Here is a 224,220-nt window from a genome sequence, read left to right as displayed (position 1 = left end):
GTGAAGCTTTTTAAATATTGATAAATGATAATATTAGGCTGGTTGATTAGAAATTGCTGTACATGAGCACTGATTTTACGAAAAAAAAAGCTTATAAAAAATTTAGTATCAAAATTCATTAACATTGGCTATCAAATTACAGAGGCGTACCTACTTCATTTTCTTGTGTGTTATACTTTCTTTATTATATTTTAGTGAATAGATTTTGATGGCTTTTCCCGATAAGGCCGTGTAAAGTTATAAAGGATACGCTAACCCCCACTAATAAATTCCCACACAAAAGCATGTGAGAACTGACCCTTAACGGTATGACGCGATCAAAAATACATCACACATTTCCAACCGGCACCTAAATTTTACATTACGTGAAACAACTTTAGTCACGTATATCCTCTGGCTCAGTACAGACTCCGTGGACAATAAACTTAAAATTCGAAATTTTAAACTCTCAGTGGAAACAATCAACTATAGCTGGCAACATTTCGCGAGTTCTGTTTCCCGCCATTTAAAATTTCGGCGGTTTTTCAACTTATCGGAAGTAAGTGCAATCTTTTTAAAAAGCCAGCATTCGTGCTAAAATTTGTGTTGAGTGAGTGTTCAAATGTGACTTGGGTAATGTATAATTTATTTTAAATGCGCACGGAGATTAATCGGGTTAAGTTTGTTGATTTTCACCAAATGCTTTATTATATTTCTTGGAATCTAGGCGTCAGCCTGACAAATAGTTCGAGTGTGTTTGAGTCGATTATAACGTAGAAATACATTAAATTGGGCTTGGCAGGACAGCTAGATTTTGTAAATATAGTTTTAGGCCCAACCTCAGGCGGGAATGTCAACATAATATGATGTAATCGGGAGCGAAATCTGCTATTTTCGGGATTGGAATCCGTTTTATAAAAGTATGTAAGACTCGTGATTCCTGAACGTAGGTTGACATCTATTTATAATCTGTGACCCTTGTGAAATCGTTGAGTCATGATAAAACATTTCAAAATCACAGATACTGCATTTTTGCCAGTAGAAATATAAGTGTTCGTAATTCGATGCCTCTGGAAAAACATGCATATGCCTGGATAAATTTTCTGTGTCATTTAGCCAATACAATAAGCCTATTGCGTCAAACATGATTACCGACAAATCAACAAATGCTATTTATGACACTAAGAATGTGGTGATTTCGCCCTTAGATTACAAAATAAAAGACAGATGGAGCGTTGCCGAACTAAACCGAATAATTTATCGTCATTTTCAATAAAGCTATGTGTGCTGTCATTTTGCCACTGCACTGTACGTACACGGTGCTTCTGTGTGCGTGTAATGTTGCCAGATATTGAAAAATTTCCCAAATTTTTCCCCGACTACGGAAAAAAGAGGGTTATGTTTTTCGAGTTTATGTATGTATGTATAATATTTCTTTGACACGCCCTGCAGTATAAACCGTTGGACCGATTTTGAGTTGTGAGGTTTCATTGCAATGATCTGAATTATTATGTTAGTGGCGGTAGTGACGTAGGCTATATATATATATATAAATGAGAAGTCAAGTTTTAATTTTTATTTAAATTCTTTTATTACATAAAGTACCTGCCTACTAAAGTTATATATGGACAAAATAATTGTATTCAATTTTTTATTAAATAAATTACATAAAAAAAGTTTCAATATTAACTATAATAATTATATTATTTTTTTATTTTTCATAATATATGAATGCGAATAGCGGTAGTTTTTAGTCTAGAATACGGGACATTTTATTTTCATCATATCCATCATGGAGTTCACATAAATTAAATCGCTAGCGAAAACGACTATGACGTTTTTAAGCTTTATAAAAGTAACAAAATAATGTATTATGCTTATTAAAATAATCTAATAATTATCATGAACCTTTAATGCACTATACAAATAATCACATTCACGATCGAAAAATCCAACAGCATTACCCTGAAGATCTTTTAACCATTTTACCGTTTTACCAATAAAAATGGCAAATTCATTTTCAAAATACTGGCAACATACGTTGAAGTTTTGTATTCCTTCATATCTGTAAAATTATTATTCGTATTAAAGAAATAAATCAGCCAAATAATCTACAGAAAACCTGTGAAACGATGTTTTATCTTTTTTTTTTGTTTTCGGGAACAAATTTTACAGCGTTTTATTATCACAAGACGGCATTTTTTTACTAAAATTGCAAACCCTTTTTGACGTATTGCATGACACTATATGCGCTATAGCCAATATAGCACTGGTGCAGCGACGTATTTGTTTTTGATTTCGTATTTTCTTTGACAAGGGCGACGGGCGGTTGTCATGCTCCATCTGTACTTTATTTTGTAATCTAAGATTTCGCCAATATATTTAGTGTAAACAATTTAACCATGATTCCGAATGTTCTAATTGTGTGAATATTTTGAAACGAGATATCATTCTTACATTTTCTCGTATTTTCTGTAGCTGTAATATATAATATGGATTAGTGGTCTTCTACGAAGCGTTTGAATTACCGCCAGATTTTATTTTGAAATTCCCGTTAGCATTACTTTAATCGTCAGGAATATAACTGTGGAATTTTATACATTTCAGTTTCATGATGTGTTTCGTAAAAGTTGATTTTAAATATTTTTAAACACATTTATGTCTACAACATAAAATTAAGTGTAAATCAATGTAGAAATTATAAATCTGTTGATTTTTTAAAGTGAAACTTTTATTACATCGTCTCAAACTTTTTGGCCTGTGTAGCGCATGTCGCGTGACGCACGATACGTACGATAATTTATCGTACAAATACGATAATTTTTAGTTAAATGTCTATAGTGTGAAAAAAAGTTTCACTTTTACCGTGGTTTCATAAAACCACACAACATTTTTTTTGATACAAATATAATAATCGTTAATTGCTATTTGTACTTTTTTTTATAGTGGGGAAAACTTCCAAAGATACCCCGGGGAAGGAGCCGTGGGTTATGTCAGATTTTATATGTCGAATTTTTAGTTACCGACAAAAACCCCACTGTGTTTCGTCGAGCCGCTTTACTTATATAATATTTGCTGTAAACTTGTAAAGCAAAACAAAAATTGTAGAAAATTCTTACCAATAAGAATTACTTTTTCAGCCTAAAAACTATAGAGTAACTATTTAACAAAAAACGTAAACTAAAAAATTGAAACAAATTTGTACGTAAAACAGTATATTATTTTATCTGTGTTAAATTATTGTAATAGGTTAACCTATGCAATCTATTCAAAGGGAAAAGGATCAAATTACAAATTACTCTGTAACAAACTGCACTAATGTCCAGCTGTAGTGTTGTGCAAAAATAAATCGCTTTATAGTGTTGATTCAAGCCATCTGTATAAGCAAGTACGAAAATATTTTAAATTGTTTTAAACGATTTATCGATTTTCATTCTTGCCAATATTGTCAGACAAAATATTTCAAAGATTGTTTGAAATGCTTGCTATGTGTCTAATTTATCGTATTATATTTTAAAGCTAACGTTTAAAATTATTTTGCTTTCAATTTATTTTGTGACTGCTAATAAAAAGCTCCTAATTTCATTTTAAAAAGATGCTGCTGAGACATGAAACGAAAGGTAAATATAATTGTAAATAATATCTAAACACAATAAACTTGATAACTAACTTACATAACTTTTTTCAAAAATGAAATATCCACGAACTTAGATTACAAAATAAAGTACAGATGGAGCATGAAAACCGCCCGTCGCCCTTGTCAAAGAAAATACGAAATCAAAAGCAAATACGTCGCTGCACCAGTGCTATAGCGCATATAGTGTCATGCAAAACGTCAAAACGGGTTCGAAATTTTAGTAAAAAAGCTGTCTTGTGATAATAAAACGCTGTAAAATTTGTTCCCGAAAACAAAAAAATAAGATAAAACATCGTTTCACGGGTTTTCTGTAGATTATTTGGCTGATTTATTCCTATAATAAGAATCATAATTCTACAGATATGAAGGAATACAAAACTTCAACGTATGTTGCCAGTATTTTGAAAATGAATTTGCCATTTTTATTGGTAAAACGGTGAAATGGTTAAAAGATCTCCAGGGTAATGCTGTTGGATTTTTCGATCGTGAATGTGATTATTTGTATAGTGCACTAAAGGTTCATGATCATTATTACATTATTTTAATAAGCATAATACATTATTTTGTTACTTTTATAAAGCTTAAAAACGTCATAGTCGTTTTCGCTAGTGATTTAATTTTTGTGAACTCCATGATGGATATGATGAAAATAAAATGTCCCGTATTCTCGACTAAAAACAACCGCTATTCGCATTCATATATTTTGAAAAGTAAAAAATAATATAATTATTATATTTAATATTAAAACTTTTTTTATGTAATTTATTTAATTAAAAATTGAATACAATTATTTTGTCCATAACTTTAGTAGGCAGGTACTTTATGTAATAAAATATTTTTTACAATATTATAAAAAAAATATCATTAACCCGAAATTATATTATATGTTTATTAAAATAAAAATTAAAACTAGTACTTGTAAATTTATGTATATAGCCTACGTCACCACTAACACCGCCACTAACATAATAATTCAGATGATTGCAATGAAACCTCACAACTCAAAATCGGTCCAACGGTTTATACTGCAGGGCGTGTCAAAGAAATATTATACATACATACATAAACTCGAAAAACATAACCCTCTTTTTTCCGTAGTCGGGCAAAAATTTGGGAAATTTTTCAATATCTGGTAACATTACACGCACACAAGAAGCACCGTGTACGTACAGTGCAGCCGGCAGCGGCGAAATGACAGCACACATAGCTTTATTGAAAATGACGATAAATCATTCGGTTTAGTTCGGCAACGCTCCATCTGTCTTTTATTTTGTAATCTAAGTCCACGAAACATCCAATTTACTTGAAGGATTTGAAGTCAATGCGCCAGAAAAAAAAAAGAATATTCAAAATCGTTCCAATTTCGAACTACTTTTTCTTCAGTCTTCTTTTAAGTGACGTGAGCGTTTATTCGTTGTCAGTATCAATAAGTGCGTAAAAAGTATTTATATATAAAAAAAAAAACTATCCAGCATAGAAGTAAAACAATAAAATAACAAACACGAGGACAGAGGCACATGACCAACCGCTCTGTCTGCTGCAAATGGACCGCGAAAATGCGCCATGTGCAATTGGTAGGAGCGTTCCAACGACGTGCATATTATTTATGACTATATCTATTATTCTGAAAAGGTCAGGAACTTATAATAAATCAGCTGGTAGCTGAAATAATGATGTGATAGAAGTTGCTAGAAGAAATCGGCAGGCAAAAAAGTTTATTCAAAGTTCAATGGATTGCATTCATGCATTTTTTACATACCTATCGGTCAACATGGAAAAAGGATGTGAAAATCGTAACTTCTTGAACCAACGATATTGATACCATGAGATAACGGCCAGATGAGAGAAGGTAAGTAAGACGAATTCGTAACAAGTTGATCGCCTCGGCATCACCCATTATAAAATGTGAAAACATGGTGAAAACGAATAAAAAATTGCATATAGGTAGGTACTAGGTACCTCTATCACTGAAGAATAATTTCTACTGGTGGAAGAATTTCAGTTTATACTGCGATAGATTTATGTTTTTGTTTGTTTGTTGTGATTTAAGACTAATTAGTAATTTAAAGACGTCTGCCATAATTTTCTAAGTAAGATAATAATCGTTATCCACGTGGATGTGTTGAGCCAACTCTGAATAATTTGAGTGAAATGACAACACGTTTTATAATTACACACATAATATTTTAGTTGTAGGTACAAAATTGACAAATTACACTGTTTTTATCCTTACAAAAAATGTATATATCCATTTTTTTCATCTCCATAGCTCAACATGGTAAAAATGCTGTGAAAATCGTAACTTTCATAAGCAACGAAAATTGTTATTTACATTTACAAAATATACGACAATCACCTATTTACAACATTGATAGAGACAAACTAATGTAGCTAGGTACCTACTTTACAAGTTCTGACGAAAGTAATTTTACATCAAGGTTAGTTGTTTTTTTTAATAAAAGGAAAAACTAATCAATCTATTCAGGTAATAAATTTCCACTATTCAGCATAGGTAGTCCTTTCCCAAAGAATGCCAAAGTATGCGGTCATAATATGTATTTGTAGTATGCTAAATGTATATGTATTAGCGTACGTACTCTCAGTCTCAGATTGAAACAAATGAAACGCTATGTACATACCAAGGTACATACATAGTATAATTACCACTAATTACGTACCTATACGTTGAAAAGTTTATTTGAAAGTGACTTCTGTGTCATTTGTTTTGTAAACAACATAAAATAAAGCCGGCTATTCACGTACCTGCCGCAGGGGCGATATTGGTACAATCTCGGCACCTCGGTGGGTCGCCGCGGCGGTCGGAGCAATTTCCGTTGTTCTCTAAATTGCCCCTGCTTGCCTACACACACATTACTATTAAGGAGCCAATTAAGAGTCCAATTCCAATATTGCCGCTGCTGCAGGTACGTGAGTAGCCGGTCTAAACCTTGGCTGAAATCACAGCTGAAATATTTTCTAAAACGTTTATAGTTTTAGCCGGTTATATTAAACATCCGCAATGACACATATAAAGTGCAGATAAATAAAACAATAGCTACAATATAGTATTATAGTCTCTGTAGCTACAAATAACCAAAGAAAAGTGCTATTTAAATAAAAATTGCATTCATTTAAAGATACTCAGTAGGTACTTAAAAGCACCAATAAAATGTAGGCATACGTAAGATCTTGCACATATTGTTCAATGTCCTTACAGTGAAAAAAATTAAGAAAGAAAGAATTTACGACAATTACACAATTCCGACATTTTGGCACGTTCAGTCATTTTAACAAGTCCACATGATGATTATTGTATTTCTTATCCGATGAGAATTTAATACACATTCGTTGTGAATGCTGAACAAATGTTTTTGTTTTTTACGCTAAGATAAATGACAGTTTTAAACGAGCGACAATGAATCGAGCAATGAAGCTTTTTAACATTTTCAAATGTACTTTTAACTGGTTTCGTTATGTCAAAACAATTTAATTTTTGTGTGAATTGTTTGTTTCTTATAACTAAATGAACAGACAATGTAGGTGGCTCATAGAGGAAGGATGTATAGGTGGCTCATACTCATACAGTAGGTACACATGTCATGAAAAATATTTGAGAGTTTTTGATCTTGAATTATTTCGGTAGTGGCATGCCATGCCGGGATTAAAGACCCTTTCAAGATCGAAGAAACCGATGTAGTGTTTTCGATTCAGACCATAAAAACTGGTTGCAAGTCTGACATCATTTTAAATGTGCTTGTCTTATTCAAGCCGAAAATAAAACTTCATCAAGTCGAATACCATTGAAGTCTTGATACAAATATGTATCTCTGGATGTCGAACTTCTGGATAATATTATATTTTGTTTACCTTATCAATCGGTTAAAATTTTGTAATTTAAAAATTTTATCAGAATGCCGTGAAACTGGCCCTTAAGCTTTTTATTTTCATCTAATCTTCGTAATAGAGTTATAACGTAACTACTTAAGTTTTTTTTATCTAATAGCGGGAGTTTACAATCCCGGGACTTGACCCATATTCCATTTCTCAGAAGCACGGTGCACGACAGAATATCTACTGAAATCCTTGTCCTACATAGATGCTAATTAATTGAGAAAGCGGACTGAACTCTACATAAATAACTGTTTATAAATAGCACAATTAACTGATAATTTATATTTCAGTTTCACGTTTAGTTCGTAGTATACAGAAATTTTTATAGGAATTGATAATTAGTGATCTTAAAGGAAATAATCTCGAACTATTGCGTCGAACTGAAGAATTTTATTTCCGTATTTTATCGAGGAAAGCTATTTTATTATACATCTGGCAACTATGAAAAGGATCAGACCATCAAGGCAGTATTGTCTAGAGATCTTTGAATCGAAATTTATCTTTTGAAGATAGGATACCGGCTGTTTTGAAGATTTCTAATATTAATTTCTTGGTTCTACCGTTATGTGGTAGAAAACATTGTAGAAAATATGAAATAATTTCGTTTGGAAAACGTTTTCGTAGGAAAATTCAGAATAATACAAACATTTGCAAGATCTCGTAAAATCAACGAAACTACGAGCAAAAGTTATCTTCATATCTCGTACCTACTACATAAGGGTGTATTTATAGAACACGCATGCGCGGTAATCTGACACTAGTAAAACATGAATCATTGATATGAACTGTCAATTTTTGTCTCTAAGAAGTCTAGACTGTACTTTTTGTTTGAATGAAATTATTTTACTGAAATAATTTATTTTACTTCAAGCTCTATTTCCTAGACGTCGCATGAGTAATGAAGAAAAAATAGTTTTCCTAACAAAAATTTAAAATTAAAGAGTGCTTCTCCTTGCGTCAGTAATATAATTTTTACTATACTATATGAAAGAAAAATCCTTATAAACTCGAACCAACAACTTTTTTATTTAAGTAGATGTTTACAAGGATTCATATTGAAGGTTATATTTTATAGAACTATGAGCTTTTAATAAGCTACTAATAAAAGACTAATCGTTCTCGTTGACTACTGATCTAGCTTTATACGTAACATACATTTTAGTGTTTACATTACATATCGGAGTCTATCTAATTGCTAATTAAAATTCCTGAAAAATGTTCAAATACACTGATTTGTACATCTGCCCCTGTAGTCTGTACAAATTAGTCGGTAATTACCGATAACTTATTTATAGACCCGTCTTCAGCAATGAAAATGATGTCGCTTAATACCTCTCCCCAATTTGATGGAAGCATACAATGGATACATATTTGTTTATAATTTTTATTCTTCACAAAACTTTCCTTTATGCGTCAAAATATTTATATAATAATAGCCTTGTAGCAATGCATTTTTATCTAAATTAATAACATCATTATTTCAATTCCGTAGATATATGAAAAATAAATAAAATATAGATTTCATGGATTTGGAAAATCATTTCTTTGCAACACATTCGAATATTGTCAAAACAAATTATTCTTTGACATTGTCAATCGTTATGATACCGACGTTTGATCTCGACAAGATCTCGAAGGCCCTTCTCCCATTACGCTACCGGTATCCTAAACGTCCGCGACTAGTAGGTGGTCGTTTTTACGTCGCGTTTCGCGCGTATCTCTTCGGAAGAAAGATAAAAAATTCTAATCATCATGTTGTAGTTCTCGTGCGGCTATAAAAACTCTACAATTTACTTATGTTTCTTTCAATATATGGATGAATCCAGTACATCCTACTTTTACATCGTCACTGGAATCGCTCGACATAGCGTCCGTCTACAAAAACGAGGCACAATAATGATGAATTTAGTCATTTTTCAGTCGCTTAATATGCGAGCATCGGGCAGCGAGCAAATATCTAACTAGTTCTGGTGCTCCAAGCGTAGCAAGTCGAGGGGACTACTGAAAACCGGCGCCTGTCCTCTAATACGGAGAGGCAAATGCTGAGTAGTCCACCTAATCACGAATACGATATTAAGATATTTGAATGTATTTAATGTATTTTAAGATTTAATTTTTTTTCCATGTAAAGTGTTTAGTTATAAGTCAAAAATTTGTAAAAGTATTTGTGATTAAACGTATTTTCTTTCTTTCTTTCTTTCTTTCTAGTATTCTACTCGAGCATCGTATTCTAGAAGTATCGAAATGGGAGAAGGGCCTTACGGTTTGTGTGGATTTGTAGCTGTGATTTGTAGATACGGTTGATAATATCGGAAACATCATTTCTATAAGTACATATAATAAAATCGTAGGAAAGTCAAAACTGTACATTGAATATTTTTTTAAAAGAATACTTGATCCATGATCTATAATCGATATAGAAACCAAAAACATAGTTTTTAGAATTTTTGTCTGTTTGTCTGTTTGTCTGTATGTATTTCCGAGCTAATCTCAGAAAGTACTGCATAGATTTACTTACTTCAAATTTTGCATGAATATTCCTTAGAGGTCGGGTGAGGATAGTTTATACATATTATCATGATATCACCTTCGGGGGAGGAGCTGTGAACCTTTATTTTTCTTACCTATTCTGTGTACTACGACAGCGTACAATTTAAAGACTCATGTTTAAATGTTGGTTTCGAGTAAGCCATGCTATTATCTAGCTTTACAAAATAAAAACTATGTCATTTACGTAATTTGGGCAGAGAAACAGAGTATTATTATAATTTTATAATAAATAGAAGATATTTCGCACTTCCGATGCTATATTATGATTTAACGCAATATTTTTTTCTCTTATTTAATGTTATTGCAATTAAAATAAAATAAACAAATAATGTTTTATTTGTAAGATGGTTTCAAAATCTTATTGAAAATGTTAAGAAGCCTCTTATATTATATTAAATAAATATTAAAATAGTGTACTGCTGTCTGCATTTATTCAGCCTAAATTATTGCATTCATATTCGATTAATTTCTTTTTGAACTTCTAGGATAATAAAATTATACAGATGAATACAAATAAAATAAAACGATTCAATTACGAAATAAATTTATTAGAAAATTTTAATTTAACAGTTTATAATAGCGTAGTTGAAAATTTGGCTCAAAACCATCATCCCTCACCAACATAATAATTCTAGTAACTTGTTCATCTGTAAAATATAAAATTTATAGATAAATATTTATATTTAACACATAAATAATATTAACCGTGAACCGCTAAATCAATTGCATTGCATCCTTTGATTATTAACTGTAATAAAATATACAATGATGCACATAATATAATATAATAATACAAGCTAAAAATACAAGTGATACAAATTATCCGTTCCGTCCTTAGTTTTAGTTCCGTCAGTTTCTATTATGTCTTAAAGATTTCTCAAAAGGCTTCGAATTGAGCAGAATTATCTTGTAGAGCTTTTGGAGTCTTTTGATTAGAATTTTATTGCACTTCACAAATAACAAAATATTACTAAACTAAAACTAATAGCTTTAACTATATAAAAACATAACGCAGATCGACGTTTTCTTAGGATATTTGTTATCCAATAGATTTATAGGACTTTTAAGAACATAATGAAAAATTATCCTCTTGAAAACACACAATTTATATTTATTTTGATAGAAATATTATTTTCATGATTGATGATTGATGTCAAATGTCAAAAAAGTAAATAAAGAGGTTGCCATACATGGAATTTTGGATTCCATGAATATGTAATTAATAGAACATTAATTAAACGATTGATATAAAAAATATCGAATTTGATTAAAATTAAATTAACTGCCATGTTTTTTTGTGCATAAAATTTGCTTTTTTTAAATGCAATTGCAATTGTAATAATGCGAAAATTAATATAACTAATTTTAATTTACTATCTATTCCCTAAAACTAAGCTAAATTTCTTGGAAAAAGAACACTAAATTTTTTAGGTCTATACTATAGTTACTGATTGGTTACTGATAATCGTTAGTTACCGACCGATTTCGGTCGATATCGATGTCGATTAGTGTCGAGACTACGCCGAATAGTTCAACTCTGTAACTGTCGAGTTGTTGTCTGAACGCCTGCCTTGACATTACAGCATATAAAATGACAAGGCGTGACCCAATACGTAACGCCAAATCGCAGTGTAATACGCCTTCTAGTTTGTAGTAAACTTTGTAAAGATCCTGGGTTTATAATTAGTTACATTCCTTCGACCTTCAATCCAGATCCAGTGTAGATTTGTGAACTTATGTCTCATAGAATAGCTTTTTACAGCAAGAGCTACAGCAAGGCTACTTAGTACTTCGCATTACGTGTAGAACAAGTTGCATGACATCACTATTAGACGCACTAGGATTACCTAGTCTTATTTTATTCAAATTAGAGTGATACCTATTTGAAGTGAAACTTCTTTATCGGGGTTGGAAAAAAATTTAGTGTACTTAACATTTTTTTAGTTACGCGTGACATTTTTCCGTTACGCGCCATCTTTTTCTTATCCCTGCCACGCGTGATTCGACGTATTTCTGTAAATTTGCATATAGAAAATTATGTTTTGAAAAATAAGGTCATAAAGAAGTTTCACTTCTTGCATGTACTAGTACACGCACACATTTTTTTTGTCTTAAAACACTTTTTCCATCATACGTTGTTAATTCTACTAGCCTCCGTGAATATAAGCCCTAACTCAAATTCGGTTAGTAGGACACGCACCATTAATACTACCACTTAGTAGAACGAATAAAGCAGGGTGTCATAAATGATTTGTGCATATGATTTAACGTCACTGTAATACACTTTGTAACAAGCTAAATTATAATAGTAAATAATAAATATCAACATTGAGATTTAGTGCCAAGTTTGATGTACTATTAATATGTCATGTTCAGGAATCTGTTGATTTAACAGTGAGGATCTTAACTTGGCTGTGGATCGAAATTGGTTCTTGACTGCAAATCTTTTATATAGATATTTTTTGAACCATGGCACGAAGAATTAAGCTTGATTTCATTAGATATTGCCAGGGAGGGTTAGGGGTATTGTTTGTTGTTGGACATCTTTCTTTTATTTTTTTTAATGGTCACAAATCGAGAGTCGAGTGTAGTGATTACGCATAATTATCAGCATGAGCCTACTTAAAAGACTTCTTCTGTATGGAAATTCCCGTTCCCATTGAGGATCCTGCCTATGTTAAAGTCACTTACAGTCATTATCTCATATCTGTCTGTTGTCTCCAAGGTTGTCTCTTATTATGATTTGTTATGCGACACCTGTCAACGTGTGTCAACCTACACCTTAATTGATTTATATAACGCTCTACTTTGTAATTGATTGGTTTCTATTAAAATTCCCGCGTACATTGTATTAACACGTACCAGTCATACAACGCAAAAATCTCTGGCACTAATTGCTCCGTGTAATTTTGTATGGTGTTACTTTTGTGTTATTATTAATTAATATTATAACAAACCAGAATATGATGCGTATATGATGCGTATGTGTATGAAGGTTTTATAAGTTTAGATTAGTTTAGTCTGCAAATCAGAGCTGGTTAATTCTCTCGAGTTTTGGACAGCAATAGCTAAGTTCTAGCCTTTTGCTCTCGTTATTACACATTTAAAAAATGTATACGTATATAAATATATACATATATATATACTTAAAAATTAATCGTCCCAATATTACCATATTAGTTATTACAATATCATTGTGTATGCGTCCTACCTATCTGATTTGTTCCGATTTCACATATTATATTATTACTCACTATCTTTTATGCGATCTACACGTGTCCGCTATTATTTAACATCTGCACAGATGTTAAAAATCAACATGTGCTCTAAATCGTCTTCAAAACCTCGCATTGATACTCATTAACATATTTATCATTGAAATTATTAAAAATATTCACTTATTTTCGTAACATATTCGTCCTCTGTCGTCGTGGGGCTGAAAATAACATTTTTACAACAGAATTGGGACTAACACCATTAATTAGATTTAGTGTGATAGGTATGTGAACGTTTGGATTACGTGTAAGCGATCGCTCGTAAAATACGGATATAGATTGTGACGTCATCAATTATGCCGCAAAAAACTGAATTCATGCTCTTCAATGGGTATTGAGATTATGCACTCAATTTTATAAATTTTATATATATACCTAGTTATTAGAAGTGCTGGCGATAGAATTTCGTTTGAAAGACATTATTGTCGACGAAATACGGATATAGATTGTGACGTCATCAATTATGCCGCAAAAAACTGAATTCATGCTCTTCAATGGGTATTGAGATTACCTATGCACTCAATTTTATAAATTTTATATATATACCTAGTTATTAGAAGTGCTGGCGATGGAATTTCGTTTGAAAGACATTATTGTCGACGAAATCTATAGTTACTTTTTTCGGGAATATACTTGCAATTATATTTTGTTGTACGAGGACCTACTGCTATCTATATAGGTAGCATTATTAAAAAGGTACATATGTTTATTTACAGAAATTATTTTAAATTTTCATTTTTTCTATAAACATGGGATTTTTTATGATTTTTTAATGTAATCAAATAATGTACCTACCTACATGTACCTATTGATCGGTTGATGACATACCAGGAAGGCATAAACAGTAAGGTGACCTTGTCAAAAATAACTATGCAACGATACATTTTACCGAATTTCGTTATTTTCGAATATTTCAAACTAGAGTGATGGTTGTTTACATTTCATTGCTTTACATCAAGCGCATTACGTATTACAAATATTTACTTGCTTACTGCTGTAATTAAATTTGTATTACTTCAAAAAAGGTTTTAAACAATTTTTTTTAGCTTTGGATTGTTATAAGTGGTAATGGGTAACACCTATTAAAATTTTGTTCATGATGTCCTATATTATTTAACATATTTATGCACTTTTGATTTATTGCACGAATGTAATTAGTGGCTGTTAATCATTATAATATTTCCTGCTAAAATACTTTACTGCGAAATACTATTAAAATCCAACGAGTATTTATAGAGTCTCCTAGCTTCTACCACACTTCTACGTGGTATATCATACGGAAAATATTTTATTGCATTGTAGCAGCACTGACCGTTTACCGCGCAATTGAACGGAAAAAGGAAAAAAAAAACATTACGTAAAATTGTCTGTTGCATAGAATCCATACTAATATTATAAATGCGAAAGTAACTCTGTCTATCTGTCTGTTACTCAATCACGCCTAAACTACTGAACCAATTTTCATGTGATATGGAGATATTTTGATACCAGAGAAAGGTAATAGGCTTCTTTTTATCCCGGGAAAATGATGCAATCCCGGAATTCCCACGGTAACGGGAACTATGCGGGTTTTTCTTTGACAGCGCAGGCGAAGCCGCGGGCGGAAACCTAGTATTTTATATAAATGAAAATGCAAATAAAATTACTATTTTTACCGCTTTATTATTATAGATAAATATAAACAATGTAGGTACATAAAGTAAAATAGGTACAATTTCTAGGTTTAACAATGCTTCTGTAAAATAAATATACCTAAATATGTAGAACTGTTTAATGTTTATATTTGAAAACGAACAACTGTTGTAGTTAGCACTTTAAACACTTTTATGTTAAGACCTAGTTGTAATATTGTTTTATTCTATACCTTCGTTTATTTTAAGTTGTTATGAAATTTAATTCCTCAAAAATTTAACGATTGTTTACCATGGTCGTATAGCTACAGTGTAATATCAACCGGGTTAAAGAATAAACAATTAAATTTATACAATTTTCACTTTTCACATAAAAATACATTGCATTTTCAACTGGTAGTCAATCTTCTGAAAATGCCTATAGAGACTATAAATTAATCAACACATTTTTTCCATTAAAAACTAATCAAAGAACCTGAATGCTCGTTTAAATTCTAAATTTAAATTATTAGAATAGCTGTCGTTCAGAAAACAAATTAGGCGGGAAAACAAAAGAATCACAATGGCTGTCATTTCAGCACCTGTCAAATTCTGTCCGCGCGTTATTAGCGGATGTTGATAAATTGGTCTGAAAACTCACTTAGTAAGTATTAATTAAAATGTAAATCTTCGTACTGATATCATCTGACATTGTTTCTATCAAGAATTTTTTATATATCAGGATCTATATTTTAAATAGTAAGTATTCAATGCTCTATCGAAGTAAATTACACGAGATAAATTATAAAAATATGAAAAGCATAAAAAAGTACGAGCGCACGCAGAAAATTATGGTATCCGTCGTCAAAATATCCAATTTTAAATTTAAGAATATATTCCAGGCCTCTAGGTCAAATATTATGATATCACGCGGACGGAAAAGTAATTATCATTTGACGTCTACGAAGTGGGAACCAACTGACAGATGACAAGTCGAATAATTTGTCATACCGGCTGCAAAAGTGGTGTCAAATAAAAAAAAAGTAACGCGTCCCTCTGGAGAAATGTAAAAATTACATTTTAATTTTATTTTATTGGTAACATTAAGAATTTTTTGAAGATGTACAACAAAAAATGTAAGATATTAATGATAGTACAACGTTCTTATGCTTATTATCATTATCATGATTACCTCCCTGTGTGCTTTTCACAGCTCATTTTTGTTAGAACTCAGGTCTGACATCACACATTTTTCTTTGACTAAATTTACTGTTAATGAATTTACATAATTTTAAATGTTATATTCTCGCTAAGATACTATTTTATTTGTGTTATTATAAGTAAAGACGCTAATAAAATAACAGTGCTCTACAATTATTTTTCTAATTTCCAATCCTTTTAAAAACCGGTATCGAAACAGCTGTGCCACAGATAAACTACAGTACACCAACACACAGCATCAATATTTCCCAGTTCAGGTACAAGGACGCTCGCTTGTCCTCGACACGGCCCCGGGACTCGGGCAATGAAGGACGTCCCGGCTTGACCTCTAGCGAGGCCTCCGGGGACCTCGTCCTTGAGGTCGAGGCCAGGCCTTGGATCTAGGGCCGTAACCTTGGGTCAAGGTTCGCTTGTGACGTAGGAAATGCTTTCAGGGATATTGGTTTTGTTAAGTTTATGTTGTGTGGATATAATATTATTTATGTTATTGATTTTATGTATTTTACTGAAGAACTCTTTTCTGTTAGGTCTGTAGTTAGATTTACTTTCAGGTAATTTGGTAGATTTTGTACCTCTAATATGTTTTTATGTTGTATTTTTTCGTTGACTTCCCCTTTATTAGGTATAAGCTCTGGATGAGAGGTACTTACAACAAAGGTGCTTATTCATAGACCTAATTAATATAACTAATCAAAAGAATTTAATCAAAGAACAATACTAATTATTGCAAGCTGGCCAGTAATTGCCTACGATTGTCAATCATAGCGGGCGGCGTGCCAGGCCACCTGTCTCCACCAATCAGAGTAGGTATAAACTCACTATTTAACATTCCCTCTTATTTTAATTAAATTATTTCTTGCGCAATGTGACGTCCGATTGATCGGAATTTTTATGCTGGCAACACATGATTTATGAAGCTTGATAGACGAGGTGTGATTCGAATTGGTTCAAAGCTGTTCAAAGTAATTTAAGAATTTGTCTTATTGGTGAATTAATAAAATACCAAAGAACTCGATACATTATAAATTGGTGAGCTTTTTTAGTTCTAGTGTCAGTGCTAAGCTGGTTAGCATAGCTGATTATTTTATGGGCAGTATAAATACTTGTTCAAAAAGACATACGTATATGTATAGAGTTTGAATGAAAAGTAATTTATCAATATTTACATGAATCTACAATATAAACTAAGTTCGTCATTAGATCTGTCTTTAGTTGCGCCAAAATATTTTATTTAGATACCTAGTGCCACGGAATACCATTAATTATTACAATTATCTACTTCGTCAATCTAGACATAGAGATCAATTATTTTAATGACCCCACTAATTAGAATAAATATGTTGATTACAATAAATGTATATTTTGTACCTGAGGAAGAATAAATAAATAAATGATGAGAAGTAAAAAACGGGATCTATGCGGGTTTTTCTTTCACTACGCGCGCTACGAAACCGTAGAGTGCCGTAGGCAGGAATAGAGCCTTAGCGAATTTATGAATTTATTTATTCATATTTTATTTTCTCTTTGCATAATATTATTCGAAACTTTTAACTTTTACGTATGTATTATTATTTTATTGTGTAAAAAAAGGTGAATTTTTCAAAATACGGTAGGGATTGTGAACAATACCTAGTTTTTGGGAACATCTAACTATAAAAATTTACCTGGCTAGACAATACCTACTGTAACTTTTAAGGTTTACTTTTAAATAAACATTTTAACAAAAAATAACAATGAAATTGGTAAGCCACTAAATCTTTAAATCTGTGATAGTTTTACCACAGAACAGTTAAAAGAGGTTAAAAGGAAGTAAGTTTCTTATTTGTATTAGAACAAGTGTTGCCTCTTTTTTTCCCTATTTTGCATATTGGTTGCTATATTTGTCAGGAAAAAAGGGTTACCTTCAAAAAATAATCAATCATACACTAGTTCAATAGTTCGTTATAGTTTTATTGAGTACTATTCTTAGTGCATTAGTATCTTTATATTGTCGGACATGTTGTATTGTATTTATTCTGTTTGTTATGCTTCGTCGTTATTAATTACGATGTAAAATAGAGCGAGAGTGATTTAGTGAGCATATATTGTAATAGCGTATGCATTATTACTTTCTATTTATGTGGTAGATACCAGTCATAGGTACCTAGTTAATTAAACAATGCTTGCAAATATTAAAATTCGGAATAGAAAAGTTATTATAAGAATATAATTTTTTGTGTTGTGAATGTTTCAATAAAAAATTATGAATGATAAAAGTAAGTTAGTTAAGTAACTTATTTAATTGAACCTTAGCTTCGTTTTAAACAATTAATTTTAAAATCACACTTGTCCTTTCACGGTTGCCTATAAGTATAGAGATCGCTCTCAAGTTCCTATACATAGGCTTTTTTGTTTAAATAGTGTGTCATATAATTAAAATATTCAAAAATTTATAAATTTATAAAAATGTAATCCCATGTGATTGTAATAGGAATTATCAAAATTTCTACGTGTAGAAACAAGCGGGAATTCGTTTCCAAAAAAAAACATTCCCGCCAAAACCGTAGGTACCATCTGGCAGCACACATCGGAAATTACGTTGTTTTTAATTAAACTAGATACCGACTGCGAACCACAAAAACCGAGTCGTAAAGTCTAGGAAGCATTAAATCAATTATTTTACTGTTAAATAATTACAAGTTGTTTATTGAAACCTACGCGTTTATCTAGTCATCCTGTGAATAGTTGCAAATATTTGCGTGGGTCAGGGTAATCTTTTGATGTATGGTTTAACCGTTTATTTATCGTTTTGTACAGTATAAGTGTTGTTTTACAGACGAATATAATCTATTGCCAAATTGTTGTATTTGTTAGAGTATAACGTGTAAAATAATAAGTAGACATTGGAAATAGGTTTTTAGACCACACATGATAATATGTAGGTAAACCGTAAAATATACGTTATCTTCTTTCGATTTATAGAATTTTGTTTTGATATGTAGTCTGTGAAATTGCCCAAATCACTTCATATCTTTATGAATTTTATCCACGTATTTTATCTGAATCTTAACCGAACTAAGAGATTTTTCATTGCTCGTTTAAAAATAGCTTGATTACGTTTTAGTTTTTCATATACATAGTACGATTTTCGATTCTTTAGATAGAAATGAAAATGGGATGACGAGCGCGACCGAGGAACGTGGTAAAACCGCATGTAAAACTAAGTATATTTCTGCATGTCACGCAAATGCAATCTAAAAATTCAGAAATGTGTGGGAGAGCATTTCCGATATCTTTCTGTTATTTTTATAGTACTTAGAAGTCTATTTCTTTTTAGCATCCTTACATTCTGTTCCCTGCCAACTGTGACACTATTTTAATACTACATTACAAAGGTCTTATGTCAGCAATCTTCATTCATACAATTTCATAATTAATTGATGTGTTAATTGCAAACAAATGAATGTAGTAATATAATCAATTACTGGGCAAATTGCCACCATGCTGACAATGTGAGCTGATGGCAGATTATATATTATTAGTGGTATTAACAATGAAGTATTGGAAGTGATTTTATTATAGCTGGTAACACTAATTAATGAATGAAACTACTGTTCTTTGAATGAAATAGAAAGGGGAAGATTTGGTGGAAACAAAATCACTTTTCTTGAACTCAGCTTGATAAAAAGAGATATTAAATCAGAAAATAAATTAAATGAAATTAAGCTTTCTATGTCATTTAAAATTGTGTCGTATATGTATGGATTTAAAAGGAGATACATAATTATGAATATTACTATGTATATGTACCTACGTGTAGATAAAATTCTATTACAATACAGAACTAATATGATATTGCGATTATTTCATGCAGGTTTTACCTCTGTACATTCTTACTTATTTCAACTCTTAGTAACAGTATTACAATAAGGGATTGTAATACTGTGTCTTACTAGAGTAATTAAAGAAAAATAGAGTTAAACATTTTTACTAGGGGATGGGTGAATCGTAAAAAGTCAAAACTGATTCATGAATGAGGAAACATCTGTACAAACACTAACGTGGATGCAGTTATTTGTGGGTAATTTACAACCTTTCATTAACTCTTATTATCTAGCCAAGTGACTAATCTAGAAACATAAAACACGTAAATTATTACTAGATTTTACTACGAACGTGTGGTACTTGATTACCTACAACTAGGTACTACTATTAACCTTTCAAATCATTAATCAACATAGGTGTTTATGAAATGAAGCGCATAACATGTTATTATTGCAATTACGTTTTATAAACGTGAAAGTTTATTAGGATGGATGGATGTATGAAGGTTTGTTCCTCTTACATGGGAAAACCATTGAGCGGATTTTGACAATTCTTTTGGTTGTATGGAGAATTTTTTCTTTTATAGAGTCAGTAGTTTTTATGTACTTGACGTTGACCGTAAATATACAATTAGTGTAACAGAAAAAAGTTATCCTTTTCGTTTTTAGTTTTCTTAATTTTTTTATAGTCTTCAAAAGATGCAGTACTAGTACCATCTAGCGGAAATTCGCAGAAACTCTTGAGCATAAACAGCGCCATCTATTATCGTGACACGATTACATCTGAACTTAAACTCCAACCGTCTGAAAAGAGCCACTACGCCTGAAACGATATTCAGAGATATTTATGCTCAGCAACATGAACTTGGTAGTCCGAAAATAGTTCAGTTTGACATATGAACGGTCGCAACATGTAGTTTTTTATTTTTCATAGCTTTCTTTGGCGAATTATCGCTATAAAACTCTTTTTACGTGTTACTATAGATGAAATTCAATATGGATTCAGGGTAAATATGAGGTTTTGAGCTTGCACGACCGTTATGTCTAATTTTTGAGCCCGTACTGTTTTGTTTTGACATTCATAACCTGTATGCTGGTGTTTTGTTGCTAATACGATGAAAGTTAAAACATGTTTAAAGTTATATGTATCTACCTATTTGTTAAATGGTCATTGGAAATGAATGAAAGATTGCTTATAAAATATAACTCTATTATTACAAACAATAAAAAAACTACATAGGTAAGTTCTAACTAACTACAAAGTTTGTAGAAATTATATTTAGACTCAAAAATAACAAAGAGGAATAAATAGCAAAGATAGACAAAATAACGGTAGATGCGTAATTCCGAAAATAAATTTATCTTATTGAATTCGAGCGGATATTATACAAAACCCGACACGTAATATAATGAAGCTAATGAAAATAAAAATAGTGTAGTAACAAGTGTATTTATGATATCTGAATCGCTGCCACGATAATACTTCGAATGAAAGTGCCATTAATTTTTTTGGATGACGTAAAAGCCTTTCCAGACAGACAGGAATTCTTATAGCATGAATGTTCACTACTTGCTGATATAAATCATGAATTATTTGGAACAAAGAACGTTGTATTTTTATTTAGTGATTTGAACAATGAGACAATTTGTTGAATAATGAATTACAGGCGTATAAAGTTTGCTTTTAATTTTGTTACCGTCAATTTATAAAGCTGTTTCACACATGTTTGAAAGCTCTAAAGGCAGCTGTAGGTTAAGCTTTAATTTCATGAATGTAAGGGTAATCAATCGAGAGATTGCTCTTAAAAATAAAGATTGTTTTATATCTACTTATAATTATTATGTCTACCAAAAAATATTTAAGGATATGAAATCGTACGTAACTAACTATGTGACAGTTTAATGTGTTTATGTGGTTTTGTTGATTGTTGAATAGAATTAAATAGCTAATAGAATTAAAGACGATGGGACAGAAACCTAATTTCTTTTAAATTATTTCAGAGGAAGCGGTAAGAGACTGGGCGATTCCAGCGACCCCTGTTGGTACATCGACTCGGCCTACGCTTCGTCGTTAAAAGTTTCCCTACGACTACCCACAAGACAGTTTTTAGAAGGTAAGTCCATCTACTAATTAAAATGACAACTTTCTTAAACTAATACCTATTGATTCAATATATTGATATAGGAATAAATAACAGCGGTATCAATTAAATATTTTCAGAGCTATATCAGCCACGGTTTCAACAGAGCGATCTTAAAAGATTCGTTATGGGTATGTGTCTAATGAACCCATGGTCAAAGGAATGCTTTGATAAAACCCTGTTGATGATCCTTGTGGTTAACCGTTTATTTCAAATATCATATAATTACGTTCCCTTTATATGTTTTACTATTTTACATTATTAATTCAATTTTTCACGCATGATCCCCCTGTGAAGTTATTTTTATAATCAGCGCCATCTATGAACAGTTTGATGAATCACGATCATGCACAACGTTTCTTTCAGTGTTTTGTGATTAGCAACATAGATGGCGCAGAATATGATTCATGGCTTCATGAAAAATGAAAGCTTCCAAAGCGTTGGATTTTCATATTATCATCTCCTTTTTGTATTATTGTAGCTTTTTAGGATATTTTTTATTAATCGACAAAGACGATCGAGGGTCGCCTCACGCCTGACAGTTAACTCTACCAGAGAATAATTACTCGTAGTTAGACTCTACTGTCTACAGCTACCGTCCATCAATAATAAATAAATATTTTATTCGTAACCTTTTTTACGTAAATTTTAGATTTAGTGGGTATTTAGTTTTATATTTTCAAATAGTTTGGATCCGTATATTGAAATCAAAAACTACTCTTGCTCTAACTACATAAGTACATATTTGATCATAAATTTTTTATACTTCATAAATTATATCGAACAATTAGGTATCCTTGAACAAAATGAATTACCCTATAAACAAAATTTAAAATTAAACCAATTTAAAAACTTATATTTTGACGCTCAATAATATAAAGTGTATTTTTAGCTAGCTGACGTCATCATCCTAATGTTTTATGAGGACAGGTGTAGGAATTTTGTTATTTATAAATGTCATAATATTCCTATTTTATTTTATTTTCTTGGTATTATAAATGGTTAATATTTGAAACTGATGCAAGGATTAAGTTCAAGGCAGCGATTTCATTTTATGTATTTTTTTATAACAGTAGATGCTGTTTTTAGTGGAAAAGTACATGAATATTATTGAATCTTCAAACTTTATTATAGTTATACTAGTTAAAAGTTTTATTACTGAGATTTGTAACAGGCAAATAAAACAAAATTATGTAGATAATAATATTAATAGGAGATTCGTCTAGCCTGGTAACAGAACATAAAGTACAAAGTACAATGAAGATAATCATTACCTACTTCACACACCTTAAGAATATATTATTTTTATTTGAATACCTTCCTATAAATCCTACAACTATATTTATCAGTCCGTATTTTTATAAATTGCTGCTCGAAACACAAAATAACATTTATCTATACTAATATTATAAAGCTGAAGAGTTTGTTTGTTTGTCTGTTTGAACGCGCTAATCTTGGGTACTACTGGTCCGATTTGAAAAATTCTTTCAGTGTTAGATAGCCCACTTATCGAGGAAGGTTATAGGCTACATATCATCACGCTGCGACCAACAGGGGTGGAGCCACGGAGGTGAAACCGCGCGGAGCAGCTAGTATAATATAAACTTGCAGTCCCGGCAAACGTTGTTGTATCACTTTTTTCACATAGAGGTATGTAAAATAGATGATGGTTGGATTCTCAGATCTACCCAAAAGGCACACAAAGTTTCAATAGAATCGATCCAGCCGTTTCGGTCGAGTGGGGTAACTAACATTTTGAATCATTATACATTTTATACATAAATTCCCCTTTGCTAATTTAAGTACATACGTTGTCGAAAAACAAATAAAAACAACAACATAACAACTTGTCACATATTTGTCATTTGCATGACGTTTTGACGAACAGCTGGTGCTTATTAAAATGAAATGTACCTACTCTCATTGGTTTAGAGTTACTAAATACCTACCAGTAGGAACTAAAGGTATTTGGCGTTTGTTTTTATCGTGGGTTCACAAGCAGACTTTTAGGCCTATAAGTTATGGGATATATATTATTTGGGCAGATAGATATTTGTTTCACTGATAAATGTATATGTGTGTATAGAAAGTAAGTATGTAGATAAGTAATTTTCCTATTTATCATTATGTTTCCTACGCTAGCTACGAAAATTGTGTTTTTCGTTGCATTAATAGTCAATTTAGAATGTATCTGTCGAATACATTCCTATTTTGTTACACACAGATTCTTTTCATCCAGCCGAAGGCACAGGCTGAAGTTAGCAAACAGATAAAATTTAAAATATCGATTTCAACCTTGTCAAATATAAAACAATGTAGCAGTTAGCAACGATTGAACTTAATATTATAACACACGTTATATTAATAGCATTATAAATACAAAAGTAACACATGTCCGCGATTCATCCAATTCCACAATTAGCAATGAAAAAAAAATGTGATGGGAGCATTCAAATAAAATTCTTAACATAATGTATTTTATTTAGAGAGGGTTGAGCTGAGCGTGTATAATGTAAAATAATGTATATTAGTGTTGCGTGGGCGACGTTATATTCCTATACGTGAGTCACTGGACGTTTGCAATAAATATATATTTGTTGATGGATCTTTGGGCGGTATTTATTATCAAATGACTTTTATACACTACTAGCTTTCCACCCGCTTCGCCCGCTCTGTCTAAAACCTAATCTACATTAATATTATAAAGCTGAAGAGTTTGTTTGTTTGTTTGAACGCGCTAATCTCAGGAACTAGGTACTGGTCCGATTTTTCGAGGAAGGCTATATTTATATATATCATCACACTAAGATCCACAGGTGCTGAGCCACGCGGGTGAAACCGCGGGGCGCAGCTAGTAAATTATATGTATACTAAAACCTTCCTCTTACATCACTCTATCTGAAACCGTATCAAAATCTGTTGCTTAGTTTTAAAGATTTAAGCATACATACGGATAGAGAAAGCGACTTTGTTTTATACTATACTAGCCGTCCGCCCCGGCTTCGCCCGTGGTACATATTAACGTTTTCTCTACATAAGAACCATCCTCGTACTTCAAGGAATATAATAAAAAAAGAATTATCGAAATCGGTTCAGCCGTTCTCGAGTTATGGAATTACAACGAAAAGTGGCATTGATTTTTATATATTAGATTTAGTGATTCAAAACACATTAAGATACTTTTTCTTTATTGACTTTGTCGTGACCACATTGTTCCGTAGCATCGTATTAACTATTATATAAAAATACAGATTACGACTTGAAACAACCTGCACTACATAGTATAAAAAAAGTCGCTTTCTCTGTCCCTATGTCCCTTTGTATGTTTAAATCTTTTAAACTACGCAACGGATTTTAATGCGGTTTTATTTAATAGATAGAGTGCTTCAAGAGGATGGTTTTAGTATTTATTAGGTTTTGGACATAGCGGGCGAAGCCGCGGGCGGTTAGCTATAAGTAACAAATAAACTAAATATAGAAGTTAAATTTTAATAAAAAGGCCCTTGGGCCTTAGACAAAGTAACAATTACAAAACGATAACGAAGTTAGAAATCGCATAGATTGACATAGATAGACCGTGATCTAACGCGGCGTATGTCGATCCCATACATTTTTGCGATTTCTAACTTCGTCATCGTTTTGTAATTGTTACTTTGTCTAAGGCCCCTTATTACTTAACTGACCGTGGAAAATTGATCTTTGAAACGGATGTGAAAAGCATCCGCCCTATGATCCTATCATAGGCGGATATTTATATTTATATATATATATGTATCTCGTTATATTTGAAATGGGTTTATTACTTTTTAAAAATAGATCAAGGTTATCAAGGGCTCGTCTATAAACATAAATTAATGTTTTCTACTATATATCTCTTATGAAATATTTGAATACACAATATTCTTACACGCGTGATGTATCGGGGACCAAATTAAATGTTTTTCTTATTTCTTTATTTATACTTAGAACTAACTTACGTGACTTATTTTAATAAAGTCGTCCTAAGCTAATATACCTACGTAGCGAATATACGTAGCAGTTGATAAATTTTTTGCAAGGAAATACGATCTGTAGTGGATATTTAGGATATATATATACATATAAAATACTAGATTTCCGCCCGCGGCTTCGCCCGCGTTTGCAAAGGAAAACCCGCATAGTTCCCGTTCCCGTGGGATTTCCGGGATAAAAACTATCCTATGTGTTAATCCAAGTTACCTTCTATATGTGTGCTAAATTTCATTGTAATCGGTTCATTAGTTTTTACGTGAAAGAGTAACAAACATCCATACATCCATACAAAATTTCGCCTTTATAATATCTTGAATTTTGTTTGTACAAATTCGTAAAGGTCTGAAAAGGCTCAAATCAATACCGGTAGGTGATTCGGGCGTGCTGGCAAAACAACGTTTTCCAAGCTAGGAAAAACAGGCAATTTTAAAAATAATTTGAACACACCTTCGGCATTCAAATATATTGTGCCCACGACCAATCATCAAGCCGCAATTTAAATTTTACGCGCCATCAACGTGACACCTGTCAAACGCCTCATAACCAGTAAAAAGTCGATTTTCCGTTTTTATTGCATCAATAAATTCCCATTGAAGCATATTGTACAAGGTCAAGTACCCCATTTCAACAGATCGTTGTATTTATATGAAATACAGAGAAAATAGCATGGAAGTAAGTAATTTACGAGTGTAAAGGTTTGAAGGTTTGGGTGTCATCCAGGAATAGTTTAGCACGTTTTAATAGATTATGATGTTAGTTTTAATGAAGATGTATTAATTTCTGTCATTTTATAGAATATATTTTGTAACGTTATAAATATGGATTTAGCGCAGATTTGAATGTGAAACCTGTATTAGAGATTTTAAGGTAGTTAATTCTGAAATTACAGATATAATTTATAATACATTAAAACGCAAATAAGATACAATATCATAAATTTTAATAGAGGCTTGATAGAGAGCTTTTCTTATTCTTATTGCAGAGGGTTAATCACCGGTTTCTTTTTCAACTTAAAACAATTAACATAAAAATATTGGAGAGATACTTCAGTGGGATCGATTAAAGTAAAAGAAGTATAATTTTCTATATTATTCACAAACATTTTAAAATTTTCTTTATATTTGAAACTGAAATTTGAAAATTGAAGTTATAATTATTATAATAGAAAAAATTGTAGTTATAATTTCGATAAATTCATCCCTAGTAATATTATAAATGCGAAAGTAACTCTGTCTGTCTGTTACGCTTTCCCGCTTAAACCTCTCAACGGATTTAGATGAAATTTGGCACAGACAATCTTTAGACCAACAGAAAGGCTACCTTTTATTGCGAAATATGTACCACGGGCGAAGCCGGGGCGAACCGCTAGTATTTTCTATAAATCACGATCATTTTGCTCTACCCATTAATTTCTAGACTTTTGATTTTTATTTATCTTCCTACATACTGGAAACTACTTATTAACATACGCATATAAGGTATAATGTCGTAGCTATCATTTCGAATCACACAAAAAATTCATTTTCTTGTAATAACGATCTAGTTAACATACCCGCAAGATACCCAACAGCTGTTTGCGTATATAGCGCCATGTCATTTGGCATCGCTTCAATATGAAAAAATATTAAAAAATGGTCAAGTACGAGTCGGACTCGCGACAATAAGAGTTCCGTACAAATAAGCTAAAGAGCAGCTGCAAAAAATGGTCACTCATTCAATTTATGACAGCGCCAACTATTACTCTACCTCGAGTTTTTATTATTTGTTGTAATGGCGGCTACATAAATACATTATATCTGAAAAATTTAACTGTCTATCAAGCACGTTTCATGAAATATAGCCTGTTGACGGACGGACGTCGGACACACAGGAAGACAGAGAGCGTAGTCTGTGTTATTTATAGGGTCCTGTTTTTACCCTTTCGATACTGAACTCTAAAAATTACGTCGCAAGTGACTCACAGGCGCCATTTCTATCAATTTCCCGGATCCAAATTGCAAATTGCATATGCAAATAGAATCTTGTATTGCGTCACATTTTATGAAGATTGTTTTAAATAAAATGTAGAAAGTTGAATGTAGTGCGATATTTTTAAATTTATATTTACGACTAGCGGTCCGCCTCGGCTTCGCCCGTGGTACATATTTCGCAATAAAAGGTAGCTCAGGGTCTAAAGATTGTCTGTGCCCGATTTCATCAAAATCGGTTGAGAGGTTTAAGCGGGAAAGCGTAATAGACAGACAGGCAGACAAAGTTATTAGACATTTATAATATTAGTAGGGAAGTAGGGACATAGTTTATCATGCCTCAAGTTCAAGTAAAGTTGATTGCACTAATAAATAAGTGAAATTGTGTATTTCAACTTAATTGGAGAACTTAAGGTATATATATTTTACAATAGAGAGTGATATTATGCAGTACCTACCTGAATACTTTTACGTTTCTTCTCAGATAAATTAAAATTAAATTTTCAATAGTTGTTTTCATCGCCTTCAAGAAATGTTGTGGTTAAGATTTTAGTTCAACATATGTTTTTTCTCTAAAGAAAATGGAAACTCTCAACTATAATTTTCACATGCTAACTATACCTAGATAGACAGTTGGAGGAGGCCTATACCCGAAAGGGGCCAGGACATTTAACCTAACTGCATTTTTAATATTTTCATGTATTATGTATCTTTTGTTGTAAACTGTATCTAAATGTCATGGATTATAAAGGCTAAATAAATAAATAAATAAAACTATACCTAGAACAAAAGAAGCATTCTTTTAGAAACACATGGATATCCACATTTTTACAGGAAAGCGAAATGAAGTAGGATGATGGCCACGTTTTGTATGGTTTAAAAGAGGTTTTTATATGCATGAAAATATGCTCTTATGCATATTTTCATGATATGTTCCATTTGAAGCTCGGTAAAATGCCTATGTTAAAAAACAATTGTTGATACTATTAACATTATTTAATAATGTACAGTATAGGTACGTAATTAACTAATTTACTTTATTTAATCACGTTTTCGCTACACGTCTAGGTTCTAGGTTTGATTCCCGTAATAATTATTTGTGTGAAAAATAGTATCTCTTTTAAAACTACAACAAGATCGTCTTTTAAGTTCACATCCTGGGTTCATTCCTATGTAAGGAAAACCTAAAAGAAATATAAAAGTATTATCCAACTATTCAATTAACACAGTAGGTATCCAACAAATTTAGAATGACACTTCTATTATTTTAACACAAATGTTACATCTAATGAAATACGTTAATTTAATGATAAAACATCAGGAAGCACTGACCACTAACTATTTATACAAAAACCTTAAGAAAGGGCAAGCGCGACATAATTCAACGAGCACAACACTTGTCGAAATCCGGCAAATATATGGGTATATAATTATAATAAAATATATAAATAAATACTAAGGTGCATGTTACTACGCAGGACGGATTCAACCGTCTAGTTGGTTTTCGCGCGTACCGGAGAGCGGTCCTCTGGAATTCGAATTTAAAAAAAAGAAGAAAAAAAATTGTTTGTGGCCAGTGTAGTGCTAGTGCTCGGTAATTAAATTTGGTGTTTGAAATTCAAAATGGCGGGAGTACGACATTCCATATTCTATCCATAGATAACACTATACATGTAGATAATTAATTGTCATTATATTGCTATTGTATTGGTGAGTAAAATGATGCTACGAAGTGCTACGCGTTAGCTACGGATCGTTCAATATTGGAGCGCTACAGACAATGCCATTGTTTCGTAGGCGAACTTATTTAGCTGTCTAAACTTTTATAACTTGTATGAGAATAAACTTTTAAATACTTAAATGACATTTAAAATAATAGATAAGAATAAAACTATTAATTTATTAGAAGAAATAAAACTCACAAGGTTTTAAACTTGGAAAGCGGATGTGTTATAAAACCTTCATGGTTATGAAAGCTTCTATGATTTATGACACTGTTCGCAAATAATATTTTTTTCTAGAATATTCGCGTTCAAAAATTTAAATTCAACCTTAAACACAATTAATTAGGAGAGTTTGTTTCCACTACACCAACTTTTTTATAGATTGTATTTGCGCAATTACTCGTTAATATTTCAAAGTTACAAAATCAATCTGCACTTTACATAATTTTTTAATACTCTGACGGATATAACGCCTGAAAGGAAAAATATAAACTAATAAATTCCTTGGTTAATTTTCTTTCAATATTTAGGCAAACGTCTACAGTTTATTTTGCTTTATATAGTCAGATATGGCAGATATTTAAATTACATATTATTATTTACAATTATTACGCTTGTCTTACACGGTTTCAATTACATAACGTGTCACGACAATTTTGTCGTGTCGTGTCGTCCCGTGCGACAGTGGACACAGCTAAGCCAGCTAGCTCTATTTATTACGGCACCGCATAAGTAGCAAGCAGTTGTGATCATTATGAAATTTATTGATGTTTTTCATTTTAGATGTCCGAGCCAAATTTCTGTGAATATATTTAATATTATGAACACTTCTCGAGTTTGTTCGCACGTATTCTGGACATTGGCTTCTATTACAGATATTCGGGTTACAGAATATGCAGTTTTTATGCAGTATCTACTACGTATGTAAATGTGCTAAAATTTAATTCGTCTGTTAAAAATGCTCGATAGAAAAAAGCGTACAAATAAAAAATGTACAATGTGAAAAATTGCAAATTTGAAGTCTGTAGATTTTTTGTATTTATATTATGAATGGTCGTATTAGATTGCTTCTTAGAGATTGCTTATTAGATAAAAATCCTTATTGTTAAGTTAAACTGGTAATAGAATCGAGAAAAATAATATGATTTATGTACAAAGTTTAATTTTAGTATGAAACTGATTAAAAATAATTTCAAACTATTCATTTGACGTTAATAATATTCTCAATATATTAAATTGCATCTATTTTATATTCAAGGACTATATTCGTACAAGTAAATCATGTTAAAAGCCACGTGGCATGATATCAAATGCGTATTTAATATCATTCAACGCATAGATCTAAAATAAGATCTAATTCAGAGAGATATTGGTTCTTCCAATAACTTTTACTTGAAAATACTGATTTCAAGGCTAATAATTATATAGATGTAACGCTTATGTTGATGGAACTATTAATTTCAATAATAATAGTCATTGAAATTTCAACCAAATGCCATGAATTTTAGAAGAATGTGATACAAAAGAGAGAAACGCCAAAAACTGAAAAACTTAAAATATGGATTGATATGTACTTAATTGACTTGACAAATGATTGACTAAAGATTGCTACATGATATTTCTGTACAATATACGGAAGGCTTATTTATAATACTGCGTTTAATGCAAAATTAAATATAAAATCTCCAAATCTAAATTCATCTAGATTCAGTTAAAAATATCCCCTAAACACGCAACAAATAATCAAGTCTAGACAATTTCACAATTTCTTCACTTTCGAACAATTTAATATCGTATTAATCAAATATAAACTTCTGTATATCAGTCAGTCCCACGGCAGCTGTAGAACGGATGTATAATTTTGATGTGACATTCTTGGCCGCTTTACTATGACATGTCCCAGATTATTTCTGTGCCTCCATATTTTGGAACTGGAAATATACTATTTATCTGACTAGATAGACGCGAGTCTAACGTTTCTTATGAAGGTCTATTGTATTAACTATGTGTTTTACAATTAGCTGCTCGTCCCGGTTTCACTTCGGAAAAACAATAAAATATAGCCTACTAGATTTCCGCCCGCGGCTTCGCCCGCGCAGTCAAAGAAAAACCCGCGTAGTTCCCGTTCCCGTGGGATTTCCGGGATTGCGTCATTTTCCCGGGATAAAAATTGGTTCAGTAGTTTAGGCGTGATTGAGTAACAGACAGACAGACAAAGTTACTTTCGCATTTAAAATATTAGTATGGATGTGACTGAAGAAAAATGTAGCTTTCAGCTGGCGAAAGAATTTTTAGGATCGACCCAATAACTATAAAAATTTACCTACATAGAAATATTTGATTTACCCGTTACATATAAGAATACTAAAGTACACGTCATATTAATAATTAATCCTTTATATAATTATTGTGTAGATATTGGAGAAAAAAACAGTAGTAAAGTGAATTGTATTATTATATTATATTTGAAGTTGAAAATAAGGACAGAACAATATTTCATTTCTAGATAAAATTATTTGATGCTAAATCGTTATAATATATAAATTAGATACTCGTTTTCATACCTTACCTAACAGAAATTGTTTGTATCTGGTTTAGCAATCACACCGAACATAAAAAATACTTAACAGTACCTACTATATGGATTTTTTTACAATCATAAAGGATGTACTCAATGAACGTTTTTATCCTAAGATCTTGGAAACTAAACGACAGCTTTGAAAGTCGTATGCCAAGTGGGTCGGGCAAGGAATGCGGATTTTCAGTTTATCTCTATGAAAATTATTTTAACTTGTGAATTTACTATGGTTATGACGACATGACGATTATAGGGTTCTGTATATGATATTTGGCTAAGAAAATTTACTGGCTGCGTCGTCTGAATAAGGTTTTTATACAAAAAAGCCTTCTGAATAAATTAACTCAGCTTCATCATTATCTAGCTTGAAACATTTTAGAAAGTATTAACGTACTATCATACCATTTATTAACTACCTACATAGAAAGCAGGATAAGAAAGGACTCATTGAATGATTCTACGGATAAGAGAGCCTAATGAAATGATTAACAAAATATGATTCAAAATATGATCCTCAAATTTTATTCAATAAAATAACAAAATTACATACTTAAAGATCTTTATTTACATAATCCACGTCCTATGAGACAATAGTACAACTTCTATAATCTATTATGTAGTTCCTCAGTACTTCAAATATAATCTATTAAATAGCCAATATTGTAAACCAAAATACAAATAATAAAAAGCATCAATAATTTAAATAGAGACGTTAATGTGACTATTTAATGGTGGAACTTAATAAACGCATCTCCATCACCTTGTCACGTATAATTTGGCTCCAGATGTTACTGGAATCATATTGTTGGCTGCCACGAAGGTTGGAGTACCTTGGTTAATTAGTTTGACGTTTCAATACCTGTAGAATGATAAATTTAATTTTTGTAGTACATTTGTAGCGAAGAAGTGAGAAATTCAAAAGAATTGAATGGTTAGAATCATCGAAATTTAAATTATTTGGAAGAATAACACGAAATATCGGTTTGATTGTTAATTAATATTTAACGGGTATGATAATCTACGCATTGTCTGGGTTAGTAATATCTAAATCGAAAATAAATTAATTTAATAAAAAAGCTTTCACGAGGCAGGTTTTTTTCTATTCTAAATTTATATTTATAAAGCATTTCAATGCCATAAAATCAGACATCAATTTCAAATTAATTTAAACTAATTCCTTCGGTGGTTAATGGAAAACTATGTTAAGACGATTCAAAAGTGCTTCTAGAAGAAATCTAAATAAATAAATGTTTGAATTTCTGTTCCAATATTATTATAATTATTCACCAACTTGGTAAAGTTTTGCTTGTTTAATCTATGAAAATTTGTTTGTTTAATCTATATAAATAAGATGAAGTATAAATAAAAACGTTGACCTTAATTATGTTTACAAAACATGAAATATTATTGTAGGACAGTTAAAATAACATGTCAACCAAAGAACTCGTTTACTTAAAAATTCATTTATTAAAGAAGATTTCTGTTTTCTGGAAAGATTCGAAATACTTTTTGAAAACAAATAATGTTGAATTGAATAACATCTTTTGTAAATAACTCTAATGTGTTTACTACCCACTTAAAGAAACATTTATATAACCTTTTAACGAAAAAATATCCAAGCTAAATCAATTGAGAAACGAATCAATCAAATTACGACAAAATTATAAACACGTATGATCGTATTTTTGCGTTGTTTGTTTAATAAATCGTTAATCGACAGATGTGATATTCTGAATCATAAGGAATGGCCCAGTTTCATAGATTTGATGATTAGACTGATTGAAATTATATTTGATGTCATAGATATTAATGTTAGTTTCATCTACTTGAATTTATTGGGGTTTCCCTATGAAGCAAGATAGATTTTCACGTTCTGGCTAGCGTATTTCTGTGTAGCGATTTTCTTATACCTCAAGTTTCATTCTATACTGATAGTTTATTGACTAATTCAAAAACTTACTGTAAAATAGTTTAGAGACACGTACAAAATATTGTTTAGAGTCGGCATTTTTCATACGTCAATTTTGCTACATCGTATAATACATTATTATCAACTATATTTTCTTGACCAAATACTAAATTCCAAACTGATATCTAAATGTTAAACAAGTCGCGTACAAATTCAACATTTTCTTATTTCTGACACAAGGAGACAGGCCGCTAATTTGTCGAAACAAAATGAAAATATTCGAATTGCTAACAGAATGACTAATTCGTATTGAAGTTTGGCCAACGTACCAAGGAAACCGTGTAAGCATTAATATCCTGCGGATATGTGATCGTTAGTAAGTACTAATTGATTATTTGTTAGATATTATTATTTGTGACAGATGTTTAGTCCTAGACGTCTAGTTATGGTTGTTGTAATAACGCACAAGGCTTCATTGAATAACACGAATGTTATAATAAAACATTGCGTCTCAAGTAACTTCTTTTATTAGGGATTTATTGATAGCCTAGGTTATCGTTTGCTGTTTTTCTAAGTGTATAATTTTTCTTTGTGTTCTAAAGTTCAGTTACAAGTAAATTATCGTGTCAATCTATGAAACATTTTGTATTTATTTTTCACTTACGTAATTCTATTGCTTAATTAAACTAAACACTAGAGTATTAGACGATAATTACCTACTTATTATGTATACTCGATACAAAGGGTAATTTTGTATCTTTTATTCGTTGCTTTTTATCGGAGTGGTCGGTGTTTAATCATTTCGATATTTCTGCTCAAATATTACTGATTGGAAATATTTTAATGTTTTAACGAATTAAAATAGATTTATTCATTGTAGAGTTAAAGATAGAGTTTTGTATAATAATTTCTAAGTCACATAATATCTATATTTTGTGTTCTTTGTTATGTATCTACAGGATTTTAAACTAATTAGACAGTTCTACAAGAGCCTATTTGCGACGCTCTAAAACCATCTGTAATAAGAGCTAGGCATTTTGATGTTAGAAAGTTACAAATAAAAATAGACAAAACTCTTATATTTATAATATTACAGGGATTCATACGTTCATGAATAGATTCCGACCTATATGTTGACGTCAGAATATAATCTCTTAAAATGTCGGTCATGTAAATATCCTAGAAATTAATTTGTTTGTAGGCGTTTGGATATTTTCTGGTTGTAGGTCGGTAACCACGTTTTTCATGTTTCCCTGTGTTGTATTTTATAAAAATATAATAGATTTATGAATACTTAAATGCAATATTTTATGTTACTAATGATGATGTTTCTAAAATATTTTTTTGGGTACCGTCGGAATTCGGTACACTACAACTTTTGTATTATAAGTGTATTAGAGTGAATTAAGAGTTAATCACTTAAGCTTTACTTAATAGTTTTTGTGAATATACGTTGTAGGCATTCCTATAGAATAATTAGGCAGAAAATTTCGTAGTGGATACCTACGCAAAATTAGTAAATTCCAGAAAATATTACGATTTAAATTTCACGTTTGACCTTGCGTTTGACAGATCCGTGAAGGCATGTCACATGTGCTGAAACGATTTTCTCTCACTTACTTTATCACTTTCAAGGTTTTTGCGACAAATATTCCTTTCCAAAAATATATCACAAGACACACAGACAGAACTACTTCAATAACATTCTAACCGCGGAATTATGCAAGATTACCCGTACTCACATTAAAGACATCACAATTCCTTGAACATTCCAACTGCTATTTGTTCAATCAAAGAGAATGATTTAAAGCCATATTTTTTAATATTTATGTGTCTATTAACATGGATAAGCATTATCTAGAGCAAATTCATTCATCACTTTGAGGAATTTTTCAGTTTAAAAAGATGTCTACGTTTGATGTATGGCTGGAACATAAAATTTTGTTTTACAAAGCAGTTGGTATTTAGAGTGAAGTACTGATGGATGTTAGGGATTAAGATGTGTATTTTAGATTTTATTTGTAGGTATATTTTGAAGTTATCTGAATAGTTTTGACTAGGTGTTAAATATCTTCGTGCTTGTTGACTACTGAAATTTTGACCAGAAAATAATTTGAATAACTCGAATTACGAATGTAAAATGCTAATAAATTATGGGTATTCCGATGCATTTACTACGCAACGAAACTTATACCAAGGTAAAAATATAATTTAGTTCATATAAAAAACGTCAACACCTAGCTTCCGTAATAAATAGATAATTACATAACATTTAAACTGACCACGAAACAAAAATATGTTCACGAACACATTAAATCGAAACAAAATGAACAAATGAAAACTCTTGTCCCTAATATTTTGTTACAAATAAATGAATACTAAAATAAAACACTTAACAGATTACAGAATATTCCCGCACATTCTAAGGGCCATTAGCAAGGCTACAATAACAAAAGCGCGAATTCAAAACAAAACCGCAATAACATGTATAAATAAACCCATCACAATTAAAAAATCTTTCACATCTCATATAATATCGTCTTTATAGCCTACTTCAGCTACAGCTACTGGCTACAGCTTTGCCCTCCGACTTCGCCTGTATATTTCGAAGATAGTCGTGCTAACGCAGAAAGCTTCGTGGGCTTATACGCAAAACTTTACTGAAGATTATTATGATCAAATGCATTGTTTACGATTCTTTATAGGACATACAGACAAATATGCACTTTTATAAAATATTGTTACTGTTCGCCACAGCTCCGCCCGGGTCGTATTTTTTTTGTTATTCAAAGTTTTATCAGGTATTTAAAAACCTTTCTCGAACCTTAAGAAAATACAAAAAGTAAATAATTCGAATTTGTCCAGCCATTCTTGAGTTATGCCTTTACCAACATTCATTTTTACGTGTATAGATAGAATATATTATTACGGTGCATTTAGACTAAACGATCATAGAGCTAGAGCTAGAGCAAGAGCATTATCTCGTGATCTTTTAGTGTAAACGAAAACTCTCATTAGTGTTGTTCCGTATTAGAACATTGCGAACGCACTAAGAACAACGAAAGAATGCTATAAGCCTGTTTACACTCAAAGAATTTGACAAAGTCGGGTTAGAATAAGCGTTCGCTCGTTTGATGTAAATGCTCCAGGAGCGACTCCAGTAGGAATCTTTATTAATGTCAATCATATTTGCCAAATGTATTTCTTAGCAGTCTAATTCAGTGATGGCTATTTTAAAATTGTTTACATACTTGCAAGGTTGGATGTGTACATAGTTTTTGTGTTGAGATTAATTATATTTAGTGGGCTTTAGAATAATTAGGTGTTTCGAATATACGTTTTAATGTAATGATGAGTCATTTGTGTATCAAATACGTTGGGAAATATACAAAATACTTTAATAGTTATAAGTTCGGGAACACCTGCTTATACGTGATAATATATGAAATGGTTTATTATGTTTTATTATTCTCAGTAATAGATACCTACGTAGTAGTGCTTAAGATACTAAATGAACCTAGAGCTTCTCAGTTTTGATTCCTTTTTGAATTTGTATACATGTTTTACGTTTTATAGATACTTTAATACAGTTTGCTGTACACCATAGAGAAGGTTGGGTACAAAATATGTTACTTAAAAAATATTTGCAAGATTTATATAATAAGGAATACTGAAACACAATTCAAATTTAAGTGATCCATAGTTGTAGAGTATGTAAAATTGTTTTCGGTCTTACCACGTCTTACACCGATTATAAGAAAGCCTGTGTCCTTGAAGTAGTCACTGATACGAGCTGATAATAGTAAATTAACTGTCATCGTATTAACAGCATATAGCTTTCACAATAAACCTGTCAAACGCAGTTTTCGCAATAATGAACCAGTCACATAAAAAACTATAAAATTCCAAAGACAATCCGATGGTCGTTAATTAGATAAATGAATAGATTATATGATAGCGATCGTAAAATAGCAGTATCTCGTTCGAAACGTCACCGTCGTCATATAGCATGGATCTAATTCGAGAGACGGCTGATGCCAAGTATTTTTATGTTTTTTCTAAATATTCAAAGTATAATAAACAAGTGGATTTATATTATACGCGACAATCGGTTGCTGAAATGTTATGTCAAGCGTCGATTCGCGTTACTCATCGTATAGCTGCTATATTTAATTTTTAGATTATTAAGCTTTTTGTAAGCTACGAATATATTTTGTACATAATTTTAAATGATAATTTCATCATCATCATCATCAGCCCATATACGTTCCCACTGCTGGGACACGGGCCTCCTATGAGGGTATGATAAGAGGGGAATGATAATTTAAATGCATGTAATTTAAGTAGATACAAAATTCGAGTAATCTGTATGTTTATTTGTGCTCCTCTTTGTGAATTTCTGAAAACTGAAAAGAGTTCAAAAAGTGATTTTATCATTTGTACACAATATCATCAGGATAAACAACTCTTTCAGCGCATTTTTCCTATATTTCCAAACCTTTTTTCATATGCAAGAAAAAAAAATATGGGTTATGTTTTGAAAAGATAAGAGTCTCATAATATCCACTGCATTTTCTTACGTATTTTAGATACAAGAATGAAAAGAAACTGAAACACACTTTCCAAAATAAAAAAAATGTCCACAGAATGAAAAAGGTAACATATTTCATTTTCTGTTTAGATTTAGAAGTAACTTGACTTCTAAATCTAAACAGAAAATGAAATACGTTAAATCTATAATCCGCAGATGAAAAAGATCGTGTGTGCCGAGCACACGTGTCAGAAGTGAAACTTCTTTGGCAAGATTCAAAGATACCATGACGCGACGGTATTGCCATGAAGCGACCTTGAAATTTTATCCTCAACGCGCCTTAAACAAGTTTCACTTAGAACTTCAAAAATATATAATATATTATATATGTTTCAACTCAATTATAAAGCTCGGAACAATAGTCTATTATTATCCTAAATACAATAACTATAAACAAGATTGTTTAAAGCCGTTATATTTTATTTTTCTCAAATCCCACGGTGGGGTTAATATTTAAACTGGTATAACTATTAAATAAATCTGCCAACGCACAAGCTATGTATATTTTAGACAACAATTTAGATAATTTGGTGACGCAAATTGTCTAATGTCTTAAATGACGGGAAATATAAAAGATAGGTCGAATATGAATGCTTTCAGCTGGTTGACTTGTTTCGTAAACGGTTATTGAATTTGGTTTATGAGGCTTTTAATAGATAATATCTTGTATATGTTTTGTTCATGATATCTGGAAAACTGATTTCTGGATTACTGGTATTTAATTGTTTTATTGAGTATTCTGATGATGTAAACGATAACAGAGTGAATATGTTAGTGATTTGATATTTTTAAACGTATTAAATTGATTGCGCATTTGGTAAACGTAGCAGTCACCGTCTAGATCCCGGTTTAGTGTTAAAACTCTAGTATATTTGCCTTGCTAAATTATCGAGAGTGCATTTTTTCATTATTGTGCAGGAAGAAATAGGATTTTACATTTTCTTTCATTGCGATAGTCGAGGTATTTCAGCATATTTTAACTATTGGAAATAATTCGGCATTAATATTTGACAATTAAAATATTGAAATATATCCAAAAAATTCATTAAACTAGAAACGTACAGCAAAGCACATAAACGCTCTAAGATCCGTAACGTAGCACAACTCATTCAACACACACACAATGACACACACTAATCTTATACATTTTAAGTGGTGATTTAATTGAAATCAATGGCTTTAATGGGACTGTGGAATTCTCTCGTTGGTACCAACGAAAAGGAATATAACTGGAACGAAGTAGCCACATTGTATTTAGACACACACAAGAAATATTTCTCCGTGTCTGAGATCGATCAAGAAGCAGTGCCTATCGTGTTCTCTGAGTCGCATAAAATTGGGTTCAACAAAACCGGCCTGGGATATACTCCGATTAATTTCCTCACCATTTACCATATTGACAGTAGAAGAGGTTTGTTATAGTGTATTTGGTTTTATTGGTTTAAATTTGAAAAGAATACACAATTTACCACTATTTATTTTCACTTAAAATCAAGGTTACCTAGTTGTTCGATTTATTCTATCTATGTGGAGATGTGATACTTGTTTATAGGTATAAAACTGATCAAATCAATGTTCCTGTTATCAAAATACCTATTATTTATAGATAGAAGGAATATTAGTTAGTTCTTTTAAAACTCAGAAAAAGGTGTAAATGTATCCGTTTTTACTAACGTAATCCTATCCTAAGTCCTATAAATTTTTAACTCGGGAATACCTTTGAAATTTAATTAAAATGTCAATTCTAGCGGAAGTCAAGATGCCTAGCGGTAACATCGACCAGCCCACGATAGAGGACAACAGGGATGGCACCGTCAGCATCAAGTACGAGCCGCGGGAGGAGGGTGTCCATGAGCTCTATGTGAAGTACAATGGGGAGCATGTGCAAGGTAATGTACATTTAAAATAATTTACCAATCAACTTATCTTATGTAATTTATTGGCTATTTAAAGAAGGTATCTATGTATTACGAAGACCAAAGTGTAAAATATACATAATATTATGTAGGTTTTAAAATAATATCAGCTGTTTAATCTAGTGAAGAGGTGGATAGTAATCGATTTTAGGATGATTATTTATGTTTAATTTTAAATTATATAAATTACTATGGAAATAAATAGTACAAACCATGATAAACGCAATGGTGGCACATGGTTTAAAGACTGTGCTCCGGACATTATTACGATTTTAATGCTTTCCTACTCTTTTCCTACTTTTACCTACATTGTAGAGACCAATTTAATTTTCTTTTTTGGTTGAATGCATTAGCAATTTTTACGCTCCCAATATTATACTATGTACAACGTCTCTATGTATAAATACGAAGTTCTTCAATTTCTCACTATTTGCTCTGTTTAATGTAACGAAAGAGATCTTAATTTATTATTTATCCATCTTCCTCAGGTTCCCCCTACAAGTTCCACGTGGACTCGATCTCCTCAGGGTACGTGACTGCATACGGACCAGGTCTGATCAGCGGTGTGAGCGGGGAGCCGAGCCAGTTCACCATCAGCACCAAGGGAGCGGGGGCTGGGGGTCTGTCCCTGGCTGTGGAAGGGCCCAGTAAAGCTGAGGTAAAGAATTGTGGAAATATAAGATGAAATGATGAATTGCCTTTTGTTGATGATGATTTAATTGACTTGCTATTCTAGGAAAAAGACAAAATTTAAATTCGGCCAATTGGATATATTATGATGACTATTTAATTCGCGGTTGTTTTATTAATTATTATATTTTTCCAATTCCATAGTGAGGTATTTTTATCAAGGTCTTATGATTTTTTTTTCATTTCGGTGATCGGCTTTTTAAATATATTCAATTATATTTATTAATTACGTTACTACTCATATAAATCACAACTTTCAGACAAATCAGTTGATTGGACCAGTATGAAATTTGTTCCAAATAGTATAATTAATATTTTGACTAATTTGATGATAACTTTTTTGAAATACATTATTTAAATTAATTTTATTTCGTTCCAGATCACTTGCCACGACAACAAAGATGGTACAGTGTCTGTGTCGTTCCTCCCGACTGCGCCCGGCGAGTACAAGGTGTCTGTTCGATTCGGGGACAAGCATATCAAGGGATCGCCGTTTATGGCTAAGGTAGGGTTTTGTGTATGTAGAAAGAATGAAATATGCTGCTCTGTGAAGAACTTCTACACAGAGCAGCATAAAAAATAGTTTAGACGCTAACTTGGTAGTAAAAATTCGTTAAAGTACTTTATAAGAATTCCTTTTCATTTATTTTTACATTCCTGAATTTAAGCAATAAGAACTGGCTAACACTATTTCTAGTGACTAACTTGAATATTATAACATCTGTTTTATTTTCTTTCTTTTTTAATATTCCAGGTGACAGGCGAAGGTCGTAAGAGGAACCAGATCTCCGTGGGCAGCTGCAGCGAAGTCACTTTGCCTGGAAAGATCACTGACAATGATATTAGGAGCCTTAACGCTTCTATCCAGGTGAGAATAGCCCTTTGAATGTATAAATAAATAAATAAATAAATAATAAATAAATATTTCGGGACAATTTTCACACATGGCACGTCCTGATCCCATTCTAAGCTTTCGCTTGAGTTATGGAAACCAGATGGCTGATAAACATACATATATAATTTTAAATAAATACTTATATAGATAATTAACACCCAGACACAGAGCAAACATCTATGTTCATCACACAAATAATTGCCTCGGGTGGGAATCGAACCCACGACCTCTGGCTTGGAAGGCAGGGCCACTACCAACCAAGCCAACCGGTCAGTCCGGGGCAAATGCATTTGAACACGATCTGTAATAAGACAAACAATAAATATTATTAAATAACCTCCTTGCTACTGTAGTAAATGAATGATCGTGGTTACACAGGTTCGAATCCTGGTGAGAATTAACGAAAAAGACAATATGGTCTCGTTGTCGTGGGATAAATTGTAATATTTTATTCGAAAATGTAGAAAAAAATGTCTTGTAGAAAATCTCTCACGTACTAAGTGGTATGAAATAACTTATGAAAATGGAAAGAAGATCTGCGTTGTCTCGGGTCCGATTTACAGTTTTGATCAACAAAAACATATTATTATTATAACATGCTTGCATATAAATGCTCAAAAAATATTGTTTTGTGGAATAATGAAAAATGAAATAAGTTACAAACACTATTCATAATAACACTAACATTTACTACTTAGAAAAATTAAAAAAAAAATAGAAAAAAATCGTTTACGATGCGGTATTCGAATTTCTTCCGCCAAAATTTCACAATTTGAATGTCGCGTCGTGATCGAATTTTTTATATTCTTAAAAAAATATATCGTGGTTGCCTGGCAGAAATCAGTGCATAGTGATAAGGCGTTGTGCTTTTGTTTATTGTAAATTGTTATTTTATGTGTCTGGTTTATTGCACAATAGTGTTAAATAAATCAATATATTTATAAAGCATTTGAATGCTATAAAAATCTAATTATTTATACCATTCCCAGGCACCATCAGGCCTCGAAGAGCCCTGTTTCCTGAAACAACTGCCATCAGGCAACATTGGCATCAGCTTCACCCCCCGGGAGGCAGGTCAGCACATCGTCTCCGTCAAGAAGATGGGGGTCCACATCCAGAACTCGCCTTTCACCATCACTGTGATGGAACAGGAAGTTGGGGATGCTAAGAAAGTCAAGGTAAGATAATATGTGATAGGAACTGAATGATTGTTTAACATTATGTTTTGCATTATACTAAAGTATTGTTAAGTAAATTTTAGTAAAACACACTGTTTTATATTATTTAAGCTTATTTTAATGAAGTTTAGTATTGTAGAGTGTAGTTGGTATACAAGTTGTCCCACTATTGGATAGGGCGCGAAGGGGGTTGTAGTTTTGCATACACTGATCACGTAAATAATACTTAAACAACAAAATTATTCATCAAAAAATTTTTGCTTAATTTTCCTGAAAATCTATGTTTTCATCTCTAGCTTCGTGCAACCTACCGCATATACCTACCGCTTCTCTAGTGTGAGCATTTTGTCTATGAAAACATAATCTTATACCACCTTATACGATAGCTCACGTGCTGGTGGCAAAGTTGGGCGGGTTGCTTGGGTATACACATAGAGTTTTAAGAATTCATATATCTGAAAAAAAACTGTGTCTGGAATATTATAAGTATTTTTTACGCACTCAGCGTATTTTCATCATATATTAATCAGTTGAAATTTTTAATAGTCGTATTCTCGACCTTCCACATTGCCATTGTCACTCGCAAAAAAAGTAAATTAAATATATATTTTAATATTAATATTTATATATAATAATATTTATCAGGTATCTGGCAGTGCCCTGAAGGAGGGTAAGACCCAGGGGGAGAACACGTTCACGGTGGACACCAGGAACGCGGGGTATGGAGGTCTTTCCTTGTCTATTGAAGGTAAATATCCTACTAATATTATAAATGCCAACGAAAGTTTGTGAGGATGTGTGTGTGTGTTTGTTACTCTTTCACGCAAATACTACTGAACCGATTACAATGAAATTTGGCACATATATAGAGGCTAACTTGGATTAACACATAGGATAGGTTTTATCCCGGAAATCACACGGGAACTATGCAGGTTTTTCTTCGAAAACGCGTGCGAAGCCGCGGGCGGAAAGCTAATATTCAATAGAAATCCAGTTGCACGTTTATCAGACCAATTATTTCTAGCTTTTACACAACTATAGTAAAATTAAAACTTATCATCATCAGCCCATATACGTTCCCACTGCTGGGACACGGGCCTCCTATGAGGGTACAGGCCATAATCCACCACGCTGGCCAAGTGCGGGTTGGCGGATGACACATGTCGTCGAACTTTTTTTTTTTTTTTTAATTCTTCGACATGTCGGTTTCCTCACGATGTTTTCCTTCACCGTTCGAGCAGTGGTGATGTTACAACATGCGCAGATAAATTGAAAAATCAATTTATTTCCTGCGCGCTCGCCTGGTCTCGAACCACGGACTTATCGATTCGAAGTCCGAGGTCTCACCACTGAGCCACCACTGCTCTTTTAATGATTAAAACTTATATTTCTATGTATTATAACGATTATAATTGAAAAAATGTTTGTGTTCAAAATGCATACTTATAAAATGTTTGATTCATACACAATTACCCAGGTCCCAGCAAAGCTGAGATTCAGTGCGCGGACAGCAAAGATGGCGTGCTGGCTATCAGCTACAAGCCGACTGAACCTGGCTACTACATCGTGAATCTCAAGTTCGCTGACCATCATGTTGAAGGGTCACCTTTTACTGTTAAGGTAATTTTAAGTTTTAAAATTTTGTTAGTAAATGATGTAGTTTTCTTTAAGGTTAAGAGGGGATATCAAGCAAAATAACCAATCATCTATTAGATGATACGTATAATATTCAAGACCAAATTTAAAAAATAAAATCCTAATCCAAATATAAAAGATGATATTTTCGAGGATTCTGTTTATTGACTCTATAAAAAAAAAATCACGCCAGTAATCTCTAATTTTTACACTTATGTTTACTACTTGACATGGTCTATTATACTATTTTTTGCATAAACAATTATATAACAACAACAAAATATATTTGTGTAATTACTTTTAGTTTTGTTTCTATCACGATAAAACACGTTCATGATGATAAAACTAAACGTTTTATCACAAGAAAAAAAGAAAGTTAACAAATGAAATTCCACATACTACAACATTATTCAATATATTAAAATCATTATAATATTATTAAACAGGTGACAGGCGAAGGCAGTAACCGCCAACGCGAAAAGATCCAACGACAACGCGACCCCGCGCCGCTCACTGAAGTCGGCACTAACTGCAAACTTACATTTAAAATGCCTGGTAAGATATATTTTGTTAATTTTTATAATGTGTTCTATAGGTATAACCTTGTGGCATACAATGTTATGAGCAATATCACTGCATAGTATAAAACAAAGTCGCTTTTTCTGTCCCTAGGTCCCTTTGTGTGTTTAAATCTTTAAAACTACGCAACGGTCTTTGATGCGTTTTTTTTAAATAAATAGAGTGATTCAAGAAGGTTTTAGTATATAATTTATTAGGTTTTAGACGAAGCGGGCGAGGCCGAGGGCGGTAAGCTAATATAAATATATTTTGAATTGGTCACAGAATATTATTTTTTCTTATAATATGTACCAACGTTCTACATATGAATTAGATTTAAAACTTGATTTACAAATTAACTTCGACCTTTACACTATACGACGACTGCCTCCTCGGTACAGTGTTTGACGCGTGAGCTTAACACCAAGGGGTCCTGGGTTCGATTCCCGGTGGAGACGAAGAAAAAAAAAATGTCTTGTTCTGGTAGGACACAGAATGCTGATCACCTACTTGTCCTTAAAGAAAATCTATCAGTGAAACAGATGTATAATGCATCTGTGATCTGCCCCTTACCCCACCCACTATGGGACTTCACTTACACTTATACACTATACAGATAAACAAACTTCTGTCTTATATGTGTAATTTTAAAAGTGTTTTAAGCGTGTTAAAAAATTACATTGCCAAATAAAACAGGACATTCAAATTCAAATATGTATTTTATTTCATGAACATGGGTACAATTCTGGTGTTATACAATAATGAGGTCCAGCCATATCCTACCCGTCAAGGCATATGGAGTTACAATTATGAAATACCAATTACAGACATCTTTAGGACATAAAGAAATTAAAAAATGCACTTCTAGAATAAAATAAAAAAACAACTTTTATTTTAAGTACCTATCAGTGTAATCACATAAAATATAATTATAATACACTGGCTTTCCGCCTGCGGCTTCGCCCGCGTTTTCAAAGGAAAACCCGCATAGTTTCCGTTCCCGTGGGATTTCCTGCATAAAACCTATATTACTCGTGGATAATGTAGCTTTCGAATGGTGAAAGAATTTTTAAAATCGGTCCAGTAGTTTATGAGCCTATTCATTACAATCAAACAAACAAACAAAGTTTTCCTCTTTATAATATTAGTGTAGATTAATAACAATTCCTCCTCCAGGAATCACCTCGTTCGACCTGGCAGCCACGGTCACCAGCCCGGGGGGTGTCTCCGAAGATGCGGAGATCCAGGAGGTGGAAGATGGTCTGTACTCCGTGCACTTCGTCCCCAAGGAACTGGGGGTCCATACGGTCTCTGTGAAATACAGGGAAATTCATATTCCTGGTGAGTAAATACATTTACAAAAGAACAACTATGGAGTTTCTTGCCGGTTATTCTCCATAGATACTGCTTTCCAAGGTGGTAAATGTTAAAAATATGTAATGACGATTCAAAAGTGCTTCTCGAAGAAGTCTAATTGAATAAATAAATGTTCGAGTTTGAGTTTGGTTATGAATGAATGAATAAACACTTTAATTGCAAAAAAAGTTTGGTTAACAAGTGGTTAACCGATTTTAAAACAACGAAAAACAAATAATATAATACCTAGGTATGTATCTTGCTTTATAGAACCTTTTGGCCATTTGAATAAATTAGTAATTTTATCTCTGATTGCAAAAACAACGATAACTAAAGTCAAAGAAATATGATATACTCAATTAAAATTAAAGGAAATATTAACAAATACTTATGTACGTATTTTTTGCAATACTATGCACACGAGTATGCAGAATTTAAAGTAACGGAATAATTGCTATTTATAAAAAATAATTAAATAGTATTCGTTCAAAAATGTATACTTATTTTGAAAAAAAAATTGATCATAATATTATAATACATTTTAGGTACTATTGCATTACAAAGTAATTACCTACGCCTACCTATAATACCTGTAATACCTGTGGTATTCCTAAAGCGAAAATAGGGAAGAATTAAAAAAAGGGAGCACGAGTCTTGCCAAGTCTGGCCAATGTCATGAGCGAAGCTGCGGACAAAAAGCTAGTTGTCAAAACGTAAAATATGTTATAAATAATTATTGTTCCTCACTTGATATTATAGGTGCAGATGTGAACTGTCAACTTTTTTAATATAAGTAATTTCTTATAATCGAGGTCGTTGTTATTTAAAATTGCAATTATGAGAGAAATAAAACTGTACACATGTTACTGCTGTATTATGGCTAAATTAAAGAATATCATGAGATATTGTTTGTTTTGTACAATTATTCAAACTCTTAAGATATCGTTAGCGCCCGAATACCTAACTTACAAGTTAGTGATGTTGGTAACACTGCTTTTGTGCAGCATTTTGCTGAGGCTGTATCCGTTTGGCTAATTTTAAGATAAATTTTATAATGTGTTTGGCTGTTTATTTTTTTGGCAATAAATTTCTTTTCTTTCATTCTTTCATAATTAGGCACCACACTGCAGCAATTTTAAAAAATGGTATCTATAAATATTTTTTTAGTTTTTACATAAAAATGGTGCCTATAAATACTTTTTACAGTTGGTATAAAGTCAACTTGTTTGATATAAATATTTTTTCTTTAAAAATAATGTAATGAAATAGGTAATAAATATTTTTAGAATGTTCTTGTAATAATTAAAGGTTCATTACTAGCACGAACATAGTAGGAAAACTCCCATGTAGCTCCCATGATATTTTGTTTTCTTGACAAAATGTAGAGGCAAGTAAGCTCTTAGCAGACTTTCGCGTTAATAGTATTCCTATATAATATGTACCTACTTATATTTTTATTACAATATTCAGTAGTAATAGGTGCTGATAAACGAACTTCTATGATCTACCAGATAAGCGAAATCAACGAAAGCACATTTTGAAATAGGGTATAAAGACAGAAAACCAAACTATTTAGTGAGACAGTGTGAGTGTGACACAGAAAATTGGCGAAAAATAAGAAAACATACAAAAACAAGACATGAAAAAAATATACAACCAAAAATAAAATAATGTTAGTTATAATGAATGATGATGAATTGACTGAATCTATCTTTTTCTGGTTTTTAACAAGACAGATTTTATAACCAATTACTATATTATAGGATCCCCCTTCCAATTCACCGTTGGGCCTCTCCGGGACTCCGGGGCCCATTTAGTGAAGGCTGGAGGCACCGGCCTCGAGCGGGGCGAAGCCGGGCGCTTCAACGAGTTCAACGTGTGGACCAGAGAGGCTGGGGCCGGACAACTGGCCATCTCGCTTGAGGGGCCGAGCAAAGCAGAGATTGACTTTAAGGACAGGAAGGATGGATCTTGCGACGTTTCGTACAAGGTTGATGAGCCTGGTAAGTAACTCTATGTCTTTTTTTATAAAATACTAGCGGTCCGCCCCGGCTTCGCCCGTGGTACATATTAACGTTTTCTCTACATAAGAACCATCCTCGTACTTCAAGGAATATAATAAAAAAAGAATTATCGAAATCGGTTCAGCCGTTCTCGAGTTATGGAATTACAACGAAAAGTGGCATTGATTTTTATATATTAGATTGTGAGAAATTTGTTTAACTGTTTCAAAGGACAATTATTTGGAACGAATTTATGTTCGTGTACGATGATTGATACTGGAAACAAAATTTAAATTTGTCGGACTGAGCTATCAATGAATTTTGAAGTGAAACTTCTTTATCGGGGTTGGAAAAAATTTAGTGTAACATTTTTTTGTTACGCGTGACATTTTTCCGTTACGCGCCATCTTTTTCTCATCCCTACCGCGCGTGATTCGACGTCATTCTGTACAGTTGCATATAGCAAATTATTTTTTGAAAAAATAAGGTCATAAAGGTTTATTTTTTTTAGTTTACGTGTGTAAGTACACTAGTACCGACTACATTTTTATATTATTCATCGGATTGATATTATAACTATAGGAATTAGGTATGTTATAACGAAACTCTAGTTGTCTCGATACTTAGTCACATAGGTTCTCTCTGTAAAATGATTCGTCAATAAGCGAGTATGACGCAATCCAGTGCACATCACTTGCACGAAATGTGAACAAAAAATCCAACGTATTTAGGACAATTCACACGTGGCCTATAAATATATTTTACCCTTTAAGTCTCTATAAGAACGCGTCAAAAAACTGACGAATTATCACAAACATTAGTAAAAACTATATCGTAAATTCAAGTAATCACTGGCTGAAATCGCGACAGCATCGCTAAAAAAGTTAGCGGAAAAAAGAAAAAAAAATTTAAAAATCGATCTGTCAAAATGGCCCGCGGTATTTTGCCGCGTTCGTGGTCAAGGCAATGCGATTGGCCGGTCGGTGGAGGGGCGTGGTTAGCATGGAACAAGTCAGTTTATTTATGAAGTGCATATGAGTGTTTATATGTTTTTTACCGTATAGTTCTGTATGGAACCGCGGGGTGGATGCCATTTGACTTGCTAAGTCCGATGTGGACACGATAAGGCTGCGTGAATTATACGGTTATTTTGCATTTATGTTGACATGATTAATTATTAAAATATACCATTAAATTTTCCGTTTAACTGTCACGGTGGATGGATAGTGCACACGACTATCGCTTTTCAGTCAACAATTATTTATCGTAGAGCACATTTTATTCCTACCTATAGGTACTACCTTCTTTTGGGTTGTTTAACCCAAGTCTAAGTAATATCATTTTTATGTAAATCCAAATAGGCTAATTTAAATATGATTGAGCGACAAATGGGTACCTACCATCTTACGTAAAACAAATTTAAGATAGACGCTGTAAAGAAAAAGATTGATGATGCAACATTTTTGGTATTATCTACTATTTTCGAGTTGAAAATCCCTTTTAATTTAAGATATAACATATATACAAGTTTATTAATTTACGGATACGGACCACTGCTTACAGTGGTCCTAAAACCAATGCGGACAAAAACTAGAGCAAAAATAGAGATCAATAAAATTCCACACTATAAATTAAAAATAAACGCTAATCAAAAAGGAATAATGTCCCATGTAAACAAAATGTAAACGACTTTTTAAATTCCTACTTTAAATAACTCGCAAAAGCTAACAATATAACTTGTAGATTATGCAAATTCGATTCAATTATGGCGTCATTTGTTAACGTTTGGTTAACGTCATCTGTACGCGATAGCAATTTAATGTTGGCAGATAAACAATTCTTTGGTTAGATCTATTAACATATTTTGTTTCATAATTACCTACTCCAGTAGGGGATATAGTTATGAACTAGATGTGCCCCTTGACTTGGTTTGTTGATTTCAAATTCATTAAAAAAAACTATTTTTGATCGATTCAAACAACTAAGTAGGTAGGACTACCAAAAAGAGCATATGGTTTAAACAAATTATTACCAATATATGATTTAATCAGTAGGTAACTAATTCACGAATAAACAATAGTCATACGGACTATCTAAAAAAATTATTTGAAAGATCAGTCGAATAGCTAATCTTTTGCAATATAAAAAGAACAGAAAATTTATCAATGAAGAGAACAAAACAAATATACGACTAGAAAAATAATTTACATTCACTGCGTTGTTGTAGCAACTTTATAATTAACATTGCCTTACGTAAATTCTATAGAAATAATAATATTGACCAAGAGATTGTCAAAAAACTTATTTTTTTACAAGTTTATGCAACAATATCCCATAGTCTGATAGAATTAAAATAATTATATTAGACTGCCAGATAAATCGTGTTTATTTTTATGTAGAGTAATTCGGAACACAAAAATCTATACTAATATTAAAATGTAGAATTTGTTTGTTTGAACACGCTAATCTCAGGAACTACTGGTCCGATTTGAAAAATTCTTTCGGTGTTGGATAGCCCATTTATCGAGGAAGGCTATATATCATCACGCTAAGACCAACAGTAGAGTGTAGTAAGAGTGGAGCAATGCGGGTGAAACCGCGGGAAACAGCTAGTATTAAATATTCACATAAATATGACATTATTACTCGAACTATACGACTCGTTTAGAGAGGTTAGCAGGAAAACAGTTTAGAAGGATAGAGAAAAAGATGTAAACAAACGAGAAAATGCATTAGATTAGGTACAAATCATTTACAACTTACAGCAACTTCTCCGGTTAGGTAATAAATAAATAAATAGAACAACATAATCAAACGTCAATATAGTTAAATCTGAATCAATAAAACCAAGCCACGATTGACCAACGCACCACTCAACTACATAACTTTCATTACTTTACGTCCATTACCGACAAAAACGTTGCCAAAACGTAGAGTTACAAATAGTGCAACAATATCAGCCGTCGAATCGATAAAAAACGGCGCAGACGAAACAAGTTTAACGACCCTTTGTCCCACAAACAAACAACGCAACTTAAGTCATTATTCACTTAGATAACTCGGAAATTTTTCTAATACACTTATGAAGATCCGACATCAGCAAAAAGGCGCGCTTTCTTTGTCGGATGCTCGGCGAATTTTTTTCAGAGTCCCCCAACAATGGGCCCGGACAAATTCTGTTTAGAGCCGGAATTCCTTTCCTTTGGTGTTTAAAAGTCATTTTAATTGACTGGCACGGTGTATATGGAAAAAAATAACTGTTTAGGAAGCAGACGACGCGCTATGAGGGAATGCTGCATCGGATATTTGGGTAGTAAATATTTACGGGTATAGTAAGATGGAGGTATAAAAAGGATTGAAGTATGTTTAGGGTATTGATGGCGGTTATGCGTGGCTATTGGAATGCGAAAGTTGATTACGTTTGTTGTTGTGATACTCTTACAATGATAAACGAATGGTAATGCGATTTAGTATAAATAGATAGGTAGAGATTTGAAATGTAGCTGGGTTCAATATTCATGTTTAACTTGTTGTCTTAATACTTATAAATAATGTAAATTAAACGCTGCAAGATATGATTAATATACTTACTAGCGAATTTGAAATTTATATAAAAAAAAATTATTGGTTTATGTACATCGTTTGAATACATATTGTTTTAAAATATGCTCCGAGCGAAATAAACAATATTTTTATTAAGTGACACTCGGAATTATATGTGGTGTCAATCCAAATGTATTCACTTATTTAGAAGTTATGTTGGAATAAATAAACATACATGCATAATGCATGAATAATAACTCTGAAAATACTGCTTTTTGTCATTCATGTACGTTTATATAATTTTGAAAATAAAATGGATAATAATAGAAGATAATTTATGACTTCATATAGTGTTAAGAAAAACAACAAAAATTAACATAGTTAAACATATTATGTTGGTGAGATATAAACACCTGCGAAATGCTAAAAATATCTCTATTACGTTTTTCCTTGCACGGGTCATCGAACCCGCAACCTGTCAGTACTGTTGCATACTGTCTACATCATTATTTGTATTTAAAGATTTATTGATACAAATATACTAATCTTGGTTTAAACGTCTGTTAAACCCTTAATAACTGTCGTGATTTCGAAATTGTACTTGTAGAGCTATTTAATTAAACTAACTCTACATACATTTTTCTATTCTTTATAAGTTTAAATTTATAACTCTACATAACCAAAGAGTATAAAAAACAATTATCTACAGCTCTATTTTCTATTTATTTTCGATAACTGCCAATTAAACCTCAAAACTCGTCTTCTATTCGAATATTAGTTTTTGCTGAGCTCTCACTCTGCAACTTGTATCAGTCTCAGTTTATAAATTTGGTTAGTTGGACTACACGTTGGTAAGGTTGATATTTTAAACTTATTCTACAAGTGAGGAAAATATCACATATTTGTAACATTTCTGCGATACATACTGTACGGAATACCAATAATGCAGTCACATATCGATATCTTTTGTGAAGAATGTGCTACATCTTATTTGCGTGAATTTTTAACATAATATGTTATTATAATCTTTATTGTTCTTATGCGATAGTTTTTACCTAAATTCTACATAAACTTTGTGCATAATATACTGACTTATAGAGGCTTCTCTTTCTTTATATTCCGATAAAATAAGTAGGTAAAGGAAACGAAACGTGCTTTTATCAATTCTTACAAAATTTTGATTAAAGAAGCTAGAGCCTCTGCAATGTAAAATTAGTTCAGTATAGTTATAACTACATAGTATAAAACAAAGTCACTTTCTCTGTCCCTATGTCCCTTTGTATGCTTAAATCTTTCAAACTACGCAACGGATTTTGATGCGGTTTTTTTAATAGATAGAGTGTTTCAAGAGGAAGGTTTTAGTATATAATTTATTAGGTTTAAGTCAAAGCGTAGTAGTGTATAATAAAAAAGGTATAGATTAAGCAAACTAATCCCTATTTAAACAACCGTTTAACCACTAGTTATTGTTACAAAGTTAACTGTGCTACTCTCCCCACTATTAAAGAAAAAAGCCAAAACGCATTTTTTGCACAATCAGTAAAAACATGTTGAAAAAAGGACACTCGAAATGTAAATCCACAACAACAATATGCCTACCGCGTTGTTTGTTGCAAATGGTGAAGCGTGAATCGGCTATAATTTTATGGGGTTCCGTATCTATGTATTTGAAATAAATATTTGATATCACAAAAAAGTATATTTATGATTTATCTCGTTTTTATGCTTTACTCTGTGTGTAGGCGATTACATATATATATATATTTTTTAATTTTTCTGTATGACAATCATTGAAAGAAATTCGTTGTAAACTGTTGTTTACAACAGCTGCTCTATGATAAATCTGTATGAGCAATGAGCAATAAAATATAATATTTAGGTACATTTTTTAATTCTATCTTTTTAACCCCTCTAAAGTAGAAATCAAATCTAGTTATCTTGAATACATCAGAAAGCAGACGTGGATATCTTAGAATACCTGTAGCATTAAAACCGAAGGATCTCTAAAAATAACGCAAAATTTAAATTTCTCTGCGAGTCGAAGAAGAATTATTATCCATCGTTAGTGGCTCATTTCGATTGACAGCTTCTCCCCAAAAAACAGTTTTTATATTCTAATGAAGTTTTTGTTGAGCTTTTTTCGCATTTTCAACGGGTTTTTAGATCAATGCAAATAATGTCGGTACTTTAGAGGATTAGTAAATTATGTCGTTTCATTTGTTATTGATGTGCCAACTACCAGGTGTGCGAGGTTTGGGAAATTTATGAAAGACACTGTTTCCGTGTCTTTTGTCCTTGGATAAATTAAATCAATCCAACTTAATTTATAAAGAAAACTAAATAAATACTGGATCTTCATGAAATTCAATATATAATACGGTTCAATAACAGATAGAATAGGCTTCTTTTTTATTGATAAAGCTTATGATAAGTTATATTAAGCTACATGTTTTATAGTATCCTTTGTTTTTACTTTCATACCTACGTCTACTTAAGATTTGAAAGCCCAGCAAATTGATAAACTTATGTGTGCGCTTTTATTTTGACTAGCTATTTCTATTTTAATTTAGTTTTAATTATAAGATAGATACTTTATGACTCAGAAAATTATACAATTTGAACCAATAAATCCATAAATGAGGCTAATTTCAATCTGGAACAAATATTAATCTATATATATAAAACTCAAAGGTGACTGATATAGTGATCTATCAACGCACAGCCCAAACCACTGGACGTATCGGGCTGAAATTTGGCATGCAGGTAGATGTCATAACGTAGGCGTCCCCTAAGAAAGGATTTCCCGAAATTCTTGCGGGAACGGGGAAAAACGGGGATGCACGTACAAAGTCGTGGGCGGAAGCTAGTTTTATATATACTCAAATCTATTATTCGTAACACTTTGCATCTAATTAAAATCTTCCTCTGGACATCAAAACAAATCATTCTCCATACGACTTTATAAAATTAAAACCTTCCTCCAGGTGAATACCGTATCGGCTTGAAGTTCAACGAGCAGCACATACCAGACTCTCCCTTCAAGGTGTACATCAGCCCAGCGGTGGGAGACGCTCATCTGCTTGAGGTCGCGCAGTTCCCGGACTCTGCGCAAGTGGACAAACCAACACAATTCTATATCAGGCTCAATGGTGCTAAGGGACAGCTTAGTGGAACTGTAAGTAGATTTATTAACCGACTTCAAAAAAGGAGGAGGTTTTTTTATGTATGTACACCGATTACTCTGAGGTTTCTGAACCGATTTACGACATTCTTTTTTTGTTCGATGCGGGATGGTGTCGAATTGGTCCCATAAAAATTTTATTCGCATAGGCCCAGTAGTTTTTATTTCATGAGCATTTTTGTTTGAGACTATAATAACCATTTAAATTAGTTTTAGTTTGACTACACTATAATAATTCAAATTAGTTTTTATATGATCTTGAACACACATACATTCCCACTACTATATAGCAATTAGAGGTACAAGGACGATATCTTTGCTGGGTTACCTATCCATACTAATATTATAAATGCGAAAGTAACTCTGTCTGTCTGTCTGTTACTCAATCACGCCTTAACTACTGAAGCAATTTGCATGAAATTTGGTATATATTTTGATACCCGAGAAAGGATATAGGCTACTTTTTACCCCGGGAAATAGGATAGGTTTTATCCCGGCAATCCCATGGGAACGGGAACTATGCGGGTTTTTCCTTGACTGCGCGGGCGAAGCTGCGGGTGGAAAGCTAATGTTACTAGATATAAATCGAATTTAAAACAAAAAATTTAGTTAACAAATTTAGCACTTTGTTAAGAAAATTTATGAAGTATCATGTCGTCATATAACTTGAATACAGATCATACATAAGAAGTTTCTAACACATTTTACGAGAAGCAAAGCAAACAGAGCTTTTAAAAAAATCTATTCTTATTTTTTTGATAAAGATGTAGCTGTCTTAAGGTAAAAAAAGCTTTTTAAAATGAATCATGTAGTTTTTAAATTGAATGAGGTAATTATAACTAAATTATATCTAAAATCATTCTTAATTAGTTACCAGTACTCAAATATCATTTTTTTATTTAGTTTCATAAGGAGTTTTATTTGTAAAAAATACGTATAAGTAAGCTTCTAATTTCTCGTGTTATTTTACTCTAATTTCCTTTACATACTCTATAAAAAGACGTGTGGTAAATTAATCGTGTACTAAATATACCACATACGTCAATAACATTCACGGTGCAAACATTGATGAACTATCTAAATGACAAAGTATTTTTAACATTGGCTGAAATCTAAGGCTGAAATTGACTTGAAAATGTTTTCAATTCCAAAAGAACATGACTTTTTAAATAGTTTTATGTAAATTCTAATTGATAACTTTTATTAATTAATCTATTTTCAACTCTAAATATATTATAATATTATAATGGTTGCTTGAACACTTGGTGACACGTTCTTTTGGAAAATGGATAGGAATATATGGAAGACGGAAGCTCCGGGAAGTAGTCCTCGGTCTTTTTAGTTAAAAGTATGCATTAATAACTTAGCCCCCGGAACCACAGACACAATAGAAAATCTATGGGTTAAAATAAAATAAACTAACTAACATAAATATTACTTCATTATAGTTATTTAAATGCAAAATCATGTACCTACCATAATAACTATAAAAGATAATTTTTGTCCTAAAAAAATCTCAAAAGATAAAATTACCTACATGCAAATACAAGGAAGGAAGGTAGATTTAAACTTCACACAAATAAATTATTTCATATACCATCACGCCATCAATCAATCTATCGAATTGCCTTAAATTCACAAAGGTTTACCCCAAATATTAAATATGAATCGAACCCTAGACCAATGCCCGATGGACAACTGCCATTGTACCATGGGGTCAGTGATTTATTGTGTGAACATGATATTTTTCCTTATCTTTGCGCAGAGATAAAAATCCCTACTAATATTATAAATGCGAAAGTCTGTCTGTCTGTCTGCTACGCTTTCCGCTTAAACTTCTCAACCGATTTTGATAAAATTTGGCACAGACAATCTTAAGACCCTGAGAAAGAACATAGGCTACCTTTTATTGCGAACATAACATAATATAAATATGGGTTTATGGTTATTTTTTGATAGAAATATTCTGTTTAGCTTTGCGTTCTTGAAATTATTTAGTTGTAAGAGCATTTTTTACGCAATACTCTATTTTTTTTTTTTAAAATTGAATTTTCACGACAAAACGGCTGAATGGGTTTTCATGAGTAGAGACTAGAGATAGTTTAGCAATTGGGGCTAATATAAGGTAATTATTTCACTCTTGCAGGTAGAAATGGTTCTTAATAAAATGTAGAGACATTTTTTAATTTATTTGATTTCTATATTTTTTTTTATTGAACACAGATATTTCATAGAAATTAAACATAAACAACACAAATACAATCTGATTGACATATTCTTCCGCATTTATTTATGTTTAAGTGTTAAATAATAGATTTTTTTTGTGTGGTGATTCTCAATGTTAGCCAGAAGGGCTACTACATTTTAACGCAGACACGAAATAATAGATGCTACTAAATAGTGGTATTGTATAAAATTGAATTCTGCACATCGACCAACGTCCCCTCTGAGATTGTGCCATTCAAAGAACATAGATCTAATCTTTGTGAAAAGAAATTGTTGGATGATATAACACTAGCTACATACAGTGACTTCTTTCGCCCTTTACTTACTTACTTGTAGAAGTTTATCTAAACTAGTACATCTGTACTTGTTACTAATTTATAAGGATCAGATGTCATCAAAATATGTTTATTCGTTCTAACGTGATGGAGTGACAAACGTGCATCCAACTAGCATCTATTTCATTAGTAGAGTAGGATGATGCTAAGATTAGTTTAAAATATTTACGTAAAAGTTTGTGTATTGAATTAATATGAATTCATGCAATCTGTTAATAATAATAGCTTTGGCAACATTTCAAATATTACAATATTAATACCAGTGTGCCAAAAATTATTTAATTTTAGTAGAGTTACATTTTCACTATTTCGTTTAATATTTAGAGGTTTTATTCAAATTGAAAATTATTTATCAAATTATACTGTTTTAAAACCGAAAATATTATTGACGTAAATAAAAGAAGACCGACCTACATATTTTGTATGTATGGTTACCTCTACATTTTAAAGTTATTTTGGGTATATTGAATAACTAAATTATTTATTGGATTAAAAATCAATACAATGACACCAATTGATGACCTTTAATTTCTTAAGAAAAAGACAAAACAAATAACATACATTTACATATATAACTCATGCGAATCAATAAAATTAGGAACAAAAAAATCTCGCCTACTTACGCGAAAACTCAATACTTTAATATTCCAAAGGCGATATTCCCTAGTTATTTCCCCATCAGTCCACTTCTGGCCAGTTGCCGATGCGGGTATTTGTAAAAAGAAATCGGTTAAGCGCGAGTCAGATTCACGACACTAAGGGTTCCGTACGAATAAGTTAAAGTGCTACTGCAAAAAATTTGCTATCCATCTAAAAGGTTTAGGCCTAGCTATAAGTCTGCCAGGCGGTGGGGGTCGGTCAGTTACCGGCTTGTGCAGGTTCTGTCAGGGCACGGTTGCTTTGGCAGTTACCTGCACAGAATCGGTCGTGAACCGGCTCCCGCCTGCCATCATTGTAGCAGCCCTCAAGACACGGCTTTGCACACGCTTGCGGAATGCCCAGCATGGACAGACGAGCGTAGGTCTCTCGAGAGCCTGCTAGGGACAGACACACAGCTGACCCTGCGGGCTCTTGTAGAGACTATGGTCACTGGTGACACCGACCGTGCATGGAAGACCGTCGTCACTTTCTGTGCGACGGTTATGAAAAGAAAGGAGGACGCCGAAAGGGCCCGAGAGAACGACCCAGCGGCGGATCCTCTGCGTCGGCGCAGACCCGGCAGGCGTAGGCGTCTTTATGACCAGCGCCAGCCGTAAACTACCTTAGTGAAAAAGCGCGGGGGGAGGTTTCCGTAGATACGCGCATACTATAGTTATGCTCGCGGCAAGGAAACCAGAGCCCCCCGCGGCGTAAGGTGGCTAGGTCCGAAAATGAAACGACGATATTATTTAATATCGTCGCTCATTGCCACTTCCGGACCTCGAAGGGCCGCCAAGAAGCGGCAGTCGCCACAGACGGCGGGGGTACAAGGCCTGGCTGTTAACCCCCGCCGTTCAAGACGATAGACGGCAACCGTTGGGTTTTAGTGGGTATGGCTTCGTGCGAGTCCCACATACCCCCTTGGACAGTAAAACTGGCGAGGGGGATGCGTAAAGGCATTTCCCAACGTTAAAAAAAAAAAAAAAAAAAGCTATAAGTCTGCCATTTGTCTCTGTTTGTCTTTTTCTGTTTTATGTAAATCTTGTGTGTGTGCAATAAAGAATTATCTATCTATCTATATGACCGTGTCAGTCGTTGCTCAACCTCGATTATTTATTGTTGTTAAAGCGGCAACAGAAATATCATTATCAAATCATCTCTAAAATTTTCAAATGTCTATCTATCATGAGATACAGCCTGGTGACAGACGGACAGGCAGACTAACAGCGAAGTCTCAGTGATAGGCTTCCGTTTTATCCCTTGCGTACGGAACCCAAAAAAAGGCAATAAAACATGAACCACGTGACGGCCGTTACTCACATTTTCATGAGATGCGGTATTAAAATTAATATGGCAACACTTGGTCAGTGTTGTTTATGTGAAATACGGATTTTGGACGGATAGGGCAAGGCTGTAGGATTTATTGCCTTTTATCTAGTGTGATAATGTTTTCTTAACATTTTTTAACTGTGTTAATTTCATACGAATGCGTTTTTATCGATATCAATTAATTGAGTCTTCATGGATATACTGGATTAAAATACTTATCATAGGTAATTATTATAAACAAGCAATATAAAGAGGTTGTGATTGAATTAGACATTTTAGAATCATAACAGATGTTGTTTCTTCACTTCAAGTCTATTTTAAATAAATAAAAAACGATTTATTTATTTACTTGATAGTATTGAAAAGATTAAGTGTTATCTTAAGACTATAGACTTATTTTTTAATACTTAATACTTAAATTAAAAATAATTTCCTGTATACCAAAATCCACGTATATTTTTAAATCCAACCCAAAAGCATATATACATATAAAATAGTTTTTAACATTAAATTTGACCTTTATTTATGCGTATCATTGTGATTAATTATAATAATAATTAGTAGAAGCCATCTTAACTATATTATACTCAAATTTAAGGTCGTTCTCAAGGCGGTTGTAACGCATTTAATAATTGAGTGTAGTTAATTTACCTGTCTCTAATTGCTATGTTATTTAAATTTGTTTATTAAACCTTTAACTTGAGTACATGGATGACGAAGTTATCCCAAAGGGCTATGAAAAATTTGGGGAATCGAGAATTTTAACACAATCGTTTGTTATTTCGATTCCCTGTTATTAATACCTAATATTATCAATAGAATTATGTGATCAATTCATATAATATTTTATGGATAAGAAATAGATACATTACAATATAGTTCTGTGAACTATGTAACTAAATTGATCACTAAGTTTTTTCTACTTTCTCTCACTCCAAAATCAAACTCAAGCATTTATTTATCTAATTAGACTCCTAGATACACCTTTATCACAGAATAACATAGGTAATATTGTTATAACTACCTTCCTACTGTTCCTTTATTGTACACTAGTTGTGCCCGTCGGTTTTACTCGCATTGCTCTGCTCCTGTTGGTCTTAGCGTGATGATATGTATATCCTCGATAAACTGGCTATCTAACACCGAAAGAATTTTTCAAATAGCATCAGTAAGTAGTTCCTGAGATTAGCGCGTTCAAACAAACAAACTCTTCAGTTTTATAATATTAGTATAGATATTACGTATTACCTATACATATATAGATACTTTAACATAGTTTTACCATTTCCCAGGTTGTATCCCCAACAGGCAAGACAGACGACTGCTTCATCCAGAACATAGATGGAGACCAGTATTCCATCAGGTTCATGCCACGAGAGAATGGCGTCCACAACATCAATGTTAAGTTCAACGGAGTGCATATACCCGCGTCGCCGCTGAGGATCAAGGTATGTATCGACCAGTGACGTATAAACAACTACAACACAACTTACAACAAACAAAAAAACAACCTACAAAACACAAACATAAAAAATGTCGAAGTAATACTCTATGTTTTGATACAATAATTGACATTATCTGAGCTAGCGCGCAAGAGCAACTTTTGACTCCGCAACTATTTAGTCTCTCCCATCAACTCTATGGGGAGTTGCGTCGCTACGTGCGCGCACTTCCTTACTAGCTTAGAGTTGATGAGAGAGACTAAATAGTTGCGGAGACAAAAGTTGCTAATGCGCGCTAGCTCTTATGTTTTATACAAAAAATAGGATTTTGTTGTTATGGACAGTATGTTCACTTGATAATTGATAATGGTTAAAATGTGCGGTTTACAATATGTGCACAAGTTGTGAATCCGAGAAATGCGAACATCGATTTTTTTAAATTATAATTTCGGCTTAATTCAAGTGTGGAATTTTGTATGAAATTCGCTAATTGGTATGCTAAAAGGGATTAGATTTTTTTCTAATCAGAATTTACTCGAAATATGTATATAAATTTTAATAAAAACCATCAGCTTTACATTGTGCTTCAAAACAATGGCCGCTAGATGGCGTTACATCTATTAAACTACGCGAAAATTCATACATTTTATTATATACCAAGTTACAGTTACGTTAATATTCAAGTATATTATCAAACATTTTAATTTAATTCCAATTAAGCCATCTGCTATTCCTACAGACATTAATTATATAGAAACCTAATTAGACTTGCTAGACATTCATTAGCCTAATTAGGCACACTGAATAAGGATTTCAAAAGGTCAATTATATTTTAAATACGCCTTAAACGTCAGTTGCATATAAATTATTATTAGTGACGTCTTTATGCAAAAAGAAAATTAGGTCAAAGTACGTAAATATTTTCGACCATTTTATTGAATGCAAACGCGTTGGCATTATGCAAACATTATTATTATCCAATATGCAAAATTTAAAACTATTTTTAAATAGTTATAAAACTCTTTTTCCTTTTAGTATAGCTGTAGGAAAGTATAATAATTAATTGATAATTGAGGTATTCTATTCATAAATAACTTGCCCACCCAGCAATAACTATAACGCCTTATTAAGATTGCAATATTATTTCCAAATTGGCAGATCAATGCAGAAATTTTTGAGCTTTTAAGCACTCGCTATCCAACTTTACATCACTATGACTACATAGTATAAAACAAAGATGCTTTCTCTGTCCCTAAGTATGCTTAAATCTTTAAAAGTACGTAACGGATGATGCGGATTTTTTAAATAGATAGAGTGATTCAAGATAAAGGTTTTAATATATTATAATACATTATATACAGATATATAATTTAGTAGGTTTTAGACAAAGCGGGCGAAGCCATGGGCGAAAAGCTAGTTTACATAATACAATATAGGTATGGAAATTTCCACGTAAAGAAAATGATGTTCAAATTCAAATTCAAATTCAAATTCAAATTATATTTTATTTGCAAGAATGTAATACAAATTATAGATCTTTAAATTACAATATTATGTGGCTATAATACATTCTATAACTCATTGATTGGGTGTGCAAATATTAAACAGAAAGTTTGATTGTTTCCCAGGTCGGTAAGGATGATGCTGATCCAGCTGCTGTGCACGCGCATGGAGCTGGTCTGGGAACTGTTAAGACAGGTGAGATAAAAGCTTATTATAAGATAATAATTATATGTTAATTATGTCCCTTTTTTATTGAAAACTGTTGTTCCTTCAACATTGAAATAATTTTGAAATTGTAATTTACCGTTTACCTATAAAGAATTATAAAGTTCAGTATAGATAGATGGTACTTATATTTCTATTTTCTATTCGTTAAAAAACTTCATTACCATTACCGTATTTTTACGGTTATATATTATAATATTATATTACGGTTATATGTTATATATTTTACGGTTACATATATTATATGAATGAGTTTTTACCTATACTTACTGTTTATCTCTATACCAAATACCATGCCAACCCAGTTCTTAGTAGTGTTTTTAGGTTCTTTATACATTTCATTTACAATAAGTACGAATGTTATGAAATAAAATAAAAATATCTTGTATTTAGGCGCCAAAACGGACCTAATAATCGACACATGTAACGCCGGAGCGGGAATCCTCGCGGTGACAATGGACGGCCCCTCACGAGTGGCCATGGACTGTACTGAGGTTGAGGAGGGATATAAGGTGAGGGTTTAAACCAGGTTTATTTGGGTTTTAATTGAGATTTAATAATAATATTTGTTAGGGGAAGTTCGCTAGATGTTTTTTAAAACATCCTTATTGAATTTTTCGTGATAAAGTGATAATTTTAATGATCATCATTTTGTTTTTCTCTCTGCTGATTTTCATAAGGAATTAAGATAACCTGGTAAGAAAGTTCTTCGTCGCATTTTATCATTATTCTTAGTCATTCTTAATCATAAAAATAAAAGATGTTACATAGAAAAAAATTAGAACTATAAGGCGAGAGTAGAGCCACTACCTCGTTTCGCTTATGAGACTTGTAATATTCACATTGTTATTGGGAATTGAAACTAATTAGAATTCATGTAGAATTGTAGTTCTAGTTCGCTACTATCAACTTATAGATTTTATGCAAAAATTTCTTTCAAACTATTGCTGTATGGGCTGATTTTTCAATCCTCGGTTAAAACTTATTCATCGAATAACGTATTAAACTACCATTTCAAAAATGTATTGTTATTGTCCGTATTTGACAGTTTACAGGTGATATTTTAAAATGTTCGTGTAATACTTTATTGGACGGATAAATTTTAACCAAGGATTGAAAAATCGGCTCTAATTGAAATTAGGTACTACACAGTTTTGTCTAAAATCCTACTAATATTATAAATGCAAAAGTTTGTATGGATGTATGGATGTTTGTTTCTCTTTCACGTAAAAACTACTGAACCGATTACAATGAAATTTAGCACACATATAGAGGGTAACTTGGATTAACACATAGGATAGTTTTTATCCCGGAAATCCCACGGGAACGGGAACTATGCGGGTTTTCCTTTGAAAACGCGGGCGAAGCCGCGGGCGGAAATCTAGTACTTTATAAAATGAGTCAGATTTAAATTAGTATATTTCAATTAATTGTAATTATATTTTCAGGTGCGATACACGCCTCTGGCCCCCGGCTTCTATTACATGAGCATCAAGTACAACGGTCACCACATTGTCGGCTCACCATTCAAGATTGAGGCCGCAGGTTCGTGAATTTTTATAATTTTTTTTATTCAAAAGAAAAGAAAATATAAATAAATGCTTAATTAGTACACAGTATTTTAATGCAATGAAAAAATGTAATTCATTGAATAGTTGAAAATTATAAGTGATAGCTGTGCCCCGCGGTTTCACCCGCGTTGCTCCGCTTCTGTTGGTCTTAGCGTGGTGTTATAATATAGCCTATAGCCTTCCTCAATAAATGAGCTATAGCTGAAAGAATTTTTCAAATCGGACCAGTAGTAGTTCCTGAGATAAGCGCGTTCAAACAAACTCTTCAGATTTATAATATTAGATTTATCTAACTGTAATATGTTCATAGGAGAGAACCTGGCAGAAATCGGAGCGCAAGAAACCAGCTCAGTGACAGTGGAAACAGTACAAAAGGTACTTATTTAATTCATCATAATATTTACAATTAATACAATTTATTTTAACATTTATAAGAGTAAATATTCTCACAATCTATATCTACATACACATAAAATTCTTGTGTCACAATGTTTACTAACATACTCCTTCGAAACGGCTGGACCGATTTTCATGAAATTTTGCGCGTTGTAATTCGGCCAATGTCTATTTTTCGTACCAATAAGTGATAAAAGTGGTGCTGAACAGCTAGTATTAATGTCAAAATATGTATAAGGTATCGAAAGCTGCGCAGAAGCAAGGGCCGGTACTTCCCCACTTCAAGTCGGACGCCTCGAAGGTCACGAGCAAGGGCATGGGCCTGAAGAAGGCGTATCTGAACAAGCACAACCAGTTCACTGTACATGCTGGGGATGCGGGTAAATATTGAAAACTTGTTTTTTCTTAATTTTTCCCATTTTTTTTGACGACTTGATTCCTAGGAGGTGATAACTTTGTATGCTCTCAAAAGAGTTCCCCATTTTTGCAAAATTTTTCATGGAAATCGTAATAATTATATATAATAAATAATCGTAATAATTATAAATAATAAGAGGAATATTTTCTTATTTTTTTGTAACAATTTTCATTCATAGTTTGTTCATATAAGTCATATGTATTGCCTATTCTTCCTCGATAAATGTAGCCAACACAAAGATAGTCAGCTTTTTTCTGTTGTTCAATTCGAACCAGAGGTTCGCGATTATTTTAGCGATTAAACAATGAAAAAGTAAGACTTTGCTTCTTAAATGTTTTTAGTTTGATTCAAATTCGTTTATGAGTAGTTTTTTTTTAATTTATGCTTCAATTCATACCTGATGACCGATATCACTTGTTTTATTCTCAAAATTTTATTAATTGTTCGTATTTCCCAGGTAACAACATCCTCTACGTCGGTATCTACGGACCCAAAGGTCCCTGTGACGAGGTCCAACTGAAACACAAAGGTAAAAACAACTACGAGTGTTGGTACGTAGTGCGCGACCGGGGGGAGTACATTGTGATCGTCAAGTGGGGGGAGGAACACATCCCCGGATCGCCTTATAAGGTCGAGGTCTAGATCATCTAGATCAAAATGTAGATTTACTTCGATTTTGTCAGATTTTACTTTTTGTTTTTTGTTAGTGTCTGATGTTTTGGAGCTTGTTGGTATTATCGATTCTATGACGTTAAAATCGTTGTGTTGATCAATTTTGGCAATGAATTGAGATATTGTTAAAGGGAAATCTAAATTTTAGTTTGTGTGGTTTCTATTATCCTAAGTGGCATTTTTTCTGTATCCTTAAAATACTTTAATTCTCATTGAATTTTGATTATATTATAAAAGAAGAATTAGCGTGTAGTGTTTCGGAATTGTAACTTGCATTTCTGATAAATATTGGTTTTTAAGGATAATAATATTATGTAATTGTGGTAAATTTTTGATAAATATAGTGTGTGATAAACGAAAGTCTTTTAGTGTCTGAAGACTGTGTTTTGTTTAGCTTACATAATCTCTTAATATATATAAATCTCGTGTCACAATGTTTGTCCTCAATGGACTCCTAAACCACTTAACGGATTGTAATAAAATTCGCACACCATGAGCAGTTCGATCCAACTTGAGAGATAGGATAGTTTAAATCTCAAATCGTTGTAGAGAAAGCGGGCGAAGCCGCGGGCGGTAAGCTAGTTTTATATAAATAAAATTCATTATTAAAAATGATTTGATTGAATTAAAAGAACCAGGTGTATAAAATATAATAATCGATTAAAAATCAAGCTGCAGAAAATTGCCGCTTGTTTTATTTTTCTTGGTACTGATATAGTGCATTTAATTGCACTATATTTAAATTTTTCTTACACAAAAGGAAGTAAATCTACATAATATGTTGTTTTACAAGTCAAGTGACTGCTAGTCAAACATATATTATATCCCTTACGGATATATTCTAGTCATCTTAATTCTTAAAGCTCTTTATTAATTAGGATTTTGGAAGTGCCATACTTATCAGTTTATTCGCTTTTCAATATAAATTTTATATCAACTTTTTTACTTTTTTTATTATCATCATTATTTATATGATTTTCGTTTAGTATTAGGGCGACTAAATGACAATACATATAAAATAAAAATATTCCTCTATACGTAAGGTGCAAGATGCGATATCTTTACAAAAACTCTGCACGAATTTGCTTCTTTATACATTTTTCTACAACTTTTTCTTAAAAAAGGTGATTCGGAAAAATATTTTTCGATTCGAGCACAGTTTTTGCTTTAAGGCCATTTCGGACGTGATTTTCTTTTTCCGTTTTAATTCTACTAACTCGACCCCAAAAAATCTGTATCTGTTAATGGCCTTATTTCTAAGCTATTGTATCTTATTTAATCTAAGTGTATTGTAATTTGCTTTCTAATTTGAATGGTTTGTGCTGTATGAGTTTTACCTACGTAGGTAGAATGACCCCATATATTGTAAATACCTACTTTAAGTATATGTATTATTTGCGACTGTTAACTAAATAAATAGATAAAGTTCAATTTTTCTTTTATTTTTACCCTTATTCTTAGTACCTACTTGCTCCTAGTACTTACGATAGAATACAAACCTCTTTGTGTAGAGCTGCTCTTATCGTCTCGGAGGAAAAAAAATACGCCAGAACTCAGTAACCTATGAGATTATAAATAACTAGCTGCTCCGCGCGGTTTCATCCCCGTGGCTCCACCCCTGTTGGTCGTAGCGTGATGATATATACCTAGCCTTATAACCTTCCTCAATAAATGAGCTATCTAACACCGAAAGAATTTTTTTAATCGGACCAATAGTTCCCGAGATTAACGCGTTCAAACAAACAAACGAACAAACTCTTCAGCTTTATAATATTAGCTTTATAATATAGTAGATTTGCTGACAAGAAATGGATGGGATTCTATTATTATTTTTAAGGATTGAGTCATGAGTGTTGATTCTATGTTGGAACTTCTTACTTTTAACTAAACTGTCAAGAAGGCCTGAACCGATTTTGAATATTTATTGTTTGTTAATTTTCTGTTGGTTATTGTAATAAGATGATAATTACATAAAAATAAAAGACCAGGCTAAATAGCGATTAGCTAGATCTATAAATTTTGAGTCATATGGTTGTTATTTAAACTCCTCTGAAGCGACTTGACCTATTTTAATGAAACTGAAAATTGCTAAAAATATAATTCAGTAATCTATTTAAGAAAGAAATTCATTTAGTGAAAATTGCTTCTGCAGGATTCCTAGGTATCGATTTTATGATCTATATCTATCTGTATTCGAGTATCTGTGTAACACATTACAATAGGTTATTGTGTAGATAATATAATATAAACGAAATTATTTTCAAATATTAATTAATATTATGTATAGATTTCTTGCAGAAGTGCTTTTGAATTGTAATGTTATACATTTAAACTATATAGTGGTTTGAATAAAAGTATATACAGACTCCTCTTGTACTTTTTATATCGAAAAAAAACTGAGATATTTCAAATATAGCTCAATATAATAAGGGCTAAATGTGAAGGTTGGGGTGTAAATAAAAGTACAGTTTCTTGGCATAATTGTAATTAATTTTTATTTGATTTTAAGTAACAAAAGATTTCGTCCACTTTCTAAAATCTTAAACGGGAACGCTAGACAAAGCGAAATAATCATAAAACGAAATTACTTACAAAAATATGTAATTTAATCATAATAATAAGTTTACACTTAACTAAAAAAAATCAATTACAATATCACATTTCTACTTACAATAGATAGATATTGGCGATCTTTAAACCCTTAAACCAATTATAAACGAAAAATTTTGGATAAAACTCTCGGTTTAATGTCATGTCGTTGAATACTATACATAAGAAGTGCAATCACTTATTAATAACAATTCGGAAGAGATAATATTGCCGTAGTTTACAATAAAAACAATGTTTCATTTGTACAAGAACTAAATTAGCATTTGGCTAACTTTGTGACGCGACAGACGGCTTCGGGACAGCTGCAGCGGTCCAATCACAAATAACCACAACCTAACAATTCGTAACCTAAAAGATCAATAGCAAACAAATTTAGACAAATTATTCTCAAAAATATTCCTCACCCTTTCATTTCCTATCACATTTTCATTTACCTACTAGAATTGATTCACAATTTCGAAATAAAAAAAAAATCAACAATGTTCGTATACTTTAAATTATTCTAATTCGACCACGATCATTAGACAATTTTATTACAAGATCAAATAATCAGATTGAATACGTATTGTCTAATATTCTTCGTCGGTATTCATAAAAAATAACGAAAAATACCAACATTAAGTACGATCCACAGTTGAAAATAATCTAGACGTCAATAAATCCCAAACAGAAGTAATTGACGACAAAGTAATTCCTTTAAAGCAATCAGACATCTTAATATATCGTCTAATATAATTGAGCATAAGCATTTTAGACTTAAACAAAATGTAATAAATTTAAGTTTCAAAAAATTGCCTCATATTTACAAAATATATACAAATTGCGATTGATTACAAAGATGTGAAAATCATAGATTTTGGCAACCCGTCAGTAGTTTATAAATTTCATAGAACGCCATCAGAAAATGTATTTAGCCTTCAGAAGCATTGAAACCTGCATTAATATTCATATTGCTTTAAAATAAAAGAAAATATTTGAGTTAATATCCTTGACCAAGTTAACCTTGAATACAATATTAATATCACAAAAACAGTGTAATTTAATAATGATAAATAATTTTTATGTAACCATCGTAAACATTCGGCATTGTATGCTAACATTGACTTTGAAAGTACATCGTTTGAATTCATCATAAGGAGGCTGAAGGAAGAGCACATTTTCCAAACAAGGTAAATACTTAAAGTGCAAAAGAAGAAAAATAAAGCTAAATAAGATAATAATCGATCTAAGTAGGAACTGAGTGCAAAAGTGTTCACAGAGATCCGTATGGTCCTAAACCAGGCCATAAAAATGCAAAAGAAATATACGCTCCAGTTAGGTATCTATTAGATAAAAATCGTTCTATCGATATTGTTGCTATTTCTTATCAGGAACTCTGAGATTTTGTTAACATTATTTAACATTAAGTCCTCAATATAGAACTTGCAGAAATTTTTAAAACTCTTAAAATGTGCATTAAAATTATCCATTGTACATATAATATGTAAAATAATATTTGTATAACATTCAGTACGTTGAGTCATAACTACAAGACAAAATGTGATTAAAATTCACAGGACATCTAAGACGAGAATAATATTATGCTTGTTAAGCAATTTTATTATGCATTTATATTGTGTACTCTGTTCCTATTATTATGCTTGCTTGTTACGTTATTGCTGACTACTCCTCCGTGCTAAAGATTAGTTTTCCTGAAAGCATCAGTGCATCTCCTCCGAGCTCACAGACCATCCTATATTACATCACAATACCAAGTACAACCTTAGAATTGGGGGTAACTGTGCTTTGACGAGAACTAATCATTAAGCTACAACTTGCTAGATTTCTTGAAATCACATTTCGTACTCAGTAAATTTGTTATCTACTCGTATTCGGGAGTATTTATACACAATATCGATATAAGTCTAAAAATGTGAATTTCGCCTCACTAACGACAAAACATTTCCGTATTTTATACATAATACAACTGTCATGGAGAGCGAGATTCTAAATACTTTTTTAATATTCGTTATTTTATAGTCTAATAATACCATCGAAAGTATTAAATAGGCGTACCTACTAAGAAACGGCAAGATTTACTGCTTATCTTTGTGAGAGAGGGAGTGAGGAAGAATGTGCTCAGCGGGCAAGAGAGCCGAAGGTTGATGCGCATAATTTCGGATCTGGTGAAGAGATATCAATTGGTTGGGGAAAGAGTTCGGTTGCTGCTTGCCCTGCTGGAAGTGGAGGGGGTCGTACAAGTAGGGTCGCGTGGGCAGGGCGCTGTGGTGCGAGAGCCCATTCAAATGAGGCGCCATGGAGTTGATCGGCGTAAACGCAGAATTCGCGGCCGACGAAACCGGGGGCTGAATGCGATCATCTTGGCTCTCGTGCTGAGCAAACAGCGCTCTCTGTTGTTGCAACTGTTGCTCATGGTGATCATCACTCTCTCTTTGTTGATGGTAGCCGCCTTCATCGGACATGTGCGCTGCAGAGTCGGGGCTTACTTTTGGCCAGTAGGGGTGGTCGACGAAAGGAGCCGAAGTGGGCGCGGCCGCTGCCAGGGATCTATTGAGCCCGCTCAGACCCAAAGCAGATATAGGTGGCCGCTTGTCGGCTCGCTCCGCATGCTTGTTCATGTGTTTACTTAAATACGTCTCTTGCGTATAACTCTTCCCGCAGTACTGGCAAATGTGCGTCTTCAAATGCTTCGATTCTTTGTGTTTCGGAATGTGTTCGAGGAGATCTTTCTCGTGCGTGAAGCATTTGTAACAGGAGTTGCATTTGAATGGTTTGTCTGTTTGGTGGCAGCGGCTGTGGCTCTGCAAATTGGATAGTTGGGAGAACGCCTTGGTGCAGCCGATTTGAGTGCATCGATAGGGTTTGTCACCGGTGTGGGTGCGAATGTGCTGCTGTAGATGGGATAGCTGGGTAAACTTTCGCTGGCAGATCTCGCATCTGTACGGTTTGATACCGAGATGTATGCGAGAATGCTGCGCGAGGTAGGAGGAGTTCGCAAACGCTTTCGGACATTGGGTACAACGATAGGGTTTCGCTTCTCGTAGATGTATTTGCGTGTGCAGTTGCAGGTCCGCCTTTGAGCCGAACACCTGGAATAAAGAGAAACAATACGTTAGGTACCATCTATAGTATAAACACGAATGATTTGAAAAAAAATGTGTCGCATATATCTGTGTTACATGCAAAGTGACATTTGAATTACATGAATGGTAATACGAAAATATACTATTACATCATGCATACTACCAAAGAACAACATAGTCACGTTTACACTAATGTTTAAAATTCATCATTGGATTCATCAGAAAGTGACGTGCCCTTGAACGACATCCGCAGAGAGCCGGAACAAATCGTACTCGTTTTTTGGATCTTTTTATTTATCTAAGAGACTAACGCGGTAATAAACACAGGATGCCACCTTCACGGAGGTTTTCACGCACCTTGATTAAAGTAATAACCTCGATGTTAATTGAGTAAACAATTAATGTTAATACAGTTGTTTGTTTATTTCCTAAAGATGTATTCAAAACTCCATTGAATATATAATTGGTTATCCAGTCATTAAAGTTGTAAGAAGGTATCTTTGCGCGTGCCATGTACGTGTTATAACAGAATGCCGGTACGCTTTGCACATTCAAAAGGTTGTTTCGGTACGCCATTGATACTTATTGTGATATTCCAAATTAGTTTCCAAGTTAAAAGTGATGCGTCATCCTATCGAGACGTTATTCGCTGTCCGACAATGAAACTGTGGACCACGTTCCTTTGGGCTACGAAATATATCGCTGACAATAGACGAGTCATTCTCGAATATCTATTATACTCTTTTAAAGCGTCGACGTCAATTTTAACCTTATTGTGATCTCAGATAGAACTTAAATTAGAATGTCAAATCAGATTGCATACCGTCGATAGCGGGCTAACAGCGGCTGTAGCTCGAGCCGCTGCCGATAAAGTGCTAAGTGCTACTGATTTTGAGCCCTGATCTAAGGAAGTTAGAGGTGATAGTCGTAAAGTCGTCGGTGACACTAATGCGTCTGTTTACTGGAGCTATAGGATTCAGTAGCACGTTGCATGACTAGTCAAAGTACGCGAGACACGATCGCGATTGGTCACAGCCTGAACATAATTAAAGTTTGGAGCACTATTTAATGGCATGAGGCTGGAAATTCGAGGTGGTGCCTGACTTTTAATGGGACTTCGTGAAGGATCCATTCGAAAGGAATCTGTGTTAAATTGATGTATTATACCGCTCCTTCCGCTCGATTTAAAATTGTTTTGCGTACTAAGAATTTATTCATGTTGAACAATTTCTTAGACGGCCGCCGCAGTGCGAAATTAAATAAGCAAAAAATATACTAAGACATCAGAACAGCAAAAAACATCGAACAAATTGGACGATTTGTATTAAATAAATTTATGGTGCACATTAAACACTTAATTGAAACGGATTGACAAAAAAACACAGAAAAAGCGCGAATAAAACATGTAAAAAATCAAACAAAAACGGCGATAAGTTAAACAGATTATAACACATGATTTGTTGATTTAAAGACAATCTATGAGTCATTTGTACAATTGGCGAGATTTTGTTAACTGTACGATTTGTATCGAGTGGTTTTATAAGATTTTGATGACCAAAGAGTGTCTTTAGATCCAAATCACCAACCTCGTGGTCCGAGGATGCCAACAAACCCCATTCGGTGGGATTGGTAGCGCTCCTCGGTATCCCATAACCGGAATCTGAGTCTGATGTGTCAGATATCGTCTTTTTCCTCCCGCGTCTTTCGCCCGGGACCTGATCGATGAAGTAAATTTGGATTTTGTTGCCAATTATCGTGATTTGGGTGAGATGATTCAAGTTGATCACATTTTGAACGATCTAATGACATTATAAGTGATGGTTGTATGAAATGATCTTTTCATATACGTTAACAATGTTAATTTAAATGCTAATGAAAATAGGATTTTAGATAATTAAATTCCTGTGCCTACTGTTCTGAAAATTGTTAAATTATATAATGTATACGCATTTGTTTCAAGTAAAAGACACCTATGTAATTAAGTATTTAATCATCGTTTATTTCAAAAGGTTATACAAGCGACACATTGTAAAATATGCAATACTTTGTCACTTTTTTCTGAGCGCATTAGCGTGAATTCCCAAACCCCCCAGCACTGCCTTAAGCATGACATGCTTAATCTAAGGGTTGATCCGAGATGAGATTGTGCAAACCCTTGTGGTGGACAGGGGGGTTGGATTAACGGCATTATTAAGCACTAGTCATTCATTATGACAGTTACGCTGACCCCTCGTTGGATAAGATTTCTGTTTTAAGCTTTTTACGTCTGTTGTCGTTTATTTTCTGTCCTTAACGACATGTGTTTTACTGGCCATATTTATAAGAGATTTAGATTTTCATTCCTAGTACATACTTTTGACTGATTTCAACTTTTACGTAGATACGTAAAGAGCAAGTCGTAAATTATGTTAATACTTAATTCACTTAAAGGTTAGTTTCAGGCTTCGAGTGTAGGTGGACTTTCCACAGAAAACTAATTTCCTTAAAACCTTTTTCCGTTACTGTTGTTTTTTGCCAAAATTAATAATCGTCAAGCACTTATCTAAGGGTCGAGGGATGCTCTAATAAGGCGTTTTTGCGGGTACGAATAAATCGCAGGATGTTTACTGTTTGTTTAAAATCTTATGTTTTATGGCCCGGCACTTTTTATGCTTCCAATCATTTGTCAGTGTTTGCCAACATCTTTGTCATAAAAGATTATATTAATATTGTATTGATCCGTTTAGATACTAATTATAATGTGCAAATAGACAACTGTTTTTCAAACTCCTTTGTATTTAATTTCAGGGAAGATAAGTATATTATGATATCAAATATAGTCATATTGTTTTATATTTTGATCTTTACTTACCCAAAATTTACATAATAATGATCTAAAAACGTATCGTGTCGAAAATAATTGATGAATATATTTAGAAGATAAATAAAATTAGTCATTATATAGGGTTTGATACCTATCGATAACTTTTAATTAAACTGATATTAACCTATATACACATATACAAGAATGACGTACATGCAAATATATTAATTAAAAGATAAAATTTTACAAAAAGGATGCGTCACTAGATGTCCTAAAAATATATGCTAAAAATAGATATTGTAGAGAAAGAAATGCAATTAAAGTTTTTATAATCTTAAGAAATATTATGAGTGTTTATTTTGATCCACTCAAATGTGTTGAACACTTACACTATAAATTGAAAACAATAATAATATTATAGTTACGATTTGGTAAAACTACAGGATAAAATTGAGTTTAGAACTAGAAAGTATGTAGGTATCAGATATAGACATTTTTCTATAATAATTAAGCTGTCTGTTTTTTTAATACCGTTTCTTACAGTGAAGCGCTAAAATACATTTGAAATAATCAAACCTTTTTTTATAAATATAATCAAAAATAGAAATGTGTTATTTTTGACTAACAATAATGAAAAAAGAAATTACGAATTATTACACATTTGTAATAATCTGTAGAAACCAATTATGTAGAAACAAAACGTTCAAATGTAAAGGAAATAAAGAAAATAGTGCTTGTATTATTTAAATATTTTAATTGAAAAATTAATTGGGACTTATCGCTTGGTATATTGGAATAAATATTAATGGGAGTTAAAACCGGTTTATAGGGGGACATTTTTGTTTGTTAAAATTAAGTTTTGACACGTTTCAGCAAATTCTTATATTATATTATGACTCTCTGGTGTCACAGTGTTTGTAACCAAACCCTTTTGAAACTGCTAGACCGATTTTTGATATTGAAGCTTTATGTGTAAATTCGGTTGGTTTGAAAATAGGTTCTAAACACATTTTTACCCCTGTGATAAGGGTACACCAAATTTGTATACTTACCTACAAAAAATTGATTACGAAAAATAAGTGGATATTCCACATAATCTCAATTAATACTTGTAAAAATAAAAATTAATACCACAAAATTTAAGACAGTCAAAACCGGATTTGGAATTAATTACTCATGGCGTTACTTGAGAATTTGAACAATTATTTTTAAGTATGGATTTATTTTTAAATTTAAATTTGAAGGTTGAAATAGAGGTTGCAGGTTAAGGCCTGTGTACATCCGTTGAGAATTATTGTAATGATGGAAATTATCTAAATTATGTTGGAAACTTGTATGGAATACATCTCATAGAAAAGTGGTAACCAGTATAAATAGACCTGATTATTGTATGCCAGTACTTGAGTGGCGGAGACCAAGCTGTATGTTTAATAATGTTTAAGTTTTATTATTTACTTCTTTTAATGCTACGAATCATGTAATTATTACCAAGTAATTTTAAAGAATCCTCCGAAAAGTTGTGAAAACATTTTTCTACTGTAAGTCAGAATCGTCATTAGCATTCAGCGCGAGGCTTCGCCCGCTTTGTCTAAAACTTATATAACATACTAAAACCAACCTCGAGAATCACTCTATCAATTAAAAAAATTCGCATCAAAATACGTTGCGTATTTGTAAAAGTCTACGATTTATGCATAGGGACGGACAGACAGCGACAGCGATTTTGTTTTATACTATGTAGTGATAAGAAGTTTTAAATATTGATACTTATTTTTTTGAAGAACAACACATACAATTGTTACTCCTAGTTAACGTAAAAAAATGGCCAATGGTATTCAAATAACCAAATTAATTATGTGACAATTAAATAATTAGATACATTCATAGTTTTAATTAACTATGTAACGTAATTTAAATTGTAAATAGCCATATTGTTTGTGTTTTTGTTTTGGTCGAATTTTTTTTCATGACTTCGCCACATTACTACCTATATCGCCTTGCTAATTGTCGAGGTGATTACAATGTATACGAACTAAGAAACAAGCAGACAAATATTAAATTAATAAAAATAAATAACTTATTTATTTGTTGCACATAAAACTGTAAATACTTAGGTATAAAAAAATTCATTAGGCACTTTTGTTTTCATTACGAATTGGATTTTTTTTTACATTACTATTTTTTTTACAATGACATTAAATTGCCAAAAAATAGTAAATCTTTTGTATGCGAAAGCGTGATTATTTCATTCTAATGAGAATTAATGATTAGAATATAATTAAACAATTAAAGGTGAAAGGTGATTGTCACATGGCTGATTGTCAATAGCATTATTTATAAAAAATTATAATGTAGTACATCATTAAAATTTGACCTTTTAAATGTGTTTATACTGAAAAAATATCCTAGTTGAAAGCTCATTGATATGACAAGAAAAAAATTCATGTAGTTTAATTGATTATTATTAGATACCTATAGATCTAATTCCCTGTTATTAAACCTAAAACATACATACTTAAAGGGCTCTAAAGAAAATGGATGAATAATGAATTCTAGAAATGGATTCTAAAAACAATATGTTAATAGAAACTTTAAAGAAACAATAATCGTTAGATACGATGATGATATAGGTTCATGGATAAGAAACCCGAGTATTTTAAAATATAGAAACAATAACAGATTTCAACTTAGGTATTATCAGGATTTTGATTACCCAATAAGCATTATAATAAAAACTAACTTAATCTAGGTATAACAATTCAAGCGGCTGTCGATAATAATTTTAACCTTCCACAGATTTCTATAAACCTTATTATATCATTTATGCTAAAGCCATATTTTTTGTATCGACCTCAGATGGCAAAAAATTGTCAATGTCATATCCAATCATGCGTCAAATATTGGTGCAATGGTCGAAAAAACCGTATAATCTGAGTAAGAAGCGAGAAATCAGCGGTTACTAAATCTTTTCTATATCCAATCGATGTTATATTTATGAAATAATTAGCAATGTTTTGATTCGTTCTAATTTGATTGAAATACGACCAATTTGTTGGGGGAACTAATCGTTCACCCTTCTTTATGATGTTGTAGAAATATTTTGAATTAACTTTATAGGATTTAAAATTGATGTTTTGTCTTCTGTTGATTTGGTCATTTTGTTTGCAAACATGCAATGAGACCGATCGAGCTGTATATGATGCGATAGTCACTATGATGCTAGCACCCACTAAGAAAGGATTTTGATAAATACTGTCCACAAGAAGATAAAATATAGTGGATGAAATAGGGGATTCAATTTTTATCTAGTAATGATAATATAACTTTTTAATCTACGAGAGAATTCTGAATAATATAGAGCAGAAGATAAAAAGGAAGGTTATGAAACCTTTCCTACCTCACTGTTGTAAAAAAATTTAAACTACCACAAGTTTAAACATTCTGATCTACAAATGACTACCACATGTTCCTCCGATGTTGTAAGCTCTTGCTAGATGATCCAATACCACTCCTAGAATTAAACTAATTGATGTAAAAACTAATTGAAACGTTGCATTAGCATATAGGTAGATGCAATATCTCAATTCGACGTTTGGCCACAGTATATATAGAAATACAGTAAAAAACAACAAAAAATGCACCTCCTGGGCAAATAAAAACCACATTGCTAGCTAAATCTTGATACATTGCAGTATTCAAATCAAGGAATTCTGTTTTGGTCACATGTAAATGAGATAATTATGTGTGTATGCACTTGGATCTGAGTTAAATTCAATCTTCCTTTGCGATAGTTTAATGATGTTATTTGCTGGTTGGTTGATAAAAAGTAGATACGAATATATAAGAGGTTTTTACGAAATCTGTTTCTGTAGTTAGGTGCAAATTTTTTGCATAAATTTGTTGTTTTTTATGTATATGATATGCATTATAAATATTAGTTTCGAACGTGTTTCCCAAGTGGGAACAGATGTTATGAAACTATATTGATTACAATTCTGTCTCTAATTCAATTTGTACTATAACAGGTAAAAACACGCCCATTAATTTAATTGATTTTATGTATGATACGTGAGATCAATTTCTAATCATCACATAACTTCTAGATCGCATTCATAAATTTATAGATCGTAAAACAATACAATAAATATTAAGTAACTCTTGCCCTTTGTTTCAAACCGGTCTTTAAAAAACTAAAAAACAAAATGCTATCTCTATCACACTTATCATACGTTAGGACATAGATTAAAAATCATTTAGACACGACAGAATAATATTATACCGACAGTTCGAAAATTTAAATTTCGAACGCCACGAGCGGGAAGCACGTGTCAAATGAAAAACGTTATTATAAAGTAACCGTTTTCCGCCACTTTGGCGTAAAGAAGCCAGCGACCAAGACCCACTTCAAAACCTACGAAATCTTGCAATTGTGATATACAAATTTAGCGCTTAGTCCAAGGAGTTAAGATTCAAATTAACGACGCAAAGCTGACTTTTTTTACTTGCAATGATAGTTTTTTCCGCTTTTGTCACCCAAGCGACAGATAAAAAGTTTGAAATCGTGCTCCCGAATAAAAAAACCGTTTAATATTGGCATTGAACACGTAGCGCGGATTTGGGCGTAGAAATTGCTTTTAAAGCATTAATTTTGGTTGCTAGTTGTAATAACATTGCTACGTCTTCGTTTTTTTAACGGGTCACGAAACTCTTATTTTGATTGCTCGAAGAACATTAGTACATTGCTAAGGCTAGACTAGCGGTTGATGTAATCGATTTGGCTATAGACTTGAATAGAGCGCCTACGGTATATTTATTAGACATGACAGGTAGACCAATAATTACATTACGTAGGTGTGATAAACTTATTTAAGAAAATATAGAAAAGAAAAATATATTTGTAAACTATACATCGTTATTTTACATTCTTGGAGTAATCCAATGAATGAAAGTTTTTATCGAACGAAACTGATGAAAAATTGTGATAAAATTCAATTTAAAGAACACGCAGAGGAAATTATTAACACTACACAATATTGGATGGATCGCGTCGTCAGTTTGGGTTCCAGGATCCATTAAGATTTCCGCCCGGTGTCCTGAGATGCGCGGGAGCATCTATATTACTTTATCACCAAACAATATAAGCGTCAAATTTGAGCAAGAAATTTTACACTCTAATCCCTAGGCTATAAGGGTTGTTATTGCGCAATGCATTTTTACAAGTAGTATCGCTGACATTAAACCAATATTGATTTTATAACCAACAGCTTATAGCTCAATTTTGTTTGCTGTAGGTACTCCCGATAATTGTGCGGCGAACGTATTAAGCCCTGTGGGTGCAATTTTGACACTTAACAACACATTTATAAGGTCCCAATTTACTTGCAAACGATGTAAATTTCGCAGAATCCGTTCAGGTTGTTTGGTATCACTCATTTTTATAGTGGTTTCGAGATAATGGTATTGATTTACCACTACAGGGGTATCTTTAGAAATCTGTAATACTTTGTACGTAATATTCTGATCCCAGGGCTATGTTGTTTCACGTTCAATGCAAATTTCACTTGAGCACGCATTATGTGAGCTATTTAGTTGGTTGAACAAAATGTCAGGTTATTACTTCACCATATTTTATTAATTTTTTTATTAGATGATCAAGCAAACAAATATTATTATGTATTTTGTATACTTACAAAGCAAACAAAATATTTGAAATATAACAACGAAAGAAAATTAATAAATACGTAACCTTAAACTAAATCGGTTGTTTTATCTTTTATTGTATTTAGAGCGATTTTTTTAGACTCAATATTATTATCAATTAAGATAAATAGATGTTATTTGGAATTCATTACGATGATAATACAAATGTAAGCAATTGTAAAAAAATGTCTGTATTTTTTGTAGATAATATGAGAAAATGATTTTATTTTATTTATAAGCACTACGTATTTTATTTTGATCTCTGTATATTTATGTGTATATTATTGTGTATTTAGTATTTATATACCTACATACAGAAAAATACAATGTTTATACTTAAAAAAAAATATAATGTGGTTTGCAGATTTTTTTTCTGTGCCGTATCTATTTTTTTAAACTATGACACTTGTTACGACGTAAGAGACAGGTGGTACAAATAAACAGCCGTTTATTCCACACACGTATTAACGACGGTTGACGCTAAACTACTGTTAAATAATTACTGTTACAATTGAAACTTAATAAAAACATTAATGTTTTTATAGCTTTTAAAGTGCATATTTTTACCCTATTTTAAACAATAATATGTACATGTGTATTAATAACATAAATTAATAAAATTATTAGTTTAGAACGTGTTTCATAACTGATAGTTAGGTGTTATTAAATATGAACTTTTCAATAGATGCTAATTATTTTTACGTATTTTATTTACCATTTTATTTGTCCGTCAATCGATTCTAATCACTAAAACTACAAAAACATCCTCTTATTAGGTAGGTACCTATTCTGTATCTGTTAAGGTTACGTTCTTGACCAATTTGTTATTTAAAATTTTTATTATAAACTTATTCTAATGCATCTCTCCCCTGGGAAGACTCTCATGCCACCTGGCCTTAAATTTTCTAGCATAAAATTATAAACGTCTGTCGGTCATTCAATTCATCCCCTATTATACACCCCCTAAACAGATGCAAAGGATCAAAACTAAAGCTAATATAGAAATCGATAAATCAAAACACAATACGTTGCACAACTAAAGGAAATCACCCAAAAAAAGTTTCCGTGGATGCGTAAAAATCTTTCCCACGAGGCCTTAAGGGACTTCGTCAAACGAAAAACAGCTGTATGCCTATGAATTGGGGTCTATTTTCTATTGAGTTAGCGTAAACTTGAATGGGATACACAATTTTATAACGTGCTGATGTTGAGAGCTTTATTCTGTTAGGATAAGGTTGATTTTTGCTTGTGTTGTGTTCAGATTTCAAGTGTCACCTGCAGGGTCGTGAGACAGGTCATAACATCCCTCTTAGAGCATCCTGTTCAAATTTCAAAGAAATTTCGCGTGATTTTTAAACGAATTTTGTGATGTTACGCAATTTAATGTGCGGAAATAGAGTTTTAAAGCCATAGATTGCACAGGAATAAATCACATGGGATTAATTTTGACTTGACTATTTAAGAGGCGGATATATTTGTTTGTTGTATACACAACACAGAATTTAAGAATGCACTTTATCGTTGAAATTGTATTTCTATTGTGGTGACAACCTCGATATTAATTTTCTTTTAAATTACCTAGGTACTTTTATATTTAAAAAATAGTTAAGTACCTACTTGTCTTCTACATATTGTTAATAGTATACGAGGTATACTTACATTTATATATTTTTTTATTTATTTCATTCATATAAAAATATAAATGAAATAAATAAAAAAATACCTGTTGTACCTGCTATTAATATACCTAAAAAAATAATTGGTTCATTTATATAATGTACCGAATTCAATCAACTACAACGTTAATTTTAATTATTTAGGTTTTATGAATAATAAATTGTTTCATTATAAAGTTAACAGGTATCTAGTGTAATAATAGTATGATAGAAATTTCAATTAATTCTTAATCTTTTCATTGTTACCTATCATACAAGTTTCTCTAAAAATTAAACAATATATTCACAGCTCATAAAGCTAAATATACCTATTTGTTTGATTTTACGCGATGTTTGAGTATAAATCGCGTTTAAAATCCGTGAAAAAACTTTTAATTTCTAAATCTAAATACGGTAATGAATCTCATGTTATATCAAAAATCTTGACAAAAAATCACACTGACCTTCTGTTCAACTTTTTACTTGCATTTTTAAGATGGGCTTTTTTGTAAAAAGTTAGTATTTGAGCAAAGTAAGGCTTCAAACAGGTGTTATATATATGGGTCATATGGTCATCTGGTCAATTGGACCACCAGGAATCGGATGAACAATTTCATGGGAGAATAGCTTTTGCTGGAAGCCTGAGCTTTACTGAAATGTATCATAAACTGTCCATCTGTTACGGAGATTTTGCATATTTTTAAGCAATTAGATATGCGACATCCTTTTTATTACATGAGGCTGATTCTTTGGCTTCTCATGAGTTTATGATTCACCTGCATTTTATAAATTATTAACAATTAAGTATTAAAAATATTTTAATTAAAATACAAGTTATAGTTAAATCATTTTCCCAAATACTTTATTTAAGTATAAGAAAATGATCTAATGTAACAAATTCTAATGAATTAATTATCAACGTGGTAAAAAACAGATGTATTTTTAATTTTTAAATACATTCCCTAGCTCTAATGTGAAGCTTCACAAGCAAAACGAATTATTCGTACAACCTTAAGTATATAAAAAGTATAATTCTCCATGTAAAATGATACTAAAACAGCATCAAAAGCTTTTCCAAGCAATCTGAAGTGAAACAGATCACGATAATCCCGTACCCACTATATCATTTAAATTTTCTCCAGATAAACGTCTTGTCCGAGTTTATCTATGCTAATTGAGGGTAGTAATTTATTATTTTGTGCCCTAACCTTAGGAAATGTTATAGTTTTGTATTTAGATTTCGTAAGTGTGCTTTGGAATATATTATATGTATAATATGACGTATTTGGCGTTCTGCCTCGATAAAAAAGCTATCTAATACCGAAAGAATTTTTCAAATCGGACAATCGTTCCTGAGATTAGCGCGTTCAAACAAACAAACTCTTCAGCTTTATAATATAAGTATAGATATTAGGATACATATTATGTGATGTTCGTTAGATTATTAATTTTATAAATGACTATTGAGCTTTTTAAATACAACTGAACTTTATTTAATTGTATTTCGCAAAACTAGTGACGCGTTGAAGTCTTAATAATATTATCACTACATAGTATAAAACAAAGTCGCTTTCTCTGTCCCTATGTCCCTTTGTATGCTTAAATCTTTAAAACTACGCAACGGATTTTGATGCGGTTTTTTTAATAGATAGAGTGATTCAAGAGGAAGGTTTTAGTATATAATTTATTAGGCTTTAGACAAAGCGGGCGAAGCCGCGGGCGGTAAGCTAGTCATCAAATAAAAAAGCAATGTTTTCAAATGAATGTTCATGCAATTTATCCTTAAATCTCTTAACTCTGAAGAACACAACTAAATAAGTTCATAAGAATGTAATTATTCACCTAAAACTCAAACAGTACGTGTCATCGATTCCACTTCACCCCAAAATCATAATTTATAGTTGAAACTAACCCTTGGCATAATTAATTTCTCCCAAATGGCAAGTGCAGGTTAGAACCAAACCACCTAGTCATGTTTAGGGTACGAATTTATTACTGTGGGGTAACTATTTTTTGTTAGACGTGACACCTAAAAACTTTACGGGTTTAAAACGTGATTTTTTTCATTTCATTATCAAATTCAAATTATATTTATTTGCAAGAATGTAGTTACAAATAATTATAGATGTTAATATTATCATACTGTATACGTTGGAACTTAGTTTGTAGACTGACCGTGGCCTTGAAGTGTTTTATATTATTTAAAAAAAGTTACAGACCATAACTAATACCTACTACTTATTTATCATATTATGTACATATCTTTACGACTGGGTGGCTAAAAATAAAATATATTATTAAACTTTATAACGTTTTTGTTGATACATAGTGGATTGATGGAAAAGAACATTAATTTAAAACGTTGTAAGTAATATATAATTATATACGTTTACCAACTCGGTTATGAGAAAATGGAAAAAAAATATTTTATCTTACACTAAAAATAGACAGTTTTACGATTTCATGATTGTCGACATTTCTATAACGTCTCATAAAATGTAACCAAACTAAATATAAACTTTACATCTGTATGTGGAAAAGTAAAAAAAAGAACGTCTATTTTTTCCCATTAGCAAGTGGATAAACAATATATTTTATAAGTTACGTAACATCCAACTGACGTAGAATGGATGCGCTCGCGCCGCGGCCGGTCCCAAATATTACCATCGATCTTGGCATTGAATGTTACAAGGTCACTCCGGAATGTGACGTCATCGTGCGTCCGCGCAGCTCAAACGATCATAAAAATTAAAAACTAGAAGCCAGTATCTAGTACTGATTTAAATCGGTTAAAAATAGGATGAACTTAATTATGAGGAAATATTAAAAAAAAAACTTTTAAACGCTTGTAAAAGCTCGATCGATTTTAAGGAAAAGTTACCTAGTTACACAGAAGAAATACCTATAACTTATTATATAGATTAATAAATATAAAATAATGATAGTGAAAATCTACGAATAGATTTCTATATAATATTATCTTTAAGAGTACTTATGTACTGTAACTGTATGTTATGGGCATAGATACCTGCTTATAAACTTGCACTATGAAACGCTCCGAGTAGCTATACTAAATAAAAATTACTATACTAATTAATTTATAGGCTTTGGCTAGTTTTTTTGCTTTTCACGCTACGTAATTAGGTATATTATATTTAAATATATTGTGCATAAATTTCCAATATAATTGGATATGTTAATTTTATATTACGGTTCAGGAATGTCATTTTTTTATACACACGAGACAATAAAACTAGCTTAAAATAAGCTATGACCTAGGTTTTTTACATTTGTTAAACTAGGACATACAAAGAAGCATTCAAAAGAGGAATAGCATTAAATAACTATTAATATTGTTTTCTACAACCCGTACGAATTAACTTGAGACGTTATTTTCAATGTAATATTATAAGTACCAAAATAAATAAATTAATAATGGAATATAATTCAAACTAAATAAGTACCAGTTTTACTTATTTTGGATAGTAATATTTTTAAAGAAAAACAAATATATCACACTAGCTACACTCCGCGGTTTCACCCGCGTGGCTACGCTCCTGTTGGTCTTAGCGTGATGATATGTAGCTTATATAGCCTTCCTCGATGAATGGGCTATCTAACGCCGAAAGAATTTTTCAAATCGGTACAAACAAACAAAATCTTCAGCTTTATAATATTAGTATAGATATGTCGCACTCCAGTCGAGTCTCAAGTTAACTCGTGTGGGTTATACAGTCGACCAAGACGATTAATTTACGACATAGGTACCCCAGAAATAACAAACTTAATTACTTAAGTTGTAAATATAAATGAATAATTGTTACGAAGGTATGACAAACAATGCGACAATGTGACCATAAGATAATATTATACCATGTGACGTTTCGGTTAGAGATATTTTGTATTGTAAATGATTTACTGCAAGTTGGCAACCCTATTTTATTCATTAGCGTCATTTGCGAAGTTTTGTCTTGAATGACGGAGGGTAATTATTTAAAAAAACCATGTTCCATGTCTCGATAGAGACAATAATGAAGAAATCATTATATTTGTATGATTAATTTAAATTTTTTGGCAATTTTATGAACCACATAGGATAACAAAGAGTCGATTTTTAACCAAGAGCACCGTGCTATTTTTAAAAAAGATTGTAAACTAAAGTTCATCGTTACTAAAATCAAATAAATATTACATGGAGCAACATAGGGCTGTCACTCGTAGTTACTTCTTTTAATATGCTAGATTATTAACTTGTTCCGTACCTAATGTATTTAAATTATTAGTAAAATATACACTTGAATAATGTAAATAGGCATAGGCACATTACATAATTTAAACACTTATCTAGATACAAAGACTCGAAAATAAATAAATTGAAGACTAACATGGAAATTATACCTAAATAAGGCAATTAAAATTATTAATAACGTCATTAAAATATTTATGCTAGACAAAATTATTCAAAAAGTTGCAAATCGTTGACCATGACTCTTTCTTGACCGAGACCTCTTAGACGAAAAATGGAGTATTTGAATTTTTTCGTCCGTTGCAATAAAGAAATTATGAAATCATTATTTTTAATCAAGGTCTGACTAGGAAATAAATAATCTCGTTTAACAATGACTGAGTACTAATATTATAGTTTTGGAATATTTTTTGTTCCTAACGTATTAAAAAAAGTCCACTTGGTACATTTTGATACTAAAATATGATCAAAAATTGGAGAGAATCCCTTTTTTTGTTTCTATAAATACTACTTAACCAATAATGTATACGATAATACGAAAACTATTACTGAAACTGAACTGAGAAAGGCACACAAGTTCTATAACAAATATGGCCAATGCCCCAAAACACGATACATGCTCAGATTTTATTGAGAAACAACCGAGAAACGCCGTGCTTCGCCCGAGGCGTCCGTCAAAATAATTATATCAAGAAAATAAAGATAGTTGTATCGCGTGACTGTACACCGATTAGAGTAATTTCGTTACATCCCAAAATGGTGCATTATTACACTTATAAAAAAATAATAAAACACTATACATTATAAAAATACTTGACGTTAGACTGTCTTATAACTAAGCGGTTGGTACCCCTGCAAAGCTGTAACTCGCAAACTTCGCGAACACATATTTTGATTCGGTTTTATTACTCCTTTGTAAGGTAATATTATGATTAGATTTCTTTGTATGTATACCAATATTTCCGTTCGATAATACATATCTTTAAATAAGTACTAGTTTCGATTTCTAAAGGTTATGATAATTGCACTACTTCTCACTAATTGCAGACAATATAATAACAAACAATTTGTTTTTAACTTTGATACAACATCAAATTATTAGCTGTAGGCAAACAATTTTATTCAATCACTTCCTAAAATCTACTCCACCCTTATCTCTAATACTTAAAGATCAATTTCAAACATCAGTGATTTTATCAATGCCTAATATTTTTGTTAAAAATTCAAGTATGTCCGTAGTTATGATGACGCAATAACTAACACGCTAGTAATGGTTGGTGTCAATCAAAATTACAGAGTGTATCCATATAATTTCAGTTGGCAATACCATGGCCAATGGAAAATCTTCCTTATTACTATTGAGGTAAGATGTTCTTGTAAAGTTTAGGCTGTATTTCAACTTTTTGACTGTTTCTACGAAACGGCTAAGTTCATGAAGGGGGGAGGTGACTGTAATTACATCGCGTTTCGGCTCGAATTTTCAATATTTAATTCCTTTAAATTTATTCTCATTCCGAAAATAGATAATGATTAGCAATTTTTTTTACTAACAGCAATGAATAAATTCATCACGGCTTTGTGTAATGAAGGCTACAGAAACTGAAATAATATCTACATTCAACAATTTAACATTGATTAGAAATTTCGAAATAGCACAGAATAAATATACAAAGTCGTAAAAGACCTACCTGATTCTAAAACATATTTCCTGTTGTGACAAATTTATAAAAATGTGGAATAATAAACAAATTAAATCACTAATGACATTTAATATGTATCAAGGAGTCAATGAACTTATAAAAAGTTGTTTAATTCATTGAGATAATATTAATATGGAGCAGACACCACGAACAAAATCTGTGCGCCAAGCGCGGCGGCGCGGGGCGCGCGAATGACGGCTAGACAGTCATAGATTATGCGATGTCACTGACTCACCGCTATAGAAGCGACACTTTGTTTTATTCTGTCTATTTTATTGGGTGCCACTCCTTACATGCACGTTGACTTGAAATTTTCTTTGTACTTACTTAATATTTATTTTAGGTATAAACTGACTTTACTACGCGGGGCTAACAATATCTGGCATATAATATAGTATGATGTAAATAGTAACGTTTTAGGTTCAGTCAGGGCTATGGGAAGTTTTATTCCTTACAAATTGAGCCTTTTTTAGAAAAAAAAATAATTTTTCCCTTTCTTCACGGCCCAGACATGGAAACCTTGAATAGAAAAAATATTAATTACTTAATATCTCTGAACTAGCGGTCCGCCCCGGCTTCGCCCGTGGCACATATTTCGCAATAAAAAGTAGCCTATGTTCTTTCTCAGGGTCTTAAGATTGTCTGTGCCAAAGGAGAATGCCCATGAAAGTATGGACCACAGTACAGTGTTGCGTCAATGCCAGAGTGGTTTTGGAGGGTTCTTCGATATTCAAAAGATTTTTACCAATTAATTTTTTTGTGATAAAAACAGGGGTTTTCAAGATATTGAGAAAAATGTGAAATAACCTCAAGACTTAAATAACCCCGATTTAGTTAGGTTTATGTGTGATTTAGGTAACATTTTATCGTCCAAAGGTTATTTTTCGATTAACATATATTTTAATCTATGCGTAGAGCTTATCCTTTCAGACAAAGTCTATCTGTTCATCGGCTAGTGTAGGTAGGCACCAGAAATCTTCCGGGACGGATTTCAAGAAAACCTAAATATATACTTAAAAAATGCCAATTGAGTTTTTATTCGGTTTACATGTTGTTGTTGTTGTTGTTGTTTGAATCATTTTTTCACTACATATTCGAAGAAAGAAACAAATAAGAAATAACTGGTTACCTACCAAGCTATGTCATAATAATATTTTTTTTTATATATATACATATTTATATTATTTTACTTCACTATCTTTGTTAAAACAACCTACAGTGTATAAACAATACCTTAAAGAGTGATTTTAATTGATTTTTTTTGTAATTCAATGAAAACAATAATCGATATTAATACATTTAGCTATTTACCATAGTAAATGTAATAAGTTACCGCTTGGTTACCGTAATGGACACTAAATCTATAATAACGGATCTAAACAATAACATGTCTTATTAGATTTTACAAAACATTCCCTGTTCAAAATATATTTTCCGATGGTAAGAAGGCCTCTAAATTGCCGAGATTTTTTTAAATAGTATTGTTGTCTTGATGCATGAGAAAAACCAGTACCAAAAATGGGCATTCTCCTTTCATCAAAATCGGTCCAGTAGTTTATGAGCCTATTAATTACAAACAAACAAACAAACAAAGTTTTCCTCTTTATAATATTAGTGCAGATAAATAAATAATAATTCAATTATACGTTCAAGTCAGTAGCTTATACAATATCAATTAAAAACTTGATTAAAATCAATTAACAAAAAAAAATTGGTGATTGAGTAATTGATTTTCATATTTCATGATTTCACCTTTTTTCAATTAACAACCAGTCTATGCTTTTCTAAATATGTAAAATTATTATTTTATACTATAAAAATATACGCCAGCAATTATTACTAACAACACTTATTTCATGCCCAATGTCATATCTTACATTTTTAATCTATGACAAAATGTCGCCCGCCAAAAATTTTGCTCTAACTAAGTTTTAAAAATTATTATCTAGTTACTAAACTGATGAAAAGTTATTCCTTTGCACTTTTCCGTATTCTTTGTATTATTTGTGCAATATCGTAACACACACGTAGGCATATTTGATGCGTTTCACTTTAAAACAAATAAAAAATGAGCGTGACGTTCGCGCCAATGAGCGAGCAAGCGACTGAGTGCAGTTACGCCACATGACGTATGTTGAGTGGAACATAAGTGATGTAGGCGGTATCGTCTCCATATTAATATTATCTCAATGGTTTAATTAGATTAATATAACTGATACAGATACACAAAAAAATATTCAAATGACAAGTCTGGTGCACGTTGACATTGAACGCTTGTAGCGACAGATTATAAAATCAACAGATAAAAACGATTTGTTTTGAATCAATAGTCGAGGAAATCTCACCACGTGCGTTGACATAATTTAATAGTCTTGTGTAACTGATACACACTGCACTTTTATTACGCATGTTTATTTTACGATAAAAAATTTCAGAATAATTTGTGTCTTTTAATTTTTAAACTTAACATCTTAGATTAAGGATTGACCATTCCTTAATCTAAGCTTAACATTATATTATGAAGACATTGGTGTTACACAAATAGCATAATGATAATATGTATATTCTTTTTATCAATATTAATAACTCTTTCGAGTTTTACATAACGCTAATAAATCTAAGCTTTCCATTGCTACTCACATGCTCGTAACTAATCAAATCAATAGATAAAAAAACTTGATCTGTTTCGCGCGCAAATCGGTTGCGCTCGGCGTCCGTCGAGAAGCCGAATTGGATTCAAGGCCGCATTCCAATTTCAAACCATTGTCAATGTCACCATTCAGCGCACATGATAGATGTTGCTTTTGGCGCGTAAACGTATTTTTTTTTAAAAACGTTTCGTAATAATTCTAATTATAACAATAAACAAAATGGCAGGAGAAATTTCCCACGCAAAATAAAATCGTGCCTCAAAGTAAAGATCGTAATAAATATGGATGATGCATAAAGGCTATATTGTTAACACTATCATCGACATATTATTTTTTGTTTCGCGTATTTTTGACACAATTCGAGAAGTCGACCCAAAAATCAGAAATTTAAATGTTACAAAACAAAGGAAGAATTCAGATTTGTGGTAATTCAGAACATCAATTTTGAAGGTTGATTTTCATTTGAATTTCATATACTCAAGGATTCTTGAGTACAAGGCGAATTTTATAACTTATGAATTATTATATTTTATATGAACTTATTTCATCTGAGTAGTGTTTCCATAGAAACTGTTATCTCTGATATAAGGCCGCCTGTCCACCTGCAAGAAAACTTCCGCGAGAAATGTCCGACAGTCTGTCCATGCAAGTCAACTTGCAAGTCTAATTCCGCGTTTCCACCTGCAAGTAGACTTGCAAGTTGCTGTCAGACAGACTGTCGGACATTTCTCGCGGAAGTTTTCTTGCAGGTGGAAACGCGTCCTAAGTCTTGTGAGCATTGTTACACAGGTTTTACAGGCTTATTATGACTTTCCATGAAAATACAATTATCTGTCGAATAAGAGCTTTTGGCAGGTTATATGTTTGTTTAGTATCTACCTAAAGATCTTGAAAGTTATCTGTAAGTTTTTATCCGATATTTATTATAGAGACAACTTTAAACTTATCTGCGAAATATCAGGACCATATTTGATGTGATTAATATATTTGCTGATATGATATCGCAGTCTGTTGTTACGTGATTCAGATACCTAAGATCCAATGGTAATTTTAATTTGAATAAATTAATGTTATTTACATTACTAAATAGTGAGAAGATATAAAAAAATGCTTCTAATTAAGATAAGAAGAAGTAAATAAGTCAGAAAGACTCTTCGCTCCATAAGAGACTAAAAATTTCAAGGATAGAAGTTCCTTTTCTATAAAAGCTTCTATGTATATGGGTCGTAAAGTTGATAATGCTTTGCGTATAACCAGTAGTGATTCGCTACTAAATAAATAACAAATCCAAAGTAAATCTTAGTTTACGTTAGTAGAATCACGTCTACATAATATCACGAGTTCCCAAAATGATCGATTCGGGAGTTATCGGAGACCCTGCCACCAAGAGGGGGTCATGGCCTTAGATATCTATTATATTTTTTATAAGAATATAATAAACGTTGTAGATCGTCATCAAGCAACGTAGGAAGTAAGTATGGGCAAAATGTTGTGATAGGTTGTTGATTTTTGGGCATTTTCCTATTATATTTGCGAGAGATTTTATCTCCTTCTTGAGGCACTGGTTTCCTTATAAGCTTTTCAGTCATACATTATAGTAGAGTAAATATTTTTGGCATTTTTATTCTCTTAACATTTAATGATGAAGAGTTAAAATGATCTGAAATGACCAGGGTTACTATCTACAAACCCGATCAACAAAGTTAGATTTAGGGAAATATAAAATTAAAGTGAAGCACGTCAGTGGTTTTAATAAATTCATAAATTTGATGGTAGCAGGAAAACAATAAGCATTAAGTATATTTTAAATTCACATAACCGCATTCATAAATTAAAATTACCTTATAATTAACGATCTTCATACAGATAACCATCGCCCGGAACATAATGTAAGCATCAAAATTCAAGTACTATGAGCGCAGACGTTAGGTATTGTCCTATATAACCTCCAAATGACCTGATGGCTGACCTTGGATGGCAAGGTCCATCCGGAGTCGTTGAGCCTTTCGGTTAGAAAATTGACGAAATCACTTGAACGGTAATTACAAGGGATATTGAGGAGATGGTCCAGGAAATCGGATTGGTAATAATCGAATTTGATATTTTTCGAACTAGCATAGGTACGAGAGACGGATGTAGTCTTTTACGAATTTTGATAAGCTTGTAAACGTCTTCAACAGTATTGCATATTATACTGCTGAAGATGTTAACGAAATTGATGTAAGAAAATATCGATTTTAATTTACTAAAATGTTTAAATCCGTATTAGTTGATTAGGTTGTTTAAAATTAATAAACATCGAAAGGTGTATCTACTAAACTTGAACCTTCTATTATATTATCAAAACATTGATAAAGATGAATGAAATAAAACCTCTAATTAGTCAATTACGAAAGATTACGGCCAGCTAAATTTTTCTCATAAGATATTTATGACCTTATACTTTTGCAGTCAGATTGTCGATTCTTATTAGCCAAATAGGCGATGGAAAGTAGTATATTCGACAACTTCATAATGGCCTTGAATCTGATATTTTCGATCGACAGTCATCACAACTTAAATTATGCCCAAGAGATTTGTTCAAATCTCGAAAAAGTATATTATGAGGAAGCAAAAACGATTACGTAAACAATCTCAGAGTGTACTCGAAGTTCGAACACTGAATTATATTTTAACATTGCTCATGAGTACTCTCGAAATAAAGTGGATATTCAAATTGATTCGAATAATATACCTACACCGTATAATAATGTCTAGTTAGAAATAAGTGTCGAATAAGGAAGTACTCAGCACGAATGCATTAAACAAATTCGTTGCCGAAATAAAGAGTATGATCTGATGATAAAACGCTGTACGCGGAACCACGTTTGCTGCGTGATCTTCACAACGATTATAATAACGAACAATGCTAAGCCGAATATTAAAAATGACGTCAAAGCAGACGAAAACTTCCGAAGCGTTCAAGGATTGTAATGATTAATTTATCTAATTGTAAGTGAGTATCTAACCTTTTCCTCCTGAAGGCTCTGCCCACCGTTTTCCGATAGAGGTGTGGATGGAGCGCTGTATCCCTTCGGTCCCTCGTCGTGCGGCGTCATCTGTCTGTGGACGTCGTTCTCTTGGTCGTTGTGACCTCTCATGTCTTGGAGACCATTCTTAAATTCAGATAATCTTAAAACGGACGGTTTAATTTCTGGTATATCGTCGGGATGCTCGTATCGCCGCAAGTCTGTGAGGTTCGCGGCGAGATGCCTGTGCGTGTCCAATGGCGGAGGCACGCCTATAGATCTGAGATGCTCTATACTTCTATGGATATGCGAGTAATTGTCTACAGGTATTTCTGCCATTAGCGGCGAGTTGTGGTAGTCCAGGCCCCCGCCGTCCGGCCTGTAATCGATTGTCCTTCCTTCCATCATCTTTTTGGCTTGTATAAATTTCTATCTAAGTACTTAAAAAATTCGGTATCTACGGTTTGGCACTATCTTATAAATATATTCTGTTTCGATATCTTGGTATTCTCGCTTGTCATGGAATAATTCGAGATCTCCCGTTTTACAACTGAAAAGAATTACATCATGTATTTTTTAAAAAATAAAAAAATAATGTTATCCGAAATGTTGTGTGTATTTTTAAATAGCAGAGTACAATTGCGAAGGAAATGTTTTAGGGTGATTGCGATTTAATTTGAAAAGTTGTCGGACGACTCAATCCGGTTGTTTATCTATTTAAAACTAGATTTAAAGAGTGAAAAAAAGCTGCGTTTTTTTCTGAAGCAGGTGACGAGCAGTCGCGTAGGTTGTGTCAATGATCTAGCTCCCCTAGCCCACATGCCATATCGAATAAGGCTTTGATAATCACATTGCATGTACAGACGCGTTAACAGGTTGCGATTTATTCTTCAATAATAAATAATAAAATTCAAGTATGATCAATGTGTTTTTATAGATCGATTTATTACCACTCAAACGTCGATTTAGCGAATGATGATCGTAAATTTTTATTTGTGCTTTATAAAACTGTATTGCTGTGCATGAATATTCTACTCGGTATTTATTTTAAATTTCAATAGCGTTTAAAGGATTAACTAATTTAAGTTTAAAAGCTTTTTAATTGCCTTTTTTGTTTACACTTGTGTTGCAGACTGTACTCGTAATGCCCGCCATACACGCCTGTCAAAGATAATAATTGCGCGCATAGAATACAAGAACAGGTTGTTGTGCGGGTGAATTTTAGGATTTAAACTAATCTCAACCTTATATTCTTGAGTATAAAGCTACAGGTTTTTAATGGGGGCGTTAAATAATATTACAGGTAATTTGGTGATGCTTTGTACTTGGGCCCCACAGATTATATTAGAGTTAGAGATTTATACAGGTTTTAGTAGGAAGTTCTTTAGATATATTATTAGCCGTTTTTATGGCGGTAATAAACTCATTAGGAGAGAAACAAATTGTTCATTTTATTTTTTTTATTGTTTCGCGATGCCATGTTAAATTAAAGATAAATATTTTTTTTAATATTTAAGTCATTTATCTACAACTACTTATTTCAAAATAGTTTCTTAAATATTTTATTAGAAACTATTTTGAATATGTAACAAAATAAGATTCTAAAATTTCACGACTAAATTTTTGTGAATTTTTAAATCGCAAATAAAAGTTAAGATAAAATAATCTACCTAGATAGGATACCTTTCGAGGCTTTTTATTATTTCAAATATTTCGCTATTAATTTTAAAATGTTTTTTTGTGTATTTTATTATTAAAAAATTTGACTAAAAATAAAATAAAATAAATTTTATTATTATTATTACAAAATTATAATAAATTTTTGTTTTTTTTTTCCACTCAGTAACTTTTTATGATATTTATTGTACTCCTGCATATTTAAATTAAAAAACATAACTTTAGTAACACAAACGAAACATCAACAACATTTCGAATAATCGTGAAAAAAAAATAAATTAGAAACGGTTCCCCCATGATTAAGTACCTAGTCGTTATCATTAAATAAATAAACTTTAAAGTACGTGAAATACATTCAATCGTATTTCCGTATTTGTTGTCTGGCTTTCAAGGTCAGCCTTGACGGGACCTCACCCAAAGTTGCCGACTTATCGAGGGATCAGGGAGGTGTTACGTAAAATCTCCCCAAACCCCCTCAAGGGGGAACCGAAGCATTATTAATTAAAAAATAAACGTACCTCTCACTTATCGAAAAATCTTTAAAACACCAACTATATCACCATAATAAATCACAGTTTGTTCCTATCTAAAATGTCACTAAATATCACATAATACAGGTAACACTAATGTCACAACACGTAAGGCAACTGTCCGCGGCGTTATCGCCAAAATATATATAAAAATCCACGTGCTCCCGAAAAATAAACATTTAAAAAAGGCCGGCAACAAAAACGAGCGTGCCGACCGACCCTGGAGTAAAATTATGAATGCCGGGCGTCGTTACTAGGATCCAAATTACCAGATTTTTTCGCTCTCAATATTTTTGTGTGTTAGTGTTTTTATTTGGTGTATATGTGGGTAAATCCACACGTGATTCGCGCCGTCCTTCTCTAGCGCACGGATTTGCGCGTGCACCGGCTTGCAGTACGAGCGGATCAACACATGTGTTCCTAGCCGGCGTCTTCGAGCCAACGCTGCCTCGGACGACAACAAATGTTAAATACAAAACGGCCGCTCGAACGCCTTTAGACCGACGCGGCAAAAACGAGACTGAAATTCAGATCTATAGTAGAAAAAGTGAACTACACCGAACGAGGGGTACACTAACACATCAAATGAAAAAAATCACACGGACGCCAACATCGACAGCGGAGCTTAAAAAATCGGAGTGGGGATCCGTCCGCACCGCTCGCTCGCCTAGCCGCATCTCGCTCTGGCCGCGTGAGGCCGCGCGCACACAGACAAGCGGTGGTTAAGCGAAAAAAATGTGTACACATTTTTTTATTATTCACGATTTTTATGTGTGTAAGTGGGCTCGGTGCGAGCGCGACGGCAGAGGTCCTGCGGCCTTAACTCCCCGGGCGGGAGGGAGACGGGGCGAGTCGCCACGTGCTCGTCCCTCGGTATTAAATAATAATTAAAATGGCTACAAGACCGGCGATACGAGATACTGTTCGGTAGACGATTTTTTGGCTGAGCTTTTTCCTTTTTTGCGGAGCTTTTTGCGAAATCGTCGAGATCGAGGCGTACGACGATTGAGGGAATTAATGAAAAAAATATATTTGCCTGATTGACACATAATTTCGTGAGAAATACGCGCAGAGAGTCGCGCCGAATAAAAAAACCAAGGACGCCGCGCGAAAAAGAAGTTATTGATTAAAACAGCGCTTGTCATTGACCAGACTTAAATAGGGGTTGTTAATATTATGCAGCGGTGATCCGGCAGCATCGATCTTATAAAACACCGTGACATTAAAGAAGCAAGTTTAATCATCGAACTTTATCGCTGTTTTGCGACGAGTTCTTTATTATGATAAACTTTTATTGCATTTTAAAATATTTGCACTAATCTGAGAAGCATCGAAAGCTTTAGCAATAAGCTTTAGCTATGATCACTTTTTAAATAAATGATATCGATATAATGTAATGAACAAAAGCTTATTTTGCGCGAATAGAAAATGCATAAACATAATCTATAAACGGTCAGGCAGATGTCCAAACGGCTATTGAACTCATAGGGGATGTACATGATAATGGGGTGAAGAATAAAAGATTTTATTTGACATCATATTAGATACATGCTATGGAGAAATTTGAATAATGCAATCGTGGCCCCGTCTTCTATTTAACTTGCCAAATAGAAGACGGGGTCTGGGACGTCCCCCCGCCACCTGGTGGTCTACAATATCAAAAGACATGGAGAGAGCCCAATTGAATAAACAGACATCCCAGGATAGACCATCCTGGCGCATGAGAACGAGGAGAGCCGACCCCAAATAAAGGGATAAGGCAAAGGAAGAAGAAGAAGAAGAAGGCCAACAAATAAAAAAAATACTAAAAAAAACTTTTTTTTTTAATGTGACGACAATCGTTCAAACAACCTCGTTTCACCCGTGGATATGGCTACTTAAAGTATAATAATATTAAATTATTTTTTATTGTAATAAATAATAATATTAATTTACCGTGCCGTTAATTATTAATATTAATAAGAGACATAAAATTAGTTAAATATTTTTTTTTATTGAAAAGCTAAACTTCTTTGGTACCTATCCCAACTTATAAACTTTCTGTGTTAGTTCACTCATTTATTTAGCGTTTAGCTACTATTACCTATGTATTCTGTGCTTTCGCATAAATATACAACAGTTCCAATGTATTGAGAACAAATTACACAAAATGGATAGTATAATTTAAAAAAAATACCATTTTAAGTCGTAGCTTAGAGTTAGTGTAATTGACATATTATGGTGTGAAAGATTAAAAGCTGAGTATCCACCTAACTAATTTATTTATACAAATATTCCTTTAACTAATCTAATATTACAAATATGTAAAAGTAAGTCCGTCTATCTGATTGAATGCTATCTTACCAAAACCACTAGATGACGTGTACGCATAGTAGAGTACGCATAGAAGGTGAAACATATTTTAAGATAGCCTTTGTGGCTAAAACAAAAGTTTTAAGCCGTGGCCACACAGACAGGCGGCTAACCGCCTAAAGCTTATTGAGTCACAAAGCCAGTAGGCAAGTAATATGAATAATAATTTTGTAACCCATTCCTGCACGCAAGGTTTTTAGCTAGCTTATAGCTAAAATGTAAGCAAGTCGCCTGTCAGTGCAGCCACGGCCTTATGAAAATGAAATGAAAAAGTACATGGAAAGTCTAAGGAACGACTGTTGGCAACAGTAGTAACAGTCTGTTGCGACGTAAAGTGCAAGCAGAGCCGCAACTGGAAGCTAGTAAATTAGAATATAATATCTAACATAAGGAAATTATAAAAATTTTCCTTTTTACTGTTTCAATGGTGAAATATTATTCGGCAAAAATTATTAAGTAATATCTTCTTAATATTTATCAGACAAATTCCCTTATTATGTATTCAAAGCTCAAAGAACTAATAAAAGAAAGGAAGAATATAAATCGAATAGTCACTTAAATATCCATAAAAAAGTTTTTTTTACATAATTAGTAATCAAGAGTACTATGAATTAAATTTACACTGATAATATTACCTTTTTAAAATAATAATAAAGATTTAGAAATAATGAAATGGCGGCATTTCTTCAAACTCATTGACGATGAGTTATTGAACAATTGCTGGTGTTAAAAAATATCATAAAATCGAAAGTCAAACTATTGTTTTAAATTTTTATGGATGAGGTAAAGTTTACTTTTGCTTTTAATAAAATATCAGTCTCTGTAAGCATTTTTTTACCTACCTACTACACCCTCATAAAAGGGGTACTATAATATCATAATAGTAAAGAAGTTTATCGTAAGTTAATTTCCAGCCAAGTATCCTAGCAATTCTATCCACCTTTATTTTAAAAGGAAACTTCTGTACGTAGTATTTTCTTTTTTTGTTTAATTGGTTTATATTTATTTTACCAAATGATTTCTTAGGAAAGGATTAATTACACTGACATCAGCCGATAAGTTTCAAAATGAGTCAACTCATCGATCAAGTTTGATATTGTAATATAATGAATAGTAGATTTACTGACCAATGAAAAAAAATGCAGATAAAAGGAATAATTAGCTCAGGAATAATATTCCATAACCATTTACAAGACAATACATCACTAATCAATAAGTAAGAACCTTCGCAATTTGGGGACGTCAGTTAAAAAGTAGACAATTGCACACAGTACATGCAGTATAGAAAAAAAACTGACTGACAAGTTGGTAACACAGATCTTTTAAAAAGTATTGCATGAAAGACGTATAGTTTTTTACGTCACAGTTGGTAAAAAACAATACAATAGCGTAATAAAAATGGATTCACTTTCGTTAGAACTCATAATTGTGAGGGTTGTCAAAATTCAATTTCATCCGTCCTTGAATGTTATTTAATTGTAAATAGGGTTGACGACAATAAGTTTTTTTTAGATTATATTCACCTGTATTGGGTGCGGAAGTGGGAAGTAGATAAGATTATTATGTCTTCAGGTGAATAAATTATAATGAAAAAGGTTGTACAACTTTTATTTAAATTTCTATATTGGTTGAATAATTCCTCCCACTAAAATGTTTGTGAGATTGTTGATTGGAATTTAAAAGCGAGCGATTAAAGCTATTTGCATGTTTAAAGCTTTTTCTTTCCTTCTTTTTTTCATTTTATTCTTATAAAGATTGAAAGAGATGTGCTGTAAAAACAAAATAATCACGAAGATAGAGAAAGCTAATGTTCTCCATACTAATAATAAGTCCCTTTGTTTGAAGGACATCTTGGGCCATCAAATGGTTTTCAAATTATTATAAACTATTAAAAAGTCTAGAAAACCATTCTAGACTAGTTAGCCGTTTGATCCTAAGTAATTGTGCCAGTTCTATGACCTATACTTAATTTCTCGAAAGATCCATTATCTCAATTTCTAAGCTCAATTTACTAACCTGTATTTTTGGGACTATAATCGATTTAATCAAGTGAAACATAATATTGCTTTACATTGACGCTTTTCTTTCTGCACTTTATAAAAATATGCTTAGCACGCGTCGATGTATGGTTTACAAAGTCATTATGTAAACATACGATGAGCAGTTTAAATACGTGGTAAGGGTTAGTATCCAATTATTTAAAATGCACTGAAATGGAATTTCGGCTATAGTTCAGTGGTTAGTATCTATAAAGACCAGTTTTAGAGGATTCAATGCCAAATTATGTTAGAACTTACCTATCAAATTTTGTATTTTTAAGGCTCTTGCGGCGGATTTAACCGGGATAAAAAAATAGCCTCCTGAATAGTATAGCTTTCTGTTAGTGAAAGGACTTAATGATTTTCAGTAGGTACTTTCGATTATTTACTTCAATCTAGACAACAAATTATGCTAAGCCTGGTCATAGGCCTGGTGCGAATTATATCGTAAACTATACGAATATTTGTATTGTAGACGAAAAATAATACGTTTTTAAAACTAAACCTACCAAATTAATGTAGGAGATTTAACAATGCAGGAAAATTAGGGAAATACTCTAAGTTCTTAATTATTTTGACACGTGATTGTAGTCGTAGTATGAAGCTAGTTATATTTCAAACAATAGTGTTAAACATTTGTTACGTATCCTAAGGTCAATTTTTTGCTCCAAAATACTTCAAATAAAAGGTAGCGATCAATGCTTTGTGTTTTAAAAAATCAATTGCAAAGAATTATATTGCTTATTTTAACTTTCTCTTTTAACTTTTTGTAAGACAATAAAAACGCTTCTTTTTAGCTCCCGAAAAGTCTTATTTTTAGGGTTGCGTGGCAATAAAGCAATAAAATATTGAAGATTCCCTTTCAATAAAAATATGTTCCGATTTTATGATTTTTTACAATATATTCCAAAAAATTGGTTTGGTGTATTTGTTTATAGGTATAGACAGACCTTTAGTTTCTGTGATCTGTGAGACAGACATATAAAATATCAAATCCACACTTGAGGGCTTATGTTATAAACTGCCACGCTGCTAAGTGGTTTGGATCACCTAATCTTATAATCAATCTGTGAAATTTGAGACCATAAATTATTTAACAGTCTGTATAGTTGGTACACTATATTTACACCATTATGTTCCTCATATCTCTAATTATTGTACCAAAACCTCAACATTTTTGCTAGAAGAGATCACTTCTGTTCGAAGTGATAAGGCAGCCTAATAAATTGTACTGTATTTTGCTTTGTATACAATGTAATAAGTTTCCCATGTATAGTTTTATCAAGGAGTACTACTAATAAACAAATAAATTTTCATCAATTATACAGAACCTTTATACAAATTCCAATCATCACACTTGTCTTTATCATTTGGCAGTAAAGGAGTATCGGATATTACAAAACAAACACTGGAATCAAAAAACACCGCACCTGGTTTAATATTTTTTGTTATTTCCTATCGTTCATAGAGTTCCTGTCCAATTTTGGGCGCCATTAAAATACACCTTCATATTATTGTAAACAAATTTAGTTTTTTTGAAACAAAAAATGAGTGTAAAGGATTGGTCTATAGGGCATATGGTGTCGGTAAAGCTTTATATTTTTTAAGTGACTATGAAATCCTACTTCCTAAGTTCCTACTAATATTATAAATGCGAAAGTTTGTGAGGATGTGTGTGTGTGTGTGTTTGTTTGTTACTCTTTCACGCAAATACTACTGAACCGATTACAATGAAATTTAGCACACATATAGAAGGTAACTTGGATTAACACATAGGAGAGGTTTTATCCCGGAAATCTCACGGGAACGGGAACTATGCGGGTTTTCTTTTGAAAACGCGGGTGAAGCCGCGGGCGGAAATCTAGTTAATAGTAGATATTTAAGCTAATTTCACAAAAATAGTCGAAATTGTAGAGTGATAATAAACGAATGAAGCTTTCTGTAGAGGTAAACGCTTTGCTCAAAATAGCAAAGCAAAAAAGTCGTAAATCTTTTTCTTTATCCAGATGGAAACTTTATAAATGCTATCATTTGGAAATATGTATAACTGTTATTATTATTAAATATATGTAATGAATAATATCGATTCGTTCTTGAATTGTTTTTCTGATACATTTTATTAGTGCTATAGACGTTTATCCATAATTCTTAGATTTCTAGGCTAGATAGTTCCTTCTTCTAATTAAAATTCTCTTCTCTATTCGAAATTCAAATAATGTGGAACGAATACAGCTATTCTTCTAATCTCCGCAAAAATCTTTCCAAGTGGTCATATTCAATTAAGTGTCTCGAAGTCAATTTCGAAATCGTCAGTAAAATCTATAACAGCATCCGTAGTCCATCCATCGCACAGCTTGACGCCAACACCAGCTTTTGTGTCTTCAACCGACCCTTATTTTTTCATCATCCCTTAGAAATGTTCAAATTTCTTTACCTGCTCACCCTTATCTACCACTTAACATATATGCCTGTTACGATTCAAAGAAATATCAATCTTATCCCTAATTTTTACAGTTTATTTTAGTTTAACATATTGATCACTTACGTTGTTTAAATTTAACATTGCAACTGCAACATCTTGAATACTACCCCCTAATTCTTAATGGCATATTTTCGCATAATTAGCTAAGCAATTTTTAATTTTATCACTCGCACTTAAGGGTTGTTTTTCTTTATAAATGTTGATTATCTAAAAGTTGGTTTATGGCAAATACGAATAGATTTGCCAAGAGGTGTCCCGTAGATTTGGAATTTATTACGATGATGGTGCACCATGCGACGTTTTAGTACTTTTTAAATAAAATGTAAGATTTATTTTGGCAGTGGACGTAGGGATGTTTGAAAGATGTCCAGGGGTTAATTTATGATTAAACGAAAGCTAGGATTTTATATACTGTTGTTCTTGTTTTTATATAATTTGCAAATTAATGGAGTATATTATAATTTATAAACGAACTTAAAGTAAGTTAATCTATATATATAAAAATCAATGCCACTTTTCGTTGTAATTCCATAACTCGAGAACGGCTGAACCGATTTCGATAATTCTTTTTTTATTATATTCCTTGAAGTACGAGGATGGTTCTTATGTAGAGAAAACGTTAATATGTACCACGGGCGAAGCCGGGGCGGACCGCTAGTTAAGTTATATTTATGACTTTAAAAAATAATTTTCAATTGTATCTATCATCACCAACGAACTTCAGTTTTCTGAAATTATCATGCATTTAGTTATCCCATACATTGAAAAAAATACTATATAAACTTATACCATTGCGTGAATAATAATTTGAACAATACAATGCCAAATCAGTAGCATTTCACAAGGGCTATTAAATAACATAAAGAAATGCGTTTCGTGGGATATTTTTTGTTAAATTCGTCACTTTTTAGGAAATTCTCTGGCACTTGTGAATGTATTGAAATTCTTTTGTTGCATTATAATATTCTTGAGTTAGATTTGTTTGGTAAATGCTATTGTTATTGCGGTTTTCGTAGGATTTTATGGTATTTTTAGACCTCGGTAGTAAATAATAATCTATTTAATTGTATTTATTCGTTTGGAAAATTCGTCAATCGATTTTGAAAATTCTGTTTCTTGTTTATTTACTTGTAAACAACTTAATTCTACAAATATTATTTAATAATTACAATAACATGGAATTAATTAATAGCGTAAATATAAACGATGCAATTCTAACAAATCTATACTATTATACTATCTATAGGTACTAATATTATAAAGCTGAAGCGTTTGTTTGTTTGAACGCGCAAATCTCAGGAACTACTGGTCCGATTTGAAAAATTATTTCGGTGTTAGATAGCCCATTTATCTAGAAAGGCTATAGGCTATATATTATCATCACGCTAGGACCAACAGGAGCGGAGCAATGCGGGTTAAACCGCGGGGAACAGCTAGTTATTATAAGTAGGAACGTAATTTTCGATCTAATATAGAGACAAACGTTCTTACTATTAATAGATAAAATAATAAATATAAGGAATTAAATTTATGTTTATCTTTAAAATTCTTAAATAGAATTTGACAATGATTGAATTTTAATTATAGTTTAGAATTTAAAATGTAATGCTCATTGTGAACAATGAAACAATTCTGAATTAATTACGTTTTAATATAAATTTGTTTGGGTAATTTATGTTTAAACATGAGTATTATATATTGTCTATTATTTCATATTATTTCATAATTTGGATGGATTAATACCTAATGGATTTTTAAGTTATGTATACCTACTATATTAGCTTTTCATATTTCTTTCATTATTTATATTACAACAACTTGATAGGTATAAAATAAGACAATCTTCTTATAATATTTCGAACTCAAAACGTCAATCTATAATATAAAAATGAATCGCAAAATGTGTTTGTTGCTACGCGCATAACTCGAGAACAACTGAACCGATTTCGTTAATTCTTTTTTTATTACATTTCTTGGAGTACGAGGATGGTTCTTATGGAGAGAAAACGTAAAAATGTTGGACCGCTAGTTTGTTATAAAAATTCATTCATCACGTAAGTTAAGTAAATTCTGTAAAGTATCATATTCCCACATAACTCATTTTCAAAGCTATCACTCCCACCGAATCAATCACATATCGTTCATCATACTTTTGTAATAAGATAATCGTACATTCACGCACACACGCAAACTTGAAAGTCACGGCCACTGCGTAACTACCGTGTACTATTGTTACTTCCTCTATTAATTTACCGCCAAAATTTAAGACTAGATAACTAAGGAATTGGAGTTTTAACGCATTTAAATCGCGGTCTAGATAATCAAGGAATTAGACTTTTAACAGTTAAATCGGGATTTAAACTTTGGGCCTGGAACGACGATCACAATAGTCTTAGATGGTTTTAAAATGGTAAAGGGTCCTATGTCATTTCTGAATATACTAGTGTTCAAAAATGATAAAGGAACTTGCTAGTTGTAACCAGACACTAGTTACACACCGTGGTTTTACGCGTTTAGCTTTCAAAGTTACACTAAATATAATAGTATAGGTACCTACCTATTGTAAATTGTAATACATCGGCTATTATAGCGGGTATCATTATAAATAAATATTTTAAATTACCAAAAGTATACAATTAGTTTGATCATCACTTCATTAACAAATAAATACTTATTGGGTACTGAGTACCTACAACTAGTCAAAATCTCGATGGCCTTCGTCTTAGATGTATGGCGGAGTTTTTGTGCACAGTAATTATTATTATTTATCTGTGCTGTTGCTAGGAAACGCAGAGCGGAGGTGTTATTAATTCAACTGCATAATATATTATTAAATAATTGAAATGTTGGTACATCTTTGTGATAAATAATTGATTTCTGACGTCTTATGATTAAGGGCTGATTTTTCAATCGTTGGTTAAAACTTATTCGTCGAATAACGTAAGTATGAAACGTATTTCAAAAATATTTTCTTCTTGCCTTTCTTTGACAGTTTATAGGTGACATTTTAATATTATCGTGTAATACTTTATTGGACGGGTAAGTTTTAACTATGGATTGAAAAATCGGCCCTAAAATGAATAAAGATATGCTAAGAATTGAAAATCTGTTGTTTTTTGGGAACTTAGGTTAAAAATATTTTGTCGTTCTTTTCGTATGTACTTTAAATTGGTAAGTGTGGGTGGAAGATGTGTGTTGGCCTGTCAGTCAAAACCTACGGAATACATTTCGTAGAATTTCATATGTAAATAGATTAATTATAATGGCAAAATATAATAAAAACAATATTGAATGAAAACTGGTTATGGAATATTTAATTTCATATGCATGTTATACCTATGTATAATATTCATTTTACAATACATATATGTATTTTATTTAAATGTATATTTAAGTCCCTGCTTAATTATGAATATTCATTTTGAGACTAAAGAAGGTATGCGAAAAATAATGCAGTTTTGTTTTAATTAAATTTTAGAAGTAATTAATCCATGTATGATAAAACTATGATTTAAAAATTTTAGAGACATTTACATAATTTTATCAGAAATTAAAAACTAAATCGCCAAATTTTTAATCATCAACCCTTTAACCAATCAAAATAAATAAAAAAGTGTAAACATTATAAAAACACCTTACATATTAGAGCAAGTTTGAAAAAAATACAGCAAAAAGCCCCCTCACAATGCTAGTGAATATTTTTTCACATTTACAAAAATGCTAGAATCTGCGCGCGCGCATAGTCAGGTAGACGAGCCTGGGGATTGCAGGTAGAAAAAATCTTTTGATGTTTAAAAAAAAGGTTCCTTTATACAATCCACCCTCCATACGCCTACGATTTTTGAATGTAGTAGGAATAGATAATTTTGATATTTGAAGAAATTGACATGGTAGGAGATGTTTTTGAGAGAAATAGATACTTAATTCTTTAAATTATTGAACTAAATAAATATTTTGTTGAGATATTTTATTTACAAAAATATGCGTAGGTAATGGTAGGTAAAAATATTTTGTACATTTTTGAGTTTCAAGGTTTTCGTCTTATATAATATAATTTATGCTGAAAGTGTAAAAAGAAGAATTAATGAATTTTATGGACGATTTTTCAATCCTTGGTTAAAATTTATCCGTCCAATAAAGTATTACACGAACATTTTAAAATGTCACCTGTAAACTGTCATATACGGACAATAATTAAAATACATTTTTGAAATGGTAGTTTAATACGTTATTCGATGAATAAGTTTTAACCAAGGATTGAAAAATCAGCCCTTAATCAAATGCGTTTTTACTTTTTATAGACATTTAAAAAGCCTACATTACGACATAATATTTTTTTTTTTTTTGAAGTCCCATGTCCCCTAGTGGGGTAAGGGGCAGATGCATTATACATCTGTTTCACTGATCGAATTTTTTTAGAGACAAGTAGGTGATCAGCCTTCTGTGTCCTACCAGACCGAGACATTTTTTTTCTTCGTCTCCACCGGGAATCGAACCCAGGACCCCTCGGTTCTACGCTCACGCGTCAACCATTGTACCAAGGAGGTGGTCACGACATAATATTAGGTATGTACTATGTAGGTAACTTTTCTGTGCTCAAAAATAACTTTTCATTGAAATAGTTGGTTTATTTTAGTTTGTTAACGCTTTGGTTTTACATAAAAATTATAAAAAAGCAAGTATCAAAAAAGAAAAGCCATCTATTTTTGCGAGGGTGGGAACAGTATGAAACCTCTGCATCCCTGCGCGCACGCATTAACACACACACGCACACAAGATTTATCTTCCACACAATGTGTTTGTAAGTATAAAATTGCATTTTGTTTCGAATGCTAAGAAACTTTTGGAGATAATATTTGTGTCTTAAATCTATTCTTTAGTGAATATTCTGTCGTAATATTAACGTTTATTTATGTATTGCAACTAAATCAAGCAAAGAAGCTGCATTAATTTAGATTAAACTAGAAATAGATAATATCATAATTAGATAACTATTTAAAATAGCCTACCTATTATATTCTATCTAGTTGAAATTGGAGAGATTTTATAATAGGTATTTTTCAAATTCAAAACATGTCTTTTTCTATACCTGCCTATACATTAAATACATTAATAGTTTTAGGTGTTACACAGAAATGAATAAAAATACCAAAATGGATATAGTAAAATTCACTTTAAAATATGGCGATAAGTCGAAAACAATAACAATAAAAATTTATTGTGTGAATTTAGCATATTGATAGATTTTAAAAAATATCTTCTGAGGTCATACCTATAATCTAAATGTTTTGATAAGAAGTATCTATGATATTAATATACAATGGATCGTCTTCTTTTACGTTTTTAAAATGTTTATTCCACGCATCGTAACTATACAATAATATTACGGCTGTTTTTGTTTTTACCCAGTTAATAATTTTTTACGATATTAATATGAAATGTAGGTATGTATTCAAGTGCACTGAAACACAGGCGAAGGTGGTCTAGCAACACAAATGCCGCAAAATTACCTAAAAAACTAAAAAAAATATTAGCAAAAACGTAAAAAGAAAAACTTTTATTGACCCTAAATGTTGTCGTTCTATTAAGTCGCCGTGAATAATGTTTAAAATTTAAATAATCAAACGTTCCAGTGTCAAACTATAATAAACCTTAATGTTTGTATTTTCACAAATTAGTTTACCAAAAAACCGGCGTCCGAATGAATAATAGCTTTACTTTATAGCGTGCGAATAAACTAAAATGACGTGTAGAAGATTTACATGTCTCGTGTGATACCAATCCTTTACCATAACCTGACCCAATACATTGACAAAAACAAGCGAACAATCACAAAAACGGACGTTTAAAATTCAAACGCGTGCCAAGAAAAAGTTGTTTGCAAAAACTCATTGTAGACTTTTTTGTTGTTTCTTTTTGCTCCCGTTTCGGGAAAAAACGATGAGATGAGACCGATGGTTACAATAAACTCCGTTAGATGTTTTTGCCCTTCCTCGGGAATGTGGTGTCGTGGACTTTTTACGATTGCATAACGTGGGGTCACTGGATCGGGCATATCATAACTTTGATCACCTTGTTGTGAATATTATTCGACTTTTGATTGCTTGAGAATTTTTGAAGTGTAGGTATTTTTGTACGATTTTTTGTGATTTTTACGATGTTGTATATGATGTGTGTTTATTGATCACTTTCCAGTTTTTGATAACATTATGCTGGACTTTATAACCAGGCTTTTTGATGTTAATTAATTATTTCATTCTTGACTATTATAAAATATCGTTCCACTGTATCATATGTAAATATTATTTTAATTTGTCAATCGAGTTTTAAGAATCATTTATGAGGCATAAGAAACAATTATTTTATTAACATAATTAAACATAAGCAAAAAATTTATTGAATATTAATAATTAAAATGTCATATCCCCTTTTTTATGACAATATGTTATGTAGGTAATCAATTGAGACTGAAACCAGTCATTAGATTCGAAATTTGAATGTGAATTTTGACAGATGGCTCGCCATCTTTACCAAGATGGCGCTGAGCGGATGCGTAGGCGCAACAGGTGTTGCTATGCGAGTGATTTTTTGAGGTGTTTTTTCCTGTAGGTAATCTGCTATCTGAGATCGATGAGAATTGGGAAGACTATCAAGTAAGTATCGGATTTTACAAGCATGTTTAAGCTTTGGCTACTTGATTATATTTTAAGAATTTAGTTAAATTAATAGTATATTGATTAAAATATTTACCAAATTATGTTTGATTTTAAAATATGTAAAAGTTAATTGTATTATTATTTTATATTTATTAGGTATGCATAATTCCCTATCAGTCCCGAATTTTTATGTCAGTAATAAAGTATGGACATACTTAAGTATATTATAATTTTAAAATATTGTGCTGGCTTTCACACGTAGATGTTTAATGTTTTTCAAAACTATGACACTAGAATAATATGACGATATCTTTTACTATTTTTCCAAATATGTAGATCAGTTTCTTAATTAAATGTGAAATGAATGTACAAACCCCTAAGGGGCCATCCATTAATCACGTGATGTTTTTTTTTTGGCATTTTTTGACCCCCCCTCCCCCTTGGTGATACGTAGTGAGGTTTAAGACTACCCCTCCCCCCTCCCCCTTGTGATATTTCGTGATGTTTTGATGGACCCCTCCCCCCCCATTTGAGCCTCACGTGATTAATGGACAGCCCCTAATGTCATATGAGCACTGTGTGTGTTTGTATGTATGTGTGCGTACACCAACATCTGGGTAACACTTGTCTAGTCAAAACTTTATTTTACGAAGAAAGTTTAGTGTGGATATAGTTCAGTAATGGATGCGAAAGTTTGTTAGTTTGTCTGTCTTGTACGCTGCAATTTAGAATATTGAGAAAAAAATTGACCAGTAGTTGAAGGGATATTTATGGGTGTGTGTATTCAAAACTATGAAAGTGAAGATAAAACTAGATGATAAAATTCCTCATTCTTTTTAACTAGTGTATATGAACCGATAAAATGGTTTTATTAAATACTAGCTGTGTCCCGCGGTTTCACCCGCATTGCTCCGCTCCTGTTGGTCTTAGGGTGAAGATATTATATTATAGCCTATTATAATTTATAACCTTCCTCGATAAATGGGCTATCTAACACCAAAATAATTTTTCAAATCGGACCAGTAGTTCCTGAGATTAGCGCGTTCAAACAAACAAACTCATTAGCTTTATAATATTAGTATCTAAGACATTATGCAATATTGGAAGGTTATATCCCAATTATGATAATGTTAGTTTTGGCCATAAATCGACACAGATATTGACACCAAACGTCGATTTGGGAATACATATTTCTATTCCTTTTAATTTCAGGAAGTTGAAAAAATCTCTTGTGACTAGTTTGGAACCAATCATGATAGATTATTCTATTACGACGAAAAAAATAGACGAAAGCATTGAACATTCGAAAAATAATATTTGCCTGTTAGGTACTAATATTTATCGTCAATAAAGGGTGGCAAAAAAGAGAAACAAACATATTGCCAATTAAAAATATTGAACTAGGTAAGTCTGAAGCCACCTCTTATAAAGATTAATTATTTTATTTATTCATAAGCTATATTATAAGCAAACAGGTAATGAGATTTTAGCTTACTAAAGCAACTGTTTTAAGTATCCTAAATTTTATCCCAAGATCATATTTACGGGCATACACATCCCCCACTTGTCCAAAGTTAAATTTAACTTATTTCTAACAATACTTAATTCAAATTAATTTCATATTAATTACGAAATAACTAACAAACTCACCTTGAGGAAATGTAAAAATAATTGCGAAATATTTATAAAAATAATAATTTTCGAAGACTGAATAATTATTTTGTATAATCCCAGACAAGTACGTTTAATAAATAGGATTCATTAAATTACAATATTAATTGACGTCATGAATTTTCATTTGTTTTGCTATTTTAATATTATCTAAGTTTAAATTTTCTTAATTAAGGTAAGTAATGTGAATTAAACTGAAAGAAAATCGTTTGAAATTATCAACATAAACACGACGAAATTAGCGTAAACATAGCAGGAGCTTTTATCAGGAATCTCGAGCTTTCTCAATTATTTTATTCGTGAAAAATGGGGAATAGAAATTTTAAACAACTAATAAAACTGTCGGCATTGTCTTTTAATACTACTTATGTATATTAAAAAATTCAGTTACTCTAATAATATTTAATATGTACATAATATATTTCTACGTACCTACTTTACGTAAAGTCCAAATTAGTAGATTTGGTCATATTAAAAATTACTTCAAGAGAAGTAAACTATATTAATCCTTACTCCTTACTCCGCGATATTTTCATGAAACTCTCAGACAGACCCGGGCACGTAACTAGTATTTACGTACCACGCTTTCCAACGCAGGACGAAATATATAATTACGATCACAAATTACATAGCAATAATTTAGGAGAAGTAATTTATTAAATGATGTCATAACTCCGAAAACAAGAAATATAGCTTGTATGATTTAAACGCCTCTCGATTTGTGTTTATGTTTTGAACACTATGATGGCCGCCGTTCACACCGAAGCGAACTGGGAAATTGCATTTGACAACTTTGGTGAGTTGGACGCATGATTTGGTATGATTAAGGTATGTGAGTTTAAATTAAAATATACGATTTTAACAGATTTTAAACGCGATTATTCATTATGTTATTATCCCGACGCGGACATTTCGCAAACGCAGCGAGCGTGGTCACGGGGGGGATTAAGAATATGTTATACGTCATGACGGTTATTCAAAAATTTCTATTTGTGAACTACTATCTAGCAGTTTAATTTACATGTACCTATCCAAGCCAAACCAAAATGATTGAAATGTTAACGCATATATTTCCTGAAAATTATCTACAATCTATGAATTATGATTCGTGACAAATAACAAAGTAGGTAAATATAAATGTACAATCAAGTACATAATATACAGTATGTTACCTTTGAAGATGTATTTTTGTTCCAATACTTATTACTTCTGAATTGGTATATGTTACAGTACGGTGTGACAATATATTTGGTTGATGATGACAGACACTTGACGTTATGGAGTGCTATTTAGAATTATTATAGGTACGTAGATCGTGAGTTCGGGCTGGGTTTGCTTTTGGCCAAAACTTGTTGGTAGGGTGACCCTAAAAAAGTTGTTTGGTGGGAAAAGTGGGACAAAAACAAATTTTATAAAATATTGTGCAAGTGGGTTAGTTCTTTCATGAAAAAAAAGTTGATGAAATTCCAACTTTCATAAAATACTACATACTTATTTTATTCATATACGAACGCGACGCAGATCTAAGTTACTCTACATATTATGAATAAGTATACCTAGATTCTGTAAGTTTCTACGTAAACGATATAGTTTACAATATAAAAGCTACATATAATTTCAATGGGTTATTTATTTCTTTTTGTAAATAGAGAGCTATGTCAAGATATTAAAATTTCAGTTAATTACTTAAATTATGAGACCACTTGAGTAATTTCTTGTACATTTAATAATAGAATAAAGTATCCCATCTTTTCCTATATGATATTTACCCTACAAGCTTGGAAGCACATATTATACCGCGTCAATCATTATGATCGGACAGACAAAAACACATGTATATATGTATGTATATTATTATATATTATGTATGAGTTCAGTTGGAAACGTTTGTCGGTACTTCTATGCGAATTATTAGCAAGTTATAATATTACAAGCGACTTGTCCCGGATTCGCTAGGGTTAACCAGGCTAAAACAGGAACATAGGTAATATGCAAATTGGTTAAATATTTATTATCTATATTTAACTTGTATTCTTATCGTTTCGCTTTACAATAAGTTTGTAATTACATTACATTACAATTACACATTTGGGTACTGTTCCTACAGCTACGTCACAAAAATCAAGTTATATTTAGGTACCTACACAGTATGATACCTAGTTGAAAAAAAAATGTTTGTAACTATCTTTGATATTACCTAACATCGAGATAATATATTATGTACTACGAATTATAATATTTGTAGGTCACGCTAATAACCTAGGCAATTTCTCAAATCACTATTTTTAAATAAGAAAGATGAAAGCAAATTTGAAATTTATTTGATCGTGTATGTTTGTTTTCGTTGTTTATTTAAATCTATCTGTTTGTATGCCTATAACAATCTTTGCAATAATAAATATAAAATCACGCAGGTATTAAATGTTACGTGTACAAAGTCAAGGTAATCTTCAGATTATTATTAAAAATATGCTAATGCCAAAATATTCTCATATTTTGTATGCTTTTATGATTAATTAAACGATTTGTTGGATGGTTATTATAAATGTTACCTAATGCTTAAATTATAAGCTAGAAAAATTAGATAATATTTAAATGATATTTTAATTTTAAATACATGGACACCGTCGTCGTTTAAATTTAAAATGTTGTACTAAAATAATGTATGTAAGTACCTATTTTTATCACAACCTACTTCACATGCATTCAATTACAATATTTCTTACAACAAACGACATTTTCTGTCCAATAACATGTCAACAATCAAAACGAATGCATAGGTACTTAGTACTTACCAATACAAAACAGAAGCCAATCCTTATAGCACGTAAAAAAATGTTTCGTTAAAAAAATAAGCAGAAAAACAGTAAACAAATATATGGAATTGGTTTAAAAATGAGTCACACGACACGACAAATATAAATTTTGTTCAAACCAGTTAAAGGACAAATAGACACACTGACCCAGTAATTAAAAAAAAAACTGTAAAAACGCGGCAACGCTTTTTTCGCGCTAAAACAAAAAGCGCGGGACGATGACGTCAATTTTTTTTTATTGTACGCAATGAGTACGGATATAAAAGTGAAAAACGGAAAAGAGAATGGTAGTGTATGTTTTATGCTTTGTTTTGCATAATGAATTGAATTTACTATATTATACATAATTTATTTATAAATATTTGTGAATACCGATTTAGGTATCAGAAAAAAATTACAACCTACATCTTAAAAAAAATAGAAAATAAATGGTAGTTTTCATTCCTTGAGGCAAAAATGAAAGTGATATTTTTATTTAATTCTAATTATATTTATAACCCTACTTTATCATATGTTTTTACCGAAAATAATAAATTGAGGTCAGAGTAACCCTAGCAACTAGCCCAAGGTCATTAATTACGTTGTTTTTAACATTAAATTATTACAATTTATCATTATTTTACGTCAGACTTGCAAAAAGTAAAGAAAAATTAATACGGACTCAATTATTTTTAAAATTTAAGCCGAAGTTAGGATAATAAATCAAACGATGAATATTAATTAGACGGTTTTGAATTTAGACGATTTTAATATTTATTATGGCTTTTTATGGTTTTGTAATTTGATGTACGATACCATAGTTGTTTTTGTTTTATAAATGCTAACTTTGTTTGTTTCGTCCTAAGGTTTCATAATAAAAAAAAATATAAACTGGGGTACCAACATGACAATTTTGAAAGAATGGAAAGAACTGTCGACTTTTTTTTTTTGGTGCAACATTTGAATTTAGAATAGGCGATTGAAATGGATGATGGATGCCCAAAAATATATTATGTAATTGTTTTGAAAATAGAATTAGATATATGGACAAGCGTTTAGTACCTACCTATGTCATAAAAATATTTTTTTTTATATAATGCGAATTGGTGAAAGGTTTAAGTCTAGACTGAATAATAAATATATTCTTTAACATGTAACCTAAATACCTATTAAATTATTAATTGTAATTGTAATTTTCCAAGTACGACATTTATTGAATAATGCAATTCAGGTGCATTTAAACACCACCACCACAATATTTTTCTACTAAACCTTCTAAAGTTAAGAATTGTTCATGTACATAAGTCTATTTTGAATCAAATCATTAGACCCTTAACCTGGACCCTAGGTGTATATTGGTAATTAACTTATGGGTTGTCAACATCATGTTGAACCTACACCAATAAAAATCGGGGAACCCGTCTAACTCAAATAAACAGAAAACTTGCGAAGTGCTAACAAAACAAATGCGGAAAGCGTAAGCCGGAAAAACCTCAAACGCAACCTTATTCATACCTGAAAAGTCACATGTAAATAGACACTACAATGAAAATTGAACCTTAATTCAAATGTCTAATACACAAATCTGAATAACCATGAAACGTAACAAGGCATTGTGAGATACATCAAACGAAGTCAAAACGTCGTAAGCTATTTACGCAATACAAAAGATTTAATCCACCTAATTTGTATAAAAATAAGGTTGAAAGTAGCGTGCGTTGTCCGTTTTATAATCTGTGATGTAACGCGTCCGCTCAAGGTCAGCATAGACCGAAAATCAGGTTTGTTCCCCCCCGCCCCCGCGCGTCGGCTGCGCTTACGCAGCGTCATTGGTGTGAGTTGTTATGGCAAGACGCCTTCATCTTGAAAATGCCTTATTCAACAGAGTTATTTATTATTCATAGGCATAGTTGCTGTCCATGACACGAGAGATAAAAGAGTTCAAATACTTCATCAAGAAATAGATGTAATTATATGTCGGTATAAATAAGTTGAATATTCACAAATCGTTTGGTTTGGCTACAACTTAATATCTTTTCTTTTGTTCTTTGTTTCGTCTATTTTTTTAAAGTGCAAAGACAGGTATTTACCCTTTTTTAAACAAACATCAATCATATCATTAAACATTTTAATAATGCCGGATAATTATCGCTACAAATTGATTCATGTGTAATACAAATAGCTACTTAAATAATAAAAAAATAATAATAACGTGTGTGTTACACATTTTAATATGTTGGATAATCATAATTGTATGCTTCAATAACAAAATAAGCTCATGTACACATGATTGTAATTACATATCCTACTAATATTATAAATGCGAAAGTTTGTATGGATGTATGGATGTTTGTTACTCTTTTACGTAAAAACTACTGAACCGATTACAATGAAATTTAGCACACATATAGAGGGTAACTTGGATTAACACATAGGATAGTTTTTATCCCGGAAATCCCACGAGAACGGGAACTATGCGGGTTTTCCTTTCCAAACGCGGGCGAAGCCGCGGGCGGAAATCTAGTATTGAATAAATTTATAAATCGATAGTCTTCTATAATTCAAGCAAATTAAGCAGGTTTCAAGAAATAATACATTTAACACTGTCATGGATAATGTTAGTCAAATGGTAACTACATTCATTGAAAACTTAATGAAGTAAATTTCTAGATATAGTTGACAAACTTTACAATGTAGTATAACTTATCCGAAACAATTAACGCTTTAGCAAATGCATGTTAATTATATTATCTTACTTTGTTAATGTTAAAAATTTAAATTCTCTAAACTCATGATATTTTCATCTGTTCAATTTTTTCTCTGTAAATTATGTCATTGAAGATTTCGACCCACTATCGTACAAAACATATAATATTTTATATTAACTATTAAGTCAACTCGGGGACTTTTCAGGTGAATATAACTTGCTGAAACGTAATTCATAACTAAAATTTATAAGATTCGGTTGCAATTAAATTAAATTAATAAAATAATCATATAAAATTATTTTATTCATTTACATGGTTTATAGGAATTTCATCTTTAGACCTTTTTCTTTTGAAATATTCACTCAATAGCAGTGCTTTAATCTAGCCAAGAAATGTAAAAGGCTAGATCGTTTTGATTTCTTTCCTCTTTTTAAATTTGTACTGAATGGTTTAGCCGAAAATATCCCCGTAATATTTTTTCCGCATTAAAAATTATAAAAAATACCGCTCGTCCTGCCATCGTAACGTACGTATCTATTCGGAATTCGTCAAAATATTCAAACCCGTCGCGACTACCACATGGCCTGATGCTCATACATCATACAAGCGTGCGTGTGTGGGTGCGCCCGTGTGTGCGTGAGCGCACTGCGCGCGAGTGTGCGTTCCTTCGAACGACTAATAAAATTAATAATAATATGATAAAAATTAACTATTCTCGGCAGGTTATGTAATAGCCAATAAAATCTTGATTTGATGAGTTTATTTGATTAAATAGGCACTTAAAAATAATTATGGAGTAAATGTTAAATTATGTTATACCGAGTGTTGGCCCTAGAATTTAAATTAACTGCGTTAGGTTATTAATATGAGTATACCTAAAAACATGCATATAATAAGAATTCATAATAAACTAGCGGTCCGCCCCGGCTTCGCCCGTGGTACATATTAACGTTTTCTCTACATAAGAACCATCCTCGTACTTCAAGGAATATAATAAAAAAAGAATTATCGAAATCGGTTCAGCCGTTCTCGAGTTATGGAATTACAACGAAAAGTGGCATTGATTTTTATATATTAGAGATTATGAATTACATACATTGTACCTACTACATTTATTAGCTTATAAATATGTATAAACAATACACATATTAATAACTATTGTAGATTTATAAATACTGAAATGGTTACTTTGTTCAACCAAATGCAATTATCTTATTCCGTATTTGTATAAAATTTAATAAATTTACCAAAAATCCTACCAAATTGATCCGCCCACGATTTTGGTAGCGTACCGCCATCTTTTGTAAATACCTTGAATTTGTGCGTTTAGTTCCGAGGCTCTCCAGCAGATGTCGATCAATGTCAAGATCATTTTATCGATGAAACACAGATTTATGACCATAATTATTATTACTTACTGCAGCCTTTATCTTACCTGAAACAAAAACAAAATGTTTCAAATTATTTCAACTGATAATAATTTTTATATCTAGGATAGAGACTGTCTTCAATTAATAAGATGCTAACATTAAATAAGGTCGATATTCGATTTTAAAACAAAAGAAAAAGAAAATAAAATAAAATAAAATTCCTAAAATTCCTATTAAACTTTTAATATTATCTGTATACTTAGTAATGTCATAACGAAATAAATTGTCGTTACAAATAAAAGTGTTCATTATAATAAGAATACGATAGACTAAGACCTATCTATTAATCATCAAATCGAGAATATAAATATTTAACGGCTACCTTTCACCCCGGAAATAATATCTAGACATTCCCACATTTAAAGCAGGCTAGCTAACGCATTTGCATACGTTGAATCATTAATTTTTTCCTCTCATTTTTTATCTTTCCATTTACCCCACAAAACATGAATGGATTAAACACAAAAAGACGCTATTAAAATAAAAGATTAAGTAGTATCACCAATTTGCATACAGAACTCAACCTGTGAGAAAGGAGTACCACAGGGGACGACGTTGGGACCAACATTTTTTAATATATGCAAAAACGACGAGACAATGCAAAAATTGTTTTTATGTTTATCAGTCACCCATAGAAGCGGTTTTTTCACTATTTGTCTTTTACTTTAACTTCGCACGAAGATTTGCATATCCAGTTTCGTCCACCCTTCCGCTTTGCAATTCTATTTTGCATATTAAAATTTAAGACTGTCTTTTGGAGTATGTGTGTTTACTTTGAGCTTTATTTTAAGGATAGCGGAATTTTTAATTTGATTCATAGATTCTATGGGGTCAGGTTTTTTTTCTTTAGTCATTGTGCATGTATTGTGTGTGTCATTAGCGATGCTTTTGCAATCGCGTGAGACGTTTCTTTCGGGTGAATCCAAGTAAGGTGAATAATTAAAGTTGTCTTGAACAAGGAGTTGGTCCCCACAAACAATTCTTTTGTAACTCTAATTGAATTCCGGTTTTGATGCTCGTCATCGTTGATTATTCTTTGTTTGATGAATATTTAGGTAGAGCTTTTTTTCTTTACAGGGTGCTTTATTTTTTATTGCGGAACAAAACATCTGCTTGATCGTAATTAAAAAAATCGTGAGAATCGGGGTGAGGATGTCCGTGTGCATTAATTAGATGCTTTTCACTAGTATCTTCGTGCATCTTTTTAACCGTCAAAAACAGCAATATGATATTCATTGTTTGGTAGTTTTATAAAAACACACACAATTAAATGGAATTCTTATCGCTGAGTTGGGTCTAAAATTTTACATATTCCTAGGATAGGTAAAAGGTATGCAAATTTCTTAGCACTGAGTTTTATCCTAATTTATACGTGTAAATGCTACTAATTTACGCTGATAAAATCGATATGATGTGTATCGATGTTTGATTGATCATTTTCGAAATATCCACTTTGATAAAGATGGCAGATAAGTTTACGAGTTTTAAATGATGTTTATGTACATTTTATGATTTCATTAAGGATACATGCGAAGGTGACAGTACAGGTGACCGAGCTTAAAAACAATTTTATTAGCTTATGCGATGAATTTATAAGCCGATACGGCCTTTTACGACCCTTTAATGTTAAATTTCACATTTGCAGCGAACATGCGATGTTGATGAAGAGAAATAAATTTCTGACTCTAATTAAGACGCTATTTGAGTGTTTTAATAAATGTTTATCTATTTTTATTTATTGCAGTATCACACAAAATAGACAATTATAGGCGATGATACATAATTTATTATCGTAATGTGCTTCATATATTTTAAGGTTCTTATTAAACATTTCATCGCTCTTGATTTTTGAAAACTTTTGCTGCAATCAAATTACTAAGCAAGTGATCAAATTACTAAATACCTGAAGTGGACATTAAGAATAGACTTCTGCTATCCTAATTTATGGATCAGTAGATTAATATGATATGTATCTAGAAGATGACAGGTACAATTACTGTATTGAATTTGTAAAGCACAGAGCAATAGTTAAAAATTAAAATGATTACCGCCCTAAAATTACTGCTCCAAATATATCTAGAGTTCAATAAAAGATCGATACACGCGAGCCTTTATCAGAAAGTACAATATTGTAATTGTGCGATTGCCCTTCCAAATATTATATTTCATCCACAATAGAAAGGGTTTCATAACTTTATTGAACCATTATCGTCGCGTGCGCAGATATTGATCAGGGAGACGATTTGTATGAAATTGAAGTTTTTGTAGTGACCGCGGGTAAAAAGTGCAATTTGCGGTTGGTTGGCTTTTTTGTGCATAGCTTGTCTAGAAGCGCTATTGACCAAGATGTTGTAAAAGGTATTGGAAGATTTTATGCATTAAAGTATACTGAATAACTGTTTGATTAGTTTACATTTTTAAGACTTAGTAACGAGCCTAAATTAGAAGAACTTTTTTAAATTTAATGTAATTCATTTTTATATGTATTATTCAAGGACTCAAATACCAATTTTAGTAGATAGCGGAAATGAAAACTTTTCTTCTTCACCTTTTAAAGTATTTTTTTTCATTGTACCTATTTCACTAAATGCATCTATAATTATACATAATACTTGTTGATGTGACCACGATTCCTTACCTTAAATTTACAAGTTATTTATTTATTTATTTATTTAAATACTTTATTGTACTGCCAACAAAAATTACAAAAAGAAAACTTATACTAAAAGAAGACACAGCACAGATGGCGGCCTTATCACTTATAAGTGATTTCTTCCAGGCAACCAACTAAAGATGTGATAACATAATAGAAAAAGGAGGTGGGTAAAAAGTATACGCAAAAATTATGTAATATAATACCAATAAAAAAAATACTAATAAATATATCTACTATAAATAATACATAGATGTATAGATAATAGATATCATACATATAAATACGTATATACCTATAATTATAAATACATACCATAAATAAAATAAATACATACATACAATACATATACATAATATAATATGTATAAAAAGGCAAATTACAGCGAAAGAGAGATCATGAGCTAAACTATCCCGAGTCAAAAGCAAGATTCAGGTAATGACTTCTGACAAGGCTTTTGAATGTGGATAGCGTTTGGGCTTGTCTGATATTTATCGGCAAGGCATTCCAGAGGTTAATTGCAGTAACCGTAAAGGAATCGCCATAGAAGTGTGTGCGGTGAAAAGGAATACTCAAAACAAGCCTATCAACAGAACGAAGAGAATAATTTTCACAATGCAGGAAGTTAAATTTATTTTTGAGATAGGAAGGGGTCTTAGGGTCAAAAAGGATACGATATAGTAACAGCAAATAATGCACATTCCGGCGAAGACGGATTGGGAGTTTCAACTCTATGACCATTTCCTCTCTAAAGAAGAAAATCAGAAACTAATACTTCTTACCTAATCCCAAAACGTCATCTAATTGTCTTTAACCCGCAGCTGTCTCGCAAAATCGGCTTTCATAATCCTGCAATTCCTTAACCCTTCGATTGGTTTCAATGGCCCGTTGTACCATTGCCTATTATAAGATTATTGGCTATAGATCTATTGTGGGGGGCGCGAAAAGGCTTAAGTACCTCTTAAACCCTTTCATTGTTATGTGTCGAAATGTTTGGACAATAGTGCTGTAGATTTTTATCAATGCCACAACATTCTGTTGTTTAATACTAAATAGTTTATTAAGTATTGGAGATACAGAGGCAATGACGATTTAGTTTGCAATAACTGATTTTGGAATACAATAGGATGTTTAAGTTTTGGCGAATTTTATTTATATTGCAAAAATTTTAAGTGCAAAAAAATTTTACAATTTAATTGCAATGCAGTTTAAAACCACACACCACTTACAGTTTTTACCTGGTTTAGATAATGTAGAAAATATTTTTTCAAGGAAAATAGCATCTAGATTCTTTTTTATTCTAATAGCAAATAGAATCGTCAATAATACGAAGATCTTCCATTATTTCCACATTTATATTATTATGGCCATAAAAAATATTTTTACACTATTTTATGGGATAAGTTCTATACTATGTTCAAAATTATTCTCAACTTTTTAATTTTGTTTACATGATTAATAAAAGTATTTCCTATCTATCTTTTATCTTTTACCATCTGTCTATCTTTTCCCACATTACGCTAAGTACTACAAAATGTAAATCCGTATCTGCATACATCGTGCCTAGTTTCACCAATGACAAATTGCTTAAATCTATACGTTCGTTCTCACATACCATCTGTGGATGTTTTATTCAATAATTGACGAGTATTAGAATTATTATGTAAAGTAATGCACTCTGATTGTGCATGTTGACATAATACCATCAATCTACTGTTTGATTTATGTGGTAGGGATGGGATGTATCGATAAATGGAGGTGCATTTTATTTATACTGAGTTGGTGTGTAGAAGTTTGTATTTATAACAGATTTCAGTTATAGAAATTAAGTAATGCAGGTTTTGCAATTTCGCTTATACATCTGAAAATTACAAAAAAAAATGTATTACTACAGCCGTTTTGTTTTAAAGCAAAATATTGACGATTAAAATATTACGAATTGACAAAGTTTTTTTTATAAGAAAAATCACATTAACATAAACAATAAAAAATTTTAACCTGACAGTCTTGTAATCATAAATATCATAAATATAATATACACATAATTTTACGTATATAAAATTACATATATTATTCCAGAAACAACAAACAAAGTTTAGGTACAAGCAAAAATATTCTACTCCAATTTATCGACAAACCATTTTCATCGACAATCCCTCAAGCCCCAGCGCATCCCTATAACTCTATTATAATGATGGATTAGGTCCACAAAGACGGATTCGCACCGCAACGCCTATTACCGCACAAAAGCCATTGTTACATATTCTGTTTAACCTGCAACCCTTCGGTTATAAGATCTTAAGAAAGGGCTTATACCTACTCGTATGTGAAACTCTTTTAAAGTACGTCACCTAAGTACATACTAATTTGGGATGATTAGTCAAATATTGCATATTTTTTGGTGAATAGAATTTGTAATTTTGTGGAGTAGTTCGTTAGTTAAAGAACTTCGCATTGTAACACACTTTATGAGATAGTTCGTTTTATTATTATTTAATTTAGTAATACTAAAGATATCAAAATTGTCTGTAACGACTCTCACTTGCGTTCCACTATACGTATCACGATTCACGATGAAACAATTCCTTTGAAGATTTTAGGATAAAACACTTGCTAGAAAGCAAAGATACAATTTGATGCCATTTGGTTGTTTATGATTTTGAATAGTTAATTAATTATATGATATACGATTAACATTAGGTAATTGATAAAGACATCTCTAAGATAAATTCCAAAGCTTTTTAACAAATAAATAAGACAATAGTATGAGATTGAAAGGACAAAACAAAAGTGTACTAAAAATTTAATCCATACTAATATTATAAATGCGAAAGTAACTCTGTCTGTCTGTCTGTCTGTTACTCAATCACGCCTTAACTACTGAAACAATTTGCATGAAATTGGGTATAGAGATATTCTGATACCGAAGAAAGGACATACGATAGGTTTTATCCCGGAAATGCCACGGGAAAGGGAACTATGCGGGTTTTTCTTTGACTGCGCGGGCGATGCCGCGGGTGGAAAGCTAGTACTCTATAAAGAGATTGCTATTTTTTTGTTTTATGGCATTCAAATCCATACTAATATTATAAATGCGAAAGTAACTCTGTCTGTCTGTCTGTTACTCAATCACGCCTAAACTACTGAACCAATTTGCATGAAATTTGGTATAGAGATATTTTAATACCCGAGAATGGACATAGGATAAGTTTTATTCCGGAAATCCCACGGGAACGGGAAATATGCGGGTTTTTCTATGACTGCTGCGATGCTGCGGGTGGAAAGCTCGTGCTTTATAAATATAAATTTATACTCTATATAGAGTCGATTCGAACTTCACCGCTCTACAATAATTTTGCTAACAAATATCAACATAGCTACAATAACAAATAGACATTCCAAAATTTAATTTAATATCATTTTCTTCAAATCCTGTCCCGTCTTGCAAACCGCTAAGCCGCTTGGGACTCGAATGTGGTTCCAAACCACACAGTTGTTTTAAGACATTTTCCTTTGTTTCTTGGAACGAAATTAACTTGCAAATTTATATATTTGAAACGATTTTAACGAAGTTTGAACGGAGTGAAATGGTAGATTTTATAGAAACGCAGGTAAATTATGATCAATATAACAATTAAAATTGTAATGCATAGAGTTAGGACGATGCTCATAAAGAAAATTATAACAGCATATCCAGTATACATAATTATTTGAATAACTCTACATCTATCTTTTATTTTTAATTTACTTCTTATCGAACTCCAATTTAATTTATTAACATAATAAATAATAATACACGAGGTATTTACCTATTAAATAATAAAAGCGTAAAAAATTGAAATGGTCAATTCGGTAGAGTCGTGTATTACAATTCTCAATTTTAGTTTCCAAGTAAAGTTAATAAAACAAGCTGCAAAGGCATTACTACTTAAAATCAATATATTTTGAACCAATCTAGCATGTCTATTGTCTATACTCTATGCAGTTTTAATTATATATTATATATTCCTCTAAGCTTTCGCTTCAAACCGAATTTATAGCTTAACTATTATAGCAGAACTTTCAATCTTAAACTACAATAAAACAAATACCATTTAAAAGTTCGCACGATTATAACAATTTCACTTATAAAATGCTAAACGGAGTGACGCCCTCATAAAGCATCCATTGTGATATGAGAGATCAAGACAAGCCTGTTTAACGGTCGTGGATACAGATTATATGAAAATTGTTAATTGCACGCTGTCTAACGCTTGCTTGCGCTATGTGGCCAGGAAATAAGCGGATAGGATATAAGGCTGAGCGAGTTGTGGATGGTTAAATTTAATATTGAGAAATCTATGTCTTATTTCTATACTAAACTAATAAAGCTGAAGAGTTTGTTTGTTTGTACGTGCTAATTTCAGGAACTACAGGACTGATAAAAAATAACTGAGTGATATAAGCTTAATATTTTATAAGTCTTGCGGAGCCGGGGTGCACCGCTAGTATAGGTTTATATATAATATATTACATTGTGATGAGAGTTATATATTGAATTAGTTAACGACTAGTTAGTCTTTTGATTTATTCTTTTATTTCAATAAGTATATATATTTATATTTGTTGGTAGCTCTATTTGTTGTATATCCTTGTCTCCCATGTATCTTTTTACTTACTCTACCTTGCTTTTTCTAGATTTTTGTATAAATCAAACCGCCAATCTAGTGGCCCTAAGCGTAATTGCAACAAGTGCCGTGACAAGTAATTGCGCGTGCGTGCGACTCCCACCTGCCGACACATGTATATTTTTAATTATTATTTTTGTTTATGTCATTTATTTCAAAGTTAATTTCGCGAAGGGTTGCGAGTTAAGTAAAGATTTATAATTATGGTTACTCACTATTCTAAAATATTTTTATGATCAAGTCAAATTAGTATGGTTCTATAACAATTGTATTAGGTATAAAAATACACGACAACAGCACAATACAGTACTTTATTTTGTACGAGTTAAACTACAGAATTGAACTTTGAAGACGAAACTTCCCAATTGACGCCCCAAAAGATTTGTCACAATAGATCGCTTGACAGAACTCAAAACCAGTAACTTTATTACAAGCGGATCCGCGGCTAATAGCTAGCTATATATCACACAGTCCATTTCAGAGATCTCTGTAATGAGGAACATTAAATGACGTCACGAGAAATCCGAAATCATCATCATCAACACCCCTAAACCATCACACAAACTACCATTACCTGTATCATTGAAATATAAACCCTATTACGTATAGATTAGGTGTAATTTCTACTGACTTTGATGTTAATAGTTGATGTAAAGAAAAACTGACCTTAGTTTAAAGGAGTTAAGTTGATTTTGGATTGTAGTGTCAAATAGTTGAAGTAAGGCTGATAGGTGCCAATTTGTCACGAAATAAAATTCGTCCAGTCATAAAACGGTTTTCGAAATATTCGCTTTTTTGTGGTCATTTGCAATTTCTTATGAAAACACGTTTGAAATTTTATTAAAAATACTGTTGTTAGTATAAAAACGTTCTAATAAATCTTAAGTCTAGGTGAGATAGTTTATTGTTGGTGTTTTTCATAAAAAGTTTGAACTGATTTGAATCTTATCTTAATATTATGGATAGTGTATACTTTTATTAATTTACATAGCTTTATTTAAAGAATCCATAGGTTGGTTGTAAGCAGAAAAGCAGTGAAGCATAACATAATAATTATAAAAACTTTACAAAATATGTATCTTATAAAAATTAACTTTGCACATAATATAGCCTGTCTTAATCAGGAATCACGTACATATACAATGGTGAAAGAATTTCTCAATGGGTTCAGTAGTACCTGAGATTGCGGCGTATAAACAAACAAACTCTTCTTTATTTTATTAGTATAGATAATCGTCAGCTTTCATTAAGTGACCTTTCAAAGGGCACCTACAGAAGCGCCGATGGTAATATGAGGAAGAATTCGTGGATCGAACATGATAATTAAAAAACAGTTAGTCTCCTACGGTCACATTTTTGGCGGTCGTCGGCCATTTCTAAAGCTAGATAGGGGTTGGCAACCTTTTGTCACAAAGGATTATTATTTCTGTAAAATATTAGTAAAAGTATGTTTGTATTTTACATTTGAATGTCAAATTCGGTGATCGGATTTTACTGAATTTTAGCACGGAAAATAAACTAAAATTTTAAGGTCGGAATATATGTAAAGATTGATGCTGTAATATTATTAAAATGTGAAATGCAAGCGCTAATGAAGTCTATTTATAAGATAACCTAGTTTGTAAGATCAAAAAGCATTCTTTATGTTGTTTACTTTGGTAAACGTTTGCGTTTAAAAATAAAAACGAAGAATTAAAATAGAAATAACGAGGTGAAGTCGTCTAACGCATGGCTTCAGTTAATTAAAAAAGAAACAAAAGAAATTAATTAAAGAAACCAACACGACTCAGCTAATTAAATTAAATGATGCAATGTTTTTCAGTATCTTTGCAATTTATGCGATAATTGACGCGTTTTAATATGATAACTGCCTACAACTATTTAAAGTTCCATTATTTATAATCCAGCACGCAGTTTGCAGACATTTTGCATGTCAATTTTGACATAATATCCCATAAATAAGCGTATTTTTTTAAATTTTGAAATATAAACAACATGACATCAACCTTGTAACTTAATCCATACTTATATTATAAAGCGAAAGTAACTCTGTCTGTCTGTCTGTTACTCAATCATGCCTAAACTACTGAACCAATTTTCATGAAATTTGGTATATTTTGATACCCGAGAAAGGACATAGGCTACTTTTTATCCCGGGAAAATGACACAATCGCGGAAATCCCACGGGAACGGGAACTATGCGGGTTTTTCTTTGACTGCGCGGGCGAAGCTGCGGGCGGAAACCTAGTTTTTTATATCTTTAAGACGGTATTAATAAAAAAGTTATAATCAGGCGAGAAGTTATTTTCCAAAATCTGTGTGGCGAAAACTTTTCAATGTTCAATTGTGCATTGATTGAAAGAAGATACCTACAGTCGTAATTACATTTTTGACTTATCAATAAAGTCTATTTCATCAACCAATTTAATCCTGATCCTATCAGCTTTATAAATTTTAGTAAGTTTAAAAATAGTGTATTTTTTATTTAGTATTTAACTGTGAAATATTTTAATATCATTAACACTAAGCTTATGTTTAATTCGGCATTTCAAGCTACCAAAAGTTGCTGCCCCCTGAATCGGCACCGAAAGCGGGCTAGCGGTTTCGGCGGAATGCGAAAATTTACACAATAGCAATAAGTATCAACCGATCCAGCTTTTTGTCCGTCCGTCCGTCCGACCGGCCCGGTATGCGCTATTTTTGCGATGACATTCTTCCTACCGTTTTGATTAAGCATGGCCTAAATGACTGCTTAGTTTTTCGTGATTGCTCGTTCGGATCTGTTGCTATGGTAGATTTTTGATAAATAAATGATTAAGGGCTGATTTTTCAATCCTTGGTTATAACTTATTCATCGAATAAGGAATTAAACTACCCACAAACTACCATTCCAAAAATGTATTCTAATTGTCTGTATAACACAGTTTACAGGTAACATTTTAAAATGTTCGTGTAATACTTTATTGGACGGTTAAATTTTACCAAGGATTGAAAGATCGCCCCTAATTAATGTTGATCAGAGTAAGTATTAGCCAATGACCTATTTATTTATTTATTTATTTAACTCTTTAATAGTTGTACAGATAGGAAACCTTAGAACTACTACATATAGAACAGAGTACAACTATTTTGGCGGCCTTATCACTTAATAGTGATCTCTTCCAGGCAACCACGGTAAAAGGTAAACAAGCAAAATGATCACTATTGGCGGGACGAGAACAGAAAAAATAATAATTAATAGCAAAAAAACACAAAAAAAAAATAATAATAATGTATCCACCTTAAATAATACATGTCTATATACAATATCACATATACTATACATATACATACACAATATATAAATATATATATATACCTATATATACATAAATAAAATAAACAGATATACATACCAATTACATATTATATAATATACATAAATAAATATATGTACCTACTTAGAAGGAAACACACTGATATTGAATAAGATATAATTATTATACGAATACCATCTATATCTAATACAGATACCACGTACATATTGAAACATAATGAAAATATAAAAGAAAAATAAAAAAGTTAAAAAGATATTACTGCTATTATATATTAGTTATTTACCTATTATACTTTTTTATATATCATAGGTATTAGCAATTATATTTGGAGGACTGAGATACTAGTAATAGTTTATCAGGCAAACATTATTTATCCAGGACACTGTAGGTATCTGTAAGTATCTGTAAAACTTATTTGTTCAACTAAACTTTCGCTTCGTTCAAGCTATTTCGGAGGAGTTTGCTTACATACAAACACCGCGTATATTATCTGGGTTTTATAATATAAAAATGCATAATATTATTATACCTATAAATTAGTGACTAACAGTTTATTATTATTTTACGGATATAGCGCAATAAATAAATAGTGCAAGATTTTTTAAGAATGTGTGTAGGTGTGTGTAGGGTATATTACGATTTGGAATGTTTTATGCAACTTTGGACGCATGCATACTATTTTTGTTGCTTGAGAAAAGAGATGGATACATTATTATATTATAAAATGTATTTATGACCACACTTATGTTGAAAAAGTTGTTCGTAAAACTAGAATTTTGCAACTGTCTGTAAGTATGAAAAGCAGTAGTTAAATAACAAGTTATTTGGTTACTGCTAATTATCATTAATACAATAATTAACCTCGCATTTTATGTGTGTTTGTTTGAAATCGCAATACGATGAGTAAAAAAATTAATGGACAATTAAATCAATGCGGGATAAGGTACCGTTAGTATAACAAGCAGATACGATTATTATTGAAAATAAATAAATTATAGTTAAACAATAAATAATCTGCTCCACTGCTGGGTTTGTTGTATAAGAATTAAATTTTTTATCAGAAACCTACACGGCCTAAATAGTCTCGACGAATCATTTTCCAACCAGAAAGCTTTCGAATAAAAAAAGAGTATGTGTGTCGAGCACACGTGTCAGAAGTGAAACTTCTTTGGCAAATAAAAAGAAATAACCAAAATCGTCGCCTTACTCTATGTCGTGACGGTATGACGCGACCTTGAAATTTTAATCTCAACGCGCTCTCAAAAATAATCATCAAAATCGATTCACCCAGTCGAAAGTTAGGAGAGGACAAACTTAAAATAAAGTCGGATGCAACCTTATCCTTTTTTGAAGTCGGTTGATTTTTTTCTAGAACAAGTAAATTAGTCACATACTAGGCATTATAAGGCGATTCTGTAAAGGAATAATTACTTATTTAAAGGTAATTATGATATTTTGCATACCTTACTTTATATGTGCGTTTATCTTCCGTTTGAGTAAACAGATCTAGGTGTGTATTAAGCGATGTTCAAGTAATATATGGAAAATATCTAAAGATAAAGGAAAAGATTTAATATTTCTAAAATGGTTCTCCAGTTCTTACTCAGATTTTACTGGCTATAGTATAAAGTCACTATCATAAATTATTTTTATTAGTGACGTTCTGTTGAAACTTTTTCAAGCTCGGCTAAGCATGTTTTGCACATTTTCATAAATTTGCAAGCAAATATAGAAAATATATCATGAAGAATCTAATAATTCCTCATATTTTAAACGACGAAAGCATGCTACAAACAATGACAAATAAATTACATATTATATTATGATCTTGTAAGCATAATATAAATCCTTTCAGAAGTCTATTTAAACCATCTATTTATCTCTTACTTCGATAAACAATACTTTTTATCACCAAAATTGTGACCAAGACCTTAAACTCAAAATCGATACATATAAAAAGTATGTATTATCTACGGATAATTCGCACAAAAGGAAAGTAATTACGATAAAATCGAATTTCCCGCAAATCGTTTCTGCGAACGGTACCTACACTTGAATTGAATTTTGATGAGTGACAGCCGGCCGGCTCATTATCATTTTGCCATCGACGCCATATTTAAAAAAATTGTGTCGTTAAGGCGTATATACAATGCATACTTCCATAATAATTAATATCTGTTTGTTAGTTACACGGTTTGTTCGTGGGACAGAAATTTGATAAAGCATTTTTATAGGAAAGTGGGTTCAAAATTTGTATAAGCTTAGGGAAAGTAAGTCAAAAATCTAGATAATTAATACAAGCTTGAACTGGGCAGTTTCGAAGGACCAAAAAAGTCCTCATGTATAGAAAAAGATTTACGTCAAGCTCATTGCTTGAGCTTTATAAGTTGTAAGTAGTCTATTAGAACATAGTTCAGTTTAACTTTAAAATGTGTATATAAAATAATAGACGCAGATCACACTTATAACCTAATAAACTATAATATGTTATTATTCAGATTTATTTCGAAGGGAATTTTCATACGAGCTAGAAAATTGCAAGGAATTGATGACTAAGATATTTGTATATCGGAAATATTTAGGATGGGGACTGCTATTATTATAATGATAAATCATTATATAAAAACTTTAATATAAAGTTTATTCGTTTAAGTAGCTGATTACAATTATGATAATATTATTATAATCAACCCTTCTTCTGTAGGTTTCTATTATATTAGTTATTGTATGTAAACTCGCCTTTACAGCCATGCATTGTTTCGTATCAACCGATTATCAGATCCGAGAGCCAGTTTTAAGAACTTATCGAGGTATTTAGTTTCACAGCGAAGTATATTGAGGAAATGCTTGCGAAAATTCATTTTCTTATGCGGAAGTTAATTTTATTTAATTATATGCTGTTTATCTCACAGTTGTCGTATAGCATGGTACAGGATTATTGATTTATTTTATTTATATATCAAGGTTTTTATTTGGGTTATATAAGAAGAGTTATTAATTTATGAATGTATTTTTAAAGCTAAAGCGTTAACACGTTAATTACTGTACCCAGGTGATCATTTAATATGTATTTATTTAATTAAAAAGTATTATAAATATCGAGTTAAAACTCCGATAATTTTAAACCCAAACAAAGGTAGGTATACAAAATTAATTATTATTATAGGTACATCACATAAGAGCGACTTGTAAAAGGTAAAAGAATAAACCGACAAAGAATTAGTGTTAATATTACATTTATTCATTTTAATATGGTACAAAAATGTTCCATACCTGTGGGCACATCTTGCAGTGATACTTCCTCGCGTGTGCATGCAGTGGCTGCAGCTTCGTGGGGCCCTTGCCCAGCGGCTGGGGCACCACCAGCAGCCCGCTGCCCGTGTTGCCCCCAACTGGGGACGACGATGACGAGCCTGGAAGGTGTACGTTTATATGTAACACGTTTTGAATTCACGAGGTATTTTTAATCAACTACAGTCGATTTTCACCAGAGTGTGCACTTTATTGAGTGAATAAGTAGAAGCTTTTAGAAATTTCTAGTTATAAGCTATTTGTATGCCAAGTTTACACTAAATTGATTGAGGAGTATTCATAAATAAAATTCGTTCTGATAAATTATCTTAACTTAATCTAAATAACATTTCCTCGCGTGTCATTCGCTTCCCAATTCATAGCTCCATATAAACTTAAACCCATGTTTCTACTTTACCCTTTACTTAAAATTTTGCATTAATAGGTATAATTAATTTGTTCACTCACAAACTCGTGCTCATACATAAAATGACAAATCTAAACACACACACATACACACCCACACACATTCACCCACACACACACGCACACATGCGCCCACACACACAATACATACACACACACACACACACGAATACACTCCACACTTAACTATTAATATTTTGTTATTTAAACAGTTTATTTTTCTCATGTAGATAACCTATTTTAAGTTAAGGAAGAGCGGGTCCTCCTGACACAGGTTTTATATTAAACTTACTAGGAGGGCCCTACTACTCCATATTGTATGAAATTGAGAAGGGTAAATAAACTATTTTTTATTTTTATTTTATTTTAATTATTTCGTTACATTCAAACTCATTATACTGTCCTCACTGCCAACAATAATAAAACATTATATGCCTTAATCACAGATCACAGAAACTAAAGGGAGATATGGTTAGGGGGCGGGGCCGGTGTCGCAGCAATATGCCCAAAAAAAGAACACATGCTGTTTGTTGCATTCAGTTGACGTTCGACCGTCGGCCGGGTATTATTTGACAATGCCGCGTTGTTCCGTTAAAGTTTGTAAAAACTGAAGTGAAACCAGCAACTTTAAGTCAAATGGAATCACATACCATCGGTAAGTACTGATTATACGATTTTCTTACTATAATTTCAAAAACAATATTACGTTGAGTGATTTCTTGGTTTCATTATGTGACAGAACGACAGTCACATTAATTTATGTAAATAGTTTACAATGCTTCTTCTGTACGTGACTCTATTCAAACGCGGAGTTCGAATACCGCAATGTATAATGAAGATACTAAAGCTAACAAAAACGTTCGATCGTGTAGTACGGCCGCTGCTCGCGGTCGTTACTTGAGGATGCGCGTCGAGTGTGTCCATGTCGATAAGATTCGGATTTTTTATCGTATTATGTATTATTTTACTACCTTATTATTATATCATAATGTATTACTATTAGCTTAATATCTGAATGTATTATTATTATTTGATAGGTACTCGAGCAATAATTTTATAGTGATTATTATACATGGATTAAAAAAAAATCACTTATTTCATACTTATTTTACTTAACAATAAGTCAATAGGCAATGCTTTATGTACTTCATCACCATGAATGCTACCATCAAGGTGTCCATTTCTATTTTCTACCTAGTTACTGTATTGCCTATAAATTGTTTTAATTTTAACGTTTCTCATTTTATCGACAAGCAATCCCTATCGTAAACGCATATCTTGCGGCTGTGTGGTGCTGTATACGTACGTTACTTACAATCTAGTGTGCGAACGAATAGTCGCTCTCAAATTTTTGTGTGATGACACGCACACAACGCGAAGTATTGTTTTTATTTTGTTTACTGTTGTGTGCGTAAATTTGTTATGAGACACTGGTTTCGTACTCAGCGCAAGCGATTGGCATCTCTCTAGATCTCTATGGCCTTAATAAAGAACGATCAACATCATCTTAGATTACAAAACTTATAGTTTTTAAGCCGGTAAAAACCCGTTAAATTACCTACCTGATCGTCCTGGCCCCAGGCCAGTGCCGTACAGCATCTGGCTCATGGACTGGTGGTGACCCAGCCTGTCGTCAGTCTTCTGGTGGACGCTGCCGTCATTCGTCATTTTGGCCTGGAACAGAAAATAATAGAATAGCTTAGTTTTGGTTGGAACAGAGAGGAATAGAGATAATCGTTTAAAAAAAATAATAAAATCACACAGTGCAAAAGCTTATGTGTAAAATATACATCAATGATAACTACAAAAAAAAAATTATGTAGAGCGCGGACTTAAGAATGAATAAATGGCGAATTAAGAATCTCTCCTTTCTTTAAAATAACTACTAGTAGTAGTAGTAATATATTAAAATATAATAAATCAATATTGTAATATGCAAACTATAACTATTGCTATGATACATGATTATCCGTGGAAGGAACATTTCTAAATACATATGAGAAGACGACCCACATCCAAATTTTGACTCCAGAATTCCAGAAACTCGCTAATACAGTATAAATTAAATTCCATCAAAGGGCAGTACCAAACTAATATTTTGTAACACTCGTAAATTAGTGTGACCACGGTGTCGGCAAATCGTGCGTTATTAATGCAATGGTCGCTAAATTATTGAATTTGGTCACCCTAACTCTCTGGATGATTAATATTAAAAGTTCACTGAAGTTTTGGTATATAACTCAATATGTATAGTGATGCTTACTGGTCGATTGTTTAGAAAGTTTTTGTTTTTTTTTATCTTCACAACAAAGATTACGGTAACATACACATTACATTTCCGTATATACATATTATGACCTACTTATACAATACTTAATATGCTTCAGTATTTTTGCATGAGTTCTTTCATAATAAGTTCAGTAAATAGCTAAAAAATTTAGAATATCAAGGTTACTTTTACAAAACTTTACATTTAAGGACTATACCCACCAGAGCGTATTAATTAAGTACCATATCAATGTTGTATCTATCGGCTTAAATCCGTGAACTTAAACAAATATTTTTTTTCGATACATAAAAAGTAAATAGACAGGAAAATTCTAAAAAGGACACTATAGTATAATACAATAACAATAACATAATGTATAACATAGACAAAGAATGAAATACATAACTCAAAACTCTGAAATCACAAAAAACAACAATACTAAATCAAAATGTATACCGCAGTAAACGGGTTAGCCAAATTAATTTATCAAAGATAACGTCCCGAAACAACCCCGATTCAATTTAACTGATCGAAGGTTTTAGTTCGGGGGAAATGGGTGGAAACTGACCTGCATCTTAATATAATATATCATCGTTACCTCGTAATTATTGAAATGTGTAAGTTACTAGCCCGCCCCGACTCCACTTGACTTGACCAAGTATTAAATAAGTGAAAATGAATTTACGTAATATCAATAAAAATAAATATAATGTGAATAGTTTATTTTAAACTCTCTTTCGTATAATGTTAGTGTAGAAGCAAACAACAAACAACGAAAATTTGATATAGAAAATGAAACGACGTGTGACAAATCTTGTTAATGCTATCAAATAAAACAAATTTCCGAACAGTAATACTTCACTGAACTGAACAGTATTCCGTCGACGAAATCTTCATAAAATTTCCCGAAAACGAAACTCCTAAAACATTTTCTTTAAACTGTGTCGTAAAAGGAATATATCGCGTCAACGTCCGAGCAGCGTAGAATCTTTTTAAAACAGCGCCATCTATCGTGCTTAATAGCAAATTTTGACATAAACTGCGCGCTGTAACAAATAGTTGTTTTTCCGACCCACTTTCAGCGTTTTAGGGTTAACCGAGATCCGGATTTTTATTTTACGAAGTAAACAACCGGTTTTCTTGTAAAAATTTTGTTTTAGATACACATAAGCTGTAATATATTGAGCTATTAAAAGTTTTGAAGACGTTCTAATATCGTTAAGAATTACTACTAGGTAACTACTTCGACGCACGGTTTCTCTCGTGCGATACCGCAATTTAAAGTATTTAGCTTACATTATACAATTTACATGCAAAATTTACTGCTTGCTTCAAGTATTATTAAATTTAGACACACAAACTCTAAAAGATGATAAAAAGCGGCATTTTTTATAAAACCTATAATACTTAGACGCGCGTTACTAAAGAGATAAAATGATATACAAGTGATAACTGCGTTAAAAACAACCGACTTCAAACTTGCACTTGCAAAATTTACAAATACCTACATACAAAAATGCTCATAAAATAAAAACTACTGGGCCTATCCGAATAAAATTTTTATGGGACCAATTCGACACCATCCCGCATCGAACAAAAAAAGAATCACGTAAATCGGTTCAGAAACCTCGGAGTAATCGGTGTACATACATAAAAAAAAAAAAAAAAAAAAAAATATACCGGCCGAATTGATAACCTCCTCCTTTTTTTTGAAGTCGGTTAAAAATGCATACAAAGTCAAGTGGAAGTGCTAGGGCGGTTCCTGCGACGGACAGATTGCAAATGATCCGCTTTGTCCCAACATTGGCCCCGGGGACATTCATAAATTATAACTTTTCATACTTAAGATTCACGTAGGTACTAATGGCCCATGCCCCATATTTGAGATGTAAGTGAAATAGAGTTATCTGTTTGCAAGTCACATTTATTTAGATAGAGTTAACATAAATTATACGAGTAGGAAAATAATAAAAATACGGACGGAATATTTTATAATGTACATTATCATAACAGACAACATTACCTTTTTTGTCATACTTTTCATGTACCTACGAGTATAAATCACTTCATATATATTTTAAGTACATTCATAATATGACTCCTGTCATGACGTATTTGTAATCTGACGGTAAGTGACACATATAAACTTATATACAAAATTCATACAAATTTAGAAAATAAAGAGGTAGAACCAAGGGTAGTACTGTGGTATATACTTGCTTATGCTGGTTGTGATGACATATTGTTGAATTGTGTAATAGAAAAACGTCTATAGGGAATAATTAATAAATGAAACAATAAAAACCTTCAATTAATTATCCTTAAAGATAAGCAACAAGACGAAGAATGTAAAAATTTACGAAGACAGTATTTTCCTAGTATAAAGTACTACAATAGAATATTCCTAATCTAGTTAAAACAACACATCTACACAAAGCAACAAATACAAATATTATTAACAAGCATAAAATGAAACAAGAATGCAGTGCTAAAACAAAATAATATGTAACAAATAACAAAGCTATGAAACTATCAATGACTACGCTTTCCTAATTAAAAGCCGCGTTATCATTAGACCACTTTTAAATGCATAAAATAACTTATTGAATAATGTGACCTAACAATACATATAGTACCAAATATCTGGCATTTTACTTTCTCATAATTTAAACTCTTGTCTGGAATCGCTATTTAGCGATAAGGTCGCCGTTTGTTAATTGTTATAAGGTATCCTAGGTTAAGTCTCAATTTGTAATTTATCTAGAGCAATCAAGCATAAGTAATCGTGTACATAATATACTTCCTAACCTCAAATTCATTTCACTATACCCTACAATGGCTGCCAAAGAAAATAATATTATAATCTTAAAAAAAGTATATACCGGTAAAACTTAACCCTCTGACAGTCGTCTGGTGTAAGTGTATACAATATTTATTTAAAGCAATATGAATGAAAAATAAATATGAAAACGCCGGTTATAGCTCTTTACTGTCACTAATTACGCAATTAGTTAATTGAAACCGTTTAGTACATGCTTAAACATTACTATGTTATAAGTGCATGTAATTATCACATTGTATACGTTCATTCATAAAATTATAAACGCTGACTGCAAGTGCACGATGCAATATATTTATTATTCAACTAGATGTCCGCCTGCGGCTTCGCCCGCTTCCGGGATAAAACCTATCCTACGTGTTAATCCAAGATACCCTCTATATGTGTGCTAAATTTTTACTACCGGTACTACTTTATGCGTGAAAACCATACATACATACATAATTACAAACCTTTCCTCTTTATAATATTAGTATAGATTTAGAATATTTATCCGTCTAATTTTTGAAATTTCTTTGATAGTTGGAAAGATTATCAAAATATGTACCTACGTGGCTTAAAATTACTTTTACGCAAAGTCTTTTTTGTCCACAACCCATTAGATAACCCAATGGCTGTAATCAGAATAAAAAACTTTGAATTAGAGGATACAGATCGAAAAAATTATATTTTTAAAATACATATTATAATTTTAATTTACTATGATTTTTCCAGCAATACTATGTACTATGTTTACTTATTTACTATCAGTACTAATCAATATTCATACCAATATTGTAAAAATATTTTACCAATTTCAAATAATTCGGCTACGTACAATATAACCAATGAGCGTATACTTTTTTGTATTTTTTGTAGACTAAGGTGTAAAAAAATAATATCTTATTTACTAATATTTATTCCCATTATTAATAATATCTACAGTATCTACAGTATAAAATTTATAAATTGTTATGTGTTTTAATTTTCATATATTTTTCTTTTGTTTATACAACATTATTATTATTATTTATTTATTTTTCTTTTTCTCTCGACCTACCTTTACAACTTAATTGAGCTGATTACCTTCTGCCCTGGTTGCCTGGAAGAGATCACTACTAAGTGATAAGGCCGCCAAATACTCTGAACTGCTCCTTGCTTTTATTTTTGTATGTTCTAGTATGTAAGTCTGTTTAGTTGTATTAAAGAGTAAAATAAATAAATAAAATAAATAAATATCTTATTAACTTATAAGTGGTCCAATGAACACGTGACTACTAAATCTCACCTCGTAGCCCTGCTTGATGGTCATGGCGCCCCGTGGTCGTGACCACGCGGCGTAATCCAAACCATCCTTTTGCTGACAGTGCTGTCGGTAAATATATGCATACGTTATTATATACAGATACTACTAAGATATGTACGATAAAACTTTTATACTACTTTGTATTTTATTGTGTTTGATAATATAGTAAATCGCGTTTGAAATCCGTTAAAGGTTTTAATTTCTATTACTACTAACATTTATTTTATGACGTGATGTGTGTAAGTTATGACAAAACGTATATATTATATTCATATGACTTTACATATATGATTAATTTGTATATGTCAGAGGTGTAGTGATACTTATAGCTACATACGTTGTAGAGGTATATCTTCATTGAAAAAATCAATGTGAGCTTAAATTTTCTTAAAGCCCAAGCTCTGTTTCTATTATGAAAAACTTGATGCATAACCTAGGTATATTTTGTTCTATAAACATAAATATAATCAAACCTTACTAAGGCAGAATCTTGCCTTCGAATTGATTTTGAAAAGACGACAATAGAGTTTTGCTTCTTGAAATATCATCAGCAACATATTAACTCCAACGTACTATTTTTTATGCCCCCATTAAAACATAGATGGCGTTATAATCAAATTTCCAGTTTTATTATTATTATAATACATAGAGCTTTACAATTTTAAGTATTTGTGTATATTCAAAGAACATTAAAGCTGAGTACGCTTTCAAAAGCTGCAATAAGCTTTTATGAAGATTTCTTAGCTCGTTCTAGTTTAAAATATGAATGGATGTGAAAATATTTAATATGCTTTTTATATGAAAAAGGGGTAAAGATCAGACTCTCAAAATACTTTATTTTTGAAAGATGATTTGTGAGGTTTATTTGAAGATTTAAATGTTATGTGTATTAAAATACACGAGCTTTAAGTTCGAAATAAATTTAAAGCTAAAAAAAAAGCTAGTTATTATTAATGTATGCAGTTACAATTTCTCTTTATACCTGTTTATTAAAATTTCAGCATATATTTACAATTTCCCTATATTAACTTTAGATAAACCAAATTATTAAAGTTCCAGCGCTTGCGAGTTGCGTCTCATCTCTAAAACGGCTGGAGCAATTTTGACAAATTTTAACTGTTTCTCTCAGCTGATATCATAAGTCCCGTGTCCCCTTGTCTTGATTCGATTCATCATATTTATATTTTTGTTAATTTATGACAGTAAAATAAGTAGCAGAGTAATTCGGTTTGCATTTCAGACAACTCTACATTTTTCTCCAGAATCGAACGTAATAAGTAATAACATACACTCTAACCACAGCATTAACAGGAAAGAATTTATTTAAGTAATAATTAAAGGACCAGTAGAATGAGACCCCTGACTATATGACGAAGTATAAGAGGTAGAGGTCTTGATAAAATTGCTGCTCTATATAACCTATCTTATAAAAAAGGTATACAGAGTCTTGAGACAATGCTAGGAAACTTGCAAACAACATTGAATTCGATTTTAATAACATATAATAATAATACCGGAATTAATTACCTATGATAGAAATTAATAACCTTATGAAAGAAGATGAAAAATTAAGAATGGTAAAACTTGATATTTGACGTGCAACCAATTGACCTAAAATTTATTTTCAAAACAAATTCATTCAAGAGATTAGCTATTACAAACAAACAGAACTTATCTTTATTACATAATCAATTATCATCGATCTACAATAGGACAAACAGACAAAGCAATAATTTCATATTATTGAAGACTCCCAATGCCTTCTACGACGTAGTTATGTCATATATTTATATATACGTAAGAAAAACGATTTTTATATCCGTGACCTCGCTAACATATAACATGTTAGTCCTAAACTCGGACGTCCCTGTCTGGATACGTGTGTGTGAGCGGGACGGATGATTCACGTGTGTAGGTGTGCTGCGACCGAAAGGTATGGAGTAGCGCTTGTTATATTCTTTAATATTTGTTTCAAAATATTTGTGAAGTAGCAGTGGATATGAAATTAATAATAGTAACGGTTAAAGCGATTGATGGTATCAAATTAAGGATTTATAAACAAGGGATAAGTCTTAAATATTATGTTTTTTATTAATGAACCCTAGATATGTCGACAAAACAGTTTTCGGGAACTCCCATACCTACATGCAAATATGTTTCAAACATTGAGAATTTATAGTAGATAAAAAAGTCACATACTCACATGGATCATAAACTTTATTTTTGCCAAGCATCTTAGAACATATTATTATTAAAAACACATACTTTTAATTTACATAATCTTGTTTTCCACATTTAAATTATACTATATCAAAGTTTGTATTAATATTCAATAACATATTCTACTAATCATCCATCTATGAATACAATAAATCCATAAATTGTGTTACGAATGGTTTTAATAACCCCTTAATTAAGTATAATAATTTATTTTAATCATCAATTACATATTCCTGAATAAGTTTACGTAATGCATTGTCTTTTATGTAAAGTACGAGTTCATTTAAAATAATTTATTTAAACGGTGGTTATAAGAAAATATAATATGACGACTGCAATAAAGTCGAATGGTGTATAAATCTTTAACCTGAAAATATATCACTCCTATCTAAATTCAACGGATAAAAACTAGAGCACATTGGTTGATTATTTGATAAATAATTGTAATTGAATAATTATTTATGTTTATCAACCTTATACATGTAAATTTGTTCAACAATAACAATTTAATTATGCAATGATACTTGATCTTTAACCATATTTTAAACTCCATACTAAAAACAATTTCTATAATCAAAATAAATAGCACCACAACACCGTCTCCAATCCACTGCTGTGCCCAAGAAAAACCCACGACACTAGAATTTTTCTTACACGCGCATGTGTGCGTGGCCACGTATGTGTGTGTGCTGTGCATGTGTGTCGGATAGTAAAATATTATTCTGTGGAGTCTAGAAATAACATTGTATGGATAATCAATAATGGAGAATTTTTATGCTCAAACCTGAACTTTGAGGCAGGTTCGGGTTAGTATGGAGGAAAATATTTATTATTACGTATTATACTGGATAAATGTAATGTTTAACTTTGTGTTTGGTTAGTGGGTAAACGTTTTGGGAGGTCGTAGTTTCGAAGATTATGATTGACACGTAATAAATTGGCTGTTGGTGACGAAAGTATCACATTAGGGATTTATTTCAAGTTCATCTATTAAAGAACATATTGTTTGAATTTATCACAATTATGTTATAGTTTTGAAAACTCAAGCATAAGGTAAATGAAGTTAAAATTACTTCTAAAATATATGTAAAAGTTTGTTAGGATGAATTGTTTTTAAGAAAAACCTAAGTACATGGGTAGTTTAGCACGTAGGTAACCTACTTCGTATCAAGCCCAGCTAGTATTAATGCGAATAAAACCATGTTATAAGTCATAAATTATTATAACTAAATAATAGCACATGTCACACCCACAGCACCAAAACAGCATCGCTTTTGGCGCATCCGTCACCGTCATACGCAGGGTGACACCCTTGAAGACAATCATTAACAATTGAGGGGTTTGAACCGTTTGATAAATGGCATGACATTGCTTAAATTAAGAAAATTAGAAATAACTTATATAAATATCTATATCTTTTTATATTTTTTACATAAATAAAATTCTCGTGTCAAAATGTTAGTTACCATACCTACTCCTCTGAAACGGCTGGACCGATTTTCATGAAATTTTTGTATACCTACCTAATAAGTAGATCTGAGAATCGGCCAAAATCTATTTTTTATACCCCTAATTTATAAGAGCAAGGCATAACAACGTTTGCTATCACAGCTATAAATGTAATATTATATTTCAATTGGTGGTTGGACTAACTTATAAGATAAACCTATCTATTATCCAGATTACATTTATCTTTTTACCAAAACTTAATCCCGATCAGATCAGCCGTTTTAGCGTGAAAGAGCAACAAACTTCAAAACTGTAGTAGAATTACAGTAGGATTACCAGTATATTAATTCTAGGCTTAGAACTATTTTGTATATTTAAAAAACAATAATAAATACATTGTTCAAAGAGCATTTTCACATTGTAGTTAAAAGTAGAATTTGTAGAATAAACTAGGAAATATTGATAAATGGTTGCAAAGACCCACGAGTGTCTCGAAGCAGAGATCCGTCACTGTCACGGGCATGGTATCAGTGTGATTTTAGTGACATTTTTAACGATAGCTCACGAAATAGGGGCTTTTTAGGGGTCCGATGTGATGGTTTCATATGTGAATAACAGCTATAAATGGAGATGTGATTGTTTTGGAACTTGAAAACTTGTTAAGCAATTTTGAGTTTTTTGACTATTATTTTATATTGCTAAATTATCTTTTGGGAACATACTTTTGGCAGTAAAGTTAAACGTAAGCTAAAAACGGGACATACAAATTATAATGAATTAACAATTAATTACAATCTATACCAATATTATAAAGCTGAAGAGTTGGTTTGTTTGAACGCGCTAATCTCAGGAACTACTGGTCCGATTTGAAAAATTCTTTCGGTGTTAGATAGCCCATGTACCGAGGAAGGCTATAAGCTGTATATAATCACGCTAAGACCAACAGGAGTTGAACATTGCGGGTAACACAACAGGGTACAGCTAGTTATATTATATAGAGCACGTTTATAAATAAATAAATCATATATTGCACAAAAACATGATACATACAGAGATATATCTGGCTTTGTAAACAGCTAGATTTTGCATACAGCGAAATTGCTAATATTAAATACGGTAGTTTGAGTTATCATCACTTTATTTCAAGAAACTTACAGAAAACATAAGAAAAACCCCTAAACAAGTTCGTTTTGTATATTTTGGATGTTTAAAAGATTTTATAACTCATAAGAACAATATTAATAAGCTGTACATAATGCTTAAAAAACTGTTTTGAAGTTCAACCTATGAATGTAAAACAATCGATTTTTAGAATTAAAATTGGGACGTGTAGGGCTTGGGGAAACCCGGGGCATTACTGCTTGGATTATTGTGTCGACCGGGATAAGATTTGGGCATTGGTGTAAATGATTGATGTAAACTTTAAATTCTAAGGATTTCACGACTTGCTGATATGCTCCTAGCTTATCCTGCTAGTTAGAATGGGATAAATGTATGAAAATATACCTTAAATAAAATTAACTATACTCTCTCTATACGAAACATCATAAGCTACCAATTGATGTATGTATGTGTTTAGGCTTCAAGTGGCTTCATATTCTTATTCTTAGCTTCATATTTTTAGCTGTTGTTTGTATTTATTATTTGTGTATTTTATATCTGAGATGCAACTACCTATAGGTTTCCTATATTTAATTTTTTTAATAAACTTTTATCAGTTCCTCAGTAAGTAAGTCTACTTCAAAATTAAGCTCTACTTCAAGAAGCTTTTTACATCTTCCGTTACAGTTAAAAAAACATGTGTACACAAATAAACAAACCGAAAAGAAAATAAGACGTTATCATATCAATTAGCCATTGGCTTGGATGCTGGATGAAATTAGCGAGATGAGTTGCTCCCTCGCAAGATGGATGGTTGTAAGGGGCCGGCTCTCTGCGCCGAATTTTACTTTCTAGAATATATCTAGAATATTGTTCGTGTGTATGGTTAAGCAAAAAGGGGAAAAAATAGCTCGTATTGTTTAGATTGTAAATAGATGAGTTGAAAGTTGATGTATGTACATGATAATATCCTTACGAATATCACATTTTGATAATTATTTCATGAGCTTTTATAAATAGCTAGGTAAAACATTTCCATGAGAGTTTTCTTTGACTACGCGAATGAAGCCACGGGTAAAAAGCTAGTAGCATTTGCTTTGCAACTTAACTACGAAAGAGAAATGGGTGCATAAATAATGTAAGTTATTTTTAATTTATTTTTAATCGTAACTAAAGACATGAATCACTTTAAAATTTAAAATCTCATCAGAATCGGTTCATTGTATTAAACATTATTATCTAATAGACGTAACTAATTAAACAACTGTAGTTTTTGGTTGTATAACTAGTACTAGAATTCTTATAATATTAGAATTAATTAGATTCGTCTCAATGAGCCGTTGCGGTGCAAATATTAGCTATTTCTAAGCAATTGGTCAATGCATTGTATCTCACGCGTCACTTAATTACCTCTATACTGTAGTTTTTTCTGTTTCGTCCGTCCTTTTATTTGGAATATATTCTTGTTAGTAGAAATAAATATAATTCACGTGTATGTTTGTAATATATGAGTAGATTTTGACTAGTTCATTAAACCAGGTATTTTTTATCTTGTATATATTTATCTATATTTAAGTACCTACTAGATTTCCGCCCGCGTCTTCGCCCGCGTTTGCAAAGGAAAACCCGCATGGTCCCCTTTCCGTGGGATTTCCGGAATAAAAACTATCCTATGTGTTAATCCAAGTTACCCTCTATATGTGTGATAAATTTCATTGTAATCGGTTCAGTAGTTTTTACGTGAAAGAGTAACAAACATCCATACATCCATACTTACAAACCATTTACAAACTTTCGCCTTTATAATATTAAGATATTAAGATTTAAATAGGGTAAATACTAATTATTGTATTTTATGCAATGTGGGTTATATGTTATATAACTAACTTTATAACGAGAATTTTTTATTTATTAAAAAAATATTTGTCAATATTTTTTTTTTTTTATCCAAGCTCTACACACGATTTTTTGCTATTTAATAAAAAAGTCCCTACATTACAGTTTTTGACTATTCGAGAGGATGACAGGGGATAGAGAAGTAAATCTTCTTAATACATATTGTACATACCAAAAAACACCGTGATGACAAACAGACAAAAAAATTGGCATAAAAAACATAAAAGATGTAGCGGTAAGGTAGCTCTATAGAAATAATGTCTTTGGAAGTGGCGCTTCGATAGGTAGATAGATTCAAAGGTGTTGATACTTGTATTATCATTTTGTGTAATATTTATGTGTATAAAATATCAATTATTTTTGAAGTTATCTTAATTACATTGACATTTCAATAATAATACACTAAACATTCACCCTGGCGTCACTCGGATTTAACCGAAAAGAGTATAAATAGTTATATGCTTAAACATTTACATAAATCGTTAAAACAATTTCGCGGTTGAGTAACCAACGTCCAAACAATCCTGTAAGGAATTTGATTATTTCTGTCAGGAATTAGGATATGTAAGATAAAGATATACATGTATTACTAATTGAAAAGGAAGTTGGTAATAAAACATTTTTCACTTTTGTTTGTAACAGTTGTATTTAAATATTTAAATTCACTTTTAACACGCAAAAGGCGCGTCCATCCGACGTTGAAAAATTCCACTAGGATACATACATCACATGAAATGGTGAATTTCACAAACGGTAAACGGTAAATAATATTTATATGCACAATTGCGAGATGATTGTCGAATTAAAATTGAGAAAATCCTAATGGATTTTTTTGCAACCGGTGATTGGATATAGTTTGGATTAAATTATAAACGAATATTTTATAATGTAAAGTTAAGATCAATAATATTATTTTTAATTATCATTAAAAAACATATTTTTTACAATGATTTTTTTAATAGCTTTGCTTTAAAGTTCTTATATAATAAATAACTGAAAAGTTGTCTAGGTTTAAAAAAAAAGTAGGCACTATTAAATTAGGACATAACAGTTTAGTTTAGACACTCAAAAATTTTCCGTACTAGAAGAAATAAAGTATCAAGATTACTTATAATTTAGTACTACACAACCCTTCACAACCCAACTATAAGACGTTAAATGAAGTTATGTCCCCAATAATAAACCGTTAGACTGTATCATTGTCATATACATCATAATATTGTATTCTTCTATTATTTATTGGTTGATACTTTTTAATTTTTTGCAACGCGAAGACATAATTTAGAGGCAAAGTTATAAAAAACCTACCCTGCTATATGTCCGTTCGTCCGTGAATTTTATACGTTTCAAATGGACGAGCTGAATACGATGTGTTTTGAATTTACGAGTAGTTAAGTATTGATGTGAAATTGTTTCTCTTTCAGAACAATAATACTGCATCGATTTAGAAGAAATTTGCCATTGGGGTTGATAGTGGCCTTGAATAACATATAGGTCACTTTTTCCATACCAAAATAGCAAGAAAGATGCTAGTTCTAACTTATTTTAGCATATTATTATTGTAGCAGTATCATGCCACTTGAAATTTAATAAAAGTATTGTTTATATCATAATGGTAAAACAATGCATATTTTTACGACCTTCGCTAGTCTGACTGCAGCCAGACGTTACAAGTAAATTTTTAATCTTAACGTCTGACGATTTTTTTAATACCAATAATAAGTTTTCTTCTATACCAATCCTCAACTCCAAAGGTATAATAAAATAGTTTTTCGTTTTATTGTACTAGAAGTTTCTACGCATCCACTGGGTGATATAAGCTGAAGTAACTTTATGAGAAGTTGCTACGGGCAGTGGGTTCGATTTTATTCAATTGAGGTGAACAGATAAGTAGAATGTACCTGTACAGTGTACGTATTGTTATCTATACTCATATAATCTGTAAATAATAAAACTGAGATGTAGAGCGTTGTTATGAATATTTTGAAATGGCTTCAATAGAATGAGATTTAGCTTCAATATAGTTCAGGATACATCGCCCATTTTTGCAAGTGACTACTATCAAGCTAATTTTCCGTTTGTAGCTTTATTTTGATGAGACGCCCAATAATTTCGTGTACGAAAGTCTCGATTGTTGTAGCTAACAGAGATAACAAGGATCAAAATTTTTGATTTGATGGTTCTCAAATATTTATTACTAACTGAATTTTTTTTTTGTTGTTCAATCTCAAGATAATTAGCTAAATTATTCGAAAAAATATTTGTCCTACAAAATCTATGGTTGGTTCAAAGAGTCCCCCTTTCCAAAGTGTATCGATAACGAGGTCATCATAAATGATTACTAACAAGCTGATTTTTTTGTTTTCACTTAGTTAATGTTTATATAATTCAACAGACATATTGTCCTACAAATTGCGTAACAAATATTTGAGAACCATCAAATCAAAAAATTTTATCCTTGTTATCTCTGTTAGATACCACAATCGAGAGTTTCGTACACGAAATTATTGGGCGTCTCATCAAAATAAAGCTACAAACGGTAGTATAGTATAGTAGTCACTTGCAAAAATGGGCGATGTATCCTGAACTAATAGAATCGTATGTAAATATTTAAAGATTAATAAAGGATTATCTGAATCATCTCGTTTCTTATAGCATTTGATTACATATTATTATTAATGAATCAATAAAAATAGGTATTTTGAATGAGGGGAGAATTTTGCATTTTTATCCAATTATCACACATCAAGTAGCGAATTTTCAACCAATTAAAACCGCGAACAATGTCGAGTTCAAACCAATACACCGAAAAATAGAACAAAACGCATTATCGTTTACAATAAACAAGGAAATTAGAACTAGGGTGTCCGCGATTAATCCGCCAAATTAGACTTGTCCCGGGCAAAATCGATTAGGGGCCGAAACTTAGGGCAATTCGCAACGAGTCCGCATCACAGCCAAGATAAACATGCCTGGCTTTTTTTTCCTCACAGCAAAGACATTAACCAAGGATTGTGGGTGACCACACGTTTGGTTTTCTTGGGACTAAGTTAAATGTTTATATTTTTTTCTGTTATGCATCATATATCGCTCTTGTCGTGATTTTTTTTAAATAAATAATATGATAAAGTTATACTCAAGAAACAGTATTTTTTTGCTTTTTAAGCTCAATTGCATGGTGATAGCAAATAGATAATATGTGACTGGTTACATTTTTTATAAATATATGAAAAAAAATCTGATTAATGAGTAAAGCTTTTCTGAAAATATAATTACGTGTACTGTCATTCTTGTACCTTAATAACAATGAAATAGAATTAGTTATTTATCATACAATGGAATAACAATCATTAGAGTATAAATCATATCGAAAATTACATGTTTGAAACATTTTATTATTTACTATAATTGTTTATGGTACAGTAAATGATACTTTAATTATAGTTGTACTTGAAGTATGTAATTTGCTTCATTTATACCTAAATTACTTATTTCAACTTACGGTCCAAACGTGTTTTTGAATTAAGAAATTATAAGACATGTTAAAATAACTTCAGGTGGCTATTTTTGAAATGCACTGTGTGTGCAATGTTGTGGTATATACGCTGGTTCATTTATATTAACTCAAACTCAACTATTTAGTGCGAAACTCTATATATAATGTAATATATTGATATATGAATGAAGTGACTTATATTATTTGTATCAAATAAAACCTGATTCATTCTAAAATCTGTAAACACATCATTTTATTATATGAATTGTGTTTTTGTCTGTAATGCGATGATCTTTTTTAATAAGCAAAATATAATATTAATAACTAAAACTTTTACTTCATATTATCAGAATAGAAAAGTATGCTTTTATAAACACATTTTTGCGTATCACTAAACGCTAAACCCATGTTAGTCTTGTATTCTCTATATTTCGTTTCAATGTATTGTTTCACCTATGAAACCGATACACATTAGTCCCAAAACATCCAAAATCATGTACACCCAATTCCCGATGTCATTAGACCGCACGAAGAGGGCGTCATTACTGCGATGAGTAGAGCGTCCATTAATCTTCCTGGACCGGTCTCCGGGCTGTCAAAATTGTGGACACCGTAGATATGTGATCGGCCATTGTTGTGTTCGTTTGTTTTCGACAAACGGGTAATATAGTGATTAGATTAATGTTGCTGTTTGTGTCAATGGGTTTAAGGTTGCGATGTAGTATAGGTATGGCTGTACAGATATAGGTATATCTGGGTAAATCTTTACTCAAAGATACTGTTGTTTCATCACACAATTACACACAATGTGTGAATATCGTTTGTTATTTAAGTCATCTTTTAACCGTTTTATTCCCATTTCTTAGTTTATAATTACCTAGTTAAATCAAATATAGAAAAAAAAGATGAATTTGATGTTCAAATAGAAAAAAAAAAATATTAAAACTAATGAATTAAACTAATGAATGCTATTTTTCAAACTTTTCACTCCACATTCATTTTAAAGGTTAATAACAAAAGGTTAATTACCTATAAATAATAATTTTTATATTATCACAAAATAAGAGCACTGGAGATTTGGATTAGTGGCCTATTTTATTTTCGGACTTACTAAGTTCCTCAGGGAAATGCGCTTTTAGTGCATCAATTTAAAATAAGATAAATATTGATATTCTGGAAAATATCCTAGTCAAATGCATTTTTTAATTGTATTCAATACTATGAAGTGGATTGATATTCAAAAATATTTTATTTTACAACAAGCTAAAGTAACCAAAAAATTCGTTTTAAGTAAACACATGTTTCTGAAACTCCATGCATATGAATAAACTTGATAAAAACTTGTTATTTAAACATCAAAGCTTAATTTATTACTACACAATAATGTATATCCTCAACGTTACAGTTGCATATAAATGTATCGCTTATTCCAAATTATTAAAACGTGCAAAACGCTTCAGGCAAAAAGCATAACCAGTGATCCCACACTATTCAATCCATTATTTCTTACCCCACAAACCGTTTAAATACATAATAATTAAATACGCAAAGGAAATATCCCCGAGCGTGTTCTGAATAAAAGTTCCAGCACTCATAATTAATATTCAATAATAGATAGCTGCCAAATCAAGCGTTAATCCAACAACCTTTGAAAAACACTATACATCGATGCATTACAACTCATTTTATAAGTTGCCTACGAACAAAATCGTCAATGTATACAACGCACTTCGATGAACCCGCCAAAAAGGGATAGGGTAAAAGAAACAAAGGTGGCCTCTTTCGCGATTATAAACGATTAAGCAATATGTCTTATTCAAATATGTTCACGTGAAAAATCGATTTTGACAGACGGTAATTAAGACGATACCGATTTGTTGGACGGTTGCATCGCATTATGCGATTTTTAATCGATTCAAGACGGTTGACTGATTGGCAATGAATTCTGTGAGAATTTTAATTCCTACAGTGATTAGACATGATTCGAACGATCATTTATTAGAATAATCGAATTAATACCCGTATGATGGCTTAATGTAGTTTCATTTCTCATGTGAGAAGATAATTATGCATTGTACATGTTAAAATGTGATTAATGTAACGAAACAAATGGTAATTTCTATTCGATATTTCAAATTGTTTGTCAAAATAGATTGTGTTATCTGTAAAATTTCATGATTACTACTAAATTTCATTGTTGTCTGGCTCACTACCTGTTTCATTGAAAATTTGTACAATTCTTTAGATATTGTTTTATAAATAATTAATAGTGATACCACGTTAAACGATAATTTAATTATTTTTTTCGAATTTTCTTTATTGTGTTTTGATACATCGATAACATTTTAATATTAATAAGGTGTCCCTAGGTCTGATTTCAGAGCTATGCTTTGTTAAACTTGAATCTGCTTTACTGATCTATTTTCTTAGCCACTTTTCTTGACCAAATTTTTCACATGGAATTGAATATTCTAAGACTGCACTATATTATATTTATAGGAAACACAGTTCCCAAATGTTCTACGTAAGAGATACATTCTACCTTAGTTCTACAAAATATTGTATACCGACTAAAACCCCACTGTGTTCCGTCGAGTCGCAATGCTAAGAGGCACAGGCCTGTGTTAGCTTCTTTTTGACAAAGAATTAAGTTCAGTAACTTGTCACGTATAAAAATTTTATAAAAAAATACCAAAAGCACATTGCATTCGCGATCATAGCAAAAACACAATAACAAAAGCTTATAAAACAGACAGTCACTGCACTAAATTGAAACATTTGACAAAGATCAATTCGAGGCATGTACCCTATTCCCTACATGATATTTTTTATGGTCATCATAACGTAGTTAGCAAGAACAATATGTGCAAGCAATTTTTTACTCGTAAGTCAGTTTGATTGTCTGATATATCAATGTGGTATTGTGTTGGTTTGTGTGAAACACTTGCCTTTTGTTGATCGGTTCGCGGGCTTGTTCGTTTTATTTATTGCGTTTTAGTTGGGGCACAGATAATATAAGAATTGGGGTAAGTTCGATATTGCTGTGAAATTTCGTTTTTTTGCAAGTTGGTGTGTTTGGCTGTTCATTATTTGCGTGTGATTAAATTGTTATAAACCATATAAACCATATTGCCATAAACCATATACCGCCATATACCGCTTCTCTAATGGGAGCATTTTGTCTATGAAAACATAATCTTAAACGATACCTGACATGCGGGTGACAAAGTTGGGCGGGTTACTTGTTAGGGGTGTAACACATAGAGTTTTAAGAATTCTTCTATTTAAAAAAAATGTTGTGTGGTTTTATGAAACCACGGTAAAAGTGAAACTTACGATAATTATCGTATTTGTACGACATGCGCTTCACAGACCAAAAAGTTTGAGACGATGTAATAAAAGTTTCACTTTAAAAAAAATGCGTCTGGAATTTTACAAGTATTTTTTACGTACTCAGCGTATGCAAAACTATAACCTCCTTTAGTCCTTTGAGCTTAGTATACCAACAGTACGACACCCTGTATAGTAGCTTATGTCGTATTATGGATTATATTTAGAAGAAATTTATGTAGATTTTTACAGCCCATTATTATAATACCAGCTAGATAGAAATAAGTAAAATTTGCAGTTATTGGACAATCTATTTGCGAAATTAACCGGAACACTTATAAAGACAAAAAAATTCATAAATTACGTTTCCTGTTGGTAATTTCTTATGCAAAAATTTATATTGACATGAAATTATAACGCCAGAATATACAAAAAGCGAATTATTAATTATATTATTAATGATGCTTTTGAAATAATAGATTAATGAATAAATCGCGTTTTAAGTGTATTGTAATATCTAATTTCTAATTATAGGAAATATAAATATCATGTTTTTTAATTTGTAAGTACTTCATATGGTTTTTACTATGATGTGGTAGTAATATTGCGAGTGGAATAGCATTTTATAATTATTCTAATAAAGTTTTATGAAGCGTTCAAAATGTTTTATTTGTTTCGTAGGAGTTTTGTAACACACACGAGAATTTTATACAGGTAACCATAGCACTAACACATATTAACTATTCTGTGCCATAGCTTTGCCCTCGTGGTCAAAGAAAGTTAACAGTATCGGAATTTATAGAATTTGAAGTTATTCAAAATATAAGCATGATAATTCCTACGTTTCCTTATGTTTTATTTGATTAAAAAAACTTATATATTACTCTCTATCCTTCTAACTATATCCAGACTGAAGACTGTAGTTAAAACTATGCTAACTCCGTTGCGACATCCAAAAAGATAAACAAACACACGTTCGCAATATAATTGTAACAATAGGTAAAGATCTATTCTACCATATTCACTAATATTATAAACAAAAATAAAGTTTGTACGAATCTAAGGATGTCTGTAACTCTTTCACGTGAAGTCAGCTGTTCTCATCTGTATAAAATTTGGTATAAATATAGAATATAGTCTAACCTAGCACGTAGGATACTTTTTATGGTAGTACCACGCGATAAACGCCGCGGGATCGAGATAGTATAAAATACTCTCTTCCTATATAGCGTGAAGTCTGACTTTCACAGTATCGCGTGAACTAGCCATATACTGCGTGTTTCAATATTATTCCTTATTAAATGACAATTAAATATTAAAAATAAATTCTTCTCTGACATTAATATTGAAAATACACTTTTACTAAACGACCGTGAATTATTCATTTGTTAAAAATTTGTTAGTTGACGTAATCGATTCGTTTTAATAAAACAAAAGCTTGCCTTATCTATACATATAATAAATCTGTAGAAGGGTCAATTCTGTACATTGAAAATATTGAAAAAATAAATAGCAGGGGGTGTTACTGGATCGATACCAAACCCAAATATGTGATTAAAAAAATTTTTGTCTGTCTGTCTGTCTGTCTGTCTGTCTGTCTGTATGTGAAGGCATCACGTGAAAACTAGCGGTTCGATTTCGATGAAACTTGGTATAATTATACCTGTTATCCTGGGCGTAAAATAGGATACTTTTTATCCTGGAAAAATACGTAGAAAAAAATTAATCTTAATTTTTCAGTTTTATCCATAGACGTTGTTCCGTAGAACCGCGAACACACGTTGCGTATTATTAATTATTATAGGCCTAGCCGTATTTGGGAATTGGGTCCAATAGATATTTATAAGATTTTATTGTCAGTACCTACTCAAAATGGAGAAATAAACCATCCACGCGAAGACCGACATCCGCGCGGACGGAGTCGCGGGCGGAAGCTATAGTTTGGTATAAACGAGTAGTAAATCATTATTTTTTTAATGAATTATCAGTAAGCACGATCTAACGTGTTTATTTGTTTCTTTAGACATACGTAATGTGAGAAAATGTTCTTATTCGGCTTCAATTGTTACAGAACATAGACTATTTTCAGTTAATAATATATTAAACTAGCTTTCCGCCCGCGGCTTCGCCCGCGTTTTCAGAGAAAACCCCGCATAGTTCCCTTTCCCGTGGGATTTCCGGGATAAAACCTATCCTATCTCTCAAGTTGGATCGAACTGCACATGGTGTGCGAATTTTATTATAATCGGTTACGTGGTTTAGGAGTCCATTGAGGACAAACATTGTGACACGAGATTAAATTAATCAGTACAAGATTGGTACGTAGAATAGCTCGTAGCATTGGTATTTTAATATGAATATACCTAAACTGTAAAATAATATCTAGTTATAAGATAAATGTACAATAATAATGTTTAATGTTTAATATTTCTCTACAGTTGTAGAGAAATGTCCCCAAAATTACCAAAAGAAATTGATCATCAATCCCTACATTCATACACAGATTCAAAATATTCCTACATTTCTCAAAATTTGAATAAAGAATCACAAATTAATGACGTCATTAGCAGACCCCAAATTCCCATCCAATTATGCAAATCGTATGCACTCGAAATATCGAAAATTAATCAAAGTCCTAATATGAGATAGTTTCGTCTTATCCCACTTACGATTTATACAAAGCACATTTCAAAAATAGACTCTAATCCAATCGATAAAGGTCGAAAATCGTCTGTGTTTATATGTAAAGGGTTGTCAAAAATTAGCATGCGCATAGCGAAACTTAAATCTGTGGCAACCCTAGATACATCTTCAAAAGGGTTGTATTATGTACTAATGATGCGTTTAGAATCGATAAACGAGGTATCCATTTAGTATTTGCGATTTTATTCAAATATGTGTGGAACTGTAGCGGCACAAATATGGATTAATTATTTTCTCCACGTAGTTAGATTTGGTTCACATACGAAAATATAATAAAATTGTTAAGAAGAGTCTTTAGTAAGACTCTCTATTTTACGTGACATGTTTAAAGTTTCTGTTTTAGGCACAAATAGTATCTATTTAATAATACCGGGTATCATCCTTACGGCGATACCCGTGTATTATGGAGAGAGACGTAATTTAATGATACAGCTACGATTTAATGATTTATAAATTAAATCTTTTTTCAATAAGCAGACTTAATAGTTTTTGTTTTCAGTTTGGTACGCGACTTATACGACATTTTATTTTTTTATTTTTGACATTTTACCTAAAAAGAAGAACATTATAAATTTAAATTTATAAAGAATAGAAAAAATTCGATCACGAGGCGGGACTCGAACCCGCATCCCTCGCGCCATTCCGGGGCGGATGCCTCACCAACTCAGCCACTCGTGATCCACTCGTGACCGCTTTTTCTATTCTTTATAAATTTATATTTATAAAGCATTTGAATGCCATAAAACCAAAAATATAAATTCAAGAAGAACATTGTATTAGGTAGGAATGTAATGTATTATTTAAATATCAGATGTTTAAATGTAAACTATTAAAATATGTCGCTCTGTTCTCTCTCGCTCTCGTCTCTGTTCGAATTAACAGAAAGAAAAAATAAAATGTTGAAATAATAACAATATTTATTTTTCTTATAATTAATTATACATTTATTCATTGATTTAAGAGTCTGAAGAAACACGTGTTATAATGAATATTAATTTTTAACGTTTATGTCTACTTGGTTATTTATTGCGCTTTTTTTAATTTAAATCTCTAATTTAGACATTGGAATATATTATTTAAATAATCTATTAGTTTAAAAAGGAGCATGTTTCTTTTGAATAAATTGCATTAATCTATATCATTTGCCTTTTTATGTAGTGATTATGTAACTAGGTTTCCGCCCGCGGCTTCGCCCGCGCAGTCAAAGAAAAACCCGCACAGTTCCCGTTCCCGTGGGATTTCCGGGATTGCGTCATTTCCCTGGGATAAAAAGTAGCCTATGTCCTTTCTCGGGTATCAAAATATCTCCATACCAAATTTCATGAAAATTGGTTCAGTAGTTTAGGCGTGATTGAGTAACAGACAGACAGACAGACAGAATTACTTTCGCGTTTCAAATATTATAGTATGGATTCTATCTGAACTAATAACACATTTTTTTGTATGTTTGCTTATCTGTACCTCCTAAACTACTGGACCATTTATCAGTGAAATGCATGCCCCAAAGGGAATTATTACCGAAAATTAATACAAATACTATTAACATTTTAAGTTATTAAGTGAAGTCTGTGCATAATCGCCACATTAAACTTTGACTTGTTATACAATATGTAAATGAATTATAATTGCTGCTATTAAGCACAGCCAAGTTACTTAAGTAAGTGTTAACCTCAGATTAGGGTTACGTGCTTGGTACGGTTGTAATCTGGTTCACTGATTCTTATCTATATCTAGACAAGTGTAATTATTAACTATAGAATCTGTTGCATCTGTTTAATAGTGAATTTTTCGTTACATCAAAATTGCACTTTTAAAAGTTCATCTTCTTCCCATAACCATAATTATTAACAAAAATCTGATGCATCTGTTTAATAACGAATTTTTCGTTATCTGTATCAAAAATTGCATTTTTTTTGTCTTTTTTCCACTATAACTGCAAAATGTCTGAACAAATTTGAATGTATGGAATATCGTAAAGACCTGAATATTGGCTACATCATATTTTACTTTTGGTTAAAGCTTTTTCATTATGTTACCTAAAGAAAAATTGAGGTAGGAATAACCCGAATAACGGTATTTTTAAATGTGTGCCAATTTCAAACGATGGTGATGTACGAAATAAATAGATTTTTCAATTTATCTGTGCATGTTTATAACATCACCACCGCTTGAACGGTGAAGAAAAAAATCGTGAGGAAACCGACATTACAATTAAAAGTTCGACGACATGTGACATCCGCCAACCCGCACTTGGCCAGCGTGGTGGATAATGGCATGTACCCTCATAGGAGGCCCGAGTCCTAGCAGTATATGGGCTGATGATGATGATGACTAAATAGATCTTAAATCTAGAACTTACATCAACACCACCGTTGTTCCATGGTGGCAGGGCGTAGTGGGAGGGGTCGTGGCCCCCTCCCATGTGTTCAGCCATCACCGACATCCAGTGCACCAGGCCCTGGGCACCACCACCCTGGGTACCTGGTGGTAAACCTTGGGTTTTAGTCACGTAAAAACGAAGCAAGAAAGGAATTAAAAACATGACTTTCTGGTACTTTAACCGGTCATTTAAAGGCAGGAGAAAAAACTATTATTTCAATAATTCTTAAATAATCAAACTTTTCGTGAATTTTTGCTTCGTTAATTACTTAGAAAAAGAGACGGAAAAAGTTAAATTAACAGTTTCTTTACTTAGTAACTTTAATTTAAAAATAAGGAGAATTTATGTGTGATGCATATCTTAATAAAATGATCACCAAATCATGTTATAATTCTAATATTAATAATAGGTATAAACGAATTAGTTATAGTTTTGAATAAAAAAAAATCAATTGAATTAACTGCAACGGTTCAAACCAATATTGAGACATACAAGCTTTTTAAAAACTTGGTCGAATAAATACAAGTTTCAATAAGTAAAACCGCGGGCAAATGTACAGTATACAGTAAAAACCAAGATAAAGTAATATACTATATTATTTTTTCATAAACCTTGAAACAAACATACTTTAAGGGCCGATTTTTCAATGCCCAGATAAACAGTCTAATAACTACCCATCGAATAGATTTATTCAATTGTATATCTAACTCATAACGGCTCGCCTATTTTTCAATTGTGATTTATTTGATGAATAACTATCTGACCAAATATTTCCATATTGGCAGCTCTGCTCTCGGAGTGGCGAAACAAACATATTAAATTAGTCAGGTTAGAGCGGGATAGAGTTAACTCTTGCAATTTGTCAACAACCGTCATTATGACTCACGTCAGGAGTGCATTTTAAGTTTATCTTGTGTTCTATGATTGTTGATTATTGTTTTGATTCGAGTAAAGAGTTTTGATTAAATTTGTGATTAAATTTATATATTTTACGATGGAAACGACATAAAGGCAGCGTTCGGCAAATTTTCAATGGCATGGTCATCAATACTACCAAAAACATCAATTTCAATATGATTTTAGTTGATAATAATTATATAGAAAGAGGCTTAATTGTTAATAATTCTATGCTCTATGTTATTACATACGAAAATATCCCAAATTTGACGCGTCAGTTGTCAAATCAAACGCCTATTCGTCGAATAGCGCGCTATCTGGCCGTTGGAGCGGCAAATAGATTTATTCATCAAATAACGTAGTTAATCGATAGATAAGTCCTATTCCTCTATTGAAAAATTGAATATTTTGTTAACTGAAGAATAAAGTCTATCTAGCTCTTTATCTGGGCATTGAAAAATCGGCCCTTATACAAATAAGACACGTACGTGTAAACTTGTATCGCTCGCGGCTGTCTGTCTGCAGCGAATTCTCAAAGCTTTCTTATGTGATATTATTTTATCGATAATATTAGCTTTTTCTAGTAAGTTTATCTTTAATTAAAAGTATTGAAAATTGAATGGACGCAGAGCTTAAAGAATATAGAAGCTTGGTACCTACTACTGAACCGATAGTGCTGAAATTTGGTAAACAGATTAGATGATCTGCTGTAAGCTCACGTGTTATTTACTAAGATAAAATGTAATTTAGATGTTATAAAGATGAAATATCAACCTTTATAAATATCTCCTTTTCTTTCAATTTATTGTTTTTTTTTCAACATATTTTTTTGATTTGATAACTGCCTTTTGAATAAACACTATCATATATCTACATCATGTTTGTTCTCAATTTCTTTCTATTACTTTTACTCAATTCTTCAAAAATAGTAGAGATGTAGAGCATACTCTACTAATTTAAGAGAATAAAACAACACAAATTAACATAAAAGATATGGTATATTATGATCTATAGTACCCACCAGAGGGCACTGAGGTCTGCTGCGCGGCCTGCTCCTGCCCCCCACCGCCTGTCACCCCCCCGCCGCTCCACACGAACGCTGACGATGCCCCCGCCTTCTGGAACAAGAGCACGTCTTTAATCTGTAAAGCCTATGCATAAATCACTAATAATATCCATTGGTTAATTTAATACTAAATATTTGTAGTTGCAAAAATGACAAAAAACAACATAATAATTGATATATTATGCTTTGTCGTTCGCCTAAAGATTGCCTGGTAGAGAATATTTATAAAATAAGATAAGACCGATTTTACAATAAAGAATTAATAGCCAAATTCCATATTTGAAGACAGACATTTTGAGAACAGGTGTCTGCGATGGGCCTATAATGCAGATCGAAATCACTCAGTTGAACTGTTTACAAATAGCTTAATATTATAAATCCTGATTAACATGGTTTAGAGTATAAACTCTACACTATTAAACAATGACCTAATGCGCATGATTTAGCAATAGATTTTTCTCACAACAAAAGTGAAACTATTTGGAAACAAGCTAACTGAAACGCACTGTAATGATGATTTAGCTCGATATCAAGGTCATATTTCAGAACACACTTAATTTATCATATTATAATATTACAATTCTGTAGTTGATGCACAAATCAAAACATTTAGATTTATATAAATTATTTCAATATACTTAGTAGTTAATACTTCTGATAACAACCAATTTAAAAAAACGTTTCATGATATAATTATTCACTAGTTTGAACCATTGGTTCAATAAGCCTTCTATATTGGAAACTATAAAACTAAATCTTATAAGAATTCGTGATCTTAATTCTTAATACAACTTTTAAAATACCACTTAATGTAGAGCTCTCTTAAGTATACTGCAAGGTAGATCACGGAGATCAGGTTATTGTGGTAGGTATTCTACTTTGTTTAGTAAACCTATGTTCAATATAATTGAATAAAATATCTTTTTAAAAAACTCTTGAATAAACGAAACGGTTAAGTGAATAAAAATGTGGACATAATAGTTAAATTCGCTTCTTATTCTCATAATATGATATTATTTTATCGATAACTAGCTTTCACTAGTACGTTTATCTTAAACTAGATTTCCGCCCGCGGCTTCGCCCGCATTGTTCCCGTTCCCGTGGGATTTCCGGGATAAAAATATATCCTATGTGTTAATCCAAGTTACCCTCTATATGTGTGCTTAATTTCATTGTAATCGGTTCAGTAGTTTTTACGTGAAAGAGTAACAAACATACATACATCCATACTTACAAACTTTCGCCTTTATAATCCATACTAATATTATAAATGCGAAAGTAACTCTGTCCGTCTGTCTGTCTGTCTGTTACTCAATCACGACTAAACTACTGAACCAATTTGCATGAAATTTGGTATGGAGATATTTTGATACCCGAGAAAGGACATACCTTTTATTGCGAAATATGTACCACGGGCGAAGCCGGGGCGGACCACTAGTATTACATATAATCTTTATAGCAAAAACAACAGTTTATCTCACCTGAAAGTAAAATCAATAGAAATCAAATACGGAAACTATTTCATTGACCAGAAACACAAACCATCACTAATTCCGGGAATGCCTAAATTCAACAGTCACCTAGCACACGAATAAAATGTTATTTCTATAATTGGCATGTAGGTGAAAAATAAATGATTGTTATCGTACTTTCTCCGACGTAGGTTGTCAATTTTCTAGATTTTTTGGAACGTTCAAGATTTACACGGAAATAAGTAGGTAACATGTACCTACTAAAAAAACTGACAGAAAAGCTTTAAGGGATATCATCAACCTAAGACCAACGGGAGCGGAGCACTGCGGGTAAAACCGCGGAGCATAGCTAGTATATAATATAATAATATAATATTAAGATAAAAATAAGACTGAAGTTGTATTTCTATTATTCTTTACCCCGTTGATAAAATAAAGGAAGAAATTAAAACTTATCAGTTTGAGGAAACCCTTATTTCTTTCATAATGATAAACAACAGATGTAAACTTTGTTTCATAAATCGAAATCAAATAAAATTAAAAATAATATAAAAGCTGTTTCCATGTTTTACTGTTCTGCTGTCATAATATAAGAACACTTATCTTATAATCTAATTGGAATCCAGACTATTTCAGATATCTAGCTTCAAACACGCAACTTAAAAAGTACTTAGAAATATTTAGGTATCCATAGAATAAGTGAGCAATGTAATCTATAACAGCTGCTGTAATGTTCGAAACACATGCGAAGGTAATATAATCTATAGTCTTCTTAGAATAGTGTCTTCTAAATTTATAGCAGTTAGATTACAAGTACTTTCCAATAAGAAAACATACCTACACTACAAAGCAGGCAATCTTTATTTAGTGATATTTTTATGAAACAGCTCGTCGAATTGAGATCTCTTTAAACTTCTATTTTCATAGAGTTCTTTATAAAATCTATTTAAATTACCTCATCAGGGGAATCAGCAGTCCTATCACCATTATTATCATCATCAGATACTTCATAATTAAAGCCATTAGAAAACAACATGTTCCTTGAATAAAGCGAATAACAATCACTGACATTCCGTCTTCTCTTTCCCAGGGTAGCCAGGAAACTCTTGTACAATTGCGTTGGAAGAAGGAACGGTGATCTGGCATTCTGGAAACCATCCTTGAAGCAAAGGTTCTGGCGAAACGGATTGAAATCGAACTCTGGCAGAAACTCCTTCTTTATAAAATCAGCGACTGGATTCAGAGACAGCGTGTTCTCTGTGTAATCTAAAGCTTTGCTCTCATCTGGAGTGTTTTCAAGGTCACTGATTTCTGAATTCCCATCGCTATAATTAGCATCTGCTGTTTCTTTGTCATCTCCATTAAATTCTTCAAATTCACGCTTCATTGGATAGTTAGGTTTCTTTACATAAATATTTGATAAGGTCACAGACATTATTGGCACTAACACTTAATCTAATATATCTAGTCTATATTTAAAAACAAAAATAGATATTTCTTCGTTAAAGTTTTAGGTATTTTTAGGAACTATCGTTGGATTAGGAGGTGGCTGGACCGTAACTGGAAACAAAGTTTTATTTGTTCATGTGTCCTTTAGTTTATCTTCACCCGCTTCGATGATATAAAAAAATCAAGTTACAATTTGTCTTTAACTCGGTGTTCAACAAGTTACATTACAGTTTTAATTGCATCGTTTTTCAATTTATCTAGTTTCTTCATGTTCAGGAAATAAACCTTGGAACTTTTTATGTTTCTTACGAAATAGTTCAGACTATATAGTTTGGGTAGCATTGCCAAAAACTGATAAGTTACCGACAAGAACTATGAAAGTTTTTCAAATTGTGCAATTTTTTATGATTTAAGCATTTCTGACTTCGGTATAGTTACATATTATACATAATATATTATATTTTTCTCCGGCTTGTTTGCAGTACGTTTTCCGTTTTGAATAAATATCAATATGTTTCTAACGTTATAAAAACTTATTCATGAAAAAATTAAGTTAATAGTTATACCACAGACTAACAATAATATACTACGTATAAAAGTTATTCGCAATTTCCAAAGCTTTTTATCTATGTAATAATAAAGTGTTCTACCAATGGATAAGCATCTAGTCACTATTAAAAATATAAGTATCTATATTTTGGAAACGTTTCGGTATCAACTAACAAAAAGCTTCGAGCTTTCTTCAAAATCAGAGAAAATTAGAGAAATTAGAGAACACAATTAGAGAAAATGAAACTAAAATAAAAGAGCCAATTGATTTGACATAATATCGTTGTATTTGCAGATGATATTGTTAAATAACAACTTGCAGCTTTTTTATCGTTCTTTGCCATATTTAGAGTAAATTAAATTGGACTTAATTACCTTGCTACTAGGTCATAAAATAGGTTAGACTTCATGAAACAAGGCTTCTATATTTAGGGATATACCTGATTCCGATTTAAAACCTAGCCAGGTCATGATAAAATAAAAATAAATTAGTATCGACTGTTCGAAGTGGAGTAGGTCATCTAGAAATATTTAGAGACCCTTTATATTTGGAGAATTGGGGGCAGTTAAATATAAGGGTTGGTTTATTTATGTATGTTTGTTGAGTTCAGTAGTGTTCTAGTAATTAGTGTTTAGAACTTAAGAGATGGATTAAATTAATTTTAAGGAGTTTAATACATTAATTATGTACTTAAACAAATGAATACATGTTTAGATACAAATTGATTTTTATATGGATATAAATAACCCGTTATTACTATTTCCTTGTGCTAACTTTTCATAATGTAATATTATCTTATAGAAATGTTCATTGAAATATCTATCTCCGCGTGTATTAAGATTTTAAATGTACCCATTAATTACTCATTAATTATTTATGTAACTATTATGTACTAAATATTAAATAAACATTATAATATGTGTAGAGTAAACAAAATAATAAAGAATAAAATAATCCCATTACGATTAAAACCTAGGACTTAATTGATTACGTAGAATATAAATATAAATGTAATAAAAACCAAAAAATATAAACTTTTATAGTTAACTGTACAGAATTTAAAGTTATTTATCAGTCTAAGTTTCAGTCGTCAATCTTAAAGGTAAGGCCGTGTCTACACAGTTGCAACTAATTTCAATAGTTCAATTGGACTAATTAGAAAATTGCTTATTACATATTTTTTTAGTTAGAATTTATACAAGTGCTAGTAAGAAATAATCAATAAATTATTAGAAAAAATAGTGATGTTACAGAAATATCGATAATTATTTGTTGTCATAGGTAGTATATTAAAATATATACGAATATAATTGATTCTTTTCTTTATCTATATAATCTATACATATATATTGCGAATTGCATTTCTAAAGCAATTACGATTCTTAATAGTAATTTTGCTATAAATTTCATAAAACTCAACACAATTTAAAATATATTTTCAAATATATCAAATATATTTTAATCGTCATCGTAATCGTATTTTGAAATTTGAAGAGATAAAAAAGTGAAATTTGATCTTATATTAGAAACATTTTACTAGATTATTACTGCCAGAATGTAACACCAATATTTAAATTCTTATTTATATTCCCAATCACTTTTCTAATTGGAAACATTAAATCATATTAGAATTGTCTTCTTAGCAACCAAAACAGGAATGTTTCAAATTAGTGCCAACACAGCCTTATCGGCAATCTACAAAGACAACAGACGCACACCACCGCACACTCATTAATGCACACATTTACATCACTAATGCGCACGTGTCTTATACCATTAACGCTAACGATGCAATCAAAACATTCAATTATCAATCCAATTATTTCCATTAAATTATTATCGATATAATCTCGGACATCACTTATTTGGCGCGTAAATCTGTCACCGAGGCGTTTTTTAAACGCTTTTTGTCACTTCGAATTTGGAACGCGCACCGCGAAACGGGTGAAGAATGTTTTTGAATTTCGAACGGCATAACCGATCGATTAGTTGACTATTTTAATTTAATTTTTTGTCGGCCATCTCGGCTATTGTTTTGATTTTAAAAGATTGAATTTTTAAGAACGAGATGTCTTTACCGCGAGGTATTCGCTATGAAACTCTTCCCGAGAGGTTGCTGCAAGGAAAAGCATTTCCACAACACATGGATGGTTTTCTTCGGCGCCCGTGTGTGTGTGTGGCCGCGTCATACGTGCACGTCTGTGAAAAAGGCGGCATGTATGTGTGCGCCTCGTGCACTTGTGTGCGTATTTTATGACTCTGAGTGCATCCCTTTCGAACTGCATGCAATTTATATATGTGTGTGTTTTACTTTTTTTTCTAACGGCGCGGTTCGGTGTATGCGAGCGAAAATTTTCGTGTAGTAGTGTTCCGTTTTTTGTGGGTACCAACGTATTTGTGACTTTATCGCGATGATATAAGAGCGTTTTTTGTGCGTTCATTTTAAATGTATTTTTCAGTTTTATATCGGCGATATGAGAATCGCGGATGGAAAAGAAAATGTAAGGCGAGTAAAAAAAATGCATGCATCGTACGTTTTCAGGTAGACACATTTTTCTTTAACCCATTTATAGTCGTTTTGTGTGTGTGTGTGAGCTTGCATCTAGGAGGCGGGGGGTGGAAAGGGTTGAGGGGGGAGGGGGACATATAAAAATGATAACGCATCGCAAGACGGCTGCTTTTATGGTTTTTCTTTATTTTTAAAGGTTTTTTATTAAATCGGAGAGGAACGTTCGTTGGGAAATAATTTGATGTACGTCTTTATTCTCTCGTGTTTGTCTCGAGTTTTTATATTTTCGTAGTTTTACTGCTATTTTACAATTTTCATTCGTATCATTACTTATTATTATTATAATCTGGATATAAATATAACTAGAAATTTTTTAGATGTCTTTAAAATGTATTTAAGCTTTCGGCACATCTAAAGGGACACAAGAAAATCAAGTAACCTATAAGCTAGGAGCTGGCGCCTGGCCCTGGCTTCGCTTCATTGAATTCAACCAACTTACTAACTGCAATCACTTTACTTACATTACACTTAGCTCAGTTACAAAGTTTGTTTAAAAAATAAGTTGCTTAGTTCAAACTTACAAATTAAGTTACAATTGATATATTTTATAGACTAATTTGATGATGGGATATGAATAGGCGATCGTTATATTTTTGTAGCGTAACCAGATTCTACGTAGCTTTAAACGTAGGCAAAACCGGGTGTCGTAACTAGTTATAGATATTTTTTAAGTGCTCGATGACGTCATATTCTGTTAGTGCTAAATTGACATATTGCCTGCATATCAAGCTAGAATTTTGCCAAGAAGTTGTTCGACCCAGAATATAAAACTGTGAATAATATATCAAAGTAGGTGTTAGAGCAAGTCGGGGTGAAAAAATTGTATATATATCTCTGTAATATAAACTCTCATTTTAATGGTGTTTTTATTATTATTTAAGAAAAATGTGTTCTATGAAATTCCTTTTTTAGCTGTAAGGGGTTGCCTATGAAATCCCCATTTATTAATATTTTAAAGTTAAATACACATTTCTCGTTAAAGTAAGCGTTCAAAATTTCTTATAAAAATCGATTAATAATAGTATTGTACTGACTTAAGTTTTTCAATTGGATGCATATAGAGCAATTTAGATATTGTGCTTGACCGATTTTTAGATATCTACAATGAAAAATCTTAGATCTTAAATATACAAGTAACATTTGCGATGTCAGCTTTTTATTAAATGCTTATTATGACATCGGAATAAGTACCTAATTAACAAAACAATAATCATCAATGTTGAATTGTCTGTACATTCCGGCCAATGTTCGAAATTATAGATCAAAATTATATAACTGTATACAATTACCTACCTAATACAAATAAATGTCTAGAAACTTAGTTATTCTTAACTCTACATTTACGTTTTATCCAGTGCTTTTAATAACTCAGCCTCCGGAAACACAGACACAATAGAAAATCTATTGTGTGATGTGTCGTGGTCGGATCGGGCCGCTCGGGGCTCAATGGGTTAATCTGATAATTATAATAATATTAGATCGTTTTTAATAGCATTACTTTTATAATATAAACCCAATTCATATTATACAAAACACTTCATAATAAAAGACCAAATGCTTGATCTCTACTACGTAAGAGCTTTCATATTACAGAGAGGTCTTCTTAATTGGTTGGAAGTGAAGCTTTTGGAATTAACAACTTATTACACAGTCTTCCTTAAGAGGCTTATGTCCAATGTATCAATAAACTTGTATTGGTGATGACGTTGATGATGAGATTCAGTTTTACTATACGTATCTATTATTGGTACATAGGTATCTATATCGATTATTATGTCTATTTCTGTTATTAGTATTACAACTCATAGGTCCTGGGTTCGATTCCCGGCGAAGACGTATAAAAAATTCGCTATGAATTGTGAGCGTCATATTGTGACTTGTAATCAGCCTATCGTTTAAAAATATCTTGGTCTGGCACAGAGAACTAAATATATTATTCTCTAAGATAATCAATATAAAAGATTTATAACCCGTCCCATACCCCACAACGAGATTTGTTTCACCTTTACAATACATTTGTCCCAAACCCCACAAAGGGACTTGGGGCTATGCTTAAAATTCTTTAGTTTTCCAAGAAAAGCTTCCTTTCGTATAGACCATATACGGTGTTTATAACCCCTCGGGGACGAAGTCGTTAAAAGAAGCCCCATACCCCAGAGTTCGGGGCTTATTACTTTACAAGTATTTTTCTTAAAACCTATCGAATCCGCAACCTCTCTGCTATTTTAAGGCCCACCACTGCACCGCAGAAACTAAATGAAAGAAAATAACGTATATCAAAGAGATGTTATTCCTGAACGTTAGTTACTTTTAAAATATCTTTTGAATATAAAATTTCAGAATGAAACTGAAGAAAAACTTCACATATATGGAGGTAAGATATAAAAATACGGTAAAAAATATATAAAGGCAACAAAAATATATTATTCTCAAGATGAGCTCGCACACAGGTGGGTTTGCGTGTGTGTGTTTGTGCATGTGTGGCCGATCACAGGGAGTGGAATGGAGTCGACTTTTTGTGCAATTTTTTGACATGATATTTTAATACCATTGTAGTTAGTTTGAAATAAAATGCCTAGCTAGTTCAAGAATATTATGACTATTATAAGAAGAACTTGTTAAATATAAAAGTATCGTTTATCTTCATAAATGGTTAAATTTAATAAACTAATTTGAGTTTAGTTCAGTTGTACAAAATATCATAATATTTTTTGCGTTAGAAATTTTGTGATGTAATTCGTATTTCTTTCTTAAATACTTTAGGGTAACTACAACAATTCAAACAACCAATTTAGAAATGAATAATCAAGTGTCAAAACATTTAACAAAAATATAGAGCATTCTTTTTTAAACGAACTTGATATTACGACTCTACAGTTTTCAAATGCGCTATTCCTAGAGCGAATAGACTAGGTTTCTCTGTGTGCACCTTCTCGTATGAAGTATTGACGTAGATGTTAGAAATGAGTACTAAACTAGATGTGCCTAAGATGATAAAAAAATATTAATTTAGAAAATTCATAGATTTATAAGTTGAATCTGACTTTGTCCCATTAAGCATTTGCTGGTATTGATAGCTATAGATTAATCTAGTTTTTTAGATATATATTTCTTAAATTAGGCTTCATTCGACCAGCCTTGCTAGAACGACTCTACATGCGTCACACAGCACACTATCGCAAAAAATATTACCCATATGATGTTACAATGAAATTAAAATTAAAGTGATGCAATTTTGATATAATATTTTGTCGATTTTTTATAAAATCTCATTGAATCGATTTAGAGAATATAATATAAGCAAATACGTCCTTTGGACTTTGCCGCAGCCTTTGTGCCTTTAATCGTTGATAATAATTGTATTGATTATGTTTGTATGTTTGTTTATCTATAACACCTTATCAAGATTAGCCTTTATGTCAAAATGTATTCTCAATTACAAGTAATTCATAATACATTTTGACATAAAGGCTAAAGTATCAGTTACAGAAATAAAGGTTAATTTGACTTGCTTTAAGTGTTTTTTATCATGTATATAGTGTAGTATTTATCTTCATAACTAATACTAAAGTTCATTTATTTATAGTTTTCACTAAAACTAATATCTGTTTCTTTCTCTCTACAGATTAAATGGATCATCCATCATGTGATTTTAGCAGACTGATAGGGGTCAGAGGATGACACAGCATCTTCCGGAAAATCAGAAATCGAACCAAACACGGAAGAATCCACATGCAAGCTTCCTTGTCATACATAAAATAAACTGAGCCAGCGCGCACAAGCAACTTTGTCTTCGCAACTATTTTGTCTCTCCCATCAATTTGTATGGGGAGTTGCGTCGCTACGTGCGCGCACTTTCATACTAGCCCATGGGCGGGAGAGACAAAATAGTTGCGGAGACAAAATAGTTGCGGAGACAAAGTTGCTCGTGCGCGCTGGCTCGCCCCATATAGAAAATTAAACAATAACGGTTTGAAAAATATATGCATTACCTACTGAAAAAATCAAAAGCATTTGTTTCTCTATCAGTCAATAATAATTGTTTTCGTCTGAAAATATACTGGAATTTATTTTTGTTCAATGTGATGGTAATTAAAGTATTGATTGAATTAAGTTGTTATTTCATTTATTTAATAAATATCCTTCCATAAAACTTTGTTTCCACAATTCTGACGAATAAAATTTTCATTTTATTCAAATGTGTGTGTTGCTATTGATTTACAGAATTTGTCTGTATAAACAATTATAGGCTCAAATTTATTAACTGGATTAATTATGAAAAACCCAAATTCACGTCATCTTACGTTAATAGTATTATCTTGTTTATCTATAAGCTATGTTAACACACACACACAAGATCTCGTGTACATACATCGCACAGCTCATATCGTACTTACGGCGTTTTGCTTTTGAATAGATAGTATAGTGCAGGCCAAGAAAATTTACAAGAAAAGCTAGTCGAGTCATATGTTGTAAAATAGCATGTCTTGTATAGGTAAATGTGAAATATTTGTTGACTTTAATCATCATCTTAGCTTTAATAAGTGATGACCATTATAGTGAAAAAATATAAAAATGACGTAGTATCAAAAATGCGTGTGATATGTACGTTTATCGTGTTCAAATTTTATTATAATTTTTGGGGAAAAGTTTTGTGAAATTGAAAAAAGTGAAAATAATAAATAAATTCGCCAGTGAGTGAATTTTACATTCAAGAAGTAGTACTAAAGAATAAAAATACAGAATAAAATGATGATAACTAAAAATACATCAAAAATCAAACTTATCAAATGAGTAGTACTTATGTCTCATATTTATAACATTTATTTAATAATAGTAGATCATAAAAATTCATTTTAAATTATTTTAAGTTATTATGTAGTGTTCCCATATTGTTGGCCCTGCTTGTAATAATACCTCGTACGGTCAGAAAATATATAAAATATTCTATGAATTTATTTCAAAGGATTTCAAACATAGCTGAAAATATCGTACCAATCTTGTCTCGTATTTGAAATACCTTCTTTTTACGATTAATGTTATAATTTTATCGTGTTTAAAATAGCAAAAATTTAAAGTACTCGATGAAGCTCAAAGTTCTGGTTTTAATATGTTGCGTGAATATTAAAACTAGATGAATCATTTGAAACAACAGTTTTCAGAGTTCTTATCATAATAATAATAAAATAGACAATTCATAAGATACATTATTAAATATAATCGTCACTCCTTGACTAAGGTTATGTAGTTTACTAGTGGTTTTACAGTGCCTTTACATCAAACGAGCGAATGCTCATTCTACTCCACCCCACTATGTCAAATTATTTTAGTGTAAACAGACGTAGAGTATTCTTTCGTTGTTCTTAGTGTATTTGAAAATATTCTATGCAATGTTTTAATACTAAACAACACTGAATTAGAGTTTTCGTTTACACTAAAAATTACGAAAGAATGCTCTTGCTCTTGCTCTAGGCTAGGCTCTATGTTTGTTTAATCGAAATGCACCGCTACGGAAATTTTTAATTTGAATGTAAACCAAACTTACAGAGGCATTATAGTTATATTATTTAGCTTAAAATTATATTAGGATATATTATTTGATTATTTTTTAATCATCTTAATATATTATTATTTTTATGCCCTCGCTTTTTTTGCTGCCGGTACGCGCCATCTTCGTAGCTATAACTTATAGTTTCGGATAATGCATTAGAGAACTTCTTTATGGAATAGAAAATTCTCATATCTATGTATGGAGGGTATTTTACGTGTATCGTTCATTATACTTCCTCTAGAGTCTAGAGTCTAGAAAATCGTAAAGAATATGGTTGTTCTTTAATATTGCGTTAGGGCGAAGTTAGGTTAAGCGAAGTAAGGTTCGAATCCTGATGAGGCCATTTTTTGTTTCATTAATATGTTTAGAATATGCTCCAAAGTGTCAAATTACTAGGTATAGAAAGAACTCGAAACAATACGGCCGCGGCGGTGGCTCGACGGAACACAGTGGGATTTTAGTCGGTAAGAATCCGACATAACCCACGGCTCCTTCCCCAGGGGCGTGGGTATCTATGCAAGATTTCCCCAATTATAAAAAAGGTATAGGTAGGTAATGTGTTTATTAATTAATTAATCTGTATCGATACTTTCAATCGTCAACGTGAATTTTTGCACAGAACATACTGTTTATTTTACATCTTAATAATATGTATGTGTACAAGGAAAGCCGAAGACTTGTAGAATTACTCATTAGTTTGTATGCAGCAATATTTTAATTCGATGGAGGTAATTAATGTTCGGGGTGGATAGACGGACAAACACACAATCGTCTGGCTGATACCTAATAAAGCATTTTTATTTATATTTATGCATAAATACACTAGCTTGTTATTCATAATAGTTGTAGAAAAAAGAAACAAATTGGCATTTCGCGTGATTGTTATACATAAATCATATTACTAAACAAGTAAATATTTTTATTTCAAGCAATATATAGTTCAGTATAAGTATTACTTGGATCATAGGTTGGATATTATATTTATTTAATCGTAAACGCACTTAATAACGTGACGTTTATTTAGATATCCATACTAATATTGTAAATGCGAAAGTAACTCAATCTGTCTGTCTGTTACTCAATCACGCCTTAACTACTGAACCAATTTGCATGGCTAGGCTTCTTTTTACCCCGGGAAATAGGATAGGTTTGATCCCGGAAATCCCACGGGAACGGGAACTATGCGGCTTTTTCTTTGACTGCGTGGGCGAAGCTGCGGGTGGAAAGCTAGTTGAAAATAAATGTAATTCAATACAATAACTTCTAAATACAGAAGCTTTCAGCGATCATAAAAATTGTGCCCACTTAAGATATAAAAAATGTACAAATACCTAAGTATTTCCGCTTTAACATAATACATAGTTTTATAAGATCACCCCTTGGTCGAATTGCGACCATCAGTCTAACAACTATGTCATAGCACAGAATAATAACTGGTAGCTAGCCATAGGTACCTATACCTACATAATATCAAATCACTACGAAATTTACATTAAATCGGTGAAGGGAACTCTTAATTACTTTAGGAAGAAAGTAAAAACTGATACAGAGAAGTGTGAACTATTTTTAAGACACTTGGTGATACTTTTTGGTCATTTAGTTTTATTTTTGTTTTGCTCTTAAATAGTTAGGTACTTCCTGAGTTCCTGGTACTTCCTGTTGTAAATTTTGTTATAACAAAGATACTATACCATATCTTAATTTCAGCCTTTAGATTTTACTTAAATAGTTTTAAAGGAGTCAAATCTTTTATCTTCCTTCCATTAATTTATATACAACAGTAAAATAATAACACAAAATACATCCCACACATCCGCTAAAAAGAAATCCGAATTTGATACCAAAGGATCCTGAACCATAATCAAATTTAATAAAATACCCACGGAAATAAAATACAAGATTTTAATATAAAGCCCATCAGACGCGATCGGGGCTTAATCTCACTGGATTCTTAGAAACAATCCATTAGGCTCCATTCAATTTGTCCGACAAAAAATTTGCTCAATAATAACAACCACCGAATTACGCCGAACGATCATCATTAACGCTTATAAGTTCCGAAAACAATCATATAGATGAAAAAACGAGATAAAAAATATGTGAGCGAGATAGAAAAAAAGTTACACTCAAAATTTGTGAACGGAAGCTGCGTTCGCCGGAACGAATCTTGGTATCATTAGTTTTTGGGTTCGTTGGAATGAAAACTCTATGGGATAGACTTGCTCCTCGTCTATTACCTAGTTGTTTTTAGTAGATTACCAATGTAGTAATTTGGTTTGGGTTGTGATAGTATTATTATAGAAATGTTATGTTTAAGCTGGGTAGTGTGTATAATGGTATTGTAATTGCCAAAGATATTGCAATAGAAAAGAATTGATTGTTTGGACAACGTTTGTAGCGTGATGTGTGAGATGTGCTGCTAGAGTTTATAATCTTATATAAACTGTAAAACAATTTAAATTTGTATTATTTAAATGTCATTAAAGTATACATGAAATATACCGTTAACTTATACTGAAATTAAAGAGGGACTTTTTAATGTAGTTTGGGATACGGAACCCTTAAATAGTAGAGCGAACTCGCGCTTCACCATTTTTATTTAATCTCGGGTGGGTTTTATTTGTTTTATTTACGAAATGACCGCGTTATGGTCTATGATATTATAATCAAGTTTAGTAGGAGCATGTTTAATGAACTTTGTATTATGAACTAGCTCTGTGCCACGACCGTAAAAACGAATTTAACAATACCTAGTCTAAGCGAAGTAGGAATTGTTATTCCTTATATAGGTATGTTGTTGTTATAGCTTTATTATAGTGAAGATATTTTCCAAATCGGTTTAGTCATTTTCGAGTTTGTCCATATTTGTCATTTACACGTCATCAAAGTTTTCTTCAAACTCCAACATTTATTTCTTCTTATAAAAGTAACTTTGAATCGTCATAACATTTTTTAACATTGACGACCAATTTGAAAAGCAGTATGGAGAAGAATCGGCAAGAATTTCCATATAATATAATCATCTCCATAGTTGCTTCAATAATATAATACTAGTAAATTCGACGACGCGGTTGGCGCAGTGGTAAAGTAACTGCTTACTGAGCCGACGGTCCCGGGTTCGATCCCCGGTCAGGGCAAATATTTGTGTGATGAACTCATTTATTTGTTTTTGGGTCTGGGTGTTATTATCTATATGTGTATTTATTAAATATTATATTTATCGTCGCCTAGTACCCACAACACAAGCCTTAATTGAGCTTACTGTGGGACTAGGTCGATTTGTGTAATAATGTCCTATAATATTTATTTATTTATTTATTTATTAGTAAATGCAAATGAAAATTAAGGCTTTCCCGTTTAATCGTAAGCTATAACTAAATCGTGTATCCTAACCTAATCACCTAAGTAACATTCAAGTGCTAACTTTTATAAAGCCCTAAAATTTTCAACGGTAGAGCACGCGAATAAAAACAAATAATTTTAACCTACAAAGCATAACATTGTATTTGTTACTTTCTCATGGTTAACTGCTCGATCGTTTGTTTAACTGTCCGTGCATCATCGAGTCAATGTTGATGAATTTATGACGTAGAGTTCGGAATGTATAGACATGGCAATTTTATTTTTTTGATTTTTTTGGGATAGTTGAATGGTTGTTTGGTTGTTTGCAGTTTTAATACTGGATTTTAGGATCCATTTGATACTAATAGCTGAAATATAAATAACGATCAGTGCATTGTTTAATTTTCTTCTTACGCTAGATTTGTACAATCAATACTTAGTTACTATTGAAAATTTATACGAAATGAACATGGTGTTATTTCTTAGGATATTTATGTATTTACCTAATTGAACATTTTGTTGCCCGCAAATAATTCTTTTGAATCTGGCTTTAAATGTGACTCTTGTTTACTATAAAATGTAAATTAGGAGCGGTAATTCCCTGATACTATTTATTGGCCGTAGAAAGCTTCGTATAACAAACATATCCACAAAATTAAATCCACCATTTAAACTTCAACATAACCCGTCAGCATTCCACTGCACAATGGTCTATATCGAAAAGTTAACCCTCTACAAATAAACCTTTAGTGGGAGGCGCAGTACCATAAAACAGACGTGGTCTGAATGACCCTTTACAGCCTGGTTGTAACTCTTGTTCATTATTCGAGATTTATTCTCGCAAAAATGATACGAAATGATAAATGGGTTAAGACAAAGTGTTTTATGGATGACGCATAGCTAAAAACATTCAAATTTTGCTACAGCAGCCATTTTTCTACAGATCTCTGAATCGCGTATGGTTTATCTTCACTGCAGAATCCAAGTGAAAACAAATCCAAAAACTCGAAAATTATTCAGTCCGCTCTGCTGTTTTTGATTGGTGTCAAATCACAATTAATTCACAATTTATAAATAAAAATGCTCATTCTAACCCCAGTATGTCAATTATTTTAGTGTAAACAGGCGTAGAGCATTCTTTAGTTGTTCTTAGTGCGTTCGAAAAGATTCTATGCAATGTTTGATCACGAAAGAATGCTCTTGCTCTTTCTCTAGCTCTATGTTCGTTTGATCTAAATGTACCGGTAAATATTAATTGATGATATACCAACTTCAAAAATCATTAAAATCTGTGCACTCATTCTTGATTTATAAGTAGTGTAAATTACAGGACTTTCTTTATTATAACGTAGATTTTGATCCATATATAATTATTATATTATATTTATTTTGCAGAACGTTTACAAACTTGTAATTTCTAATTTTACGTATTATATTGTGCATATCAAGATCACAGCCAAATGTAAGTAATCTAGTAATCTTAAATTACATGTCTACAAAAATGAGTGTAATATCAATATAATTGATACTCTAAATACGACGCATAGACTGTAGGTCGTGAATTTAGTAACATTTATTAAATTCTTCCCTTCATTTATCGACGAGCGCCACCTAGCCTAAGTCTGGATGAACTACCTAGATTCTTTAGAGCACCAAAACATTCTGGTATTAAACAAAACATTGTACTAGTTCCTCTAAATTCCAACAATGAGGATAAAAATACCGTTGTATTATTTTTATGACACTTCTACTTCAATAAGAAGAAATTTTTATATATATCTTTGATTAGTATTTAAGTATATGATATCGGGAATTGCGATATTATATTTAATTAAAATGAATCTACAGAATGTAATCTTACAAAATTAAATCTACATAAATATGTTATTTTCATATTTGCATGTATAAAAATAACATATGCAGTAATACGAAGGAAACAATTAATTTTTATCTCTTTTCCTAATTTTCGGACAATAATACCAAATGGTTATTTAATTAAGGATGTAAAGTTTCAAGTACGTATTATTTATTTAACATTTGAAATAAGAATATAAATGTTAAATTTATACATTACTAAACTATATCATCATTTAATTAAAGCATCTAATTAAAACACATTAACACTCAACTGCCGACGATGACGATGATTTCTAAACCATGTCCACTTAGCAACGTTTAGCATTGTTGACTGACACGCTATGCATGATCGCAACGGAGTCATCAACAGGTGTTCAACACACGTCATTGCACGTCAAACAATCATTAAAAACAGCAATACCAACCTCCGTCACATCTCCCGAGATCAACACAATAACAACGTAACAGAATCACCGTTCCACAAACAATAACACATGTTCCCTCCAAAACTGGACACACAAAAACATAACCTAGACTCAACAACACAATACAAATTATTTCTCTATCAAATTTTAATACACAGCCCCGGTCTTGTCGTGAAACAACCGGGTTCACAGGCAAATTAAGTCGATACGTAATTAAAACTGGCACGACGCACACATAGAAAGGATCGACATAAAAATGTTGGAGTGGAAAAAAAAAGTATAGGTTTAAAATTTACCCGGTATAAATTCGTGTTTTTTTCCTCCACCTACTTATGTATAGCGACATGCGCAGTAAAGGGTTGAGATATAACCCGGCTAGATGAAAAGGTGAATGTTTCGATACTTTAGTTTCTGAAGGGTGACTTTTTAATTTGGTGGTGTTATATCTTGAAGATAGTACGTTTTTATACAGCTATTTTGCGATGCGCTCCTGAAGAGTCAATACGTGATCAAACGAAAGAATTATAGTGTAATAAGCTATAATTATTCACAGATTTATGTAAATCCTTAATGTATGGAAAATGGTGATTGTGTACGTGAAAATATATTGATAAATTTAAATGGTATTGAAATATAATAACTATTGTTTAGAAAACCGAAGATACGAGATTTGCGTATTATTTTCAATCATGAAAGGGTTATTTTATTTGAAGATGATAATGTTTTATAGTGTTCCTTTAAATGATTTTTCTTCATAATATAGTTATTAACAAAGTCTGGCTGAGAAAACATTGTTCAAGCCATTATCACCGGATATTTCATTTGCATACGGGCGAGTTTATTTCTATTTCATTGTTATATTAAATGCATATATCATATTGAACCTTTCTACAACCATAATAACTGTAAGTTATAGCAAGAACAATCTATTTGGAAAAATTGCAAATCCATTTAATATACTTTTGAAATTCAGTTGTTGATGTGCCATGATCATTGCTTTGAGTAGAGTTCTAGTTTTAATAATTAAGGTAGGGAGAGCTTTAAGTTATTTCTACAATCTACGCAATCTAGCGTTAATAATAAATAAGTATACACAACTAACACTAATTGCTAATAAGGCACTACCAATAAATAAATACAATGATTTATGCCCGGTTCCTATATTCAACGGATCGTCATAGTATCAAAGCTACTATCCGTTTTTCTAGAACTAACTACGAGTCGTTATTACCGTTCCACAATTTTATTTCTTGACGTGCTATCGACGGACATCCGTTGGTCATAAAAATACCGAGCCCTCTTCACTCACAGATGTGCGTTTCGTTATAAGCCAAATTGAAATTAAAATAACACAAAATTCAGGACAAAATAAGTTAAATATACAGCCGAATTATAAACTTTAAGAATAAAGTTTCTTATTAATAAAGAACTAATACTAAAGAACTATATATTTGTAGACATCTGCGTGATAATTTTCCTTCTAAACAACCTAATGCGTTACACAGAAAGCAAAAACGGAACGTTTTTCTCGCGCACGCGTGCATTGCTTGTCAGTTGTCAAATTATTGTCATTCATTGTTGATTGATGATTCATTGTCAAGTTTTATAATTAAAGAATAACAATACAACGACCACTGTTTATATATTTATTAAAAATGGATATTACGCCGGTAAGTACGCCTTTATATTTCTCTTTAAAATCGTCTGCCGCTTACTTTTTGCTTCGGACACTTTTAAAGTCAAACATATATTTCTGTTACAGAAATCGAAGAAGGCTATGAGTAAAGACGAGATTGCTCAATTATTATAACCAGTAAGGAGACTAATGCTTCTACGAATAAATTAAAGGATGAATGTTGGACTTCGTTGACCAACACATTTAATGCAAAAATTGGTCAAATACCTACCAGGAAAACTTTTTATTTTCAGCCAAAAAATTCAAACATAATAAGGATGATGGACAAATATTATGAAGTAATAATTGAAATACTGAACACACAGTAATTGAAATACTGAACACACAATAACTAATTAATTTTTGTATATTATTAAGCAATATATCTAGACATACGGTAGAAAAAGAATTTGTTAGGTAGTGCTAAATGTAAATCTTATGTAAAAAATGTATTTAGTTCAGAGAGCCTATTACAGCGTTAAGGAATATAATATAGAAGATGATAATCGATGGAGGGTTGTCGTGTAAGAATCACAGGACAGTTCTTTGGCATAGGTATATTATGTAGTTACATATTACTATGTAAAATTAAACTGTAATAAAGAAATAAAACTTTTATTCCATTTTATTATGTACTTTTATTTATTTTTTATTATTTACAATACAATGTTTAAAAAATTGATTTCTACATTGCAAACATAGACATACATATAAATATACTAGTGGTCCGCCCCGGCTTCCGTGATGCCGTGACCAAGGGAAATAGGTCTGCCACTGATATCGATATTGTGCCTAAAGCATAGAACCTCAGCGTCAACAGTAATTGATGTTATGGAGATACCCCATGATTCCTGAAATGACAACATAAATTAGGTATGTAATAAGGTTAGACGTGTTTGGTATAATATTAATGCCTCCATTAAACTAACCTGGCTCCTTTTATTCGTACGTCTGGATAAATTTCAAGAAGTAATTGTTCAACAGATTCTTTATCAAGTCGAAATCTCAATTGAAATTCGTGAGAATCCAGGGTCGCAAAAAAATCCACTCCTTCTCTATAATATATACTCTTTCACGCCCACTATCTTCTTCGAAATTCGATATAATATTAAACACTTCTCTATCACTATCTGAACTCCACATTTCGATATTGAAGCGGAAACAATGAAATAGTAAGAATTTAACCGCCCGAAATCGACGGGTAAACAAAATGCTATACGAATAGTAACTTTGACAGCATAATGACATTAAAAATATTTATAGGAACGCGATAAACTGTCTTCTCCATACAATATGCTTACCGTTCGTTAATAGTAACCCTCCCATCCGTCAGTAGGAAGCCGTCGGTAAGTTGCTTGACGAGACGTTTTTTATAGGAACGATTTTCGCTTACGCTTGGTTAATTATACTACTATTCGTAACTAAAACGGATCGTTTTTCAAATATAGGAACCGGGCATTATTGCACTTTATTCAATTGTTGACAATACACATTTTATAACAATAATTTAACTTGGTAAGTATAACTTATAAATAATAAGCTGCCAGTTACATATCTTTGCAGCCAGTAAAATAATTATAAAGAAAATTTTAACTACGTTATAATTGTCTTTACAGAAATTTCATTCATCGAGTTTTATATAAAAACTTTTTTGTGAAACCTCTTTTCAAGGCTACCGCCACCTAGCGGATTCTCCTGCAAACTGTTTTTCATAAGTTTTTTCAGCAAACCAGCTGTGTCCAGAGAAAAAACGGCGAGAGGGCGCGAAAATAGCTTATTGAGTTTTCGTCTGCAAAAAATGGCCACCGCTTTACTTGGCAATTTGTTATGGCGTAATTCCTTTGTTATTCTTTGTTACGAGGCTACAGTATTTTGAAATTATTAGCCAAATGTCGCAGTGGACTGTTACTTTAATTGTTTTGTATTGAATCTTTTTGCTCTTGTAGTTAGCCGTCACGTAAAATTTGTACGGATGGTTGGTAAAACTACGCTCGAGCTAAGAAGTCCGCTGGGTTTGAACGTGTTGGTTATTTTGATTATCATGTACGTATTATTTAAATTATAGAAAAATACCTATTTACTGTATACTCAAAAAATTTGAATTTGGGAATTCATTTTTGCTTTTTCAGTTTTCAATTTATAAAATAGGGTTGTTACAATTAAACTTTTTACACTATCCAAGTTGCAAACACGAATGATATTAAATTATTGAGGTTATGATATCTAGACCGAATTATTCGCACGCATCAATTTATTAATATTGTGTAAGTAGAACCTTTTTGTTAACAATGTTGCGAACTAAATATCCTACATAACTTTAACCAAAATTTAGCAGTTGCTGGTAATTAATTGAAAATACTTTACATAATGAAGGCAATAAAATAGTGATATCCTTTATTAATTCAGGCATGTTGTTTTTAATTAACGTTTGATTGTATTGATACATTGTGTTGAGTGTGTTTAACGCCTAAAATGATAAATTATTTTTGATCATTTTTGATTTAGGGAGAGATGGGATCGTGTAGGAGAATGCTATGTTATTTTCTCTGCAGTGGAAGTTAAACTTGGAGGTAGACAAATAGGAAATAGAAGTATAGCTTGTGTGCATGGGGACGGTTTGTTATGCGATGCGTTTGATATAGTTCGCTTATGCAGTTTCAAGAATTTGATATCACATTATGCTTTTAATATTATATACGATACAATATGTAACTTTTTTATATATTTACAAGTTCGGTTCAAACATAGTATATAAAATTATCGATCAAGTTGTCGTGGTTTATAGTGTGGAGTCCCTCAAGGATCTGCACTTAGCAATAATTGTACAATAAATAATAACTTATCATTGGAACAAATGAATGATGATTTTAATAATTTAACATGCATAAATTACTATTTTCTTTAAATAGTCTATTATAATGGTTATAATTAATGCTCCCATTAATGGCGTGACTGTTTGCATAATATAATTAAAGATCATTGTTTTAATTCTAATATAAATCAGTTTTTATACCGCTTTTGTTGTTGAAAACCGTGGCTTCTACATCATGTAATTCAAACTCAAACATTTATTGATTTTACTAGACTTCCTAGTTCCTTCAGTCCTTTTGAGCCATTGATATACATACCTAGTTTAAAATTAACTATCGCCTTGGGCAGCAGTTTCTACAAAGAAGAGAAGGAAAAAGCTCTATTTTATATTATGGGGATTGAGGACAGCTTTCGAATCTTCTTTTTCAAAATATGTTAAGTCGCATACGACTTGACATATTTTGTAACTCTCTTCTCTGTATTCACAATTTAGATTTTGAATGTGTTTAGATTATGTTAAAGTTTTTTTTTTGTAATTGTTCCTGTGTGTTCTACAAATCCTGTTTTCTTTGTTGCTGTGTAGTCGTATATTTTCAGAAATAAAACCCGGGTTATATATCTAACCATACCTAACCTAAGCCACAATACTAGTAAATCTCTCAAGATAATCTCTTCTCTCTTATCTTATGCAGGTGGAAATTGTAAAAGCTTGTTGAAATCGAACCCGGATCCCTCTAAACCACTAAACCCAAGGTCCTAATGCGTAAATCTCTCAAGATGGGCGGCACATGTAGACAAAAAAGGTGATTTTTCATGATTCGTGTCACCCTCGCTTGAATGCCTCTGCTTCTAACGATGACTGAAACGTTTTGTTTCGTAAATTGGTGGATTTGAACGTTTTTTAAGGAATTATAAGAGAATGTTTAAGTTTGAGGTGTTGGTTGTGGTAAATTAGTTTCATTGTTTTTTATGTAGGGATTAATGCATACTCATTAATTTAGTACTTCTATTAGGTACATACTCTACATAGTTCACACCTCTATTCTAATTTGCTGCTCACTTATGTAGATAATTTGTTTGTAATAAGATTTTGCGATGTATTAAAGATAATATATTTTCCATAGGTATGATTATGGTCTGTACATTTACTATTATCACAAAAAAGGCCCTTTCAGTATGTTTAACACTTTGAGGAAGAAAGTAAAGAAACGTTGTTTAACACACACTACCCTATTAGTATCTTAACTATCGAATAATTTAGAACCACGCTTTAAACTCGTGAAACTATTGTATTTTCTTCAAACTGATCGTTGATAAGTGTACAAAGATTGAATTAAATTTGTCCGTCTTAAGTGGGTCAAATCGGAGTCGGTTACATACAAACATACAGATGAAGATATTAGACTTATATATAAATTAAAAATGTTCTGGAATCGAATGCAACGCGGCAATCGCTGGAATTCATTGGAAAAATCCAGCTAAGCATAATAAATGGAAATATAAACGTTCGTTTTATTCAATAATCGTATTACAGATAAAAAGCAATTTTAAATGCAGCACGCGTTAACCGCATTTATTAAGTTTATACATTATGATATTTATTAGACGCGAGCTTTTGATTTTATCTCGCTCGTTTTGTAATAATTAACCGACTTTGAAAATTGAGGTTTGATTTGTATGTTTCTTTAATCTCGCCCGTTTTGTAATAATTAACCGACTTTGAAAATTGAGGTTTGATTTGTATGTTTCTGTAATGTTCGTGAAAGGTTATAGATGCGTTAATACAGATTTTTTTTGCATGAACATTTAAATGTCATTACCGTCATAGTGGTAAAATTACCAATAAAAAAACAATGATAACATCGTGTTAAATAACATTTAAACTTTAATTTATTGGATTTCCTTCAAAAACAATCTTTATTTGGTATGTAGAGCAGAATGTAGAGCTAGACTAAAATTGTGTTTTTTCAATATTTCCTCCGAAAATTCAATAATATTTATAGTTTTTAGTTAATTCGATGCTGTTTTAATTTGTATCCGATTTGTATTTTCTCATTGTAAGGGATATTCCTGTCTTCAAGCCATTAATACATTTCCTATGTCTGATTTAATATGTTTATTTTGCTACCCTATTATACCTATTTAGTTTTAATTAACCTTCCGTTTTAACCTCTAGTTACAGAGTATATGGCATTTATTAAATAGCTCTTTTTACTGAACGTTTTCCAACAATTTCCCTCATTTAGCGACAATTTATAATATTCGTGCCATTCCTTACTACGTTTGTCCAATTATAAAATATTAATCATATAAATATTAAGATTTAGCTCATGTATAGTCAATATTCGAATACCAGAACGAATTATATGCATTAGTATTTAAAAGGGAAAATATTAATTTTAATATTTCACGCCATAATAATGCTTATATGGCGGATCAACATTGTTTTTACCATCCAAAACGGTCGAAACGACATTTCTTTTAGCTAACTACGTATTGAGGTTAATATTGTAATGATAGATTATAATATGAGATAAAAGTGAAGGTTCTATAGTAGTATCGAGATCCTAGGCTTTTAAGGATCTTATCATTGCTTGTGGATGGAAATCTTTTGATTTGTCGAAAGAAGAGTATTTAAATACAGATTATTTTGTATTTATACAGGTTCTGGGGCTTTCGAAAATATTTCAACATGTAATGTTTGACGAAAAAAGCATTTTAACCCATAACCTAAACATAGTAGCCTATAACCACAATATACTGTTGTATGAAGTTTCCCTACTGGTTGTATAACCAGTAGGGAAACTTCATACAACACGTTCGAAATGGCTCACGCACACATGCAAGCGTGTTTACGAGAATCGTAGGGTATTATTACAATTGACAGATATACACTGTGCTCCGCGGTTTCACCCGCATTGCTCCGCTCTTGTTGGTCTTAACATAAAGAAATATAGCATATCCTTCCTTCCTCGATAAATGCGCTATCTAACACCGAAATAATTTTTCAAATCGGACCACTAGTTCCTGAGATTAGCGCGTTCAAACAAACAAACTCTTCAGCTTTATAATATTTGTATGGATTGTGCTATAGCTCTGTTCAAAATTCCATACAGATTCGCTTACATCCAGATCTTTTGCGTAGAGAGTGACAAACATACATCCTTTCATCCTGACAAACTATTACGTAATATTATTATATTTTACGTAGGTACGTAATATTAATACCATAGGAAGTATATGTCCTGATTAGCAATATCCAATTACAGCTTTACATAACATTATAGTAACTAATACTTATGTAATCTTAAAACGTACCATAAAAGGCCCTTATTTAAAGCACAGGTCGGCATTTCCGTTTGTCTGTAAATAGTGATATATATTCAGTGATAAAACCTTATTATGTAAGTAAAGAAATCTAATTTTAATATGTGTTTTACAGAACGGTTGAAGTCATTTTATTTATGTTTATGTTGACGGGTGTCAACCGTTTTCCATATACAATATACATATTAATGAAAAGAAGAGTACCTAACGCCGTTAGTACACCGACGCATTCGCGAGGGGCAGCGAAACAACGAAAAATCTGTCAGTAGTATGGCAGGTTTTCGCATATGATATGTCTCACTCTAGCACATGGATAGATGAAATAGTTGCTTCCTTGTCAGTATTGTTTCGCAAGGAACTGCGAAATGGCCATTACACAGACGCATTGCGAAAAAGTTGCGAAAACATTGCTGTTTACTAACGTTCCGCAGATATTTCGCTACGCAGTAGTTTCGCTGAGATTCGCTGCCGCACGCGAATGCGTCGGTGTACTAACGGCGTAAGAGCTAGCACGCAAGAGTTTGTCTCTCTCATCAACTCTATGGGGAGTTGCGTCGCTTCATGCGCGCACTTTTTTACTAGCCCATAGAGTTGATGGGAGAGACAAAATAGTTGCGGAGACAAAAGTTGCTCTTTAGTAAAAAAATTGCTTTTTTAATTCTATAAAGGATTGTTAAGAATAGAAATATCGTAATATCTGAATTAGTATTATTGTTAAAGCGTTGTAAATGACATTATAAAGATCACGAGATTAAAAAATCACAATCATATGGAGTTTCAAATTTACCTTTCAATATTAGATAAGGTAATAAGAATTGCTCCTTGTATAGCGAAAGAGCTTAATAATCTTCAGGTTCTATCACGTTAAAAACAATTACTAAATCTAGGTATGAAGTGTTAGCATATAAAATATACTCTAACGCGACGTGTTAGTCAGAATGATGCACAAACAATATCTTCACTCTTTACAAATATATATTTCCCATATTTATTATAATATATTTATAATAATATTATAGACAATAAAATAACAGATAAAAAGAAAATTGGCATATGTTACATGTATTTGGTGAGATACATGTAACATATGCCAATTTTCTTTATTTTTACAATTTCCCGATGAAACCACGTCTTTCCTCCCCTAACATCTCAGAGGATAATTAATTTAAGAGACAATCCCTGTTCGTGGCGAAGGCATCATTAATATATTTATTCTAAGACCTGCCACCGCCCTGTCTGTGTATTCATCACTCTATGGTAAGTAGAGCAGTAGTTAACTCTATTATAAAATTGGGAGAAAACTGCAGGGAAATTTAGGTTAGTATAAATGAATTAAGTACAGAGTGAAGAAATATTTTGATTTTATAATTTTAAGTATTTGACCTAAGTTCTTTCTAAATGTTCTTCTTAGTTATCTTAAAATTATATATATATTTTTTTTATGAAATTAGAAGGCAAACGAGCAGACGCCTTGCCTGGTGGTAAGCTAAGTGCGCCACCCATAGACTAGGTACCGCAACTGATGTTACGGGTGTTGCCTACTAGAAGAGGGAAATGGACAAGATATAGGGTAAAATAGGATACGCCATCGGTGGATTAGGGAATAGCGTAGTTTATTGGCCTTTCAGGTTAATATTTTGTTAGTAAAGATGATTTTTACGTTAACTTTGGTTCAATTGAAATGCAAATAAGAGAGAAACAATTAATGCATTCATTTAGGGCAGAATTAGATATCTAGAAAAACTTCTTTATCTGATAAAGATCTGTACACTAGCCGTATTTCCCAGGTCAAACGCTAACCAGTAAAAAATGAAATGTAGCTAATGTGGTCTGTGGGTATAGCTTTGTAAAACAATTTTCAATACAAGTCTAGCAGATGTAGAGTTAAATCATAATAAATAAACATACGAAAAATTGAATCTCTTTATCATGTTAGTTTACATTTTCAAACATTTAACAAAACTCGTAAGCAACCACACCGTTAACTTATTTCAACTGTCGTTAATTCTTAATGCGTATTTTTCCAAAGGGAATGTCTTTATCAATAAATCTTATAGACAATTAGTTATTTCAAATCCACACTCCCCCATGTAGGACGTCGCCTCAAAACTTTTTGGTAAACGTTAAGGAAAAACCACGTAGTGACTATATTTTTATTACTTAAATAATAATATTTGAAAGGCTTCGTATTTATTATGTTTTCAAGTAAGGCTTCATTTTAAATTGTAAGGGATTTATAAGAAGTTACGGTGCATTTACATCAAACGAGCGAATGCTAATTCTAACCCGACTTTGTCAAACACTTTTAGTGTAAACAGGCGTAGAGCATTCTTTCGTTGTTCTAAGAATGCTCTAGCTCTAGCTCTAAGCTCGTTTTATGTAAATGCACCCTAACGGTGCGTTTCTTTTACTACGTCAAAATATAGCATGTATAAATTTCATTTATATTGTATTTTGAATGTATATCCCATTTTACTATATCGTTTTATGACTTTTTTAATTAAAAATAAATTACATGAAGCGTCTTTTTAAATTAAATTAAACTCTTATTTCTTCCATGATTTATAACGCTTCGAAGAATAATTTCACTACATTGAAATTTATCCGATAATTGAAATATATCTTACAAAAAGGTGTGACGAACTTACCCAGACAATATTTTAATAGAAAACGTTGAATTCCGAATCTATTACACCTTTATAATAGAAACTAAGTTTTTGCACACTTGACTCGCAAAAAATTCAAGATTTTTACACGGTGGAATGAATTAAGATAACTGTAGCAAGGCTGATTTAACAATTCTTTATTTTTGAGTAAGTTCTCAGTAATATACGAAGATAGTATTTAAATATCATAATAGATAATTATTGTTAAATAAATAATGATGTCCGTGATTTCTACATACCATCTCTAAAAATGTAGCTATAAGCTTTGAAAGTGTCAGTATTTTCATTTATGTATTTATCTTAAAAGTAGCGTTTCGCCCCGGCTTCGAGCATTAGTATATCTACGACCTACGTGTTTAGGTTTTCTCTACATAAGAGCCATCCTCGTACTTCAACAAATATTATTAAAAAATAAGTAACGAAATCGGTTCATCTGTTCTCGAGATTTGCGCTTGGCAACAAATTTAGCGTTTCATTTTTATATTATAGAAGAATATACTACATAACTAGCTTACCGCCCGCGGCTTCGCCCGCTTTCTCTAAAACGATTTGAGATTTAAACTATCCTATCTCTCAAGTTGATCGAACTGCACATGGTGTGCGAATTTTATTATAATCGGTTAAGTGGTTTAGGAGTCCATTGAGGACAAACATTGTGACACGAGATTTATATATATATTAAGATAAATATTTTATACAATAAACTTTCAGTAAAACGTCCAAATAATACTAAAAAGTGTTCACGCAGCAAACAACATTTCGATATATCTCCCTTGCGGTGACGGTTGATTAATGACGTCACTGGATCGTTATCCCGATCATTTCCTGATGCTCCCGCAGGATGACAGTGTTGGGAAAACACTGATCTATTTTATGAGTCTTATAGGTTACTAGAGCCACGCGAATTTACTTGCATTGCTCCGTTTTTAGTCTTAGCTTTATTATGTAGGTCGATAAATGGGCTATCAGATGCTAAAGGAATTTTGTAAATATTCCACGTGTTCAACCAAATATACAAACTCTTCAGCTTTATATTAGTATACATATGGAACTCTACTTTCTTATACGTAGGTACTACAGTTCAATGTTTAAATGTTTAAAATACTGTAGGTTAGTGACTTTAGATATGTATCAACAAATACACATTTTTCTGGGAAGTGCTTTAATTTGTTAGTTCATGTTCTGTAAAATATATCCATAATACAACTAAAATGAAAACATCAGTCAGTCCTATTCTCTGTGCCAAGCAAACATACTATCCATATTCGATAGTTCTACTTTTATTAAATATTTTAAAAGAAATCCAGTTATAAAACTAAAGATAGGTACCTACTAATTTAATTACCAATATTTTTATTACAAAAATTCAATTAAATATGTAGGTATGTACATAATATTATGTAGATAGGTACCTACGTATCTACGAAAAGATGTACCATTCAATGTAAAAAATAATCATCACATAAATTCTAAAACACACAAACAATCCTAAACTACCTGCACATCCCATTCTTAACGTCTAATGACCACAAAAGCTAATCAACTTTTGATGCGGTTGAATTCCGGTAGCGGTTTGATCTCCCAATCGAGTCTGTGGCTTCCGACTGCAATTTGTCTGGTTATATAGTTATGGGTGTTTTAAAGAATAAAGAATATAAACTACAATTATTATACTAGTACAAAACATACAGGATTTTGAGTCTATTTGCTATTTTATTTATTTGACACTTTCAGGACAATTTTCACACACGGTACGATCTGATCCCATACTAAGCTTTCGCTTGTGTTATGGAAACTAGATGGCTGATATACATACGTATATAATTTTAAATAAATACTTACATAGATAATCAACACCCAGACACAGAGCAAACATCTATGTTCATCACACAATAATACAGCTGTTCATAGGTACAGGAAAGCTTGCAACTTCTTACAAAAGAAAATGAAAGAGTGTAACTTATTTGACGGCCTATCACTTAAGAATGATCTCTCCCAAACTCCAAATTGATCTGAGAACAGATAGAATAAATACAATAACACAAAAAGACATACATTATAATGTAATTTTGATATAACCAATATTGGAGGATACACAACACATGTAAAGCCAAAATCCAACTTTTTACGCTATCATCTCAAATACACCTTCATGATGTAACTGCGTAAGTTTATTCTAAAAAAGGCTATATTTGACATACTTTAACATAAGTACATATTTTCGTCAACCTAAATATCTCGATTATAATCTATTACAATATTCCGATTACCCACAGATTCCAAGCACAGCAGAACAGATGAATGACAAATTTTTAATCTACCCAGCCCGTGCCAAAAAAAACACCAACCTGCGTTGGATTGTTCGCACGGCTGCACACGATTCACCACGGCCGGCATCGTCTTAGTTTTTCATCTCGTATTATTTCCTATCAGGGCTGTCGAATGGTATTTTTCATATTATTTTAGTATAGTAGCTTGTATTAGTACTAGCGGTCCGCCCCGGCTTCGCCCGTGTACTGTTAAATCAGCTCCCCTTACCATGATGTCTATGGCATCATCATCGCGTCTTATAGCAGTATTATTTCCGTAGAAAAATAATCCCTATATGAATCCGTACATATCTAACGATGTAATTTTTTTTCGAATCGGTCCAGTAGCTGGTGAGATTAGCCTATTCAAACAAACAAACTTACTACTATATTAGGATTTTGTTTGGTTATTTTTTAACAGGCTTTCTACTGGAAAATTCTTTTCGTGATCAGCATGGCGCTGTGTATCAATGAAATAAGATGTTGAATAAGAAAGAAATATAATATTATACAGAACAAGATGTATGTAATAATATACTTTCTTAGAAGAAATAGTCATCACGTAAACGTTTCGATTTTCACTATTTTAATTGTATTCATCAAACGTTTCTTTAAAATATTCGTATTTGTGTTGCTGATGTGATATTATCAAATTCCCGAGACATTCCTACAAAATGATTAACAATGTTTCATTAATATTGAATATTGTTAGAATTCAAATAATTTATTTGCATGAATAGTTTTGTTCACATGCATATTGCAGTCACGATATTCTGTTACAACAATTACTTTATTTACTTTAAAAATTAATTTATCTCTTTTAGTAACCATTTATCTAAAACTAGCTGTGCCCCGCGGTTTTACCCGCAGTGCTCTGCTCCTGTTGGCCTTAGCGTGATGATATATAACCTTTCCTCGATAAATGGGCTATCTAACACTGAAATAATTTTTCAAATAGGACCAGTAGTTCCTGAGATTAGCGCGTTCAAACAAATAAATTCAGCTTTATAATATTAGTATAGATACAAACTGCATTTAGAACTAAGACTAAAAACTAACTCTACTTTTAACCAGACTGTTTTAAACATTTATCTTTAATTTTATTACACCTAGAACGATAATAAAATTGTAACACACATTGATAACATTCCAAATTCTTTATTAGGACTACAAGATAACATCTTAATACAATATATAAAGCATTCGAGTAGGTAATATATTATGTATATTCTTAATCAAAGTACAGTCTTGGTTATAAAAATCAAATTAACGATATACTATACTTTTAACTGAAACAAGGTAGGTAGGCACAACTTATCTCATAAGGAAATAACTATACTTCAAAATCTATTGGTTTTGGAGGAAAATCTGAATACGACCAAATCTAACGTAACAATTTTAAATAGGTACTAATATTACTGTATGTAGCAAGTAATGACGATACTTATACTAATGACGATATTAATATTTATTTTCATCACCATACAGCTCTCGATTGCCAGATATACATATACATTAAAAAAAACACCCGAGCTACGATACAATTTTCGTAGACCCACAGCCCTGTGGTACTGACCACAAAAAAGAGCACGATTGCACTACGTGAATAATCATCTCGTTAACTGTTGATTTTAACTTGCGGTGAACGACACTCCATTCATCTGCTGGTGAATGGGTCCCATTGAACAGGGAAATGAACAGGTTTCTCGAAAAAACGAACAAAATTTTATATTTTCCACGCCACATTCATTGGCACCGTTAGTGTTGTAATCGTTTTCTAGTATATTGGGCTAGTAGTTCAGTTCTGACTGTGCCAAGTTGACTCGGGATGGAAACTAAAAAGAGACCGTAGCTTAACTTGGAGAATCCTGTATTTCAGCTTACAGCACTATCTCCCCTGAGTTATAAGAAATTAGGTTTCTTGAGTGCTACCATGTTACAAAATTGTTTTATGTATACAAATAAAAGTTTTTACTATCGCTATAATTAAAGAACTTCCCATATAAGTTAAGTAGACGTTAGTTCATATTTCTAATTGACCAGTAAAAGAATTTCTAAAGTTTGGATATTCATTCAAACTTAAAGTTGGTGTCTATATAGTTAGAGTACACATAACAAACGAAAAATGTAGAGTTCGTTCTATAGCAAAAAACACTTCGAAAGGGCACAGGGCTTATGCCCTGCGAGATACTTTGACATCTGCCACATACCAGGCAAGCGGTCAGCACCTCAACCTAATATTTAGATATACTAACTAGAGCTCGTGACTTCATTCGTAAGGGTAAAAGTGTAATATTCCAGACTATTATCTAATCCTAAAATCCATACAAATGCTGTTTTTGCGTGAAAAAGTCTTCAAGAAGATTCAATTTATGATATCAATAAGATAGGACTAGTGAACGACTACTTATTATGAACTATAAGTTTTCATAGTATTTTGTAGTGTTTGATTTTTCGCGAGTAGGTATTATACATTCATAAATTAAAGATTTTAACGGATTTTAAACGATTTTAAATCCTACAAGTTTTCAAATTGAAATATAACATGTTTGTATCACAATTTTAAGTAGCAGTAGCTATTACAAACATAGAACATTTATTATAAACTTTCACGAGTTTAGTAGAAATACTTACTATTGTTAAGAATAATGAATAATACTAAATTTGGGTTGCATGATTATGCAATATTGACTTTAACATTTAAACGTTTCACTAAATTTCGTTATATTTTCGATCAATTTACTAATAAATTGTTACGAATGTATTTAGCATTTACTTTCAAAAGATACAACAAGAAGATGTTTGAGTCTTCGTATGCGATGTAGAAAAAATAAAGATGAGATAATGTATCGATTTGAAGTTCCTTGAATTATTATTGTACCTACCAAAATTAATTAAACTTTAAAGCTTAATCCATCGTATTATAATTTATTATCAGGAATTCGTATCCAATCAAGGATACAACTATTTTTTTATCCTATATTATTTTATTTAATCTACATTTTTTATTTTCATTTTCTTTTTAAACATCAAAAGGATTCGCAATTAAGCACACAATTGAAGCTGTAAATATAAACTGTTGGTTTGCCTTAACCGAAGTCGCTCCATTAGTGTAACGGTATGAACGTGCAAATATGTGGTGTGGGTTCAGGTTCGATTCCGTTGAGATGCGAAGGATATTTTGATGCAATTAATGAGGATGATTATGTACGAGAATATATAATTTTAAATTATAAGGAAGGATTTGATGACCCGTAAGTTGATATGGTTATGGTAACAAAATAAACTGAGATTCACGTGTGTGTTCAGTGGAAAATGTTAAATTTCCCTGATTTTATATCTCAAATGTTCAATTTTCACATTTATTAGCTATTTTACACTATTATGTCCAAAATAGAGGGCCCAAAGCAAGCACCCTGGACAACCCCCTTTATAAATAATTAAATAACAAGCATTTATTTTAACAATACCTATTACTTATTAGCTGCAGTTAGAGAATTGCTATAAATAAGATCTAATAGCTAGTCTGCTTATAGCATAGCAAACTATTAAACCAGGCCCTTCAAAGGATGTCAGTAATGTCCCATCAACCCTATAAAAGGCTATGCTAAATACTTCGATTCGTTCACACGTGATTTTTCTTACATAGCTTCTTTAACTAATGGCTTTGGATAACTATTTTTTACAGTTATATGTTTTTGTGCTGTAAAAAATTATGGAGAGGAATTAAAATAGCGTTCGTTTGTTTTTCGCCTTATTGCGCAATTATTGGATTGAGAATAGGCATCTACTTACTGAAGTTACTGTTTAGACTTTAGAGATTGAACAAATATAACATAAAATTACAGGAATAAATTTTAAAATGTAACGAACTTAAACAAGACAATTTGGCATTTACAATAGGTAGTTTGTGTATAAGGATAGTGATCTACATGTTAATGAAATAGGTTTAAAAGGAAAATGTCACTCATCAAGCCCCAGCATTTTAAGGACTTCTACTTTGTAAGTTGCAATGCTTACTTGCTAAGTTCTTAACATGCCTTGCTACCTATTCCTTTATTAGAACTTCTAATGAGATGAGAAAACTATCGGTTACTAATTAATCTGATTACAATTAATTACTAGAGTCATGTTGGCTATGTTCTTCTAGAATCGATACAAATCTATAAATTTTCAAGGTTCATTTTGTTTTTTAATAAATAACTGTGAGCCTAGAGAAATGGCAAAAAACTTATCATCTATTCGTTTTCTATTAGACTAATGGCCCAGTCACTTTGGACCTTCGAAAGTACAACATTTAATATCCAGCTGAAATTGATAAAATTATTCAAAGCGATTAAATATAAAATGCAGAAATTTTCTAATTCTGATGGTCCAGTATGACCGGACTATTACCTACTCGTATAGAAAAGGTTACGTTTTGCCATTTGTTCACGTCCCCTGGCTGGTGCTTGGGTTACTAAAGTAAACCATATTATTAACTAGAACAAATATTAAAGATATAGATGGAATCACCATCAAGGTTTCTCTACATTTAAATGAAAGACTTCGCAGTCCCATTGCAATAAATTAAAATCCTATCAAGGTAACCTTCAGTTGACTATCCTGAGCAACATTCCTACAGATTCATTCAACTGCCTCTAATGATAATATTAGTTGATCTGTCATGGACGCGTGCTGTTTGATATGCACGACCATTTGGATCTGATATCAATAATCATTTGTGAAGGAACTGTAGTGCAGGTTATATTTCCTAGAAATTCAAACTAGAGTTCAAGCCTTGTATTATTTTTGTGGTATATATTTGCTTGCAATTCTAGACAAAGTTTAAATATTTCATCCTAACCATGCGAAATATTGTCTCCAATTTGACATAGATTCTGTATTAAGGTATGTATATTTAAGTGAAACGAAATTTTTGCAGATCGCTCGCATTTCAAGCCAGACTTCTCGCATTGTATTAGCTGTGTTTTCGACCATAACGAAGTGAACTGTGGTCTCCAATTTGTCATAGATTCAGAGCTCTTTTAATGCATGTGTTGAAGTGAAATTAAATTTCAAGTGATTTTTCGATGATCATAAAGTTTGCTTATTAAAATATGAACTGTAAGAAAAAACTCGTTATGTTGCTTGCAATAAACACCTTATTGGTTCATGCATGGGATCTGATGTGTGTGTAAACAATACTTACTGTATTGATTGAAATGGTTATGCTAAAACTGTACCGTTAGACAATATATCAGTGATCACTAATAAATATAGTTCGTTATACGTGACTGCTGCTACACGTTTATTGAATAATGACATGCATTTCTACATCAGCATAATTAGCATGGAACGGTTAATTTTGTTTACGGATTGATACAGACGTTTGCCTTAAGCCAGCTACTCACGTACCTGCCGCAGGGGCAATATTGGAACAATCTCAGTTGCACGGCAGTCGGAGCAATTTCAGCTGTTCTCTAAATTGCCCCTCCTTGCCTATACATATCACAATTAAGGAGCGAATTAAGGGTGCAATTCCAATATTGCCCCTGCTTCAGGTAGGTGAGTAGTCGGTTTTAGATTATATAGAAACTCTTGATAATGTAAAAATTTAAAAATATACATAAATTATCTGAGATAGGGTAAAACCGGGATAGATGCCGCACTGGGATAGATGCCTCATTTTCAAAAAACCTAACTTCCAAAACTCGTGACTACGAATTAATAATTTAAATAGGTGCTGCTATCACCCCGCACCTCTGTTACGCATGAGCTGTTGTTTGGTGAAGACGTGTTTCGCTAGTGCGTGTTATTATCTCCGCGGCGAACTTCACGAATACGTCAAATTTTGAAGGGTTAATATTTGCCTTTGCATAACTTTATAAGTATTAATAAATTTCATTATATTTCTTATTATGTCAATACACTGGTTCATCAAGTATATATCTAAGTGTAAATGGTCGGTCTTTTGTTATTATTTAATAAAAAAAAAATACCGGGGCAACTATCCTTATCAAAAAGTATAGTTGCCCTGTTTTTTCGAGGGATAGATGCCCTTAGGGGACCCTAAGGGCATCTATCCCTCATTACATAATATATACATGTCATTGTCGATAAACAATCATGCAGTTTTTACCTGATTGTGTCAGAGGTTTTCTGTATGTTAACCGATTTTACTTGTTAAATTAGCTTTTTTACTGTTATGTATACTTACTTATTAATGATTTGACCTTATATTGATTGTATCAGAACCATGCCACGAAAATACAAAAGAAAAGAAGGAGTGCGAGCGCGAGTGTATTCTTGGACAACAGAACAACTAGTGTTAGTTATGTTAACATGATATTTGCCGGTTTATCATGTAAATTTTATTTGATTTCGCGTTTATAGAGTATGTATGGCATCTATCCCACTCTGCAGGCATCTATCCTCGTTAGTATTTTCATGGTAGGGCAACTATCCATATAGGTAGGCAAGTATCCCCAAAAAAGGTGTTCTACAAAAATTGTTATTACACTTTATCTATAAATGATAGGATAAAAAATATACACAACAATTCAAAACAGATAATTCACCTAACTATATTCATGCAAAGTGTTCGTATAAGATTCATATTTTTTAAATTATGAGGCTATTTCAAAAAGTGGGGCATCTATCCCGGTTTTACCCTATAAAACAAACTAATTGAACTTAGGTATCTCTTATTGTCTCAAACTTAACGTAACTGCCCTGAGAATTAAAAAAAATCATCTTTAAAAAATAAAGATCCTGATATTCAATGATATTTTTCTTTCCTATTATTATAGAAGGAACTTCTACAATTTCCTGGCAAAGCATAGAACAAAAAAACATGGCGCCCGAGTATTAACGTAATTGTATTCTATTTCCGATAACATCCTATTTTTTTCTTGAACTCCAGTTGAAGTGAATTTATGGACTGTGGTATTTTTTTAACCACATCACAGAGTCGAACTGGTATATTACGCCAAGTTGAGAGCACGTAGACATAAATATATCGAAGTAGATATTTACTTTACAGATACCTACTAGGATTATAAAGTAATAAAATAATATGTAACAAATAAGTAATTTTATTTATAACTAGCTGTCCGCCCCGGCTTCGCCCGCGGTACATGTTTACGTTTTCTCTCCATAAGAACCATCCGAGACTTGCAGGAATATCATATGAAAAGAATTAACGAAATCGCTTCAGCCGTTCTCGAGTTATGCGCTTACCAACACATTTTGCGATTCATTTTTATGTTTGATGATTTATTATTATAGTTTTGACGGTACCTACCTTTCTATTTTTCTAAATAATTTACCTGCTCGATAACTCCAAAGTTTAAAATGTTGGCAGCTCTTGACCAATTTATTGCATTGTGATATCAGTAAATTGTAGAAAATACTAGATAATCCAAATAAGCCATACCTAGATTAATAACCTCCGCTAATTGAAAGAAAGAACTAAATAAATATCTAAATAATTCTAATTCTAGTGTCTTCTTCGTCTGTCGTTTTCTATGATATCGGACAAATTATAACATTTTATATTTATTCGGTATACTTTCAATCCTGCAAAGTACTCTGAAAGTAGAAAAAGAGAGAAAAAATTGTTTAGGGAATAAAATTTGTTATCTATAATATAGGTAGGTCCCACGGCCCTCTCCTTGGTTTTTCTGACAATATTATCACAATAAAATAATTAAATGTTCCTCTCCATCAATCCAGGAGTCTTACCTTAATAGGTGGCGCGTAATCCACCGCCATCATGCAGTCACTATTAACCCCAGCTTCAGTCTTTATCATGGGCGGCCCGTGGTACAGTTGCCCCATTTGGTGGTGGTGCATACCACCCTCGCCACGACTGTACCACGTGGTGTACATCCCGTAGTTATCGCAACAGTCACTCATAAATGCATCTTAATAAACCAGTTAGTTCGTTAAAGTCCTCAGTTCGACTGAACGCCTGTCCGTAACCGCACTTTCATTGTTGTCGAACTAGTTCGTTTAATCCCGTTCGTTTATTAACTGGTTTGGATTTATGTAACTAGGTATATAAAGCACCGAATTTATATTGCACTGAGTACATTATTTGTTATTTTATTTTATTTGACGCGGTATTTTTATGTCTCACACGATACAGCATCTGGAACAAAAAATAAAATCAAATAAGTATGTATGTACATATATTGTGTTGTAGAAATGTAAGTATAAATACTTAACAGACTAGTGTAAGTAATAAAGTTTAATTATTATTATAAAGATTAAAAAGAACAACATAAAAAAAATTTACAAGCATTAAAAAATATTAATTTTGAGTTCGTGTAAATCTATGTAGAGTAAGTAAGTGCATATTTTCTTTAAATTTGAATGTTACTTCCAGCCGATTTACGTAGTTAGTAAAAAAATACAAATTATAATTTTTTATTTGCTATTACACACAGATCGAATCATCTCATTTCAAAATTAAAAATTAACCTACCAAAAACAAACTCCCACAAAGCTATCAACAAAACAAATTCCTATTCAAATCAGTCGAGCCGTGAATGATAATTACACGATCATTCACAACGTTATCAATGCAGGCAAAACATAGAATTTAAAACACCATGCCATACGTCTAGGGTTCAACGACCAGCAGGCCACGCCCCCGCCCCACCCTCTGGCCACGCCCATTCGTACAACCACTAATTAAATTAGTTTTATCCTTTATATATGTTTAAATGATTGGTAATAAAAACATGGGTATTAGAACCTTTTGGATAGTATCTAATTTGTGCTTTTGAGAACGATGGTTGGAAACTATCTTGGAATCTGAAGATACTTTGGATAAAACGGGAGGTTAAACGTTAGTTCAATTTATAATAATAAGGCTTTAATATAATTTATTTAATGTGTACAAGAAGTCTAAAGCCTTAATTTATTTTAATGCGTATGTTTGTTCATCTTTCACTCGGAAATGGATTTGACTTTGCAAATATCTATCGGTAAAAAATACTGCCGATTTTTTTTAACAATTTCTTGATAAGTTTAACCTAACAGTTTATACACCAATTTAATATAGTTCATACCTACTTATTATATTAATATTATGCCTTGATGTCAAAAAATGTGTGTAAATAGAGGGAATGGCTCTACCTTACATAAATTTGCGAAAATTGGACCTTAAAATATTAATTTTGAAGCTTAGATATATGATTTTACTAGCTTACCGCACGCGGCTTCACCCGCTTTGTTTAAAACCTAATAAATTATATACTAAAACCTTTCTCTTGAATCACTCTATCTAATTAAAAAAACCGCATCAAAATCCGTTGCGTAGTTTTAAAGATTTAAGCATATAAAGGGACATAGGGACAGAGAAAGCGACTTTGTTTTATACTATGTACCTAGTGATTACTATTCCTTGCCCTGACTTCGTCCGGGTTGATAGTTTTGAAAGATATCTTTCTAGAGTAGGTAAAAATTGATAGAGTCATTTTTGAGTTTAGGTAATTTATCAAAAACTTATCCAGATAGTTTACACTTTGTCCAAATTGCCACATCAAATCAATAAATATCAATATTATTTATCTATGTATTTTGTAATATAAAACCACGCAATTATAATAACATCCATACCTACTAATAATATTATAAATGCGAAAGTAACTCTGTCTGTCTGTTACTCAATCACACCTAAACTACTGAACCAATTTTCATGAAATTTGGTATGGAGATATTTTGATACCCGAGAAAGGACATAGGCTTTTCTTTATTTTTTATCCCGGGAAAATCACGCAATCCCGGAAATCCCAGGAACGGGAACTACGCGGGGTTTTCTTTGACTGCGCGGGCGAAGCCGCGGGCGGAAACCTAGTAAGAAATAAGAATAAGTATGTCCCTACTTAAAACGTTCATAAAAACAGAAATTTCATTGAAACATATCAAAAATGTCTTCAGCACAAAGCCTCAATCAAACGAACACACTGCTAATTTTCAAATAAAAAGTATATCGAATGCTTCACTGTCCGATGATAATTTACTATTTTTCATCAAATAATTATGTATTTTTCTAATTATTGTTTCATCGTTCAGAATGTTGCTTCCAATAAGAATCATGAGTGAGACCAATTAAAAATATTGTTAATATTATTAAATTTGTAGAAAGAAGATTCAATATCCATATAAATAAACTAGCGGTCCGCCCCGGCTTCGCCCGTGGTACATATTTCGCAATAAAAGGTAGCCTTTGTACTTTTTCAGGGTCTAAAGATTGTCTGTGCCAAATTTCATCAAAATCGGTTGAGAGGTTTAAGCGGGAAAGCGTAACAGATAGACAGAGTTACTTTCGCATTTATAATATTAGTAGGGAAATTCTTCTTCAAACATATCTTTCATAGGTATAATTGTTAATTTTGTTTATTGCAAACTAGCTGTGCCCCGCGATTTTACCCGCATTGCACCACTCCTTTTGGTCTTAGCGTGATCTACCTACCTAGGTATAGCCTATAGGCTTATATAGATCGTTGATAAATACTTGAAGCTTATTGTATAAATACGAATGTCATTGTAATCGGTTCAGTAGTATTTGCGTGAAAGAGTAACAAACATCCATTCTTCCATTCTCACAAAATTTCGCATTTATAATACAAGCTTTCCGCTCTCGGCTTCGCCCGCTTTGTCTAAAACCTAATAAATTACCTACATACTAAAACCTTCGTCGAAAATCACCCTATTAAAAAATCCACATCAAAATCCGTTGCGTAGTTTTAGAGATTTAACATTCAAAGGGACATAGGGACAGAGAAAGCGACTTTGCTTAGTGATTAGTAGGATTAGTAGGATATATTATGTATAGGTAATAGGTATTTATACCTATAATATCTATAATTTTATCGGTTCATTTACACACTAAATGTGTCTGATCGCGTGCGCTTTGACGCGGACCGAGTTGTTTACAATAACTTGTTTTATTAAATGTTTTTAGACCACGTTAGCTTTAATTACCTTCAAGAATGTGATGGTTGTTGCCCGCGGCGTTGCTTGCAACTTTGCGTGTATCTATCTTTAATACTTATATTTTCCGTATGTTTATGGCATTAAATGTCGTTTAAAAACATAAAATAAATAATAGAGTAGAATGAATTTTATTTCAAAGTCGTAAAATTGTCTAAAAAGCATAAAATAAAATAATATAGAGATGGAAGATTGTGTCTAGTTATGTTACAAGATGCAAAGACGCTACTTATATTTTACTAGCTGTGCCCCGCGGTTTTACCCGCAGTGCTCCGCTCCTGTTGGTCTTAGCGTGATAATAAATAGCATTCCTCGATAAATCTAACACTGATAAAATTTTTCAAATCAGATTAGATAGTATTTCCTGAGATTAGTGCGTTCAAACAAACAAACTCTTCAGCTTTATAAGTTATAACCCATTGAGCCCCGAGCGGCCCGATCGGTCCACGACACAATAGATTCTCTATTATGTCTTTGATTCCGGGGCCTGAGTTAATAATATTAGTATAGATAGGTATATCATTTAGTACGTAGGTTTTCTTAAAAAGGGACACTCTGGTTCCCACATATATTTATCTTATTGAATACCTACACAAAAATTATTATCTTTATGTAAATAAACTGTAGGTATAATGCGTTTAAAACTTTTAATACCAATAAAAAAAATGTGTGCGTGTACTAGTGTACACACGTTAGAAGTGAAACTTCTTTATGACCTTATTTTTCAAAAAATAATTTACTATATGCAACTTTACAGAAGTAGGTACGTCGAATCACGCGTGGTAGGGATAAGAAAAAGATGGCGCGTAACGAAAAAATGTTACACTAAATTTTTTTCCAACCCCGATAAAGAAGATTCACTTCAAAAAACAATAATTAAATATATCGAATTGGTCGATTGCAATTTGCATGGCGGTAACATTCTTATGTACCTACAATTCTATTTAAAAGGTATATTTTTTCAATTATCACGCAAGTAAACCAATTAGCCACTTTAAGTAACCGTTAAAGCGTCAAGTTAAGCATTAACTTAAACGATGTAATGCGGTTTTAGTCTTCGATGTAAATTAAAATAATTAAACAGTATGTTAGAAACTGCTGGACTGGTTGTGGTGGAATTTTGTTTATTGGTAGTTCACGATTTACTGATAACTGTAGAGTGTAATTATTGTAAAAAGGCTCCTCTCTAGAGAAGTTGTGTTCAGAGCCGTTTTTGCCATACTTGTTTATTATTTTAATTGCCTGGTAGAGATCACTGCATAGTGATAAGGCCGGAAATTTTGCTTTAATGTGTATTAAGGTATAGGTAGGTATAAAAGATACGTACAAATGGAATATATAATTGCAAAAATACGGTAAAGTTTGGTCTGCAATCCTTTGAAAACCACATACCTAGGTAGTAGGTACCTTGCTTTCTTGCAGACAATCCAGAAATATACTAAGTCATATTTATAAATATCTACTACAATAAATATAAATAAATGGGATCTAAGCATTTTCTATTATACTTGACTATTTTATTTTCACATAAATCATAAATCATTATATTATCTTCACTTTTAATATATTATTTAATCTACACTAATATTATAAAGAGGAAAACTTTGTTTGTTTGTTTGTTTGATTGTAATGAATAGGCTCATAAACTTCTGGACCGATTTTAAAAATTCTTTCACCATTCGAAAGCTATGTACATTATCCACGAGTAATATAGGCTATATAATAACACGCTAAGACCAACAGGAGAGGAGCCAAGTGGGTGAAACCGCGCGGCACAGCTAGTTTATAACATAAAGTCCTTCTTTAAATAACTTAAATTACTTACTTACTAAGCCACTGCACTACTTAGCCTCCCGGATTACGTACACGACAAAAAACATAAACAACAAATCTTATTAAATCAACTATTAAACATTTAATACATATATTTATTAGTATATATGACAGGTATGTGTATATTAGTAATTATATATAAAATAAATATAAATTAAATTGATATATGTAAGAGCGCACGTGCGTTGTATATGTATTTATAAACAGTTATTTTAACGTAGTTACGAAGTTGTGATTCTATAACTTTATATTGCAGAATATCTGTATTTTAATAAACTATACTGGTTCAATTGATATTTATGTATTTATTTTTCTAAATAAATGTTCCTTAAATCAATATAAAATAACATTTAGTTCAAAATGGTATAAATATAATGAATACTGTGGATGGAATTTATATTAAACTTGTTTATGAAAAAAGCGTGGTAGTTTATGGATTAGTAGTGAGTGCAATCTACACCTACATTTACTGTCAAGAATCTATCGCTTCTTTATAAATAAAATATAATTTATTATTTCCTAACATTCGTAGTTCACAGCTTTCCATCATAGTAGATACCTACATGTTACTTTACTGGTTCCGTGGGTATTACGTGTGTACGTTTTATCACAATTTTTACTATGAAAATTATAGGTCATTTAAAAATAAATACAATACACTATACAGTTTCAATTCATTGAATAATGATTTTTTAAAATTAATTTTGATTTAAGGTCTGGAAGTTATAAAATGATATCATTAACTGTAGTGAAATTGCATCGTGTTAAATATCTTTTAAAACTAAATGATGAATTATACAATAAAATGAATATTAAAATCGTCTCGGTATATAAATCCCGCCAAATATAGTCAATAACGGATTACATGTTGTATTTATCATAAAATACTTATTTATTTGATTCATTGGCTCTTTCATATTCATACATATTAAAGCGATTTGTAGTAAAGTATAGTTTACACTGTAAATGCAAATAACATCAGTGGAAATGCAGCTTTATAGCTCTACTTCTTTTGATGAAATCAAGCTTTATTATGAACTACACGCGATCATTTGGTTTTTAATGCGTATAGTAATTAATTGCTTATATTTTCTATTGAGGCTTTTCGAGTAGAATTCACTTTCTAAGGGTTTTTCAATTTGCGAAAAGGAACCCTAAAAGTTACAAATTTAAAATATATCAAAGCTTTAGGTAGATAAGCTAAAACTTTTCTTTTATCCTGGTAAGACAGGATTTACATTATTATCATCAATCTATTTTGCTCCCAATGTAGTGGAAGAGTTCTCGTATAAAAAGGTTTAGGCCATAATCCACCAAGCTGGCCAAGTGCGGGCATATCTATGATCTGACATTTGCTATTATCCACCACGCTGGCCAAGTGTGGGTTGGCATATGTATGACCAAACTTATTTTACTTCACAATGTTTTCTTTTTTATAGTCATGTGGATAAAAGATAAATTGCAAAAACAATTTAATTGCACGCACGTCTAGAATCACGGAGTTTTTGATTGATAACAACTCCATTTCTGTTCTTAACATGCAAGTTTATTATCATAATTCATAAAATATATGAGAATTTTAAAAATATATTTTATTCGAATCGTGGTTTTACCGTTTTTTTATGTTTGTAACCATTGTAGTAAGGTTCTGAATTATAGCGGTTAAGCTTAATTCAAAGCTAGCAAGGACTGTCAGGTTATAAGTTTTCTAATATCATATTTTTTCTAATCATTACCAAGTACCTAAACATTTTAATAGCTCATACAAAACTGTTAGGTACCTACCTATGTTTGAAAAATGATATTTATAAAATTATAATTTCCGATACCTACCAATGCCTATGGGCGACGCAGTGTACTTAACATCAGGTGACGCGTCTGCTCTGTTGCCTCCTCTTATATAAAAAAAAAATGTATATATTTTATATAATATATTTTTTTAACAAGCGTCGCCAAAAACAACGGATAATATAATCCATACCTAACGATTTTCTTTATGTTTGTTTAACTTAGCAATCGAACACTGGCTAAGAGCGAGTCGAATACACGCGAGGGTTCCGTGACTTATTATTTACATCTTTAATAATAAAAATGAATAATATTTCCTTATATTATCTATAATGCATGCATAAATGTAATATATTGTAAAGATATTGCACAATATACTTATAACTTGTGTAAAAATAAGGCAGAATAAAGAATTAACTGTACCTACCTTGTTATATGACTAATGTATATTGTATTTATATCCTCTTCAATACAAATAACACTTCGAATAAATTAAAATGAATTTATTTGTGAATGTCAAAATACGCTACGTTTAATTGTAATATATTTGTATGTATGATCCGATTAATATACGAAACATTACACCAAATTTGCAAACTATATTTTAAGTAGTTGCTTAAATCTTTAAAGAGCTTTTCTAGAGATTATTAATTGGGTAGAGCGTAAATACCTAATCGCCATTAAAAATCTTATGTAAGTCGGTAAAGATGCACCAAGCTATCATGTTTATCGAATTTTTAAATCCATCAAGCAATCAAAGCTTTCCTTAATTTATCTATTAACAAATATTAAAAAATAATAGGTATTATAATCATTTAATTATAAAATTACTAGCTTTCCACCCGCAGCATCGCCTATCTCTATTCCTAATTTCATGCAAATTGGTTCAGTAGTTAAGGCGTGATTGAGTAACAGACAGACAGACAGAGTTACTTTCGCATTTATAATATTAGTATGGATTACGTACCTTTTACAATTATTTAGTTATATTTACAGTACGATAGTTATTTTCACAATGTCTCGTAGTTTTTGCGTGACGAACAAAACGACGAAGTCACGGATCCGATCATGCACAAATCCATAAAGGGTAATACACATGATGAATGTCAAGAATTCATTCATTTATCATTTAATTAATGAATACGAGAAACATTACAGTTAGATACATTTCAGTTTTCGGATTGAATGAAAACCCTACTTAATATTATAAATGCGAAAGTTTGTGAAGATGGATGTTTGTGTATGTACTCTTTCACGCAAATACTACTGAACCGATTACAATGAAACTTAGCATACATATAGACGGTAACTTGGATTAACACATAGGATAGTTTTTATTCCGGAAATCCCACGGAAACGGGAACCATGCGGGTTTTTCTTTGAAAACGCGGACGAAGCCCCGGCGGAAAGCTAGTTCATACATGAAGGTACTTAATCTAATTTAAAATTGTATTAAAAGTAAAAGAAGGACTAAGTTAATATTAGAATGTGATCAGGTATTTTAAATGAAATTAGTTTTAGTAGAAAATAAATTAAATAAAATTAAAATAAGTAGGTATTTATGCATGTCTACCTTTTGTCAGCACGCTTCCTTTGAATAAATAAAAATTAATTTTGATACTGATTTAAATAAAAGTAAAAAGACAGAGAAGTACCCTTAAAAGTTACCTATTTTACTTATATGTATAGAACACTATTCATAGCATGCGTAAATATAGTAAGTCATATTACCTACTTTCGTGTAAGATAACCAAAGCTTTTTGCATTGGAGTTTACCTACAAATGAACGTTCGGTCTCAGTTTATAACAATATTTAAATATTGTAATAGGTACTACTGTGGTTAGTGCAAAAGCTTTCCTCCACTTATCTCAATCCCTTAGTGATTGTGTATTTAAAAAGACCTGGATATCAAATTATTTTCACTTCAAATTTCATCCAAAACAGTACACCGGTTTAGACGTAAAAGCTCAGACAAACTGATTTTCGCACAATAGTAGGTAAAAGAAAAGATTACATTTGTAATCCACACAAAAATGTAAATAAAATTTGTCATTGTACATGATTTCAACACGTTTTTTATAACGAATAAATTCAATAAACCGCGTAAAAAATATTGAATCGAGTTAAATAATAAATTAATAATTAATTATACTTACCGTAATCATATCGTAGCTAATTTTAAAAACGTTTAGTTTTTTTACACAATTTTAAATACTCCAGTTACGATGTTAATCAAGTTATTAGTTTAATTATTTCATTTTGTTTATAATTTTTTGTTTGGTTTTAATTTACAGCTATGTAGTCTGGGCCTTATTATAAGACAGAGCCCCTACTAAATTAATTTTTCTGAGGTCAGTACGAAATAAATTAAATTTATGAAGTGTAGGTACCTACCTAGATAACACAGCGTAGTTAGAGCCGATATTTTTTTTATATTTTGTATAGTCACAATTAAATTACCTATCGCTCGAAAGATAATATTACGAAAAATAATAATCATTTATTATGCTATAGAATAGAACCTAAATAAAAACTAATAGAACATTTAAAAAATAATTAAATAAATGAAACGATGAATTTTGCGTCGGGCTTTGCAACACAACTATTGTAATAAGATCGCACTTTTTATTACCTACCTATTATACTAATACGAAAAAAAAAATATTTGAAATAAATGGATTTTATCGTGCTTGTACTTATAAAAAAAGACCAAAAGAATTTATATCAACTCGCTTAGAGTGGTGGATTATGGCCTAAGCCCTCTAAGGAAGACTCTATCGACTATACGTGCAGAGGGGAATACAGTAGGTATGTAGGTATGATAACTTTATAACTTAATGTTTTAAGTAAAATATTTTCAAATAGTAGGTACTTATTATCAGTGCTTATTTACAGCACCTGCCTTTAAAACGGATAAAGTTACGAATCTCTACTAATATTATAAAGTTTGTTTGTTTGAACGCGCTAATCTCGGGAACTACTGGTCCGATTTGAATTCTTTCTGTGTTAGATAGCCTATTTATCGAGGAAGGCTACGCTAAGGCTAACAGGAGCGGAACAATGCGGGTGAAACCGCGAGGCACAGCTAGTAGTGAATAATATTGGACATAATATGATAAAGTTCTTCTTGCTTTTAGGTTACATTTTTTAGAAACAAATTTTTTATGCATCATATGTTAGTAAATTAAAATATACCCAGGTACCTACGAGTAGCACTTGCACCGGCGCATTTCGTACCGACAAACGTAGGTCTGTATCTACCTATAGGTAGGTACTATAATTAATATTATAAAGCTGAAGAGTTTGTTTGTTTGTTTGAACGCGCTAATCTCAGGAACTACTGGTCCGATTTGAAAGATTCTTTCGGTTTTAAATAGCCGATTTATCGAGGAAGGCTAATATATAGGGTTATTAGTTATAGGGTAAGGCTATATTATTATCTTCACACTAAGGCCCAGATTCACAATCGTGACTTTACTTTAGAGCAAAAGAGTCTTCACAAAGTAAACTTTGTATGACCGAAGTTTACTTTCAACATATTTAATTTCAGAGACAATTGCTTGACTTTCCTAAGAAAAGTACGGCCCCAAAGTAAAGTACAGTGTAAGACGTGTAACTGTTACGTTATAGTTACGCATAATTTATGTTTTTGAGAACATATTATTAAATTAAGTTATATTTCCATAAAAAAGATTTAAAATACTTAATAACATTATTATTTTATATCAAAAATTAAATGTTTAGAAAAAAAACCATTATTTAGGAAGATTAAAGTAGAAATATCAAAAACCGGTAGACACAGCAGAATTCGTCAGAAAATTAATATAATAATGTTATAAGACAAACGAAACGATGCAACGATCAACAATCAACAAAAAAAAATCGACATGACGTTTCAATCTATAACCCAACCATATTAAAATGTGTTTCTGTTCTAGGAAATTGGTTTAAAATGAAGGCCTACATGATTTATACGCATAGTCATGTAAAGTTTACTTTGAAACCAAAGTCATGATTATCGGCTCCTTAGCCTTTACTAAGTAAAGTATAGTTTCTGGAAAGTAAAGATGAGCTTGACACGACTAAGAAATATATTTTTGGGTGAAAGTAGATCTTTTCCATCAAAGTAAAGTTAAAGTGCGATCTATGAATCTCGGCCTAAGACCAACAGGAGCGGACCAACGAGGGTGAAACCGCGGGGCTCAGCTAGACATATTTTTTAAATCTTTATTTATTATTAATTAAATATTTTTTTACCTTTCTATCACAAAGGTAAAAACTTTTTATGTTATCTGTGTCAAAATATACCCTTTGTAGAGCTTTTGTCTACTTTGGTGGAAACTTCACTATTTCTCTCTCGATTTATAAGAACCTATGCTTGCTTGATTTTTAAAATTGCTAAATACTGGTAGATTCATACCTACTTTACAAACATAGTTTTTAGTATTTACTTTTAATTTTATAAAAATATGTACGTAATAAAGTGTTAAATAAATAAATTAATAAACATGGTACCTACTGCTTTAAAAGTGTAGTTAATAAATCTATGATGTTGTAAATAAAATTGACTCTATACTCTACTTTTTTTTTCAAGAGTTCAAGTTTTTTCAAGTCAGCTCTATACTCTACCTGTACTAACTCTATATTTTAAGCTTAAGCAATTCACTTAAAAAATGGATACGTATCTATACCTTCTATAAGTTTATAATTATGGAAGTATGCTTTACAATTTAAAGGTATCTACTACATAATTTTATAACGATTCACTTTATCCAATATATTATTACAATATATACATATATAATATAATATATTATTACAATATAAACAGTTCTTACTATCTTAGGAGCCTGGGTCGCTCTAATTTGTAAAATGTTTTAAGTGAAATAAATGATTTATTTATTTATTTAATATTATTACGTCGTATTAAATAAAACAGAGGTTTTTAATATGCTAATAGTTAATTCATAGATAATTGTTGTATTGTTATAAAAAATTTCCTGTAAAGTCATATTTTAGTTTATTTAACTCTAGGTAGAGCCTCCAACACAATTGTACATAAAGCATTCTCTTATACCTAATCTATGTATTTAATAGGTATCTATGTATAATATAATCTATGTATATATATGTACCAAGCCAGTATTCGATAGCAAGCAAAAAATCCGCATATCGATATTTACCTCCACATAAACACATCACTATCACTGCACCACTAATCACAGTCGACAAAACACCAGTCAAAAAACCGCTAAACACTAAAAGATTAACACTATCGTGTTATCATTGATATCAGATAAAAACCGACGAAAAAAACCGGTATTTGAATTTTTTATCGCGTTTTTTCCGCCGTGCGACGCGACAACCCCGCACAAGGGTCCACTGATTACTAAAAACCATGACTCGAAATATCGTGGGCGGCATGCATTCGTGAGAGATGGATATAGGCTTTTGTGCATGGCAGACAGAGATAGAAGGCCGCCATGTGGGCGTGGTAGTGTGGGTGTGGTCTGTATATGACATATAGTATATATTATGTTATATAGTTTGTATGTGAGCGGCTTTTTGCGTAGAGTGCATTGTCTTATGTTTTTTTATTCGCAAATGGTTAAGCTAAGATTTTATTGATAGAATTATACATTTAAAAAACAATGAGTTATGGTATTTATTTTATTATCTTCTGCAATTAGTTATTATACGTTATTATATCCAGTTACAGTATTTGAATATAATTAAAAACATTTTTAATAAACTATTATCAGTGAACTCTACCAATTAATTAGACTTCAAAAACATCGACACAAACAAAATCCTTAAACGTAATTGAACTTTTTTAATCGTTAAAATGTTAAAACTACATCAATTTATATTCATCCGTTATCATTCACTGAGCTGCCAATTGTTTCATTAATTAACTCAGTAACGCGAATAGATTTTTCATTATTCCCTTAATTCCTACAAGCAAATTATTATAATTTATCTATGCATCAGGTACCTATAGTTTGTAGCTTACAAACTTTAGTATACCTACTGTATAATTTGATTACGTTACATAATAATTTGTTTATTGAAATTATTATATACTTGTAATAATTTCATTTTTTTAAAACTACTACTAAAATAGCAGTAACTTCAATAGTGAGGACCTCGGACTTCAAATCGATAAGTTAGGGGATCGAGTCCAGGCTAGCACGAAATAAATTCATAACCACCTAGCAGTAAAAAAAAAATATTTTTAATTTTATCTGTGATTTTTTTCTAACACTGCTTGAGCGGTGAAGAAAAACATCCTGAGGAAACCGACATATCGAAGAATCAAAAAGTTCGACGACAATCCGTCAACCCGCACTATTTAGGACAGCGTGGTGTATTATGGCCTGCACCCTCATAGGAGGCCCGTGTCCCAGCAGTGGGATCGTATATAGGCTGATGATGATGGTAGCGTGATTATTGAGATCGGTTGCTGTCATATTGAAGCTTCAAGTGCTTCGTGCTCTACCCTTCAGTTGCAGTAGCTCAGGCTACACGCGTATGAACATAATTATGCATGATTTTTTATCACTTATGCAACATGGCAATTCACATAACTTATTAAACACTAGCTTACCGCCCGCGGCTTCACCCGCTTTCTCTAAAACGATTTGAGATTTAAACGTAAACGCAGCTATCAACGACCCATCGAAAATCTGAAGGTATTACCGACCTATAAAAGTAATTCGAAATTTAAACGTTTCCAGAACTATTCTAGCTATAGGTAGGCAAAGTTATACACGAATGTATTACTTGAGCATCGTATACTTTAACGTTAGAGTGAGTAACTGAGCAAAAAAGAGTTAAAATGCGTAAGTTGCTGCGGGGTAGCGTGGAAGCAGGATGTGTCGTACTGTTCCGTTGTTCCTTCGGGTAAGTACTGTGAGTATCTTTTTAAGACATTTACAAATAAATGACATCTATACTTTAATTTATATTACTAAATGTCAAAGCATTTAAGTGTCAACTTTTCATTTCTTACAACATTTTATTAATAAAAAGTAATTTGAAACGATAAAACTTAAAATTAAAATGGGACGGTGTTAGCTTCACCAGTTTAAGCCGCGGCAGGTATCAACGACCCGTAAGTCGGCAATGGCAGCAACGTAACTTTTTGTTTTATTTTCTTTTATGTTATTATATCACACTAACACAAGTGGTTTTATGGACCAGTTTAAATCTAAGCTATGAGTCTTCATAAAAATCTATTAGCGACTAAACTTTTTTGTCTAGTGTTGTGTCTTTTAGCGTTGTCAATTTATACAAAGTTATGATATTTTCGAGGATCCCTATCGAATAGTTACAGAAGTAAATCATTGTTTTTTTTTGTTTAAACAATATGCATTTGTTCATATTTTGTATGACATTAATCAATTATAATCTATTTTATAGTCTGATGGTCAAATGAATTAAAATAACCATTTTTTTATGGGTCGGTAATACAATTTAGGTTTATACTTACATACTTTAATACCGACCCATGTGGGTCGGCAATAGCAACTATAGGAAGCTATTACCGATCGAATATAGATTGTTTAGTTTCTCATCTACAAATTCAAATTCAAATTGCTTTATTTGCAGAATGTAGAATAAAGATGTTTGTATATACAGATAATATTGATCCTTAAACATTCTGCTCGTAATTGAGCGTGCAAATATATTTTTATTACTTTTATGACATAATAGGTGCCTATTAAAAATTATATTTTTTAGGTTAAATTTAAAAAATTAAAAAAAATTACTTTTTTAGGTTTTTAGGTTAAATTAACATAAAACATATAATTAGGTATATTTTTTCCAGAAATATGGAGCCACGAAAGCGGCGAAAAGTATTCAGTAAAACACAACTCGCCGAAGCAATCAATCAAATAGCATAACGAAATATCCTAGAGTTTGAAATCCTTAATTTAATATATGTACATATATTAATAGTATTATGTTGATTAATTTAAAAGTTTATAATTATTTAGTTCATTACTAAAAAGTACTCATTTGTTTTATTAAAAATAACTACAATTAAAAAATACGAATATATTTGCATTTTTATTTCATTTTATTAAGATCGGTAATCATCATCATCACTAGCTTCTATACATTCCATTGCTGGAAAAAGGCTTCCTCTCACATACGATCGGGAATAGCTGCATAAAAATCGTTAATAGCTTCACAGCCGTTTTTATGGGTCGGTAATAGCAACAATCGACTAAGTCACATTGTAAATTATTTTTTACAAGATAATCCTTTATTAGAATGTATTTGCTTCAATAAATACATTTTTTATACATAACACTAGCATATAAAATGAAATTATAAATCTTTAGAAGAACCAGTATACTTAAAAAATATGGTTGATTTTGAAATTGCCTTAGAGGGGTCGTTAATACCTGCGTTTACCTTATCCTATCTCTCAAGTTGGATCGAACTGCATATGGTGTGCGAATTTTATTATAATCGGTTAAGTGGTTTAGTAGTCCATTGAGGACAAACATCAACAAAGAGCGTCGGTTAGAAACGTTATAATATATTTCGTCGTCATCCATAATTTTGGTGAAGATTTCAGGAGCCACAATAAAAAATGATATTCAATATATCGATATATATATAATTTGGACGCGGTTGGTGCAGTGGTAAAGTAACTGCCTACTGAGCCGACGGTCCCGGGTTCGATTCCCGGTCAGGGCAAATATTTGTGTGATGAACTCAATTATTTGTTCTTGGGTCTGGGTGTTATTATCTATATATGTATCTATTAAATATTATATTTATCGTCGCCTAGTACCCACAACACAAGCCTTAATTGAGCTTACTGTGGGACTAGGTCGATTTGTGTAATAATGTCCTATAATATTTAATTTAATTAATATTTAATCCTATTTAGTGTTCATAGCCCTATGCCTTTCCCGCTTCCAAAAAATATTTATAGCTACCTTATTTGTAATTATGAAATAAAATTGTCAGTGGCCCTGATCAATTGTAATCAACAAATTACTAAATTAATAAATCAGCATGATCGCCATGAGCCCATTTCTTTTGCATGACATCGAACTGTTTTATTATCTAGATCACCAACCATGTGTTTCATCTCTTAATATTACACACTAGCTGTGCCCCGCGGTTTTACCCGCGTGGCTCCACTCATGTTGGTCTTAGCGTGTATAGCCTTCCTCGATAAAAGGGCTATCTAACACCGAAAGAATTTTTCAAATCGGACGTGTAGTTCCTGAGATTAGCGCGTTCAAACAAACAAATAAACTCTTCAGCTTTATAATATTAAATAGTATACCAGTGTGCCTAGTGCGAGTTTTCATCGAGTACGAAACGTTACTATCGCGTCTGCGTCACAGCGAAATTTGTATGGGGAATCAAAGCTTCCCCATACGTCCGCTAGGGGCGCTGTTCGATTTCCCATACTAATTCGGCTGTGACGCAAACGCGATAGTAACGTTTCGTACTCGATGAAAACTCGCACTAGGCACACTGGATTAAAAATTATTTTCAGTTCAAACCACTGAAGCTCCTCTTCTACATTCAGGAGGAAAATGTATACAGGTCAGTGCTATGCCTTACTTTTTCTCTATCGATTCAGCACCGCACATATCTTTGTTTATAGAGTCATTTCTATATTTAAAGAGTATGCCTTTTTTCAGTTTGCTCTATTTTTGTAGAGTTTGCTTTCTACAAATATAATTTGCTCTCTGTTTCTACTTTGCACTCTATAATATGTAGAGTTTGCTCTCCGTAGTTTGCTCTCTCTAGCTTGCTCTACCTTAGAGCTTGTTGCTCAGAGTGTTCTCCTTACATCTACCAACCCACATACCAACCATTCAAATTGTATAAAAATCAAAAGTTCAAGTTCTAGAAAAGTAACTAAATCCTTTCCTTATATTTTGACGTCTTAATTTAAAACGACTGTAGATTTTTTAGTATTTTCAGTTTCTAATATAATAAAAATAAGCGCAGAATCACCCAATGTAAGAAAATGATACGAAAACATGTATTGCAAAAATATAAAGCTCTTTTACACGTTCCTGAAAATCTGATTGAGTCATTTTCAGTTTTTTTTAGAATCATGATAGAACTATAAAAGATTCAGTCAAGTCAACTTTCTTTTTTAATATTTGCACACCCAATCAATGGGTAGAATGTATTAGCCACATAACATTGTAATAATTAAAACATCTAGAATCTGTAACTACATTCTTGCAAATAAATATAATTTGAATTTGAATTTGAATTTGAAGAATAATAATATTAAAATTCTATTTAAAGTTGTCTAATAAATGTCATGTCATTACTATGAGATTACCACTTGAACTAGGATGGTCAAAATTAGCCATTTCACCATAAAGGCCCTTATTTTCATTCCAAAATTTTTACTCATAATATTAGGTACAACATCACGATTCGTTATAAAACGTAATATAACAGACAAATCTACATGGTATGATGGTAATAGGAAATCATAGATATATGTATTATTGGGATACGTGCAAGAAAAACTGGAATACGTACAAAAAGATGTACTCACTTTATATGCAGGTATTTAAATTGACTTCCCAATTATATATACTTAACTACAGATATTTTATATACAGGGTTACTTGTAAAACACCGGCAACCCCGCAGGACGAGATAGCTAACATCATAAGCAACAACATTTGTTCTACGACTTTTGATAATTAGTTAGATTTTATTTTCATACAAAAATAAATATTCAATTAATTTTCCGTTTGAATAGGTATTATAAACTCTACGCCTCACAAAAATTACGTAAACAAGAAGCGAACGAGAGGGGGAAGGGGGCGTCACGTCGTCCATCCGATAATGAATAGAACATAGACACAAATGTTAGGAGAGTACAAGAAAAGTTTAAAAAATCATTTAAAAATAATTTATTGCGTTATGCCAAAAGTCGTAGAGCAAATGTTGTTACTTATGATGTTAGCTATCTTGTCCTGTGAGGTTGCTGGTGTTTTACAAGTAACCCTGTATATTTGAATGCCATAAAACCAAAAATATCAAATACATTTCCGTAACATTAACATAGCTTCGCTCGAGTGATAAAAAGATAAAACGCCTATAAATATTATGTACGTAGGTAAATTATATTTATATAAACATATAAATCAAGCTCAAGTGCCTGATTGTAATATCAAAATAACAGGTTTTTGTTGCTTTATAATATGGTAGGTATCAATAAAATAAAGCAATGACGTTGTGCGTATGTTTGTTTGTATGTATGCAATGTTTTGACTGCCGGCTAATATCTGCAACAGCGAGATCAATTCTTACAGTCGAGCAGATAGCTATCTTATAAACAGTAATTGATAATAATGCATGAGGTTGCTTTGTAGAGATAGCTTTCAGCCATAAGGCAGTCATTTGTTCACATAAGGTAGCTTGGTAGAGTTCAGCCATAAGGCTTATCTGTATATTTGTACACGAGATTTAAATTGCTTCTTAATTTCAATTTTTCGTGTATTTTTATTTTTTGTATGTAACTATAATAAATCACTACAAAGTATAAACAAAGTCGCTTACTCCGTTCCTATGTCCCTTTGTATGCTTAAATCTTTAAAACTACGCAATCGATTTTGATGCGGTTTTTTTTATTAGATAGAGTGATTCAAGAGGAAAGTTTTAGTATATAATTGATTACGTTTTAGACAAAGCGGGCGAAGCCGCGAGCGGAAAGCCAGTTAATAATAAATTCATAAAATACATAGAGACATAATCCTCGTATCACGCTCTAATATACTAAATGCAGATTGGACTACATCACAATATTATGTCGTCAAAGCTTTTAATTACTTTGGTACATTACCTTTCTTTTGCGGCGTTTTCCTTACAGAAAAGATCAATTATTGTAAGGAAAACGCCTCAAGGAAAAGTGTTTGTAATGTGTTTTAAATTAATGATATTTTAGTGTAGAAGTATTACTAGGTTAGTCTATAATCAAAAATTTAAACATTTTTTTTTGCATAAAAATTATGAAATTATGTACAACGCTTTAAAAATAAATGTAATATAAAGAAACCTATTTTAGTTTTTACCTTGCAACTTATTGATATAAATCTTGATAATTTTACAATTTATGTTGTTACATTTACGTCTATCAGGCTTCGAACCCGACAAAAAACATCCACCACTGAACCGTAATGTCTATTCATATATGAAAACTTATTGCTGCGCTTGCGCACGCTCCATTGATTCGATTAGCCAGGTAAAGCGTCGTTACGCGCGGTTACGTTTTGGATGTCACTCTTTATGGCATTTTGTAACGGATTCCATTAAAATTCACCCTTTAGTAAGTGTTAATAAGAATGCATTTTTATTGGTGAAAAGTTTTTTTTTATATCTACAAATATGGATATCTTGCTATACTATGTTATACGATTTGTGAGAATTTATGGGTTAACAAACGTTAAAAAGTTTTATGCAAAAATGTCGCATCAAATAAAAGTTGGTCTCTCAGTCCTAGGAAGTTAGGAACCTCGCGCCTCACAGCCGAAACTAAATTTGAAAAAATGTATAAAATCCAAAAACATATTGGTTTTTGGATATATGTACAACGAATATGTTGTATATCGAAAATTAATATTTTTGTTATTAGTTTTAACCTTGTGTTTTAACCACAAGGTTAAAACTAATAACAAAAATAGTTGACTAACTATGCTAATCTAAATTCTTATAAAATAAAATCTTCTAACACAGTTCAAGGGTGCCTCGCGGGCCTCGCGAAATGTTACCTCACACGTTAATATGAACTGTGCACAATTTTACCTGAAAGCAGTTTTCCACGTTTCGTGATTAAATAGAGTGAGGTCAATTTATTCTTATTGTTTACTGATTCACTAAGGGCTCATTTTTCAATCCTTGGTTAAAACTTATCCGTCCAATAAAGTATTACACGATAATATTAAAATGTCACCCTTACACTGTCAAATGCATTTATGCATGCAAATTAGAATATATTTTTGAAATTGTTTAATACGTTATTCAACTACCTAATAAGTTTTAACCAAGGATTGAATAATCAGCCCTAAAACATTTATAAAAATAACAAAGATAAGATAAAGTGCATACCTACTACATACATTCAATGTCGTTGTATCTACATAATAATAATTATGTCGAATGACATAATAACAAAATTAATCATTCCTATATTAATTATAGGTCTGTAAACGACTTAGGTATTTGAATTTGTGAATAAATGTCTATTTGTTATTACGTGAATTCCAATTATTACTAGGTATTACTTAGTAGTTGTTAATATATTTTTAATTCTCAGACATACTGGTTTCTCCTCGGTTTTTATTCGCAATTTATAGCTTATTCTTCCGAAATTCCCAAAAAAATTGAAAGAATAACATTTCATATTATTTTATAACTTTTATAAATGTTCTACAATTATTATTCGTTGCTTTGAAAATATTTTCTTCATAAAATAGGTAATACTCATAGATCAATGTTTATCTTACTCCTCTCCCCTTGACTAATCAATTTTGTTTATAGGCAGGGAGCCCATTAGCATGTTGTGCTCTAGGCTCTTACAAGTCTAAACGAAGGATCAACTTCAATAATAATGCTTACATGATATAGTGTACCATAGTAGAATTAGTAACAGAATAAACATAAAAAACAAAACGTCAAAACTGTTAGCAATATTTTTTTTATAATCAAATATGGCCGTATGTATTCCCTGAACTCCTAAAACCATGTTTGTCCTAAGCATCGCTTCCAAATACTATCACAATATCAACTCATTAAATTTTATTTATTAATTAGGTTTAGGAGACGAAATGGCGGTTACAAAAACCGTTTATTAATAAGCCATCAGAGCCCTCGCTCGTGAAATTCTTGAACGCTTGCATTTTATGCTAAATTTAAAATTTCAAATATCGAACTCTTCGAGTTCCAATTTTCAAATTTGAACTTGGAACGTCCAGTTCGGATGACGCGCAAAAACTGACCGCGCAATGCCGCCCGTCATCTGCCCGGGATAGCGAAAAGTGTGGACTCGAATTCAATTATAATATTATTTGTTAACAATTTTCGTAGGTAGTTAATTGAATTATAATTATTTACTATATTTCTAGTTTGGTGTTATTATTTTTTGGACTACAGTTTTTTTAAGAGTTTTATTTTTTATGTGTCTATTGAAAATCAAAATTATTAACTGAGCAAGCATGTTATTCATGTTCATTCTTTTTACTTTAGATTTTTTAAATTTTATCAACGATGTGTATGTTTATTTTATCAACATTGCCGGAGTAGATTCTTTGGTTTATGGAATTACATACTTATCAATTATTATTAAGATTAATAAGGATAATTCTACCCTACCAATTGCTCTACCCACAACGAGTAATCAATACTCATACAGCAGTCATAAAACAACTAAGCGTCTCCATTCCCATCGCTGTTCTTAAGAAATATGCCGCCTAGCCAGACTATGCGCAAAAAGGGCGTCCTCACAAAACATTTCATCACATACGTTCCAACGACCGAGACAACAACAGCACCGACCATTTTACTTAGACCTCTCAATCCTTCACCTGTTCTTATAACCAATATGACATTTGAGATTTGCTTATAATCTCAGGGGTCAACTTATACTGGTTATTGTTTAAGAAAGGATTATAGAAAGAGCTTCGTCCTTCTTTACTGCTAATGAGCGAAAGGGATGACACGATGTGGTCAGGATTTAGTATAGCGCAATTTCTCGTGATTGACACAAAGTTTAACTATTTTAGTTAGGTACAATCTAATATAATTATAAGTGATCTTATTAGCTTATAATCGCTTTTCTATAGCATATTAAACTTACAAAATATAGCTGTTAGGTAAATCGACTTGCATTGAAATAATGCATCTATTTAAATATAAAATACTGGATTTCATTTTCTTACATAGTAAATTTCATTGTAATCGGTTCAGTAGTATTTGCGTGAAAGAATAACAAACATCCATCCTATCTCAAAAATCTGTCGCATTTATAATATTCGCAGGATAGCCTCCCTTGATAAATTAACTATAGCAGTGAATTTTTCAAATCAGACTAGTGGTTCCTGAGATTAGCGCCTTCAATCAAACAAACAAACTCTTTAGCTTTATTATATTAGTAGATATATAGATATAAATTATAATTTTTGCTCATGCACAATACTTTGCTGAATATAATAACAATATGATCAATGATCTATGAAGGATATACAGACAAACATTCATTTATAGATTATGAAAAAAATACTAAATTAATTCTAGTGCAATTTGCATAATTCAGTATTCTTTTAAGATGGGATGCATACCATTAGTATAAGGCAACCGATCATCAATTATGATAACTAACTAATTGTACCTTCTGGTACATAAAGATAATGATCTATTTTTGTTCTTTCGCCGACTTTAAGAAGAAATGTATTTATATTTACATAATATATTACTTAAAACATGTCTGTTAGTTTGCTTTTTATTTATCGTACTTTAACGACAACACCTTTCAAGTTTACGCACATTTTTGTAATTAAAGTGTCGTTTAGGAATAACAAATTGTCTTTAGTTATTTACTTCTTTTATTCTATTTGCATTTCTATGAATAATGGTGGTTCAAAGTCATCCGACTTACAGCTGAAAGTGCCGAGTTCGGCGCTACAAAAAATCGTACTCGTTCAAAAAATATAAAATGATCTGAGCATTAATCTTATCACCACTGTTCAAGTAATACGAGGTAGTCACTAATTAATCTGAGGAATTGTTTGAGCTGATACCTGCCGCGGAATTCCACTACCGTACCGCACGGCATAAGACCAAGTTTCACGCTCACCATTTGGACCTCTGGCGCTCTAGTACGGTGCGATTTACCCGCCACTTCAGTCCGCACACAACCAAATTGTGGAACAGCCTGCCTTCGGCGATATTCCCTAACGCCTATGACATCGAGGCATTTAAAAAGAGAATATACCTCCATCTTAAAAAGTCGGCAATACATCTTCGGACACGTCTGTAGATGCCTATGGGCTGTGGAATTGCTTACCATCAGGCGATCCACATGCTCGTTTGCCTTCTTTCATTTATAAAAAAAAAATAATAATAATAGATGAATAAGTTCGATACCATCTAGGTACTATATACCAACCCTTGCTTGGCATGCTTGCTATGTTAAAAGAGCAACTACTTACTTATGGAGTTTCTTGCCGGTTATTCTCCATAGATACTGCTTTCCGAATCGGTGGTAAATGTTAAAAATATGTATTGACGTTTCAAAAGTGCTTCTCGAAGAAGTCCAATTGAATAAATAAATGTTTGAGTTTGAGTTTGTTATGCTATTATTGTCTACATATTCTTGCTATGCTTTAATATACCGATATTATACCCTAAAACAAGACTGTTTGATGTGACTCTACAATGTCAGTACTATTACTGACGATAGTGAGAAATAATTTCTTATTTTCTTTTTAAATTGAAACTAAGTAACAGACTTTGTTATTTAAATAGAATTTTATTAAAATTAATACTAACTTTAATTAGGAATAGAAATAGAAATTAGAATTCATTCTCTTTGGATCTCATAGAAAATCGATAGTATAGTAGAATTTTTTTATGGTAGAACCAATACCTAATGGATAATTAAGTAGAGCTTTTTAATGGTAGAGTCCATTCATTTACCTCATTGCAGTGCATTCCCTTACGACGATTAAGAACACATTCCCATAAAAACTTAACTCAATTTCATCCACTTAATTTAGATGCAAATTAATTAAAAAGTGCCATACATTTTGTACATTCTTTCAATCGTAGGTTCAAGTTAGACCGACTACTCACGTAACTGCCGCAGGGGCAATATTGGAACAATCTCGGTTGGTCGGCGGTTGGAGCAATTTCAGTTGTTCTCTAAATTGCCCCTGCTTGCCTTTGCACATCACAATTAAGGAGCCAATTACGGGTCCTATTTCAATATTGCCCCTGCTGCATGTACGTGAGTAGCCGGTCTAATAATTTCTTCTACAATTCCAAACTTAAATTGTCTCACAATTTCACACATCATTTTCAATTTTTCACGCGAACATAAGGGCTCTATTCTCAAATCGTACGTTAATTAAGAAATATAGTTTTCATGCAAGATTTACCGCTATCATTAACGTTTTTCAATAAACAGTTTGAGCTGTTACCTGCCGTTCCCACACATATACAATGGGGAAAAACTATAGTTTCACACGGCACCTAACTTTCGCTATGTACAATTAGGTCTTTTATATAACTAGCATTGTAATTGTGTTTTGATTAACAGGCGGTACGATTGATGTGTGAGTTTGTACGTCTGTTACTCGTGAATCGATTGTTATGATAATTTTCGAATCTTGCCTAGATATGGCTTGGGCTTGGATCATAAAATGTAATCGCATAACACAGATATTTTAATATACGAAAACTTTTATTAAAAAATGAAATGGATTAAAGAATATTAATGAATTTAAATTATCCGTGTAAGTCTGAATATTTTATCAGATTGATTTTTATGAAAAGATTAAGAAACATATTATCTTTTTCTTTGCGATACACACAGTAATTTCACCTCTAATTAGAATTGACCATTTTTCGTTAAGAGTAAAAAATATACATCCATCCTCACAAACTTTAACAGAACAAATACTTATCTAATATATAAAAATCAATGCCACTTTTCGTTGTAATTCCATAACTCGAGAACGGCTGAACCGATTTCGATAATTCTTTTTTTATTATATTCCTTGAAGTACGAGGATGGTTCTTATGTAGAGAAAACGTTAATATGTACCACGGGCGAAGCCGGGGCGGACCGCTAGTTATGTAATATAACTACATCCATGACATCCATGTACAAACACACTGCTCTACATTACATAGATTCAATTAGCAATAATGCAAATTAATATTTAAATTTATCTAATTCTTGTTTGCATATTACTTCCTTTAGCCATAATATTATTCATACACTGCGTGATACTAAAACGTTAGTTATCTAAGTCACGTAGGCTTGGATACAATGATAGTAATTGGTAAAGGTGCCGCTACATTGTAGTGTAACGGTGCAATTACATCGAACGAACATAGAGCTAGAGCTAGAGCATTCTTTCGTGATCTTTTAGTGTAAATGATTTTTGTAAAACTCGTATTGTGTGTTGTTCAGTTCATTGCATAGAATATTTTCGAACGCACTATGAATAACGAAAGAATGCTCTACGCCTGTTTACACTAAAATAATTTCACGTAGTGGGTTTAGAATTAGCATTCGCTCGTTTGATGTAAATGCACCGTAACATTGTAACGAACAAATGTTGCGACCTACTGCGATATTGTTTCTATTTATACAACAAATTACGAATCGTTTTGTAAAATAGGTAGGTACTTATTTAAGATTTGATAAATTGAATTTTAGCAATTGCTATCGTTGATTTTTAAAAGCTCATTAGCATCTTAACTTTAACGTTTTTTGATAAGTATTGAGTTATTGATGATACAAGTAGAGGCAGTACCTAGAGCTTTTATGAATGTTAATTACCCTAATCATCATCATCATCGGCTCATTATGTTCCCGCTGCAAATACATGGGACACCTATGCGAGTTCAGAAAAAATGCACTACCGTAATATGGTATATGGTATGGTATATGGTAAGTTTAATTTGGTTAAGACATAGTGAAACAGTGTGATTCGAATTAAAGTCTCACTCAAGTGTACGCTCATTGCCTTCAGTGTAGATTAAACTTTGCTGCAATACTTACTACTTACTCTACTATTCACTCTACACACAAACAAGGCTGCCTAACTAACAAGTCACTATGGTTTATACTTATACCGTTTTCTTAATCGTTATTTTGGCTTTATTCAATACTAACTTTCCACCCGCGTCTTCACCCGCTTTGTCTATAACCTTATAAATTATATACCTTCCTCTTGAATCACTCTATCTATTAAAAACGCATCAAAGTCCGTTGTGTAGTATGAAAGATTTAAGCATACATAGGGACAGAGAAAGAGACTTTGTTTTATACTATGTATAGTGATAACGATAAATAACTATTAACTTGAAAGACATCAGTAAAAGTCACAATGTGGTGAACACCTTAAGATATTTAAATAAGTTCATTTAAGGGAATATGTGTTAGGTTTCCGCCACGATTACCCAACCGGTGGGCTATGTCATGTATGCGTAGGGATTGAGATGTTGTTACGTGTATCACTAAATATAAAAAGTTTATACACACATAAATATAACAATATATGTATGGTTGTTTTTCAGTGACAAATAATTTATGTTATGTTTGTCTAGTACTAATTAAGGGAGGAAAACATACATAGAAAATAAATAAAGACAGTTCCTGGAGCAGTATCTTTATTTGCAAGTTCACAAATAACGAAATAAGCTGTGTGATTATAAACGTCATAGATCTAAATATTATGTTCCCTCTACGCGGGCGTCTTATGAGAATGAGAGATTATGCCATATAAGTACGTAGTACATATCTGTCAACTGTGATATAATGATCGCAGGCCAAGTGTAATTTGGCAGATGTCGAACTTTCAATTCTTGTATATTGTGCTTTCCTCACGAAATATTCCTTCACCGTTTCCAGCTTTGGTGATGTGGTGTGCTGTTTGAGGCGATTTAAATGTAGCTCCTGTGTTTCCCGTCCATTCAAGGCAGCCTGTAAAAATAAATGAACTAATTTAAAAAAAAAATGATTAGTACCTTCTTGTTATTTGAACGACCATTTAACATTCACTCTGATAAAACTGTAGAATTTCTAATGTTATTAGGCTACCGCGTGAGCAAAAAACAGTGGGATTCGCGGTTCGATTCCCGGTGGAGACGAATTAAAAGAATGTCTTGGTCTGGCAGAACACTAAGGAAATCG

General features: G+C 31.8%; 2 protein-coding genes across 7 annotated transcripts; one reads left to right on the top strand and one right to left on the bottom strand.

Moving 5' to 3' along the window:
• Positions 1–359: 359 nt before the first annotated feature.
• LOC123703485 (filamin-A) lies at positions 360–67,107 on the top strand. 6 transcript variants are annotated; one of them, XM_045651499.1, is made up of 21 exons: positions 360–538; positions 21,968–22,080; positions 22,188–22,238; positions 40,636–40,776; positions 41,292–41,461; positions 41,873–41,998; positions 42,248–42,361; positions 43,378–43,566; positions 44,212–44,314; positions 45,044–45,186; positions 45,648–45,756; positions 46,936–47,100; positions 48,879–49,118; positions 55,646–55,836; positions 61,664–61,819; positions 63,442–63,511; positions 63,935–64,053; positions 64,990–65,086; positions 65,423–65,487; positions 65,747–65,888; positions 66,384–67,107. In XM_045651499.1, the coding sequence occupies exons 3-21, from the start codon at positions 22,235–22,237 to the stop codon at positions 66,566–66,568; spliced, it is 2,529 nt and encodes an 842-aa protein (XP_045507455.1). In that variant the 5' UTR covers positions 360–538; positions 21,968–22,080; positions 22,188–22,234; the 3' UTR covers positions 66,569–67,107. The 6 variants fall into 6 exon arrangements, with proteins under 6 accessions (XP_045507455.1, XP_045507453.1, XP_045507454.1 ...); XM_045651497.1 differs by lacking the exon at positions 360–538 and adding an exon at positions 20,844–20,973; XM_045651498.1 differs by lacking the exons at positions 360–538; positions 22,188–22,238 and adding an exon at positions 20,844–20,973.
• Positions 67,108–69,066: 1,959 nt separating this feature from the next.
• On the bottom strand, positions 69,067–162,586 carry LOC123703384 (zinc finger protein rotund-like). Its single transcript, XM_045651301.1, has 7 exons — positions 162,107–162,586; positions 159,635–159,755; positions 157,696–157,817; positions 139,124–139,204; positions 134,311–134,422; positions 132,305–132,444; positions 69,067–72,297 (listed from the first exon to the last, which is right to left on the bottom strand). The coding sequence occupies exons 1-7, from the start codon at positions 162,584–162,586 to the stop codon at positions 71,284–71,286; spliced, it is 2,070 nt and encodes a 689-aa protein (XP_045507257.1). The 3' UTR covers positions 69,067–71,283.
• Positions 162,587–224,220: the final 61,634 nt, after the last annotated feature.

This window comes from Colias croceus, chromosome 26 (genome assembly GCF_905220415.1).
Source record: "Colias croceus chromosome 26, ilColCroc2.1".
NCBI classification, from domain to species: domain Eukaryota; kingdom Metazoa; phylum Arthropoda; class Insecta; order Lepidoptera; family Pieridae; genus Colias; species Colias croceus.
This window is presented reverse-complemented; position numbering and strand designations above follow the sequence as displayed.

Coding starts and splice junctions, on each gene's coding strand:
- LOC123703384 (XM_045651301.1), bottom strand. CDS start 162,586: ATGTCTGTGACCTTATCAAATATTTATGTAAAGAAACCTAACTATCCA. Junction 134,423..139,123: donor CCATCAAGCAGGGCTACGAG/GTGAGATTTAGT, acceptor TTTCTGTTCCAG/GCCAAAATGACGAATGACGG. Junction 132,445..134,310: donor CCTGGGGCCAGGACGATCAG/GTAGGTAATTTA, acceptor TACACCTTCCAG/GCTCGTCATCGTCGTCCCCA.
- LOC123703485 (XM_045651495.1), top strand. CDS start 40,061: ATGGCTTTAATGGGACTGTGGAATTCTCTCGTTGGTACCAACGAAAAG. Junction 41,462..41,872: donor AAGGGCCCAGTAAAGCTGAG/GTAAAGAATTGT, acceptor ATTTCGTTCCAG/ATCACTTGCCACGACAACAA. Junction 65,889..66,383: donor TGTACATGCTGGGGATGCGG/GTAAATATTGAA, acceptor CGTATTTCCCAG/GTAACAACATCCTCTACGTC.